The following is a 241,252-nucleotide window of genomic DNA, read 5'->3' on the forward strand; positions in this document are numbered from 1 at the left end:
TTTCAGCAGGATTTACTTTGTGGGAGGGAGAAAAAAAAGAGATTTGCCAGTCGCTTTTGTACTGACCCCTTTAAGATATAACCCGTGGTTAAAATAAGATAGAACTCATGGTTGGGTGTGGGTGATGAGTTGGTGCAACTCCAGCAGATGACAAGACATGGGGGGGGGGGGGGGGGGTGCAGGGTGGCACAGTGGTCAGCACTGCGCCAGGGACCCAGGTTCAGTTCCAGCCTCGGGTCACTGCCTGTGTAGAGTGTGCACGTTCTCCCCATGTCTGCGTGGGTTTCCTCCGGGTGCCCCGGTTTCCTCCCACACTCCAAAGCTGCGCGAGTTAGTTTGATTGGCCATGCTAAATTGACCCTTAGTGTCGGGGGGGGGGCGGGGGGCGCGTGGAGGTGGAGGTTAACAGGATGAATATGTGGGGTTACAGGAATAGGGCCTGGGTGGGATTATGGTCGGCGCAGGCTCGATGGGCCGAACGGCTGCCTTTTGCACTGCGGAGGTTCTACGGATTCCATGATCGTAACAAAAATAACAGGGCGTGGAGATGTCTTGTTAGCAAAGCGTGGTAAACAGCGGGCATTGGGACAAGGCCAGGATTTGATCACTGCCTGAATGGCACTGACAATGTTTGAACACTGGGTTGGGGTGGTGGGGGCGCAGTCTGCCCGAAGGCTGAGTCCACGTGTCTTCAACGCGCCTCAGAATCTACTTCCTCATCCGCAGCCTTCGAGACGCGATTAAACTGATGCGAGTCCTTTCGCTCGGCAGATGCCCATTCTTCCCCTCGGGCACTGCAATTAAAGGCACACTCAAACTGGATTCCTGCTGTTTGCGGTAACTTGCCTCAAGCGCACGGAGGCAGTACAGGTGGGCATTAAAAGCAGTCTACGTTATCGCAGACGTGTTCTGTGAGGGTGGACGTGGCTACTGGGTATTGAACCAGTTAGGACGCATGGTAAAAATGAGTTGTGTCTGGGCCTGTACGGAAGGTAGGGCAAAGACATCAATTAAACACACGGGAATTGACCGTACATTTAGTATAATAATTCGTATTAGCTAATAACCGATAATTGAAAACTAGAATTGTCGCACTATCACAGAACAACAAGGTGAGATACTGTTTAATAATTCTATATCTAGTTTGATTCACTTATCTTTTTTTTTCCTCCGCAGTCTTCCTGTGTAATAGTAAGACGTATTAAACATGAATAAAAGTGGTGCTCTCAGACACAGCTTATTAAGTCTCGGACAGTACGGATCCAATGCCCTTACTGAGGAAGTTACCAGTCTGTCGGTTACGTCCTTGCTTCCAGTGCCGTTGCCCAGCAACGGAAGGCATTCCTCCGAGGGATGCAGGCACTCACCTCCTCGGCAACGGACGACACCCGGCTCAAAATGTGCCGTCGTAGTCTTTGGGAGTCTCGGCGCTCCGAGGAACTCGGTGCGAGTGTTACTGCCTGTGGTTGGATGCCTCTCCCCAGAGGCCGAATAAATAGCGGGAGGAGACAAACGGGGAAGGTGGGGGGGGGAAAAAAACTCCTCATCCATCCGCAGAAAGCACCGGAACTACGCCCCCGGAGCGCCCACTTCCTGGAGTTCAAACACGAGGCGTCGATTAAAGGAGGGAAATCCGAACAGGGCAACTGGGGGATTCCGTTCTCTGAGGGGAGTGGGTGTCGATTGCGTGTTCCACTGCCGTATGCTTTGCCATGTGCTTGATGAGGTATGTCTCCTGCAAATGATAAAACAAAAATCAACAATTTCAGCACTGGGTCTTCATGCAATGGAATCATCGAACACTGTGTGAGGTTTAGTTCTTTTTTATTCATTAATGGGACATGGGCGTCACTGGCTGGCCAGCACCTATTGCCCATTCCTTGATGCCCTACAGAAGGTGGTGGTGAGCTGCCTCCTTGAATCGCTGCAGTCCACATGCTGTGGGTTGACCCACAATGCCGTTAGGGAAGAAATTCCAGGATTTTGATCCAGTGACTGCGAAAGAGCGGCCAATATACTTCCAATATTCCATATCCTAGCACTAATCAATATCCCAGCACTGATCAATATCCCATATCCCAGCATTGATCAATATCCCATATCCCAGCACTAATCAATATCCCAGCACTAATCAATATCCCAGCATTAATCAATATCCCATATCCCAGCACTGATCAATATCCCATATCCCAGCACTGATCAATATCCCATATCCCAGCACTGATCAGTATCCCATATCCTAGCACTGATCAATATCCCATATCCCAGCACTAATCAATATCCCATATCCCAGCACTAATCAATATCCCATATCCCAGCACTAATCAATATACCAGCATTAATCAATATCCCATATCCCAGCACTAATCAATATCCCAGCACTAATCAATATCCCAGCACTAATCAATATCCCAGCACTAATCAATATCCCATATCCCAGCACTAATCAATATCCCATATCCCAGGACTAATCAATGTCCCAGCATTAATCAATATCCCATATCCCAGCACTAATCAATATTCCATATCCCAGCACTAATCAATATCCCATATCCCAGCACTGATCAATATCCCATATCCCAGCACTAATCAATATCCCATATCCCAGCACTAATCAATATCCCATATCCCAGGACTAATCAATGTCCCAGCATTAATCAATATCCCATATCCCAGCACTAATCAATATTCCATATCCCAGCACTAATCAATATCCCATATCCCAGCACTGATCAGTATCCCATATCCTAGCACTGATCAATATCCCATATCCCAGCACTAATCAATATCCCATATCCCAGCACTAATCAATATACCAGCATTAATCAATATCCCATTTCCCAGCACTAATCAATATCCCAGCACTAATCAATATCCCATATCCCAGCACTAATCAATGTCCCAGCATTAATCAATATCCCATATCCCAGCACTAATCAATATTCCATATCCCAGCACTAATCAATATCCCATATCCCAGCACTGATCAATATCCCATATCCCAGCACTGATCAATATCCCATATCCCAGCACTGATCAATATCCCGTATCCCAGCACTAATGAGTGTTGTGTACATTGCACCATTTAATGATACCCATATCAATAGGAGTCTGTGTTTTGGGGGCAAAAATATGGAATTAAATCAATATGTTTTTAAAAGGAAACTCCTTGATATCGCGTGCTGGTTGAAGCAGTGTTCACTGGGAAGAGAGTCACCGATACGTACTGAGGTGTAGGCTCTTCCACACATGCTGCAGCAGTAGGCTTTAGTGTGTTTAACCGTATGTGTAGAGAGGTGGATCTGAAGTGAGGCGGAGTCTGAGTACGCTCTGTAGCAATTTGGACATTTGTACGGCTTGTCTTTATTATGCTGTCGTTGATGCGACTGCAAAAACAAAAAAATGAGCAAGATAAGACAGCGTTTACATATCACATCCTGAGGGGCTCTAAAAGCTCCCTGCCAGTGGGTTAACTTCTGAAGCAGTGTTACTCGTGTAAAGTCAGCTAGCATAAAGCAGAAGATGTGTGAGGAGCCGGGTCTCACAAAAGGCAAATGAAATGGATGGTGCCAATTGAGGATTGACGTGGAAACTGGCTGAATGCCCAGCAGTTGGAGCTTTCCACCCCCGCAGGGGCAACTGGGATTTGGTTCGATGGTGGAAGAATTTCTTCGGTCTGTGACCAGTTCACTAGACTTCTGAGGATTAATGAAGATTACAAACTCTACACGGTCTGTACTCTGACCTGCCTTGACTCTCTGGTGTTCACTGTGCCTGGGTGATCAAAGGTTTGGATTTCTTTTTATTTGTTCAGACGATGTGGGCATCGCTGACTGGGCCAGCATATATTGCCTATTGCTAATTGCCTTTGAACGGGATGGCTAACTAGGCCATTTCAGAGGGCAGTTAAGAGTCAACCACATTGCTGTGGACCTGGAGTCACATGTAGGCTAGGCCAGAATTGTAGATTTCCCTTCCTAAAGGACATTAGTGAAACAGATGGTTTTTTTCCGACAATCGACAATGGTTTCATGGACATCAGTAGATTCCTAATTCCAAATTTTTATCAAATTCAAATTTCACTATCTGTCATGGTGGGATTCAAACTCCGATCCCTAGAACATTAAGTTTAAGTTTATTTCATAGAAATCATAGAAACCCTACAGTACAGAAAGAGGCCATTCACCCATCGAGTCTGCACTGACCACAATCCCACCCAGGCCCCACCCCCATATCCCTACATATTTACCCACTAATCTCTCTAACCCACGCATCTCAGGACATTAAGAGCAATTTTTAGCATGGCCAATCAACCTAACCCGTGCATCTTTGGTGTCACAACTGTCACAAGCAGGTGTACATTAACACTGCAATGAAGTTACTGGAATACTAGTCCAGTGACAATATCACTATGCCATTGCCTCCTTTGTGGGGCAGGAAATGTAAGTTCCTGAGGGGAACTGGACAGGGTGGACGTGGAAAGGATGGTTCCTCTTGTCAGGGAATCTAGAACTCGGGATCAACGACTCAAAATAAGTGGTGACCCAAGACAGAGATGAGGAAACAAATTGGATTGTGGAATTCTCTTCCTCAAAAGTTAATTGTGGCAGAGTCTTTAAACATCTTTAAGGCAGAGGTAGATAGATTCTTGATAAGCAGGGAGGTGAAAGGTGAGTGGGGGTAAGCAGGAATGTCAAGTTGAAGTTAAATGAGATCAGTTATGATCTTATTATATGGCGGAACAAGTTTAAGGGGCTGCGTAGTCTAATGCAACTCCAAATTTGTTAATTTCTCAAGCAGCACCGTGGTGCCTTGAAATGACCTGCCAGGATTATACACCCAATGCCGGGGTGAGCCTCAGACTCAACTCACACAGAGGTGCAAGTTCTACCAACGTGGCATTTGACAACAGACCCATTAGCTCGCCAATCCCTGTCCATCCACAGGCCACCTCATCACAAACCCTGCTTCACTTTCCCTATAGAAAGCTCTCTCGAAACATGGAATCCCTGCAGTGCAGAAGGAGGCCACTCAGCCCATCGATTCTGCACCGACCACAATCCCATCCAGGCCCTATCCCCTTAACCTCATGTATTTACCGTGCTAGTCCCCTTGACACTAAGGGGCAATTTAGCATGGCCAATCAACCTAACCCGCACATCTTTGGACTCAAGGAGGAAACTGGAGGAAACCCACGCAGACGTGGGGAGAACATGCAAACTCCACACAGACAGTAACCCAAGTTGGGAATCGAACCTGGGTCCCTGGCGGTGTGAGGGAGCAGTGCTAATAACCACTGTGCCGCCCGATTGAGTCATCCATCTCCTCTCTTTTAGCTTCTTACTGAACCGCCGCCATTCATACCCAGCACTAAATATTCCTGTGCGCTCTGTGGAAGATATTTCTTCTGATCTACGGAGTTGCTTCAGGTTTTCTACTCCTTCAGGAAGAATCCGAGCCCTTTGACTAGGCCGGAGGCTTGCGCCTCTTATTTGTCCGAAAAATGAATCAATCCACTGCTCTGGCCACCTGTTTAACTTGCTCAAGTTATATTTAGACGTTACATCCTGAGGCCCTTCAAAAGCTCTTCCCTGCCAGTGAGTTAACCTTTGAAGATTTGTACAAACAGAACCAGCCAGCCTCAGGCCTTAGTGAGGCCTGTACCAGGATTATGTGGTCTAACTTCCATTAGTGCAAATCTATCCATTCCCTTCACCCATTTTTGTGAAACCTTCACCATCTTATTCACTCATGGGGCAGGGGCATCGCTAGGCCAGCATTTATTGCCTAACCTTAGGTGCCCTAGGAGGGCAGTTGAGAGTCAACCAGATTGGTGTGGCTCTGGAGTCACATGTAGGCCAGACCGGGTAAGGACGGCAGATTTCTTTTCTAAAGGACATGAGCGAATCAGATTAGTTTTTCAGACAGTCGAAAATGGTTTCAAGCTCATCAGTAGATTCTTAATTCCAGATTTTTTTAAAAGTTGAATTTAAGTTCTACCATCTGCCATAGCGGGATACGAGCCCAGATCCCCCTGAACATTAGCTGGGTACCTGGATGAATAGTCCGGCAAAAATACAATTAGACCATCGCCTCCCCTCATTGTTCACGGGTCAGAGGACAGGTGGACATCTGCTACCGGTCTATCTTGATGTCTGCCCTATAACTCTCCCCACGTTGTGGGGAAGTACCTGGACCCAGCTTTAGTTCCAAGGAATTTCTATTTAATCATAAATTATTCCTGAGTCAACCTCCTGGTAAAGCTGTGGAGAAGACCCTTGGAGAAGGACCTTTGTAAGGTCCCAAGAGTAGAACAGAAGTTGAGGTAAAGCAAGAAGGCAGGTTTGAATTTAGGCCTACTTGGGTTTAAGAAACCTGTAGGTTGGTGGAAGAGTTATATGGTTTTCAAGTTTGTCTGAGAAGTGATTGCTCTGTCTCTCTCCGCCAACACCAAACTTGAGCTTTGCACAGTATCCTTGCCCTTGTTTTCTGTTCCCTTGATATTAGAGTGATTGCTCTTCCCATCTTGTACTTCCTAAAGTTCAAACAGAAAATTCTCCCTCTTCCCCATGCTGAATCATCACCCCACCTTCTACTGTAGCTTACTCTTCTCCCGTTTCGCTATGAAGGCCATTCCTGTTGCCCCCCCTCCCGGAACTGAGTTCAGTTAGCTCAGCTCAGACCCACTCTGGTTGGATAGGTGACCCATTTGACAACTGCGGCAGAACAGGTTTCTGACATCCTGCCTTGTTCAAGTGAGTTAATCATCCAACATCTAAATGCTCCCTCGTTTACTGACCTGCAGGTTCGATAACTGGGTGAAAGCCTTCTCACAGCCTGGGTGTGCGCATTTGTACGGTCTGTCCCCAGTGTGGATCCTGCATTGGAAAACACAAAACTCAGTTGTTTGTATAGGAAAAGTTTGAAGTTTATTTGTTAGTGTCACAAGTAGGGTTACATTAACGCTGCAATGAAAAGGGGCAATCTACAGAAGCATTATAGAACCCTACAGTGCAGAAAGAGGCCCTTTGGCCCATCAAGTCTGCGCCGAACACAATCCCATCCAGGCCCTACCCCCATATTATATCCACTAATGCCTCTAACCTACGCGTCCCTAGACACTAAGGGACAATTTCTTAGCATGGCCAATCAACCTAACCCACACATCTTTGGACTGTGGGAGGAAACCGGAGCATGCAAAGGAAACCCACGCAGACACGGGGAGAATGTGCAAACTCCACACAGTCACCCGAGGCCGGAATTGAACCCGGGTCCCTGGCGCAGTAGTGCTACCACTGTGCCGCCCAAACTCAATCGATGTCTTCTACGAGGGCCTGTCACGCCCAGTGATGGTAACATATTCCTAACTTTCAAAATGTAAACGATATGCAGTGAGGAATTTTTGAATGCGACTTTGAAAAGTGGACATAGTGGTTCAAGAATCACCTTTTGTGCTTTCTGCACAGACAAAGAATGAAGTCTCTTAAAAGTTCTAAGCATGTGAAAAAATATTTGGGTTGTACAGCCTCCCTCACTCGTGAACTTACACCCCCTATTGATGGGTATTTACTGAAACTCAGAATCAATAGAATCACCCATTCCGCTCTCCCCCCCGCCGAAGACTTGGGCTGGAATTTCTTTCCAGCTTGTCCCGCCATTGGGATCTTCTAACCTCCTGCCACCAGTTCCTGGCAATGGGACGGGTGAGCCATACAAAACACCGTAGACTCTGGTGGGATGGAGGTTCCCGCTGGCAGCCAATGTCAAGGGCTTGTGCCATGGGGATGAATGCCACAATTCCAGCCTTAGTGTCTGTAGGATGGCACTTTGTGAGCTGTGCAGAAACCAGTTTATCACAAGCAGGTTTCAACAGCCACCATCCCCCAGACACCATCCTCCCCCGCCCCCCCCCACCCTTTTGTGTAACAATGGCTGTGAATCTTCTTTAAAAGTTTGAAGAAAAGTTTTTTAAAAAGTTTAAGAAGTTTATTTATTAGTGTTGAAAGTAGGCTTAAATTAATACTGCAATGAAGTTACTGTGAAAATCCCCTAGTCGCCACACTCTGGCGCCTGTTCGAGTACACCGAGGGAGAATTTAGCATTGCCAATGCACCTAACCAGCACATCTTTCGGACTGTGGGAGGAAACCAGAGTACCTGGAGGAAACCCATGCAGACATGGGGAGAATGCGCAAGTTCTACATAGATGGTGGCCTTAGTTGGGAATCGAACTCGGGTCCCTGGCACTGTGAGGCAGCTGTGCTAACCACTGCGCCACCATGTCGCCCTGGGCAATAGAAGTCTCAAGCTCGGGGTGGGAGTTTGGAACGCCGTTGCATTGGTGGGGGGGGGGGGGGGGGGGTGCTTCTCCATGTCTGTAGTGGAGGCGGTTGGTTGGGTGTTTACTTTTTGTGCAGTTTGGGTCGCCCTTTAAAGATGGCGTCCAGATCTCTACAGAGACATGCAGACTCTATCAGGCCCACTTCTCCGGAGTGATGGCAGAAAGCTCACCCACTCTTTTCTGGGTGTTAAAGAGACAAAATCCAGAGAGAAAACTGGCCTGTGGAGTTGGAGTGTTCCAGTTTTCTCAAGGGAACTGACACTCTGCCAATTTCTCATAAGATTCACTTGAAAATCTGGACTATCACCTCGCTGTGCAGTCGGAGAGCTCCAGGCCCACTTTCAGTCAGAGCCTCACACTCAAAATATTTGGGAAAATTCCATCCGTTATCTTTTCTTCTATGATTTAAACTTACCAAAAAGTCAGCTTTGTGTCAGTCTCTAAGGGTGGGACACTCCAGCCACACCCGTCCCAAGGCCAGAAAATTCCGCCTGAGATCAACGGACCTTTACAAGGTCCATGTTCCACCCGCTACAGTTCTCAGGTGGCAGGTGGGACTAGGAAGTTCCACCCTAAGAATCACAACATCTAAAATAGAACACTCCCTCTAAACAAACACCATGGGACAGCATGGTGGCACAGTGTTTGGCACTGCTGCCTCACAGTGCCAGGGACCCGGGTTCGTTTCCTGGCTTGGGTAACTGTCTATGTGGAGTCTGCACATTCTCCCCGTGCCTGCGTGGGTTTCCTCCGGGTGCTCCAGTTTCCTCCCACAGTCTGAAAGACGCGCTGGTTAGGGTGCATTGGCCATGCTAAATTCTCTCTCAGCGTACCCAAACAGACGCCAGAGTGTGGCGACTAGGGAATTTTCACAGTAACTTCATTGCAGTGAAGCCTACTTGTGACACTAATAAATTAAAGAAATATAATGCAGACAACTTAGACAGGTGAGGAGAAAAGGGGACAAGTTAAAATTCTGACAGGCACACACAGACTGGATGCAGGGATGATATTCCCTCTGTCTGGGAGGGTCTGAGGCTCACAGTCTCAGGATACAGAGAGGGCCATTTAGAACTGAGATGAGGAGAAGCCTTTTGACTCAGAAGGTGGTGAACCTGTGGAATTCTCTACCACAGAAGGCTGAATATATTTCAGAAGGAAGCAGATAGATTTCCAAAGGTGCCAAGGGATACAGGGAGAGTGTGTGAGTATAGTGATGAGACGGAGGATCAGCCATGAATGGCAGAGTAGGCTCAAAGGGAAAAATGACCTTTTCCTGCTCCTATTTTCTATCCCACCAACTCTCTCCCACCTATAACAGGGCTGCCCCAGCAATGTTCTAAGATCTAGCTGCAAGTCTAAAGCTGTGTTTTTGCACACACTGAGTTCCAGATTCAACGCAATTTACTTAGGACTGTGAGTGGAAACCGGAATACCCGGAGGAAACTCACGCAGGACACGGGGAGAACGTGCAAACTCCACACAGACAGTGTCCCAGGGCCAGAATTGAACCTGGGTCCCTGACACTGTGAGGGAGCAGTGCTAACCACTGTGCCACCGTGTCGGTTCTTTGTGGAACTGTGATTCTGGCTTGATGAACTTGTCAGCAAGGTTACACTTTTAATTCCATTTATATCGTCATCCCACCCACTGTGTTTTTCCCCCAGGTGGTCACACCTCTTCCCAATACTGCCTTTAACTATCACTGGTGAGTGTGGGATATAAAATCAACAATGTCCCAGATTAGTCCACAGGATGAATGGCCCTATGAGAAAGATGGAGGAAATGTTTGAAAAAGGAGTGGAGTTAATTGGAAATAGAGTTTCCCCAGCTCCAATTAACACTAAAACATTGATCCGTCAGTTTTTTTGTCTTGTCTTTTCCTGTTTAGAGATGTTTGGTTTCCAAATGGCAACACCAGAGTTGCATGGATTTTGCACGTTCTCCCCGTGTCTGCGTGGGTTTTCTCCAGGTGCTCCGGTTTCTTCCCACAGTCCCAAAGACGTCCTGGTTAGGTGCACTGGCCATGATAAGTTCTCCCTCAGTGTACCCGAACAGGCGCTGGAGTGCGGCAACTAGGGGATTTTCACAGTAACTTCATTGCGACGATAATGTTAAGCCTTTGACATCAACTCTTCTCTCTCTTTACAGATGCTGCCTGACCCACTGAGGTTTTCCACCATTTTCTCCTTTGGCTTCACATTCCAGTATCTGCGGTAATCTGCTTTTATTAAATGTTATGCCTACTTGTGACAATAAAAAAAACTTTAAAAAAAAATAAACTTTGAGAATGTAGTTCGCCCACCTTGTGTGCTGCTGCAAGTGAGAGAGCTGGCGGAAGGATTTCTCGCAGTAGGAGCAGTGATAGGGCTTGACTCCGAGGTGGATCCGCAGATGCTGAGCCAGGTAGGAGGCGTTGGCAAATGACTTGGAGCAGTGCGGACACTTGTGAGGTTTCGCTTCCGTGTGCGACTTTGAATGAATTTGCATCTCGGACTTGGAGAAGAAGGTCAAAGGGCAGATTTTGCACCTGGGCAGCAGAGGCAGAAACAGGATCGCGTTAGGGGGGGTGAAAAAAACCATTCTCACCAGCCAAAATTTCTCAACTCGCTTTCCGGGGCCCTCTCTCGAAGACACTAGTTTGTTGAGGAGCTCCACAAGCATCAGCCTGTGCCCCATTTAAACGGCCTCTCCTAATGTTACGTGAGGCAGTAAGGGAGCTACAGTTGGTCTCAGTGTCCAGGGCCGACTGAGAACAAAGTCAGCCAACCTTCCAGCTCCTGCTGTTACTCAGGGACCACCCCTCTGAAAAGTAGGCATTTGCACACACTACACTACAGCTGCATTCTGATAGCCTGTATGGTCACTCGAGGGTCTCGACACAGAAAGAACATCCACTAAGCTTGGACATAAAGGTGGGCCACCTGAGTACAGCAAGGTCCTACTATTCTCTTCCCACGGCAGGTCACGCAGCCATGGGTCACAGGTCAACAGCCGGCCAACTGGGAAATGTGCCAAGGAGAGAAGGAGTCCTTTTCAGGATTGTGAGATTGGAGATCTATATCAGAATAGGAAGCTCTTCCTGATCTAGAGGGACGGACCAACATTAGGGCTGCTGCCTCATGGCACCAGCGATCCGGGGTCAATTCTGGCCTGGGGTGACTGTCTGTGTGGAGTTTATACATTCTCCCCTTGTCTGCATGGGTTTCCTCTGAATGCTCCGGTTCCCTCCCACACTCCAAAGATGCCCAGGTCAGGTGGATTGGCCATGCTAAATTGCCCCTTCGTGTCAGGGGATTGTTGTCAGTGCAGGCTGGATGGGCTGAATGGCCTCCTTCTGCAGTGTAGGGATTCTATGAACATCGGAATGGAATGTTGTTCTAGAATGGCAAGGTTCACTCTTCGATGAGGAGATGGGTGGGGATCTTACGCTAAAATGTGCTCCATCCCATAGTAGGGAGTTCTCTTGAATGGTGGACCCCCATTATGAAATGTTGGGCAAAGTGTTGGACTAGGAAGCATTTCCTCTGGAATGAAGACTTTAGTGCTTCAAGGATGGGCTACTGCCTGGGGCAGGGAACGATGTGTCTGGACCCCCACTGCCCACTCTCACTGGTAAGCATTCTAACACATTCCAGCAACTCAGAGGGGTTTCAATCAAATCAACTAAAGGAAAACAGTTTCCACTGAATGGAAGGGTCAGTAACCAGAGACACAGACTCGAGACAACTGTCAAAGGAACCAGGGGGGAATCTTTTTCCTTAAACACAGTGGCTGATGGCGATCTGGAACGCTGCCTGAGAGGGTAGCGGAATCAGATTGGATCCTTCCTTTCAAAAAGGAACTGGAAGCATAGTTGATAAAGAAAACTTTGGGGAAGGAGCAGAGACCAATGGGGAAGTCTTTCATGGAGCCCTGCATAGGCACGATGGGCCAAATGGCCTCCTTCTGTGCTGTACGATTCTATGAGTCCTGTTAGTCATTGGTAGAAGTGTCAGGTTAGGAAAGACACGTTTTACTGTGTGTGAGGGACAAGTTGCTACAGCTGTTGTTTCAATGGCAAGGAGTCACATCATGAACAACTCAACGATCTGGAACCGGAGACAACTTTTGGCCCACTGTGCTGGAAAGGGGACACGACATGTTCAGAACGATTTAAAAACTTGCCAATCTTTAAAAAGGGCGGGGGGCTTGAAGCATATCGCTGGCGTTTTAGTCCCTTCAGCAGTTGTACACAGAGTTTGCTGAGCTCTAACTTTCTGCCTTCTCTACCCTTCATCCCACACACCAACACTGAGGACAATGATGGGTTGGTGCAGCCACTGAGTGCGCCCACACCCCAACCTCACTGCTCCTCACTGGGGCATCCTGCATCCCGGGGGTTTGGGAGGTCTCAGTTTGAGAAATGGACATTCTCCAACCTGTACGTTTTTCCATCCTTAGCGGATTCGTTGCCTGATGCCAGTATGGGATACGGCACCACGAGCACGGGGGGCCCGATGCAGTTCTCGCCCTTGATCTTCTTCCTGCCTCTCTCGATCTTCAGGGTGCTGGCCAGGCCGTTCTTGCTGGAGTGTGCTGGGTCCATGCCGTGATGGGTGATCAAGCCGGAGATCAGGGTGGGAGAGGAGACCTCGGCGCGACCCTGGCTGGCTAAGCTGGGGGTTGTCACACTGATGGAGTCACAGGTGGCAGTGGGGGAGGATAAGCTGAGCCCTGGGGTTGGGGTTGGGGTCAGGGAAAGAAACAGTATGGCATTTTAACAAAACATACATCGAGCTTTGTTGAACATGCACACACGTACGAACACACACGCGAACACACACACACTTAGGCGAACACACACACACGTGAACGCACACACACACATACACACACACACTTGAACACACACACACACACTTGAACACACACACACACACTTGCATGCATACAATCCAACACAAATAACATACACGCAACACACATAAACATGCACAACACACATAAACATGCACATACACATGAATGCACACAAGCTTAAACGTATCCAAACACAATCACGCAAACACACACACAATGCGCACATATACACAACACACAAGCACGCACACAACACACACATAACACAGACACACCCAGACACATGGTCACACACAGACTACACATGTAACACAGGCAGATACACAGCCACACATACATACACCCACACACACATACACCACCTCCCCCCTCCCCCCCCCCCACACACACACACACACACACACACACACACAAGTGCTGTAATTGAGTTATATGTGACCAAGCCTGTCCAGGTATTACTGGTGGTAAAATTTGGTGGACATTACATGGGGAGAACACCCCAGAAAACTGGAATTGGCTGTTCCTGATTTTCCATCTCTTTAATGAATTGGATAAAAAGAATTGAAAATATTCCTGAACAATATATACTCATATCCGTTCTCCTCTGGGAAGAGTTCATGATGAGATTCCAAAGGGACAGAGAGCACGGAGTCAGATTGCTCTCGATGCTTTGTCCCAAAACACCTGGTCCTGCCTTGCAAACCGTAAATCCGGGAGAGCTCTAACTCCCTCAGGGAAACAGGCATGAGGGGCACAGCACCAAACTCAGTCCATACTTACTGAATGAGGACTAAACATCGCAGCATCGCTGAGGCAGGGCGCGTAGTATTTATTTTTTTAGAAAGCCATTTGGCAGCAGCACTGGGGAGTGTAATTGGGGGTGACATGCTGTGGAAATGGGACATGAAACGTTGTTTATTAAAGATGTGGATCATCAACAGGGCAGCCAGCGTCCTTTTCTCAACACGGGGAAATCAGTCCCACTTTCATCCCCTCTATCTGATTATTCTCATGCTGGCACGTTGTCCTAATTCCGGGATGTCAGTATATTCAAGCCAGATCCCAGGACCAGCTCCCCATGTAATGGCAGAATCGTAAGTCCAAGTCTCCAAGACTGTCTTTGGGTAAAGCTTTGTCTCGTTCTAGCTTTCTAAACATCCCTCCACTTCCTTTCTCCCACAGTGGAAGCTGTGTCTCCAGTGGCCTAAACTCCAAGGTCAGGAATAGTCTTTCCTAAGCTTCTCCATCTCTTCACTTTCTCCTCCTTTAAGACACTCCTTAGCTCCTGCCTCTCTGTCCGAGCATCCGGCACCTCTAATGTCCCCATCTTTGGCTCTTGAGTTTAAATTTTTTTCTTCTAACAAGTGGGAAGTGATTTGGCAGCTTTTTCTATATTAGTGGGTGCTACGCAAATGCAGATTTCTGCTGCAACCATGCAGCTGGGATTCTCCAGCCGCACCCGTGGCTGGGGTTCTCCAGTCCTGCCCACGGCTGGGATTCTCCGGCCCCACCTGTGGCTGGGATTCTCCAGCCCCATCCGTGGCTGGGATTCTCCAGTCCTGCCCACAGCTGGGATTCTCCAGCCCTGCCCACAGCTGGGATTCTCCAGCCCCGCCCACGGCTGGGAGTCTCCGGCCCCACCCGTGGCTGGGATTCTCCAGTCCTGCCCATTGGCTGGGATTCTCCGGCCCCACCAGCAGCTGGGAGTCTCTGACCCCGCCTGTGGCAGGGATTTTCCGGTCCCGCCCACAGCTGGGAGTCTCCAGCCTCACTCGTGTCTGGGACTCTCCGGCCTCGCCATCGGCTGGGATTCTCCAGTCCCGCCGCAGTGAACGGAGGTTTGGCTGAGCGCCAAATTCCCTGTTCTCGCTGACAGCGGTGGCAGGACTCGAACAGCGGGAGAATTCCGATCATGGATGCTGGACTCCCCCATCCAAGATTGGAACCGGCGCCGGGGTAAGGTAGTTACACGGGAATCGTGGGAAAGGCAGCTGGATTATCCGATACTCATGCAAACCAGTCATCCAGGAGAACTGAGAGATGGGCAGAGCGCGGTAAAGGGAGCAAGATAGAAAGAAACAGAGAGAGAGGAAATGGAGGAGGAGAACATGGTGAACATAAACAGGAAGGAGAGGGCTTTGCCAGGGAGATGCAGATGCAGAAATTAAGTGATAAAGAAAGTGGGAAAAAGAGAAAATAAGGATGAGAGGGAGTGCAAAGATAGGAGCAGGAAAGGATTGGGGGATAGAGAGGGAGGCAGAGAGAGAGAGATGCCATAGAGAGATGAGTGGGTACAGGGGGATTTGGGGTGGACAGGGAGAGACTGGGAGCAGACAGGGAGCAGACGGGGGGGCAGACGGGGGGGAGGTAGAAATGGGGGAGACAGAGAGATGGGGGGGGATGGGGAAATGGGAGATGCAGATTGCAGGAGACTGTGGGGGGGGGGGCACCGTCAGATTGTGGGGACTGGGAGATGAGGGGACACAAGGAGAATAAAGTTGATAGCAAAAAGAGAAAAAAAAACAAGAAAATAAGAACAAGAAGTGAAGAATTGAAGACAGAGAAGAGCTGGGAGAGGAAGGGAAAATGGGGAAATGGAGTTAAAGGGAAAGCAACATTTGGCTGGAAGAAACTGAACCAGGAGACGGGGGAATGTAGAGGGAAATGAGAAAGGGAAGAATAACGAAACAGAGAGACAGGGAAACATGGGGGTGGGGGGAGTGTGAGACAGAACGTGAGAAAAGGCAAAGGGGAAGAGAAAGAGAGGACTATCCCCTTCAGGATGGTTATGTGGAGCAGTATTTATACACAGCAGAAGGTTAACCTTGTTTCTAAGGACAGTAATCCTTCCACTTTATCCCAGTGGCTATAAATAAACATACTTAAATTATCATGGGAAAATAACTTTAAATAAGTTTAAAGAAAATAATTTTTGACATCAATGAGTTCTAAAAATAACCTCAGTGTCTTCACATTATTGTACTCCTACAATCAACACTTACATTTAAATTTCATTTAAATATTGATGTCAACACTGTCTAATTAAGGTTAACGGGTCCCTGACAGCACCCCTTCGCTTTGGGAGAGGAGTAAAGCAGGGCTGACCCTTGTCCAGCCACGTGTATTCTGTATGCGTGGAGCCGTTCCTGTGCCTCTTGTGGAGGAGGATGTCGGGTTTAGCTCTGTGTGGCCCAGACGTAGGGGTGGTCCTGTCGGCTTACGCTGATGATGTGCTCCTCACGTTCACGGTCCCAGCTCCGCCAGGATCAACTGGGCCAAGTGCTCCGGACTTTTGGTCGGTCCATGGGAGACGAACCCCCTTCTGGAGGAGCTCAGGCCTTTCACCTGGAGCAGGGCCAACCTCCTCTGACTTGGGGGCCCATCTCTGCCCAGCCGAGGAACCCTGGCTGGCGAACTGGCGGGAGCTGGAGGCCAAAGACTCTGCCCGCTTGAGTCGCTGGGCAGGACTGCTCCGAGTGCTGTCCTACAGGGCACGAGTTCTCGACATAAACCAGCTGCTCGCCTCCATGCTATGGTACTGGCTGGTCCCTTTGACCCCCCCTCCCCCTGGCTTTGTCACTAATCATGATGTGGAGATGCCGGCGTTGGACTGGGGTAAATACAGTCAGAAGTCTCACAACACCAGGTTAAAGTCCAACAGGTTTATTTGGTAGTAAACGTCACTAGCTTTCAGAGCACTGCCCCTTCGTCAGGTGAGTCCACCTGACAAAGGGACTGTCAGCACTCCGAAAGCTGGTGGCGTTTGTTACCAAATAAACCTGTTTAACTTTAACCTGGTGTTGTGAGACTTCTTACTTTGTCACTAATCTCCAGAGGACCCTGGTGCGGTTCTTCTGGGACAACCAACTGCACTGGGTCTCTGCCGCGGTTCTGCGTCTCCCACTCACAGAGAGCGGTCAAGGTCTTAGTGCCTCTGCGAGTGGGGGGATAGCGACTCTCTGCCTCCGGACCCTGCAGGAGGTACCTTTACGTCAAATCTCCTCCACAATGGTGTGCCCTGGCGCCGTATTTCTTCCACCGACTCAAATTACTACGTGCAGCTCCTGCTTATCGATCTGGGGCGCGATTTGATCTCCTTGTAGGAGTTGCCTGTCTTTTACCAGGACCTCCTCACTGTCTGGAACACGGCTGCCTCGCGACGCAGCTCTCCCCTGTTAGGAGGAGCAGCCACGTAACTTCAGGTGGCTGACGGAGAGGAGGGCTGTGGATGACCAGGATCAGGAACGTGCTGGATGATAGAGGAGCGGGCTGGCTGAGCACACGGCCAAAGCCACCCAAGGCCTTAGGTCGCTTGTGCTCGGGCCCGAATGTGCACGTGGTCTCGAGGTGGCGCAGGTGTGCGGTGGGATCCCGCCTGAACGCTCCCCTGTTCAGACAGAATTCCACATTGGCCCAAAGCCTATGGCTCCCCTTCCACCTGGGTCAGGTGCCCCACTGCATGTGCCACCTCGCGGAAATGTCCTCCGTGCCTTTTCCCACCGCGTGGAGGCGTTTCCTGTATGGATTGCTGCTGCACACCTTCCATTGTCGCCCGGATACACCTTTGGTGGCCTTATTGCTGCCAGGCAGCAGAGGTCCCCAGTGGAGGTCCCTCTACGGAGGGTGTGTGTGTGGGTGGGTGTGTATGTGTGTGCAGGCGTGTGTGTGCATGTGTGTGTGTGTCTGTCTGTGTGTGTGTGGGTGTGTGTGTCCAGCAGCACAGTATTTCCCTGTGAGAGGGTGCTGGGAGAGGGGATGTGAATGGATTCTGGATGGAAATACAATGGGGCTTAATGGGCAAATGGATGGAGAGCGCTGGAGTGAGACGTCAACGCAACCAGCACGGGAGCAGGAGAGGGGAGAAAGCTGGGAGAACATGGAGCATCGACTGATCCTAGTTCATTACAATCCGGGTGTTTGACTGGAATCTGATGGTTTAGTTTGGTGTTTCGGCAGCAGTTTATCGAGGTAATATTGTAGCAGAGCACCACCCTGTGGTAAACATCAGACACTACACCAGCTCTGGTATTTCACTTCACCACAGAAACCCGACCGTGCTGGGAGAGGCCATTCAGTCCATCGTATCAGCACAGACTCTCCAAAAGAGAACCCACCCAGGCCCAACCTTCCACCCTATCCTTGTAACCCCTCACATTTACCACGGCTAATCCACCTAACCTGCTGTAGCAGGGCAACCCCAGGGAGGGTGGGCTGCACCAGGAGAGGAAGAATGGAAAGGGTTAAACAGACACGCTGACTGTAGGCAGACACATGACCAATTATACCCCAGAAAGCAATAAACGGTCACACCGCAGGGTGAGCTCTTTCCAAGGCTATAGCAACAGTAAGAGAGTCGATACCACTTATCGAGGCTCCACAATGTCTAAAGGAGCCTGTGTGCCTCTGGAAAACTAATCAAATATCGGGGAAATTGGGACAGTTGACACACCGTTGAAATCCGCTTGATAACTACAGTGCTTCAATATTGCAAACAGGATGTGTTCAGAAAACCATTAAAGATAAAACACGCAGGACACTGGATCAGCATAATGTGATCAAAACAGAACTTCGACAAATTTAAAGTACAATCTGATGAAAAGCAGCACTTTGTAATGCAGAAATGTATAAAAATGTGTAAGCATCTATGACGGGTCCAGTAGCTCAGGAACAAGCTGGGATTAGTTCTGTTCTCCCTCACGCACGCTGAATAAAGCCATTTTTGTTGGAGTTCTGTATGGTCTCAGAAAACTTGTTCATTCATTCCCTCCAACAGCTACACATCTTTGGACACCAAGGGGCAATTTCGCATGGCCAATCAACCTAGCCGCACATCTTTGGACTGTGGGAGGAAACCAGAGCACCCGGAGGGAACCCACGCGGACACGGGGAGAATGTGCAAACTCCACACAGACAGTGACCCGAGCCAGGAATCGAACCCGGGTCCCTGGCGCTGTGAGGCAGCAGTGCTAACCACTGTGCCACCGTGCCGACCAAAATTTGGAAATTCTGTGGGCCAAGAATTCTCAGCCCTCCGACTGTGGGAGATTTGGTGACTCAATCAATAGTCATAGAATCTCTACAGTGCAGAATGAGGTCACTCGGCTTATCGAGTGTGCACCAACCACAAACCCACCCACCCTATTCCTGTAGTCCCAGACATTTATCCTGCTAAACCCCCTGACACTATGGTCAATTTAGCAGGGCCAATCAACCTAACTCGCACATCTTGGGAGGAAATCGGAGCACCCGGAGGAAACCCCACGCAGACATGGGGAGAATGTGCAAACTCCACACAGACAATGACCCGAGGCCAGAATTGAACCTGGGTCCCTGGCACTGTGAGGCAGCAGTGCTAACAACTGTGCCACCGTTCCACCCAAGTCCACTGACTTTCCACGGGACCTGACAATCCCGGTGGTCGGTGAAACCGGAATAATCTCACGCCTGGTGTCAGACCAGATGTGGAGATGTCGGCGTTGGACTGAGGTAAACACAGTAAGAGGTCTCAGAACACCAGGTTAAAGTCCAACAGGTTTATTTTGTAGCACAAGCCACTAGCTTTCGGAGCACTGCTCCTTCATCAGGTAAGTGGGAGTTCTGTTCACATATAAAGTCACAAACTCAATTTACAAAATAGTGGTTTGAATGCAAGTCTTTACGGGTAATCATGTCTTAAAGGTACAGACAATGTGAGTGAAGAGAGGGTTAAGCACAGATTAAAGAGATGTGTATTGTCTCCAGACAGGACAGTTAGTGAGATTTTGCACGCGCAGGCAAGTCATGGGGGTTACAGATAGTGTGACATGAACCCAAGATCCCAGTTGAGACTGTCCTTGTGTGACCTTATGTCAGACCAGATGGTACTGATGTATGTGTGACAGTTGGCTCAGGAATGGGTTGCATCATCCACATGCCAGATTCCCCAAACAGGCACTCTGCCCAGTAATTCAGCAAAGTGAGGCCCAGGTAGACAGAGAAAAAGCTTCAGGGACACCCTCTCTACCTCTGTGAAGAGGTGCAACATTCGCACCGACACTGGGGAATCCCTGGTCCATGACCAGCCAGAGTGGAGGAAAAGCATCCGGGAGGGAGCTGAACATCTCAAAACGCCATGGCCTCGAGCAAGTGGAATCCAAGCCCCGACGGCATAAGGAGAGGGTGGCAACTCGGGGCTCCCCCTTACACCCACTCCTCCAACCACCATCTGCCCCACCTGTGACAGGGGCTGTCGGCCGTGCATTCAACTCCTCGGTCACCTGAGAACTCATATGTGGGTAGAAGCCAGTCACCCTCGACTCAGAGAGACTGCCCAAGGGAGGGGGAGTCAGGAACTCTGGGTCGTGATTGTGGAGGTTCCAAAGTTCTTTCCATCACATGACTGGCTGGGAGTCTTTTAACATTTATAAAGTTTATTGATTAGTGTCACAAGTAGACTTACATTAACACTGTGAGTCACTGTGAAAATCCCACACTCTGCCTCCTGTTCGGGTACACTGAGGGAGAATTTAGCACGGCCAATGCAACTAACCAGCATGACTTTCAGAGAAAACTGGAGCACCCGGAGGAAACCCACGCAGACACGGGGAGGATGCACAGACTCCACACAGACAGTGAACTCAGCCAGGAATCGAACTGCGGTGAGGCAGCAGTGCTAACCACCGTGCTGTCCACATCTCTCCTGCTCTTCCTGCCTGTGTTGGCAGGATTGGCAACTTGATACCCAGTCTGCGTGGCAGCATTATAAATGCACTGTCGTGGCTACCAGGTCCTGGAGTCGGACACAGCCTCTGACCTCATGGCAGGGACAGTACCCATTTCTCCAGGGCACCTCTGAGGCTCGATGCGACTTCTATTTTGCCGGTTTCTATCCCACATCCACTCCAGGCCCATTGAAATGGCCGAATTAACTCCTAAGATTAAATTATTCTAGTGACTAGAAGACGCTACGTTTTACTGAGGTGCTGGCTGAGGGAGTGAGGTTTCAGAGATAGTGATGGAAATGGATGATTCAGACAGTGTGTTTCAAGGTTAGGTTGTTAAAGAGCTGGGTCCAAACTCAATATCCGAAGATAATATCTCTCTTCCCGGAGATTAGTGAATTTCTGGAAAAGATTACTGATCGGCTGAGTCCCTGCAAGCGAGAGTTAGACTCATTCCCAGGGGCAACTGTCCCTCATTTGTGTCAGTAGTCTGAGTCCTGTCCCACTGGAACCCCGCACTGAAGTGACTATTATCCACGGTGTGAAGGGTATTTGACCAGGTGGGGCAAAAAAGCTGAGCCTAACATCCACTCACATGGGTAGTGTCTGGCACGTTCACTGAATGGTGACAGGGAGCACTGGACATTGGCTGGTCTGTGCTTTCTGGGATGCCTGAGCAAGCTGTAGAGTTGCTTCCTGCTGCCCCAGCAGGAACGGCCGAATTCAGCACACAGCAGGGGTCAGACTGGTTACCACATTCAGGTTGACATGACGGAGTGAGACAGCGCACAACGAACGGTCGCTGGGGAAAATTAAGAATGGGTCAAGTTGAACCGGTCTGTCACAGAACTGAGTGCGTACTGGAGTATCGTTAATGATGTCGGGGTCAGATAGGTCTAGTTGACGGGCAATTCTGATGAAAAACCCAAGTCCAAAACATCAGCGATTCAGTTCCCTTCCCGCTGATGACTGGATCTGCCAAGTGTTAACAGCATTTCTTCTTTAACGTTGACTAACAGAGACCCCTGGTGTTGGGGACAATCAACTGCAGCTACAGAACAAAACTACGTTCCCTCCGACTTCCTCCGGCCCCCTGGTCCACCAGCAGCAGCCAGGGGCTGAGTGACAGCTTTTCCACTTGAGCATCACTGGGTGACAGCTGAATCCACACATTCAGTGACTATCAGACTCCATTATCAGGGTGACGCGATGGAGTTAGAACTATCCCAGCATCCATTGCAAGAAGGAAAGCCCCCTATTAAAGCTATAAGGCCAATAAAAGAACATAGGAAATTGGAGCAGGTGGGTCCACTGAACCTGTTGGCTCATTCAATATGATTACATCCGATCTCTGGTTTCACCTCTGCTTTTCCGCCTGCTCCCACATCCCCTGATTCTCTGACAGACTGAAAATTATGCCTGAATCTGCCTTTAATATATTCAAGGCTGCAGCATCCACGACAATCTGGGATAGAGAATTCCAAAGATTCACAACTTTTTGATTGAAAGGAATTGTCCTCATTTTAGCCCCAAATGATCGGCCTCTTATCCTGAGTCTGTGACCCTGTGTTCTAGATTCCGGGGCCAGAGGTGGCACAGTGGTTAGCACTGCTAACCCAGGGACCCGGGTTCAATTCCCAGCTTGGGTCACTGTCTATGTGGAGTTTTGCACATTCTCCCCGTGTCTGCATGGATTTCCTCTGGATGCTCCGGTTTCTTTTCACAGTCTGAAAGACATGCTGGTTAGGTGCATTGGCTGTGCTAAATTTTCCCTCAGTGTACCTGAACAGGTGCCGGAGTGTGGCAACTAGGGGATTTTCACAATAACATCATTGCAGTGTTAATGTAAATCTCCTTATGACACTAGAGTCATAGAGGTTTGCAAGCATGGAAACAGGCCCTTCGGCCCTCCTTGTTCATGCCGCCCTTTTGTTTTTAACCACTAAGCTAGTCCCAATTGCCCGCGTTTGACCCATATCTCTCTACATCCATCATACCCATGTAACTGTCTAAACGCTTTTTAAAAGACAAAATTATACCTGCCTCTAGTACTATCTCTGGCAGCTTGTTCCAACACTCACCACTCTCTGTGAAAACCCTGCCCCTCTGGACCCTTTTATATCTCTCACCTCTCACTTTAAACCTATGCCCTCTAGTTTTATGCTCTCCGACCTTTGGGAAATGATATTGACTAACTAGCTGATCTATGCCCCTCATTATTTTATAAACCTCTATAAGATCATCCCAAGCCTTCTATGCTCCAGGGGGAAAATGTCCCAGTCTATCCAGCCTCTCTTTATAACTCAAACCATCAAGTCCTGGTAGCATCCTAGTAAATCTTTTCTGCACTCTTTCTGGTTCAATAATATCCTTTCTATAACAGGGCGACCAGAACTGCACACAGTATTCCAAGTGTGGCTTTACCAATGTTTTGTACAACTTCAACAAGATGTCCCAACTCCTGTATTCAATGTTCTGACCAGTAAAACCAAGCATGCTGAATGCCTTCTTCACCACTCTGTCCACCTGTGACTCTACATTCAAGGAGCTATGAACGTGTACCCCTAGATCTCTTTGTTCTACATCTCTCCCCAACACCCTACCATTAACTGAGTAAGTTCTGCCCTGGTTCGATCTACCAAAATGCATCACTACACATTTATCTAAAGTAAACTCCATCTGCCATTAATCAGCCCACTGGTCCAATTGATCAAGATCCCGCTGCAATTCTCAATAACCTTCTTTACTGTCCACTATGTCACCAATCTTGGTGTCATCTGCAAATTTACTAACAAGGCCTACTAAATTCTCATCCAAATCATTAATATAAATGACAAATAACAGTGGACCCAGCACCGATCCCTGAGGCACACCACTGGTCACAGGCCTCCAGTTTGAAATACAATTCTCTGGTGTCATCAAGCCAATTTTGCATCCATTTGGTTACCTCAACCTGGATCCTGTGGGATTTAACCTTATGCAACAACCTACCATGTGGTATCTTGTCAAATGCCTTGCTAAAGCCCATGCAGACAACATCAACTGCATTTCCCTCATCACACCTTCTTGGTCACCCCTGCAAAAAACTCAATTAAATTTGTGAGATATGATGTCCCACTCACAAAGCCATGCTGACTGTCCCTAATCAGTCCTTGCCTCTCTAAATGCCTGTACATTCTGTCTTTCAAAATACATTCAAACAACTTACCCAATACAGTCGTGAGACTCACCAGCCTGTAATTCCTGGACTTTTCCCTGCAGCCCTTTTTAAAGAAAGGCACAACATTTGCCACCCTCCAATCTTCAGGCACCTCGCCCGTGGCTATCGATAATTCAAGTATCTTTGAAGAACCACAATTTCCTACCTATCCTCCCACGATGTCCTAGGATATACTTCATCAAGTCCTATGGATTTATCTACCTTGCTGCGCTTTAAGACTTCCAGCATCTCCTTCTCTGTTATATGCACACTGCTCAATTTATTTATTTCCCCAAGTTCCCAACATCCATGCCTTTCTCTACTACTAAATAAAGTTTAAACTAAAAACACAGCCAACAACCCCGCTGCGTGTGCCCCCACAACCAAGCCCCTTCAGAATCCTGTACACCTCAGTGAGATCACCTCTCGTTTTCCTGAGCTCCAGAGAACACAGACCCAATTTACACTGCTGCTCATCAAAGGACAACCCCTCATCCCTGGGGCCAGTGTGGTGAATCTTCACTGCACCCCTTCCAACACAGGCATATCCTTCCTCAAACAGGGAGAACAAAACTGCTCACTGCATCGCAGGAGTTCAAATCAAGGTTTTCACATCTGAATGTGGAGATAGGCACTATAGCTCAGAGCGTAGCTCTCTTGCCTCTGAGCCAGGAGGTGGTGGGTTTGAATCTCACACCCAAGACTTGAGCCCATTACCTGGAGTAGCGCTGAGGGAGGGCTGCACTGTCAGAAGTGCTCTCATCTTAAATGAGATCTAAACCGGACTTTGTAAAGTACCTTTACAAATATACTTTTAAGAAGTCCAATGGCTTTATTTCAGAAGAGGGAAGTTGAGTTTGTTTTGGTCAATGCTTACCACTCACCCAAGAGTAAGACAGATTATCTGGCCATTTACTACATTTGTGGGATCTTGCTGTGTACAAATTGGTCACTGATTATGACACTGACTGCATTTCAAAAATGCTCCTTGTATGTTTCATGCCACAAAAACGCTGCAAAGATTTGTCCTTCTGTGCATCCCTAAGGGGTACTTGTGATGTTTGTGAGGGCAAGTACCCTTAATCCACTGCCAAGCACAATGCTCATGTCACAAGAAGGGGTGGCACGGTGGTTAGCACTGCTGTCTCACAAAGCCAGGGATCCGGGTCCCATTCTGGCCTTGGGTCACTGTCTGTGTGGAGTTTGCACATTCTCCCCGCGTCTGCGTGGGTTTCCTCCGGTTTCCTCCCACACTCCAGGGTTTGAGGTGAGGTTGATTGGCCATGGTAAATTGCCCCTTACTGTCAGCGGGTTTAGCTAGGGTAAATATGTGGGGTTATGGGAATAGGGCCTGGGTGGGTGCAGACTCGATGGGTTGAATGGTCTCCTTCTGTACTGTAGGATTCTAAAGGAAATCAGTACTCAAGCACACATTGACGACTCTAAGTCACTGGCTGTGCGCATCAATGGTCAACCCTGAGAAAGCACCTTGGACATCGTGCAAAGTGAGCAGCCCATCAGCTGGTGTGGTGTGGAGACGCCAGACTTTCTAACGTGCGTGAGGACTGGGAATGGTCAAAGAGGCCGGCTATTCCTGCCAGCTAACTGGACAATGGCTCAGCAGGCAGAGACCGGCAAGGTGCAGGACACACCCAAGGGTGCTCAGTAAGGCAATGAAGCCAATCACATGTGAAGAGATTAGGTGCTCACGCACAGCATAAGTCCCAGGCTTAGTCTCAGTTGAAGAATGGGAGAAACAGAGGTGGTTGTTGGACCCCTGCTGCTAATCCTGTTGTAAATAGTGACTGGAAAGGAGAAAACCTTGTCCAACAAAGTAACCAAGAAATTTATGATAAAGTTGTCCTAAACTCACAAGCGAGGTCAGTGTCTGAGCCTGTCACCCTCAGTAGAAGAGTATTTTTCTGAGAATACGACCATGGAATATAAACTAAACTGAATTGCGTGACACACTTCCATTCTAGTGATGTTATCCCTTAAAGGCATATTACAACAGGAAGTACATGGAATATAAGGACTTGATAATTGCCCGCAGGTAACGTATAGACACTGTACTGACTTAGTGGGACTTGCAGGAGTAAGCTGGTTAGAATTTGGTCATATAGAAAAGATGAATCACGTGTGTTACTTCTCGGGAAGTGAAGATAGGCACAGGAATGGAATCGAAATCTTAATAAGCAAAAGGAGCAAGAAATCAGTTCAAGGCCAATCTCAGAAAGAGTGAAGTTGATTGCAATCAGAGGAAAGCCTTTTGATCCGGTTATCATTCAAGTTCATATCCTGACACAAGGTCACAGTGAGCAGGTAATAGAGGTATTTTACGGTGACATCCTGAAGTGTTTTGGTCAAATCATATCAGCTGAGGTGGTCATAGTAACTACGGCGACGTAAACACTAAAAATGGTGAAGGAACATCAGGGATGCATCTCAGTCAACATGGCCTTAGATTGAGAAATGAAAAAGGTGAGAGACTTTTGTTAAGAAATGAAGAAGGCAATCACCTTCTTCGAGAGTCAAAGACGAAGAATGTTCACGTGGAGAAGCCCAGGCATTGTGTACAGTAATCAAATAGATCAAGTGACGTTAAATTTTAGATCAGTATACGGAACATTCATCTGTATCCCGGCACAGACAGAAACTTGTCTCCTTACGGCAAAAATTCAGATGGAACTGAAAATATCAAAAAAGACGTGCGACTGTTTAGACCTTGACATGTTGGAGGATGAGAACATCAAAGGGGCACTCAGTCTTAAAGTGAAAAAAACAAGTAGAAATGTCTGAGGACCGAGGAAGCAGAACATGCAGAGGTCTCAGAACTAGAAATGAAAGGCGAGTGGTAAAACATGAAAGAGAGAATGCGACACGCGGCAAAGGCAAATTAACACAGCGGGAAAGAGAAAGTCAAGGAGTGGGTGACAGGTAAGATTCTGGTAATAATGATAGGATGAGGAAGGAAAAGAAATATCCCTGAGTATGATGAAGGTGAAAAGGAAATGAAGAATGCATGTAGGCGGGCTAAAGAGTAACAGTATAACGAGATGTGTGATGAGGTATTGGAGCTGGAAAGAAATCACAAAATGGGAGTTATGCACCAGAAGATGAACTCTTTGACAGATCGATAGAAAGGAATAACAACGGGTAGTGGTTGCATAAAAGACAAAGATAATAAAAGGGTGCAGCAGGGGGAGCTGATGGTCTAGTGGTATTATCACTAATTAATCCAGAAACTCAGCTAATGTTTTGGGTTCTCAGGTTCGAATCCCACCACGGCAGATGGTGGAATTTGAATTCAATAAAAAAAATTTGGAATTAAGATTCTACCATTGTCCTTTGTTGTAAAAACCCATCTGGTTCACTAATATTCTTCAGGGAAGGAAATCTGCTGCCCTCACCTGGTTTGGGCCTACATGTGACTCCAGAGACACAGCAATGTGATTGACTCTGAACTAAGGATGGGCAATAAATGTTGACCAGCCAGCGACGTCCAAGTCTCACAACTGAATACATGAAAGATGGACAGAATATACGTGAATCGTACAAAAATCCAAATTGAGGGAGCCTCGAAATATCGAGGCAAATGAAAAACCAAACAGGATATCAAAGGTAAAAAAATGCTTTGAAATTGAGGAGTTCAGGAAAAGCTCCAGGCGTAGAACATCTAAAGCCCTTGGAGAAACAGAACTCGAAGTAATAGCATAAATTTGTGATCAAAGAATACATGTATTCCAAAGGATACATTCCAAGCAACCTGAGATATTCATTATTTGTTAAATTACTAAGAAATCTAAAGCAAAGGAGTGCAATTAATTGAGAACAATAAGCTCAATGCATCATCTCATTAAACCGATCTTGAAAATCAAAATAGAAAGAAATAAGAGCATTCCTGCAGCAGAAATTGGTGAAAGGTCAGCTGGATTTAGAAGTAGAAATGACGAAGGGAATATTTAACCTGACAACAATCTCCAGTGAATATCTAAAAGTAAACAAAAACAGACTAAGATAAAGTGTTTGACTGTGTTTATCCTCAAAAGCTGACGGATTGGATACTGAAATGTGACATTAACTGTAAAGATGTGAGATTTCTCCAGCGCCTATACTGGGACCAGACAGTGAGCATCAGGTTAGAAGACAGGCAATCTGACATGTGAAGAGTACATCAAGACTGTGTACTGTTGACAAAAATATTCAATCTCGACACAACAAACATTCAGAGAATTGGGGTCGAAACCATAAGAAACTTGTGGTATGCTGATGACACAGCACTACTTGCAGAATCAGAAAAAGCCCTATAAAATCTCATGGATCAGTGAAATCTCGACGTTCAAGAGTATGAACACCAAAAAGACAAAAGCAAAGGAATACATTGGAAAAAAATAGAGTGAAGATTGAAATGGATGGTGTCACACCGGAACAAGTCGATAAGTTTGTCTATTTAGGACAAACGGTGAGATAGATAGGTACCGAAATTCAAAGAATAATCAGGAGTAATTTTGTGAAGATGAAGGGTGTGTTATCAACATGAAAACTCCAGCTAGTAACAAAGAAAAATGTCGTAAGATGCTGCGTTCTGTCTACTTTTCTGTAAGTCTCACAACTCCGGACATAAATAAAAATCTGCAGGAGAAAATAGAGGCTTTTGAAATGCGGTTAAAACCAATGAAGAGGTGCTTGAAATTGCAAGAAGAAAAATAATTCTAAAAAGTGACATCCAGAGAAGAAAAAAAATCAGTATTTTAGTCATTTAGTTGGAGTTGGAAAGCTTTGGAAATCTTCTGTAGAGGGTGCTGTGGAGGGCTGCAGATGAACGTTCGTTGAATGTTCGTTGAACGATCGTTGAATGTCGGATATCACAGAGTGGCTGCAGATGAACTAGAGAGAATGTGTGAGGATGGCGCAAGACAGATGTGTATGAAGCACGATGACGGCTGATTTCCTGGGAGGAGTTGCGATAAGAAGTGGCAGCAGCAGCATCCCTAAGCTAACGAGAGGGAAAATCATTCCTGATCCCTTTGCAATGACCCTTGCGGGGGAACCCACAAGCTGGATATCACACAGGGGTTCAAACAGCTTGTTGACACTCACACTCTGCTTTCTCACGTGAGGACCGATCAGTCGCAAGTGGAAGACTTGGGTAGTGAGCAAAACTTATCCCAGAGGTATAAACAAACCATCAAACTATAACAGCACATCCATCAGTTGGCAAAAGGGGAAAGAAATAACATTTCACATATAGAACCTTTGCCTGAAACATTAACTGGTCTGTTCCTCTTACACTACAGTTCAGAAAGCCCACCAATGCTTCTACTTTCTCAGAAGACTAAGGAAATTTGGCATGTCCGCTACAGCTTTCGCCAACTCCTACAGGTGCACCATAGAAAGCATTCTTTCTGCTGGTATCACATCTTGGTATGGCTCCTGCTCTGTCCAAGGCCGCAAGAAACTACAAAGTGTTATGAATGAAGCCTAGTCCATCACGCAAACCAGCCTCCCAGCTACTGACTCTGTCTACACTTCCCGCTGCCTCGGGAAAAGCAGCCAGAATAATTATGAACACTATACATCCCGGGCATTCTCTCTTCTACCTTCTTCCATCAGGAAAAAGGATACGAAAGTCTGAGGTCTGAGCGCGCAAGAAATTATACTTTTCACTGAATGTTAATACATGCAACAATAATAAGTCAAATCAAATCAAATCCTTCTCAACAGAGGCTGACTGACCTGCTGAGTGCTTTCAGCTAGTTTTCTTTCAGTTCCTTATCTGGGTGGTACTTGGAATGAGGCCTGAGGGCCCATTGCGGCCTCCTCCCCATCATCAGTTGGCATTCTTCACTTGGATTGAGGCCTCTTTCATGGGTTGAGTTGGGGGGGGGGAGGGCGATTTTAACTTGAGTTGGATCCACCACGCTCCTTCCTTTCTCCCTCCCTAGTTTAACAAGAGTTAAATCGCACTGAGAGCGGAAATGGGCCTACTTTACTAGAAGTACTGATCCTCCAGTCCCAACCCTCCATCTAAGACATTATCTGGCCACCATTTACCAAATGCCCTACAGTGACACGATTGAAACCAGGTGTGTCGCAAGGATTCAAGGCACCACCTCCGCCCCCTGAGGAAAACAGGTCAGATACAAATTAACATTCAACAAGCGTCAATTAGCGTGTGAGGAAAAAAAATGTCCTTACAGTTCAAAATACCTGTTACAGAACTGGTAGCAGGTCTGGCATGGAGGGCCACGTCCGGCTGAGGGGCCTGTGCGTGGACCTCCGTCAGCTGCTGCGGCTTCAGGATGGACAAGGGCGACTGTCCGCTCTGCGAGGTCGACGGCAGCAGCAAAGGCTGCTGGGATTGCACAGACGAAGGGGGCATGTGCGGTGGGCGGATCTTCTCCGCCATGAGCTGCTCCTTGATCTTGTTGATCAGCATCAGGTTATCGAGCTGGGGGGTGGAGGGAAGGGGGACACCAAAGATGTAAGACAGCGTAATATCAACAACTCGACAGGTCTACTGGGATCATGAAGCTGTGCCTACCCCAGAGGAATGGCCACTACCAATGCTGTGGGACTGTGTTTTGCGTTTAGATTTAACTGTTGATGCCAAGGCCAGCATTTATCACCCATCTCCGTTTGCCCATCATGTGGGTCAGTTAACAGGTAGGCCGGACCGGGATCGGATAGTTACTCTCCTTCCCTGAAGACGTGGGTGACCCAGATGGATTTTTAAACAACAAACCACGTATGAAACTGGTATTTCTTTCCGGTTTAATTTATTAATTGAATTCAAATTTTGTCGGCTGCTGTGGTGGGATTTGAACTCGTGTATCTGTAGTGTTAGTCGGGGTTCTGGGGGTGTTGCCAGTCCAGAAACACTGCTGCTGTCCTCACCCACCAAAACTCCCCATCCCCGCAGGCTAAGCGCGTTGCCCTCAGGTCAAAGTTCAGGCTCCCCTCTCCTTCATGCGGAGGTGATGGGCTATCACTAGACTATTAATCCAGAAACTCAGCTAATGATCTGGGGACCTGGGTTCGAATCCCGCCACAGCAGATGGTGGAATTTGAATTCAGCAAAGCAAAAATCTGGAATTAAGAATTTAGTGATGACTACGAAATCATTGTCAGGGAAAAAAACCCATCTGGTTCACTAATGTCCTTTAGGGAAGGAAATCCGCTGTCCTTACCTGGTTGGCCTCCAAAGTTACAGCAATGTGGCTGACTCTCAACTGCCCTCTGAGCAAGCACAACCAGGGATGGGCAATAAATACTGGCCAGCCAGCAATGCCCACATCCCATATCCCGAGATACAGCTCCTTGGGTGGCCACCAGCCCCCTGACATGGGGAATGCTGGCAAGATGGCTACCAGCAGGGAGGTTATCAGACCTGATGCCCAGCCTAACACCAACCCTAAGGCCTAACATGGACTTTTTTGTAGTGTCCATGGATGGAAAGGCAATGTTTGAGTCTGTAGGAGACATGGGGTCCCCAGTTTATTTTGGAAATCAGGGATGGGTCGTTTCAAACTCTGTAAGAAACCATCAATAACAAACTGCAGCAACATTTACTAGTGAGATATTGGGTGTACATTCCCTCATCGTGTTTCTCCCTCCAATATAAAACTATTGAAAGCAGAAAGCGTTGCCCTGTACTTCGGTGTCTGATACCCATTACATGACTTTAACGCGGTGCCCATCACTCCTACCTGGCTTGACATTGTAGGTGGTGGAGGCCAGAAGTACGGGTTGTTGAATCGCGGCTCCGCCATGGCAACTCTGGAAGAGCAACAAAATCCATACGTTAGAATAATTCTGCAGCAAGCAATGCTTCCTCACCCTCAACTCCCGAAAGAACCAGCTCCGTCCAAAGCTGCAGTGCTGCTTCTTCATCTGGGAAGGATCTTCTAACACCATTCACAGGAGCAGAAAAAGGCCATTCAGTCCCTTGGACCTGTTCCTGCACAAGACAGTAAGAAGTCTCCAACACCAGGTTAACGTCCAACAGGCTTATTTGGTAGTAAATGCCACTAGCTTTCGGAGTGCTGCTCCTTCGTCAGGTGAGTGGGGAGTTCCGATGACAAACAGGGCATATAAAGGCACACACGGTTTACAGAATATTGATTAGAATGCGAGTCTTTACAGCTAGTCAGCTAATCAAGTCTTAAAGGTGCAGACAATGTGAGTGGAGATAGCATTAAGCATAGGTTAAAGAGATGTGTATTGTCTCCATACAGAACAGTAAGTGAAATTTTACAAGCCCAGGCAAGCCATGGGGGTTACAGATAGTGTGACATGAACCCAAGATCCCAGTTGAGGCCGTCCTCATGCGTACGGAACTTGGCTATCAGTCTCTGCTCAGTGGCTCTGCGCTGTCGTGTGTCGTGAAGGCCACCTTGGAGAACGTTTACCCGAAGATCAGAGGCCGAATGCGTGATCGCTGAAGTTGTTCGCCAACAGGAAAGGAACTGTCTTGCCTGGTGATTGTCGAGCAGTGTTCATTCTGCAGGAAAGGATGTCCTGAGGCATGGTAAAATGGGGAGACCGTGCAGACGCTACGACAACGGATGAATGAACACCGCATAGATTTTTATGGGGTAAGGGTATCGAGGGATAGGGAGCAAATGCAGAAAAGCAAGTTGAGGTGCCATTGAACTATGTTCAAACTGAGTGGCAGAGTAGGCTCAAGGGGCTGAATGGCCTCCTCCTATTCCTAATGCCTGCGTTACTGATGATTTCCACTGTGAGATAAGAACCTTCAGCAGGATAAGGGCATTACGGATTGACTGCATCGCATTCAGCTTTTAGCTACAGTAACAATGTGATGTTCATGTTGAGAAGGCGTTTGACAAGGTACCTCACAAGAGGTTATTGCAGAAGGTCAGGGGACATGGAGTTGGGGGTAGGGTGTTAGCGTGGATAGAGGATTGGTTGTCAAATAGGAGGCAGAGAGTGGGGGTCAATGGGTGCTATTCGGATTGGCGGTTGGTGACTAGTGGGGTGCCCCAGGGGTCGGTGCTGGGGCCTCAGCTATTTACCATTTATATAGATGATCTGGAGGAGGGAACCGAGTGCAGGGTGTCGAAATTTGCTGATGACACCAAGATTGGGGGAAAGGCAAATTGTGCGGAGGGTGTGGAGAGTCTGCAGAAGGATCTAGATAGGCTGGGCGAATGGGCCAGGAAATGGCAAATGGAATTTAATGTTGGCAAGTGTGAGGTGGTCCACTTTGGTAGGAAGAATGGTAGGAAGGACTATTACTTACGTGGCGAAAAACTGCAGCAGGCGACGGTGCAGAGGGACCTCGGGGTCCTTGTGCATGAGTCGCAAAAACCCAGCTTGCAGGTGCAGCAGGTGGTCAGGAAGGCGAATGGGATGCTGGCCTTCATAGCGAGGGGGATTGAATATAAAAGTAGGGAGGTCTTGCTGCAGCTGTATAGGGCATTGGTGAGGCCGCAGCTGGAGTACTATGTGCAGTTTTGGGCGCCGCACCTGCGCAAGGATATTTTGGCCCTGGAGGGAGTGCAGAGGAGGTTTACTAGGCTGATACCGGAGTTGAGGGGATTGAGCTATGAGGAGAGGCTGAATAAACTAGGCTTGTACTCGTTAGAGTTTAGAAGAATGAGGGGAGATCTCATTGAGACGTATAAGATGATGAATGGGATGGATAGGATAGAGGTGGAGAGACTCTTCCCGCTCAAAAAAGACAGTAGGACTAGGGGGCACAGCCTCAAGATAAAGGGGAGGCGGTTTAGAACGGAGTTGAGGAGGAACTTCTTCACTCAAAGGGTGGTGAATCTCTGGAATTCTCTGCCCGTTGAAGTGGTGGAGGCTGCCTCGCTAAATATTTTTAAGAAGCGGGTTGATGGGTTCTTGATAAGAGAGGGGATTAAGGGTTATGGGGAGAGGGCGGGAAAGTGGAACTGAGCCACAACAGATCAGCCATGATCTTATTGAATGGCGGGGCAGGCTCGAAGGGCTAGATGGCCTACTCCTGCTCCTATTTCTTATGTTCTTATGTAAACCATATACAAGAAACCGTCCCTTCCACCTCAACCACAGAACCTAGAACAGTACAGCACAGGAACAGGCCCTTGGGCCCACAATGTTGTGTCGAATATGACACCAAATTAAACTAATCCCTTCTGCCTGCCCTTGGTCCATTATCTCTCTATTCTTTGCATATTGATTTGCGTATCTAAAAGCCTTTCAAATCACAGAATCCTACAGTTCAGAAGGAGGGCATTTGGGCCACTGAGTCTACACCAAGCGCCAGTCTTCAACGTCTGAAGAAGGAGCCTCTCTGAGGTACAGTCACTGGACTAGGCTTGTGCAAGCCTTCTCACAAAACAGCCAGACACAGGAGATTTTTTTTTTCAAACAAATAATTTATCCTCCCATAGCGGCCAAAACCTGGCATCCCACATTTGGCACACTCCCAAGCGCATACTGGAGAACCCATGTAACACTGAAGGCCAGAAGGTCCATGTAGTTTGGGCACCTCTCCATCGCAGACAGAGATTCTGTCCCACTGGACAGTGTTCCCATGTGGAACGCAAGCATTCCACTTTTCATAGGATCTGAGAATCCTGACAGTGCAGAAGAGGCCATTCAGCCCAACGATTATGCACTGACTCTATCTTATCCTAGACCATCCCCCCTGCACTATCACAGTAACCCCGCACCTTTCACAAGGCCAATCCACCTAACCTGCACACCTTTGGACTGTGGGAGGAAACCAGAGCACCCGGAGGAAACCCACGCAGTCACAGAGAGAAAGTGCAATTTCCACCCAGGTCCCTGGAGCAATGAGGCAGCAGTGCTAACCACTGTGCCATCCTTTTGTAACAAGACATTCAGATAAATAAAAATACAGAATTACATATCCCACGGAGTTTTTCTTTACTTCCTTCCTGTCCTGCATGGGGTTGATTCACTGATCTTCCAGTAACACCCCGATCATTATTATTTAGCAGCACCATGGAGGATAGCGTTGGGGTGTGATGAGGAATGGCTGACTTTTTCCTAACTTTAGGGCAGAGGCAGTGTGTCATCAGCTTCTACAGATCAGCAAGCAATGCCTTCTGGATCTCACATGTGGGATATCCATTCCTTGCCAACAGTAACTGGGACTCTTCCAATGCCCTGAAGTATCCGTACTCCTGAATAATCATTGTGCCTGCACAAGATGCAACATACTGACCAACTGTCTCATGAATAAAACTAAGATCGACCACTCACCTTCCCCCGTTCTGATCAATGGTAAATATCTTATCCTATTGATTAAAACTACTGACTCAAGCCACTTCCTGTAGGGAAGGAAACATGATCCTGCTCATCTGGCCTTTCTGTGACCCCCATCCCATCCCAGTGCTGTCTGAAGCCATTCCAGTCTGTCTAGGAAAGAACAAAGTACAATAGATGGACCACTCAGCTCAAACCTTGGCACTGAATCAAGGTACAAACTCCCAACCGAATAACACCGATGGAAGCCACACAAGCTGCAGCAGTGGAGGAAGGAAGCACAGAATCCCTACAGGAGGCCATTCGGCCCATCGAGGCTGCACCTACAACAATCAGGCCCTATCCCCGTAACCCCATGTATTTACCCTCCTGATCCCCCTGTCACTCTGGGACAATTTGGCATGGCCAATCCACCCAACCCGCACATCTTTGGAGTGTGGGAGGAAACCGGTGCACGCGGAGGGAACCCACGCAGACACAGGGAGAATGTGCACACTCCACACAGACAACCACCCGAGGTCAGTACTGAACGCAGATCTAACCCGCCCTCTCGATGGGGTGATACCCACACACCCTGAAAATGAATAAAAAGGGAAGATTTAAACACAGCTCTAACTCCAGCCTGAGAACTGTTTCAGTCATTGGCCCGAATCTATCAGCCTGACAAACAATTTTTTGGGAGCTTCGGAGACACGCAATGTCACGGAAATGGAAAGGGTGATGATTGTAAACAAATTCCTGGGGCTGTCGCGCTGCAGAAGACCAAATTAAACCAAGTTTGGCTGCGGTACTCGAATCCTCCTGAAGGGATTCTGTAGTCACAGCTTTAATCCTCTGCACGCAGTTCAAAGACTAATTAATGTCAAAGTCCCTCCAAACACCAGTTAATCTGCCTGGACCCTGCTGGGCTCCAGCTAAATTGCTCCGATCAGTCTGACAATCCCAAGGACTGCGGAGAAGAGAACTCTCTCCTCCTTATCCCTATTCAGGGCATTCTGCTACCAATGTGCAAACACCAGGATCCAGTTCACTTGTGGTACCCTGAACAGTCTGCTGACACTAGACTCACATTGACTATAACTAATCAGATAAGGTTTGAGTTCCTCGATTCAATTCTAGCCTGTAACTCGCTACCAGATATCTCTTCTCTACTTAGAAGCCATTTAAATCCCTTCTTAAATCAGCTTTGAACAATCAGCGCAATACCAATTGTGCTGTCGAAGTTATTGTCTTTCAAATGGGACATTACAGTGGCACAGTGGTTAGCACAGCTACCTCTCAGCTGCAGAGATCCAGGTTCAATCCCCGGCTTGGGTGACTGTGTGTAGTCTGCACGTTCTCCCTGTGTCTGCCTGGGTTTCCTCCGGGTGCTCTGGTTTCCTCCCACACTCCAAAAGACATGGCCATGCTAAATTCTCCCTCAATATACCCGAACAGGTGCCGGAGTGTGACGACTAGGGGATTTTCACAGGAACTTCATTGCAGTGTTAACGTAAGCCTACTTGTGACACTAAATAGAAATAAATTTTAAATCCTATAACCATCTTTCAGATGGAATATTAAACTGAGACCCTCTCTGCCCGCTCGACTGTGGGCAATAGTTTAGACAGGCCTGTTTTGAGGGAAATAAGTCTGGCATTTATAACTGCATTGCTCACAACTTCAAAAGTGCTCCAAAATCTGTCTTCCAGCCTCTGTTTATCATCTCATCTGTTAAGCTGGTGCCTCTGACAGTGTGGCACTCCCTCAGTTACTGCACTGGAGCGTCAGCCTGGATTTGTGCTCTGGAGAAAGGCTGAACCCCATAATTGTTTTGATCCAGAGGGAAAGCGCCTTGACCACTGACTGACCAGAAGAAGTTCTCTACCTGGGGTTCTGGTCGAAGTCACTAAAGCAGATTATCTAGTCATTAACACCATTACTGGCTGTGGGATACGACTGTGCACTGATTGGCGGTTATCCTTCATGTATTGTCAGCGGGATTACCCAATTTTTTTTTTGTTGACTAATTGTTAACTCCGGCAGGAAAAGCGGGGTGTAACCAGCCCGGAACACTGCCAACTTTTCCAGCTATTTTCTTTGACTCCTGGTCAGATTAAAAAGCTGGAGGCAGGTCCCGCAATGTCACCCAATCAGTAACTTGGGCTCTCAAATGAACAGGGTACAAAAAAAATAGAAAAAGGCGGCGGCTGCCCTGGAACCGGAATGGAATAGAACAGAATCCCCACAGTACAAAAGGAGGCCATTTGGCCCATCAAGTCTGTTCCGACCACAATCCCACCCAGGCCCTATTCACATAACCCTTGTTTAACCTGCTAATCCCGCTGATGTTTGGGTCAATTTAGTATCTAACCTCCCATCCACTGACTCTGTCTACACTTCCCGCTGCCTCGGAAAAGCAGCCAGCATAATTAAGGATCCCATGCACCCCGGACATTCTCTGTTCCACTTTCTCCCGTCGGGAAAAAGATACAAAAGTCTGAGGTCACGTACCAACTGACTCAAGAACAGCTTCTTCCCTGCTGTGGTCAGACTTTTGAATGGACCTACCTTGCACGAAGTTGATCTTTCTCTACATCCTAGCTATCACTGTAACTCTACATTCTGTACTCTCCCGTTTCCTTGTCTATGAACAGTATGCTTTGTCTGTACAGCGTACAAGAAACAATACTTTTCACTGTATGTTAACACATGTAACCATAACAAATCAAATCAAATCAAAAGTATGGCAATCAACCTATCCCACACTTCTTTGAAGTGTGGGAGGAAAACTGAGCATCCGAAGGAAACCCACGCAGACACGGGGAGGAAGTGCAGACTCCGCACAGACAGTGAACCCAGGTCCCTGGCGCTGTGACGCAGCAGTGCTACCTGCGCCACCTCTGTCCCAACAGACATGTTGTGTCATTAGCAGGGATGCAACAACAGTCGAGCAGGGATGGCCTGCTGGCATACAAGCCATTTTGCGTCTCCTATTTCATTCGCTACCAAAAATGGGGGTTGAGAATGCCCTCCCCCACTCCCAATACTTAAAAAGTACTTAATTGCCTGTAAATCGTTTTGGGACGTGCTGTGGTTTTGAAAGACAGACAATGCAGAAATGCGAGCTTCTTACTTTCGGTCACTCACCTACTCCTTTGCAACTTCCCTAGCAATCCTGCAACATCAACAGCCACTAGACAGTGCTGAACACCTTTAGCTGTTAATTAACACACATGACCTTGGGAAACAAAGGCAAGAGATAAGAACCTCATTTTAGCTCACGTCATTTGTCCCTTTTGACTCCTGGAAGTAATAGAGATTTGCAACATGGAAACAGGCCCTTCAGCCCGCCTTGTCCATGCCACCCCTTTTTTTTTACACCCCTAAGCTAGTCCCAATTGCCCACATTTGGCCCATTCCCTCTATACCCATCTTACCTATGTCCAAACACTTTTTAAAAGACAAAATTGTACCTGCCTCTCCTACTACCTCTGGCAGCTTGTTCCAGACACTCACCATCCTGTGTGTGAAAAAATTGCCCCTCTGGACCCTTTTGTATCTCTCCCCTCTCACCTTAAACCTATGTCCTCTAGTTTTGGATTCCCCTACCTTCGGAAAAAAGATATTGACTCTCTAGCTGATCTATTCCCCTCATTATTTTGTAGACCTCTATCAGATCACCCCTGAGGGAGAAAACAGTCCAGTTTATCCAGCTTCTCCTTATAATTAAAACTATCAAGTCCTGGTAGCATCCTAGTAAATCTTTTCTGCACTCTTTCCAGTTTAATAATACCCTTTTTATAATAGGGTGACCAGAACTGTACACAGAATTGCAAATGTGGCAATGTCAACTTCAGCAAGACGTCCTAACACCTGTATTCAATGTTCTGACCGATGAACCCAAGCATGCCGAATGCCTTCTTCACCATTCTGTCCACCTGTGACTCCACTTTCAAGGAGCTAAGAACCTGTACCCCGAGATCACTTTGTTCTATAACTCTCTCCAATGCCCTACCATTAACTGAGTAAGTCCTGCCCCAAATTGATCTATTAAAATGCATCACCTCGCATTTATCTAAATTAAACTCCATCTGCCATTCGTCAGCCCACTGGCCCAACTGATCAAGATCCCGTTACAATCCGAGATAACCTTCTTCACTGTCCATTGTACCACCAATCTTGGTGTCATCTGCAAACTTACTAACCATGCCTACTAAGTTCTCATCCAAATCATTAATAGAAATGACAAACAGCAGTAGACCCAGCACTGATCCCTGAGGCACACCACTGGTCACAGGCGTCCAGTTTGAAATACAACTCTCTTCTGTCATTGAGCCAATTTTGCATCCATTTGGCTACCTCAACCTGGATCCTGTGAGATTTAACCTTATGCAACAACCTACCATGTAGTAACTTGTCAAAGACCTTGCTAAAGTCCATGTAGACAACATCAACTGCACTGCCCTCATCTACCTTTTTAGTTACGTCTTCGAAAAACTCAATTGAATTTGTGAGACATGATTTTCCACTCACAAAGCCAAGCTGACTGTCCGTAATCAATTCTTGTATCTCTAAATGCCTGTAGATCCTGTCTCTCAAAATACCTTATAACAACTTACCCACCACAGATGTGAGGCTCACCGGCCTGCAGATCCCAGGCTTTTCCCTGCAGCCCCTCTTAAACAAAGGCATAACATATGCCACCCTCCAATCTTAAGGCACCTCACCTGTGACTATCGATGATTCAAATATCCCAGAGAGAGAGAGAGAAGGCTGCTCTTAACCCTTAGGGGTCAATGAAGTGGGTGTACCAACCCACACTTGCACCCAAATGACCCTATGCATGCCATGTAGCATGTTTAGGAGTTGGCATGTTAATGATAGGATCCAGGCTGCTTGTGTGACAACGACCTTTGTTTGACTTCAAACTTTTTGCAGATTTTTAAGTGTAGAACAACCATAAGAAGAAGCTTGTAAAAGATTGTCCAACAGGAACGGTGGTTAGCACTGCTGCCTCACAGTGCCAGAGACCTGGGTTCAATTCCTGGCTTGCATCACTGGTTGTGAGGAATCTGCACGTCCTCCTCGTGTCTACGTGGGTTTTCTCCGGGCACTTCGGTTTCCTCCCACAGTCCAAAAGACGTGCAAATTAGGTGCACTGGCCATACTAAATCCTCCCTCAGTGTACCCGAACAGGCGCCAGAGTATGGCGACTCTGGGACTTCCATAGTAACTTTATTGTGGTGTTAATGTAAACCTACTGGTGACACTAATAAATAAACTTTAATCTTAAAATTTAAACAGCAGGGAAGACAAACAGTTTCAGAGGCAAGTTTTCCTGTTCCCAAAGGACCCAGTGTGATGGCCCTGCTATTTAGGGATTCTCTGGACAGGAATCCTTATTTGCTAAATTTTAGGCTCTATAGTTTGCACACAGGCTCTAATGGTTGATTATCCTGAAGCCCTCGTTGGAAGGCCCACAATGGAATATACAGAGCATTGAATGTGCCTCAGGCCTTTGTGCCAACAATAGACTGCGAGCAACCAATGTGACGGCTACTCCTCGACAAAGAATGCATTCTCCAAACATAAAAAATTCCACAGCATAGCAAGGAATGGAGATCTTTAGAAAAGAGAGGTCGAGACTGGGGTTTGGAAGGTCTGGTTGTATCGAACTGACACAGATGAGAAAAGCGGACATCCAAAGCACACCCCCCCCCAGCAACATTGACCCTCCCATTCCCCACCCACATGCCTCCCAGCAACACAAACCCCCCATTCCTCACTCATATGTCCCCAGCATCAGAAACTCCTTCCCCATTCCTCACCCATATGTTTCCAGCATCAGAGACCGCTCCCTCCCCCCCATTCTTCACCCATATGTCTCCAGCATCACAGACTCCCTGTACAGTGTGGCTCTGGAAAAGGATGAAATGGGTTAGATGGAGGGAAGAGCAAGAAGAAGATCCTAGGATGGTGGAGGAGGAAAGATTATTCATGAATATCATCAAGAAAGGACAACAAGTTTTGACCTGCCGCATTCTAAAGCTCAAAAACTCACTGAAGGAGGTGGCTGAAGGAAGATTAGAGAGATTTAGATCAAGAGGGAGAGAGAGGATAATACAGTGGCACAGTGGCTAGCACTGCGGCTTCACAGCACCAGGGGCCTAGGTTCGATTCCAGCCTCAGGTAACTGTCTGTGCAGAGTCTGCACGTTCTCCCGTGTTTGCGTGGGTTTCCTCGGGTGCTCCAGTTTCCTCTTACAGTCCAAAAGGTGTGCTGGTTAGGTGGACTGGCCATGCTAAATTCTCCCTCAGTGTACCCGAACAGGTGCCAGAGTGTGGCGACTAGGGGATTTTCAGAGTAACTTCATTGCAACATGTGTGTGTGTGTGTGTGCAGATTCCACGCTCATCAAGCCTGCGCCAATTCCTAAGCCTTATGTCGACCCACTACTTATTACCCATACATGGTTTCTATTCCCCTGGTCACCTCCTATTCATGTGCCTATCAAGGTACACCTTGAACACTGCTAACCTGCCTGATTCCACCACCTCCACTGGCAGTACATTCAACATGCCCACCAAACTTGCCCCTCGTGTCTCCCCTAAACTTTCCGCCTCTCACCTTGAACCTGTGCCCTCTTTAGTTGACCTCTGCATCCTGGGAAAAATCCTCTGACTATCCACCCTGTCTACATCTCTCATAATTTTGTAGACTTCTATCAGGCCCCTCAGCCACTGTCTTTCCAGTGAAAACAATCCGAGTTTATCCAGCCTCTCTTCATGACTAAAACTCTTTGCACACGTGGATTCAAAATAACAACAGCTGGTTTATTTTAGTGGCTGTTAGAATCATAGAATCCTACAACGGGGGGCGGGGGGGGAGGGCCATTTGGCCCACTGAGTCTGTACCAACCACAATCCCACCCAGGTCCTATCTCCATAACCCCACACATTTACCTTTAGCTAGCCCTCCAACATTAAGGGTCAATTTAGCGTGGCCAATCCACCTAACTCGCACATCTTTGGACTGTGAGAAGAAACCGAAGCACCCGAAGGAAACACACGCAGGCACGGGGAGAACATGCAAACTGCACACAGACAGTAATCCAAGCCGGGAATCGAACCCAGGTCCCTGGCACTGCGAGGCAGCAGTGCTAACCACTGTGCCAGTGTTGCTTGTACAGAGTAGAATATGCAACTCAAGCAGGAGCCTGTTAAAACATCCCAATGACATCACAATCAAATCACGTGACTGGCTCTTAAAGCAATCATGGAACCACTGAAATATATAACACCTTTATCCTGAGACTTTTAGATTGCCCGACCAATGGAACCAATATCTCAGTCTCTATTCTCTCAAGCCCTTTCAAAACCTCATGTGATTCGATGAGGTCCCCTCTCATTCTCTCGAATAAACAGATCCAGTTTACTCAACTTTTCTTCACAGGTCCGAACATTTAAATCGCACGAACCAGTTTAGTGAACCTTCAGTTTACCCCCCCAATGCAACTATGTGGAGACCAAAAGTATACACAGAGGACAGAACGTTGAGCCCACATTCTCAGTTCACAAGGTTGTTGGCGGAGGCTCAATGTTCAGTGAAACCAGGAAATTGCACCCCTTACTGGTGGGGTCATGATGTCTGATTTCTGCTGCCCTTGCCAACGACGTAATCACATTCAGAACCGGATTTCAGTAAATTTTAATAAATTTAAATCTTATTAAACAAGCCCCACCCCCCCACCTTGCCAGATTTTCATACTCCGCTGACATGAAACCACATTCTCATCAGGTTCAACCAGATCTGAACCTGTCGAGGAGATTCCTCTGGGGGTTCAAAGACCAATGTAGCTCCCAGGGGAGAGGCACTTTGCCGTTAATAATACTGAATGGGGGCGCTTGTTCATTAGGCCCAATGGTCTACTCCTGCTCCCATATCTTGTGTTCTTGACGGAATGTACGTCAAGTGCCTTCTCCATCCGATTCTCTTTGCTTTTCTTCACTTTTTCTCGCCTCTTCTCACCGAGATGTAGGTTATCCCAGACAATCCCACTGCTGCTGTCCGCCATCTTCTCCAAGAAACCATTCTCAATGGGTGATGGAAGCTGGGCACCGAGTGTGTGATTGTGGTGCTTATCCTACCCACAAATCCACCTCTCCCACAACTACTACTGGGCCACAGTCAGAAAGGGGAAACTTGGCCGATCTTTCTCTCTCTAACTTCCGGCACTGGGCCCAATTTTGGCATCCTTAAAACCCAGCTAACTCGGTATAAAGACTGGAAATATAGCAGCCACCTTCTATGTTTGTACATCTGACTTACTCAGTGCCTCCCCACACCTCTTCTGAGTTCCCAATCTTAGCGATGCTGCATCTGGGAGCCACTGAACAGAACCATGGAGATAAAAGCGGAGGCGGGGGATCAGGAGAGATTCACTCCGCCATCTTTTTGAGGCTTTGCTCAGAAGTGAAATTATGCAAGGCCTGAGAGAGGGTGACTGCACTACTGTTCATCTGACGGGGCCCAGAGGAAGAGAGAGGGGAATGAAGAAGATAGCAAGGAAATGTCTACATTTAGACAACCACTTCTCAACATAGGAGCCAAATGAGACTCATACAGTGTAGAAGGGGGTCATTTGTCTGCACTGACCACAACCCATCCAGGCCTTATTCCTGCAACCACACATATTTATCCTGCTAATCTCCTAACACTAAGGTCAATTTAGCATGACCAATACACCGAACCAGCACATCTTTGGACTGAGGGGGGAAACCCAAGAAAATGTGGGGAGAATGTGCAAACTCTCCATAGACAGTAACCCAAGGCTGGAATCGCATCCGGATCCCTGGTGCTGTGAGGCAGCAGTGCTAACCACTGTGCCACCGTACCAACAACATTACATTTAGCTTGCATTCATTCCCATTATACTTTTTAGTCAGAAATTTCATGGTTAAAATTAATTTTATCCCATATTCAATCCGACTGCTGCCAAAGACACTGAAAAGTTACTGGGATCTTGGCGTCCATCCAATTTTCCCACTTCCTGTTTCAATGCATGATGCCAAAAGATCATAAGATATAGGAGCAGAATTAGGCCATTTGGCCCATTGAGTCTGTTCCGCCATTCAGGCATGGCAGATAGATTTCTCAACCTCATTCTCCCGCCTTTTCCACGTAACCATTGATTCCCTTACCAATCAAGAACCTATCTATCTCTGTCTTAAATACACTGAATGACCTACCCTCCACAGCCTTCTGTGGCAATGAAATCCACAGACACACCACTCTCTGGCTGAAGAAATTTCCCCTCATCTCGGTTCTAAAGGATCGTCCCTTCACTCTGAGGCTGTGCCCTCATACCCTAGTCTCTCCCTGTAATGGAAATATCTTCCTCACGTTCACTCTATCCAGGCCTTTCATATTCTGTAAGTTTCAATCAGATCCCCCTTCATCCTTTTAAACTCCATCGAGTACGACCCAGTCTCAAACACTCCTCATATGTCAAGTCTTTCATTTCTGGGATCATCCTCGTGAACCTCCTCTGGACTCTCTCCAAAACCAGCACATCCTTCCTTAGATAGGAGGCCCAAAATTGCTCACAATACTCCAACTGTGGTCTGACCAGAACCTTATAAAGCCTCAGCGGTCCATCCCTGCTTTTGTATTCTAGTCCTGGTTACCAGCAGTCACACATCACCCACATGACAGTCAGTGGTGGACAAAGTGCTTGACTTGTGTAAGAGGAAGACTGCGTTACAATAAAGGCTGACCCAACCCCAGAACGGAGGCACAAACAATCTCCAGTGATGCGCAGTGATCAAGAACAGTAACCGCAGATGATTTTCACACTCCCCACTTTTCTCCAGAGTTATTCAGGCCACTACAGTGTTCTAACTGAGAACTCAGACCAGGAATCAGACCTCGAACTTTCTGGGTGAGTTCTTGCCTCAGCCTGAATTGCTGTGGTACCTAAAAGAACAGAACTCATGAAGCGATCTAGTAGAGTGCACGGCAATCCCACAGGTTCAGTACGGTTCACTAAAATGTGAAGTGTCAATACAATATACATTCATAAACTATTGATGAATTCTCAAATGCTAGAAAGCAAACAATTCACAGACCAGAAATGATCATCGAAATGTCAAAAGGATCTGCCTGACATTCCGTGTTATTGTAAAAATATTCACCTAGTGAACGATAGACCCCCAACTTTTACAAGCTTTTATTTACACCACACATGCACCACTGAACCCAACCACAATGTCCTCAGTCCCTCGGTTGTCACAGCAGCAGAAATTAAACCCCAATTAATGCCTGCTATTTAGAATCATAGAATCCCTACCGTGCATTCGGCCCATCGAGAGTGTACCAACAACAATCCCACTCAGGTCCTATCCCCGTAACCCCATGTATTTAGCCTGTTACTCCCTCTGACATTACAGGGCAATTTAGCATGGCCAGTCAACCTAACCTGCACATCTTTGGAGTGTGGGAGCACACAGAGGGCGATGAATGTCCAGAACGCGCTGAGTCTCTGGAATGTCCTGCCCGAGGAGATGGTGGGAGCAGGTACGACAGCGGCATTTAAGAGGCATCTTGATGAATACATGAATAGGATGGGAATGGAAGGATATGGACTCTGTAAGTGCATACGGTTTTAGTTTAGGCACACATCATGATCGGTGCGGGCTTGGAAGGCCCAAGGGCCTGTTCCTGTGCTGAAGTGTTCTTTGTTCTTTCAAACCGGTGCACCTGCAGGAAACCCAAGTAGACACAGGGAGAACATGCAAGCTCCACACAGACAGTGACCCGAGGCCAGAATTGAACCCAGGACCCTGGCCCTGTGAGGCAGCAGTGCCAACCACTGTGCCGCCCATAGAATTAAACGCAATTCATATACAATCAACAGATTTCACTTTTTCTTTTAAAAGGAAGTTACACGCACAACCAAATTTTCAAAGCAAGTTAATTCAAAAGTCCTCCAGATTATGTACAACATTGCCAGATTCTCTACGAACCCGTACAATTTCTTCATACATGCATTTCTTTCTGTAAAACAATCTAACAGTTATGATTTGCATCCATCCATCGAATGTTAGAGATTTCCTTTCTCCCAGTATTTGTTTCAGGTCAATCCGTGACATTTCCTCATCCAGATTTTTTTTTTAAGGTGCACATTCTTCCACAACGAACAATTATCTACATAATATTCATTAGGTACGTTTAAGCCAGTACACCCACTGTACAGAATCTCACTTAAGGGCTGGAATCTTGCTACCATCCATGCCAGCAGGAATATTCCACAGAGAACTGAGATCTGGCTGGCCACCAAACTCTCTGACCTTGCTGCCATGGGAGTGTGGCGTGAGTGGCAAGTAAGATTGCATCAAAGGTATTTGACAAATTGAGTCCCATATCCACTGCCTCCACCAGAAGCAGTGTTTCAGCAGCCAGGGTACTTTGTACTTTCCCATTTCCCATTCTCATCCTTCAGGAATATCTGGAAAACCAGCTGCAATTCAATACCCAAAAGAAAGACCAGAATGTGTAGCGTTGATAAAAGTGTTCTTTGAATACCGGTGGGTGACAACACAATTATGTGGTGTTCCATCGTAGTATTTAACTCCAACACATCAAATTTAGCATCTGGTCTAGTCAGAGTACAAAGCCAGTTGAACTGACAAAGTAAGCACTGTAATTAATAATAATAAATGCTTTCATTTAAGCATTGTAATTATTTGTCTCTTTTTTAGGTCAATAGCTTACTGTGATAACCCAGTAGATAGAAACACAGAAGATAGGAGCAGGGGGAGGCCATTTGGCCCTTTGAGCCTGCTCTGCCGTTCATCACAATCGTGGCTGATCATCCAACTCAATAGCCTAATCCTGCTTTCTCCTCAATCTTTGACCCCCTTCGCCCCACATGCTATATCCAGGTGCCTCTTGAATACATTCAATATTTTGTTATCAACTACTTCCTGTGGTAAAGAATTCCACAGGCTCGGCAAAGCAGCCAGCATAATTAAGGGCCCCACGCACCCCCGGCATGCTCTTTTCCACCTTCTTCCTTTGGGAAAAAGATAAAAAAGTGATTTGATTTATTACTGTCACATGTATTAGCATACAGTGAAAAGTATTGTTTCTTGCACGCTATACAAACAAAACGTACCCTTCATAGAGAAGGAAATGAATGCAGAATATAGTGTTACAGTCATAGCTAGGGTGAAGAGAAAGATCAACTTAATGCGAGGTAAGTCCATTCAAAAATCTAACGGCAGCAGGGAAGAAGTTGTTCTTGGGTCGGCTGGTACATGACCTCAGACTTTTGTATCTTTTTCCCGAAGGAAGAAGATGGAAGAGAGAATGTCCGGGATGTGTGGGGTCCTTAATTATGCTGGCTGCTTTGCCAAGGCAGCAGGAAGTGAAGACAGAGTCAATGTAAGGGAGGCTGGTTTGCGTAATGGATTGGGCTACATTCATGATCTTTTCTAGTTCCTTGCGGTCTTGGGCACAGCAGGAGCCCACACCAAGCTGTGATAGAACCAGACAGAATGCTTCCTATGGTGCATCTGTAAAAGTTGGTGAAAGTCATAGCCGACATGCCAAATTTCCTTAGTCTTCTGAGAAAGTAAAGGCGCTGGTGGGCTTTTTTAACTATAGTGTTGGCAGGGGGGTACCAAGACATGTTGTTGGTGATCTGGACACCTAAAAACCTAAAGCTCTCGACCCTTTCTACATCATCCCTATTGATGTAGACAGGGGTATGTTCTCCTTTACATTTCCTGAAGTCGATGACAATCTCCTTCGTTTTGTTGACATGGAGGGAGAGATTATTGTTGCCGCACCAGTTCACCAGATTCTCTATCTCATTCCTGTCTCATCATTGTTTGAGATCTGACCCACTATGGTGGCGTCATCAGCAAACTTGAAAATCAAATTGAACATGGCTGCACAGTCACAGGTATATAAGGAGTATAGTAGGGGACTGAGAACACAGCCTTGTGGGGCACTGGTGTAGATTTTGGAGGAGGTGTTATTGCCTATCCTTACTGATTGTGGTCTGTGTGTTAGGAAGTTCAGGATCCAGTTGCAGACCGAGGTGCCGGGGCCCAGGCCACAGAGTTTGGAGATGAGTTTCCTGGGCTGAGCTGTAGTCAATAAATAGGAGTCTGACATCAGTGTCCTTGTTATCTAGGTGTTCCAGGGTTGAGCACAGGGCCATGGGTATGACATCTGCTGTGGACTTTTTGACGCGGTAAGCAAACTGTAGTGGATCCAGGTAGTCCGGGAGACTGGAATTGATCTGTGCCATGACTAACCTTTCAAAGAACTTCATAATGATGGATGTCAGAGCTACCAGCCGATAGTCATTAAGGCACGCTGCCTGGTTTTTCTTAGGTACCGGGATGAAAGGAGAGAGAGACTTCAGATTGATGTAAAGAGAGGTCGGAGAGGTCTATCAATACCTCTCCAGTTGATCCGCGCAAGATCTGAGTGCACATCCGGGTACCCCATCTGGGCCAGTTGCTTTCCGTGGGTTGATGGAAACATCTGCAATAGTGACCCCCAGATACACGTTCATTCAGGGTTTCCAGGGTGGAGGGCATGTTCTTGCTGATCTCTTGCACAAAACAGGCGTGGAATGCATTGAGTTCATCAGGGAGGAGTGCGTTGGGGCCAGCAACTTTACATGCCTTCATCTTGTACCATGTTATGTCTTGCAGACATAGTCAGCAGGGGTCGGTGCCTCTAGCCTTGTCCAGTATTGTATTTTGGTATCTTTGATGAATCTCCTTAAATTGTATCTGGCTTTCTTGTTTTGGTCATTTAGCACGGCCAATTCACCTAATTTGCACATTTTTGGACATGGCTGTCACATCTACAGGCCAGTTGTCCAGTATGGATACTCAGGTATACATTCCAGAGGGATCCAGTAAATGGAGGATTGAGACAGTAGTGGGACATGTGAGAAAAGCTAGTGGCAAGTATATATATTGGTTGAATATTCAGGGTGATGACTGAGGGGTGAGTCCCATGGACTGGCAGAATGGGATGAACGAACTGAAAGTGCGTTGTCAGTACTGATATTGAGTGCCAAAAGTGTGTCAGGAAAAATGTTACATACAGAGAGAGAGCCACTGCAATAATGCAAGAAGGAGATCTCCCAAGACACATAAAAGTGGAAGTAGAGGCAAGAATCTCCCTAACAGCATGGCGGGTGTCCCGACACTACCTAGATTGTAGTGGTTCAAGAAAGCAGCTCACCATCACCTTTGCAAGGGCAATTAAGGATGGGCAATAAATGTTGGCCAGCCAGCAACAACCACATCCTAGGAAATAACACATTTTCAAAAATTCGGCTGCTCAGAGACTGAAGATTTCGTATTTTATCATGGTGCATGCAAGGAATGGGCCTTAACAATTTCGTGGCCATTGTTGATATTGTCTAAACTTTATACCCTACTACCTTAAAAAGACTGTCCATTCCCTATGACATTCGCTGTTATGGCATACTAAACCTCCTGGATTGAACCATGTCTCAGATGGTCTGACATGGGGATGCCAGCATTGGACTGGGGTGGGCACAACAAGAAGTCTCACAATAATAGGTTAAAGTCCAACAGGTTTATCTGGAATCACGAGCTTTCAGAACTCTGCCCCTTCAACAGGTAAGGAAGGAGCAGAGCTCCAAAAGCTCATGATTCCATACAAAGGTGGAACTGATTATGAAGGTGCTATGGAGGGAACCTTGGTGAGTACCTGCAGTGCATCTTGTAAGTGGTCCACGTGGTTGCTGTGACACATTGTCCTTGGAGGGGGTGCATATTGAAGGGAGTGGACGCAGTGCCAGTCAAGTGAGCTACTTTGTGCTGGATGGTGTCAAGTTATTGCAGCTGCACTCATGTTGCACATTAACCTGGTGTTGTGAGAACGCTTCCTGCGCTCAGATGGTCTGGTGTGATGCCTTGGTCTCTGACTGCTCTCTGGCCTTGTTGAGAGTTTGTGTCCCAGCATGTAAAGCATTCAAACGTACAGAGAAATATGGATCTGATTGCAAAAGCTGTGGGAGCAGGAAGACTATCAGACAGAACAGAAGGTAACTAGTGATTTTCCCATGCAATCAATCAATAGGAACCACATCCAGCCCATCGAGCCTGCAACAACAACAATCCTACCCAGGCCCTATCCCCACAACCCCACATATTTACCCTACTAATTCCCCTGTCACTAAGAGGCAATTTAACATGGTCAATCAACCTAAACCACACATCGTTGGACCATGGGCATCTCTGGAGGACCCGGAGGAAACCCACGCAGACATGAGGAGCACATGCAAACTCCACACAGACAGTAACCCAGGCCGGGAATCGAACCCAGGTCCCCGGCACTAAGAGGCAGCAGTGCTAACCACTGTGCTACCGTGCTGCCCGTGCATTATACCTGGAGTGAAGCACTTTATGCTCACCCTCATGCCAAAATCAAATGCAAAAGTTAGGGTCAAGGCTAACTTCATAAAATATCTTGGAGTTTCTGATCTGGTCCTTAACACGATTTACTGATGCTTTGTAATAGTGCAGATAGCCAGGCAGCGAAAGGTCGAACAAGGATTGAGTTTTGCAAGTCATTAATTTAACATCAGAAATAAAATATTTTGCAAGACGGAGGCCCACCAGTTACACAGTGATGAAAGGTTTGGACCTTCTATTCGAGTTCTCTGGTGAAATCTGTGAGAAAGATGATCTATGCAGTGCCTTTAAGACATGGTTAAAACTTGAAAGATTTTGGAAAGTAATGCCATTGCAGAGCAGAATATACCATGGAATTTAAGCAACTGTATAAAAAAATTGATACGAATTCTCTTTGGGAATCCCTGGATTGATACTGGCATTTAAATTACTGAATTGTGCTAAGGTGTCACAATATGGACGGGCGACAAGTTATAAAAAGGTTTTCGATCCCAGACAGAATTAGATAAGATGTCTACTATCTTAAATTAACTCTAGGAAAGTTGCTGTTTCCTTCCGCCATCAAGGAAAAAGTGACACATTCCTCACTGAAGCTTAAATAGAGGACTCAATGGTTGCCAGAGTTTGAGATTGTCCAGATAGCAGACATCAATACAGTACAAGGATTAAAGAAGATAAACATCACCTCCGTGCATCCCAACATGACCCTAATCTTCAATTTCAGTCTCTTTCCCCTTACAGGAGGTCAAGCGACATCCTGGAGGTTACCATTCACCAGAAATTAAACGTAACCAATGATATGATCTGGCCACAATAACAGGACAGAGACAGGGATTCTACTTAGGAATAACTCACCTCCTGACTCCCAAAGCCTGTCCTTGATCTACAAGGCACAGGTCAGAAGTTTGATGCCTGGATAAAAGCAACTCCAACAAACTCAAGAATCTCAATCTCATCTAGGACAAGGTACTCCACTTGCTTGGCACCCCATCCATCACCTTAAACATTCATTCCCTCCACTACAGGCATACAGTTGCAACAGTGTGTCCCATCTACAAGATGCACTGCAACTCACCGAGGTACCTTCAACAGCATCTTCCAAATGCATTACCCTTACCGTCTTGAAGGACAAAGGCAGCGAACATCTGAGACCACCACCACCTGGAGGTTCCCCTTCAAGCCACACACCATCCTGATTTGGGAATATATCACCGTTCCTTCACTGTCACAAGGTCAAAATCCTGGAATTCCCTCCCAAACAGCACTGTGGATGATGTTACACCTCAGGCTGGGGCAGCATGCTGGCACAGTGGTTAGCATTGCTGCCTCACAGCACTAGGGACCCAGGTTCGATTCCCGACTTGGGTCGCTGTCTGTGCGGAGTCTGTACGTTCTCCATGTGTCTACATGGGTTTCCTCCCACAGTCCAAAAGGTATGCTGGTTAGGTGCATTGGCCATGCTAAATTCTCCCTCAGTGTACGTGAACAGGTGCCGGAGTGTGGCGTTTGGGGGAATTTCACAGTAACTTCACTGCAGTGTTAACGTAAGCCTACTTGTGACATTAATGAATAAACTTTAACTTTAAACAATTAATGGAAAATTAGCACTTGACTGGAAGAAAAATATCATAATGTGAACATAGTCCTGCAGGAATGAAGATTGCAGAGCTTTTATCTATTGAGAGATAGAAGTGCAGGGCAAAGTCAAAGTGCAGCACATTATTTAGACTGAAAACAGAAGAAGCAAGTTCAGATGCAACAGCTTACTAACACCAAACTGCAGTTTGAACAACAACCTACAGCTTGTCGGAAGAAGAGAAGAACAGAGGTCAGCGGTTTTGAGGTCCTAAGTGCAATGTACTAGGACAAGTGATGACTCTTAACTTCAACACAGAATCATAAAATTTCTACAGTGCAGAAGGACACCATTCGGCTCATCAAGTCTACACCGACCACAATCCCACCCAGACCCTATTCTCATAACCTCATGCACTTACCCTGGCTAGTCCCCCTGACAATAAAGTAACAGTTTAGCACGGCCAATCCACCTAACCTGCACATCTTTGGACTGTGGGAGGAAACCGGAGCATCCAGAGGAAACCCACGCAGATACAGGGAGAACATGCAGACTCCACAGAGTGACACAGGCCGGGAATCGAACCCGGGTCCCTGGCGCTGTGAGGCAGCAGTGCTAACCGTTGAGCCACCATGCCGCCTGAAAAGATGCATGGTGCAGGAAGTGTGTGGAGATAATGTCTTGTGGTCAGATGAAGAATAAGAGATTAAATCTCAGCTGAATGTGTGTCACAAAAGTGCTGATAAAATAAAAGAAAAAGATTGTGATAGATAGTTGATGGATAAATAGTTGGAGAGGGGAGGTCAGGGAAGGTACCCATCACCTCTATTTGATACCCTCACTGACAATCCACAAGACAAATATAATGGTATTTAAATAATTTATTATCATGTTAGGTAATGCTGGTACGAAAGACATTGACCATCTCTGGAGTATAAATCCACTGTTTCTGGCACAACTTTAGCCTTTCCCTTTTTCCATGGTTTGCTATTTGGTTTCAATGCTCTTGGTCTGACCTTAGACTCACACTCACCGCTCCACATTTATTTCAGCCTCCTGTTCCTTGCCAAACACTAGTCAAACTCTTCTTAGCTTGAATCTCCCAGGAACAAGCCCCTCTCGGCATTCCCTGCTGGCCTTATCAAATGAAGTGATCAAGGGCACCCATTCATCCCTAAATCTTTCCAGCTTCCTCTTCTCCTTCCCAGGCCTCCTCCCTAAGACACCCCCAGCCTTCAGTCAGCCAGCCAAACCACACCCTCTTTGACTCGACATCTCACAAGCACTTTGTGTTTCTCTCCATAAATACTGGGGTTGCTGGTACTGTGTGTACTCAAACACCAAATCATCGGCTAAAGGACCATGAAAACTTACATTGAAACATAGAAGATAGGAGCAGGATGAGGCCATTTGGCCCTTCGAGCCTAGTCTACCCATTCACTATGATCATGGCTGATCATCCAACTCAATATCCTAAACCTGCTTTTTCCCCATAACCTTTGATCCCATTCATCTCAAATGCTATATTTAGCCATCTCTTGAATACATTCAATATTTTGGCATCAACTACTTCCTGTGGTAATGAATTCCACAAACTCACCACTCTTTGGGTGAAGAAATGTCTCCTCACCTCCATCCTAAATGGTCTACCCTGCGTCCTCAGACTTTGACCCCTGGTTCTGGACTCCCACACCATTGGAAATATCCTCCCTGCATCTACCAAGACGGAACCTATCTCCATTTGGCATCTACATACTGTAAATTACAGGCAGAAGGTTCTGGGTAGTGCTATTGTGTTTTCCTTAATCCAGATGGTCCATGTTGTCCAATTATGGCACCTTACAACCATGCCAGCCGAGATTGGCTAATCCAGTCTGGAGTCAGGATTCCACCCTGGATCCTCTTGGTCTGCCCCAGATCAGATTAACTCAAGAAGCAAACTGGCCTGAATATGAATGGTCACCAGGATTAGGAGAGTTACATTCTACCCAGAAGGGACCCTTGTTATTTCTGGACTTGAATTAACGCGGTAATTACTTTAAGCAACAGAACTGTCAATTTCTTCAGGTGATCTGCAGGGGGGGCACAGCTGCGCAGTGTTAGCATTGCTGCGTCACAGCGCCAGGGGCCCAGGTTCAATTCCCGGCTTGGGTCACTGTCTGTGTGGAGTCTGTACATTTTCCCCGTGTCTGCGTCGGCTTTCTCCAGGTGCTCTGGTTTCCTCCCACAGTCCAAAGATGTGCAGGTTAGGTGGATTGGTCATGCTAAATTGTCCCTCTGTGTCAAGGGGAACTAGCTAGAGTAAATGCATGGGGTTATGAGGATAGGGGCTGGGTGGGATTGTTGTTGGGGCAGACTCGATGGGCCGAATGGCCTCCTTCTACACTGTTGGATTCTGTGATCTCCAAGCTCCTGCACATTACTGAGTTTTTTTTTCAGATATTGTTCTAATGTCCATTTCCACAATCGGCTGACCTGACACAAATTTATCCAAAGATGTGTGGGTTAGGTTGATTGGCCATGCTAAGAAATTGCCCCTTAGTGTCCAGGGATGCGTAGGTTAGAGGGATTAGTGGGTATAATATGTAGGGATATGGGGGTAGGACCTGGGTGGGATTGTGTTCAGTGCAGACTTGATGGGCCAAAGGGCCTCTTTCTGCACTGTAGGGGTCTATGGTTCTATGGTTCTATGAAACTATCATTTCAATTCCAGCTCCTGATGCTGCCCAAATGGTTTAAGACTGGCCACGGGTATCTCAGACAGGATTCCCAATTAAAACGGCAGAACTGGAGGCTGAACTCCTCTGAAGTGCAGCTAGAGGAAGTCACTAAGGAAATGTTAAAACCAGAAAAAGCACAGGTATCCATGGTAGGTGCGGGAGGCAACCTTCAGAATAAGGTACAGGTCAGCCTGCCCTACAGTCCCTGTGGACCTATTTCATTAACAATCCTCTGCAATAAATCACTACATTTCCATTGCCACCCCAGCTATCAGATAGAGACACCATAAATACAGACTGAACTGGTAACACAGCAGTAAGTACTGACCTTCAATCACTGAGATTGGGATTTAAACCAATCACTGAGATTGGGATTTAAACCTAGCACTGATTGGCAGGTTAAGAGTCTCAAGTCCTGCCCCTGCACTCCCAATATCTCCCCTTTACAGCTGACTATATAAATCCTATCAGCCTCCCATCCATTGACACTGTCTGCACTTCCTGCTGCCTCAGAAAAACAGCCAGCGTAATCAAGAACCCCACACACCCCGGACATTCTCTCTTCCAACTTCTCCAGTTGAGAAAAAGATACAAAAGTCTGAGGTCACACAACAATCAACTCAAGAACAGCTTCTTCCCTGAATGAATCTACCTTATATTAAGTTGATCTTTCTCCACATCCAAGCTATGACTGTAACATTACATTCTGCACCCTCTTCTTTCCTTCTCTACGAATGGTATGCTTTGTCTGTATAGCGCACAAGAAACAATACTTTTCAATACTAGGGGATTTTCACAGAAACTTCATTGCAGTGTGAACGTAAGCCTACTTGTGACTAATAAATAAATAAACTTTTTAAACTTTAAACATAGAATTATACAGCGCAGAAGAAGCCTTTCGGCCCATTGAGTCTGCACCAACACATTAGAAACACCTGAACTCCCATCTAATCCCATTTACCAGCACATTTCACTGTATATCAATACACATGACAATAATAAATCATATCACATCAAACCAAATCAAATCATTAAATGAGTTTAGGAAATCTCAACCGAGTTCCTAGTGATCCCACAACACAAACGGACAAACTCAACTGAGGCTGGATGAAAGGCTGTTGTGAGGTGTGTTACACTGATGTGAAGTGTTTCTCTCGGCACTGGGGCTGAGAAACAGAACTGCAGTAAAACATCCTACACCTCTGTGACACCAGGCCTGGGAGTGTTCGGAAGGTTCACTGAGTGAGACTCTGTGCCTAGGCTGAAGCTCCACAAGACAATGTATTTAGACCATAAGACATAGGAGCAGAATTAGGCCACTCGGCCCATCGAGTCCGCTCTGCCATTCAATCATGGCTGATAATTTCCTCATCCCTATTCTCCTGTCTTTTCCCCATAATCCCTAATGCCCTTATTAATCAAGAACCTATCTATTTCTGTCTTAAAGACGCTCAGTGATCTGGCCTCCATAGCCTTCTGTGGCAAAGAGATCCACAGATTCACCACTCTGTGGTTGAAGAAATTCCTCCTCATCTCTGGTTTAAAGGATCCTCCCTTTATCCTGAGGTTATGCCCTCTGGTTCTAATTTTCCTACTACTGGAAACATCCTCTCCATGCCCAATCTATCCAGGCCTCGCTGTATCCTGTAAGTTTCAACAAGGTCCTCCCTCATCCTTCTCAACTCCAACCAGTACAGACCCAGAGTCCTCAACCGTTCCTGTGTTTTTGTTGGAGAAAGAACGACAGCAACATCTGGCCAAAACCCAATTTGCCTTTCCAACTCACTAATTTGCACACTGGCAGCAGGCTTTGGGAAATGAGTGGAAAGACAAAGAGTTACAATTCCTGACTATAAACTCCAACACCTTGAAGACCAAAACCAACCCAGCTCTTTGTTCGTTCATTCAAGTGTTTGATTTCCTCATCCAAATTTTTCCAGAAAAGAACATTATCAAGAAATTTGTACCATTCCAAAGCTTGGCCTCAAATCACTTCACGTCCAATTAACTCAATTTGAAATTAAGTAAATGTTGCTACATAGGAAAATGTAGCAACCAGTGTACAGCTAGTTCTCATGAACTGCAAATCAGGTGATTGATCACGTGATCTGTTTTTGGTTTATGCGTTGTTTGCGGGAGGAATGTTGGCCAAGATATTAGGGGAAGGGGTCTCAATTTTCCCCATTGTGGGAATACTGCTGGTGGCCTCCTTCTGCACTGTTGGGGTTCTATGGATAGAGATTCTATGGATAGGGATTCAGTAGATTGGGATTTTATGGACAGGGAATCTATGGATAGACCTCCACCTGATCAGGCAGACAAGGAATGGAGTTTAATGTTGCCTTCCCCAACAGCTTGTCCCAGTTAAGAGTAGGGTTCTGAGCAAGTGTGGGTCATTTGATCATCTGGTAAAAGGCAGGGTGGTGACTCCATTGCCTACCCACCTTCCCACTGTCTCGATTAATTTTGGGGTGAGAAGTTTTGAGGAGAGCTTTCCCACCCAGATGCCCACTGAAGCCTTTAGGTGGGCAATTAATGCCCAGGGAATGAGTCTCATCCTACTGCTGCTGGTACTCAGCCAATGGCAAATTGGGTTTGCCACATGGGAACAGTGTCAGGCAAATCTGGATTGCTACCAGCCTACCAGGAAGCAGGGGTGTGGGGGTGGGTACCCTCATTCAAAGGCATTCAACGCCAGATGAAGAAAACTGGCATCAGGAAGGAATGGGGTGCCCCTAAGAGCCATTGCCTGCCTTTGTCTCCAATCCCACTCCTCCCCTTCACCAGGAACCCCTTGTGAAGGCCCAAGTGAATCATAGAACCCTACAGTGCAGAAAGAGGCCCTTCGGCCCATTGAGTCTGCACCGAACACAATCCCACCCAGGCCCTACCCCCTGTATCCCTACATATTATACCCACTAATCCCTCTAACCTAAGCATCCCTGGACACTAAGGGGCAATTTCTTAGCATGGCCAATCAACCTAACCCGCACATCTTTGGACTGTGGGAGGAAACCAGAGTACCCGGAGGAAACCCACGCAGACACGAGGAGAATGTGCAAACTCCACACAGACAGTGACCTGAGCCAGGAATCGAACCCAGGACCCTGGAGCTGTGAAGCAGCAGTGCTAACCACTGTGCGCCATGTTAACGGCAGCAACAACCACCACTCCCAATGGCACTGCCTGCAGCTAGAGTTGCCTGCCTCTGACTGGCCAGCAGCTCTCTGGGTGTGGTTTCCACTGCGGGGCGCTGTGGGGGGGGTGGAATCCTGCAATTAAAATGTCCCGGTGGGGGGGGGGGGTAAGAGCCTGGGCAGCAAGGTTCTTGCTGCCACTTAAGGACTTAATTCCCTTGAGGAACTTTGGAGGTCAGGTTGGAAGGGGTGCCACCAGTTTTAGTGACAGACATCGCCCCCCTCCCTCACCACCCTCATTAAATTCTGCCCATGACTTTGGTTTAACATCTCATTCAAAAAATGGGCCCTCCAACAATATAGCCTTTTCCGGTACTGTACTCAGAGTCAACTGCAGAGTTAACAAGTCAAAATGGGTGGGGATTTGTTCCTCCATGCTAATCACAAAAACGTGACTGCATTTACTAACTGTACTATTGACGTTTACTGGGAGGAGACCACACAAAACAAAAAAAATTTTTATTAAATCACACATTTCCTGAGATGTTACAGGAGGTGGTCAGTTAATTCGCAGTAAGATTGGGATGCCTGGCTGCTATCCTGATCTGCTCCTGTAAAGGTCACTGCTCAAATACTCGGGGCTTGTAGACTGATCGGGTTCATTAGAAATCAACGGGTGGCTTGGAACACCCATGTCTCTGGTCAATGGCCAGCTTACTCTTTTCAAAAGAGTTAGCCTCCATAACACAACATGGTGCCGGGTGAAGACTTGATGAATTATTCAGTCTGGCTACCTTGAATCTTTGTCACAGTAACTACTTGGATTGTGGGGAGAAGGAGGTGTTCTGTAGAATGTTAGGGGAGGAGGGGAGGGGGTCCCAATTTTCCTCATTGTGGGAATACTGCTGGTGGCTTCCTTTTGCACTGTTGGGATTCTATGGATAGGGACTATACGGATAGGGATTCAATCGCAATGGATTCTACGGATAGGGATTCTATGGATAGAGACTATACAGATAGGGATTCTATGGATAGAGACTATACGGATAGGGATTCTATGGATAGAGACTATACAGATAGGGATTTAATGGCTATGGATTGGGGTTCTATGGTTGACTCTCTCATCTTACAGGTTGGCTGCAGGAAGGGCCTAATCTATTTCCTGCCCTGTTCACTATCTGTAAGGTTTTGAGAACCAAACAAAGCAGCATAAAGAATGAACAATGGAGATGGTGGGTAGGGAGTGAACGTTACACTGGACTAGCTTCTCATTTATCGTCAACCAAAAGCTGAAAATGCCTGAAAATCGCAGCAGGTCTGACAGCATCTGTGGCCAGAGAACAGAGCTAAGCATTTCAAGTCAGGATGAGGTCAATCGCAGAGCTGGTGATTTATCCTCACTATTTCATTACTGAACACCCAACCAGCGCTCGAGCCCTCAGCTGGTGAAGAATGAATCCGTGGGTGTGGTACAAAATGCTCTCCAACATCCTGTGAAACCACAAACCAGCATAGCCAAGCGGAAGGGTGAAATCTGAAAGGCTATTTAAAGATAAAACATTCACGTGGGACTGGCTGTGGTCTTTACAGGAGACAGATTTAATCTTATCTACGTTACTTTGAGACAGAAAAGTCACGTTAAGTCTTGCTCCCCCATGACCAAACAGGACAGGTGGTGGGTTAGAAATGAGGATAGGACTTTGGAAACACAGTGCCGAACAGAGAGGTTCAGGCTCCAGTGCAACAGGGCACAGAATGGTTAAACTCAAAGTCAATTCCCTGGTGGGCAAGTTCCTGATCTTGGAACAAACCATCAAGAGAAAATGTTGAGAAGCAGCCGAGCGATAACGTACTTGTTATAGTAGCTGTCTTAAAGATAAACAAACAGGAGGTCACTGTTGTATAAAGCTAGAGAACCACAAAACTCCTACAGCGCCAAAAAAGTCCATTTGGCCCACTGAATCTGCACCGATTCTCCAAAAGAGCATCTTACCCAGGACCCCACCCCAACCCTATCCTTAGCAAGTCATGTTGCAGCTGTACAGAACCTCATTTAGGCCTCACTGTGTACAATTCTGGTTGCCACACTACCAGAGGGATGTAGAGACTTTGGAGAGGGTACAGAAGAGGTTTACCAGGATGTTCCCAGGTCTGGAGAGTATTAACTATGAGGAGAGGTTGGATGAACTCAGTTTGTTCTCACTGGAATGACAGTTGGGGGATGATTTGATAGAGTTTTTCAAGATTATGAGTGGCACAGACAGATGGATAGTCAGATGTTCTTTCCTGGGGTAGAAAAGTACCAGGGGACATGGGTTTAAGGTGCGTGGGGAAAAGTTCAGAGATGTGTGAGGCAGGTTTTTTTTACACAGAGGGTGGTGAATGTCTGGAACAGGGAGGCGATAGGAACAGGTAAGAAAGCAGCATTTAAGGGGCGTCTAGACAAATACATGAATAGGATGGGGATGGAAGGATACAGGCTCCGTAACTGCATACAGTTTTAGTTTTAGTTTAGGCAGACATAATAATCGACTCAGACTTGGAAAGCCGAAGGGTCTGTTCCTGTGCTGTACTGTAGTTTGTTCTTTGTAGCCCCACACATTTACCATGGCTAATCTACCACACATCTTTGGACACTAAGAGGCAATGTTGCATGGCCGATCCATCTAACCTGCAAATCTTTGGACACTGCAAATCTTTGGAGCACCCAGAGGAAACCAACGCAGGCATGGGGAAGAAATGTGCAAACTATACAGTCACCCAAGGCCAGAATCGATCCTGGGTCTCTGGCATTGTGAGCAGGGCTAACCACTGTGCCGCCCTCATATTTCATATCTCAGAACTTTTGAGAGGTGACACAAGTTTATGTGTGTAAGAGGTTTCATTCACAATGCTTTAAGGTATCTACTCCAAGCCTCCAGCTTCCAGCTCTTTCTACTTTTTGTTTCCTTATCTGAGTCCACACCCAGGCTTGGTTAATCAAGCATCAGTGACCACCACCGGTAAACAGACTCACAAAATCAAACACAGAACAACTGAACCCGATGATCAACTAAACTGAATTAAAACTTAGTGCAAATTAAACGAGGGGGCAAAGAGAATAAGAGGTCTACTGTTTCAGACAGAGATGAGAAGAATTTTTTTTTCTCTCAGAGGGTGGTCATATGTATGTAGAACTTTCTTCCCCAGAATGTAGTGAAGGCTGGGTCATTGCATTTATTCAAGGCAGAGTTAGGTTTTTGATAGACAAGGGACAGGTGACAAAGTGGAGTTGTGACCACAATCAGATCAGTCATGATCTTATTGAATGGTGGAGCAGGCTGGAAGGGGCAGGACACCACATGCCTCAAAGTCCTATGTTCCTATAATTGGTACAATCTCAAAAAGGATGCAAGAATAGAGAGAATCTGGGATGTGTGGACATAAATCTTTGAAAGTGACATGGGCAGCATGTGGCACAGTGGTTAGTACTGCTGCCTCACAACACCAGAGACTGATTCCCGGCTTGGGTCACTGTCTGTGCAGAGTCTGCACGGTCTCCCCGTGTCAGCGTGGGTTTCCTCCAGGTGTTCCGGATTCCTCCCACAGTCCAAAACACGTGCTGGTTAGGGGAATTGGCCATGGTAAAATTCTCCCTCAGTGTACCCGATCAGTGTGGAGACTAGGGAATTTTCACAGTAACTTCACTGAAGTGTTACTATAAACCTACTTGTGACACTAATAAATAAAAATTAAAAATGTCCCTGTTACAAAAGGCAATAGTGGCTTTAAAAACATGGAATAGAAAAGGAAGAAAGCTGTGTGCTGTGTGATGCCATGGTTTTGTTTTCTGCTGTCCTCAGAGGCAAGGAATAAATTAGGGAATAAAAGTCTGAAGGAAGCTAAATGTTCATACAAATCTCATAGTTACAAGGAATAATGTTCAACCAACGAATCTCTTAGAACCTGTCCCTAAATTGGTCATCACAACATAACCTAGGGGTCTATTTACACGTTTTAAACATAAAAACATAGAAACTAGAAGCAGGAGTGGGCCATTCAGCCCTTTGAGCCTGCCCCACCATTTGTTTTGATCATGGCTGATCATTGAATTCAACACCCTGATCCCCTTCCCTCAATATCCCTCAATCACTTTAGCCCCAAGAGCGATATCTAATTTATTCTTGAAATCAGACAACGTTTTGGCCTCAACTACATTACGTGATTACTACACTCTGTAGTAGTGAATTCCACCCATTCACCACCCTCTGGGTGAAAAAATTTCTCCTCACCTCAGTTCTAAAAGGTTTACCCATTACCCTCAATCTATGACCCCTAGTTCTGGATTCCCCCAGCATTGGGAACATTCTTTCTGAATCCACCCTGTCCGACCCTGTTAGAATTTTATACATTTCCGTGAGATCCCCTCTCGCTCTCCAGTGAATATAATGCTAACCGATTTAAACTCTCCTCATATAATAGACCTCCCAGGAATCAGCCTGGTAAACCTTCACCGTATTCCCTCTATAGCAAGGACATCCTTCCTCAGATATGTAAGATGAACTGACAGATGTCAGGCCAGATTTACTTTTGGCCACTTTTCCTTTCTGTCTGGCCCTACTATTATGGCTGATACATGACTAAAAATGATCCAGCACCAGACTTGACTATGAGTCACAGAAAACTAGCATGCAGGTATAGCAGATAATAAAGAAAACAAATGGAATGTTGACATTTGTAGCTAAAGGCGTAGAATACAAAGATAAGTAGTATTGTTGCAACTATACAAGGCATTGGATATACACCTGGAGTATTGTGCACAGTTTTGATCCCTTATTTGAGGAAAGATGTAGCGTCGTTGGAGGCAGATCAGAGGAGGTTCACTAGATTGATTCCAGAGATGAGGGGTGTGTCATATGGACAGAGATTGAACAGTTTAGGCCGACACTCTCTGGAATTTAGAAGAATGAGGGGGCGATCAGATTGAGGTGTACAAGATGATAAAAGGTATGGATAAAGTCGATGTGGAGCGGATGTTTCCACTGGTGGGGCATTCTAGGACAAGAGGTCATAGTGTTAGGATAAGGGGTGGCAAATTTAAAGCAGAGTTGAGGAGAAACTACTTCTCCCAAAGGGTTGTGAATCTGTGGCATTCGCTGCCCCAAAGTGCGGTGGATGCTGCGAGTAAATTTAAGAAGGAGTTAGACAGATTTTTAATTGGTAATGGATTGAAAGGTTATGGAGAGAAGATAGGAAAATTGGGATGATATCAACCATGATCAAATGGCGGACTGGACTCGATGGGCCGAATGGTCTAATTCTACTCCTATGTCTTATGGATTACGTGTTTAGAAAATGGAAATCTCCATCGCTTTTCAAGGTTTGGTGATCATTAGGGTTCAATGCCCAGACAAAGCCATTTGCCTGGTGTTTAGTCATTGAGGCCTAGTGACTGAGTGTTCAGTTTGGGTTCTCCCTCTGCCATCCAGCTGCTTCATTTAGAGCCAGGCCTCATCATAGAATTTAACAGATGAACAGCAAAGTGGTTAGCACTGCTGCCTCACAGCCACAGGGACCTGGGTTCAATTCCCAGCTTGGGTGACTGTCTGTGTGGAGTTTTCCCCATGTCTGCATGGGTACCCGGGGGATGCTCCGGTTTCCTCCCACAGTCCAGCAACGTGCGGGTTAGGTGGATTGGCAATGCTAAACTGCCCCTTAGTGTTAGGGGGATTAGCTAGGGTAAATGCATGGAGTTATGGTGATAGGGTCTGGATGGGATTGTGGTCAGTGCAGACTCAATGGGCCGAACGGCCTCCTTCTGCACTGTAGGGTTCTATGATTCAATAACCTTGAAGATAAAGTCAATGGGCTTGGATCTATCCAAGGTAAAACTTACTCGCTCATCTCACACCTTTCCCTCTACACATGTACAAACTTTCACCAAAATTAAAGTGTGAATGATTCCACCTTTGGAATGATTCTCTTATTCAGTCATTCTGCCTGGAAGGATACGTCTAGGCCCTGGTTCCCCCATGCCAACGCTACAATTAAGAAAGCCCACCAATGCCTCTACTTTTTCAGGATGCTAAGGAAATTTGGCATGTCTGCTACGATTCTTGCCAACTTTCACAGATGCGCCAGATATATCACAGCTTGGTCTGGCTCCCGCTCTGCCCAAGACTACAAGAAACTACAAAGGGTTGTGAAGGTAGCCCAGTCCATCACACAAACCAGCCTCCCATCCACTGACTCCGTCTACACTTCCCAATTCCTCAGAAAAGCAGCCAGTATAAATAAAGACCCCACGCACCCCGCGGGAAAAAGATACAAAAGTCTGAGATCACGTACCAACCGACTCAAGGACAGCTTCTTCCCTGCTGCTGTCAGACTTTTGAATGGACCTACCTTGCATTAAGTTTATCTTTCTCTGTACCCTAGCTGTGACTGTAATACTGAACTCCGCACTCTCTCCTTTCCTTTTCTATGAATGGTATGCTTAGTCTGTATAGCGCAGGAAACAATCATTTTCACTGTATAGTATACATGTGACAATAATAAATCAAATACAAACAAAATATATGTATTCTATGAACAGTATGTTTTGACTGTATAGCACGCAGGAAGCAATACTTTTCACTGTATCCCAATACATGCCAATAATAAATCAAATCAAATCAGGTCATTGCAGATATTCAAGGCTGGAATAGACAGATTTTTAGTCAGTAAGGGAGTCAAGGATTATGAGGATAAAATGGGAAAATGGAGATGAGGATTATCACATCAGATTAGTCATGATCTCATTGAATGGCAAAGCAGTCTCGATGGGCCGAATGGCCCATTTCTGCTCTTACGTCTTATGGTTTCATTATGGCTGTGTGAGGGGAGGTTTAGTGATGACGCCCCCAGGGTAGAATATCCTGTTTACAGACAGGGAGTACGTTTCTCCTGGTGATGCAACAGTTAAAACGGCTTCTTGTAAAATTCCAACGTACGTTCTTTTAAACACATTAATGAACTGATTAACCTGTGCGGATTCTGAAGCTTCACACTCCAGGAATGACCAAGTGTGCAAACTAATGGAGTTCACTGCACGAAGGTGCAAACCAGTGGGAGATGGACCTTCCCACCAGGGGGAAGAGAGGTGGATGAAACGCAAGATCAAACTGCAGGAAACAAGACAGGAATTTTTCATTCCACACGCTGCTATGGAATATGTGAAAATCCTTCCTCTCATTTAGCCTGCAGTTAATATTGACAATTCTACTCAGAACAATTACAAATGGAAATCGAATGGCATTCCTCACTCTGAGAGGAACCAGTAACACAGACATTGCTGAAAATCCACTACAATTGCTCTGCAAAGTTTAGTATCATTGGCCCAAATCCATCACACAGTAAACGAACCCTCCAGAAAAGGGGAATCAGGGTCAATACCGTCGGGTGCTTTGATAGGTCACCTGATCAGTCCAACCACATCTAACCAGCCAGGTTAGAAAGTGACCACCTGCTCCCACGTCACCTGTCCAGGATAATCCACTCAGACGCTGAACTACTTGTCCAGCCGTCGTGTCCGGAACGACCAGCTCCCCATCCCCCCCGGGTGCGATGCTGACCATCTGCCTGCCCGTGGCAGCACGGTGGCACACTGATTGGCACTACTGCCTCACAGCTCCAGGGGCATGGGTTTGATTCTCAGCAGACTCTGCACGTTCTCCCCATGTCTGCATGGGTTTCCTCCAGGCGCTCCAGTTTCCTCCCACAGTCCAAATATAGAAAGATTTATAGAAAGCCTACAGTACAGAAAGAAGCCATTCGGCCCATCAAGTCTGCACCGACCACAACCCCACCCAGGCCCTACCCCCATATTTACCCGCTAATCCCTCTAACCTACTCAGAACAAACACTAAGGGGCAATTTTTAGCATGGCCAACCAACCTAACCTGCAAATCTTTGGACTGTAGGAGGAAACCGGAGCACCCGGAGGAAACCCACGCAGACACGAGGAGAATGTGCAAACTCCACACAGACAGTGACCCAAGCCGGGAATCGAACCCAGGTCCCTGGAGTTGTGAAGCAGCAGCACTAACAACTGTGCTACCGTGCCGCCCACACGATGCAAGGGTGAGGTGCATCGGCCATGTTAAATTGCCCCTTAGAGTCTTGGGATGCATAGATTTAAGGGTATTAGCCAAGTAAATATGTGAGGTTACAGTGATAAGGCCTAGGTGGGATTGTTGTTGGTGCAGGTGCGATGGACTGAATGGCCTCCTTCTGCACTGTCAGGATTCTATGATGGTTGCTATGAGGTCATCTGTCCCGAATTTAAACTGACCACCCATCCAGACATTACCCGACCCCAAATTGAGCACCGCCCCAGCTGAACCACATGTCCAGAATGCCCAATTAGACCAAACCAGGAATGAGACATTTCGTCATTTAAACAGGCACTTTCAAAGTTACCTATAGTCAAGAGTTACATGTACTGTGTTCCCCAATACCAGTGAGTGGGGTTCACTGGGGTGGACAACATGGTCCAACATGGCCAGAATCCTTCCAACAGTCAACCACTGTCACCACAACCAATAAGTACCATCGCTCCGCCAGCATAATTTACAGAATCAGCAATAAATATACAATCTTCATTTTTTTAAAAATTCTAACATAACGCTTTATATAAATATACAGTTTGCTCATTAATCCCAGCAACTCACTTTAAGAAAAAACACAAGTTAAAAACTAGTTCTCTGCTTAACATCAATCATCCGATTCAGAACAGGTTTAAAAGTTATACTTTTTTGTGCTTTTTCTAGCTGAGAGTCAGTTAAAAGCATTTCTCCTTCACACCCAGCGTCCAAACTTTACAGCAGGAAAAAAACATAAAACTTCAAATCTTTCAGAGGCCAACATCTTTTCAGTTTAAAACTTAAAAAGATGCTCTCCACAGCCCCTTAAAACATCTCCCCAAAAGGATTAGACCCCCTAAAACCAGGGAGAGAGAAAAAAAATTCGAAAAAGACCCCCTAAAGACAATCACTAAACAAAAACATTAACAATTTAAAAAATGTTGCTGCCTCTATGTGTGTGTGTGTCTTGTTACAGAAACTTGCAAACTGAAATGTGGGGCATTTCCAGAGTACAGCTGAAATTGTTACAGTTGTGGTTGCAAACCTCTCCCACATTCTCAGACTGTCTGGGTGCATCAAAAAAAATGTCCTTTTCTTTTATTTTTCTTCCTTTTGAGAAAGAAAGAATAAAAGCCACAAGGAAAAAGAAGGAAAAAAATACAAAATTAAAACAAAAATGGCAGCCCCAGTGTTTTAAAGAAAAGGGACATAGAGTCGCCATATTTTGCAGGGTCCAAAAGTAAATGTAACAAAAAAAAAGCGATGTTCCCAGATCAAGAAATCACATTTGCATGTCTGATGAATCATTGTTTACGTGAGATTTAAGAATTGCCAAGGGTTTGAATAGCCCGGCACAGACACACACACACACATTTTAAAAAAAATCAGACGCTTCAACACTTCCTACAACACGCATGCCTTGCATTGCATTTGAATGCAAAAGCCAGACAGATCTGAAAATACTGTAGCACTTCGCACACTGTAGCAAAGCTCCCTCTCTCTGTCTGCACACACACACACACTCTCTCTCTCTCCCACACACACACACACCATTGCACCAGCCAGCATTGATTGCAGCCGACCCAAGTTTTTTTTAAAAAAAATCACAGCATTGCATACAGACCTTGCTTGCAAAGGGTCTTTTTTTTTGCAAAAATAAAAAAATATGTAAGGGGGGGGCTAGGGGGCTGGGGGGGGGGGTTGCGATGGATCTTCAGGCTTGTTTCAGGCAGATCTCATCTTCCGGGTCGCCTGCTATTCACTTCTGGTTTTAACTTGCATGCAAAAAGGCAGTGTGTGAGTGGTGAGGGGGGTCTGGGGCGGCTAGGCAGAGCAGAACAGAACAGAACAGAGAGAGAGAGCAGCACAGGCAAGCGAAGCTGGTCCCCAGTAGCTTGCTGCTCCCCCACCCCCTCCATGTGTGTCACTGACTCACTTTTAACAATGTAACATGCCCCCCCTCCTCTCCATGCCATACTTATTATTTTAAACACTGTATATAATTGCTATTGTATATGATGCTTAATTTATGTGGGACTGGATTCATATATACCCTGGAAACTGACTCTCTTTCCCCCCCCCCCTCCACCATGTGTGTTACTGACTCACATTTAACAACGCAACATTCCCCCCCCCCATCCGTACTTAATATTTTAAACACTGTAAATGATGCTTAATTTATGTGGGACTGGATTCATATACAGCCTTGGAAAGTGACTCTCCTTCCCCCCCCAACCCCGCCTCCACCATATGTGTTACTGACTCACATTTAACAATGCAACATCCCCCCACCCTTACTATTTTAAACACTGTATATAATTGCAATTGTATATGATGCTTAATTTATGTGAGACTGGATTCATATATAGCCTTGGATAGTGACTCTCTTCCCCCCGCCACCTCCGCCATATGTGTTACTAACTCACATTTAACAATGCAACATCCCCCCCCACCATGCCACACTTACTCTTTTAAACATTGTATATAATTGCAGTTGTATGCGATGCTTAATTTATGTGAGTTTTGATTCATATATAGCCTTGGAAAGTGACTCTCTTCCTCCCCCCCCCACCCCCCCCAATGTGGGGCGGAAAAGACTCGCAGCAAAACAGGCCTTATTGCAGAGGTTTGCAGCACACAGACAGAGGCCCTTCTGTCCATCATTTCTGATGTGGAGATGCCAGCGTTGGACTGGGGTAAACACAGTAAGAAGTCTCACAACACCAGGTTAAAGTCCAACAGGTTTATTTGGTAGCAGACGCCACTACCTTTCGGGGCTCTGCCCCTTCGTCAGGTGACTCACTCACCTGAGTCTTGCGCCAGCCGTCAATCTGTTCTAATCCATAGCCTTGGCTGTGGACCACATGGTAAATGGCAAGGTGGCACAGTGCTACACAGGTACCTGGGTTCAATCCCCTGCTTGGGTCACCGTCCATGCAGAGTCTGCACATTCTCCCCATGTCTGCGTGGGTTTTCTCCGGGTGCTCCAGTTCCCTCCCACAGTCCGAAAGACGTGCTGGTTAGGGTGCATTGGCCATGGTAAATTCTCCCTCAGTGTACCTGAACAGGTGCCGAAATGCGGATTTTCACAGTAACTTCATTGCAGTGTCAATGTAAGCTTACTTGTGACTAATAAATAAACTTTGTACGCCACAGGGTTCCATAGAATCCAGCCTTCGATCCATTGACTCCATCTACACTTCCCGCAGCCTCGGGAAAGCAGCCAGCATAATCAAGGACCCCACGCACCCTGGATGTACTCTGTTCCATCTTGTCGGGGAAAAAGATACAAAAGTCTGAGATCACGTACCAACAGACTCAAGGGACGGGATTTTCCAGCCGCACTCTCCTGAAACCCGAGAATCTCCCCCCGCACCCCCTGCCCAGATCAGCAAACATTTCCATGGTCTGCCCCTCGTCTGCTACGATAACCGTGGCAGAACAGGAAAATTCTCCCCAAGAACAACTTCTTCCCTCCTGCCATCAGACTTTTGAATGGATCTACCATATAGTAAGCTGATCTTTCTCTGCACCCTAGCTATGACTGTAACACTATATTCTGCACCATCTCCTTTCCTTCTCCCCTATGTACTCTATGAATAGTATGTTTTGTCTATAAAGCACACAAAAACAATACTTTTCACTGGATCCCAATACGTGTGACAATAATCAATGAAGAATCCCTACAGTGCAGAAGGAGGCTGTTCGGCCCATCGAGTTTGCACCAACCATCCAACAGAGCATCCCACCCAAGCCCTATCTCCTTAAACCAACATATTTACCCCACTAATATCCATAAACTACACATCTTTGGACACTAAGGGTCAATTTACCATTGCCAATCTACATAACCCACGCATCTTCGGACTGTGGGAGAAAACCAGAGCACCCGGAGGAAACCCATGAAGACGCGGGGATAACGTGCATACTACAGTTGTGTAATAACTTAATCCGGGAATTGAACCTAGGTCCCTGGTTCTGTGGGGCAACAGTGCTAACCGCTGTGTCACCAAGTGCTCATCTACAACCACCTCCCCCTCCCCATCTCCTTCGCCCCCTGATATTTGGCTTGTGGGAATTAAGTATCAGGACTGATGGCCAAATCGACACCTTCTGTTTTGTGCCCAAGACAAACTTCTGAGTTGTAGTTTCATCCCCCAACGATTTTCTCCAGGAGTAATTTTGTTTCTGCGACTTTTCTTTTATTGAGTAACTTTTTGCATTTAGAACCATCATCCTTGTTTTTACCTCCCCTCGCTCCCTCACTATCTCTGTAATCTCCTTCCATCCTGAGAAATCTACAGTCCTCAGCTGGTCTGGCCCTCCTGAACATTCCCAATGTCCCACCATTGGGCGCCTCTATCTTCAGTGGCCTTAGCACCAAGCCCTGGAACTCCTCTCAAATGGGGGCCAGGTAAGGGGTAAACCTTTTAGGACAAAGATAAGGAGAAATGTCTCCCCCCAGAGAGTAGCGAGCCTGTGGCCTGTGGAATTCACTATCACAGAAAACAGTTGAGCCCAAAAGATTATGGTGGCACAGTGGTGCCCAAGTGGGCGGGGGGGGGGGTGCGGTTTGGAGAATCCCGGGAGCAGGGAGAATCTGACTTGAAATAGACTCCGCATATTTAAAATGCTAATCTGGTTTCCGCCTCACTGGGCTGGAAGCTGATTACATGTGGGTGCGAAGGCGGGGAGAATCCCAAAGGGGGTTCTTGACGGTGCTAAATGCGATAGTTCCCATCCTCCCTCTAACCGTGATCCTCCCACCACAGCAAACTGCAGCGGGCTCAACACAGCCGGAAGCTCTTCCCCCAAGAGCATTTTTATTCTCTCACTGAAACTGAACTTTGCCGGCAAGGCCAACATTTACATCACCCATCCTTAATAGCCCTAGATTGCAATATTTTGTATCCTTTATAGGTTCTTGGGTATTAAAACTCTTCACAAATGATGGAACAGGCTGAAGGAGCTGAATATTGTGGCCTCCCCCTGTTGCTATGTCAAACCATCAAGGTCTCATTAGCAAACTTGATTGCACTGCTGTCATCTGAAGCACTCTTTCCAAAACGATATGAATGAGAATTGATGATGAAGATCAGGAATCCTCAGCTAATTCTTCCCATCTCGAGGGACACTCATTATGAACATATGTACGAGGAGGAGGAGTAGGCCACTCAGCCTTTCGAGCCTCTCCCGCCCTCCCTTCAATAACGTCATGGCTGATGAGATTGTAATCTTTTTGATTTTGATTTGATTTGATTTATTATTGTCACACGTATTAGCATACAGTGAAAAAATATTGTTTCTTGGATGCTATACAGACAAAGCATGCCATTCATAGAGAAGGAAATGAGAGAGTGTGGAATGTAGTGTTACAGTCATAGCTAGGGTGTAGGGAAGATCAACTTAACATAAGGTAGGTCCATTCAAAAGTCTGAATGCAGCACAGTAGTTAACACTGCTGCCTCACAGTGGCAGGGACCTGGGTTCAATCCCAGCCTTGGGTCAATATCTGTGGAGTTTGCGCATTCTCCCTATGTCTGCATGGGTTTTCTTTGGGTGCTCCAGTTTCCTCCCACAGTACAAAGATGTGCTGGTTAAGTGGATTTGCCTTGATAAATTGCCCCTTAGGACCACGGGGATCAACAGGGTTAATCCGTGGGGTTACGGGGATAGGGCCTGGGTGGGGTTGTTGTTGATGGGTTGAATAGCCTCCTTCTGCATTGTAGGATTCTAAGAGTCTAAGAAGCTGTTCTTGAGTTGGTTGGCGCGTGACTTCAGACTTTTGTATCTTTTTCCCAACAGAAGAAGGTGGAAGGGAGTATTTCCAGGGTGCGTGGGTTACCTGATTATGCTGGTTGCTTTTCCGAGGCAGCGGGAAGTGTAGACAGAGTCAGCTGATCTCAGCCCCACAATTAGAGTGTGTCAGCTTCTCCATTCAGAACAGTCTGGCGATATTGAGGTCAGTTTGCGCAGGGCTATGAGCACATGGAGGTTTATTGCTCACCCCCTCTCCCCACATCCTATCTCCTGTCAGCAATATCAAAACAGTTTCCTTCACTATACTAGTATTTCGCCCGTCAAAACCCTCAGTGCCACATTTCTGCCCCTCTGCCCCATTTACCTGCCTTTAAATCATATCGGTTTAACTGGCATAGTGGTTAGCATTGCTGCTTCACAGTGCCAGGCATCCGAGTTCGATTCCCAGCTTGGGTCACTATCTGTGCAGAATCTGCACATTCTCCCCATGTCAGCATGGGTTTCCTCTGCATGCTCCAGTTTCCTCCCACAGTATGAAAGACGTGCTGGTTAGGAGTGCATTGGCCACGCTAAATTCTCCCTCAGTGTACCCAAACAGGTGCCAGAGTATGGCAACAAGGGGTTTTCACAGTAACTTCATTGCAGTGTTAATGTAAGCCTACTTGTGATACTAATAAATAAACCTTAATGTTGCCAGATCGAACATGAAGCTAGCAATCACAATCTGGACAGCATCAATTGATCAAGCATCCTGCTGGGAAAAGGAAGTTCCGGATTATTACTGCCCTTTCTGTGAAGGAACACTTCCTGATTTCACTCTTAAATGTTGCCATTGAGTTTTTTTCTAAGAATCTGCTGACCACCCCCCACTCCCCCGCAACCTCTATTCCAATTCTGACCTTCTAACAGCACTGTACTCTATCAGAATTCAATTCAGTGTCATTTCCAGCTAACCTAACGCGGGGCAATTGCTAGTCTGGGCCAGCTGTACTAATACTGTGGCCTCAGGCATTGTAACTGATCCCTGGTCTGTAGCCCTTTTGTGAGATGCTGGCGTTGGACTGGGGTAAACACAGTAAGAAGTCTCACAACACCAGGTTAACGTCCAACAGGTTTATTTGATAGTAAACGCCACAAGCTTTCGGAACGCTGTTCTGTAAACTGTGTGTGCCTTTATATGCCCTATTTCTGATCAGAACTCTCCACTCACTTGATGAAGGAATAGCATTCCGAAAGCTTGTGGTGTTTACTATCAAATAAACCTGTTGGACTTTAACCTGGTGTTGTGAGACTTCTTACTGCCCCTCAGTGAACCCAATGCGCTACTGAGACTGAAGCCTGCTTTGATTGGGGTGCTGTCTGAACTGACATTCCTCTCCCCTTTTCATGCTCTTCAGAAAAATGTGGCCAGTGAGTGATATTAGGAAGCAGGGTTTTCCCAGTTATCACACAGCAAGTGAAAGAGTGCCATTAAAATAGAAATGAACATTGTCCCACTGTCTTCTTCTTTGCACAAGGGTTTGGTTTTATAAGAACGTAAGAACTAGGAGCAGGAGTAGGCCATCTGGCCCCTCGAGCCTGCTCCACCATTCAATGAGATCATGGCTGATCTTTTCATGGACTCAACTCTACTTACCTGCCCACTCGCCATCCCTTTACTGTTCAAAAATTTATCTTTGCCTTAAAAACATTCAATGAGGTAGCCTCAACTGCTTCACTGGGCAGGGAATTCCACAGATTCACAACCCTTTGGGTGAAGAAGTTCCTCTTCAACTCAGTCCAAAATCTGCTCCCCCTTGTTTTGAAGCCATGCCCTCTAGTTCTAGTTTCAACTGTCAATAGAAATAACTTCCCTGCTTCTATCTTATCTATTTCTTTCATAATCTTATATGTTTCAATAAGATCTTCCCTCATTCTTCTGAATTCCAATGAATATAACCCCAGTCTCCTCGTAAGCCAATCCTCTCAACTCCGGAATCAACCTAGTGAGTCTTCTCTGCACCCCTTCCAGTGCCAGTATATCCTTTCTCAGGTAAGGACACCAAAAGTATACACAGTACCCCAGGTGTGGCCTCGCCAGCACTCTATATAGCTGCAACATAACCTCCTTTTTTTAAACTCCATCCTGCTAGCAATGAAGGACAAAATTCCATTTACCTTCCTAATTACCTGTTGCATCTGCAAACCAACTTCTTGAGATTCTTGTATTAGGACACCCAGGTCCCTCTGCACAGCATCATGTTGCAATTTTTTACCATTTAAATAATAGTCCATTTTGCTGTTACTCCTACCAAAGTGGATGACCTCACATTTCCAACATTGTACTCCATCTGCCAGACCCTCGCCCACTCACTTAGACTACTTATATCCCTTTACAGACTTTCAGCGTCCTCTGCACACTTTGCTCTGCCACTCATCTTAGTATCATCTGCGAATTTTGACATCGTACATTTGGTCCCCAACTCCAAATCATCCATGTAAATCGTAAACTATTGAGGTCCCAACACTGATTCCTGAGGCACACCACTAGTCACTGATCACCAACCAGAAAAACATCCATTTACCCCACTCTTTGCTTTCTGCTCATTAACCAATCCTCTATCCATGCCAACACATTATCCGCAACGCCGTGCATCTTTATCTTATGCAGCAGTCTTTGGTGCACAACCTTGTCAAATGTTTTCTGGAAATCCAGATATACCACATCCACAGGTTCCCCATTGCCCACTGCCCATGTAATGTTCTCAAAGAACTCCACCAAATTACTCAAACATGACCTACCCTTCATGAACTGGTGGCACGATTGAGGTCAGGAGCTCTCTGTATGTGGAAATCCCGAATGCAGAAAGATGCCATGTTTAAGTGTATTTATCAATATCATAAGTCGGCTTACATTAACATTGCAATGAAGTTACTGTGAAAATCCCCTAGTCGGCACACTTTGGCGGCTGTTCAGGTACACTGATGGAGAATTTAGCATGGCCAATCTGATCATATCGCAGCTTGGTTAGGTTCCTCCTCTGCCCAAGACTGCAAGAGACTACAGAGGGTCATGAATGTAGCCCAATCCATCACGCAAACCAGCCTCCCATCCATTGGCTCTGTCTATTGTTCCCGCTGCCTCAGCAAAGCAGCCAGCATAATCAAGGGCCCTATGCACCCAGGACACACTCTCTTCCACCTTCTTCCATTGGGAAAAGATACAAAAGCCTGAGGACACATACCAACTGACTCAAGAAAAGTTTCTTCCCTGCTGCCATTAGATTTTTGAATGGACCTAACTCATATTAAGTTGAACTTTCTCTACACCCTAGCTATGACTGTAATACTATATTCTGCACTCTCTCCTTTCCTTCTCTATGTACGGTATGTTTTGTCTGTATAGCGTGCAAGAAACAATACTTTTCACTGTATCCCAATACATGTGACAATAATAAATCAAATCAAATCCAGCGCCTGTTTGGCCAATGCACCTATCCAGCATGTCTTTTGGTCTGTGAGAAGAAACCAGAACACCCAGAGAAAACCCACACAGACGTAGGGAGAGCATGCAGACTCCACATAGACAGTGACTCAAGCTGGAATCGAACCTGGTTCCCTGGCACTGTGAGACAGTGTTTTTGAGAGTGGGACTCAAGGAAGACATTAGTAGCTTTGTGGTCTTGGGCAAACAGCACTCGGAAGAGACATGTTGTATTCCAACCAAGGCAGTAACAAACCCAAAATTGGTCCTGCTGCATTTAAGTAGGTGGAAAAAAATATAATTCTAGCGAGAAAACATAAAATTTTGATTATTAAATTTGATTTTTCTTAAACTAACTGGTCGGGCACAAAGGATACTACTGAGTCTTACAGGTCAAAAGGTTGCAGATTTGCTCCTTTTCTTATGATGCATAGTTCGCCCTGTTACAGCAGAAGGGGAAGTATTACAGTTGACCACAATCTTTCCAGGAACAGCGAGGGAGAAATACTAGGGCCGATGATAACCCCCATGAGATCTGTGGGAAATCACTTATTTATCTGCCCGTGGGCCTCATGGAGTATGAGTTCCCCTCATAACAGGCAAAGGCTTGCCCAACTGGAACTCATTACCTAAGCCTTTTATAAGGCAGACCCAGGACTGGGCCTGCTGAACTGTGGTCCCAGTCAGGGACTAGTGTGTGTTTTTACTTTGCACTCTGTAAGTAAATTATGTTCCTTTCCAGTCGGGCTTCCTGGGTTATTACAGGGTCCCCGATCCCAAATGTTATCCCTGTGAGCTATGTGGATCCAGGAGAGAGAATTATGTAATGCCTCAGGTACAGGTATAACCTGCTGACACTTATCACATGCTCGCATCTAACAATGGGTAACATTCAGGTTGCCAATCTCTCTGGATTGCCAGGAATTGAATCATAGAATCCCTACAGTGCAGAAGGAGGTCATTTGGCCCATCGAGTCTGCACCAATCAAATCCCAGTTGAGCCCTATTCCCGTAACCCCATTTATCATTTACCCTGCTAATCCCCCTGACACTAGAGTCAATTCACCATGGCCCATCAACCTAACCCGCACATCTTTGGACTGTGGGAGGAAACCGGAGCACCTGGAGGAAACCCACGCGGGCATGGGGAGAATGTGCAAACTGCACACAGACAGCAACCCAAGGCCGGAACTGAACCCGGATCTCTGGTGCTATGAGGCAACAGTGCTAATCACTGTGCCACCATGCTGCCCAGAAGATCCCAGGAGAACAGTAATTAGGGTCTTGAAAAAGTTATGTTTTTTATTTTCAAATCCTTTGCAGTTTCAGTGATCAGTTAGATGGAGTGATGGAGCGGGTAGGGGGAAGGTGAATTTCTTTATTGCCCGGGGCAACCAGAAGTGGGAGATCATGTGGTGTAATTTCAAGAACTATGTCCAAATTAGAACATAGCACAGTACAGGCCCCTTTGGCCCTTGATGTTGTGCCAAGCTTTGTCCGAACCCAAAATCAAGCTATCCCACTCCCTATCTTTCTGGTGCGCTCCGTGTGCCTATCCAATAACCACTTGAAAGTTCTCAAAGTGTCCGACTCCACTTTCACAGCAGACAGTGCATTCCACACCCCAACCACTCTCTGTGTAAAGAAGCTACCTCGGACATCCCTCCTGTATCTCCCACCATGAACCTTACAGTTGTGCCAAATTCCTGGGGGAAGTATTGGGGAGAACATTGGGAATACAATCATCAAGAGATAAGAGAATAAGACTGGGGGTAAATGAAGGATCAAAATGCAGACCAAAGTAAATTAGAAAGATGTGGCTGGCAGAACATAAAGACAAAAACTGTTGGATTGCGTATCAATTTAATATTATTTGTCATAAATGTTGCTTTCATCGTTGAGATACAGAGATAAAGGTATTTATATGAAATTCTGTTGTCAAAGAATTTCTTCAGATGCCATGTACAAAGCTCTCCTCCGTGCAGTTCATTCAACGAGCAGTGATCCAAGCATTGCTGCTAGCCCTCCTGTTATTAAAAGGCACAGTGAGTTTGTCATCTTCCCCCTCAATACTCTACCACATGTCAACGTCTGAGGCTAAGAGACTGGTGACAACAGCTTAATTGAAAGCTGCATTGTTCCTTTCACCGGTGCCGTACTCGTCAATTTCAGGTCAGCCCATTAGATTCAAAAGCAGCCAGCCCCTGAATCCTGCATAATGCATTGGCCAGGATGCTAACTCGATTGAGTCGGGACCACTGCAGCGTTTTATTCCCTGCATAATTTCATTTACCTCTTCATATTAGACGTGCTATTTTCCCAAAGTGTCACCAAAGCTGGATGGGTGAGTGCACAGCTGGGCGTGCAACACTTGTCATTGGCCCCTGTGATTCATCAGGGAAACCTTTTTCAATCTTCCCACACAGACAAAAGATAAATGCAGAAATTATTTGACCCATCGTTGTTCACCCAGGGGAAACAGGATCGCGAAGAAATGACTAATTTCTTCTTGATTTCAGCCCTAAACTGCATTTTCCCCTTTCCCCAATATATCTAGCCACCTTAGCTAGCCTTGGCTTGCCTTTGGCTCATTCACATCACTGTTATTTATCAGTTCATAGGCTGTCGGTGTCCCTGGCTTGGCCAACGTTTATTGCCCATCCTTAATTGCCCTTGAAGGTGGTGCTCAGTACTGTTCCCAGAAGGTTGTCAGGGCTGATGGTCTTTTGCAGTATCCTTTGCAGCATCCAGTGCTTTCAACTGTTTCTTGATATCAGGTGGAGAAAATCAAATTGGCTGAAGATCGCCATCTGTGATGCCGAGGAACTCAAGAGGAGGTCAAGATGGACCATCCACCCATTCTTGAATTGCTGCAATCCCTTCGGTGTAGATATATCCACAGTGCTGTTAGGGAGGGAGTGTCATGATTTTGACCCAGTGACAGTGAAGGAACAGTGATTATATTTCCAAGTCAGGATTGAGCGTGGCTTGGAGTGGAACTTCCAAGTGGGAGCATTCCACTGCTGCAATTTCACTTTGAGGTAGTAGAGGCTACGAGTTTGGATGGTGCTATTGAAGGAGCCTTGAGGAGTTACTACTGTACGACTTGTAGATGGTACACACTGCTACCACTGTGCATTAGTGGTGGAGGTAGTAAGTGTTCATGCTGGTGCCAATCAAGCAGGCTGCTTTTGCCCTGGGTGGTGGCAAGCTTCTAAAGTATTGTTGAAGCTGCACTCATTCAGGCAAGTGGAATGTATTCCATCACACTGTTGACTTAAGACTTGTAGATTGTGGACAGGCTCACTTCAGGATTCCTAGCTTCTGTCCGTCTCTTGTAGCCACTGTATTTATATGGCTGGTCCAATTCAGTTTCTGGTCAATGGTAACCCCCCAGGATGTTGATAATGGGGGATTCAGAAATAATAATGCCATTGAACATCAGGGAAGATAGAATCATGGAATCATTGAATGTGTAAAATGCAGAAAAGGCCATTCAGCCCATTGAGTCTGCACCAACTCTCCAAAAGAGCATCCCTGCAGGCCCTCCCCTCTGACCTATCATCCCCTCACATTTAGCATGGCTAATCCGTCTAACCTGCACATCTTCGCATAAGAACATAAGAAACAGGAGCAGGAGTAGGCCATCTAGCCCTTTGAGCCGGCCCTGCCATTCAATAAGATCATGGCTGATCTGAAGTGGACCAGTTCCACTTTCCCGCTTTCTCCCCATAACCCTTAATTCCCTTGTCTGTCAAAAACCTGTCTACCCGTGAGTTAAATATATTTAGCGAGGTAGCCTTCACCACTTCAATGGGCAGAGAATTCCAGAGATTCACCGCCCTTTGAGTGCCTCCTCAACTCCATTCTAAACTGCCCCTCCCTTATCTTGAGGCTGTGCCCTCTAGTCCTGCTGTCCTTTCTGAGCGGGAAGAATCTCTCTACCTCTACCCTATCCATCCCCTTCATTATCTTATACGTCTCTATAAGATCCCCCCTCATCCTTCTAAACTCCAACGAGTACAGACCCAGTCTATTTAATCTGTCTTCATAGTCTAACCCCCTCATCTCCGGTATCAGCCCAGTGAACCTCCTCTGCACTCCCTCCAAGGCCAAAATATCCTTGTGCAAGTGCGGTGACCAAAACTGCACACAGTACTCCAGCTGCAGCCTCACCAGTGCCCTGTACAGTTGCAGCAAGACCTCCCTGCTTTTATATTCTATCCCCCTCGCTATAAAGGCCAGCATCCCATTCGCCTTCTTGATCACCTGCTGCACCTGCAGGCTGGGTTTTTGCGACTCATGCACAAGGACCCCCAGGTCCCTCTGCACCGTAGCATGCTGCAGCTTTTCGCCCTTTAAATAGTAATCCCTCCTACTATTATTTCTGCCAAAGTGGATAACCTCACACTTGCTAACATTGTACTCCAATGTGAGCACTCTGGGGGGAACCGGAGCACCTGGAGGACACCCACACAGACACGGGGAGAGTGTGCAGACTCCACACAGTCAGTTACCTAAGGCCAGAAGTGACCCTGGGTTCCTGGAGCTGTGCTAACCATTGTGCCACTGTGCCATCCTGGTTAGATTGTCTCTTAATAGAGATGGTCATTGCCTAGCGAATATTCCTTGCCACTTCTCAGCCCAAGCTTGAATATTGTCCAAATCTTGTTGCTTATGGATGCAGAGTGCTTCAATATCTGAGGAGTCACAAATAATGAACGTTCTCCAATCATCAGCAAACATCTCCATTTCTGACCTTAAGACAGAGAGAGGTCAATGATAAAGCAAGTGAAGATGGTTGGGCCGAAGACACTACCCTAATGAGCTCCTGCAGCGATGTCCATGGACTGAGATGATTGACCTCCAACAACCATACCCATCTTCCTTTGTGCTAGGTATGACTCTAACCAGTGGAGACTTCCCCCCCAGTACCCATTGAATACAGTTTTGTTTGATGCCACACTCAGTTAAATGCTTGACGTGAAGGGCTGTCTCTCTCACCTCTTTTCTGGAGTTCAGCCCGTTTGTCCATATTTGAACCAAGGCTGCAATGAGGTCAGGGGCTGAGAGACTCTGACACAAACGAAACTGAGTGTCAGCGAGCAGGTTATTGCTGAGTAAGTGCTGCTTGACAGCACTGCTGATGACCCCACCCATCACTTTACTAGTGATCGAGAGTAGACGGATAGGGTGGTAATTGGTTGGATTGGATTTTGCAGAACAGACAAATCTTGGCAGTTTGCCACATTGCCAGGTAGATGCCAATCTGGTAGCTGTACTGGAAGTTCTGGAGCACAGGTCCTCAGTACTGTTCCCAGAACGTTGTCAGGACCTTTCACATGTGGGTGACATGATGGTACAGTGGTTAGCACTGCTGCCTCACAGCGCCGGGGAACCGGGTTCGATTTCCGGCTTGGGTCACTGTCTTTGTGGAGTTTGTACATTCTCCCCATGTCTGCATGGGTTTCCTCCGGGTGCTGCGGTTTCCTCCCACAGTCTGAGAGACATGCTGATTAGGTGCATTGATCCAAACAGGCGCCGGAGTGTGGGGAATTTCACAGCAAGTTCATGCATTGTTAATGTAAGCCTTGCTTGTGACTAATCAATAAACTTTTGTATCCTTTGTAGCATTCAGTTCTTTCAACTGTTTCTTGCTATCAGGTGGAGTAAATTGATTGCCATCTGTGGTGCTGAAGGACTGAACAGAAGGTCAAAATGGACCATCCACCCAGCACTTTCTGGCTGAAGATTGTTGCAAATGCTTCAGTCTTGTTTTTTGCATTGATGTGATGGGATCCCCCCATTGTTGAGGATGGGGGGATATCTGTGGAGCCTCTTCCTCCAGAGGACCAAATGAGAGGGCAGACGGCACCAGGTTATAGTCCAACAGGTTTATTTGAAATCACAAGCTTTCAGAACGCTGCTCCTTCACCTGACCTCATCTGACAAAGGAACAGTGCTCCAAAAGCTTGCGATTTCAAATAAGCCTGTTGGACTATAACCTGGTGCCGTGCGACCTCTTATCTTGTCCACCCCAGCCCAACACTGGCAACTCCACAGCATTTCCTCCAGTGCAAATTACTGCAGATGCTGGAATCTGAAACCAAAACAGGAAACACTGGAAAATCTCAGCAGGTCTGGCAGCATCTGTAAGGAGTGAAAGAAGAGCTGACGTTTCGAGTCCAGATGCCCTTTGTCAAAGCTGAAACGTCAGCTCTTTTTTCTCTCCTTTCAGATGCTGCCAGATCTGCTGAGATTTTCCAGCATTTCCCCCTCCAGTGAGTTGTTTAACCATTCGTGGCTGAATGCGGCAGGACTGCAGAGCTGAGATCTGATGATCTGTTAGTTGTCAGATCACCTCTCTCTGTGTGTCTCATGCTTCTTCTCCCACTGTTTGGCGCGCCAGGTTACAGCTTCACCAGATTAGCACATAATTTTTATGTATGCCTGGTGCTGCCCCTGGCATGTTCTTCTTCATTCTTCATTGAACCAGGGTTGATTCCTCAGCTTAATGGTAATGATAAAGTGGGGGATAGGCTGTGGGGCAGCCTGGGGATGTGAAAGGTGGTATATAAATGCATCTTCCTTTTTAAGAGTGACAAAAATTATAAAAATATTGACTGACTTACAGTGAAATCCCCTTTTGGGCATGATAAATCAGGGAGGGCTTTATGAGCCAAATGTTACTTCTGATGACATTGGTGTGTTTAGTGACTTTAACATTGTGTAATGGGTGTTCATATATATGGATCAATTTCACAGCCAGGAGTAAATTTCGTAGCTTGGAGCGTGTGCCCACTTAGGGCATTAGGAATTAAATTGACCCATCTCTGGTATAAATAAGCCTCTGCTTCATTGTCCCTCTCTCTAAATGGCAACCTTTAGCGATTTGAGATCCTTAGGGTAACTCAGCTCCTCTTGTGATGGAAGGTGATGGTTGTGTCAGACAGTGAAACATACTTCAGGAAACATTTGAAAATCTTATTGTCTACACTGTCCAACCTGATTGCATACTGTACCCATTTAAGGGGCAAGTTAACAGAGGTCACATGGTTCATCGGGCCAATCGTGGCAAGCGAATTGAGAGAGGGGTTTTCTGAGTTGGAGTCCAGGAGTGATCAATTCAGAAGCATTCTTATCTCTGTCTTGTATATAGCTGTTTTTCCACAAATAAACCCTTGTTTATTTGCCTTGTTCGTCATAGAATCATTTATTCCCTACAATGCAGACGGAGGCCATTCAGCCCATTGAGCCTGCACCAATCCCATCCGGGCCCTATCCCCATAATACGACATATTTACCCTGCTAGCCCCTGACACTCAGGGGCAATTTAGTGTGGCCAATCCACTAAACCAGCATGTCTTTCAGACTGTGGGAGGAAACTGGAGCACCCGGAGGAAACCCACGCAGACATGGGGAGAGTGTGCAGACTCTGCACGGACAGTGGCCCAAACCGGGAATCGAACCCGGGTTCCCGTCGCTGTGAGGCAGCAGTGCTAACCACTGTGTCACCATGGTCGTCTGTTCTTCACAGCTATTACCCTGATAATGGCAAACCAGGACTCAGGTTGCTAATATGGATAAATACCCAGATATTGAGAATAGTTGTGCAGTGAGACACCGTGCCTCTTGTGTGGTATGCTTTGAAATCTAACGCTGCTTTTACAGAAAGCAAACAATTTGACAGCGGTGATGATGAATCCAAATCTCACTTCAATATAGATCTGACCTAGACGCTGGAAAACAAGAAGATTTTTAAGTGAGATGTTTGATGCTGAAGTACAGATATAGCATTTGATTTACTTATTTGTTCATGGGCTGTGGGCATGGCTGGTTAGGCCAACTCATCCCTAATTGCCCTTGAGAGGTGGTTGTTGTAAGTGTTAAATATTTTGAAGTTTAAAATGTATTTATTAGTGCAACAGCTGCAATGAATTCACTGTGAAAATCTCCTAGTCACCACACTCCAGCGCCTGTTCGGGTACACTGAGGGAGAATTTAGCATGGCCAATGCATCTAACCAGCACGTCTCTCAGACCAAGGGAGGAAACCAGAGCACCCGGAGGAAACCCACGCAGGCACGGGGAGAACGTGCAGACTCAGCACAGACGGTGACTCGAGCTGGGAATCGAACCTGGGTCCCTGGCGCTGTGAGGCATCAGTGCTAACAACTGTGCCACTGTGCCACCCACACCCACATAGTATAAGGGGTCTGGTACAAATAGGGTTAATGTAGGACGGAGGACAGTACCACCCACACAGTGATGTAAGAGAACACATGATCGGCACCCTGGATCAGTGAGGTGTTGGACAGAGCCGCCTGCAGATCCAAGCATGTAGACATCTCCTAACTTGCATCCTTTACTAAACCTTTGTAAATAGTTCTTGCAGTTAAAGCCTTACAATTAACTTATTTCAAACCACAAAGACTTCAATAAAGCCAACCGAGATGTAACCAACACCCTATAGTATAGGGGCAGCTTGGGGACAAACCCCAAAACCGTGTCATGATGTACAGATAAACCAAAGGAGTTGGAAGTTAAAGGCAGAGATTTGAAATTTCTTATTGCAGCAGAATCATAGAATCCCTACAGTGCAGAAGGAGGCCATTCAGCCCATCAAATCTGCATCATCAACAATCCCACCTAGGTCCTATCTCTGTAACCCACACATTTACCCTGCTAATCCGGCTTACCTACGTATCCTGGGATACTAGGGGATAATTTAGCATAGCCAAGGCACCTAACCCACACATCTTTGGATGCAGGGTGGTGGTTACATCTCAGTTGGCTTTATTGAAGTCTTTGTGTTTTGAAATAGGTTAACTGTAAGGACTTATTACTGCAAGAGCTATTTACAAAGGGGCGGCACGGTAGCACAGTGGTTAGCACTGCTGTTCACAGCTCCAGGGATCTGGGTTCGATTCCCAGCTTCACTGTCTGTGTGGAGTTTGCACATTCTCCTCGTGTCTGCATGGTTTTCCTCCAGATGCTCTGGTTTCCTCCCACAGTCCAAAGATGTGCAGGTTAGGTTGATTGGCCATGCTAAAATTACCCTTAGTGTCCTGAGATGCGGAGGTTAGAGGGATTAGCGGGTAAATATGTAGGGATATGAATTGAATCTTCCTTGGAAGTCAGTTCAAAGATCTGTTTGTTAGTATATTCAGATCACACCATTGACTGGAAGTCTGGTTCCACTGGCCCCATAAAATGGTGCGTCCATTATGTGAAGCCAGAAGTCTTTAATAAAATACAGAAGGGTTGCTGGGGAATGTGCAGAGCACAAGCCCAATCTACTGTCTGCTGGCCAGGCATTTCCATATCGACAGATGGATGCTTTGCATAGACATGGTGCTGGATTTAGGCTCAGTGAGGCCCTAAGCTATATAAAGCTTGGAGGCCCCTTGTTGAAAAGTTACACCCAAAAGGTCTCACAAAGGTGTGTACCAAAACAGGACCTTGCCACAAAAAAAATTGAAAGCATAATTATGCCTTTTAATTATTTAATAGCAAGGTACTTAAAGTGAAAAATACAAATTATTTTCAAATGAATGCATTTACTGATTACATACTTGTCATTTGGCTGGCTTGATTTCTCTCATAGAACGGTTGTTTCTACTGTGGATGTTGGCTCTGAAACGCTCACATTTGCAGCACTTTCTGTGTTTTCCTCAGCTGACTTCCAATCAATGGTGTGACCTGGAAATACTAGCAGACAGATTTTTGAACTGACTTCCAAAGAAGATTCAATTCAGTTATCTCTTAACCCTTTACTCTTCCTTTCTAATTGCTCGTGCAGTAAATAAGGCCCTATGGTTAACCTATTTCAAACCACAAAGACTTCAATAAAGCCAACTGTGATGTAACCACCGCCCTGCGTCCAAAGACGTGGTTAGTGTGGGTTAGGTGCCTTGGCTATGCTAAATTGCCCCTTAGTGTCCCAGGGTGCATAGGTAAGTTGTCTCAGTAGCAAAGGCACTAGGCTGTGGTTGTTTGGACTTTGCTGATCACCTTGGATTTGTGGATCCTTATCTGTTTCTGGAGTAAATTAACTGTCAACTTTTGGTAATTTTTTTGAGTTGCTCTTCAAGCTGGTGCTTTCTTTTTCTTTCCTGGTATCCACACTTAAATGTTCTCTTCATTGTAAACTTTCTGAAATTTTGTGAGGTCCCTGTGGATTGTGAGGCCCCAAGCTGTAGCTTGTTTAGCTTATGCCTAAATCCAGCACAGCTCCAAGGAGAGCTCTTCAATCCCACGCTATTCCCTACCATAGCGAGGCTGGGCTTTGACCCGTTCATCTTCAACAGCAAATCATTCCTTCTCGTAGGTCATAGTTGTAGAGTAAGAGGCGGGAGGTTCAATACAGAGATAAGGAGGAGCTACTTCTCACAGAGGATTGGGAATCTATGGAACTGGCCCAGCGCGCAGTGGATGCAGAATCAACCAATCAATGGATTCAAGAAAGAGATAGTTAAATATTTGACCAAAAACTGGATAAAGGGCTACAGGGAAAAGGCAGGGAAGCGGAGTCAGGATGAGATAGATCATGATCATGCAATTGATTGGGAACCATGGCCTCAGTGTGAGTTTACACATGAAAAAACAAACTGGATTTTTATGAAACTGCAATGGTTGAAACCATCGAATGACAGAATCTCGCAGCACGGAAGGATGCCATTCAGCCCATTGTGCCCCTACTGGCTCTTCGAAAGAAAGGATCCAATAAGTCCCATTGTACCCCCCCCTCCCCCCACCCCCAGGTGATCTGCAAATTCTTTTTAACCTTTTTTTCTCTCTTTTTCAAGGATGATCATATAGCCATGATCATATAGAATGGAGCGGGCTCAAAGGGTTGAATAGCCTACTCTCACTCCTAATTCCTATGTTCCAATAATGGTGGAATACTTCTCCAGATGGATTGAGGGGAAGCAAGGGCAGCATGGTGGCACAGTGGCTAGTACTGCTGCCTCACATTGCCAGAGACCCGGGTTCAATTCTGGCCTCGGGTTACTGTCAGTGTGGAGTCTGCACGTTCTCCCAGTGTCTGTGTGGGTTTCCTCCCACAGTCTGAAAGACACGCTGGTTAGGTGAATTGGCCATGCTAAATTCTCCCTCAGTGTACCCGAACAGGCTCCGGGGTATGGCACCAAGGGGATTTTCACAGTAACTTCATTGCAGTGTTAATGTAAGCCTGCTTGTGACGAATAAATAGACTTTACTTGATGTACAATGACCATAGAGACAGTAATCGAAGCGCTGAAAGGGATATCCAGCACCCTGGATGAGATTGTGTCTGATTTTTCAGATGAGTACTTCACGCACTGAGCCACCACAACTGGCTTCCACCACTGTACCAGCTCCCCAAGATACACCAGGTCAAATGAGGAGATTGAAAGACAAGTCCTCACTGCAAAAGCCCTCCTTAAAAAAAAGAGCATTTTCCCACAGCATCACATACAGATCCAGCCTGTTACAATGTGGACTCCTGATGGGTAGGAATCTTTGCACACAACTTCCAACCCTGTTGAGAAAAAACTAATATCAGGGTTGGTAATCAAGGATTACTTGGACATCAAAGCAAGAGTGCAATCCTACAAGCAAAAGCAACAGCGCAATCCTACAGGCAAAAGCAAGAGCGCAATCCTACAGGCAAAAGCAAGAGCGCAAGCCTACAGGTAAAAGCAAGAGCGCAAGCCTACAGGTAAAAGCAAGAGCGCAATCCTACAGGTAAAAGCAAGAGCGCAATCCTACAGGTAAAAGCAAGAGCGCAATCCTACAGGCAAAAGCAAGAGCGCAATCCTACAGGCAAAAGCAAGAGCGCAATCCTACAGGCAAAAGCAAGAGCGCAATCCTACAGGCAAAAGCAAGAGCGCAATCCTACAGGCAAAAGCAAGAGCGCAATCCTACAGGCAAAAGCAAGAGCGCAATCCTACAGGCAAAAGCAAGAGCGCAATCCTACAGGCAAAAGCAAGAGCGCAATCCTACAGGCAAAAGCAAGAGCGCAATCCTACAGGCAAAAGCAAGAGCGCAATCCTACAGGCAAAAGCAAGAGCGCAATCCTACAGGCAAAAGCAAGAGCGCAATCCTACAGGCAAAAGCAAGAGCGCAATCCTACAGGCAAAAGCAAGAGCTCAATCCTACAGGCAAAAGCAAGTTCCTGCCCCCAATAGAAGCTACGATATCCAACACTTACAACAATAACAGAAAGATGCCACGGTTTGGGTTAAAGATTTTGAGAGAGACGGTGCCATCATCATAAACTACAAGGACCAACATTGCTCCTACTTTTAGGAACCAGATCAAAAACTCCAAGGTACATTATGAAATTAGCCTAGACACCAACTTTTACTTATTTTTGGTATTAGTGCAAGCGCAAGGTGTTTCTCTCCAGCTGTGATTCTATTAACCCACTGGGAATCTTTTATTGAATCTAATTTTATTTAGCAACGTAGTTAAGATATAACAAAAACTTTTAGCTCGTCAAATACTCTTCTTTTGTTTTTATTCCAATTCAATCAAATTAAGTCCAATTCAGAGTCCCAACAAGTTGGGACATTCCCGATCCAAGCTGACAAGACAGGGCTCTCACCTCCTGTCTTGGGCTTGATCTACATGATCCAAGCTGATTGGAGTAGGTGTAGCTCCTCCTCCAAGGCTTGATCTCATTTGCATCTTAGCCAAAAGGCCGAGATGCTGCTTTTAAAAATTGCTTCAAGTGAAGCTGAAATGTAACCTAATGACTTCAACCAAGCACAGCATGTTCATGCTACACTTGATCTTAGCCAAACTTAAACATGACAAGGTATAACCTTTAACAGCTAGCTATTTCTATAGTTCCAATTCAAGCAATATCCCCACAGACGTACATCATTCTTCAGAATCAATTAGTACAAAAACAGATATGCTCATGTGGGTGCTTTGTTTCCAGCCTTTTAACCCCTCTCGACAGAGATGCTGAATGATACCTTTCTTCTGGCTCCCACATAGCAGCCTCCAGAGAAAGATCAATCTTCAAACAGCGCAACTTCAGGGAAAGGGACTTATTTCCTGGCTGGTCCCAGTCTCCAATATCCAGAGAGACACAGAGATACACAGTGAGTTATTTTTCTCTAAAGATCCCAAGCAGAAACTGAGCTTGTGTTTCTCTGTATACCTAACCTTGCTCAGTCACATGACCTTTCTGTCAATCAAACTAATCAAATCCTACTCTGAAAAATCCCTGGGAAAAACACAAAAATAACAACATTGCATTAGTCCAGATTAAAACAAACATTCCAACAATTAAGAACAATTATGCTTCTGCAGCAACAACGTGTGGGCTGCTGGTTATAGACAAAGTGGCACTGATAAATAGAACTAGCTCCTGAAGAAAAATCCTGCACAAGAAACATAACACAAATATATTTCTTAAAGGCACAGCATCATCACAGTTGGCGCTGCAGAGGACATAGGAGAAACAGGAGGAGTCTCCAACTCATCCCTGGACTGCCTGTCTCCACTGGTCAGTGGAGAGGTATTGAACAACATACGCAAATGCGAGAATAACCTCCAAATTTGCAGGGAGAACCAACAGCGACAGTGCCTAATAGTCCTCTGGCAGTAGTGTGAATGAGATATGGAAGGGCTATCAGACTTCTCGATCACCTAACCTCTTGAATTCAAGGACTTGAAAGGGGCAAATGTAGTGATGATGTGGTAGTGACAATATAAATGTATGATACTAATAACAATGTAAGACATAATCATTGGATAAAGACTTGGGGGGAGGTGCACACAAAGGGTTTGGCACATATAGGTTAATGTAGGATGGAGTACACTACTGTCCATGCAGTGATGTAAAAGAACATATGGGCAGTGGTGTTGGACAAAGCCGCTTGCATACCTAAGCGTGGAGATTGCTCCTTCTAGTGCTCTTTATTCTATCTTTGTAAATATTTCTCATAGTTAAAAAAGATTTACAGTTAACCTAGTTCCAAATGAAGACTTCATCAAAACCTACCAAGAACAACTTGCATCAATAATGAGCTGCTTTCTCAGAATGGTGTAGTCCATGTGGTGTAGGTACACTCACTGTGCTCTTAGAGAGGGAGTTCCAGGATTTTGTTTGAGTCACAGTGAAGGAAAGGCGATATATTTCCAAGTTAGGATGATGAATGGCTTGGAGAGAAACTCAGATCTTAGTGTTTCCATGGTGGCATGGTAGCACAGTGGTTAGCACTGCTGCTTCACAGAGCCGGGGACCTGGGTTTAATTCCCAGCTTGGGTCACTGTGTGGAGTTTGCACATTCTCCACGTGTCTGTGTGGGTTTCCTCCGAGTGCTTGGGTTTCCTCCCACAGTTTGAAAGATGTACTGGTTGGGTGCATTGATCCAAACAGATGCTGGACTGTGGCAACCAGGGGAATTTCACAGTAACTTCATTGCAGTGTTAATGTAAGCCTTACTTGTGACTAATAAATAAACGTTTTAACATTTTGTCCTTGTAGGTGCTAAAGTTTGTGGGTTTGGAAGGTTGTGTCAAAGGATTCTTGGTGGGTTGCTTCAGTGTATCTTGTAGAAGGTACACACTGCTCCCACTGTGTGTCAAAGGTGGAGGGAATGAATGTTTTTAAGTTATTGGAAGTGGTGCCAATAAAGCAGAGCTGTTTTGTCCTGGATGGTGTCGAGCTTCTTGAGTGCTGTTGGAGCTGCACTCACCCAGGCAGATGGAGAGTATTCCATCACATCCCAACTAGTGTCTTGTAGATGGTGGACAGGCTATGGGGAGTCAGGAGATGAGTTACTCCTTGTCTCTGACCTGCTCTTGTAGCCTTAATATTTATATAATTGGTCCAGTTCACTTTCTGGTCAATAGGGGTACAATTGATCAGGATGTTGATAAGAGACGTTACTGCTGGTTCCTGTAATTCAGTCAAAGCCTAAAAAAATTAAAAACCAGCACAGTGCTGGAGGTTATGTCCCAGTCTTAACTGATATGAAACTTTGCTGGGACTCTGCTATTTCTGGGCTATTTCGCGAATGGAGGAGCGACGCCACACCAATTCAAGCAAAATCCTGCTGCATGGCGGTTTCAGGTTGTGCATTTTGTCATTCCTTTAAATATGTGTTTAAGTTTATTTATTATTAGTCACAAGTAAGACTTACATTAACGCTGCAATGAAGTTACTGTGAAAATGCCCTAGTCACCACACTCCGGCGTCTGTTTGGTTACACTGAGGGAAAATTTAGCATGGCCAATGCACCTAACCAGCACGTCTTTCGGACTGGGGAGGAAACTGGAGCACTGGGAGGAAACCCATGCAGACACGGGGAGAATGTGCAGGTTCCACACAGACAGTGACCCAAGCTGGGTGTTGAACCCAGGCCTCTGGCGCTGTGAGGCAGCAGTGCTAACCACTGTGCCAAGTGATAAATTATGCAAATTGTGCAAAGCTCCAGTAATGGTTTGGGAGTAACCTACTTGCCTGGAGGTGTTCAACAATCTTTAAGTTCAAACTGATTCCATTATTGAAGGAATGCTAGAGAATTTGTCACAAAATTAGCTAATCATTCACTTACATGAGAATATAAAACACTGCCACGTTTATAGAAACAAAAGTATTGAAACATAGTTCAGAATAGGGATTGACTATTTATTCTTTTTATACTGAAAGTCAGCATAGCATTCAGCTGTAAGTTTTATTACTCTTATTTATTTGCTAATCTATTTATGTTCAATCAAATTTGGATGGCAATAAAACCTAAAGCATAAAGTATCCTGTAGTTTTGTTTCGTTACTCCTTGCAGATGGAAGGAGGATCATACACAAGCTTAGGCTTTAACCAGAACCAGAACCAAGTCTGAATGGGTACAACTAAATGGTGGCACAGCGCCAAGGACTCGGGTTCGATTCCTGACTTGGGTCAATATCTGTGTGGCGTTTGCATGTTCCTCCTGTGTCTGCGTATGTTTCCTCCAGGTGCTCCGGTTCCCTTCCACAGTCCAAAGGTGTATGGGTTAGGTGCATTGGCCACGCTAAATTCTCCCTCAGTGTACCCAACCAGACGCCAGAGTGTGGTGACTACAGGATTTTCACAGTAACTTCATTGCAGTGTTAATGTGAGCCTACTTGTGATACTAATAAATAAACTTAACAACATGTTGCAGACTCAGGACTCAACATTGAGCTTGGCAGATTTGGTCTGCCTTCTTTGTGAAGGGCTAGGGACCTGGGTTCAATTCCGGCAATGAGTGACTGTCTGTGGAGTTTGCACATTCTCCCCGTGTCTGTGTGGGTTTCCTCTGGATGCTCTGGTTTTCTCCCACACTCCAAAGGTGTGCAGGTTAAGTGGCTGTGCTAAATTTCCCCTTGGTGTCCCAAGATGTGTAGCTCAGGAGGGTTAGCTATGATAAATGTGAGGGGGTTAGGGTGGAGGGGAGGGCCAAGGTGTGATGTCTTTTCGGAGAGTTGTTGCAGACTTGATGGACTGCGTGGCCTCTTCTGCACTGTCGGGATTCTGTTCTAAGGTTTCTCCTCCATCTTTAAAACCCCTTTTGAAAATACGTGTATTGATTGCCTCAATCCAACTCCCCCTCCCACCAAGCTTTCTCTTTTGTTCTTAAAATTGCTACTTTTTGTTGCAACCTCTCAGAGCTGCACTTTGGTACCTGACACATTCTCCCTTCCTTCGGAGAATCCCACCGGAATGAATGGTCATAGATTTCCAACTATAAACTCAGTTCGGAATACAAGAGCAGAAAGAGACACCATTGCCTAAACTATGCCTCCAGTAAGTAGAATAAAAAGCCAAATGTTTAATAGAAGTGTTTGATATTTGCACCAGGCGGTTCCTTAATCACTGAAGAAATATTCTTTGTACCACAAAATGATTGAAGGCATTGATTACAATGACAGATTTAATGCAACTAGATTATGGGCATATTGATCTACTGAACATAGCACACAAAATTGTTATTGTTGCAGGAGGCGATGGCCTAGTGGCATTATCGCTAGACTATTAATCCAGACACTCAGTTAATTTTTCTGGGGACCAGGGTTCGAATCCCACCTCTGCAGATGGTAGAATTTGAGTTCAATAAAAAGATGGTCTGGAATTAAGGATTTACTGATGACCATGAAGCCATTGTCAGCTATTTCTTGGTATTATGTGGAGGGATTTGAAGTTGAAGACTGGCATCTGTGAGGATCATTGCTCCTTGCTAAATCTTTTGTTCTCTCATCGTTAATGATGAGGATATTTGTGGAGCTTCCTTCTCTGATAAGAAAATCCCATCTGGGTTCACTAATGTCCTTTAGGGAAGGAAACCTGCCGTCCTTACCTGGTCTGGCCTACATGTGACTCCAGAGCCACAGCAACATGGTTGACTGTCAACAGCCCTCGGGCAATTAGGGATGGACAATAAATGCTGGCCAGCCAGTGACACCCATGTCCCATGAATGAATAAAAAGAGGAACAATCTTGCAAAAAATGTGAGTTTAAATCCCTGAATTATGAAGCAATTGCTAAAAGCAATACTTCTGCAACTTAAGTTGATGGTGATGACTCATGGCCAAGTCCATTGACGTTCTAAGTATACCTATGTATTCACTGGCATGTCAGAAATGGAGTGTTTGATCTAGAGGTAGCATTGCTGCCTCTGAATGGGCAAGTTCAAACATACTCCAAATGCCTTTGGCTTTAGCTCCAAATTCTAGTTTGATATCCAATGCAATATTCAAGGACGTGGCAGATTCTCCCTAGCTAAATGGGTTGTGAGAGTTGATAAAACCCCCTCGAGCTGTGTAAGACTAACTGCCACATCAGGTGGTATGAAGGTAGTTAAGGCCATGCAAGGAATATTAATGTCACAGCTTGTCTGACTGTTAATCCTTTCATAAGAACATAAGAACATAAGAAATAGGAGCAGGAGTAGGCCATCTAGCCCCTCGAGCCTGCCCCGCCATTCAATAAGATCTTGGCTGATCTGAAGTGGATCAGTTCCACTTTCCCGCTTTCTCCCCATAACCCTTAATTCCCTTGTCTATCAGAAACCTATCTACCTGTGACTTATAAGAACTACTCTGTCCTGTTCTCCAAGAGAGGACTACGAAGATGTGAAGGCAATGACCAGAGTGTACAGTTCTTTGTTTCTTTGACTTGTGTTGAAAGCACGTAATGGCTGGAATTCTCCGGCTGTTCACTCCCTGCCACCAGCGAGAATGGCGAGTTGGGCTTTCAGCCAAATCTCCTTTCATTGCAGCGGGGCTGGAAAATCCCAGCTGTGGGCGAGAATCCAACACCTCTCCTTCTTAATATCAAACGAGATTCTCCAGCCTCGCAGCTGCGTGTTTTCCTGCCGGCGGGAGGTGGCGCGTTGTTTGCCGCCGGTGAGATTCTCCGTTCCCGCTGCTGTCAATGGGAATTTCCAGTGACGTCACCCCATGCCGACTGGAAACCCGTGAATGGGGGTGTGCGCTATCGGCGGGACTGGAGAATCCAGCCGGCATGAACAGCCGGAGAATTCCAGCCACGACGTCCAGTCGGTCCTGATTTCATCTGCAGGTTGGTGAGTGATTTGTTGATCTATCCACAAGGATTGATGAAGGAATTGAAAATCTGACAAACCAAAGGGCCATTAATCGAAGTGCAAATGTGACAGCAATTAAATCATTCACCAACTGGGTCCTGCCTCAGCAGTTGGACTTTAAGATAATCAAAATTCCTTTTTGGGTCACTAATGTTATACCCTTCCTCTCCGGATTTCTCACTCCTTTCCTGGCTTACTGCTTGGGTATCTAGTCTCATGAGCAATGATGTCTGTTTAGTAGCACATTCAAGTAGCCTTTTGCCACGTGTGAGTTTAAATTGTGAGCATTATCAGCCTCTACAAATATTGGGGACATTCTAGTCGAGCTGGAGATTGATCGAACCTTGTCTTTTCGTGCTTGCATTTTCCTGAGGGACCGAGTGTTGCCCACAAGCAGCAAGAACGGCTAATTTCCCCTCCCCCTGTCACAGGGGCAAAAATCCTGCTGTCCTTGCATCAATGTGTATATTACGTGTACTGAGCTTACGGCTGGTTCCGTCTGTACACAGCCTCCTTGCACAGGATTAGTTAATTGAAATGCTGGTTCCTGAATCAGAAAACCGATGGTGAATCTGCCACGCTGCCAAATGAGAAACAGTGAAATCGGGAATATCAATCGGACTGTCGGGCTCCTGAGGTCCTACAGTTCATTCCCAAAGAATATTCTGCCCCACTCTAATCCAATTCTCCTGCTCTTGAGGGAGCTCATTCCACATGTTCAATAGCTCCGTGTACAGAAATGGTGTCCACATCATCTTGGCCTTTGCCTTCTGAAACTAACGACACCAAAGTTTATTCGTGTCACAAGTAGGCTTACATTAACGCTGCAATGAAGTTACTGTGAAAATCCCCTAGTCGCCACGCTGTTTGGGAGAATTTAGCAATGCACCGAACCAGCATGTCTTTGGGTTGTGGGAGGAAACCGGGGCACCCGGAGGAAACCCACGCAGTTACGGGGAGAATGTGCAGACTCCGCATGGACGGTGACCCAAGCCGGGAATTGAACCCAGGGTCCCTGGCGCTGTGGGGCAGCAGTGCTAACCACTGTGCCACCATGCCACCCCGACTTGAGTTTATGACCTTCGTGGTGGCACAATGGCAGAGTGGTCAGCACTGCTGCCTCACAGTGCCAGGGACCCAGGTTCAATTCCAGGCTTGAATCACTTCTGTGTGGAGTCTGCATGTTCTCTCCGTGTCTGCGTGGGTTTCCTCCGGGTGCTCCAGTTTCCTCCCACTGTCCGAAAGACGTGCTGGTTACATGCATTGAGGGTGCTAATGCATCAGTGTACCCAAACAGGGGTTTGGCGACCAGGGGACTTTCACAGTCACTTCATTGCAGCGTTAATGTAAGTCTACTTGTGACATTAATAAATAAACTTTCAAGCTTTAAAGTGTAGGGAGGTTGAAGTAAGTGGTGGAAGGTTCAGTAATGCCAGAACATTGGATTCAGAAACAAAAACGGGGAAAGCTGGAAAACCCAGCAAATCTGGCAGCATCCATTGGGAAGGAAAACAGTTAACATTTCGGGTCTGCATTAACCTTCTCCAGAACTACAGAGAGGGAAAACAGTGATTCTATGTAAGAGATCATGGAACTACTGGAACAGCGATTAGTGGGAACCGAGAGAGATTGCAACAAAAATGTAGCAAATCTTAAGAACAAGTGTCTGCGTGGGTTTCCTCCGGGTGCTCCACTTTCCTCCCACTGTCCAAAAATGTGCAGGTTATAAAATCCTTAGTGTACAGGAGGAGGCCATTCGGTCCATCGAGCCTGCACCAACAGCAATCCTACCCTGGCCCTATCCCCATCGCCCTACACATTTAACCTGCTATCCATTGGGAAGGAAAACAGTTAACATTTCGGGTCTGCATTAACCTTCTCTAGAACTAAGGGTTCTGATACTAAGGGTCAATTTAACATGGCCAATCCACCTATCCCGCACATGTTAGGTTAGGTGTATTGGCCATGGTAAAATTGTCCTTCATATCCCAAGATGTGTAGGTTTAGACGGATTAGTCATGGGAAATGTGTGCGGTTACAGGGAGAAGGTGGAGAGTGGGTTCGGGTCCAATACTCTGTCGGAGAGTTGATGCAGACTCGATGGGCCAAATGGCCTCTTCTGCACCGTAGGGATTCAGTGATTCCCTAAGTGATGGTGGCCCAGTGTATACAGTTCAGTTCAAACCCTGGGCATTGTCACTTTCTCACTGAGTGATCAGGGCAACTCCAGTTTAGTGGTTTAGTCAAATAGCTCAGCTAATCTTGTGACATTTTCTGGCTCGCCCCATGGCGCTGACAAAAGGATTGCTGAGATGAAAGATATTCTCAAGGAGGTAAAGTATTAACACCGAAGTGAGACTGTAGAACACACAGGCCCTGGAGCTATTCCATCAGCCCTCTTATCTATGCATTACATGGAGAGATAAGTTATCTTGTGCTCCTTGAGGCCAGGCCTCATCTATCAGCTCCTTACAAAAAAACTGTGGTTTGTTTCTAAGCCTTAAATCCTTAAAGTTAATCGACAGGTATTGATCTTGTAATGAGTTTAATTTGGGTTTGCCATTTTAACTTTGCTCCTAATCAACAAAGAGGTCAATGTTCATGGCAGCCGACAAGGAAATGGAAAGAGGTCACAGTCGGAGCAAACGTGATATAATTGAATGTTCAAGGAGCAGGCGATCGACTCCTGTTCCTATTTCTTATATTCCCATTCAACAAGCTCATAATTTAATCTGAACACTTCGTATGCGTTTCCCTGGTGAAACTGATAACTTCACACGAAAGAGACTTGAGTTCCCAGCGACTGATTCGAAGGATCACACAGGATTTCACGCTTTCTGACATTTACTTTAACAATCAACATCAACTAAACATTACATAGCAACTAATATACAGAAACAAAACTCCCCAGCACGGTGGTTAGCACTGCTGCCTCACAGCGCCAGGGAACCAGGTTCAATTCCTTGGGTTACTGTCTGTGTGGAGGCTGCACCTTCTCCCCTTGTCTGCGTGGGTTTCCTCTGGGTACTCCAGTTACCTCCCATAGTCCAAAGATTCATTGAATCCCCACAGTGCAGAAGGAGGCCATTTGGCCCATTGAGTCTGCACCAAAAACAATCCCACCCAGACCCTATTCCTGTAATGCCACATTTTTACCCTGCTAGTCTTCCTGATACTAAAGGGCAATTTAGCATGGCCAATCTACCTAATCTGCACATCTTTGGACAGTGGGAGGAAACCCATGCAGACATGGGGAGAACGTGCAAACTCCACAAGAACAGTGACCCAAGCCGGGAATCAAACTCACGTCCCTGGCGCCATGAGGAAGCAGTGTTAACCACTGTGTCACCATGCTGCTGTGCCATGCTAAATTGCCCCTTAATGTCAGGGGGATTAACAGGGTAAATGTTTGGGGTTACGGGGATAGGGGCTGGGTGGGATTGTAGTTGACCAGACTCAATGGGCCGAATGGCCTCCTTCTGTACTGTAGGGATTCTATGATTCAATGAACTTCCTAACATAACTGAAAACCCAATATCATGTTTATACATCACACCACACTTTTCCAGGGGACTTTTAGTTGGGATTTTCTGGCTGGCACAGCAATCCCGCCACGGCAGATGCGGTGAGCCAGCCAACAGTCCATTGAATTGGCGGGACTGGAAGATGCTGCCAGTGTTGGAAAATCCCACCTATAGTCTCTATAGTGTGGTGGTTGTCCCTTTAAGGATCCATCTTCAGGGGTAAGGGTCACATGGCCCAGGGAAACAGTCAGGGAGGAGGGTGGATGGGTGGATTCACCCAGGTGAGCTGGGGATTCTGTTCCACATCCTCCTCAGGAGCTGGCTGCAGTTGCAAGCTTCTCTATGGCCTCTATCTGTAAATAAACATGTTGTTATTTTTCCCTTAACCGGTGAACAAGAATTATTACAACAGAAACCAGTCCAGAGTTACTCCCATCTTCTAACCACTCCCTGTTCTGCGGAGTCGTAATGTCGAGTGTCCGGCCAAAATCGTTTCCCTCAATCTCCTGAGAATTTCTGTACCTACTTCCGACAGCAAGGCCCACTCCAGCCACTCTTCCCCACCATGCCAGGTGGAATCTTTCCAGCGTCCTTAAAGGCATCGCCTTTTCGATCACATAATGTGTAATTTGTTTTGGTCAAGGTTTAAGGACCATCTTAGCAAGATGGAGAGGCACAAGGAATAGGAAGGGAATTCCAGAGCTTAGGACTTCAGCAGCCGAGAGTACAGCTGTCAGTGCTGGAAGGATTAAAATCTGGGATCTCAAGAGGTTAGAATGAATGAACACAGATAACTCAGGGGATTGTCAGGATGGAAGGGTTCATAGAATCCCTGCTGTGAAGAAGGAGGCCATTTGTTCCATCAAGTCTGCACTGACTCCGAAAGAGCATCCTATCCAGTGTAACCCTGCCCATTTAACATGGCTAATCCATCTAATCTACACGTCTTTGGACATTAAGGGATAACTTAGTATGGCCAATCCCCCTAACCCGCACATTTTTGGAGTGTGGGAGGAAACCGGAGCACCCAGAGAAAACGCACGCAGACATGGGGAGAATGTGCAAACTCCACACAGTCACCCAAGGCTGGATTTAAACCCGGGTCCCTGTGGGGCAGCAGTGCTAACCACTGTGCCACCGCACCATTCACAGGGATGGGAAGGGGTGAGAGATTGTAAACATGGGTGACAAGTTTAAAATCGAAATGTTGCAGAACCAGGAGCCTTAAGCATTGTCGGCCACTTTACGACTTGAATAGCAGGTTAGGTGTAAAGATTTGCATTCTAATCAGTAATTTGTAAACTGTCTGTGCCTTATATGCTCTGTTTGAGGCCAGAACTCTCCATTCACCTGACGAAGAGTTTAACCTCGAAAGTTTGTGAGTTTACTATCAAATAAATTGGTTGGACTTAAACCTGGTGTTGTCAGACATTTTGCATAACACAGGAAGAAATGGTGAAAGATTCTACACCACAGAAACTGTGGGAAACTATCACTGAAGGATGGCCTGATTCAATTCAACATGTCCATGAACAGATGGGACCATTTTGGCCTGATCAGGACAAGCTAGGCTTCTCCTGGGGACTTAATTTTCAAGGCAGGCAAGTCATCATTCTAGAACTTCTGATATTTTTCAACAACTTCATTACTCACATAAGGGCGTAAATTAGTTGAGAAGACTCACAAGAGACACAGCCTATTGGCTGGATATGGACAATGAAGTCATTGTCAAGAATTGTGAGGCAAGTCAAGAACATGTGCCAAGTTAGCACAAAGCGCCATTGATTCTAAATGAGGCTCCTACCCAACTTTGGTCCAAAATCACATCTGACCTCTTTCATGCCTATGGCACTGACTTCATCGTCCTCATTTACTACTTTATTAAGGACCCATTATTTGACAATTGAACAATATGTCAAGAACAACTACCAAGCACATTCCAAGTGCTATTTTCAGTTTATTTGGTGTGCCTAGAGAGATCATTATGGATAAGTTTATTGGTAAGCCATTTGAAGATATGTGTGAGAATTGGAGTATCGATCACACTACTTCTTCTCCTCATTACCCTATATCTAACAACCTAGCTGAACAAATGAGTCACACAGTGAAACCCATAATTCTAAAATATAGACAGATCAAGCAAGATCAAAACATCGCAATGTTACATCTGAGAGCAACGCCTTTAAGTGAGTTATTCCCATGGAGTTCATGTTTAGCAAGCCAGTGCATACGACTCTCTCAGAAACTAAACAACAACTTTTTCAACTGTAAGAGAAGATGACCAATAAAATGCAGATGCAGAATTGCCAAGGTTAGACTTGGGTCAACAAGGTCACATTCGGAATTTATGGCAACCAGGTGAAGTTACAAGGATTTGTTCAGAACAAAATCCCTATAACGTTACTCTACACCAAGACGCAATAGCGAGCTGGAGCCAATGACAAACTGAATCCATTCCAGCTCCTCAATCACCATGCCGTTCTGTTGCATCCACGACAAGATCCCAAAAGCAACCAGGAACAACATCCAAGAATGATAATCCCACAGATCACTGTGAACAATTAATGACACTTCCAGACAAGACTGCCATTACAAGATCTGGGAATATCAGTAGACTATCTTTCCCCTTCAGAAACTCAAAGATTTATTTGTTATGTAATGGTAACTAAACATGAAAATGTATTGTAAATAGTTCTACTTCTTTGGAATGGGGAAAGAATCTTGAAAAAGAAAGGGGGATGTTAAGCATGCCATCACTGGAGGGTAAGTATGTCATGTGATCCAGTCTCAGTTTCACTTTGGCTTGTGAGCAGAACACATCCCACACAGTTCAGCTACTGTTGTCTTCAAGCTCTGTACCTTTGTATAATGTTCCCATGTGCCTAGTTTAAATAAATGAACTCACACCATGTTTACATCATCCCTTATGAGCAATTGGTACCTTTGTATCATTACAACGGTTTGTGGTGACAACCAAAGACAATGACTGCTTAAAAGTGATTTAGAGATCAGAGTGCGATTGGGAAGGAGGATTCTGAAAGCTTATTTATAAAATGACCAAACTCAACTTACATCTGAAATCTAATTGAGGAGCTTTTTTTATTCATTCATGGGCATTGCTGGGTGAAAACAGAAAGAAGTCTCACAACGCCAGCATTTAATGCCAATTTTCCCGAGGACAAGGGAGCGAGGGAGATCTATTTGTCCCTGTATCAACCAGCCACAGCCCTTACAAGTGGACTTTATTTGAATCATTCAATGGATGTATGCAGCACTGGCAAGGTCAGCTTTTATTTCCTATCCCTAATTGCCCTTGAGAAGGTAGTGCTGAGCTACTGTATGGAACTGCTGCAGTCCATCTGGTTTAGATACACCCGCAGTGCAGTCTCTAGTGCCTATAGCAAGACAAATGCTCAATAATGTGCCACATATTGATGTTAAACTGGTGTTACAGTTAGACAACATTTCAAGAATGATTAATGTGGAAAATGATACAGTAGCTTGGGGTTTTCAGGTGACTGGTCTGAGCTATTGTTTTGCCTTCAGACTATGCAGCATTTTATCTGGGAATGTTACATATGAATGTATGAAAAATAACGGACGGGGTGAAAGACAATTGTCTCGCACAAAGATGTTGTCTTGCACATCACAATATATACACAGCCCAGCCCACGGTCCACCAGTTCTTGTTTGATGAGTATAGCTAAGTTGCTTCATTTGTTAGTTATAGCTAAACTGTGTTATTAAATAAAGATTGTTTTAGTATAAAGGATCCCTAATTTGTCAGGGGGATTACTCCCAAAGTGAAGTGCCCTATCCTTGTATTTATTCAAAAAAAATTGTTGGGGTCTAGTCTGGCTTCCAGAACCTTGGGGTTCCGGTCCAGCACGTTATCACTTGATTTCCAAATGGAGAGGCTGCAGAGAGAAGAGTATTTGGGTTGGACGGTGCATTAGCAGCAGGATCTTGCAAATGTATTTCTGCACTTAGTCCACATGGATCCACAGATTGGACACAAAGTGAGAAAAGCTTCCATTTCACTGGGACAGATGTCTTTACATTACAATGAGTTTAAATTGGGCAGGAGAACAAAGGGATCAAGGGGTATGATCAAAGGGATCAATGGACTATGAAGAGAGACTAAATAGACTGGGTCTGTACTCGTTGGAGTTTAGAAGGATGAGGGGGGATCTTATAGAAACATATAAGATAATGAAAGGGTTGGATAGGGTAGAGGTAGAGAGGTTCTTCCCGCTCAGAAAGGACAACAGGACTAGAGGGCACAGCCTCAAGATAAGGGGGGTGCAGTTTAGAATGGAGTTGAGGAGGAACTTCTTCACTCAAAGGGTGGTGAATCTCTGGAATTCTCTGCCCATTGAAGTGGTGGAGGCTGCCTCGCTAAATATATTTAAGTCACGGGTAGATAGGTTTTTGACAGACAAGGGAATTAAGGGTTATGGGGAGAAAGCGGGAAAGTGGAACTGAGCCACTTCAGTTCAGCCATGATCTTATTGAATGGCGGGGCAGGCTCGAAGGGCTAGATGGCCTACTCCTGCTCCTATTTCTTATGTTCTTACGTTCTTATGGGTATAGAAACTCAATTTTGCTAAAAGTAGCAACACAGGTTGATAAAAATGAACAAAGCACTCGGATTCACTTCCGGGGGAATGGGAAAGCTGAGATCTTATGTTAAACTTGTATTGGACATTGGATAGACATATTGTTAAACCTCAGGCCAGAAATTCCAAGGTATCTTGTGAAGTTAGCCTGATTTTGGCATTGGTGAACATAAATTCAAATGACCAATTAGGAAGCTTTTGGCAAAGTTTATTTAAGAACACCCGTTAGAATATAACAAAAAGAATTGTCATAACTTTTACCAATTACAAAACTTAAGCATGACACAGTATAACTCTTAACAGCTAGCTATCTTTGTTGTTCTAATTTAAAAGCAATACTCCATAGACATACACCCTTGTTCAGAATTAGTTAGCACTAAAACAAGTATGCTCACGTGATACTAGATTTCCAGCTTTCTAACACCAATGGACAGAAATAGCCTTCAGAGAAGGCTATCTCCTCAAGACAGTAAAACAGAGCAGTAGATCTAGTCTCTAGTAGCTTCCAGTCTTCAGACTTCGGAGTCAGAAAAGGATACCTCTCTCTCTTTCCGCAACTCTAAGCAGCATCTGAAACAGCTAAATAGGAATCCTCTGTGTAAGCCTAGCTATGCCCTGTCATCTGACCTGACCTGTCAATTATCCCAATCAAGCTCTACTCTGCAATTCCAGGGGAACATTAAAACTACAGAACACTGCATTAGTTCAGATTAAAACAAACATGATATTAATTATACTGTTTCAGTAACAATAATAATTATAGTGCTTCAGTAACTGCCTCAGGCAAAATGGCTCTGACTAAATGCCAGGGACTGCTTGAAACATCCTGCAGATAAACACGATTAAAATACGTTTCTTAAAGGCACGGTATTGTCACAACACTTAACAGTATTGTGAACAGTTTGGTTCTCCATATTATAAAAAGGTGCAAAAAAGATTTATAAGGAGGGTATCAAATTGAGCATTCAAATCCACATGGATGGAAAGACCAAATAGGCTGGAGTTTTTCTCGAGGAAGAAGAAATCTGAAGGGTGGCCTAATGGAAATCTTTAATATCACAGAAGTGTTAGATATAGTTGGAATAGAGAAGATGTTTCCACTTGTGGGAGATACCAAAACTAGGAGTCATCATATAAGAGGGTCACCAATAAAGAATTCGGGAGAAATTTCCTTACCCAGAAATTGTTGGAATGTGGAACTATTTATCACAAGAGTATGCGAAGTGAATAGCATAGATGCATTTTAGAAACAAGGTAGATGTAGGAGAAAGGAAGGACTAGAAGGTTATTTTGATGGGGTTAGATGGACAAGGGCAGGAGAAGGCTTGTGTGGATGATAGCCATTGGCATGGATCAGTTGCCCTGTTCTTGTGGTGCGCGGACTATATAATTCTGTATCACTTCTGAGCATAAAAAGCAACATGCTATGAAAATGAATGTGTAAATAGTGAAAGCCTAAAATAAAACCAGAAAATAGTAGGAAAGAATATCAGATCAGTCAGTCCAGCAGAGGGAGATCCATTCATACTTCAGCTGTTCCAGTCTTTGAATATACTGAATATTATTGGGGGCCAGTCACACTGTGACCAAGATTTTAAAGACAGACAAAAAGATCTTTTTTTATTATTATTTATTAGTGTCACAAGTAGGCTTACATTAACACTGCAATGAAGTTACTGTGAAAATCCTCTAGTCACCACACTCTGGCACCTGTTCGGATACACTGAGGGTGAATTTAGCATGTCCAATGCACATCTTTTCGGACTGCGAGAGGAAAACATAACAGGCTACAAGATGAAGACATGTCGCTGACTCCAACACATCCCTCCCTGATGAGCTCAATGCATTTTCTGCTTGTTTTTGAGCAAGAGGTCAGATCGTGGAGGGTCAGATCTCAAACAGTGATGAGACAGAGTACAGGAATGAGGTCGAGAGTCTGGTGAACTGGTGGGGCAACAATAATCTCTCCCTTAATGTCAACAAAACAAAGGAGATTGTCATTTACTTCAGGAATTATAAAGGAGAACATGCCCCTGTCTACATCAACAGGGGCGAAGTAGAAAGGGTCGAGAGCTTCAAGTTTTTGGATGTCCCGATCACCAACAACGTGTTCTGGCCTCCCCCCCCCCCATGCCGACACTATAGTTAAGAAAGCTCGCCAACGCCTCTACTTTCTCAGAAGACGAAGGAAATTCGGCATATCAGCTACTATTCTCACCAACTTTTACAGATGCACCATAGAAAGCATTCTTTCTGATTGTATCACAGCTTTTTATGGCTCCTGCTCTGCCCAAGACTGCAAGAAACTACAAAAGGTCGTGAATGTACCCCAATCCATCACACAAACCAGCCTCCCTTCCATTGACTCTTGTCTACACTTCCCACTGCCTCGGCAAAGCAGCCAGCATAATTAAGGACCCCGTGCACCCTGGACACTCCCTCTTCCACCTTCTTCCTTCTGAAAAAAAATACAAAAGTCTGAGGACATGGTGCCAACCGACTCAAGAACAGATTTTTCCCTGCTGCTATCAGACTTTTGAATGGATTTACTTTGCATTAAGTTGATCTTTTTCTACATCCTAGCTATGACTGTAACACTACACTCTGCACTCTCTCATTTTCTTCTCTATAAACAGTATGCTTTGTCTGTACAGTGCGCAAGAAACAATACTTTTCCATTGTATATGCTTATTGCCTATATACACATGACAATAATAAATCAAATCAAAGATATTGGAGCACCTGGAGGAAACCCATGCAGACACGAAGAGAATGTACAGACTCTGCACAAATAGTGAGCTAAGCCAGGATTTGAACTCGGGTCCCTGGTGCTGTGAGACAGCAATGCTAACCACTGTGCCATCCTAATTGATCCAGTTCCTTTCATGGCTTCAGGATGTTTCAAAGAACTTCAAAACCAATTGAATATTTCTGAAGTGTCGTCACAGTTATAATAGGCAGAAACAAGACAACCAAAATGTGCAGAGCAGGATCCCACCAATAGCAATGACATTAATGTCCAGGGTAATCTCTTTACGTGACATTGGTTAAAGGATAGGTGTCAGGCCAGGATGCCGGGAGAACTCAATTTAATTGAAAAGCAGATTGTCTTACATCCACTTAAAAGGCAGATGGTTTAACGACCCATACAATAGATGGCACCTCTAACAGTACAGCACTCCCTCAGTACTGTACTGACACGTCAGCCTGGAGTCTCGAGAGTGGGACTTCCTTCTGATTCAGAGGTGAGAGTATTTGTATTGGGCTAACACTAGCAGCAAAACCCAAGTTTGATGATATCTCATTCTTATTGCAGAATCAGAATCCCCACAGTACAGAAGGAGGCCATTCAGCCCATTGAGTCTGCACCGGCTCTCCAATAGAGCAAATCACCCTGTCCCTATCCTTGTAACCCCACATATTTTCCTGTCTAATCCCACTAACCTACACATCTTTGGATACTAGCATGCTGTCCTTTCCTTATCTCTGAACGGTATGCTATGTCCACTTAGCATGCAAGAAACAATACTTTTCACTGTATACTAATACATGTGACATTAATAAATCAAATCAAACCAAACTAAGGCTATTTGCCGTGTCTAATCCACCAAAGCTGTACATCTTTGGACTATGAGAGGAAACAGGAGCACCTGGAGGAAACCCACAGAGAGAGATGGGCTGAATGGCCTCCTTCTGCATTGCAGGGATTCTATGAATTCCAGAATATTACCAAAAATTAAATTGCCAAAGGGACACAGGTTCAAACTGGCGAAAAGTAAATCGAGAGTTATATCAGGTAATGTTCTAGTAAAGAGTATTGGACATGCCGTCGCTATTTGGAAGTTACTTTAAATTACATGTTCCCTTTCTCTACTGTTCCCAGTTACATGTTTAAAAATCTATTTTGATGGTATTAACCTCTTTAAATAGAAGTGAAGCGCTGGTTTCAGGGACACCGTGATGCCTCCACAGTTGAAGTGCGAGCCAGCCCTCCCCCCTTGGCATCATTAGTTGGGAAGCAGAGGGTAGGGGCAACCACTGGGTGAAGATGTTTTTGCACTCTTTTCAAAAGAGTGGAAAATTGGCAAAGTTTTAAAGGCGACCCTTAAAAAGTGGATTAAGGTTATTCCCCAATAGGAAGTGGGGGACTCCCAGTCATCTGGCGGCCTGTAGCGGCACAAAAGATTTAAGAATTGATTTCCCTTTTTTTGTTAGAGGTAGCGAATCCGATTGCAACATTAATGTAACACAATAACACGGTCAAGGAGCGACCATTTCCTTAGGGGGAAGGGATAAGAGACGGAAAAAAATGTGGGGAGTTTAACCTGGAAAGGGGGTGAAATCGCCTGGAAAGGGGAGAGGGGGTTGTATGTGGCTGGGTGAAGTGGGAGTGAGGAGGGGGGGTTGGAGGGACTGAGGTTTAAAGGGTAAAGGTAGGCTTTCTCCTCCCCCCCACCCCCCCTCTCTCTGTCCCAGGTAGTAACTTGGTGCTTCCCACAGGAACACTTCCTGGAATGAAATTGATCAGCAGTGAGGAGGATCGCAGAGAGAAATTCACATCAGAGTAAAGGGAGAGAGAGAGAAGAGAGAAGCTCCTGGTCTAATATAACCCCCACCTCTTCCCAGTCTCAGCCCTTTGTGCTCCTTATGGCTTGCAGCCTCAAAGACGAGTTGCTTTGCTCCATCTGCCTCAGCATCTACCAGGACCCCGTGAGCTTTGGCTGCGAGCATTATTTCTGTAGGAAGTGTATCACCGAGCACTGGAACCGGCAGGATCACTGCTCCAGGGACTGCCCCGAGTGCCGGAGGAGCTTCAGGGACCCCTTGCTCTCCCCCAGCCTCAAGCTGTCCAATATCGTGGAGAGGTACAGCGCTTTCCCCCTGGACGCCATCCTCCAAGCCCAGAGGAACTCCTTCCCCTGTAAGGACCATGACAAAGTCAAGCTGTTCTGTCTGAATGACAAATGCCTGGTGTGCTTCTTTTGCGACGAGCCAGCCCTCCACGAACAACATCATGTCACCAACATCGAGGAATCCTTTGAAGAGATCCAGGTAATCCACCACTTTCATGGACAGAACACAGTCATGATCTTAAAGGGGCTTTGGTCTAAAGAAATATCAATAGTCATGCAATTGACACGCTTTCGCTCTCTCTCTTCCCCCACCATGTCGTTTATAAATGTCATTTATGTCAACTCATTGATACAACACAATATTTACTGCATAGGAACTAAGCTGTCTTTAAACAAACTCTGTATTTAAACAAAAATTCTCTTTCTGGGCAAAAGTCATTGCCCAGAGATTTCTGGTAATCTGATGCACTGAATTTGGGAGGGGAGATGTTGAGGGTGGCGAGGTCCAACCAAAATAACTTCACCATAACTTAAATATATCCTATAGAGGCAAATGTTTCTCAGCCTGAGCTAACTGAACATTATAGAACCCAACTTACTCTATATTTTAAAGAGGCAGTGCCTTGGTGAAAAGTATTTGCCAAATCCTTCCTGGGGGGAGGGGGGAGTGGTTCCTGTACCAGGCTGGTTGAGATGTGAGATGTAGGGTGATCAGGTGATATTTGGGGTGCTTGACTAACCTCCAGATACATTTTTTTTCATGAGTTTTGCAATCTTTTTAAATGTTGCAGTTTGTTTTGGATTTCTGTACAATTTATGACCACTTCTTAAAAAAAAACAATTACATCCCCTCCTCCTTCAGAAAGTGCTGATAATTTGCTAGGGTGCTGCTTGTGAGCGGGGGTGGGGGAACACACAGAGAAGTCACCACCTTGGGTGGTACAATGGTTAGCACTGCTGCCTCACAGGAACCAGGGTTCAATTCCTGGCTTCAGTCACTGTCTATGTAGAGTTTGCACATTCTCCCTGTGTCTGTGTGGGATTCCTCCCACAGTTGAAAAATGTGTGGGCTGTGTTGGTTGGCCATGCTAAATTGTCCCTTAGTGTCAGGGAGATTACCAGGGTAAATAGAACAAAGAAAATTACAGCACAGGAACAGGCCTTTTGGCCTTCCAAGCCTGCACTGACCATGCTGCCTGACTGAACTAAAACCCCCTATTCTTCCGGGGACCACGTCCCTCTATTCCATTCCTAGTCATGTATTTGTCAAGACGCCCCTTAAAAATCACTATTGCATCTGTTTCCACTACCTCCCTTTGCAGTGAGTTCCAGGCATCCACCACACTCTGTTTAAAAAAAACATAGAATTAAGGGGATAGGGCTTGGTTTGATGGGCTGAATGGCCTTTTCTTGCACTGTACAGATTCTATGTTTTTTATCTCAGCCTGTTGGCCATTTTTGAGGCTGAACCGTGACTGTGTGTCGGGAAGCAGCTTGAACTGAAGAGGTGAGAGCCCATTCTCATTCTGGTATCACATCTGGGTAGTTCCATTGGGGATCACCGCATACTAACCTTTGATTTTTTTTTTCTTTTCCCTGCTCAAGGCTAGATGAAGCTAATTGTGGTATTTCAATATTTATACACCTCCTTTCCTGGCTGTAGGATGTCTTAAAATTGTTTTATAAACCCAACAAGGCATCTTTGTTTTTGAAGTGTAGTCGTTGTATGGGAAATGTTGCAGTTAATATATGCATGATAGATCTGATGATTTTTTTTTAAATGATATTGTTTGAAGGTTAAATCTTGGCCAGGATACAAGATGGTGTCTGGCCCTGCTCTTTTTCCCCAAAATAACCCCACTAGATGTTTTAATTTCACCTGAGAGAGCAGATTGATGCTTAGTTAATATCCGTTCAAAAGATCACATCCTGATAGTGTAACCCTGAAAACAACATCAGGTTAGATTTCATGCTTCAGCCTCTAGGGTAGGACTTGAACTTAAAACCTTCTGACTTAGAAGAAATGTTGCTATCACTAAACCACATTTCATGGGATGTGGGCTTCGTCAGTTAGGCCAGCATTTATTGTCCATCCCTCGAGAAGGTGGTGTTGAGCCACCTTCTTGAACAGCGGCAGACCATATAGTACAGGATCACCCACAGGAAGAGAGTTCCAGGATCTCAACGCACTGACAATGGTGGAACGGCGATATGTTTCCAAGTCAGGGTTGAGTGTGTCTTGGAGGGGAATTTGAAGGTGATGCTGTTCCCATGCATCTGCTGCCCTTATCCTCCCAGGTGATAAAGGTCACAGGTTTGGAAGGTGCTGTCTCAGGAGCCTTGGTGACTTGCTGCAGTGCATCTTGTAGATGGTGCACACTGGTGGTGGAGGGAGTGAATATTTAAAGTGTTGGATGGGGTGCCAGTCAGGCAGGCTGCTTTGTCCTGGATGGTGTTGAGCTTCTTGGGTGTTGTTGGAGCTGCATTCACCCAGACAAAGGACAATATTCCATCGCACTCCTGACTTGTGCCTTGTACATAGTGGAAAGGTTCTAGGGAGTCAGGAGGTGAGTTGCTTGCTGCATACTTTCCATCCTTTACCTGTGCTGGAAGCCACAGTAATTTATAAGGCCAGAACAATTCAGTTTCTGGTCAGTGGTAACCCTAGGATGTTGATAATGGGGGATTCAGTGATGGTAATGCCAAGGGATGATGGTGAGATTCTCTCTTGCTGAAGGGAGATGGCACTTGTGTGGCATGATTGTAACTTGCCACTCAGTTGTCCAATGCTGAATATTGTCCAGTTTGTTCTGCATATGGATTAGACTGCTTCAGTATCCGAGGAGTCACAAATGCACGTTGTGCAAAGCATCAGCGAACATTGCCATTTCTGTCCTGATGATGGAGAGGCTTAGGATACTACCCCAAGAAATGCTTGCAGTGATGTCCAGGGTCTGAAATGACTAACTTGTAACAAACACAACCGTTTTCCCTTGTGCTCGGTATGACTCCAACCAGTGGAGAGCTTTTCTCCCTGATTTGCTTTGACTTCAGTTTTGCTAGAATCATACAATGCAGAAGAGGCCCTTCGGCCCATTGAGTCTGCACTGACACATTAGAAACACCTGAATTCCCACCTATTTCCATTGAATGTTATGACATGCCAAGTGCCCATCCAAGGACTTTTCTTAAAGGATGTGAGGCAACCTGCCTCTACCACCTTCCCAGGCAGCTCATTCCAGACTGTCACCATCCTCTGGGTAAAAAAGCTATTCCCCACACACACATGCACACCCACACCACCCGCCGAATCTCCTGCTCCTCATCTTGAACTTATGTCCCCTCGTGACTGACCCTCCCTTTAAGGGGAGCAGCTGTTCCTTATCCACCTTGAACATGCCCCTCATGATCTTGTGTAACTCAATTTGGTCGCCCCTCAGTCTTCTCCTCTCCAAAGAAAACAACCAGTTAGGGCTTCTTAATGCCACATTCAGTCAAATGTTGCTGCCACTAAGTTGCAACTTCTTTTAAACTCTTTCATGGGATTGTGTCTTCTCTAGTTAGACAAGCATTTATTGCGCACCCCTAATTGCCATTGAGAAGGTGACAGTGAGTCATTTTCTTGAATCGCTGCAGACTGTACGGTATTGGGGCACCCACAGTGGTGTTAGGGCAGTCAGCCTTGCCTCACCTCTGGAGTACAGCTGTTGTTCATGTTTGAATTAAGGCTGTAATGAGTGGCCCTGGCAGAACCCAGGTTAAGCATCAGTGAGAAGGTCAGTGCTGACAAATCAGCTTGTTCCCCACAGAATTCTGAGCCATGTTGCTTAGGTCAAAACCACTCTTTTTTTTTCCCCTATTCACATTATTTTTTACAAGTATCACACTCCATTTTGGCCATTCGCTGAGTGGCTAGAGACCAGGTAAGGATGGCATATTCTCTAAAGGACATGAGTGAACTAGATGGATTTTTAATCGTAATCACAGATTAGCTATCAATTCCAAATTTTTATCTTGGATGTAAATTCCAGAGGATTAGCCTGGGCCTTTGGATTCCCAGTCCGCACTGTACCCCTACATCACCATCTCCTCCATTTCCTGATCCTGTTTCCCAATGTTAAACCTTCCACCATTTTTAGTTTAATTAGTGGAATGATGGGATTGGGTCACAGCTGATGATATTATCACTGATTCTGCACTGATTCCGTCAAAGTTGCAAATTCCCTATCGATGGTATTTTGTTTCAGGGAAGTGGAATGAGCACCTGTCAGTACTTGCAGTGGATGACACCAGAATATTTCTATCATGGAATTTTATTTCCCCTTCATATCTGCTAAGAAACATGACCAAAGTCTAACAGGTATATTGGATTTACAGATCAACACACAAATGGAATCATGGGCAGCATGGTGGTTAGCACTGCTGACTCTCAGTGCCAGGGACCAGGGTTCAATTCTGGCTTTGGGTGACTGTGTGGAGTTTGCATGTTCTCCCTGTGTCTGCGTGGGTTTCCTCCCAATACCTGAATTCATGCTGGTTAGATGCATTGGCCGTGCTAAATTCTCCCTCAGTGTACCCGAACAGACGCCAGAGTGTGGCAACTAGGGGATTTTCACAGTAACTTCATTGCAATGTAAGTCTACTTGTGACACTAATAAATAAACTTTAAAAAATTAGAAGGAGGTGAGTGTAAAAACAAAATACTGCAGATACTGGAATCTGAAACAAAAATGGGAAATCTCAGCGGATCTGACAGCGTCTTAAGGGTCATCCAGACTCAACGTTTGGCTCTATTCTCTCCCCACACATGCTGTCAGACCTGTTGAGATTTTCCAACATTTTCTGTTTTCTGTGTTAGAAGGAGGTTATATGGACCAAATGACGGCAAAGAGTTCCAAAGGCTCACAGCCCTCAGAAGAAATTTCTCCTCATCTCAGTCTTCGATTGGCTCCTCTGTGTTCTGTGACTATGTCCTGTGGTCCTGGACTCTTCCATGAAGGGAAACATACTCTCAGCATTTACCCTGTCAAGCCCCTTAAGAATCCTCTTTGTCTCAATAAGATCATTCTCTCCCATATTCTTACCGAGGCCCCAATTTGTTCCAGTTCCCATGTGGTGTCCGAGGGCACTCACACCTTCTGGGCACCACAGGGGCTGGGGCATATTATTGACCCCTTTGATCGCATTTTAATTTGATGTTTTAAATTTCCTTTCTACTTTGTCTTCTGTTTTGGTCAGTTCCCTTCTTTTTGGGGGCTGTCCCTTTTTAATTGTCCCTTGGTTACTTTGATTTAGTTTAATTGTTTTGTCAAAGAGATTGACTTGTTACAGTTCCATCGGTGTGCGTTGTCTTTGTTACCTAGTTATCCGTTCTTCGTGTGCCAACCTGGATGATGGGTGTTGGAGAGTCATGCTGCAACAGGCGGGGAGTATTACAGCCAAGGCTTGATTGTGGTCATATCCAATGAATAGAGCTTTGATTATTGATCAGAAGGGGGAAAGCTCTGGCTATGTCTCTCTTCGTTGGCCAAGAGCTGACAAAATGAACGGTAGTGTTCTGATTATGGTCATGATTTCGATCAGCATTGAGGGAGAATTGATCTGTATGGCCCAGTTCCACAGTGGACAGTACCACGCCAACAGAAGCATTTGGGAAATAGTGCCCATTATCTTTTGCGGCTGATATCATTAAATTTTTTGGATTCAGATGGTTAATGTAGGTGGCCTTTTTAACTCTTTTAATTGAATGAAAAGCTTGACGTATCAAGAGTGTTTAAGGACTCTGGGTCTGTGCTCGATGGAGTTTAGAAGGATGAAGGGGCATCTCATTGAAACTTACAGAATACTGAAAGGCCTGGATAGAATGGATCTGGGGAAGGTGTTTCCATTAGTAGGAGAGACTAGGATCCGAGGGCACAGCCTCAGAGTAAAAGGATGACCCTTTAGAAATGAGCTCAGGAGGAATCTCTTCAGCCAGAGGACGGTGAATCTATGGAATTCATTGCCACATAGGGCTGTGGAGAGCAGGTCATTGGGTGTATTTAAGACAGGGATAGATAGGTTCTTGATTGGTAAGGGATCAAAGGTTATAGGGAAAAGGCAGCAGAGAAACGTATCAGCCATGATTGAATGGCAGAGCAGACTCGATGGGCCGAATGGCTTAATTCTGCTTTATATCTTATGGTCCTACGCGTGAAGTAAATTTGCGAATGAACACTTTTACCCTCCATTTGTCTCCAGTTTCAAAAGCACCAACTGAGACAACCCTGTCCTGTAAAGGATCCAGTACTCGTGCTGTTGTAACGCAAAACCCTCTCCTGAAAGTAGTTCCATTGGGTGTTTCTGAAGGAAAGTGTAACTCCTGACAGATCTGCCACTGTTCCTCTTGCAGCCAAAGGATTCAGTGCAACCATACAGACCTGTAATACACCTCTGTCATAGCTGACTGATAGAAACCTCCACCCTGATTAACAAAAAAATGTTTCTGACTACAGAAAACACTTTCACACCCAAATTCTACACATGAAAATTTGTCCTCTTGCTGCTGGTTCCACTAACAATGATTGTTCACTGTTTTCTGATTTAAGGTGTTGAATAATTAAGAATGTCAATAAATTTATCCGTCTTCTAAGTGAGAGGGGGATTTTCACAGTAACTTCATTGCAGTGTTAATGTAAGCCTACTTGTGACATTAATAAATAAACTTTAAAATGTTCTGATTTACTCACATTTTTAAAATTTATTTATTAGTGTCACAAGTAGGCTTACATTAACACTGCAGTGAAGTTACTGTGAAAATCGTCTAGTCACCACACTCTGGCGCCTGTTCAAGTACACCTGAGGGAGAATTTAGCACGGCCAATGCACCTAACCAGCACGCCTTTCGGACTGTGGGAGGAGTCTGCAGATACTCTCCAAAAGAGCATTTTTACCCAAGCCCTATCCCTGTACCCTCCTTGCATTTAGCAAGACCAATCCACCTAACCTGCACATCTTAGCACGGCCAATCCACCTAACCTAATCTTTAGACTGTGGAGGAAACTGGAGCACCCAGGAGAAACCCACGCAGGCATGGGGAGAACATGCAGTCTCCGCACAGACAGTGACCCAAGCCGGGAATCGAACCTGGGTCTCTGGCGTTTTGAGGCAGCAGTGCTAACCATTGTACCACCAAGTTCTGAAATAAGCAGATTTTTTTTGCTGCTAAACCCGTTTGTCTAGCTTGTGTTCTTTAACAAAGGTAATCCTGAGGTGTTTTATATATGAAGGCAAGTTCATATTAAAAATCAATTTTTAACTGGTGAGGTGGCATGAGTCTGCTTCTTCAGGGCACTTCTGCTGCCAACAATGTGCCTCTATTGGTGCCAAATCTTCACAAGATCCTTTGTTCAACACAGTTGCAAAATATAGACTTCTGGTACATTAAACCTTCAAAAGATCCATTGGGTGGAAGCAATATGAGCACCACTCTGCTGAACGCCTGGTAACAAGATAAAATAATAACGTAATCCTGCTACATTATTGAGTTGCTTCTATTAGCAACGGGCCAATGTTGAACAGGACATGCTCTTTGGGACCTATCCCCTCACACTGAAACCATCAGAGAAGTCCGATGACTGGAAAAAATAGTCACAATTTTTGTTTTTTATTCATTTGTGAGACATAGGCTGAGCCAGCATTTATTGCCCGTCCCTAGCACTGAATGGCTTGCTAGGCCATTTCAGAGGGCAATTGAAAGTCAATCACATTGCTGTGGCTCTGGAGTCGCATGTAGGCCAGAGCGGGTAAGGACGGCGGATTTCCTTCCATTGCGGGAGGTATGGTGCCTTTCTTCTGGGTGCTCTGGTTTCCTCCTGCAGTCCGAAAGACATGCTGCTTAGGTGCATTGCCCGTGCTAAATTCTCCCTCAGTGTACCCGAGCAGGTGTGGTGACTAGGGGATTTTCACAGTAACTTTGTTATCGTGTTAATGTAAGACAACTTGTGACACCAGTAAATAAAATTTTAAAAGGACTTAGTGAACCAGATGGGTTTTTCCAACCATGGTTTCATGGCCAACAGTAGATTCTTAATTCCAGATATTTTTTGTTGAATTCAAATTGCACCAGCTGCGGGATTCGAGCCCGGGTCTCCAGAACATTAGCTGAGTTTCCGGATTAACCGTCTGGCGATTATGTCACTAGGCCATTGCCTCCAGTGGTGATGACTCATGATTCGTCAATATTGAGGCCTCCACAACAAAAGTCCACTGTGGAGGTGTGACAGCTTATGTTGTTGTGAGCTGTAAAGGTTGGCGGGGGTCAGGGAGATTGACTATCCAAGCCCCACAAAAGCCAAAACAGAACGAAGAGGCAAAAAGCTAACTTGGGCAAACTTGCCATGTTTTTTTTGAGTTCCTCTGACCTGAGAACAGAACCAATTCTGTACTGTTTGATTGTCAATTTTTAAAGAAAGCTGGAGTTCTCATCTGCAATTAAGTTTGTTAATGTCACAAGTTGGTTTATATTAATGCCACAATGAAGTTACTGTGAAAATCCCCGAGTCACCACACTTCGGGTATACTGAGGGAGAATTTAGCACAGTCAATACACCTAACCAGCACATATTTCGGGCTGTGGGAGGAAACCGGAGCACCCAGAGGAAACCCACACAGACATGGGGAGAACATGCAAACTCCACATAGACAGTGACCCAAGCTTGGAATCGAACCTGGTGCTGTGAGGCAGCAGTGCTAACCCCTGTATTAATGAGTATTCTTTTCAAAGAGTTTAACGTTGCCCAGAGCCTCTGACTGAAAAAGGGACACCTACTTACAGTCAACACTTTTGATATCACGTTTTAGGTGCAATATCCAGAAATCACAACTGTTAATATGCAAATGGCAAAAGCAAAAGCTGATCACGAGCCTCTAATTGTCATCAGGATGTGCTGATCTAATTTCAATCTTGTGACTTTAAAGGGACAGTTTGCACAGCTGCATTTTAATAAGAAACCGGGTCATAATCCTCCAGTCAATTTACTTACAAAGAAAACTCTCCGACTTGCCGTGAGCAATGCCACAGGCCATCCGCTATATGAACTTAAGAATATATTAACACAATAAATGGGAGCAGAAGTAGGCCCCATGGTCTCTTTTGAGCCTGCTGCACCTTTCAGTGATATCAATGGCTGACCTACCACATAAACGCCACTTTCCCATCCAATCCCCATTTCCCAAAGTCCATTCATCTCATCCTTGATTATACTTAACTGCTGTGTCTCTGTGGTCCTCTTGGGCAGAGATATCCAAGGATTCATCACCCTCTGGGGGAAGAAATTCCTCCTCATCGCCTTCCAAAATGGCTGAGTCCTTTTTTTACCCTGAGCACAGCGCTGCTAGTCCTAGATTCTCCCTGCAGGGGAAGCAGGCTCTCATCATTCGCCCTTCCTGTCCCCCGGGCGAGATTTTCACCAGTGCAGTTTGATTCTCATTCCAGTGTTGTGCCATTGAGTGCTGCCAGAAAGGGTTCCTGCCCAGCCATCATTCAACCCCTCTTCCACTGACCCCTCTTCCACTGGGAAGAGATTGGGTGGGTTGGGATTATTTTCCTTGGAACAAAGAAGGCACGGTAGCACAGTGGTTAGCACTGCTGCTTCACAGCTCCAGGGACTAGGGTTCGATTCCCAGCTTGGGTCACTGTCTGTGTGGAGTTTGCACATTCTCCCTGTGTCTGCGTGGGTTTCCTCCAGGTGCTCCGGTTTCCTCCTACAGTCCAAAGATGTGCGGGTTTGGTTGATTGGCCATGCTAAAATTGCCCCTTAGTATCCTGAGATGTGTAGGTTAGAGGGATTAGTGGGTAAAATATGTAGGGATATGGGAGCAGGGCCTGGGTGGGATTGTGGTTGGTGCAGACTCGATGGGCTGAAGGGCCTCTTTCTGCACTGTAAGGTTCTATGGTTCTAAGGCCGAGTGGTGACTTGATAGAGGTGTACAAGATTAGTCACGCAGTGATTAGCACTGCTGCCTCAGCTTCAGGGACCCGGGTTCGACTCCCAGCTTGGGTCACTGTCTGTGTGGAACATGCATGTTCTCCTTGTGTCTGTGTGGGTTTCCTCCGGGTGCTCCGGTTTCCTCCCACAGTCCAAATGGTTAGGCGCATTGGCAATGCTAAATTCTCCCTGCGTGTACCCAAAAAGGCCCCAGAGTTTAGGGGATTTTCACAGTAACTTAATTGCGGTGTTAATGAAATTACTCGTGACCGATAATGAAATTATGAGGGAAGAGATTGAGTGGACAGGGTAAAATTGTCTCCCTTGGTGGAGAATTCTAGAACCAGGGAACATAGATTCGAGATTGGTGGTAGTAGGCAAGGAGGGCACATGAGGAAGAGCTTTTTTTTAAACTGAGGGTGTCTAGAATTCGCTGCCTGAGTTAGTAGTGGAGGTGGAGACTTTAAATTCTTTTAAAAAGTACCTAGATCTGCATCTTAAGTGCTGTAAACTATGGGCCAGGTGCAGGAAGATGGGATTAGAAAGGGCATCTGGGCTGGCATGGACTAGATGAGCTGAATAGCCTCATTCTGTGCTGTAACTTTTCCATGTTTCTGGTTCTGATCTGCTCCAGTGGTTTACATTGCATCAAATCAATTTCTCTTGGCTATGCGTACTGGCTGGTGTGGATGGATGGACGCTCTTTCAACCAAGGACCCATCTGCAATCAGGTAGTCAGAAAAGACCCTGTGGTACTCTTGTGAAGATACGCAGGAGATTTATAATCCGTGTCCTGGCCAATATTTATCTCGCAAATCCAAATCACTGAAATGGATCATCTGGTGATTATCTCAGAGCTGTTTGTGGGAGTTTGTTTTGTGCACATTAGCTGCTGCGCTTCCTGCTTCACAACAGTGCTGAAAAGTACTTCATTGGCTGTAAAACACTTAGGAGCATCTTGAGGTCCTGAAAGGTGCATTTTAATGCAAATGTATATTTACTTGGAACCCATGACTAGACATCAAGGACATCTCAGTGAAAGCTGTTTAGGTTGGTGCCCACCTCAATTGCCTGTGGCAAAATGGTGAAAACTCTCCTGTTGATCTGATTTTATTATTGCCACATGTATTGGGATAGAGTGAAAAGTATTGTTTCTTGCACGCTATACAGACAAAGCATACCCTTCATAGAGTTCATAGCGGAGAAGGAAAGGACAGGGTGTAAAATGTAGTGTTACAGTCACAGGTAGGCTGTAGAGAAAGATCAACTTAATATAAGTTTTGATTTGTTTTATTATTGTCACATGTATTAGTATACAGTGAAAAGTATTGCTTCTTGCGTGCTATACAGGCAAAACTTACCGTTCATAGAGAAGGAAAGGAGAGAGTGCAGAATGGAATGTTACAGTCATAGAGGGTGTAGAGAAAGATCAACTTAGTGTGAGGTAGGTCCATTGAAACATCTGATGGCAGCAGGGAAGTTGTTCTTGAGTCAATTAGTATGTGATCTCAGACTTTTGTATCTCAACAGAAGGAGGTGGAAGAGAGAATGTCCGGCATGTATGGGGTCTTTGATTATGTTGCTACTTTTCCGAGGTAGCAGTAAGTGTGGATAGAGTCAGTTGATGGGAGGCTGGTTTGCGTGATGGACTGGGCTTCATTCACAACCCTTTGTAGTTTCTTGCGGTCTTAGGCAGAGCAGGAGCCGTACCAAGCTGTGATACAACCAGAAAGAATGCTTTTGATGGTGCATCTGTAAAATAAGGTGAGAGTCATAGCTAACATGCCAAATTCCCTTAGTCTTCTAAGAAAGTAGAAGTGTTGGTGGGCTTTCTTAACTATAGTGTTGGCGTGGGGGGACCAAGACAGGTTGTTGGTGATCTGGACACATAAAAACTTGAAGCTCTCAACCATTTCTAGGTCCATTCAAAAGCCTGGTGGCAGCAGGAAAGAAGCTGTTCTTAAGTTGGTCGGTACGTAGCCTCAGACTTTTGTATCTTTTTCCTGAAGAAAGAAGGTGGAAGAGAGTATAAAGGCAAAACACTGCGGATGCTGGAATCTGAAACGTAAACAGAAAATGCTGGAGAAACTCAGCAGGTTTGACAGCATCAGTGAAGAGAGAATAGAGCCAACGTTTTGAGTCTGGATGACACTTTGTCAGAGCTCTCCAGGGATGCTGTCAGACCTGCTGAGTTTCTCCATGTTTTCTGTTCTTGTGGAGGAGAGTATGCCCTGGGTGAGTGGGGTTCTTTATTACGCTGGCTGCTTTTCCAAGGCAGCGGGAAGTGTAGATAGAGCCAATTGATGGGAGGTTGGTTTGCGTCATGGAATGGGCTCGTTCAATAGAGTCTTCAACAGAGCTCCATTCCTTTTAATTTTATTCCTTTCCCAGATGCTAAGCTGATGTGCGGAGTGGTCAGGTCAAACCTTTAACCCATCTCTTTGCTTGCTCCAAAAAAACAATTCAAACTGAATCCAATTCACAGTCCCCACAAAAGAGACATCCAAGCTGACAAGAACAGGTATTACACCTGATCTCATGCTTGGCCATAGGCTAAAGGCAGAGAGGGCTGCTGGAAGTAAGGGGTCTAACGTAGACATGGTATGATGACACTACCATCATGGTCAGACTATTTAACATTTGCTGCAACAAAATGTAACATTCTCTTTTCCTTGTTTGGGAACCTAAGTTGAGCCACATAGACCAGGAAAGACTTAAAGGATCACCAGTTTGTGCTCATTTATCTGATCTCAGCTGGAACAACATTAAGGAAACTACAATTGATTTCAGCACTTTTGTAGCTAAGGGGATTACCAACTCTCGATTGCTGCCTGTGCTGGGCAGTTTTTGCCGAAGTGCATGTTGGAACTAGGTCAGCAAGTGTTGTGCCTTGAATGATCAACATTGACTGACGTGGGGTCACGTGGACATTAGCATTTGGCAGTACTCCATGTTTCTGGTACCAGAACTCACCAAAAGCCATCCCCTCTAGTTTAAAGTTTATTTATTAGTGTCACAAGTTGGCTTATGTTCACGTTGCAATGTAGGGATTACTGTGAAAATCCCCTAGTCGCCTGCTTGGGGTTATACTGAGGGAGAATTTAGCACGGCCAATGCAGCTAACCAGAAAGTCTTTCGGACCATGGGAGGAGACTGGAGCACGCGGAGGAAACCCACGGAGACAACATGCGGACTCTATACAGACAGTAACCCATGTCGGGAATTGAATCCGGATCTCTGGCGCTGTGAGGAGAAAGGGGTGGGGGTGATAAACAAAGAGAGAATTGACCTCCAACCCTCCCGTCAGGTTTTGTCTCAGCATTTTGCACATTAAGGCTTTGACTCTGGTGGGACGAACTTTTTGTTTTTGTTTGCAAATTTGACCTCAAAACCTATAGGAGCAATTTTGGGATCATTGTATTGTGGAAGACCTTTGAGCTTTGAAAACCGAGCAGTGTTGACATTTTGAGGTACCTGTTAGCCTGCGATTGTGGATTGATTCCAGCTGTTAACTGCACTGGAGAGTGCTTCTCTGAGATTTTCCTGATGATGTACAGTACTTTCTGTTAAAACATTAAAACTTCCCTGTCGGTGCTGCGTGGCTGGTTCAAAGGCACTCTTGTTAACTAAGCGGGAAAGAGGTCAAAGGCTTTTAATTTCACTGAGAAAATCACAAAACTGGCACTTCTCCTCGTTCTTTTTAATTGCTCAACACTTGTAACAAAATGGCATTACAAAAATTACTGTGTTACTCCCATCTGTGGATTAGAATAAAAGAAAAGGGCGGCACGGTAGCACAGTGGTCAGCACTGCTGCTTCACAGCTCCAGAGACCTGGGTTCGATTCCCGGCTCGGGTCACTGTCTGTGTGGAGTTTGCACGTTCTCCTCGTGTCTGCGTGGGTTTCCTCCGGGTGCTCTGGTTTCCTCCCACAGTCCAAAGATGTGCGGATTAGGTTGATTGGCCATGCTAAAAATTGCCCCTTAGTGTCCTGAGGTGCTTAGGTTAGAGGGATTAGTGGGTAAAATATGTAGGGATATGGGGATAGGACCTGGGTGGGATTGTGGTCGGTGCAGACTCGATGGGCTGAAGGGCCTCTTTCTGCACTGCAGGGTTCTATGATTCTAAAGACTTGTAGTTTTAAGACGTATCTCCAACAGCTCAAAGGGTCACTTACACGTAAAGTACTTTGCAACATCATGGACTGTTTTGTAGGCATAACACAGTCCTGATTCCATCTCCCTCCAGGATTGGAGCACATAGTCTGGTTTCAACTCCAGTGCCACACTGAGGGAGTGTTACAATGCTCGATGACTGTGCTTCCTTCAGGTGAGATGTTAAACCCAAGGTTCTTGGTGCTTATTGAAGTGGCCATTAAAAGTCCACAAGAGCCCAGGAGAGATTGCTGATATCATTCCTCCCTCAAAAACAGGAAATGCTGGAAAACCTCAACAGGTTTGACAGCATCTGTGGAGAGGGAATAGAGCCAACGTTTCAACTGTGTTGAACTCTGACAAAGGGTCATCCAGACCCGAAACGTTGGTTCTATTGTATCGCCACAGATGCTGTCAGACCTGCTGTGATTTTCCAGCATTTTCTATTTTTGTTTCAAATTCCAGCATCCGGAGTATTTTGCATCCCTCAAGTCACCTCACCTGAAAACAGTTGATCTGATCATATATCTGATTGATTGATGTTAGTGGACTCTTCCTGTGCAAGGCTGGGCCATGGCGACTTAAAGTTTATTTCTTAGTGTCACAAATAGGATTACATTAACACTGCAATGAAGTTAGTGTGAAAATCCCCAAGTCACCACACTCTGGCGCCTGTTCAGATACACCGAGGGAGAATTTAGCATGGCCAACGTACCTAACCAGCACGTCTTTGAGACTGTGGGAGGAAACCGGAGCACCGTAGGGAACCTGAGCAGACATGGGGAGAATGCGCAGACTCTGCACAGAGAGTGATCCGGGTCCCTAATGCTGCGAGGCAGCAGAGCTAACAACTGTGCCGCCATGTCTTACGTGCAGGCTTGTGTATCAGGTTCCTTATTTAAAATGAATCAAAGTATTTTTTAAAAGAAAAAAAATTTAATGGTGATGTTTAATGACATTTGTTTGGTGCATAATGTATCTCTTCGCCATATGCTGCATCTGCTGTGCCAGAACTCCAGTGAGGCTACAGGATCTTGTGGGAGGGAGTGGGAGAACTAGCTTGCTCAGCTAGATTGTATTTATTTAGCTTCATTTTTCCCCTTGCACCGGCTGTACTTAATCCTGAACATACTCTTGTGCAAATAGCAAGTGTTTGGAATAAATCCTTGTTCGTTCTTGTGCACAGTACTGGGAGACAGACAGGAACAAGATACTCCCTGGCCTCTCATTTTCCCTTGAATGATTTCTCTCTTTTTTTTTTCCCCCTCTTCCCCTCTCCTGAAACCGCTGAGTCTTTCTTGTGGGAAAACTCCCATTGGGTACTCTCTCGGTACTCTTACTTCAACCAGGTGGGTGGCACAGTGGTTAGCACTGCTGCCCCACAACTAATCAGTAATCTCTAAACTGTCTGTGCTTTATATGCTCTGTCTGAGGCCAGAACTCTCCATTCACCTGACGAAGGGACTAACCCCGAAAGCTTGTGAGTCTATTATCAAATAAATCGGTTGGACTAAAACCTGGTGTTGCCTCACAGCGCCAGGGATGGGGTTCGATTCCTGGCTTGGGTCACTGTCTGCAGCGTCTGCATGTTCTCTCCATGTGGGTTTCCTCCGGGCGCTCCGATTCCCTCCCACAGTCTGAAAGATGTGCTGGTCAGGTGAATTGGCCATGCTAAAATTCTCCCTCTGTACCCGAATAGGCGCCGGAGTGTGGCGACTAGGGGATTTTCACAGTAACTTCGCTGCAGTGTTAATGTAAGCCTACTTGTGACTAGTAAATAAACTTTAAGAAATACACAACCGTGGCAATGACGGTTGACTCTGTAGGACACCATAGCTTGGTATGACCTTGTTGTCACTGAAGGACCACACATTTCTTCTCACTGACAATCTACTTTCTTCCAGTCTAAATGTATTACAGCTTGGGTATCCTTTATCCGAAACCTCTCAGTGCCAAGTGCATTTCAGATTTCAGATTGTTTTGGTTTTCTATACCATGTATAGACTTGTCGTAAGAGCCAAAGTCTAGGCTAGCAATAGTCCAAAGTAATGGCTAGAGAAATAAGATGTATTCGAATAATAAATACAGGGAACCTGTAATACGCTTCTCTTTGACACGTCAGCCACAAAAATCACAAAGTAAACAGTGCAGACAAACAACTAGACTTCCCGTGCTGAAGGTCGATGAGATTCAAAACAGTGTGGTTTCTGGATTCACGGATAAAAGATGCTCATAAAGTCCCTACAGGGCAGAAGGAGGCCATACAGCCTATCGGGCCTGCACTGACAATTGCACCTAAGCCCTAACCCGTAACCCCAAATTTACCGCTCTAATCCCGCTAACCTACACACCCCGGTACCCTAAGGGGCAATATAGCATGGCTGATGCACCCAACCCGCACATCTTTGGAGAGTGGGAGGAAACAGGAGCGCCCAGATGAAACCCACGCCGACATGGGGAGACTCCACTCAGACAGTAACCCCAAGCAGGGAATCGAACCCAAGTCCCTGGAGCTATGAAGAGCTAACCACTGTGCCTCGACCTGTACCTCTCTGGAGAGTGATATGATTGAGGGATATGGGGCGAAGCTGAGTACAGGAAGGAAAAACTTGCATTTATATAGCAGCCTGTCCCATTGCACTGAATCAAGGCTAAGTTGTAAGTTGCTAATTAGCCATTGACAAGACACTAAGAGATGGGACAATCTGTTTGCTCGCTTTCAGGGGTGCCATGGCAATGTACTATTAATCAGAATGTACAACAATTACCTTGTTAAAGGAGCTGCTAGTTAAACATGTGACATTGATTGTCCTGTAAGTAGAGACAGCTGGAGAACTTTGGGGAAGAGCTTCTTGTAGGTTAGTAGTGTTGAGGCAGTGTCTTGCAATAAACTAGCTTGATCCTAACAAACCAGTCTGGATTCGCAGTCACTTGAGTAACACCCCACTCAGTAGCAAGGGCAGGGCAGGGCAGGCAAGGAAGAGGGTCCCAAATCTACCTCAACGGGAATTGAATTTGTTGATGTTATTCAGAACCAGGTGCTCACCCATCTAACCGGCTCCCTGTGTAAGTAGATGTAGCTGCAAATGTGATCACTAAGGTACAAGGATTTTGATTTGATTTATTATTGTCACTTGTATTGGTATGCTGTAATAAGTGTTGTTTTTTGCATGCTGTACAGACAAAACCATCCGTTTGTAGAGATGGAAAGAAGAGAATGTAGTGTTACAGTCATAGCTAGTGTATAGAGAAAGATCAGCTTAATAAGTTTGACAATTCAAAAGTCTGATGGCAGCAGGGAAGAAGCTGTTCTGAGTTGATTGGTACATGTCCTCAAACTTTTATATCTGTTTCCCGAAGGAAGAGGTGGAAGAGAGAACTTCCAGGGTGCGTGGTGTCCTTAATTATGCTGGCTGCTTTCCAAGGTAGCTGGAAGTGTAGATAGATGGATGGGAGGCTGGTTCGCGTGATGGACTGTCACAATCCTTTGTAGCTTCTGGCAGTCTTGGTCAGAGCAGGAGCCATTCTAAGCTGTGACACATCCAGAAAGGATGCTTTCTGTGATGCATCCTTGCATTTGGGGTGGCACGGTAGCACAGTGGTTAGCATTGCTCTTTCACAGCTCCAGGGACCTGGGTTTGATTCCCAGTTGGGGTCACTGTCGGTGTGGAGTTTGCACATTCTCCTCGTGTCTGTGTGGGTTTCCTCCGGGTGCTCCAGTTTCCTCCCACAGTCCAAAAATGTGCAGGTTAGGTTGATTGGCCATGCTAAAATTGCCCCTTAATGTCCTTAGATGCATAGGTTAGAGGGATTAGTGGGTAAAATATTTAGGGATATGGAGGTGGGGCCTGGGTGGGATTGTGATTGGTGCAAACTTGATGGGCCAAATGGCCTCTTTCTGTATTGTGGGGTTTCTGCGATCTGCAAAAGTTTGTGATAGTCATAGCTGCCATGTCAAATTTCCTTAGCCTGCTGAGAAAGTAGAGGCATTGGTGGGCTTTCTTAACTATACAAGGGGCAAGAGGGAAACTAATGACCATTTCACGTGTGTTTTTTATTTTTGCAATATTGGTTGAGGATGAATACCTCACTCTTATTGGGGGGGACAAAAAAGTATTTTGCATCCACTAGAATGGGTAAATTAGATCTCCGTTTACTGCCTGGTCTGAAGGATGGGACCATGATCGATTGTAGCCCTCTGTGTCTTACCCCTGAAGTGTCCAGTGATAGCTGGAATGGATTGATGGAAACGAAATCGGTGGTCCTAATCTGGACGATTCACGCGTCTTCTGGTGGGGGGGGGGGGGCGCCACAAAAATTGTAATGTCCTTGTTGGAGAAATTAAAAATTAATTGCAAAACCCAGCTGCAATGCCGAGGGAGCAACTGCCTCAGTCTGTCTGTTATCATTCTGAAAAGAATGTGGTTTAGGGGGGAAAAAAAAAGCAGTAATTAAAACTGAGGGAGCCAGCTGACAACCATAAACCACGAGAGTACTGCTCGAGTGGAATAATAATGGCTTCTTTTGCGACCCAGCGATTAAATTAGGGCCCTGTCTGCAGCGCTCAGCCACACATTCCCTCTGTACGCTCGGTGTCAAATGCAGTGCTCCAAGTATTAAATTACTAAATGTGAGGCATTCGCCAGTATGGGAGAATGATTGATCGGACAAATTATTTTGTGAAGGAAGAGTCGGGTTTTTCCCTCCCCTGTCCCCTCCACCTTCCCTGGAAGCACAGGCTTGCAATTGTGGTGGGGTGTGTGGGAGAGGGCTGCTCAATCTAACGGATAATAACTGCCCTCTGACATTTTGCCTGCATGACTATTCCTCATGCATTTGCTTTGGAGACGGTGAGTGTCCACAGCCTGCTGGGCCATGGAGCCCAGTCCGACCATGTCCTCATCCAGTGCTTCCAGCATCTTCTACGTTGGTGGTTCCCCGGATAGAGATGGGCAGTGGGGATTCTATCCGGAACCCTTTTTTTGTCATTCGTTCCTACCCAGACGGAGGAGCATTGAATCATGCGGGAAATCTGAGTGTCGGAGGTGGGGGGAGATGGCACAGTGGTTAGCACTGCTGCCTCACAGAGGCAAGGAGCTGGGTTCGATTCCGGCCTCGGGTCACTGCCTGTGTGGAGTTTGCACATTCTCCCCGTGTCTGTATGGGTTTCCTCCAGAGGCTGGGGTTTCCTTCCACAGTACAAAGATGTGTGGGTTAGGTTGATTGGCCATGATAAATTGACCCTTAGTGTCAGGGGGATTAGCAGGGTAAATATGTGGGGTTACGGGAATAGGGTGGGATTGTGTTTGGTGTAGACTTGATGGGCTGAATGGCCTCCTTCTGCACTGGTGATTCTGTGAGAACAGTTTGGGAGTTGATGCTGCTCCTTACTACTTTTATTCAATTGTGGGACATGGGCACCGCTGGGCCAGCATTTATTGCCTGTCCATAACTGCCTTGGAGGGCAGTTGAGAGGCAACCACATTGCTGCGACTCTGGAGTCACATGTAGGCCAGACCAGGTAAGGACGGTGGATTTCCTTCCTTAAAGGACGTTAGTGAACTCAGACGGGCTTTTTCGACAATGGTTTCATAGTCGTCAGTGGATTCTTAATTCCAGATTTTTTTTATTGCTGTGGCGGGATTTGAGCCGTGATCCCCAGAACATTAGCCGAGTTTCTGGGTTAATAGTCTAGCAATAATACCACTAGACTTTGGGAAGTGGGGATTGTAGCCGGAAATCATTTTGCCATTCCTACCCAGATGGGGGAAAAGTGAATCGTGTGGGAAATCTGGGTGTTGGGGTGAGGACAGTGTCGGAGTTGGTGCTGCGCCTGATGAGGGTATACCTGCTGTCTGAATGGGCACCGCTGTACAGCATACCTGTGAGGTGCTAGTGAGATAATAGTGCCTGTGGAAGCTGCAAACAAATCACCATCACTGCTGGTAGCAGAGCAGTGGAAATTGGAAGAAACAGAGAGTGCAGGATGTAGTTAATAATTTTGCCATTGGGTTACTAACCAGAGGTTTGCATCTGTCAAACTGCCTCCATTAAGTTTCACTGGGGCTTTACAGCTGTGACACTGTTCCCCAGGGAGCAGCAGAGAGAACAGTATGGGTGCACAGTGGTTATCACTGCTGCCTCTCAGTGCCAGGGACCTGGGTTCGATTCCGGGTGTGCCAGTTTCCTCCCACAGTCTGAAATATGTGCTGGTTAGATTCATTGGCCACACAAATTCTCCCCCAGTGTACCCGAACAGGCACCGGAGTGTGGTGAATAGAGGATTTTCGCAGTAACTTCATTGCAGTGTTAATGTAAGCCGACTTGTGACACTAATAAATAAACTTTCAAACTTTGACGTCCTAAGAATTTCCATTAACCAGAAACTGAACTGGACCAGCTGTATAAATAAAGGCAACATACTGTGTGGATGCTGGAAGCTGACACTAAAGGAAAATGCTGGAGAAACTCAGCAGGTCTGACAGCATCCATTGAGAGAGAATAGAGGCAATGTTTCGAGTCTGGATGACAAACATTGGCTTTATTCCCCAGCCAATATAAACACAGTGGCTACAAGAGCAGGTCAGAAGCTGGGAATCCTGTGATGAGTAACTCACCTCCTGACTCCCAAAAGCCTGTCTGCCATCTACAAGGTACCAGTCACCATCTGGTGGCATCCTCCACTTGCCTGTATGAGTGCAGCTCCCACAAAACTTGAAACCATCCAGGACAAAGCAATCCACTTTACTGGCACCCCTTCCACAAAACATTCATTCTCCACCACTAACATGCACTAAGGAAACTCCTGGGCAGGAACTATGGGCCGAATGTCCTCTTTCTGTAGGGATTCTACAGATAAGAGGAGTGAAGACACCAAAAGGGAAGTTTTGGGAAGGTGGGAGGGGGGAAAAAGCTGAGGCAGCCACTTTGGAGGAGGTGGGAAATAGGAGATGTCGGAGATCAGCACGTGCAGGAGGATGCGGGGAATGGGTTTGAGGTGAAGAAAGGTGACGTTGAATTTGGTGGAAGAGTGCAGGATGGACAAGGAACAGAGGAGAGAGAGAGTGCCTGTATACTGCAGTGAATGTGTTCAATGTAATGCAGTGAAGAAGGCCATTCGGTCCATTGATCTGCACTGACTGTCCAAAAGAGCATCCCACCCAGGCTCTCCCCTCTGCCCTTAACCCTGTGCATTTACCATGGCTGGTCCACCTAATCTGTGCATCTTTGGAGTGTGGGAGGAAACCCATGCAGGGAGAATGTGCAAGCTCCCCACAGACAGTCACCCGAGACTGGAATTGAATCCGGGACCCTGGTGCTGTGAGGCCAGCAGAGGAGCTAAAACACAAACAAGTGGTTTGGGATTTGGTGGAAGACTAGAGAAATTTTAGAAAATGATTCATGGGACTTGTGAATGGTTAGAGTAGAACAGCGGAGGAGGAGGAGGGAGGGATGGATGCATGGTGGATCTGGCAAAGCAGAGAAGACGGGGTTGGAAGGATGGCACAGTGGTGCCTCACAGTGCCAGGGACCTGGGTTCGATTCCCAGCTTGGGTCATTGTCTGTGTGGAGTCTGCACATTCTCCCCATGTCAGCATGGGTTTTCCTCTGGGTGCTCCAGTTTCCTCCTGCAGTCCAAAAGACGTGCTGGTTAGGGTGCATTGGCCACGCTAAAATCTCCCTCAGTGTACCCGGACAGTGTGGCGACGAGGGGATTTTCAAGGTAACTTCATTGCAGTGTTAATGTAAGCCTACTTGCGATGCTAATAAATAAACTTCAAAACTTTAAGATCTCAGTGGCCAAGAAGTCATGGAAGAATCAGAAAAGCAGGTTGATTACAGCTACTGCCCGTGTAAGCCATGGATTATTTTTTGGAGAGTGCATTCTGTGCTGGAGGTGGGGATGTTTTGCAGGTCTGGTCCTGAGTGGGAATTACCTGCGGTGATGAATTGTGAGCATTATGTCAGTGTCTGAAGTGTGATGTTTTCCCAGTAATGTATTGGAAGTGAGACAAGAAATCACCCCGTTGATGGTTTGATTCATCAGTGATTGTGATGGTGGAATGGTGAGAAACATTTTTGAGGTACTGTACTAAATATGCAGCAGCATTCCATCACTGTGACCTGCTAACGCCATTCAATCAGAAACCTCAAAATAGCTCCTGTATGAATCTTCCTTTTCAGATTGAGTGGCCTGATTTGTGCAATTATTCCCCAATCAACTCTTATTTTAAAACATATTAAAACACATGTAGAAGCCTACATAAAGAAACTTTTTTTTAAAGTGTGTACTACTGTACCATCAAATATTGAATGACTCAAAATCGTAGAATCATAGAATCCTACAGAGCAGAAAGAGGCCTTTCGGCCCGTCGAGTGTACACCGACCACAATCCCACACGGGTCCTATCCCCATAACCCCATGCATTTATCCTAACCAGTCTCCCTGACACTAAGGGGCAATTTAGCATGGCCAATCCAACTAACCTGCACATGTTTGGGACTGTGGGTGCAGACTGGAGCACCTGGAGGAAACCCACACAGATACAGGGAGAATGTGCAAACTCCACACAGACAGTGATCCAAGTCGGGAATTGAACCTGGGTCCCTGGCGCTGTGAGGCAGCAGTGCCAACCACAGTGCCACCCCTCAATGTGAAATTGCTCCTTTATAAGAGATTGAGGTTTGGTTTTTTTTCCCTTCCTCTTTGTCTAGGGAGCAAGTTGAATATTTTCTTTTTAAAAGTGGTTCACTCTGGCTCTAACATATTATTTTTCTTAGATTCATAATTTTGAGTTACATTTGAATTTTCAGCACTGTATAATTTCTCCAAAGGTTGCTTCACTGTAGCTTTATCACATTGAATGCATTCACTGCAGTTTATAGGCACTCTCTCCTCTGCTCCTTGTCCATCCTGCACACTTCCACTAAATTCAACATATCACCTTTCTTCCCCCTCAAACCTAATTTGGCAAACCCCTCCACTTCCTGCAAGCGTTGATCTCCGACACCTCCTACTTCCCACCTCCTCCAAAGTGGCTCCCTCAGCTTTTTCCCCTCCCACCTTGCCAAAACTTCCCTTTTGGTGTCTTTGCCTCTTTTATCCATACAATCCCTACAGAAAGAGGCCATTTGGCCCATCAAGTCTGTGCCAACTCCCTGAAAGAACATCCCACCCAGGCCCTCTCCTTTGCTCTATCTCCATCATCCCATGCATGGCCATTTAATCTGCACATCTTTGGACACTAAGGGCCTGTCCATGATGAAATTCAAGATGGCCCCAGAGTGGAGGCCTCTTCTTGCAAGCTGTCCCCAACATACCTTCTGATTCTTCTCTTTGCATTCTATGCTATGACTAACATTATATTCTGCACCTTGTCCTCTCCCTGTCCCGTATGTACTCTATGAAGCAATGTGTTGTCTGTATAGCACTCAAGAAACTATTTTTCACTGTATCCCAATACATGTGACAATAATAAATCAAATCATTCCACCTAACCTGCACATCTTTCAGACTGTGGGAGAAAACCGGAGCACCCGGAGGAAACCCACGCAGATACGGGGAGAAAGTGCAAACTCCATACAGTGACCCAAGGCCAGAATCGAACCCTGGCACTGAGGCAGCATTGCTAAACACTGAAGTTTAAAATTGATTTATTAGTGTCACAAGTAGGCTTACCTTAACACTGCAATGAAGTTACTGTGAAAATCCCCTGGTCGCCACGCTCTGGTGCCTGTTCGGGAGAATTTAGCACAGCCAACTAGCATGTTTTTCAGACTGAGAGAAAACCAGAGCACCCAGAGGAAACCCACGCAGACACAGGGAGAACGTGCAGACTCCACACCGAGTGACCCAAGCTGGGAATTGAACCTAGGTCCCTGATACTGTGAGGCAGCGATGTTTGCCACCATGCCGCCCTCCACCCATCTTCATCCATTTTATTCTCTTTACTTCCCCATCCCCTCAACGTTGATCCTGCTGATTCCTTCAAATAGGAAAATGGTTTTGCAGATGAAATTATTCCAATAGAAGTGGGACTGTGATAAGAGAAATGTTGAGGATAGCCTGCACTGTGTTTGTATCCACAAATGTGATTTATGTCCCTGCCTCTGACCTTCTCTTGTAGCTCCAGTATTGATATAATTGGTTCAGTTCAGATTCTGATCAGTGGCACTGGGGGGCAGGACACAGTGAGACAGTGGTTAGCACTGCTGCCTCACAGCACCAGGGACCTGAGTTTGATTCACGGCTTGGGTCACTGTCTGTGCAGAGTCTGCACGTTCTCCCCATGTCTGCATAGGGTTTTTCCAACAGTCCGAAAGACATGCTGGTTCGGTGCATTGGCTGTGCTAAATTCTCCCTCGGTGTTACCCGAACAAGTGCCGGAATGTGGTGACTAGGGGATTTTCACAGTAACTTCATTACAATGTTAATGTGACACAAATAAATAAACTCAAACTCCTGAATATTGATGGTGGAAGATTCGGTGATGGCAATGCCATTGAATGTCAAGAGGTGATGAATAGGAATGGTCACTACTTGGTACAAGATGTCGGTAAATCTATACCATTTCATTCAAATGTCTGCTCCTAGGCAGCGATTGTTAGCAGGGTGTTCTGTTAGAATGGGTATTACAGTCGAGCTGAATCCTCACTTAATATTCACTGGTATTAGCTTACTAACAAAAAAAAATCCACCGTGGCTGATTTATTCAATCTCCAGTTCAGACAGCAGTGACCAATTATAATGCTCAACTACTGTCTTGGCTGAGATCAGATAACATGGTACAGACTGGGAATCAGATCTGAGATCCTTAGATCTGCAGGAGTTGTTTTTACTCCTTTTACTACTGGGGTTAGATTTTAGTCTTCACTGTGTTTCTCTTTACTTTCTTACTGGCGCAACTCCAGAGAAATCAATCGGCTCCTTTAGCTTATAGTAATGTTAATGGATTCACGTGATCGATACCTTGGCCTTTATGAATAATGGCAATTCCGGCTTTGTGACCTTTAGTGCGCTGAGATAAAAATCCTGTTGTTGCATCAGCTAGCTTTCTTGTGTTGTTTGTTAGAGCGGCACAGTGGTTAACACTGCTTCCTAACAGCGCCAGTGACCCAAGTTCGATTCCCGGCTTGGGTCATTATCTGTGGGGAGTCGGCATGTTCTGCCCGTGTCTACATGGGTTTCCTCCTACGTGCTGGTTAGATGTGCATTGGCCGTGCTAAATACTTCCTCAGTGTACCCAAACAGGCACAGGAGTGTGGCAACTGGGGGATTTTCACAGTAACCTCATTGCAATGTAATGTAAGCCCACTTGTGACACTAATAAATAAACTTTATTCACTAAGCCAATCAATTTGGCATGGGCTGCATGCTACTTTTATTGGATTGGGGGCAGGAGAGGGATTCGTACTCTTTATCGGTTCTCGCCCCTGACTGGCTCCATTTAATTACCTTCTGTGGAAAGGACACGAAAAAGATTTATCACAACTTGCATAGCATCCTAAAACTAAAGCAAAAGAGTGCGGATGCTGGAAATCTGAAATATAAACAGAGTTTCTCTCTCTGCAGGTGCTGTTGAGCTTTTCCCCAGCATTCTCTGTTTCTACTGACGTAGAGCACTATTGTAGGCAAATCAAGTGTGCCAGTGACATCTATGGTCATAAGGGAAGGACTCATTGTTTCGGGACGATTGTGCTGTTCAACAACATGTTCTTTTGCACTGTCCAGGAAGTGGTGAACCATCTAGAACACAAAGGTCCCCAATTCAGTCAACCAGTTGGTGTTAGGTGACCTAATATTTGTTTGGGCAAATGCAGAGATGCAGCAGCTGGCTTTTATATGTCTGGACAGGCAGAGAGCAAGAACAAGCGAGAGAGGAGGGAAATCGGGCTAGATTCCTGAACATTATTCTGTGATTCCTTGCTGGAACACGTGTACTCAGTTCAGATTCCAAAGGTGTGCACTCTAGGTGGATTGGCTGTGTAAATTGCCCCTTGTGTGGTGATTAGTGGGGTAAATATGTGGTATTACGGGGTAGGGCCTGGGTAAGATGCTCTGCCAGAGAGTCAGTGCAGACTCATTGAGTGGAATGGCCTCCTCCTGCACTGTAGGGATTCTGTGATTCACGTTGAGCTCCCCATGGTTGAATAGCTTTCTGACATTCACTGTCTAGACTCATGTGCGGCTTGTCCACTGGGCAAGTTATTGATGGCCCATCAGCCCGCTGACTGAAATAAAGCTTCCCGGCAAAGTGAGAACCAGGAAAAACATCTTAAATCAAGGTATTGATTAGTTACAGTGCAAGCTGATATGCCATTGTCTATTGAATTCCCCTTTACCATCTATCCTCATAATGTTTCATATACTCCAGAAGCACATTAGAAAGTGGGGTTTCTAAAAATTAATCCTTCCATGGGATGCGGGCATTGCTAGCAATCTTGAATTGCCCTTGAACAGAGTGGCTTTCTTGGCCGTTTTAGAAGACAGTTAAGAGTCAGCCACATTGCTGTGAGTCTGGAGTCACGTAGGCCAGGCCAGACCAGGCAAGGATGGCAGATTTCCTTCTCATAGAAGAGAATCCCGACCAGTGCAGAAGGTGGTCGTTCGGCCCATCCAATCTGAACCAGAAATGACCCCACCCAGGCCCTATCCCCTTAACCTCTCATATTTACCCTCCTAACCCCCCCTGATACTAAGGGGCAATTTACCATGGCCAATGTACTGAACCTGCACATCTTTGGACTGTGGAAGGAAACTGGAGAACCCCAAAGAAACCCACCAGAGGTGAGGAGAAAGTACCACACAGACAGTGACCTGAGGCCGGAATTGAACCCAGGTCCCTGGCGCTGTGAGGCAGCAGTGCTAGCCACCATGCCGCCCTGAGGGGAATTAGTGAACTAGATGAGTTTTTATAACATCAGTGTTAACACTCAGTGCGACTAACTTTCAATTCCAGATTTTTAAAAATGGAATTAAATTTCACTAGCTGCTGCAGTGGGATTTGAACCCGTATCCCAAAAGAATCAGCCCAGGCCTCCGGATTTCCAGCTCCATTCATCAGACAAGCCTCTGATCTTTCAAAATGCTTTTGAAAGCTGTAAATAAAAAAAAAAATTCTCATTTATTTTGATTTTTGCATTCTAGTCCTTGACTGTCTGCCAGTTAACCAAGTCTGGGATCTCGACTGACTGTGTTCCTCAACTGATATTCCAACCGCTACACCAGCATCTCACTTACCATCAACTGTATATCCATCATTAGACCCCTTTGTTAACTAGGCCATTAGCTTAATGAAAACTTGTTCCTATAAATAAAGGTTTGCCAGCAAACAGAATAACCCCGTCACTTGCGTTGAAATACAACTGATTATCATTTGTGGATGTGGCTGTGACATTAATGATACAAGGGCCTTAAATCCCCACTGAGAAAGTGGGGGAGAAAATCAGCCGTTTGCCTCAATGCTTTCTTTTTCACAAAGGCTCTGATTAGCTACTGTTGGGTGTGAGTGAACAAGTCTGTGGCCTTATTGCAATGAAGGTTACTGCTGGTGAGAAATAAAATAAAATTGCCGCTGTGTGTGTGTGTGTGTGTGTGTGTGTGTGTGTGTGTGTGTGTGTGTGTGTGTGTGTGTGTGTCATGTCTGTGTCTGGTGTTCTGTCTCAAGGCCAAGTGCCTGGGAGGAGGTTTCACATTCCACCCTCTGCTCTCGTTCTGGTTTCTGCTGCTCAACACTGTAATTACTTATGACTTTGCCAAGGCAGCATTCTGGTAGCATGTTAGACATTTTGTTATCCTGTTTGACCACCCCGTACCCTTCACCCCTCACCCTATCGCCCTGCCGAAGGATTGGACCACAAGTGTTCCTCTCCCCTGCCTGATTTGCTTGGGCTTGCGCACGGATAATGGAAATCTGGGTGATGTACTAACTACAGTTTTTTAAAGTTTACTTATTAGTCTCATGAGTAGGCTTACATTAACATTGCAGTTGAAGTTACTGTGAAAATCTCCTAGTCGCCACACTCTCTGCCAGCAGTTCGGGTGTACTGAGAGAGAATTTGGCACGGCCAATGCATCTAACCAGCTCATCTTTTGGACTGTGGGAGGAAACCAGAGGAAACACATGGGGACAGTGACCCAAACTGGAAATAAAACCCAGGTCCTGAGTGTTGTGAGGCAGCAGTGCTAACCACTGTGCCACCATTGCCTATTAGCACCACACAGAGGCTGCACCTTCGGTGCAAAGGGGTTGGCATATCAGTTGAGGAACACCGGTCGAGGATTTAGACCTGATTAATTGGCAGATGATCATGGGTTGCAATGCACAATCAAAATAAATGACAATTATTTATGTACAGCTTTCAGAAGCATAGAATGGAGAAAGATTAGAGGCATGTTGATTTAATGAAACCAATCCCATCGCAATTTGTGTCTGCTCCAGGCTTTGTCTCTTGTGTAGCTTGGCTAAGGGTGTGTTACTCAGATGGTTCACTTTTGTGGTTTCAAAAATATTTCTCTATTGGGAAGAAAATGCCAGTTATGTGGCACTTGGTGCTGCACTTTGATGTATCGCAAATATACCAGAACTGAAAGACATTGACTGCTACGATATGTAAATGAATAAACATTAAACCTTACAATGGATTACAGGAATGAAAGAGGTGATTGACTAAAATGAGGAAATTTGGATGTTATCTCTCGGCTCTTTCTAATTTTTGGAGACTGAAGCCTATGGCCATGGGTGGAGTTGCTTCTGAAAAGGATCACTGTTCTCCGCAGCTGTGCACAGCACCCATGGGCTGGAGCCCCCTGGAAAGGGGGCAATGGAAGGTGGTCAGTAGGGAGGCTAGCATTTACTGACAGTGGGAAAATTGTTACTGATTAAATCAGCTATGAGAAGGTAACAAAATGGGAAGCTCAGCTGTTAGAGGTGGGATTCTCACTGTGCTTAATTCTACCCTGCCCCCCACATATAATTTAAATGTAATTTGACAGGATTTAATCCTGCCTGCACCCTTTAGTGAAACTCTTGTGCGTCAAAGAACAAAGAAAAGCACAGGAACAGGCCTTTCAGCCCTCCAAGCCTGCACCGACCATGCTGCCTGACTTAACTAAAACGCCTACCCTTCAGGGGACCATATCCCTCTATTCCCCATCCTGTTCATGTACTTATCAAGACGCCCCTTAAAAGTCACTACCATAGCCACTTCCAATAGCTCCCCCAGCAACAAGTTCCAGGCACCCGCTACTGTCTGTGTTTTTAAAAAAAAAATCTGCCTCATACATCTTTAAACCTGTGCCCCCTAGTAATTGACTCTTCAACACTGGGGGAAAAAGCTTCTGAATATCCACTCTGTCCATGCCTCTCATAATCTTGTAGACTTCTGTCAGGTCCATCCGCTGAAAGCTTCTGACTTATACCTCTGACTCCCTATTGATGTGGTGGCACAGTGGTTAACACGGCTGCCTCACAGTTCCAGGGACCCAGGATCTATTCCCAGCTTGGGTAACTAACTGTGTGGAGTTTGCACATGACTGTGTGGATTTCCTTTGGGTGATCCTCCCACAGTCCAAAGATGTGCAGGTTTGGTAGATTGGCCTTAGAAGTGTGTGGGTATGGGGATAGGGCAGGAGAGAGGGGGATCAGGAAGAATAGTGTCAATGTTTTTGAGTCTAGATGATACTTTGTCAGAGCTGAGAGCAAATTCTGATTTTCTTAGCTCTTACAAAGGGTCATCAAGACTCAAAACGTTGGCTCTGTTCTCCCTTCACAGATACTGTCAGGTCTGCTGAGACTTTCAAGCACTTTCTATTTTTGTTTCAGATTCTGGCATCTGCAGTATTTTGCTTTTATCCAAATCTCTTTGTTCCTCCCCAGTTTCTAGTCTCTCGCCCTGAAACGAATATTGCCGTTGGTTCTTCCTTGGATCTGGTGTAGGTGACCTCTCACCTTTTCTCACACTGAACTCCATCTGTCAATTTTACACATACACTTTATCTGTGTCCCTTTGCATAGAAGGAACAGCAACATGCAGTTTACGTGTCTCTTAGCATAGTGCCATCTGTCAACTTAGATATACAATTCTCTCTTCCTTCATCCAAGTCATTAATGTATGTGGTGAAAAGCTGAGGCCCCAGTATATGTCCCTGGAGAATACCACTAGTTGGAACCCACCAATCAAAGTACACTCCCTTTATCCCCACTCTCTGTCTCAATCTGTGTCACTCCAATTCTGTCCTTTAGCCATTTTACTGCTTCCCCTCTCATTTCTGTGTCCTTTTTTATTGCGACCCTATAAACCTGGAATATTTAGCTCATTGTCATGCCTAGTTCGTAGCCAGTTCCTTGTACTGCTTTCGACATGGCAATATTTGAGCTGAATTTATTTATCAGCTCATTTTGTTTAATGCTGCGTGCATATGGAAATTCTTATACAGGAAACTGTTCCCATCCTTGGCATAGCGATGTTCTTCTTCCGTATGTTGCCTTTTCACACTTGCTGGTGATTTTAATTTTTCACAACGTGATGATATGCAATTTAAAATGTTCTTGAAGTAAAGCTGGGGTGATGAAAATTAACAGGGTGTTGCTTCTTATAACTCTGCCTGTATGTTAAATAGTTACCTACAGATATGGCAAGAGTAGGCCACTCAAGCCTGCTCCACCTTTCAGTAAGACCGTGGCTGATCTGATTGGAACCTCAAAGTCACCTACGCCCTGATGACCTTTCACCCCCTTGCTCATCAAGATTCTATCTAGCTCTGCCTCAAAAAGTGGGGGAGGTGATAGCCTAGTGGTATTATTGCTGGAGTATTAACCCAGAAACTCAGCTAATGTTCTGGGGACCCAGGTTCAAATCCCACATGGCAGGCGGTGGAATTTGAACTTACTAAAAATAATCTAGAATTAAGAATCTACAGATGACCATGAAACCATTGTTGGCTGTCAGAAAAACTCATCTGGGTTCACTAACGTCCTATAGGGAAGGAAATCTGCCATCCTTACCTGGTCTGGCCTACATGTGACTCCAGAGCCACAGCAATGTGGGTGACTCTCAACTGCCCTTGGGCAACTAGGGATGGGCAATAAATGCTGGCCCAGCCAGTGATGCCTGAGCCCTACAAATGAGTTTAAAAAAAAATTCAAAGACTTCCATTTCCTTTGGAGGAAGAGAGTTCCAAAGACACTCAACCGTCAGAAAAAAATTCTAGAATATGGTGTCAGAAAAGACAAGTAGTTCAAAGTAATCTTTGTTTTGTATTGTTAGAAATAAGATTTCTGTGAGTTGAATTTAGTGTTTCTGTGGAGGAAATGGGGTAAAATTCTAGTTATGCTCTCGCATGGAGCTTTTGGTTTCATTTCAAACTATGTGTCTGTGTTGTAATTAGAGTTTACAACATGAAAAGCAAAGAGAGCTTAAAGCACCAGGGGCCACCTTTAGGTCAGAATGACCTTTTTGGGTTTAGTTTTAATGGGGTCCAAGGCTAGAGAGAAGGCAGCTTTCACAACTCTGCCAGGAGCAGAATAATGGAGTGATGGGAAGAAAGCAAGTCTCAGAAACTAAAGACCACAAAGTTCTAAAAAGCAGGGAATGAAAAGAGAGGTAGCAGGAAAATTGAAGTCAAAGGGACAAAAGAAAATGGAATTTCAACACCGTACTGTTCGTTGGAATTCAAGAGAACCGCAGAGAAAATGCTCTTGAGTTAAAGAGAAAGCTACAGTAACCAGATTTAAGGTGGGAAACCAGATATCAGAGGTAAATCTAAAGTTTAATGACATCTTGCTACAGTTTGTGAAGCAGTGGTATTCTGTTGGCACGGCTAGATACCTGAGAGATTGTGTGGAAGCTTGAATTTAAGTTGCAATTCCAGGCAGACAAAATACTGAGGGAGAGTTAGAAATCCGGGAAGTGGATCCTTGTTGCACACAGCTGAGGGAAAGCATTGTTTTGAAAGAAGATTCTAAGGTGTGTCTTACAAGAATGGATTTGTACTCCCCTAGGTAAGGGGAGTGTATTATACCAGCATTATGCTAACAGCACTGTGGGTGTACCTACACCGTGGGGACTGCAGCGATTCAAGATAGCACAAAAATAGATGGAAAGGCAGGTTGTGAGAGGGATGCAAACAGTTTACAAAGAGATATTGATAGGCTAATTAATGGGCAGAAAGTTGGTAGATGGTATATGGTGTGGGAAAATGTAAAGTTATTAATTTTGGAAGGAAGAACAATGGAACAGAGTATGATTTAAATGGAGAAAAACTGCAGAAAGCGGCAATACAAAGGGACTTGTGCATGAAATACAGAAAGATAACACACAGATATAGCAGGTAATCAGGAAGGCTAATCAGTGTTGGCCCTTATTTTCAGTGGGTGGGAATATAAGAGTAGGACAGTCTTGCTGCAACTGTACAAGGTACTGGTGAGACCACATCTGGAGTACTGAGAAGTTTTGGTCCCCTTATTTAAGGATGGATATTATTTCATTGGAGGCAATTCAGAGATGGTTCACACAGATGATCCCTGCCACGGAGGGATTGTCTTATGAGGAAGGGTTAAACAGGTTGGGACTCTTACTTATTGGAATTTAGAAGAATGAGATGTGATCTCATTGAAACGTATAGGATTTTTGACAGGGTGTTTCCCTCAAGGGAGAGTCTAGGACCAGAGGGCATAGTCTCAGAATGAAGAGACACAAATTTAAGATCAAATGAGAAGGAATCTGTCCTCTGAGGGTTGTGATTCTTTGGAACTCCTTGCCACAAGAGTGCTTTGGATGTAGTCCTTGTGTATATTCAAGTGTGTGAGAGATTTTTGATCAGTAAGAGAATCAAGGGAAAAAGGCAGGAAAATGGGCATGAAGAATGTTGAAACCATGATCCTATTGAATGGCAGAGCAGGCTTGAGAGGCTGAATGATCTGCTGTTACTATTTCTTATGGTCTCATGATCTCTGCCCTAAATGGGCGATTCCTTATTTTCCACAATAACCTTTGGTACTAAATTCTCCTGTAAGAGGAAACACCCTCTCGACATTGACCCTGTCAAGATCTTGTATGTTCTGATGAAGTTACCCGTTGTTCTTCTAAACTCCAGCAGATACAGGCCTACCCTCTCCAACCGTTCCTCAGAACACAACCTGTCCACTCCAGGGATTTACATTCTCTTTGTCACCATTTGTGCTGTTTGTTTTTCCCTTACCTCTGTTTTCCATGTCTTTTCAGATTTTGATTATTTCCAAATCATCTGATAAGGGTTCATCCAGACTCGAAACGTTGGCTGTATTCTCTCGCCACAGACCTGCTGAGATTTTCCAGCAATTTCTGTTTTTGTTTAATACTGTAAAGTCTTTTCCCTGATCCTGCTTACTCTTTCTGCCGGAGTCCCAGTCTAGGTTCATGTGCAGCCTGTCGCAGTAGTACAGCTACTCCCTGCCCCAGCACTGTGCCAGGGTCTGATATAATGAAACCCCTTCCTTCTCATATATTTCAGTCATGCTTTCCTGGCTTCTTTTTCCCCTGTGCCAGTTAACAAGTGGCTTGTGGTGATATTCCAGAGATGACTATCCTTTTGGCTTCTGCTTGTGTACAGTGCTGCTGAGCTGTTGTCCCCTTTAGCAGGTGCCCCCCCTCCCTCCCTCCCTGACCTCCTGTCTCCTCCGTCTTTGGATTCTGACGTGGATTACGACATTGCAAATTCCAACCTCATTCTTTAGATACGTCTGATGCCAGCAATGGTTGGGCAATGTGCCATCCTAGATTCCACTCTGACTAAAACTATACTTCTGCTTCTGAGATAGAATCAGTGAACAAAAACAGAAAACGCTGGAAAATCTCAGCAGGTCTGACAGCATTTTGTGGAGAGAGAATAGAGCCAACGTTTTGAGTCTGAGTGACCCTTTGTCAGAGCCGGAGTCAGGGAATCCCTCCAGTACAGAAATAAGCCAGCATGGTGGCATAACAACTAGCATTGCTGCCCCTCAGCGCCGGGGACCCAGGTTCAATTCTGGCCTCGGTAACTGTGTGTGTGTGGACTCTGCACCTTCTCCGCATGTCTACGTGGCTTTCCTCCCAGGTGCTCTGGTTTCCTCCCACAGTCCAAAGGTGTGCGGGTTGGTGGGTTAGCCATGACAAGTTGCTCCTTAGTGCCCCAAGATGTGTCGGTTAGGGGTTAAGTACGCGAGGTTACGGGTAAGATAAAAGAAAAAGTGGGTCAGTGCACACTCAGTGGGCTGAATGGCCTCCTGAACTGTAGAGATTCTATCTTCACAGAGTCATAGAATCCCTATTGTGCAGGAAAAGGCCATTTGGCACATCAAGTCTGCACCGACAACAATTCCACCCAGGCCCTATCCCCGTAACCCTACACATTTACCCTGCAAATGCCCTGACACTAAGTGGCAATTTAGCATGGCCAATCAACCCAACCCACACATCTTTGGCGTGTAGGAGGAAAACGGAGCACCCGGAGGAAACCGTGATTCCATCAGGCCGTTCAGCCCATCAAGTTTGTACTGAACCTCTGAAAGAGCATCCCACCCAGGGCTTCCCCCTCCATCCTATCCCTGTAGCATTTATCATGACCAGTCACCTAACTGACACGTCTTTGGACCGTGGGACTAAACTTAAGCACATGGGGGGAACATGCAAACTCTACCCATCCTTGGACTGTCTTCTGCTCCACATATTTTGATTACAATTAAATAAGAACAAAGAACAGTACAGCACAAGAACAGGCCCTTCAAGCCTATGCCGATCATTTTGTCCTATCTAAGCCAACTGCCTATACCCCTCTATTCCCTATCTGTTCATATGTCTGGCTATTCTTCCTGTGTTTTCTTTTCCTTTCCCCACCACACGTTGCATGTACACCACATCTGACAAGATCAGCTTATGCGTTTTCTTATTGAATGGTGCAGCTGACCCGATGGGCCGAATGGCCTACTTCTGCTCGTGTCTTAAGGTCTTGTTTCCTATTGCATCATGTTCCTCATACCTGGCTAATTGACAGCCGTTCCTGTGCTGAACCTGTGTATCTCTCTCTGTGTGGTCTAATTGTGCTCTGGAGTAAAGCTACTACATCCTATCTCCTACATATTGAAGTGACTCCAGCTCATACTCCAGTTTAATGATTCAGAATTGGATATGAGTCAAGACATAAACATTTTCCATAGGTATGAACATCTGGGACAGACTGACAGCCTATAAGTTCCCACACACCACCTTCCTAACACACTGCTCATGTTGCAATTCTCTACTTCATATTTATCATACAACAATTATTTACCTATTTTTAGACCAAACTGATCCACCTTTTTAGATCCATCTGAAAATCAGAATTTAACGCTAACTTGATTTTCTTTGTTTTATTCCTTTAGCCTCTCTTGCTGTTATTTTTGTTTCATTTCTAATGCTGCTGTTTGGATGTTTACCCGAGATTACTTGTTTCCATGTTTGTTTTGTTTGTGGGCGGCACGGTAGCACAGTGGTTAGCACTGCTGTTTCACAGCTCCAGGGACCTGGGTCCGATTCCTGGCTCGGGTCACTGTCTGTGTGGAGTCTGCATGTTCTCCTTGTGACTGCGTGGGTTTCCTCCGGGTGCTCTGGTTTCCTCCCACGCTCCAAAGATGTGTGGGTTAGGTTGATTGGCCATGCTAAAATTGCCCCTTAGTGTCCTGAGATGTTTAGGTTAGAGGGTAATAATATGTAGGGATATGGGGGTAGGGCCTGGGTGGGATTGTGGTTGGTGCAGACTTGATGGGCTGAAGGGCCTCTTTCTGCACTGTAGGGTTCTCTGATCTAACTATTAGTGTAGTAGTCTCGTCATATCCGATTATAGTCAGGTTTCATACTGTGAGCAATTAGTTAAATGCTATGTTCCTTGGCTCATTTATTCCATGTTCCCTTGCTCCTTGGATCAAAGCTCCACTCTGTTTTCACTCCATTACCAGCTCATTACGCTGTGCTCTTGGCTAAGTCCATCACATTCCTGAGTGGTCTTCGTTTGAGATTTATAGTTTAAAAACTGCAGGTATCACCCAGACTTTTGCAGTCAGTGGCAACACGATGGCCATTGCTTTCTGGCCTCAAAGTACGTTGCCCACTGCGATTAGGCAATCTTTACAGATATGGGTGAGTGGCACAGTGATTAGCGCTGCTGCCTCACAGCACCAGGGACCCGGGTTCGATTCTGGCCTCAATCTGTGTGGAGTTTGCATGTTCTCCCCATATCAGCGTAGGTTTCCTCCCACAGTCCCAAGATGTGCAGGTTAGGTGGATTGGCCATGCTAAATTGCCCCTGAGTGTCAAGGAGGCTAGCCAGGGTAAATGCATAGGATTATGTGGATAGAGCCTGGGATTGTGGTCGGTGCAGACTCGATGGACCGAATGGCATCCTTCTGCACTGTAGGATTATATGGATTTTATTTTTCCCAATGTTAATTTCAATCTGCTACTAAATACTGATATCAAACAGAGGAAATGGCCAAACACTTTTTTCAGAATTCTCACAGACAGGAAGTAAGAAGTGTTGATAATCCTTTGCTTGTGTGGAGTCTGTACATTCTCCCTGTATCTGCCTGGGTTTCCTCTGGGTGCTCCGCTTCTCTCCCACAGTCTGAAAGACATGCTGGTTAGGTGGATTGGCTGTGCTAAATTCTCCCTCAGTGTACCCAAACAGGCGTTGGAGTGTGGCGACATGGAGATTTTCACAGTAACTTCATTACGGTGTTAATGTAATGAAGTGATACTAATAAATAAATTTAAAACATTTTATGGAGAGCAAGATTGGGATTAAGATGAAAGCTGAGGCATCATTAAACTTATGTCTATCACTAAGAATCTATGGAATAGTTTTTATCATCGTGGGGAAAGTACATGTTCCACAAATATAAAATGAGATTTTCAGGGGCTGTTCTACTGTAAATATGACCTGGTATATTTAAAATCCCAACCACACCTCAATTTGACAGGGCTGCACTTTTAAAAGGTTTTTTACAGTTAGACTAAGCGCATAAAAAGTTTGTGTCAATTCCAGATATCGTCTGCAAGAACTTTGGCAAGTGTACCCTGGGGAAGAGTGGGGAAACACTGACTGCAGCTTCTGGAGATTCTCACGTTCCACTCACTGTGCATGCCAGAAGTAGCTGTCGGTTTTAGAGTAACGTCAAAGGTTTTGTGGTAACAATGCAGCCAGAACTATACGGATAGTTAACATTTCATTGGTTGGACATAGATTCCCTGCACTTTTGTGAGATTAATCTGTGAGCCAGCATGACTCACGTTCTGTGTCAGAGCTGTCATCTCAAAAGCGTCCCGTGCTGATAAACAAACAAACATGTCAAGACAGCAGGTCCTCAATCTCCAAATCTTTCTGGTAAATGGATTGGTTTGAACCAAAGCAATGCAGCAGCAATGACTTTTAACCTCAATTTTCATAGATTCCAAAAATGGTTTCGCAATTCAACAGAATTTTCACCTGATTCCCTCATTCCTGTTGACAGAGATACAATGCACGCGATTAATTTAGTCCTTAAGTGAAAGATTTTCAGTTCCCTGAAGCAGCCTGAGCCTTGCTATAACAGATGTTAATTAATCTGAGTTACAGCTACCTGTACAATCGCATAACCCAGGGATATAATAATAGCATCTCCTAGTGATCCGGATCAGATGTTGTGTCTTTTATACATATATTGCAAATGCTTTGACAGTGGATGGATTGAACACTTGGTGAGATAAGGCAACTTACGGATTGTTGAACCGCCTTATTTGCCAAACTGTTGCGATTGAATATACTTATTTCCATCACTACAACTTGCAATATAAAATGTGCCATGCCAATCCACTGCAGTGGGTCATCATTGCTTGATCTAAAACCTGAGGGTGGAATTCTCCCATTCCCCCTACTAGTGGGATCAATGGCGGGTGGAGGAGAGATAGGAGAATTGGGCAAGAGACCTAAAAAATCAATTTCACACCAGGGTGAATCTAAGAGCAGGATCTTTCTCTGCTGCCCGCAGATCGGGAATCCCACTGGAGGCCAGCGTGAAACTGGTTTGTATCCCTTTAATGAGATGCAGATAAAAGCCTGACCGGAATCTACCCCTCTTCCACCACGTCTGATTCACCACAACAGGAAACCATGCCGGACCGGAACATGTCTGGAACGATGTGGCATGATGTCTAGACTTGCCTGAAGAGCGCTTGGGGCTTTCTTTGGAGTTTGGGATGAAGGCCGGCACTGACCGCTCACCTTGGAACACCACAGGAGGGTGGGGTGCAGTATCTATCAGGAGGATCTCTCAGCTTCAGTGTCTTTGAGGACTCCCAGCCTCAGTCTGTTCCTGAAGATCCATCTTCTTTCTTTAGGAGGTCCTGCTTACGCACGTACAAACGTATTAATTCGGCCACTCAGCCCCTCGAGCCTGCTATACCACTCAATAAGATTGTGGCTGATCCGATTGTAACCTTGACTCCCAATAACCTTCCACACCCTTGTTGATCAAGAATCTACCTAGCTCTGCCTTAAAAATATTCAATGACACTGCTTCCATTGCCTTTTGAAAAAAAGAGTTCTAGAGACTCGGGACGCAAAAAGCCTCCTCACCTCTGTTTGAAATAAGTGACCCCCCGAATTCTCGACTCTCCAACAAGAGGAAACATCTTCTCCACTTCCATCCTATCAATATCCTTCAGCTTCTTTAAAGGTTTGGATAAAGTCACTTCTTACTTTTCTAAACTCTACCCTCTCCAACTTTTCCTCATAAGACAACCTGGCCAATCCTGGTATTAGTCTCAAACCTCCTGAGCTGTTTCTAACACATTAGTGTCTTTCCTTGAAATAAGAAGACCAATACTGTATACAATACTCCAGATGTGGTCTCACCAATGCCCTGTACAACTGAAGCTTAATCTCCCTTCCTTTGTAATCAATTCACCTCACGATAAACAAGAATGTTCTATTAGCTTTCCTCATAGCTTGCTGTACCTGCTTTACCTTTTGCGATTTTGTGTACTAGGACACCCAGATCCCTCTGCACATCACAGCTGTTGCCATTTAGATAGAAGCTGTTTTTACTCTTCCTCCAAATGGACAATTTCATATCCACCAGATTATTTCTTCAGGGGTTCCATTTTCATTTGTGGGTTAGTGATGTTGAGTGTTTTTTTTTTCAATAAGGCACCTGGGTATGATGGCGGGATGCCCACCATCAAGCATTGGCGGTGATAGCCTAGTGGTATTATTGCTGGATTGTTAATCTAGAAATTTAGCTGATGTTTTGGGGATCTGGGTTCGAATCCTGCCTTGGCAGATGGTGGAACTTGAATTCAGTAAAACGTATCTGGAATTAAAAGACTTGTGGCTGTGAAACCATTGTTAATTGGTGAACCAGATGGGTTTTTCCAACAAAGTCCTTTTTAGGAAAGGAAATCTATTTATTGTGAAAATCCCCTAGTCGCCACACTCCGGCACCTGTTCAGGTACACAGAGAGAATTTAGCCAATGCACCTAACCAGCATGTCTTTGGGACTGCGGGAGAAAACAGGAGCACCCAGAGGAAACCCATGCAGACACAAGGAAAAGGTGCAGACTCCACATAGACAGTGACCCAAGGCTGGAATCAAACTGACCCCTGGCGCTGTGAGACAGCAGTGCTGACCACTGTGCCACCATGCCACCCCTTACCTGCTCTGGCCTACATGTGACTCCTGATCCACAGCAATGTGGTTGACTCTCAATATACCTCTGGCAAGTAGGAATGGGCAATAAATGCTGGTCAGCCAGTGACGCCCATGTCCCACAAATGAATTTTTTAAAAAAATCACAGGGATGGATCAAATCCCCTGAGGGCATAATGAATTATACTGGGCGGGGTGGGGGGGGTATAGATATGGCTTCTTGTCAGCCCTCCGCAATGGGGAACACTCTACCTCCTGCCCCACATGGGGGGATCTAGCCCCCGATGGGAGAATTCAATCTGATATTTTGATCTCGCTTCCTCTGTACTGCTTCCCTGGCAAACTCCTTTTGCCACCTGTCTCTCTCTTTTTTATAACTCTCTGCAGCTGGTCTTTCTGATTTTTTTTTTACAGAGGCAGTCTATCCAATTTCACCCCCCCGCCCCCCCTCCAGCCCCCAACCCCCTCCCAGAATGGCAGCCACTTTCCCAAATTGGCAATGACCTCTGGTCCCTATCCCGTCCGCCCACCCCACCTCGGAGCTCAGATGTACAGAGTCGCTGCAGCAGTGATCAGTGTGAAAGGTCAGAAGAATATCAAGTGGTTTTGCATTGTCTGCAACGTGCTGCTTTAGATACCACCCCCCCCCAATCTGAAACACAATCTGCTCCTGTCTGCCCTGTGATTTTAACCCCTTGAAAGCTGGGTTTGGTCCCCGTGCTGATATTTTTATCAAGAGATTACATCTAGATCCTCTTGTGTGGCCACTGTCGGAAATCTGCAGCTCAAAGGAGTCCTTATTTCAGGCTGACTAACCACGCAAACGGGACACAGTGCGTTCTCTGTGGATCACCTGGGATGAAGGGGCAAACCCCGAAAGCTTGTGAGTTTACTATCAAATAAATTGGTTGGACTTAAACCTGGTGTTGTCAGACTTCTTGCTGAGTTTACCCCAGTCCAGCACCAGCATCTCCGCGTCATGATCACCTGGGATCACAGGATGCCCCCAGGCTGAGCTCTGCTCATCAACTAAACTGCCTTGTGAAGAAAAATGCCCTACTCTCATTCATTCCTTGTCAATGTAATATTTTCCCGCACTTACCCCATGACTCACTGTGAGTCAGTCCCTCGGTCTGCTTGCTACAGCCCGCATGACTCTCAGGCTTGTGGAGGATTGTACGTCTGCTGGTGCCCCATCTGAGCACCCGAGATTCCTTCCACCCCCCGCATTCTGAACCGGAGTCTCCTTGGCTGCTTCCCAGACACACTGCGGCAATCCTGTTCTCTCCTGTGAGCAAGGAGAAGTCCGTCGGTCACCCACCACTGTCAGAGTAACAGCTGAGAATAATGAAATGCAAAGGAAACCCCGTCAGGGGCCTAACTTCCTCCTCCAGCCTGCCAGGGGGTCTCGTGGCTGGAAAATTCGGAGTGAGGCCCAAAATCCGAAACCGGGGGGTTGGGGGGGGGGGAGAAATGGTTTGGAATTTTCCCCCTCGCCGCTTTGGCGGGTCGCATTTCCCACTGATCCAGGGCTGGGAAGGCTATGTGCATGCATCATAGAAGCTAGAAACAGGAGCAGGCCATTCGGCCCTTCAAGCCCGCTCCGCCATTCATTTTGATCATGGCTGATCATTGAATTCAATATCCTGATCCCTCCTCTTCCCATGTCTCTCGATCCCTTTAGCCCCAAGAGCTATATCTAATTTCTTCTTGAAATCACACAATGTTTTGGCCTCAACTATTTTTGAGGCAGTGACTTCCATACATTCACCACCCTCTGGGTGAAGAAATTTCTCCTCCCCTCAGTTCTAAAAGGTTTTCCTCTTATCCTTAAACTATGACCTCCTAGTTCTGGATTCCCCCACCATTGGGAATATCCTTTCTGAATCTACTCTGTCTAACCCTGTTAGAATTTTATTAGCTTCTATCAGGTCCCCTCTCGCTCTTCTAAACTCCAGTGAGTACAATCCTCACCGACTTAACCTCTCCTCGTTTCGTCTCATGAATATGCATTAAAAAGCTACTCGCTGGAATCACACAGCCCCTCCTGATCTAGTGTCACATCAGTGGGACGCATTTGGAGTACGTGGTGTGCAGCTGCTGGCCCCTACTTCACTCCTGACTTTTTGAGGTCTACACAAAACCTATCCGCGCCGGAGTTCTGACCAGTGCTAGTGAGAGGCTGCACAGGCTGGAGTGTAGGCTTGCCTCCTCACTGGCTTCCTGTTATCTGGGAGGGTGTTACCTGGGGGCATAGTTGTGGCAGCAATTTGGAGAGAGACCAGTACTGGGAAGGAAACTTGGGGAACCGTGGGCGAAGGTGGGTTTGGGGGAGTGGGGGGAAGACAATGACAGGTGAAAGGAAGGCCGAGGGTGGGGAAGCTGGAGCCCAGCATGAAAGACTGGATACCTGTAGGGAACGGAACCACACGGTTTGGAGGAGCAGCATGCAGACTCTGGAATATGAGGGGAGCGGGGAGGGCGTGGTGTTAGATTGGCACAAGAACTGAAGGCTTGTGCAGAGATCCATGGGAGAAGGAGAATGGCTTGTACATGAGGGATGGGTTTCACAGAGACTCTTGGAAGTGGGGTGGGGGTTCGGACATTGCTGTCAGCAGGAATGGGAGATCTAAGAGAAAGACAGTCAAAGTCACTGGTCTGGGGCCAAGCGTGATGTGGAGATGTCGGCGTTGGACGGGGGTAAACACAGTAAGAAGTCTTACAAAACCAGATTAAAGTCCAACAGGTTTATTTGGTAGCAAACGCCACTAGCTTTTGGACAAGGGGCAAAACCCTGAAAGCTAGAGGTGTTTGCTACCAAATAAACCTTGGGGTCAAGCAGTCAGGGTGCGAGAGTGGCCCATACTGCAGGGCTATGCATGGTATGCACATCATAATCCCACTCCAGAGGAGGCAAGGGCCATGTGCTGTTAGAATAAGGCACAACTTGGTGTGCAGCGTGTGGCCATGGTCATGGCCAGTGTCATTAAGACTACGTCTGGTCGGGTACTGGGCTGTGGATGGGATGGGAAACGATACGGGGGGTGGGGTATTTGACACTTCCCTGGGTGCAGGGAGCTGTCCTCTAAGTGATGGTGCCCACAGTGGGGTACGGGGACATCTACAATGATGGGTTCAGGTGAGCGGGTTGGACTATAGACCACAATGATTATGGGCTTTGCGATTACTGGAGGAGGCTGTAGGTACACCCACAGTGCTGTTAGGGAGAGTTTCATGATTTTTGACCCAGCCACGATGAAGGAACAACGGCATATTTCCAAGTCAGGATGGTGAGTGGCTTGGAGGGGAACCTCCAGGTGGTGATGTACCCATGTTTCTGCCGCCCCTCTCCTTCTAGATGGTGGTGGTTGTGGGTTTGGAAGATGCTGCCTAAGGAGCCTTGGTAAATTCCGTGGAGATGGTACATACTGTTGGTGGAGGGAGTGAAAGTTTGTGGAGGCGTTACTGATCAACTGGGCTGCTTTGTCCTGGATGGTGTCTTCATGGCTCATTTCCAGAGGTGCATCATCTGATTTAGACTCAGAAACTTGGGCTGTCACTGCCTCTGCCTGCTGTGTCTGTGAGGTGTTCCCCAGGAAGTGACCCCAAGCCCCCTCTACAACTTAGAGGGATCCCCCGGGGTGTGTGTCTCGGAGCTGGTAGAGGGCGAAGGTGAATGCAGCAACAGGATCTTCCTCGAATGGATCCACAGCTGCCTCATCCCAGGTTGCCTGGGGGCCGGAGCTTCTGTTGGCTCTGCTACTATGTCTCAACCTGCTGGAGCCTGTAAGAGAGAGCTGAGAGATTTAGATAATAAGCAGGCTGAATACAACATTGCAAGTCACTCACTGTGAATGTCAGGATGTGCTGAGTGCACCGAGGATTCATCCATACTGGCTTGCTGGGAGGGAGACCGACCCTGCCTTCCCCACAGACGCTGTCCCCGTTAACACAGCGACATCCTCCTCCAATTTAGTGAGGTCCGTTATGTCTGTCTTCCCTCCTCCAGTCTCTGATCTTGCCCTCTTATGGTGAGCTGGGCCTGGGTGAAGGTGAGTGCACGGAGGTGGAGAAGAGGTTGGGAACATAGAACAGAACCCTACAGTGCAGAAAGAGGCCCTTCGGCCCATCGAATCTGCACTGAACACAATCCCACGCAGGCCCTACCCCCATATCCCTACATATTATACCCACTAATCCCCTCTAACCTACACATCCCTGGACACTACGGGGCAATTTCTTAGCATAGCCAATCAACCTAACCCACACATCTTTGGACTGTGGGAGGAAACCGGAGCACCCGTAGGAAGCCCATGCGGACACGAGGAGAATGTGCAAACTCCACACAGACAGTGACCTGAGCCGGGAATTGAACCCAGGTCCCTGGAGCTGTGAAGCAGCAGTGCTAACCACTGTGCTACCATGCCACCCAAAGTATGGGAAGTATGCAAGCTGACTGTGTGAACCGAACCCTCCCCCTGTGTGGGTGGAGGCAGTGTTTATGCAGCGTGATAGTTGAGATGCTGGCGATGCCACAGTGAGACACTCAGTGGTGATGTATCCCTCACTAATATTGTATGAGATCCCTGAGCAACGTAACCCTTTGAGTGCACAATGAGAGTGTGAGGCTGTGGTGAGGAGAAGGTTGACCTACCCGTATGGAGTGGGCGAAAATCATTCATCTTCCTCCCGCTCTGGTTTGGGAGCAGTTGCCCAATGCACTATCTGCCCTCACAGGGACCTCCCAGGCCGGCAGGGTGGGCTATGTGGAGCCATCCCCAGGGTAAAGAGTGTTCAAGGGTTACTACACGCCATCGTGAGAGCCTGCAGGCAGTCAATGCAACACCCAGGAGTGGCTTTACAGCAGCCAATTCCACAGGTCTCCTGAAAGCTGGGCTGGAGAGAGTCGGTGAGGTTGGTGTTTAAATATGGCGCCTGGACCATTGGGAACACCAGGTGATGGTGTGTTGGATAAATCAATTCCTGACCCACCAGATGATTCAGAGTGCCTATGTGCACTTGTTTGCTTATTAATTACACAATTGGGCGTGATTTCTTGCCATGCCGCTGGTGGCACAGTGGTTAGCACTGCCGTTTCACAGCGCTGGGGACCCGAGTTCGATTCCCGGCCTTGGGTCACTGTCTGTGCGGAGTCTGCACATTCTCCCCGTGTCTGCTTAGATTTCCTTCGGGTGCTCCAGTTTCCCCCCACAGCCCGAAACTATTAGTCGTGCTAAAATTCTCCCTCAGTGTACCCGAATAGGCACAGGAGTGTGGCGACTAGGGAATTTTCACAGTAACTGCATTGCAATGCTGATGTAAGCCTACGTGTGAGTCCTAAATAAAGCTTTAAACAGTGCGAAACTCACCAGCCATCGCACTCAGTTTCAAAAATGGAAAATTCCATCCAAGGTCTTCACTTTGTGCAATAGTGTAAAACTGGTGCTAGTTAACCAGTGTCTCTCCCGATCCATTCACTTCAAAGGGGAATAAGGACTGAGGTAAATGTGAGGCAGGTTGCTAGCATCTATTTTGCACACAGAATCAAGGTCTGTCCCAAAGTGTCAACACCATCCTGCAAATCAATATCTATTTTGGAGCTGGGGAAACATCAGGGCCATATTTCTTCCCCTGTATTTCAATATCTCACACCCACAACATCACCTTCTTGTGTTTTTAGAGTCAGTTCTACCAAGCCTGTGTCCATTTGCCCACATTTAAGAAGCCAAGAGCATCTGACTCCCAATTTCTGGCACTACCACGTGCAATGTTGACATGGTTCTGTGCTCAATGTGGGCATTGTGACTGGGCCCATCCCTTCAACAGGATGGCGCAGTGGTTAGCACTGCTGCCTCACAGTGCCAGGGACGCGGGTTCAATTCCCAGCTTGGGTCACTGTCTGTGTGGAGTCTGCATGTTCTCCCCATGTCTGCGTGGATTTCCTGAGTGCTCTGGTTTCCTCCCACAGTCCGAAAGACGAGCTGGCTAGGCTCATTGGCCGTGCCAAATTCTCCCTCAGTGTACACGAACAGGCACTGGAGTGTGGCGACGGTGAGGGGGGGGGGGGAATTGTCACAGTAACTTCATTGCAGTGTTAATAAAAGCCTACTTCTGAACTAATAAACTTAAAAAAAAATTTAAATTCAACTGAGTGTCTTGCCGGGCCATTTCAGAGGGTAGTTACGAGTCAACCCCCATTGCTGTGGGTCTAAAATCACATGTAGGCCAAGTAAGGGATTCCTTTTCCTAAAGGGACATTAGTCGGGTTTTTTTTTTAAAACAACAATCGACAATGGTTTCATGGTCCATTAGACTTTTAATTACAGATTTTTAAAAATTGAATTCAAACTTCAGCATCTCTGGTCTGATTTGAACCAGGTTCCCAGAATGTTGCTCTCTGCCTCTGAATTACTGAAGCCCAGTGACAATACCCATCTGGTTAATTAATATATTTTTAGGGAAGGAAATCTGCCATCCTTACCTGGTCTGGCCTACGTGTGATTCCAGAGCCATGGAGCAATGTGGGTGACTCTAAGTGCCCTCCAAGGGCAATTGGTGACGGGCAATAAATGTTGACCAGCCATCGATGCCCATAAATGGATTTGAAAAGAAGGCCACCATCCCCCCCTTGAAATATTGAATTAGATTTTCCAGCATTTTGGGATCTCCTGTCTTAAATAATGTGCCCAAAAAAAAACTCCTTGGAGGGTCAGAGCATGCTCCCAGAGGTTAAAAAGCCCTTAAAGGAAAGAAAATTCCAGCAGTACTGTGAGTGTGACAGTGTGTACTTCCACTCCCTGTAATACAAGTAATGGAATATTGGGCATTCCTACTGATTATATTACAAGGCTGCGTCCCAATGTGCTCTCATTGTGACAATTTGTTTTCACATGTCAATAAGATCCCAACCAGGCCTATTTGGCTGTCAGTTTTTTTTAAAAGGGAAGTAAGGTAGTGTCAGTTATGGCTCATCAGGTTTTGCTGCTTTCCTCAGCTGTGCAGCACAGTTTATTCACATCACATTGCAATTTCACCGTAAATAGAGCAGGGAATATGTTACGCCCTTACCTTCCAGGACACTCTACCAAACCATCTCAGCTTCTCGCCTCCCAGCAGGAATATTCTGCCAAAAAGTGTGTATGTGTGGCAGTGGAAATTTGATGGTGTGTCTGTAACAAGGGCAATTACTGCAGGGGTGTGTTTGTGTGGAATTTGATGTCTTGTATCTGTAACAACACCAATTGCTGTAGGATTGTATGTGTAACAGTGGGAATTTGATGGTTTGTGTCTGTAACAACACCAATTGCTGTAGGATTGTGTGTGTGTGAGACAGTGGGAATTTGGTGTGCCTGTAACAAGGGCATTTGCTGTAGGGTTGTGTGTGTGAGACAGTGGGAATTTGATGGTTTGTGCGTTTTAACAGGGGCAATTGCTCTGTGTGCGTCTGTAACAAAGGCAATTGCTGTAGGGGGTGTGTGTGTGTGAAACAATGGCAATTTGATGGTTTGTGTGTGTAACAAGGGCATTTGCTGTAGGTGTACGTATGGCAGAGGGAGAGCATAGTCAGTCAAATCATGTTCCTCAACTGTGTTTACCTTGTGACTGAATGATGTAAGTGTTGGTGGTTGCTTTCCTTGCCATCTCTTACTGCCCCTCCTCTATATTTGAGCCTTGGTTTGCTCCCCGTTCTCTCCTCTAGCCAGCCCAAGCCAGCCTGCAACTATTTCAGAATCATTTGCTGCCCAGTACCCCGGCTTTGTTGAGTTTAATTGTCTGTTGTTTCTGAGTCATCCCATTTCGGCTCCCAGAGCAATGTTATTTCTGAATTCCAGCCTTCTTTACCCACATCCATTGTTGGAAACCATTGATTTGGTTCGATTGGCTGGAACAGGGAAGGAGCTCATACTTCTAAAAATTCCTGCCCTGCAGTTAGTTAGAGGAGCACCATTTCAGAATTAATTATGATCCAAGCCTCTTCCTCACAGTGCTGACTCAATCAGAACTGTGTAGCCCTTCAGCCAACCATAGAGCCTTATAGAAGGACGTAGGGGTCTACTGAAGAAAAGCCTTAGTGTGACGATAAAAAGAAATCATTGCTTCATGTGCCCTCACCTTCCAACAGGTGCTGGAGAGCGCAGTTCATTTCAATTCTGTTTTTCTCTCCATCTCACTTTCTTTGTGTGCATGTTTCTTAACTGTCTTTCTTCATCTGCCTCCTTTCAATTTACCTCTCACTATTGCTATTGTGTCCTCTGTGTGTGCGTGCATGTGTGTGCTCGTGCACTGTTCTCTTTTGTCCTCTGTCTCTCTTTTCTATACCTGTGTGTATGTGTTTGTTTCTTATCTCTGTACATCTGCCTCTGAAGGATTCTGTGTCTGTTTTCCCAGCTCTCTGCGTGCTGTTTTTGCATTTTTGTACTTGTCCCTTAGAGAATAATGTGACGTGGTGGAAGGATTTACAGGCTGCTACGTGAACAGGACTTGAACTATCTTTGGAGCTGCTGATTTAGGTTGGCTAGTCCTGTACAGTTGGCAAGTTTTATAGGATCACCCCCCATACAATGAAGGGGGTGGGACACCCACAACCAAGTGTAGACAGAGCTGGATTTCTGATGGTGGCATCATGGTAATGTCATTGGGCTAGTAATCCAAAGGCCCCGGCTAATTTTTTTTATTCATTTGAGGAACAGGGTGTCACTGGCTGGCCGGCATTTATTGCCCATCCCTAGTTGCCCTTGAAACCGGGTGGCTTGCTTGGTCATTTCAGAGGGCAGTTGAGAATCAACCACATTGTTGTGGCTCTGGAATCAGATGTAGGCCAGACCAGGTAAGGACAGCAGATTTCCTTCCCTAAAGGACACAAGTGAACCAGATGGGGATTTCTGGTAATGGTTTCATGGTCATCAGTAGATTCTTAATTCCAGATTTTTTTTTTGTTGAATTCAAATTCCACTATCTGCCATGGTGGGATTTGAACCCAGGTTCCCCAGAGCGTCAGCTGGGTTTCTGGATTAATAGTCTCAGCGATAATACCACTGGGCCATGGCTCTGGGGACAAGGATTTAAGCCCTACCGTTTGGCAGGTGGTGGAATTTAAATTCTGTTCATAAAAATCTGGGATGTGAAGCAGTCTTAGTGTTGGTGACGATTGATTGTCGCAAAACCCAACTGGTTCACTAATGCCCTTTGGGGAAGGAAATCTGCCAACCTCGTCTGATCCACATACAACAGCAGTGTTGTTGTCTTTAAATGGCCCTCTGAAATGGGCAGGCAAGTCACTTAGCTCATCGGTAACAAATGCTGGCCTTGCCAGCGACGCTCATTGTCCCAAGAAGGAATAAAGAGAAACTGTCTGGAACCAAACCCTTTGACTCTGAGACAGGAATGCCAGCCTTAAGCCAAAGACTCTAGAGGAAGTGCTGCGAGCTGATGGGATGTTAGTCCACTGGTGTTGTCGAGTATCATTCTGATGCCCTAGTGTGTCTGTAGCCACAGGAACAATTCAAATGAGACCAGTGTTGATTTTTACTTCAATAGATAGTTAGCCCTAGAGTGGATACACTTACAAATATCATAGTAAAGATGTTGCTTGGCTCTTTTAACTGTTCATATTGGAACAATGATTTAATGACGTTTCCAACATTTTAAAAATAAAAGATGCCACCTGCTTTATGTTAAACTCTTTTTGTATAATCCTTTTGAATCTAATGAAACAACCCTGGCAGTTTTACAGGTGGCAAGCTCTGAAGGTTGAGCAGAAGGTGGGAGAGAGGTTCAGGGAGCTGACAGGAAGTCTGCGTGTTCTGGGAGTTCTTTTGGAGTGGGTATCGTTGGCTAGGCCAGCATTTATTGCCCATCCCTAATTGCCCTTGAGGAGAAACAGAGCATGGTGAGCAGACAAAGAGAGTTAGGATGAGTATGCAAAAAAACTGATTTGAAGGTGCTGACTCCAATGGAGCAGAGTTGGGAAGTGGGTTGGTGTATGTATAGAGAGCCAAACACACCCACACCCACACACAGAACCAGACCTCTTTCCCCCCAACACAGACACATGAACACAGCCAAACACACCCACACACAGAACCAGGCCTCTCCCCCCACACACACACACATGAACACAGAGCCAGGCAAAACCACCCACCCATGGCCAGACCACCACCCCCCCCCAACCACAACCACCACCAATACACACACACACACACACAGACCCCTACCTCCACGCACCCCCCCCCCCACACACACACAGCACCCACACACCCCTACACAAATACAGAACTATAAAGCGCACACAGACATACACCCCCCACCCACACACTTTGCAAACAGAAAATAATGAACTTCATCAACATTTGGAACAAACCTTCAACCTGATCCTTGTTCAATTCGATCACAGCTAATCTGTGTCTGTTTACTTCACCTTTGTCTATTCCTTACCTAATGAAAACCCATCAATCTCCAGCTTTAAAAGGTCTGGTTTTTTTTGTTGTTGTGCACATACAGCCTTCTGGAGTATTCCAGATTTCCACTGCCCTTGACACGGACGATGACAAAAGCTTTTCTGTGAAAAGTCAATCCTGCCGTTTAAAAGAAACTTGATAATGCTACTAATTCAACTGTGGGTGAGAGAACAGAGTGTCGCACATTCCCATAATGCCTTTCACAGCCATAAGAAGTCTTCAAGCATTTTACAGCCAATGAAATGCTTTTGAAGTGGAATGTGGTGATGATGAACAATGATGTCATTCATGCCCCAAGTCGTCCTGTGTCTGGCAGGCTGCCCCCATTGAGTCAATCCATTGACCAATCAAAATAGTGTGGACAGACAAAAATTGCGTATTTATTCTTATGGTAAATAGTGTGGGGACCTGAAAGACGAGCTCTCTGGCTCATGATCAAACATCTCCTTAACTGGGGAGCCTGAGTTTGTTTGCCTTTCTGATTGGTGCAGGAAGATGGCGGGGATGGAATTATGGTTATATGGAGGCATCAATGGTTGCTGGAGACCATAAGCAACAGGAACAGGAGTAGGCCTTCTAACCCCCCGAGCCTGCCCCACCATTCAATAGGTTCATGGCTGATCCCACAATATTCATACCTACTCTGCTGCCCTTTCTCCCATAACCCTTGATTTCCTTACTGGTCAAAAATCTATCTATTTCATCCATAAATATACACAGGCACGCGCGCACACATGGACACAAAGCTGGGCACAGCTCCACGGATGTGGAGCCGGACACGGAGCCATGCACACGTGCAGATACACGCACAGAGCCAGACACCAGACAGACACACGCGTGCGCACACGCGCACACACACACACACTCGGACACACACACACACACACACTCTGACACACACATACACACACGCACAGAGCCAGACACCAGGCACAGCTGTGGGGACAGAGTTCCAAAGACTCACAACCCTCAAACGAAATTCCTCCTCATCTGAGCCTCAAGTTGGCACTCTGAGACTACCCCTCTAGTCTCTGACTGTCCCATGAAGGGAAACATCCTCTCAGTGTTTACCTTGTCAAGCCCCCCCCCCCCCCACCCCCCTTAAGAATGCCATAGGGGCAGGAGGTTGCGTGATTAAAACCTTCAGGGTGAAACCCAAACAATTGTCAAAACCGGACTTCAGCCTTCCTGTCGTAAGCTGTGATTAGCACCACAAAGCCCAGACCACAATGTTGGTTTGATAGCTTGCTCTGTGTCATCAAAAGGGAAGCCTGAGGTGTTTTGAGTTGAAGATCATTTGATGGAGCCCAGTGCTCTTTGACTTGACGGATGATGATAGGAGTTGCCCCTCACTTGCGTGAATGCACCATGGGATATTTGGGTTTGATAGAGTGCAGATAACCTGAAATACAGATTACAGCAGGTGATCCGAGGTGAACAAGGCAAATGTCGCCTGAGGAATTGTGCTCCAACTCGAAGCTATTTGCAAATCAGATAAGCACATTCCTGTTTGAAGGCCCATCATTTTCTCTGCCAAGTCTCCTCTGATAGGTTCCTGATGAGTGTCAGTGCAGCAAATACACTTTTTATGTTCTTTTATGGCTAGTTGGAGGGAAATTAAGTGGCCACGCATATGTGAAACAACAGGAGCTGGTTAGACTGGGATTACACAGCTCAGGCTTCTGTGATTTCCCCCTCTCTTCATCCAAGACAGAGCTGCTTATGTGTGTAGAATTTTGTAAGAAGTCTCACAACACCAGGTTAAAGTCCAACCAGTTTATTTGCTAGTAAACCCACAAGCTTTCGGAAATGGTGTCCCTTCGTCAGGTGTGTGGAAGGTTCTGATCAGAGAAGGGCATCTCTAAATGTGGAATTTTGCTCAGTGGCATCAGATTATGGGTAATACCTGAAAATTATAAGGGAGGAGATTGGACAGTGGGCAGTCTGATATTGAAGCTCAGTCAATGGCTGTGCAGGTTTGGTGAGCAGTTGAGCCTGGCAGACCTGGAAGGCCCCTGGGATTGACCCCCCCCCCAGTCTGTGCTGACTTAGCTCAACATGTTGGGGAGGTGTCACATCAGCATGGAGCAACATCAGTGCCTCTGGATTAGGAAGAGTCAGGGTTCCCATTCCTTATTTTTTTCCCTCTGGATATCTAGCTGACCTCGGGTTGACCTTCGTTTCTAACAAAGAGTTAAAAAGCCAAATTTTGCATACTGATTGGTCTCGCTCAGCAATTTCTCAACAGCAATTTTATATTTTGTGACTTTGCAGGGGTGTACCCTCAGTTTATGAAGAGAAGTCAATCATGGTATAGCATGTGGTGTAACTTTCATGTTCTAATAGAAACTAGAAGCAGGAGTAGGCCATTCGGCCCTTTGGACCTGCCCCACCATTCGTTTTGATTGTAGCTGGTCATTTGAATTCAGTATCCTGATCCCTCCCCCTCCCACCCCCATATCCCTTGATCCCTTTAGCCCCAAGAGCTATATCTAATTTCTTCTTGAAATCACATGTTATTCTGGCCTCAACTACTTTCTATGGCAGTGAATTCCACACATTCACCAGTCTCTGGGTGAAGAAATTTCTCCTCATCTCAGTTCGAAAAGGTTTACCCTGTATCCTCAAACTATGACCCCTAATTCTGGACTCCCCCACCATCAGGAGAATTAACAAAGAACAAAGAACAACCCAGCACGGGAAACAGGCCCTTCGGCCCAACAAGCCCACGCCGCCGCATCACCCTACACCTATTCTACCCTGCGTGTCTACGAATGGAACCCCTAACTTAGCCAGATTCAGGGGAGAATAGTGTCAATTTGGTAAAACCAATCAGCCTAAGAGCACATCTTTGGGGTGTGAGAGGAAACTGGAGCGCCCAGAGGAAACCCACGCAACCACAGGGAGAATGCGCAAACTCCCACAGACACAGGCCCAAATCCATGTATCTGCACAGCTAGCAGTGCTAGTCACCGAGCTGTTGCGGCGCCCGTCTACCAGTCCAGGATCAAGCACACACACCGACACGAAGTACTAGGCCACTCCCGGAACCTCCAAGAGCAGCCCACGCATGCCCCTCGTTTGACACGAGGTGGACCTCTACCCTGTCTAATCCTGTTACAATTTTATAAGTTTCTGTGAGATCCCCTCACATTCTTCTCAACTCCAGTGAATACAATCCAAATGGACTTAGTCTCTCCTCATATGACAAACCTGCCATCCCAGGAATGGTAAACCTTCACTGTTCTCCCTCATAGCAAGGACATCCTTCCTTTTATAAAATGCCTTTCATTTGGCTTGTCATGGACAGCCCCACAAAAGATCTATCAGTACACAAGATGTAAGAGAGTTTTGTCCCCTGCAAAAGCCAGATGTCTTGCACCAAAATTAAATGTTATACAGACCTGAAGCATTTCCTTTTGAGGAGAGATGGAGTCATTAGCTTGGAATGTTATTCCCCCTTCCTCCAAACCCCTTCTGCTGAGGTCAGGTTTGAGATATTGGTTTGATCTGTTCGAGTATCATCAGATAAATGAATGGGGGGGGATGGCTGTTCTTCACGCTTGTACCTACCACACTGCTTGGGCGACGTGGTTGGACAATGGTTAGCACAACTTCAGGGACCTGGGTTCAATTTCCGGCTTGGATCACTGTCTGTGTGGAGTTTGCACATTCTCCCCATGTCTGCGTGGGTTTCCTCTGGGTGCTCTGGTTTCCTCCCACGGTCCGAACACATGGGGGTTAGGTTGATTGGCCATGCGAAATTGACCCTAGAGTCAGGGGATTAGCAGGGATAAATATGAGAGGTTATGGGAATAGGTGGGATTGCAGTCGGTGCAGACTCGATGGGCCGAATGGCCTCCTTCTGCACTGTAGGGAGTCTTTGAAAAATTGGGAATGGGAGCCTGGTTAATTTGACTTTTTACCTCCTTGGTTCGAGGGGTGTTAAAGGTAGACTGAGATCTGGCAAATTAGCGGAAACAGGGATAGTCCTATTGGCCCAATTTCTAGATTTGCATGAACTGGAATGACCACTTTACGAAAAATATATCATCTGATTTGGATCAATGAATCACTTCTGTGAATTAACCTCCTTTTGTTTGTGTTGGAATTGGAAGCCAGAACATTCCAGTCCTGTTAAATAAAAAAGAACCCATCTGGGGCGGGGTGTTGCAGTTTCCTCATAGTTGGTGACTTTGGGTAGAAAGATCAGTGGGAGCTTCTGCCGTATGAGTTTATCCTTGTTGGGGCGGGGGGCATTTTTTGGATGTCAGAAAGGTGTCAATTGCCACTGGCTGTGAGCCAAACAGGATGGAGTTGAGCCCAGCATTGTTGTCAGCTTGCCCGAGCAAGGATTAACGCAGTACATTGAAACTGGAATGTGGAGAAGGAAGTCGCGCTCGTTAGAAAAGAAATGATTTGCATTTATATGCAGCCCTTCACATTGCCGGATGTACCAAACTAGTTCACAGCTTGCCAATGGATTAGTGTGAGGGCCAAGCTATACGGCCAAAGGTGGGCCACACAGCGAGATCACCAGACTCTGAATCAAAGCAGATGACGGCTTTATCTTTTGGTCATGTTGGGACGGGGAACGATATTGGTCAGGATGCGAAGTGGATTCTCAGCTATTTGTCTCATTAACTCTATCATGATTGCCTGCGCAGGTACTGGGGCCTCGATTTTACATCCTATCCAAAAGGAAGCTGTGCAGTGTCGGCCTAGTTTGTGTGCGTCAGCCCTGGCATGGGCCTTTAAAAATAAAATTCCGTGACAAAAGTCTAAACTGAGAGTGGATATGATGGGAGGTGATGGCCAAGTGGTATTATCACTAGACTTTTAATCCAAAAACCAAAAGAGAAAACGTTGGAAAATCTCAGCAGGTCTGACAGCACCTGTAAGGAGAGAAAAGAGCTGATGTTGAGAGTCCAGATGACTTTTTGTCAAAGCTTTAGAAATACGATAGGCTTTAATGAAAAGCTTTGACAAAGGGTCATCTGGACTCGAAATGTCAGCTCTTCTCTCTCCTTACAGATGCTGCCAGACCTGCTGAGATTTTCCAGGATTTTCTCGTATGGTTTCGGATGCCAGCATCTGCAGTAATTTGCTTTTATTAATCCAGAAACTCAACTAATGTTGTAGGGACCTGGATTCAAATCCCACCACGGCAGATGGTGGAATTTGAATTCAACAAAAAATATCTGGAATTAAGTATCTACTGATGAGCATGAAATTATTGTCCATTGTCAGAAAAACCCAACTGGTTCACTGACGTCGTTTAGGGAAGAAAATCTGCCGTCCTTACCCGGTCTGGCTTACACGTGACTCCAGAGCCACAGCAATGTGGTTGACTCCCAACTGCCCTCCGAGGGCAACTAGGGATTGGCAATAAATGCTGGCCAGCCAGCAATGATCATGTCCCACAAATGAATAAATAAAAGCCTCATCATCTACTTCTGTGCTGTAATTCCCTTGATTTTCCTCATACATCTAGCCTTGTTAGTATTCTTTTATAGTTGTCCTTTTTCAAATCCAAGCCTAACTGAGATTAGGTTCTCTTCTCTGAGTGACGATTAGAGAACATCAAAGAAATAGGAGCAGGGATGGATCATTCGGCCCATCGAGTCTTCCAAAAAATGTTTTCCAAGTCTAACAGCTTCCCACAGTTTGGGTATAAGGTGCCATTGGCTGGTGAGCTTAGCTCCTGGCTCTATAATCATGGCTGACCTTCCACCTCAATTAGGAGTGGCAAGGTGGCACAGTGGTTGGCACTGCTGCCTCACAGCACTAGGGACCTTGGTTTGATTCCCGGCTTGGGTGATTGTCTGTCTGTGTGGAGTTTGCACATTCTCCCCGTGTCTGTGTGGGTTTCCTCCGAGTGCTCCGATTTTCTCCCACACTCCAAAGATGTGCGGGTTAGGTGGATTGGTCAGGCTAAATTGCCCCTTAGTGTCAGGGGGATTAACAGGGTAAATGTATTGGGTTATGGGGATAGGGCCTGAGTGGGGTTGTGGTCAGTGCAGACTTGATAGGCTGAATGGCCTCCTTCTGCACTGTAGGATTCTATGATTCAATAATTCCATTTTCCCATAAGATCCCTCAATTGCTTTTAATATCAAAAAATCTTGATTTCTGTCTTGAATATAGTCTGTTACTGAGAATCCACAGCTGGGATGGAGATGTCCAAAGATCCACATTCCTTTTAAGTGACAAAATCTCTCGTTATCTCAGTGTTAAATGGCAGGTCCCTGTATGCTGCAACTCTCTTAGTTTAAGCCTCCGAAAACAGCAAAAATAGTCTTCCTCCATCTATCCTATCAAACTCTTCTCAATAATGTTCTATATTTACTCCACCTTTTCCTCATGGGACAAGCCCCTCATTAGGAATCAGTCTGGCAAATCATTATGCGTCCTCTCTCTCTCTCCGCAAGGTTAGTATATTCTCATTTTGGTAAGGACACTAAAACTATACACGGACAACAGAAAATTCTGGAAACACTCAACAGGTCAGGCAGAACCTGTGACGAGAGAAGCAGAGTTAGACTTTCAGGTCGATGACAGTTCATTAGAACTGGGAACAGTTAGAAATACGATAGGCTTTTTATGAAAAGTGGACGGGGACAAGGAAAGGCCTGGGAAAGAATAAGAAGTCTCACAACACCAGGTTAAAGTCCAACAGGTTTACTTGGAATCACGAACTTTCAGAGTTCTGCTCCTTCATTGGGTGAGTTACCTGATGAATGAGCAATGCTCCAAAAGTTCGTGATTCCGAATAACCTGTTGGACTTTAACCTGGTGTTGTGAGACTACTTGCTGTGCACCCCAGTCCAACACCGGCATCTCCACATCTGGGAAAGAGTGAAAAGACAGGAGAGATTGGCTGAAAGAAAACTCTACCTGTGTATGGCACGGTGGTTAGCACTGCTGCCTCACAGCGCCAGGGACCTGGATTCAATTCCGGCCTTGTGTCACTGTCTGTCTGTATGGAGTTCTCCCTGTGTTTCCTCCAATTTTCTTCCACAGTCCATAGATGTGCCAGTTAAGTGGATTGGCCATGGTAAATGTGTGGGGTTGCACGGAGAAGGTGGGTGCGAGGGCCTGGATGGGATGCCCTGTCAGAGTTAGTGCAGTCTCAGTGGGGCAAATGGCTTCTTCTGCATTGTAGAGATTCTATGATTGTATTCCAGGCGTGCCCCTTACCAAGCATTGTTAAGCTTGTGACCAACCTCATTCCAATCACGGCAAAGAAAAGATTTCAAATTGCCCCTTTTTGCTTTCCTCATGATAAACCTCAGTCAGTGGCACTTTGTGATTGCCTAGCCCAGTTGTCGTGTTCCAGAGATAGAATATCATCCAGGGTTCCCACTATTGATTACAGACCAGTTACCTGCAAACTTTTCTCTTCTGCCAGCCACCCATATCCTTTTATTGGCTTGCGAGTGGAAGGGGGGGGGGGCAGTGATCATAGGGTCATGGTTTACAGCCCTTCAGCCTAACTTGTCCATGCCACCCCTTTTTTTTTAACCACTAAGTTGGTCCCAATTGCCTGCGTTTGGCCCATATCCCTCTATACCCATCTTACCCGTGTAACTTCTAAACGCTTTTTAAAAGACAAATCCATACCTGCCTCTGTTACTATCTGACAGCTTGTTCCAGACATTCATTAATCACCCTCTGTGTGAAAAATTGTCATTTGAACTCCATTGTGGAGAGGTAGAAAGATGCTATCCCATTACCACCAGTAACCCAGCACTTTGTTCCCTCAGAAGTGCAAGCAAAGCGCCCCAGATGCTAGAAATCTGAAATAAAAACAGAAAGCGCTGGAAAATCTCAGCAAGTTTGGTAGCATCTGTGGAGAGAGAAACTCGAATTAACAGGCAGGGCATTCTGGCCATTCCCACCAATGGGGTCGGCCAGTCCTGCCAATGGTGAGCGCCCGGCAGCCGAGGGTACGAACAAAGGGAAACCCTCCTGTTGACAGCAGTGGGGTGGGGAGACCCCCGCCGCTGGCCAAAGGTGGGCCACTTTCGCTGTTGCCACAAATCATGTTGTAGCGGAGGGAGAAAAATCCTGCCTAACTCTTCAAATCCATCAGGCTCCTCTTTGAAGCTCCAGTGTTTTCTCTTCCCCACATCCTCTGTTTTTATTTCTCTTTGCTGTTGTGGATATCCTCCTTGTGGGGAAGAGGGGAGTAGTGTTAAGGTAGATGAAGGGTCCATAAGTTTGCAGCTTCTTCAAGATCTCAGGGTTGGCAGAGATGGTGCTTACTCAGCATCAAAAATTAAGAGGCTTTTTCTTAGGATCTGGGACAAGAATTAATCAGAATATTTTGGTTAAACTCCACCGGGGCAATTAGGAAAATACCAGACTTGGGAGTTAGTCCACAAGTCCTCAACTAAGTGATTTTTTTTTAAATTCATTTGTGGGACATGGGCATCACTGGCTGAGCCAGCATTTATTGCCCATCCCTAGTTGTCCATGGGCAGTTGAGAGTCAACCACATTGCTGTGGCTCTGGAGTCACATGTAGGCCAGACCAAGTAAGGATGGCAGATTTCCTTCCCTAAAGGACATTAGTGAACAGATGGATTTTTCTAACAATCGACAATAGTTTCGTGGTCATCAGTAGATTCTTAATTCCAGATTTTTTAAAATTGATTTCAAATTCTATCATCTGCCTTGGTGGGATTTGAACCTGGGTCCCCAAAACATTCGATGAGTTTCTGGATTAATAGGTAATCCCAGTAGGCCATCGCCTCCCCTATAAGTATAGTAAATTGGTCCCTCCAATATCCGCACTGCAATTGATGGATGTCCTGTTTACCCAGTGGAATTTTCACATGAAGCCATAGTGATATTTGTCACCTCATTGAATGGCCTTTCTTTTCTGATAGTCCTCTCTTGGGGATCAAAGCTCCATCTGCTTTCTTTAGTTACTTACACTTGTCGTTCCTGGGCACGGTGTGTGGCTGGTCACTGTTTTACTGGGAAAGGAAGCCTCCACTCTTCCCCTGCCTCCCTCCATTGCTTCCCCCATACTTCACTCACTCCTCCTTCCCCACCCCACCACTTTCAGTTGTAGGAAACAATACCTGCAATAAAAGCAGAAAATGCTGGAATAAACTCAGCACGTCGGGTGCGGGACGTGGTGGCACAGTGGTTAGCACTGCTGCCTTGTATTGCCAGGGACCTGGGTTCGATTCCCAACTGGGATCACTGTCCATGCGGAGTCTGCATGTTCTCACTGTGTCTGCGTGGGTTTCCTCTGGATGCTTCAGTTTCCTCCCAAAGACGCGCTGGTTAGGTGCATTGGCCGTGCGAAATTCTCCCTCAGTGTGTAAGGCGCCAGAGTGTGGCGGCTCGGGGATTTTCACAGCAACTTCATTGCAGTTGTAAACTTGTACTTGTGACACTAATAAATGAACTTGAACTGGTAGTATCTGTGCAGAGAGAAACAGAATTAATGGGGGGAGTTTTCCTGTCCTGCCCGCCATGGGAATCGTTACGGACAGCCCATTGCAAAAGTCTACTGACCTCGGGTGGGATTTTCTGGTTTTGGGGGCCAGCACAGCTGGAAAATCCCACCCAATGTTTCGAGTCCGTGTGATCCCTCTTCAGAGCCCTCTGACTGAGGTGCCTATCTTTCAAAACTAGATACCTGAGCAGGAACAATTGCAGGGCTGTGGGGAGAGAGCGGGTTAGGCGTGATTAATTGGATAGCTCTTTGAAACAGGCAGGATGGACTGAATGGCCTCCTTTTTGTCAGTCTACCAAATGGCTCGCACTGGGGAAGAGAGAGCCACTTTGCTATCCCCCACAGCCCCACGTCGGGCACTGTTTTGCTGCTTTGAGTGCATGCATGGCGTGAGGAACAGGAGAATCTCACACAAGGGACTTGTCCAGTGTTTGGCAGCACTGACACATATTAAGGAACGGCTGTGTTATTACTGTGAAGGGATTGACCTCAATCTGCATTCACTGTGGCAGGTATCAGCAGCAAATGTGCCGCATGCAGTTAGCCTTCTGTTCTGGAAATCAGGGCGAGTTAATCATCTAAGAGCCTTTGAGACTCGCTGCAGCATAGAATATCTGTCGAGCCTTGAATTATTGACGGTCATAAGTCTTAGCTTGAAACCCAAACAAAGCAGCCGCAAAAATCTGGAAATCCGAGCACTCGACGAGGTGCAGCTCCCAGTTTGAAAAGATGTGGGGCAAATAAGATTACTTGTAAGATTTAAGAAGCCAAATAGATTTTTTTTTTTTGTTTCCCCTGTCTTCCTAGCCCCACTCAAAGAAAATCAAAGTATACTGCGGGGGTGGCACGTTGGCACAGTGGTTAGCACTGCTGCCTTGCAGCATCCAGGTTCGATTCCTGGCTTGGATCACTGGCTGTGCGAAGTCTGCACGTTCTCCCCGTGTCTGCGTGGGTTTCTTCTGGGTGCACCAGTTTCCTCCCGCAGTCTAAAAGATGTGCTGGTTAGATGCATTAGCCGTGCTAAGTTCTCCCTCAGTGTACCCGAACAGGCACCAGAGTGGGACAATTAGGGGATTTTTACAGTAGCTTCATTGCAGTGTTAATGTAAGCCTACTTGTGACACAAATAAATAAATAAACTTTAAACTTAGGATGTTGGAAATTGGGAATAAAAACTGAAAATGCTGGAAAAATACAAAGTGGGATTTTACGCCCTAACTCATCCCAAAACTGTACAATCCAGCCCAAGGTCACTGGACCTTTCCATGGTCCGCCCCTTGCCCCTGCTCTGATTCCCATGGTGAGTGGGATGGTAGAATTCTGGCCAAAAGGCCTGGCTTCACCGGCAGAGAGAGAAACAGAGTTAGTGTTTCAGTTTGTATGACTCTTTCACAGGATTATTGTGCTTTACTATCGTAAAGACAAAATACTGTGGATGTTGGAAGCTGAACCAAAAACAGAAAATGCTGGAAAACCTCAGCAGGTCTGACAGCAATCTGCTGAAATTTTCCAGCACCTTCTGTTTTTTTTTAACCATTCCTCACTCCCTGTTTTGGATCTGTATTTGTTGGAGATCACGTGGTTAACGATCTGAGGGCATCATTGGCCAAAACAAACATTGCTGATTCAATGCAATTGATTCGCTCTCCTCCCCCTTTTAAGGAAATAAGTCACTATCCACCTCATTAACTAATTGCTCGGATGTTGATCAATATTTTAAGTGCAGCTGGTTCTTTTTCAACCAGCCGGAATGTGTGGCTTCAGCACTTATTGCCCACCCCTAATTGCCCTTGACCTGAGTGGCTTTCTGGGTCATTAGAACATCGAACAGTACAGCACAGTACAGGCCCTTCGGCCCTCGATGTTGTGCTGAGCTATGTCCAATCCCAAGATCAAGCTATCCCACTCCCTATCATTCTGGTGTGCTCCACGTGCCTATCCAATAACCGCTTGAAAGTTCCTAAAGTGTCCGATTCCACTATCACAGCAGGCAGTCTATTCCACACCCCAACCACTCTGAGTGAAGAATCTTCCTCGGACATCCCTCCTATTTCTCCCACCATGAACCTTATAGTTATGCCCCCTAGTAACAGCTACATCCACCTGAGGAAAGAGTCTCTGCACATCCGCTCTATCTATCCCCCTCGTCATCTTATAAACCTCTATTAAGTTGCCTCTCATCCTCCTCTGCTCTAAAGAGAAAAGCCCCAACTCCCTCAACCTTTCCTCATAAGACCTACCCTCCAAACCAGGCAGCATCCTGGTAAATCTCCTCTGTACTCTCTCTAATGCTTCCACATCCTCCTTATAGTGAGGTGACTAGAACTGCACACAATATTCACCAACATCTGGTATAGTTGCAGCATTGCCGAGGGCATTTAAGAGTCAACCACATTGCTGTGGATTTGCTATCACACGGAGGCCGGGCGAGGATAGACTTTTAATCGCAGTCTTTTTTTCAATATTGAATTCTAATTTCACCATCTGCCTGTGCTGAGATTTGAACCCGGGTCCCCAGAGCATTACCTCTGGATTACTAGCCCAGTGACAATACTGTTAAACGGATGCATATCCAACTTGGCCTGAGCTCAGGTGGAATTCAGCCATCTGCAGCTTCTGCTCAGCAAGAAAGAGAGGTTTAAAATTGAAGAAATGGGGTAGGAATTTCCACTGCTCAGCAACCTCCCTTGGTTGATGGATATGTGCGAGTGATTGCTGAAGACAGGAACAAGTCACTTCTGCTTACTTAAGCTGGAGTGTCTGTTGACTGAAGAGTAGCCATAGAACCATAGCATCCCTACAGTGCAGAAAGAGGCCATCTGGCCCATCTACACAGACCCTGTGCAAGATCAACCCACCCAGGCCCTCCCCTTTGTCCAAACGCCACAACTCCATACACTTACCATGGCCAATTTAGCGTAGCCAATCCAACAAAGCGACAAATTTTTGGACCCTAAGGGGCAAGTTAGCATAGCCAATCCACCTAACCTGCACACCTTTGGACATTAAAGAAGCAATTTAGCATGACCAATCCACCTAAGCTACAGATTTTTGGACCAGAAGAGGCAATTTACCATGTCCAATCCACCTAACCTGCACATCTTTGGACACTAAGGCACAATTTAGCATGGTCAAGCCACCTAAACCTTGAACAAGGTATCCGAGAAGTAGAGAAAGAGAAAGCTGTGCATTATTGTAGCGCTTTTCACGGCCAATGGATGTCTCAAAAGAGCTTTACAGCCAATGGAATACTTTAGAAGTGCAGTCACTATTGTAATGTGGGAAACAGTGGCCAATTTGTGCATAGCAAGCTCCCACAAACAGCAGTGTGTTAACGATGAGGTGATGTGTTTTTGTGATGATGTTGATTGAAGGGCACCAGGGATAACTCCCTTGCTCTTCAAAAATAGCGTCATGGGATCTTTCACATCTACCCAAATAGGCAGATGGAATCTCAGTTTAATGTTTCTAACATTAGCATTCCCTCAGTGCCGCACCAGAGAATCATCCTGGATTTTATTTTTAGGTGTTGTGTGCCCTGGGGGATTTGAACCCAGAATCTTGCAACTCAAAAGGTGTGTGTGTTACCAACTGAGCAGTGGCTGACACTGGGAGTGTACTAATAGAATTGTACCCTGACGGTAATCAGTGTCTGACCCAGAGATAGGCGGAAGGTCACAGGGGATGATCAGTAAGACGAGCATACGGTGTGTTGTACCAGAGATTTGCCTTTCGAGAAGTTAAGGACCTTTGTCACGCTGGCTGAAGGAAAATTGTGGTTACATTTGTTTTGACCTCTTTTTTTTCTTCAGCAATGACATTGATTCTTGATGGGGTAGTGTGGTAGCACAGTGGTTGGCACTGCTGCCTCACAGCGCCAGGGACCTGGGTTCGATTCCTGGCTTGGGTCACTGTCTGTGTGGAGCTTGCACATTCTCCCTGTGTCTGTGTGTGTTTCCTCCAGGTGCTCTGGTTTCTTCCCACGTTCCAAAGATGTGCGGGTTAGGTTGATTAGCCATGGTAAATTACCCCTTGGTGTCAGGGGGACTAGCAGGTTAAATAAGTGGGGTTATGAGGGTAGGACCTGGGTGGGGTTGTGGTCATTGCAGACTTGATGGGCCAAATGGCCTCTCTCTGCACAGTAGGGATTCTATTTTCCATGGCTGAAGATACTCTCTTGGCATCTTCCATTGATGGTAGTCTCCTAATAATATTCCTGACCTTGGCAGGATCATGATTTAACCCAATTCCATCCACAGTATATACACATCCAGTGGGACATAGGTATGGTAAAACGATATAAAATAAGGCCCTGGCTGCTTGGTTGTTTCCTCCCCAGGGGTACAAAAGACCACAGTAATAGTTCTGTTCCTAGCCTAGACAAAATCAGCTTTCTTTATATTCTCCCACAGGATGTTTGCATCACTGGCTAGACCAGTGTTTGATGCCACTCCCTACTTGCCCTTGTGAAGGTGGTGGTGTGCTGCTCTGAACCCCTACGTGGTTCCATATGATTCCATACATGTACACCTGTAGCGCTGTTAGATAGCGAGTTCCAAGATTCTGATCCAGCTAATTCACCACTGATTTCCCAGTTGTTCCTGGGGCCTTCCTCAGGTCTGTTTTATGCCCAGTAACTAAATCTTCCACCTTCCAAACTCATAACCGCTACTATCTAGAAGGACAAGGGCAGCAGATACCTAAGAACACCACCATCTGGCAGATCCCCTCCAAGTCATTCCCTGACTTGGGAATGTTGTGCCGCTCCTGCGCTGTTGTTGGGTCGAAATCCTGGAATTCCCTCCCAAACAGCACTCTGGGTGTCCCTACACCTTAGGGACTGCGGCAGTTCGAGAGGGCAGCTTACCACTACCTTCCCAAGGGGCAATTAGGGATGGGCATTGAATGCTGACCTGGCCAGCAATGTCCACATCCCATAAATTAACTTAAGAAAAGGCCAAATGACTCAGACCAATCGAGCGTGCAATTCACCTAGCTGGAATCTGACCACGGATTCAGAAATGTAATTATTTAACACATCTATATTTTATTACAATCCCTCAAATCCTCCCTCTCCTGAAATCCACACATTTCGATGAGCATCTGTAGTGCCATAGCACACAAGGCTACAGACCAAGTGCTGGAAAATGGGATTAGAATAGGTGGGTGCTTGAAGGCCAGTGCAGACATGATGGGCTGAAGGGCCTCTCTGTGCGCTGCAAAGCTCTGTGACTCCTTTTGTTTGGTGCGTTCTGCTGAACAGGATGTGAGCAAACTTACCTCGGTCACCCCGAGAGGATGAGCGTGCTAGAAAACTTTGTCCTAGAATAGTTGTCTCCTCTCCTTTTTGTCCTCATTAACCTTTCTCCTCTTTCTCTCTCTCTCCTATTTCCCCCATTGGAGAGTGGATTTATATTTTCTAAACCCTGTGGATCCCAGTCCACAGTTTGAAGCCAGTGTGGGGAGCAAAAGCTTAAAAGGGCCTGTAATTAATTCCAAACTCTTTTTAACAGTTCTGGAGCACAGCAAGTGCTGGAGGGCATTTCTGCCTCCGAAGAGCTTTAATACAATTTTGATCAAGAGCTCGTTTCAAGTTGGATCTTGGCTATAGGTGGAGGCAACTGGTGTGTGCAAGGCAGACTGAAAGAAAGTGACGTTTAACAAAGAACAAGCCAAAGTACAGCACAGGAACAGGCCCTCCAAGCCCCTGGTGATCACGACGCCCTAAATAAACTAAAAAAAACCCTTCTGCCCTTACTCAGTCTGTATCCCTCTATTCCCTTCCCTATTTCATGTACCCATCCAGATGCCCTTAAATGTTGCTAATATGCCTGCTTCCACCACCTCCCCTGGCAGCGCCTTCCAGGCACCCACTCTCTGTGTGAAAATCATCCCCCGCACATCTCCCTTAAACTTTTCCTCTCTCTCTCTCTCACCTTGAACCTGTGCCCCCTTGTAATTGACACTTCCACCCTGGGAAAAAGCCTCTGACTATCCACCCTGGCTGTGTCCCTCATCATTTGGTAGACCAGGTCTCCCCTCAGCCTCCGTCTTTCCAGAGAAAACAACCCAGTTTCTCCAACCTCTCCTCACAGCCAACACCCTGGAGACCAGCCCTAGAGTCGCTTGCTGCAGATCCTTTGGCTTCTGGCCTGGTTTGTGTCGTGCCTGCTGCTACAGGAATACAGAGGATTCAAATGGCACCTGGTTGCGGCGTGTGTGGTATAAGTTTAGTTTATCTGCGTCTTGGCTATTGAGAAAAGTGACAGGCCTGTGGTAGGAGGGGGGAGGTTGGCAGCTAGGTGGCGAGGCTGATGAATACTGGGCACAGCACCGGGACGATAGCTTTAAGCCGTCCCAACTGTAAAGCTTGCAATCAGAAAGGCTCAAAGATGGCGTTATGCAAATCCAAATGGCCTGGAGCTGTAGTGGAATTTATTATCCTCGCTCCATGGTGTGTTTGGCGGTAGGAGGGGATTCAGGAGTTGGGCATTCTGTTGTCGTCTTGCCTATGCCCCCCCTGTCCATGGCAGGAAGCCCCAGGGACGGCCTTGCCATCCAATTAATGCCCACTTCAGGGCTGCACTCTCTCACCCAATGCTGCGTGGGGGACTTACCAAGCGGGAGGTCCAAAAAGCAAATCTCATTGGCGTTTCCAAGAGGAAACAATCTCTCAGGCAGTCAGTAAACTCCCTCCTGCCTTGCCCTTGCAGCTGTTGCATTCCCCCACCCCCCTCCCTCCCCCCAATCTCTCACCTCTGGTCTGGTTTCTCCAGTGATCCTGGGCCTTGGGTGGGCACATTACCGCCAGCAGCCACCACGCACGCCGCAATCAGGTGCCATTTTAATCCTCTGTATTCCTGTAGCAACAGGCACGACACAAACCAGGCCAGAAGCCAAAGAACCTGCAGCAAGCGACTCTCGGGTTGGTCTCGAGGGTGTTGGCTTTGAGGAGAGGTTTTCACTGGAAAGACGGAGGCTGAGGGGAGACCTGATAGAAGTCTATAAAATGATGAGGGACACAGCCAGGGTGGATAGTCAGAGGCTATTTCCCAGGGTGGAAGTGTCAATTACAAGGGGACACAGGTTCAAGGTGAGAGAAAGAGAGGAAAAGTTTAAGGGAGATGTGCGGGGAAAGATTTTCACACAGAGAGTGGGTGCCTGGAAGGTGCTGCCAGGGGAGGTGGTGGAAGCAGGCACATTAGCAACATTTAAGGGGCATCTGGATGGGTATATGAATAGGGGAGGGAATAGAGGGATACGGACTGAGTAAGGGCAGAAGGGGTTTTTTAAAGTTTAGTTTGGGCATCATGATCGCCAGCGGCTTGGAGGGCCGAAGGGCCTGTTTCTGTGCTGTACTTTGGTTTGTTCTTTGTTAAATGTCACTTTCTTTCAGTCTGCCTTGCACGCACCTAAAACCGAGATCCAACTTGAAACGAGCTCTTGATCAAAATGGTATGAAAGCTCCTTGGAGACAGAAATACTGTCAGAAAGGCAGTGGTGATGCCGCACTGTGAAGATTCACCATTGGCTTTTGGCAAGTGGGATTTCCAAGCCCGGAGTCCCTGGATCCCCATGCCGTCACAGATTATGTGGTGGACCTTCCCAAAAAGAGATAAACAACATTGTGTTTCTGTGACTAGGATCTCTGACTCCCTCAGCTGGTGGGTGAGACCCCTCCTATAATCTACACTAAGTTCCATCCAGTGCCTGCAGGGCAAGTGACAAGAGACCTAGACAAAGAAAATCTTTCCCATTTAGCTGATGGTATGAGGACTAGCCGGCAAGAAATGCAGGAGGATTGCAAGGAAGAACTTTATATATCCCTCCCTCCGCACCCCCCCCCCAAAACAAACTAATTAACAAATTCACAGCCTCTTAAAGGAACACTGCAACAAAAGACAAAAGGAGCCACGTCTAACTCAATTAGTGTTCCAGGCACTGATAGAATCCCAACAGCACAGAAGGAGTCCATTCAGCCCATTGAGCCTGCACCAACAACAATCCCACCCAGGCTCTATCCCCATCACCCCATATATTTACTGTACTAATACCCCTAAAACAAAGCACAATTTAACATGGCCAATCAACCTAGCACGTACATCTTTGGATTATGGGAGGGAACTGGAGCTCCCGGAGGAAACCCATGCTGACACAGGGAGAACTCCACAGAGATTGTCACTCAAGCCGGGAATCGAACCCGGGTCCCTGTGCTGCGAGACAGCAATGCTAACCACTGATGATGCACTCCAGCTCCTTGTGGTGGCCAGGGACGGCTGCCAAGAGTACTGATGGCCAACGAGTGCTCCCTCTCCTGGGTGTGAATGTGCAGAAGAGGGGCAGATAGCTGGGCAGACAAATGGCCTGTTAATGGCCACCCTAGTCCAGGAGCAGGAACAAGAGTCAATCTTCTGGCCTGCCCACCCCCTGACCCTCTGCACCAGGTAGTCTAAGATCAGGAGCATGGGGCTGAAGTGCAGCCAGAATTTGAAGAGCGGCCCCCTCAAGTAGTCAAAAAAGGGGGCTGCAACCTCAGGCAGCTTGTATACATGTGAAAGACGGACTCCTCCAAACCGTAGAAAATATAGGAGGCCTGGGACTCCACAAACCACTCGCTGTTGTGTGCCATACTCTCCATGTCAATACACAACCCCCCCCCCCCACTTCACCATGGTAAAGTGGAGAACTTCCACACAGAGAGCTCCCCACTGGGAGCTTCTGCCCTTCCACATTAGGGCAGAACGCTACGGTATTGGGAAAGACTTTATTACCCAGTGAGTGCTAATGACCTGGGACTCGCTGCCGAAGAGGGTGGCGCTGAAACAAAGACGATGAACGCTTCCTGAAGGAACTTGAACGTACACATGAAGGAACTAAGCTTGCAGGGCCACAGAGAGGTGGTGGAGGGAGGGGAAAATGGGACTGACTGGATTTACTATATGGAACGCTGGCATGGACTCAATGGGCTGAACGGCCACCTTCTGTGCTGTAAAAGATTCTGGGTGGGATTTTCCAGCCCTTCCTGCCAGCAGGGCTTACCAGCTGTGGGTCTACCAGCAGTGAGACAGTTGACGCACGCAAAATGCCGTGGACATTGCCAGGACTGGAAAATCCTGCTCGGAGCCAATGGTGAGCCGCCTCTGCTGTTGGAAAACATAGCAGAGGACGCTGGAAGATCTCACCCTCTGACTCTCTGCCTGCCTCATACCTTTCCGGACACTCAGAAGGGTTTGCAGCGATGACAGGTAATGCTAACAGAGGGGTGTGAGCTGAGGATAGGCTGGATTTTCTGATTTATACAACATGTAAAACTGGTTCGAAACTTAAGTACGCAAATGGGGATAGTTCCTGGCAATGTTGAGTTTTAAATTCCACACACGGTGAGTTTTCAAGGTCATTGTGAGGGCACCTCCTTTGCATTGGAATGTTTCTTTGGCAAACTTGAGGGAACATTCCAGAATTGGTTGTGGGGCCGGAGAGCTAAGAGTTTCCCATGACTCTTTCCATCTTCGCCACTCCCTCCGTCCCATCAAACCCCAACCACAGGTCTAATTGTGTGAAGGTCGATCCAAGAAGTAACTCTTTTGGAAGAAAAGTCTTCAGGAGTCCACACCCTCTGTCAGATAGGGAAGCCTGATGATTGATTGAAGCTACAGTTGTTCTGGTAAAGGCTGGTGAAACCTTCCACCTCTCACCATATCAATCTCCTCTGAAACATTGGGTTAAATCCTTTGGGGGTGGGGGTGTGGGCAGTGGGAGTCTCTGTCCCCAGCTAGAGAGGCAATGGGACCCACCATATGCCACCCCCTCCCCCCACCCCTCTATTGTCCCTTTTCAAGGCAGTCCGCCAAATCTTGTGTCACTCAGATACTTGACGTACCATTGGCAACCCTCCTTCCCGGAATCGAGGATCCTGAGAGCAGAAGTCCTGCCTGTTGATTGGCTGCCAGTTCTTGCTCACTCAGTAGTGCCACTGGGAGGCGGTGGCCATTGCTGGCGCTTCACTCATTGAGGCCTTGGAGCTGAGTTGATGCTGGGAAGCGTGGTCATGTGGTGGGGTTCACAGAACAGGTGCCGGAGTGTGAAGCCTGGGGGATTTTCACAGTAACTTCCTTGCAATGTTAAGTGTAAGCCCACTTGTGCCTAATAAATAAACTTTAACTTTAGAGGGAGGTTGGCAGCAAGGGCATGGGGTGGTGGCTTTCAGTGGGTCCCCTCCTTCCCAATGCCAGGTCCAACAATTAGGCACTCAATGCCTTTGAGTGAGCGACTCCCCCATCACTGGGTGCCCACAAGCAAACACACCAAGTACTCCCTGGGTGGCAAGTTCCCTGTCTGCCACCTGATTAATACCAGCTTTGGCCTTCATGGGCATAAATTTAAGAGCCTGTGGGAAGAAGGGGAGGCTGAGACATTAAGAAATTTGACAGATTGACAGTGCTGGAAAAGAATTGGGCACCATCTCAAGTGAGAATTCTAGAGAGGGAAAGGTCAGTGGAATACCTTTGGATCTTGGAAGGAACAAAAGGAGCTGGATCATCTAGACCAGAAAGGAAGGCCCTAAATTCCATTGCTAATGTATCCCCCCCCCTCAAGCCACCTCTGGTACTTCTAGGCTAGAGAGAGACAAAATGTCCACATCCGCTCCTCACCTTTACCTAGTGTCCCCTGAACTGTGCTCATTTATAAAAGTCAATTGAAGATCAGATCTGGGCTAACTCTTGGTTGCGGACTCCCACTGTTTGAGTTCATGTATCAAGAAAGGCCTGTTGCGGGTGCCTGAGAGATCTGTACGCGAGTGAAGACCAGGCCAAGTGGAGGGAAGCAGGCTGGTGGGCGTGGGGGAAGGTTGCATGAGGAGAGTCTTTTTTTTAAGAAGGAATGAATTCCAGTCAGATCTTAACTCAGAACCAATTGAGTGAGTGACTATCCTCCTCTGAAAACTGCACACGCACCAGGAGCAGGTGTCGTGCTGGAATAAATCTCACAATGTGTATTTTTGGCATAGTACTGAGTGAGCATTCGGGCGTGACCACTGTTTTTGAAAGGAGTGTACAGGAAAAGTGTTCTAAGAAATTCCAAAAACTCGTTGGAGACCTTTACAGTTTTCTCTCTCTTTCACTCTGCCCCACCTCTCTCTCTCTCTTTCTCTCCTGCCTCTTGTTATCTCCTGCCCCTGTCTCTCTTTCTCTCCTGTCTCTCTCTCTCTCTCTCTCTCTCTCAGCCTCTCTTTCCCCACCCCCGTCATTCCCCCACCTCACCCTCCCCCTCTCTGCAAAGTTTAAGTTTATTTATTAGTGTCAAAAATAGGCTTACATTAACAATGCAATGAAATTCCCTAGTCGCTGCACTCCAGTGCCTGTTCGGGTGCACTGGGGGAAAATTTAGCACGGCCAATGCACCTAACCAGCACGTCTTTACAAACAGTGGAAGGAAATTTGAGTACCCGAAGGAAAACCACGCAGACACAGGGAGAACGTGTAGACTCCACACAGACAGTGACCCAAGCCGGGAATTGAACCCGGGTCCCTGGTGCTGTGAAGCAGCGGTGCTGTGAAGCAGCAGTGCTAACCGCAGTGACATGTCACTCTCCTCTTCTCCCTCTTCCATTTCCCCCTCCTGCACATTTTTTGAATAATTGAAGTTGTTGTGCAAATGTTAAGTTTGAGAGATTACTTCTGCATTCGTCAGCAGAGAGGCACACAGTGACATGATTGTCTCAGGAGATGTCACCGTGTGGCATATGGAGTCACTCTTCCTGAAGGGGTGTTGCTCCACATTACTAGAGGCAGTTGGGGGATTGAAGCTGTACTATAGGTGGTCTGCCTGGTTTAATTCCACATTGGACTGTACAACTCCCAACTGAACACTCTGGATGCCAAAGTGGGGGACCAATGGCTCTAGGTTGTCTGTACGTTGTGATCTTTAATACAATTGCTTCTGACACTTCATGTTCATTCCAGCTAGCTCAGCAAGTGCTGGCCGCCTCTGGTTACTCAAGTGCAGAACTCCTCATCATGTATGAGCCGAGGCAGTAGGTGGCATTCAGCTCATTCACTGAGGGCATCCTCGCCATCAGAGAGAGATGGATCTGTTTGTGCCCTCTCCCTATTCCAGAGGGAAAATTTTGATTTGATTTATTATTATTGTTACCTGTTTTGGTATACAGTGAAAAGTACTGTTTCTTGCGTGCTGTACAGACAAAGCATACCGTTCATAGAGAAGGAAAGGAGAGTGTGCAGATTGTAGTGTTACATTAAGCCCGCACAGACAACAATCACATCCCTTCCCCACACCCCCCCCATCCTCATAACCCTATGCATTTACCCTACTAATCCCCCTGACACCAGGGGTAATTTAGCATGGCCAATTCACCTAACCCTACAACTTTGGACTGTGGGAGGAAACCAGAGCATCTGAAGGAAACCCACGCAGACACAGGGAGAATGTGCAAACTCCACACGGACAGTGACCCGATCGAACCCAGGTCCCTGGCACTGTCAGACAGCAGTGCTAACCACTGTGCTGCCCATGAAGGAGTTTAGGGAAGAAATGCATCAAGTATTTGAATAAACATATTCATTAAATTCCTACACTGCAGAAGTAAGCCATTTGGCCCATTGAGTCTGTTTGCCCCAGTACTCTCTATACCAGACATTCTCTCTCCCACCTTCCGTTGGGAAAAAGATACAAAAGTTTGAGCTCACATATCAACTGACTCAATAACAGCTTTAGCTAGGGTGTAGAGAAGGGTCAACTTTATGTGAGATAGGTCCATTTAAAAGTCTGATGGCAGCAGGCAAAAAGCTGTTTTTGAGTCGGTTGATATGTGAGCTCAGACTTTTGTATCAAGAGAATTTCTGGTATAGAGAGTATTGGGGCAACCGTAGACTCAATGGGCCAAATGGCTTAATTCTGCAGTGTAGGAATTTAACGAAAATGTTTATGCAAATAGCTGGTGCATTTCTTCCCTAAACTCCTTCATGGGCAGCACAGTGGTTAGCACTGCTGCCTGACACTGCCAGGGACCTGGGTTCGATCGGGTCAGTGTCTGTGGAGTTTGCACATTCTGCCTGTGTCTGCGTGGGTTTCCTCCAGGTGCTCTGGTTTCCTCCCACAGTCCAAAGATGTTTGGGTTACGTGAATTGGCCACACTAAATTGACCCTCGTGTCAGGGGGTTTAGTAGGGTAAATACATAGGGTTATGAGGATGTGGGGTGGGGAAGGGGTTTGATTGTTGTCAGTGCAGTCTTAATGGGCTGAATGGCCTCATGCACTACAGGGATTCTATGATTCCATGATCTTGCTAATTCTCGCCCGTGACCATCCCATTTTGAAATCTTACTTTTTTAACTGTGTCTTTACCCAACTCTCTGAAATCTTTGACCGCTTTGCTCATCTCTGTCCTAAATCCTTCTCCACTTAATCCCTCTCCTCTATGTGAAGCACTGTGAAATGTTTGATTATATTAAATATTCCATACAAATGGATGGGGTAATTAATGGCTCATTCAGTGGTCTGCACTCTCTTGCACGCTTACTAACTTACGGCATTACAGGATAAACGTGGAGTGTAACTATTCAGGGGAGGCAGTTTTGGGCAACGCAGGGCAGCAGTGAGCACTTACTGTGTTGTGGTGTGACCTGAGTTGCCCCCTGTGTTGGAACTGGGGCTTATTTCCTCAAGATGCCTTGAGTTATGGAGGTAAAATAGGCAGCGACCGTGGGAGGGAGGGTTGGGCGGTGGCAAGCAGCAATGCCTATTCCTCGTAGAAGAGGAACTTCCTTCATCTCCCAGCTCCACATTCAGGTCATTGTATTTTAAATGACTTGCCTTGACATTGTGGGTGGTACATTGGTTAGTACTGCTGCCTCTGAGCACTGGGGGCCCAGGTTCAATTCCTGGCTTGGGTCACTGTCTGTAGGGAGTTTGCACATTCTCCCCGTGTCTGTGTGGGTTTCCTCTGGGTGCTCTGGTTTCCTCCCACAGTCCAAAGATGTGCAGATTAGGTTGATTGGACATGATAAATTAATCCTAGTGTCAGGGGGATTAGCAGGGTAAACATGAGGGGTGTGGGAATAGAACCTGGGTGGGTAGCTGGTGCAGACTCAATGGGCTGAATGGTCTCTTTCGGCACTGTAGGGATTCCACGGTTCTCTGACTTGCAGCCTGGAGTGCGCCCTTGTGAGGACCTCTTGGGTTGGATGGGTTTTCCTGCAGTGGGCCCCATTGTAATCACTCAGGGAGGAAGTGGGTGCGGTGGATAGAGAGCTGACAGTCTGTGATGAACAGGCTCCCTGCTGCTGTATTGGAGGATTAGGAAAGCATTTAGTAACTGAAAAATGGCCTCATTTCTTGGCCTTCATCATTTCATTCTGTGCTTGAGGGTTGAAGTATTTGTTTAAAAAAAAATCTCTGGTTAATGCGTTTTTTAAAAAAAATACTATTTGAAAATGTATATACAATTCAACCCACTCTCTCCAGAACAAACTGCTGGACCAGATAATTCCTTCTAATCTCACTTTTTCAGGAATGCCGATCCTACTATCTCCCAGTGACAGCACCACAGTATCCAGCTGTAAGTGGGAGTTTGTATTACTGGCAGCGCACTTACATTGTCTCATGATCCTATTGCAGGAATGGGTACCCACCCCTGTATGTACGCACGATGGTTAAAACCCACACTTCTTTTTTCTACTTGGTATGTTTCACGCACGCACATCATGTGCAGGTAGTTTTGCGTTTTTAATGTTTTAAAGTTTATACAGGGGCGACATGGTGGCACACTGCTGCCTCACAGCGCCAAGGACCTGGGTTAGATTCCCAGCTTTGGGTCAATGCTTGTTCTCCCTGTGTCTGTGTCCTCCGGGTGCTCCGGTTTCCTCCCACAGTCCAAAGATGTGCCGGTTAGGTGAATTGGCTGTACTAAATTGCCCGACAGTGTGCCCGAACAGGCACTGGAGTGTAGCGACTAGGGGATTTTCACAGTACTTTCATTGCAGTGTTAATGTAAGACTACTTGTGACACTAAATGAATAAACTTTAAATAAGTGGGCTTACATTAACACTGCAAAGAAGTTACTGTGAAAATCCTCTAGTCGCCACGTTTCGTTTGGGTATACAGAGGGAGAATTTAACACGGCCAATGCACCTAACCAGCCCGTCTTTTAGACTGTGGGAGGAAACCCATGCATATACAAGGAGAATATGCAGACTCTGCACAGACTGTCACAGGCCAGAATTAAACCCAAATTCCTGGTGCTACGAGGCTGCAGTGTTAATTGCTGTGCCATCATATCGTCCCACGGTTGTGGATTCATTGCAGGTTCCGTGTTTTGAAAATCCGCCTTTCCTTGGCTCCTGCGATAACGGTTTGTGCTCCAGAGAATGGAACCGTGTCGAGTGTTCCTGCTGGGGGCTTTTTATTTTTTGGTGATGATTTCTGCTGCAGAATTCCCGTCCGCATGAAACATTTTGCAGGTGGAAGGCAGGGAGTGGTACAGGAGAATGCCATGGAAGGGGAAGGTGGAGGAGAGCGCTCCAGGAGCTGAAAGAAGAGAAGGATGCCAACATTGTTGGAGCGAAGTGAAGAGTGCCGATGAGAACCGAGAGAGACGAGTGATAGCATAACCAGGACTGGGTCGGGGGTGGATGGGAGGAGGGAACTTTGGAATGGTGTGAGAGCAAAATTCCATTGTGGGAGCAAAAAAATAAGTAATGCCTCCAGGAACTGTGACAATATTTGAATCTTTTTTAAAAATTAACATTTTGAGTTGACATCAGCATTCACAAACATCCACAAGACAATTGATTCCCCACTGTGCCCTAATCTTGTACTTGTGATACAAAAACAGGGAAAGCTGGAAAATCTCAGCTGGTTAGGCAGCTTCCATAGGGAGAGAAACCAGAGTTAATGGTCAGAATTCTCCGATCTTGCACGTCCACTACTGCTGCGAGCGAGGACAGATAATTGGGGCGGCACGGTGGCACAGTGGTTAACACTGCTGCATCACAGCGCTAGGGACCCGGGTTTGATTCCCGGCTTGGGTCACTGTCTGTGTAGAGTTTGCTCGCTCTCCCCATGTCTGCGTGGGTTCCCTCCAGGTGCTCTGGTTTCCTCCCACAGCCCAAAAGATGTGCTGGTTAGGTGCAGTGATCCAAACAGGTGCCAGAATGTGGCAACTAGGAGATTTTCACAGTAACTTCATTGCCGTGTTAATATAAGATTACTTGTGACTAATAAATAAACTTCTAACTTGTGACTAATAAATAAACTTCTCATTGCAGTGGGATTGGAGATTCGCAGCTGTGGGCGAGGTTGGAGAATTCTCGCCAACTTTTCGAATCCTCGTGATTCTTCCTCAGAACCAAAGAGGGGGAGAGTTGTGATTCTATATAATAGGGGGTGGAATAGCTGGAACAGATTAGGTGGAACTAGGAGAGACTGCAGCAAAAATGTGGCAAAACTTAAGAACAAGTGACAGATGGCCCAGTGGAGGAGGAGGTTTGCACTGGGACAAAAAAATGTTTGGGATAATAAAAACAACAGTAAAGATGGAGGAGAAAGTTCAGAGTCTAAAATTGTTGAACTCAGTGTTGAGTCCTGAGGGCTGTAACATATCATTGGATTTGAAAGCCTGGGAAGGTGGCACAGTGGTTAGCACTGCTGCCTCACAGCGCCAGGGACCCAGGTTCGATTCCCAGCTTGGGTCACTGTCTGTGTGGAGTTTGGACATTCTCCCCGTGTCTTCGTGGGTTTCCTCCGGGTGCTTCGGTTTCCTCCCACATTCTGAAAGAAGTGCTGGTTCGGTTCATCGACCTGAACAGGAACCAGTTGCCCGTGTGGAAGTCGGGTCAGGAGGGCGTGAGGTTATGCGACTGGGTCTGAGCTCTGACGATACGCTTTGGGCTGCGTAATCCCTTGATCTTTTGATGATATCTTGGCTTCTTTGAAAGAATCTAATAACTGTGGACCACGTCCTGTTTCACGTTTGTCATGGCAGGACAGGACGGTATTTGAATGGCAATCTGCAGAATAGGACGGGGATTGAAACTGTGTAGAACCAGTGTCCAGTGCCACATAGCTTCAGGAGCATGCTGCTTGATGCAAAAGGAGGACACATATTCCAGAAGCTTCGACACACAATCTAGGCTGACATTTCAATGCAATCCTTAGGGAGTGCTGCATGGTTGGAGGCTTTGACCTTTTGATGAGATGTTAAACTGAGAGCCTCTTCTGCCTGTCCTGGTGGATATAAAAGATCCACTGTGTCTCCCGCCAACGCAAGATGGCCACCGATACCAGTCTGCACATGCTCACTTTGCCCGTGCGTGGGCAGCAAACCAATGACGGTATTGGTTGGAGTGCCAGTGAAATCAGAACTCCCCTAACCAACACTTATAACTCAATCGCCAAGACGAAAACTGATTTTCTGGTTGTTATCACATTGCTGTTTATGGGAACTTGTTTTGCGCAAACTGTTTACAGTGATTACTGCACTTAAAGGTACCCCACTGGCTGTAACATCCTTCAGGGTCTCCCAAGGGTATGATAGATGCTATATAAATGTAACTCTTGATAGTTTTCATACGGCACAGTATGAAATGAGGACACTATTCATTGAGTGAATCCCTTTTAAGAATCAGTGCTGGGCCAACCTGTACTTTGTAAGTCCACATCATGCACGTCTGCAGTAAAATAAAGCATATCTAGACTTTGATCTGTCATGGCAAGACTACATCTAGGTTAACTGGTCTCCCTGCTTAATGCCATTCAACATGAAACCAAGAAATCATTAGACCATGGCATTTATTTTTAGCATTTGCATAGAGGCCTGTGTTTGTCATGTAACAAAGTAATTAGTTTACATAGCCTACACCTTTGATTTTCTTTTCCTGATTCTTTTTAGCTCTCGCTGGACATGGCATTCATATTTTCAACCATCTTCTCTGTTGCCTTTTCTCAGAGTTCTGGGTGGGAGACAGGGGCACTTTGGTGTCCCCCTGCTCCCGTGCCACTTTCTGTGATGGCACAGTGGTTGGCACTGCTGCCTCACAGTGCCAGAGACTCGGGCTTAATTCCAGTCTTGGGGGTGTCTGTCTGTGTGGAGACTGCATGTTCTCCCTGTGTCTGCATGGGTTTCCTCTGGGTGCTCTGGTTTTCTCCCACCCTCCAAAGATGTGTGGGTTAGTTGGATTGGCCATGCTAAGTTGCCCCTTAGTGTCCAGAAATGTGCAGGTTTATGGTTTGGCCATACTTAATTGTCCCTTAGTGTCCAAAGATGGCAGGTTAGTTGGATTAACCATATTAAATGCACGGGGTTTATGGGGACAGGGGAAGGGGAAGGACCTGGGTTGGATGCACTTTCAGACTCAATGGGCTGAATGGCCTCTTCCTGCACTGTTGGGATTCTGTGGTTTGCAAAGGCACCAGGCTGGTAAACCCTGGCATATTGCTTACCTGCTGCCCACCACTCTCAGCAGTTTGTAGCTGGTTAGCAGCTCCCTTGTCCTATCCTACGCAATGTGTTCGTTGCTGTTTATGTCGCAGTGAAATGCAATTAGAAACTGTTGGTCTGCACTATTGACTTTGCCGCCTCGCCTAATGATCCATTGTGCACGTGCCTCAGCGTAGCGATTAAACTCTGGAATATTCCCTGTTAAACAGCCTTCTTTACAACCTTCACAAAGCCATAAGTTGGTCAAATGCTGGTTAGGAGACTGGGAAGCAGCCTCTTAAATGAAAAGGGCCGGAGTTACACTTGATGGTGGATTGAGCTGCATTTGATTTGAGTTAACATCGCGCTGTCTGGATCAGAGATGCCCGATCCAAGTTCCCCTGTCTGCCCATCACGCCAATTTCCATTGTTTTTATTTGCAGAGGGAGTTGAAGGATCAGTATGACGTTCTGCAGGACAGTGAGCACGGTCACGTGAAGGCCCTACAGCTACTGAAACGCCAGCTCTCCGAGACCAAGGTAAACCTTAAGGGACACACTTTTCACTTTTAATCTCCTTCCGTCCTCCTCGCTGTGCATATGTGACAACTCCAGCCACATCTGTCCTCTCGGTAAGAGGCAACTTATTTGTAAAGATTAGCATGGACTGCCTTTCAAATTCATTCTTTTGGTTAGTTAGTTTATTTATTAATCACAAGTAGACTTGCATTAAAACTGCAATGAAGTTACTGTGAAAATCCCCCAGTCGCCACACTCCGGTGCCTGTCCGGGTACACTGAGGGAGAATTTAGCACGGCCAATGCATCTAACCAGCACATCTTTCAGACTGTGGGAGGAAACCAGAGCACCCGGAGGAAACCCACACGGACCCGGGGAGAATGTGCAAACTTCACACAGACGGTGACCCAAGCCGGGAATCGAACCCGGGTCCCTGGTGCTGTGAGGCAGCAGTGCCAACCACTGTGCTGCCCCATGTAAAGGGAAAACTTGTATTTACACGGCACCTTGTTATAAGGTCAAGCCATGGCCTAGCAACTTGTACCAGGTGGATTATTTGTTATGACAGGTGACTTGTTGGTAGGCTGGCTTGGACATTGAATGGTGCTCACAAAATCTGGCAAATAGCCAATGAAATAGGAACAGGAGAAGGCCATTCAGCCCCTCAATCCTGTTCAGCTACTCATTTTGATCGTGGCTGATCACTGCTCCAAATTCATTGGCCTATCTTTGACACACACACCCTTTCATACGCTTCACTGTGTCAGCTGTGGCTCTGCTTCCAAATTGGGATATAAATCCCACTCCGGAACACACAACCTCGGCTAACTTGGTGCCATCGTACTGAGTCTCAGATGGGACTCACTTTCAGTCGAGGCCCTCACTGTCCTTTCAGATGGATGTGAAGGATTCCTTGGCACTATTTTACCATTGGGTTTGAATCATAGAATCCCTACAGTGCAGAAGGCGACCATTCAACCCTTCGAGCCTGCACCAGAACAAGTCCTCGGAGGCAGAAGTCCCTTCACCAGGATTCCTTTATTTATTAGATCTAACAGCACTATACAGAGTGCTCTCAGTGTACAGCTGATATCCAGAGTGCCAGAGGAACTGACACGCCTGTTTGAGTACAGAGCGTGAGGACCCTGATTGGACCATCAATTTGGCCTATAATCAGGAGCATCTTTTGGTGTCCAACCAAAGAAACAAATCAAATTAACTTAGGGGCAACTCAAAAGGGGCAGCTTCCTAAAAGGAGGGGAAACCGCCCAAAACAAAAGACAAAGTGGAAAGGAAACGTAAAATATTGAATTAAAATGTGATTAAAGGGGTCAATAATGCACCCCAGTCCCCGTGATGCCCAGCAAGCATGGAAGGCATCAACGGTGCCTTGGGACACTGCATGCTCCCTCTCCAGGGACACCTAGCCGTGATAGAGGGGCAGACAGTCAGGTTGGACTTGGTTGCCTGCTACCTGGACTTGTAGATGGCACATCTTGCCAGGGCCCATAATCAGGGAGTTCATATTCAAGGAAGCTAACCTCAATTGCCTGATCAAAATCGTTACACCCGCCAGGCCCTATCCCCGTAACCCCATGTATTTTAGTCCCTCTGACACAAAGAATCACGGCCAATCCACTGAACCCGCATATCTTTGGACTGTGGGAGGAAACCCACACAGACACGGGGAGAATTTGCAAACTCCGCGCAGACAGTCACCCGAGGCCAGAATTGAACCTGGGTCCCTGGCGCAGTGAGGTAGCAGTGCTAATCAGTGTGTCACTGTGCAGGCCTGAGTTTTCCCCAGTTTCTTTGCCAACATTTAACCATCAGCACTTAGAAAAGATTTCCTGGTCATTAATTCGTGGCTGTATGTGGAATTTTGCTGTGTGCTTCCATAACCACAACATTACAAAAGTATGGCATCAGCCGGATAGCACTTTGCTACATGCTGAGGTCATGACAGGAGCTAAATGATACTTGTCTCCTGGCAAATAATTTGCCGGACAAACCAGTTGATCTGAGCTGAATGAGCAGTTGGAGGGTTTTATCACGGTGCTGCTGAGGGGATGAAGGTTGGCTTGCACATGGACAGGAGTGGAGAGAACTCCCCACACTTCAAAGGGTGGGATTTTCCCATCCCTAAAGCAGCAGACATTGTCACAAGCGGGACTGGAAAATCATTTTCCTGTCCTACCCGCACCAACGCCCATTGCTGATGGGGCCAGGAAATCCCACCCTTAATATTTAAACATCCACTTCAAAATGTGGACTCAGTTTGACTTCCATTCGAAAGGCAGCGTAATGTCCCTCTGGTCTTGCAGTGTTGAGTTGATCTAGATGATGTGCCCAGGTCCTGTGGTGGGGTTTGCAGATGAGGTGCTACCTCATTAACCTGGGTTGGAGTGAAACCTTGGAGACCTGAGGTGGAAACACTTGTCTTAACCCGCGGCAAAGAACGGTCCCTTCCACTCATGTGGTGGCTGGGGTATGTGATGGGCACAAGAGACTCATCGAATATAGAAACAGGTTGAAGAGAGATGTTCATAGAACTCCTACAGTGCAGAAGGAGGCCATTTGGCCCATCAGGTCTGCACCAACCACAACCCCACCCAGGCCCTATTCCCATAACCAACCTATTTACCCTGCTAACCCCCTGACACCAAGGCCAATTTATCATGGCTAGTTAATCTAACCTGCACATCTTTGCACTGTGGGAGGCAACCCACGTAGGCACGGGGAGAATGTGCAAACTCCACACAGACAGTGACCCAAGGCCAGAATTGAACCCGGATCCCTGATGCTATGATGTAGCAATGCTAACCACTGTGCCACCGTGTCTCCCCAGAAGCCAAGTGGTATTCCCATTCACCATAATTAGTCACTTTTGTTACCCTCATTTTGAAAATGGTCATGGCAGAATGACAATACACAGCACCAGAGACCCAGGTTCTATTCTGGCCTTGGGTCACTATCTGCGTGGGTTTCCTCTGGGTGTTCCAGTTTCATCCCACAGTCCAAAGATGTGCGGGTTAGGTGGATTGGCTATGCTAAATTGCCCCTTAGTGTCTGGGGGACTAGCTGGGGCAATTACATGGGTCTATAGGGATAGGACCTGGGTGGGATTGTGGTTGGTGCAGACTGTATGGGCTGAATGGCCTCCGTCTGCATTGTAGGGATTCTATAACTCTGCTTCTCTCTCCACAGATGTTGGCAGATGTGCTGAGTATTTTCAGCTTTCTGTTTTCGGTACTGGCTATTGAAAGTGTTTAATACCACTAATTCTCTTGTTACATTTTAAAGAAAGCTCTATTTTTGTCAAAGGATTTGCAAATCCTCAGTGGCTCGTTTGAGCATGGGATTAACCATAGAATCCCTACTGTATAGAGGGAGAGCATTCGGCCCATCGAATCTGCAGAGACTCTCCGAAAGAGCATGTTACCCAAGCCCATCCCCCTGTCCTATCCGGTAACCTCATGCATTTACCAGGACCCATCCAAATAACCTGCACATTTTAGCCTGTGGGAGGAAACCAGTGCACCCAAGTCAGGCAGCGTGGTCAGTGCAGGCTTAGAGGGTCGAAGGGCCTGTTCCTGTGCTGTAATTTTCTTTGTTTTTTGAAACTCAGGCAGACAGGGGGAGAACGTGCAAATACCACACAGACAGAACGTGCAAACTCCACACAGACAGTGACCCAAGCCAGGAATTGAACCTAGGTCCCTGGTGCTGTAGGGTAGCAGTGCTAACCACTGTGCCACCATTCTGAGTGGTAACCCCTTCCCCATTGCCAGGTTTTCTTTTCATGTAAATAGCCAGTTAGAACAGGGAAATGTGAGCGTAGAACATTTGATTAGATCATGGCTGATTCCTACAGTGCAGAGGGCGGCCATTCAGCCCATCAGGTCTGCACTGCCTTACCCCAGGCTTACCCAGTAACCCCAAGACCGGAATCGAACCCGGGTCCCTGGTGCTGTGAGGCAGCAGTGCTAACCACTGCGCCACAGCGAAGTTCCTGGGTTCAACCTTCAATCCAACTGAGGTTACCTAATTTCTGTTGGGATGGTAGCTACGACTGACCTTACTAAAGAGGTAGAATGTAACCAGGGGACGTGCGTTTGATAATGATTGCGTGACCTTTGCTGGATTTTGAGTGAGGAGAGAATCTGGTTCCTCTGTGATTCCTCGTGTAGTTGAGTAGCCTGCCAACACTCCCCTTCTCTTTCGGCCCTCACATTCCTTGATGGGGAGGTATCAGATGACTCTCAGCATCCTCAAACCAAAAACCAGCAAAAAGCAGAAATGTCTGGAGAAGAAGGAATGCAACTATTGAGAAAACTCTTTTAACAGCGGCAAAGTACTTCATCCAGGGAAAGAGTGATCATTACGTCAGAGTTTTAATTATCCTTATCTCCTGTATAATACTCTCTGCTTGCGCAGTGGACCAGATTGATTTCCTCAACTGTATTCACCATTTACAAATTAAAATGCTGCAGTGCTGGAGCTATGAATCACACTGTGTGTTCTCTGTACAATATGTTGCTTCAATATGCAAATTATCTTTCCTTCACTTCTGAAGGAGGTGACTCTGTTTTGGGTCATGTTCCAAGACACAGGTTCCCATCTGGTGCCTCACCCAAGTGCTTTTGCCCAAGACCATAACATAGCGGAGCAGAATTAGGCCATTTGGCCCATTGACCCTGCTCCACCGTTCAGTCATGCCTGATAAGTTTCTCAGCCATTCTCCCACCTTTACCCCGTAACCATTGATCCCCTTACCAATCAAGAGCCTATCTATCTCTGTCTTAAATACACTCAATGATCTGGCCTCCACAGCCTTCAGCGGCAATGAATTCCACAGATTCAATACCCTCTGGCTGAAGAAATTCCTCCCCTAGAGGGTCATTTCTTTATTCTGAGACTGTGATCCTAGTCTCTCCTATGAATGGAAACACCTTCTCCATGTCCACTGTGTCCAGGCCTTTCATTATCCTGCAATGAGATTCCACCCCCGCCGCCCATCCTTCTAAACTCCCATCGAGTACAGACCCAGAGTCCTCAAACGCTCCTGATACGGCAAGCTTTACATTCCGGGATCATTCTCGGGAATCTCCTCTGGACCCTCGAAGGCCAGCAACTGAATATGCAAATATTTCAGGGTAGGATCACAACCATACATGTTCTTCTCCTTGGGACTTTGCCCTGTGGCCCCACCTCATGCTAGTGAACGTGGGGCTGGAATGCATTGCCTGAGAGGGTGGTGGAGGGAGATCCGATTGTGGCTTTCAAAAGGGAATTGGATCAGTACCTGAAGAAGAAAACCTTGTGGAGTTAGGAGGTGGGACCAGCTGAGATATTCTTCCAGAGGGCTGGCACAGCACCATGGGCTGAATGGCCTCCTGCTTTTTGCGTTGAAACCTGTCCATGATTCAATGTCTCCATATTGTCAGAAAGTCTTGTCCTCAATAACTGGCCAACCTTGCACATGCAGAATGAAGTTGTGTAAGATTGCTAGCACCCATGGTTTGATTTGATAGATTTATTTTCTTTTGTTAAGGCATGGCGGACAAAGGTGGGTAACTGGAGTTAAGATACAGTGACTGCTGTCTTACAGAGCCAGGGTCCTGGGTTCAATTCTGGGAGCTCCGATTTCCTCACACAGTCCAAACATGTGCTGGTTAGGTGCATTGGCCATGCCAAATTCTCCCTCAGTGAACCTGAAACAGGTGCTGGAGTGTGGCGACGAGAGGATTTTCGCAATAACTTCATTGCAGTGTTAATGAATCATAGAATCCCTACAGTACAGAAGGAGACCATTCGGCCACAATCCCACCAAGGCCCTTTTATCGCAACCCCACGCATTTACCCTTTTACTCCCCCTGACACTAAGGCTAATTTAGCATGGCCAATCCACCTAACCCGTGGACTGTGGGAGGGAACTGGAGCACCTGGAGGAAACCCCACGCAGACATGAGGAGAATGTGCAGACTCCACACAGACAGTTACCCAAAGCTGGAATTGAACCCAGGTCCCTGGCGCAGTGAGGCAGCAGTGCTAACCACTGTGCCACAGTGTCACCTGCTGTAAGAGTGATACTAATATAAACTTAAACACACAGACTGAATCTGTGGACGTGCCCATCTTTTCAATGTAAAATATTTATCGGATAAGAGATTGAATTGGACTTCAGGTAATTGGTATAGTGTGAATCAGCATAAAACAGTTGCTGCAGAGGGACAAGAGAGATTACTGGGAACAGGTTAATTATTCTAGAATCTGATTTTTTTTGTCTGTGTGTGTTTTCCTGACCCTCCCATTTATTATCTTCCTGAAGGTGCTGGCACACAGTTTAATGAATACTCAACGATTAGTCTTTATTCATGAGTGTTGGCAGGATAATCCTAATTGAGCCCAAACATATCTTCAACTATAATGTGCAACTCGCACTGTCCACTGGGGATCACTGCATAGGGACCCCTGAGTGATTTTCCTCCTCATTCCTAGGAGTACTGAGGCCAGTTTTGTCCCTCTGATGGCAACTGATTGACTCAGTACCGATGTGGAGATGCCGGCATTGGACTGGGCTAAGCATCTCTGCCCTGTTTGTGAACACAAGTCCTCACCCTCCTGATGGAGGAACTTGAAACTCTGAAAGTTAGTGCTGCCAAATAAGCCTGTTGGACTTTAACCTGGTGTTGAGAGACTTCTTACTGACTCAGTACAGACCAGGGATTAACGTCAGGACTTCCAGGTGTCTATGACTCATTTACAGACTTACTGAGCCAGCGAGGGAGTTATCAGGTTTGTACATGAGCCAAATGCAGTTAGAAGTTTTTTTTTGTGTAACTGCTGTGTCCCTCCTGTTGGAGCACGTATTTGTGAGTGGCAGCAGAAGACTGGATTCCTACATATTGTGCTGTCAGCTTAATACTTTCGCGTGCACGCGTGTCTGTGTGTGCTCATGCAATGTCCCCATGTGTCTGTGTGTACTCGTGCAGTGTCCCCGCGAGTCTGCGTGCGTGCAGTGTCCCCGCGAGTCTGCGTGCGTGCAGTGTCCCCGCGAGTCTGCGTGCGTGCAGTGTCCCCGCGAGTCTGCGTGCGTGCAGTGTCCCCGCGAGTCTGCGTGCGTGCAGTGTCCCCGCGAGTCTGCGTGCGTGCAGTGTCCCCGCGAGTCTGCGTGCGTGCAGTGTCCCCGCGAGTCTGCGTGCGTGCAGTGTCCCCGCGAGTCTGCGTGCGTGCAGTGTCCCCGCGAGTCTGCGTGCGTGCAGTGTCCCCGCGAGTCTGCGTGCGTGCAGTGTCCCCGCGAGTCTGCGTGCGTGCAGTGTCCCCGCGAGTCTGCGTGCGTGCAGTGTCCCCGCGAGTCTGCGTGCGTGCAGTGTCCCCGCGAGTCTGCGTGCGTGCAGTGTCCCCGCGAGTCTGCGTGCGTGCAGTGTCCCCGCGAGTCTGCGTGCGTGCAGTGTCCCCGCGAGTCTGCGTGCGTGCAGTGTCCCCGCGAGTCTGCGTGCGTGCAGTGTCCCCGCGTGTCTGCGTGTGCAAGTTTGTTTCTTTGCTTGACCCTCCTGCCATCTCACTATGAGAGGCCTGACACCAGGCTGTTGTATATGCTTCCTGCCGCTGGTTGCTAAGAAGTTCATGTCTGATATTTACTTTCCTTCTCTTCCCCCAGCTCCCCTCCGCGTCCCCCCCGCCCTCCTCTTGTCAGTTGGAACAGGTGATAGGTTTCACTCTGTGGTCCCCTCACACTTGAGATGGTGCAGAGTGAGATTCAGGTTCCCTCAGTCAGGGCCTGCTTACGTCATGCAGAAATTGACACGTTTTTCTCACAACGCGAATAGGAAGGTCTGAGGATCTGATTCTCCTTGGAGCAAAGAGGATCGAGGAGAAATTTGATAAGGTTAACATGCTTAGATTATAAGGTAGGTAAGAGAAAGCGGTGTTGCCATTCGCTGATGGCACAAGGGCAGGGGGGGACACAGAAATAGGGTTTTCAGCATGAGATACTGGTGTGGGAGGGACGGAGGGGATGGGGGGTGGTGTGAGGTGGGGGAGCGGGGTGCTGGGGAAGTGCAAGTTGGTGTGAGGAAGGCTTTTTTTCATACAGTAAACGATAATGGCCTGAAACTTGCTGTCCACAAGGATGGTGGAAGCACAGATGATCAACAATTTCAACAGGGTATTTGATTGGGCTATTTAGGGAAATAACAGGGCTACACAGGTAGTGTGGAGCGATGTGACTCACTGTGCTGCACAAGTTGTCTGCAGGGACTCAGTGGGCTGAATGACTGCTTTCTGTGCCGTTATGATCCATACCTGTCTCTAACTCAAGCTGGTGACATGGGCCCTTTGAATTTATTTTTAATAGTAGGTATAGATTCTTTTAGAATACCTCTTCATCTTTAATTCCTCCAGATAGCCACTGTGAATGCAGCTTTTAGAGAGAGAACAGTTTAAATAACCAATCAACAATACAGTGCAGAAGGAGGCCATTCAGCCCATCAAGAACGCATCAACAACAGTGCTGCCCAGGTCCTATCCCCATAACCTCACATATTTATCCTGTTAATCCCCCCGACACAAAGGGGCAATTCAACATGGCCAATCCACCTAACCTGCCCATCTTTGGCCTCCCAGAGGCTCACTCCAGTTACGGTAATATGAGATTGCCCCCATATTGGCGAATGCCAACAGTTTGGTCACAGCTCTGCTGATGTTTCTTTGGTTTTTGATTGTTCCTGTGTTCTTATCTTTTACTCAGTCTTCGGCGAAGAGTCTTCGAGCGACCATCGCGGAGGCCTTTGACCGCCTGCACCGTTTCCTGAAGGAGAAGCAGAAGTCGATGCTGGAAGAGTTGGAGACTGACACCGCCCGCACCCTGAATGACATTGAACAGAAAATCCAGCGCTACAGCCACCAACTGCGCGAGGTGCAGGAGGGGATGCAGATCCTGCAGGAGAAGCTGGTGGAGGCGGACAAGCTGCTTTTCCTCGAAGGCATCAACATTACTTTGGAGAGGTAGAGTATCCATTCACCATTCATTCTTTGGGGTGTCTGTGCTAAGTAGGTCCAGTGGAGAGCTTGTGTGTCCTGCCTGTGACCTTGTTTCCAGGTCAGACAAACATTGTGTTGAGGATACATTCCCAATCAGTGTATGAATGAAGCAGTGGCATGATGGGAAAAATGGTCAAGTATTTAGTATGAAATAAGGACAGCAGACCAAGCCATTTCAAAATGCCAGACCCCTGTAAAACTGACTCTGAACAAAGAAATGACGACAACCAGAGAAGGCCAAATGCTTGGCCTCAGTCTGTTTTGATAAGGTTGACTTCACACAGCCTGAGTGAGACATGATTAACACCAGGGAAGCCTGCCTTAACACGATTGACTCCATATACCGTGAGATAACATATGAGACATTACGTAAGGTCGGGGATGAGGAAGTCATAGAAATTGTTTTGTTCGATGTACCACTGCTTGTATTACTAAAATCATGTAAGCTGATAAGAAAAAGGTATAATTATTGAATTGATCCTTGTAGCGGGCGCAGTCTTGGGATAGAATCAGCAGTTAGTGCGGACTGCTCTCCGTTTCCAAGATTCGGCCATGTACTGCATGGAGTCTTGTGATAATAAAAACTAGTTTATTTCTTTAAAAAGCAAGCTTTGTTAAGTTTTACTATCACAGCTCGGGGAAACAAGAGATTCTCCAGTACAACAAGCGTCCTAGTTGAGGGAAGTTCTCAGGGATGCTGCATTACACACAAAACATAGAAGCAGGAATCGGCTACCCTGCCTGCCCTGCCATTCAATGACTGATCTACGCTGGCCTCAACTCCTTTTTATGTGCCATTTTCCCAAAGCCCTCTACAGGAAATAGTAGCAGGAGCGTCCAGCATGCGAGTGGTAGACCCAGATCTATGTCTGATTCCCTATGTAGTGCCTTTCTATTTTTGCTCTGAATACTTACCAAATGAAGGGCAGAGATCATTTAACCTGTAAAGCAACTATTATTGGTATCATCACCAAACTATTAATCCAGAGCAAAAACAGAAAGGTGCTGGAAAATCTCAGCAGATCTGACAGCATCCCTGGAGAGAGAACAGAGCCGATGTTTCGAGTCTAGCTGACCCTTCGTCTCTTCACAGATGATGTCAGACTTGCTGAGATTTTCCAGCATCTTTCTGTTTTTGTTTCAGATTCCAGCATCCGCAGTATTTTGCGTTTATCTTAATCCAGAAACTCAGCTAATGTTCTGGGAACCTGGGTTCGAATCCCACCATGGCAGATGGTGGAAGTTATAAAAAAAAAATCTAGAATTAAGAATTTGCTGATGACCACGAAACAATTGTCGATTGTTGGAAAAACCCATCTGGCTCACTATTGTCCTTTTGGGAAGGAAATCTGCCGTCCTTACCTGGTCTGGCCTGCATGTGACTCCAGAGCCACAGCAACGTGGTTGACTCAACTGCCCTCCAAGGGCAAATAGGGATGGACAATAAATGCTGGCCAGTCAGTGATGCCCACATCCCATGAATGAATAAAACAAAACTTGTTTCATTTTATCAGAATCTCTATGGGGGCTGGGAAAAACTCCATGAATGCTAACCCAGAAAACTAGCAACAACCCGACCAATAGATTCCAAAAACGACCCTTAAACTGATAAGCAAAGAATGGCTACAATAATAACTTTCACATGAAGTAATTTGTGGTTTAAGATGCTAGTGCAGAAACAATATTTCTTCACTTGTACCAGAGAGGAATAGAAATAAGTAAATGCTTAAATGTATAAAAGTCAGGAACGGATAAATCCGAATGTTCCAGTCACACAATTGTTGGTACGGGGATCCCAAAAACCAGTTTACCAGGTAAACGTTAAAATACTCTGTCCCATTTTATGTGGATTGGTCAGGCTGGAAGTGGAGGAGTAGTTTGATCTTCGACAGACCAAGGTCTCTCTTCCCACTTTCATTCCGGAACCCTTAGTCCAGAGGCAATCCTACCCTTGCAGAGGCAGCTCACTGAGACAGAGACACTCTTTCTTGCTTCCCTCAGCTGCTGCGATTCACGTCGACCACACTGCTGGCTGCTTTCTTTGGAGCCCGTCAGCACTTGTTGATTCTTCCGATGTCGTCTTCTCCTTGTAAAAATTTCAAATGACTTTGAATTCCCAAGTGCGTGAGCCAGAGTGGGCGGCATGATGATTAGTACTGTTGCCTCACCATGCCAAGGAACCCGAGTTCGATTTTTGGCTTGGGTCACTGTCTGTGCAGAGGCTGTGCACATTCTCCCCGTGTCTGCGTGGGTTTCCTTTCGCTGCTCCGGTTTCCTCCCACAGTCCAAAGGTGCGCAGGTTAGGTCGATTGGCTGTGGTAAGTGCCAACCCAGAAAACTAGCAAGAGCCTGACCAATAGATTCCAAAAAGGACCCTTCATGTCAGGGGTACTAGCTAGGGTAAATAAGTGGGGTTATGGGGACAGAACCTGGGTGGGATTGTGGTCAGTGCAGACTCGATGGGCCGAATGCCCTCCTTCTACACTGGAGTACGCTATGAATATGATTCTATGAATCTATGAGTAACTATAGGATCTGTTGAAGGATTGTTTAGATCTGAAACATTTACTCTGTATCTCTTCCCCACAGATGCTGCCAGAGCCCTTGAGTTTATCCAGCATTTTCTGTTCATTTTGTACGCGTTAGTTTTCTGTGCGCTAAACTGAGCTTTCTTCTCCCAGGTTAAAGGGGAAGATCCACGAAACCAATTTAACATACGAAGACTTTCCAACTTCCAAGTACATGGGCCCCCTGCAGTACACCATCTGGAAATCCTTGTTCCAGGATATTCAGCCAGGTGAGTTACCAATGAGTGATGTTGGTCAGGTCTCGGGGAAAGCAGGCTTGCCGCTGTTGTAATGCTGCTCCTGGGGACTGAGAGACCAGTGAGTGGAATTCTGGATGAAGCATGTTGGTTGCTCTCTCTCCCAAAGGTGCCAACCACCTTGGCGGCACAGAATTGGTATTGAATGTCCAGTACATGTGGCATTCTTGTATGAACCACAACGTGGAACATTGTAGAACCATAGGATCCCTATGAAAGAGGCCCTTTGGCCCATCGAGTCGACACCGAAAGATTATGGCGGGGATTCTCCCCGAAAAAATTTAAGTCCCCAGTTTGTGGGAAAATGGGGGTAACTCCTACTGGTATTTTCAGTGTGATTTTCCAGAGCGAATCTTCTGCACTGTGTGCATCATAGAGTGCCCTAGTAGGATTCACTATGAAAATCAGTGGGCTGGGCCTATTCCCGCTTGAGTGGCTGGCAGCACAGTGCTGATCGGGCCACTGTGCATGCGCTGACCTGTCAATGCCGAGATCATCACATGAGCACTGGCCCCGCACTGCCAATCTCCCGATCGCTGGCCAGCCCTGCGACGCCCCCATAGCTGGCCTCCCGGACCTCCACAGGCAAGCCTTTGAGTCCCGTAACCCTGCTCTCCACACACAGGCAGTCCCAATCCCCCTTCTAAACAGTGCTGACAACCTCCCCCACCCCCCCCGGAGGATGGCTAGCCCCAGTTGTATTCCTCCCTCTGCCTGCCATCCCTGTCAGAATGGCAACACCTGATGGGCAGTGTCAAGCTGCCCCTTGAGCAGTGCCTGTTTGCCTCTTGGGCAGTGTCAGGGTGCCAGGCTGGCAGTGACCATGAGGCACTCCTGACCTCCGGGGTTGGGGGGGGGGGCCTCCATGGCCTCTGTTCCATCCGGTGGAGTCAGCCACCTGTTCCCCATTAGTGGGGAGCATTTGTAAGCCCTGCTGGAGTGAACCACTCCCAACGGGGATGGGGCAGACGCTAGTGACCTGGAAAATGCCGTTCCAGGCCTGCTAATAAAATTTAAACCCCGATTTCCATGTGGAAATCGGTGTGGAGCTGATTACTCTGGAAATCTTAGTTGCAGAGGCCGTGACCCCCTGTAGGAAGCCTGTGACATGGCCTCTGCTGAATCGCCTCTTCCCCCCCACCCACCCCCCCCCCATCTTACCCAGACCTTCTGTCCCCGTAACCCCACTCGTTTACCATGGTCAATCCACCTAACCCGCACATCTTTGGACTCTAGGAGAAAACTGAAACACCTGAAGGAAGCCCACGCAGACACGGGGAGAATGTGCAGACTCCACACAGTCACTCGAGGCTGGTATTGAACCCGGGTCCCTGATGCTGTGAGGCAGCAGTGCTAACCACTGCGCCACTGTGGGCTGTTTTACTGAGGATGGAATAGTGCTTTATCCAGTCGTGGGGTGGGATTTTACCACCTCACTCGAGGTGTGGCGATTCTCAGGTTAAATCACCACCAGTCACCTCTTCCCCTCAAATGGGGAGAGCAGCCTACAGTCACCTTCCATCGTTGGTCAAACATCACAGATTACAAAACCAAATTGCACAGAGCTGACCTGTGCCAGTGTGTATCCATCCCACAGAAAGGTCATTTGGATGTTAGTACTTTCCCCCTCCGCAGATGCTGCCTTACCTGCTGCATTTATCCAGCATGTACTATTTCTGTATTTATCTTAAATCATTGTTTTAAAAGTCCGACTGGATCTAGAAATAGAACATAGAGTAGTTCAGGAACAGGCCCTTCGGCCCACAATGTTGTGCTAAACATGACGCCAAATTAAACTAATCCCTACTGCCTGCCCTTGGTCCATATCCCTCTCTATTCCTTGCATATTCATGTGCTTATTTAAAAGCTCTTTAAAAGCCCCAATCGTATCTGCCCACATCACCACCCCGGCAGCAAAAACCTACCACTCTCTGTGTAAAAAAAAACCTGGCTGCTCCCATCTCCTTTGAACTTTCCCCTCTCCATGCTCCCTAACATTAGGCATTTCAACTCTGGGAAAAGGATTCTGACTGGCTTTCTTCTATTTTTGTCGCGGAGTGGGCTTGGTGGGTTTAGGGTTACTCTGAGTTGCTCATTCTGTGATTACGCCAGTCAACTTAGGACAGAATTGAATCAGCAATTCCCACACCCAGCTTTTCTCCACGCAGTGAGGTGCTAACCAGTTAAAGACCTGTCTAACCAGCTCCACAGCATCATGATTCAGTCAATTCGCAGCACAGTCAGTTTAAGTTTCTGGAAAATCCGTACATTCAAACACGTCACCATTGTGACGCACATCTGCCCATGCAGCTGAGTTTTAAAAATTTGCAATTTGTTTCAATAATTTGAACGCAAGGCGTTTCCCTCCTTTTCACCATTCTTAATAAAGTATTACTGCAAAATCCGCAACAACTCTAGATCCTTAGCCAGGGCTATAAGGGGGAATATGTTGAACTGCGGAGGGGGAGTGTCAGGGGGAATAATGACGGACACAGTAACATCCAATCAGGGAATGACCCACAATTAAAAATCCGCAGTCCCATAACAAACGTGGCTTGTTTTTAAACTGGAGGAGGTTCGGGCGGCACGGTGGCACAGTAGTTAGCACTGCTGCCTCACAGCGCCAGGACCCCGGATTCAGTTCCTGGTTTGGGTCACTGTCTGGGTGGAGTTTGCACATTCTCCCCGTGTCTGAGTGAGCTTCCTCTGGGTGCTCTGGTTTCCTCCAAAGATGTGCAGGTTAGGTGGATTGGCCATGCAAAATTGACCCTTAGTGTCACAATATGTGTAGGTTCAATGGATTAGCTGTTGTGTGGTTATAGAAATAGGGCCTGCTTAAGATACTCTGTCAGCGAGTCGGTGCAGACTCAATGGGCCCAATGGCCTCTTCTGCTGTCCTTGCCTGGTCTGGCCTACATGTTGTGGGCCTGGCATTACAACAGTGGCTGGCTCTTAAATGGCCTAGCAAACCACTCTTAGTTCAGGGCAATTAGGGACGGGGAATAAATGTTGGCCCAGCCAGTGATACCCACATCCCATAAATTAATAAAAGAAAAACATGCAGTGGTATTAAATAGGATTGGATGGGAAAACTGCCAAGCTTGCTGCTCCAGGTGAAGAGAATTTTACTGGGAATGTCCAATCTTTTGTTTTTGTGCATAGCTTTATACCAAAAGAGGTCTGGGGTGGGGGTGGGGACAGGGGGTGAGGTGTCCCCTGTTAAGTTCATGTTAAGTTTGCCGATGGCAACAGGTCCTGGGTGTTCTGTTTTTAACATTTATCAATTACTCAATGCAGTCATTTGCAAACTACCCAGCAGCACAAAGTACAAACCTTGGTCCAAATAAGGCTGAGTAATCTCAGCTTCCAGGACATAGTGGGGGTGAAGCAAAGAAGTTGTGCGTGGCTCTGTTGGATAAATAATAAATGTAAGGAAGATCATAATGAAGTGCCACCTTGTGGTGGCTTTTCCTATTCAGAAAGCGAGATTACCACAAGAATAAATACTTGCAGCTCCCTCTCGTGATAGCTGTGTTTTTGGTTAACAAATAGCAATGTTTAAGAGGCTTCTTGACAGATACATGAATAAGCAGGGAATAGAGGGACATGGACCACGCAGAGCCAAAAGGTCTTAGATTAGAAAGGTGCCATGTGTGAACGCAAACTTGGTGGGCCGCAGAGCCGCCTTCCTGTGCTGTATAGTTCTTTGTTCTATGGCTGAAAGGCTTGACACAGTAAGAAGTCTCACAACACCAGGTTAAAGTCCAACAGGTTTATTTGGTAGCAAAAGCCACTAGCTTACGGAACACTGCTCCTTCGTCAGGTAAGCGGGAGTTCTGTTTACAAAAAGGGCATATAAAGACAGAAACTCAATTTACACAATAATGGTTGGAATGCAAGTGCTCTGAAAGCTAGTGGCTCTTGCTACCAAACAAACCTGTTGGATTTTAACCTGGTGTTGTGAGACCTCTTACTGTGTTTACCCCAATCCAACGCCGGCATCTCCACATCAGAAAGGCTTGAGACAGTGACCTTTCCCTTGGTGTGGTCTGATAACCTTCCAGTGACATCTGCTGGAAAGGGCACATACACTGAATGTCAGACGGGACAGTAACAGATTTGGCTGGGTGGCCTCACGTGCTAGCGACAGTCAATTAGCTTGTGTCAAAATTGAGGAGGGAGGCTAGCAGCTGCTGCGTCATTGGTGTAGTGAGGCAGTGGCATAGTGGTATTGTTAATGGACTAATAAGCCAGCAACTCGGGGCAATACGCTGGGGACCCGGGTTCGAATCCCACCACAGCAGATGGTGAAATTTGGATTTCGTTACAAACCTTGAATTAAAAGTCTAATGATGGCTATGAATAGATTGTTGTAAAAACCCATTAGGTTCACTAATGTCCTTTTAGGGAAGGAAATCTCCCATCCTTACCTGTCAGGACTACATGTGACTTTGAGAGTGTGGCGACTGGGGGATTTTCATATTGACTTCATTGCAGTGTTAATGTAAGCCTACTTGTGACACTAATAAATATGTTAAAATGTTATGTATCTAGTGAGAGGGGAGAGATACAAAAGTGTCCAGAGGGGCAATTTTTTCACACAGAGGGTGGTGAGTGTCTGGAACAAGCAGAGGTAGTAGTAGAGGCAGATATAATTTTATCAATTAAAAAGCATTTAAACAGTTACATGGGTACGATGGGTATAGAGGGATATGGGCCAAATGTGGGCAATTGGGATTTGTTTAGGGGTTTTAAAAAAAAGGGTGGCATGGACAAGTTGGGCTGAAGGGCCTCTTTCCATGCTGTAAACCTCTGACTCTACCCTCAGGGATGGGCACTAAATGCTGACCCAGCCAATGACAACCACGTCCCATGAATGAATGAAAAAAAAAACCTAGCAAAATAGTGACTGGTCAGTCCTGGCTTAGGCCTTTGAATAAGGAAGTTATGGCATTTACATTCCACTGGCTACATAATCGAGGCTGATGCAGTAATGAGGGAATGCCGCAGGGACTGAGGGATAGAGCGAATGAGATGTTAAACTGAGGACCTCAGGTGAAATTTTCCCATTCCGCTCCCCCCCCCCCCCCCCTCCCCCAAGGGAACCATAGTGCACAGATTGGGGGGATGGAATGGACCATGCAAAGGTCCATTGATAACATGGTTGACTCTTAACTGCCCTCTGAAATTACCTAGCAAGCCACTCAGTTCAAGGGCAACTAGGGATGGGCAATAAATGCTGGCCCAGCCAGTGATGCCCATGTCCATGAATGAATAAAAAAAAAACTTTGGGCGGGAATCTCCTGCCTTGGAGCAGGAGCAGCTGGAAATCCCTCCCCTAGTCTGCTGGATCAAGTGAAGAAAAAGCAACTCTGGGGGTGCTCTGTCATCAGTCAATGGGATATAGAATCATAGAATCCTACAGTGCAAACGGAGGCCATTCGGCCCATCAAGTCTGCACTGATTACAATCCCACCCAGGTCCTATCCCCATAACCCCATGCATTTATCCTATCTACTCCCCCTGACACTGAGGGGCAATTTAGCATGGCCAATCCAGCTAACTCGCGCACCTTTGGACATCTATAAAAGATCTCAGGGGGTTATTCTTGAAGAAGAGCTGTGGGGACCTCCCCAGTGTCCTGGCTAATATCCATCCCTCAACCAATGTCCTTTAAGACGATGATCATTTTCATATTACTGTTTGAATCATAGAAACTTAGAAATCTACAGTGCAGAAGGAGGCCATTTGGCCCATCGAGTTTGCTACACTGAAATTTGCAGTCCAGCAATGACTAACCTTCAACAGTACTTAATCAGCTGAAAAACAATTGGGGGGGTGTCAGGAAAGGCAGTGTCTAATTTCAAATTCCTTTCTTTGAAGAGAGGGCAGAAGAAAATGGTGACACATTGGACAGCACAGTGGCACAGTGATTACAACTACTCGCAGCTCCAGGGAACCGGGTTCGATTCCCAACTTGGGTCACTGAACTGAGTTTGCACGTTCTCCCCATGGCTGCCTGGGTTTCCGCTGGGTGCTCTAGTTTCCTCCCACACTCCAAAGATATGCGGATTAAGTTGACTGGCCAAGGTAAATTGCCCCCGAGTGTCCCAGGATGCTTAGGACAGAGGGATTAATGGGCTAAATATGTGGGGTTACAGGCAAAGAGCCTGGGTGGGATCCTTGTCAGTACAGACTCGATGATCTGCTTCTGCATTGTAGGGATTCTATGATTTTATGATATTTACAAGATGGATGTACAACGTGGGTCATATAATGCAATGGCTTTGTGGTTGGCGTTGGGCATTTTGAAAGGATGGTGATGATTTTCATTCCGTTTTCCTCACAGTCCCAGCCGCACTGACGCTGGATCCGATAACAGCCCACCAGCGCCTCATTCTCTCGGACGACTGCACCATCGTGGCTTACGGTAACCTCCACCCTCAGCCGTTGCAGGACTCCCCCAAGCGCTTTGACGTGGAGGTGTCTGTCCTGGGGTCGGACGGCTTCGACGGCGGCGTCCACTACTGGGAGGTGATGGTGTCCGAAAAGACGCAGTGGATGATCGGCGTGGCGCTGGAGTCCGTGAACCGGAAGGGCAGCATCCAGATCCAGCCGTCGCGGGGCTTCTATTGCATCGTAATGCACGATGGCAACCAGTACAGCGCCTGCACTGAGCCCTGGACCAGGCTGAATGTCAAGTCCAAGCTGGAGAAGGTTGGCGTCTATTTTGACTACGATAAAAGCCTCCTGACCTTCTACAACGCTGACGACATGTCCTGGCTTTACACCTTCCGGGAGAAGTTCACCGGGAAGTTCTTCCCATACTTTAGCCCAGGGCAGAGCCATGCTAACGGGAAAAATGTTCAGCCGTTGCGGATCAATACAGTCCGAATCTGAAAATCAGGGAAAACGGAAGCTCAAAATCAGAGTTCCCACTTTGATTCTGTTACTCGCTCCCGCTCCTCTTAATTTAATTTACGGTGGTTCCCCTGCCCTCTGGCCTCCTTGGGCAGTATCTGATGAGAGGGCACTGGTGGGTAAACTGTTGTCGGTGCCTTTGGCTGCGCCAGTCACAAGTGGCCCTCCATTGTGCATCGAAATGGGCCTGTGGGACCTCTTCCCTGTTCTTCCCACTTTATTTGGGAATGCTGTGCATCCATTCTCTACTTCCCCACAATGACGAGATGGTGATCAGGAACTTAATGGGATGGGCATAAGTGCCCTTTTTTTTGCTGCATTTTGCCACCTCATTGGAATTATATTTTAGTAGCTATATTTTTTTTTCTCTCTCTCTCTCTTAATGGCCCCATTCCTGTCTGGCACAGAGCCTGAAGCTTGACGCATCTCGGTGTGACAGCCCTGTCACCAGCATGAGGTTAAATGCTCTCATTTTAATGCGGAAAGCAGATGGCTTGCACCAAGAGTTCTGTTTTGCATGCCCTATGTGTGTGTGCGCGCCTCTGTGCTTCTATCCAGGGCAGCCATCTACAACCCTCTCCGCCCACGAGGGTGGGGTAAGTGAGAGACTGAAACTGCAACGGACACAAGTTGACCCGAACGGGATGCCGTACGCGTGATGGACTCCAAACCCATTTGGGGATTTTAAGCTGAACTGCAAAACCCAAGATGTGTCTTAAAGTCTCCTTCACAATAATCGATGAGCTTTAGTATCTTTCTGGCTGCATGCACGTTAATCGATGACCAGGGGCTCTCTTCCTTTCATGTTACTTTGTGATTTTATTTTATATATGTATAAACGTGAATTTTGGTTGAGGTGGTGAAGGACCCTTTGACACGAGGCACAGATGTGAAATGGCCTTCAGACAGTGCGTTCCTTCAGTCAGCGTGAAACCGCAAGTTATTTATGGATGTTTTATTTTGGTTAGGGATTGGGTGGTGAATCCCAATGCCTCTTTTCTGTCTGGAATCATTTAAGACTGTGGTTTTAATGCTGTTGCGATGCAGCTTTCCTATGGTGGGAGGACTCGCTCGGATTCAGAGTCAAATTGGGGCCCTGACTCTGGATTTCTTTACCCTCTAACCTTTGACCTGCAGCAGGAGCTTGACACACACACACACACACACACACACACACACACACACACACACACACACACACACACACACACAGTTATAGCATATGCACACCCCCAGGACTGGGGGTTCAAATTGAACCTGGACTTCGATGGGATGTGAGTCATTTCTCTCGGCTAAGCGCCTCGGGCCTTCGGAAACATGAAAGGTTCCAAAATGGCGCCTCATTGGCTTTGGTGTAAAGGGCTTATGGGAACGGGCAATGAAAAGTCAAGCAAGTATAGCTAGGATGCACCTTCTCAAGTTAGGCCAGAGCCTGTGTAATTGTGAGTGTGTTTGATCCTATCATACATTTGAAAGCGTTTTGTCCTCTCTCTCTCCCCCCCACAGTGGCACAGTGGTTAGCACTGCTGCTTCGCAGCACCAAGGACCCGGGTTTGATTCCCGGCTTGGGTCTCTGTCTGTGTGGAGTTTGCACGTTCTCCCTGTCTCTGCGTAGGTTTTTTCCCAGGTGCTCCGGTTTCCTCCCACAGTTCAAAGGTGTGCGCGTTAGGTGGATTGGCCATGCTAAATTGCTCCTTTAGTGTCAAGGGGGACTAGCTAGGGTAAATGCATGGGGTTATGGGGATAGGGCCTGGGTGGGATTGTGGTTGGTACAGACTCGATGGGCCGAATGGCCTCTGTCTACACTGTAGGATTCTATGATCAGCACTGATCATGAGCATTTATATAGAAAAAAGTGCTGGGATATGCTGTGGTTATTAATTTGGGTGGGTTGGGGTGGGGGAGTGCACACACTAGTTCAAAGGGTTAGGACAGGCCAAGACCCAGTAGCTAGCTCTCTATGTTAAATATCTGCAAGCCACTGGACTCCTTTCAGTCCTGTACAAGTGCTTCTTTATTTGGACAAGCCATATTTCTGCATGGAATCCTCCAATGGAAAAGTCAAAAATGGCATTTTCCTCTTTGGGAGAAGTTCTCCACTCTCTTGTGGACCCAAAAGATGGAACATTTAACTCCACTTCCCACCATCTCCCCACCCGCTTCTTATCCGTTCTTTCTGAACCGTAGGGGCTGGCTCCTCATCTGGAACAGAATCACAGGCTCAAACTAGTCCTGTGAGTTCTGGCTGTGAGAAATTAGACTGTTTGACTGTGGAGGGCTTCGCAAGTCATTATGTGCGCAGAGGTCGTTGCTACCGTGTAAGCCTTGAGCACCGAAATGCACCAAGAGTAAAAGATCCCCATTCAACATGAGAACTAGGCTGGAAACCTTTCTGGTCAGTGGGGCCCAGCTGTCTATCGGACAAACCGATCCTCTGGGGAGAGCTCACTACCAAGATTTTCCAATTTAGCAGTTTGACTCGTTCTGATAACCTGGGGTTACGGAGAGTTATTAGACCCATCATTTACCCTCTTCCCATATTCACTTGAGTATTTATTTTTAGACAGTCCAATTACTCATTTTATGGTTTTGACTTCCATGTGCTGGCTCAAGGGGAGCCAGAACGTCAAACAGTAACTGCTATGTGACGTTGAATTGATTTTTCTGGCGTTATGATGAATTGAAATACTCTATTGTGAAGCGGCGGGTCTGATGATTTCTCTCTCTCTCTCCACCACCACCTTTCTGAAGAAATTATTTCTGGCACCTTGCACTTCCAGCAGGAGGCAAGTCCTCCGTTTGGTGCAAGGCAGTGCCTCATGTTCTCTGCATCGACGCAGAGAGATGCTCTTCAGTCAGCCGTGCCACATAAAGAACAGCCGAACCCAACCCAGTGCAAGAGGAGCAGCTGGAGATGAAGCTAATGATGTGTCGACTCCTCCTGAGCGTTGCACTCTGAGAACAATTCAGGACCATTAATTCCAAGTCTTTTTCATTTGCTCCCCGCGTGGGCATTTTGCTGAGGCAATGTGGAATGCTCCGCTGATGGATGCTCTCTGATTCTGGAGCTGGCAAACTCTGAAACGTTGCTGATTTTTGCTGTTTACGCTGCAATTCATGTAAAATAAAAACCTTAGAATTCTGGGCACCTGTCCCCACAGGTGGATTTCGCCTCTTTTTCTGCTTCCCCCATTAAATCCCATTAATCGGTTTTGAAAGTTGGCCACCTTGGTATGTACACAATACCTATAAATGCTCCTCTGGTTGGATTTCACAGACCCTCATGGTGATTGACTCCTGCCTGGTCTGTGATATCCAGGACAATCCAATACCCTGCCACCGCGGTCACTGGGCTATGAATCCAGGTTTGGTGGGGGATTCTGGTTATGCATCAGGCATTGTTGGGGCAGGACGGGAACATTTGGAGTGGGGCCCAAAGTCCAATCCTCACATTGTCCCGTTTTGCCCGTGATGCTATTTGCCATCTATTGAGTATTGTGAGGTTGTTTGCCTGCAGGGGGCATCACAACTGAACTTGGTCCAAGACGACACGGTGGTACAGTGGTTAGCACTGCTACCTCACAGCGCCAGCGACACGGGTTCCATTCCGGCCTCAGGTCACTGTCTGTGTCGAGTTTGTATGTTCTCCGGCTATCTGCGTGGGTTTCCTCCGGATGCTCCGGTTTCCTCCCACAGTTTGAAAGACGTACAGATTAGGTGCATTGACCATGCTAAATTCTCCCTCAGTGTACCCAAACATGCGCTGGAGTGTGGCGACGCGGGGATTCTCACAGTAACTTCATTTCAGTATTACTACAAGCCTACTTGTGACAATAATAATAAATATTAATGAGCTTCTATCATCTTGCTGCCCCCTCCCTCTTTATCTCCTGCCTCAGCTAATGTTTGCTGTAGTCTCCAATAAACAGATTATAGGCCTGGACCAGGAACTGAACCTTGAATCTTATTGTCGGTATGGTTTTTTTGCTACACTGGGTAGAGCCTTTGCTTATTGGATCACTGCGGGTCAGTCCATGTTCTGGGTCCCCATCTGAGCAAAACATCTCCCCAGATAAATTAGAGGAACAATTTCCTGTTGACTGAGGTGTGATAGATTGCTGAAGCCCAAGATCTCTGCAGTCAGAAATTGAGGACACAACAAATTTATTCTCGTTGACCTCCACAAGTAGAAACCACCTTGAATAATAGAACAAAATGGCATCTGGAAGGCAGTGTGGGGGTGGGGGTGGGGCATTGATTGAGGTTTGATTGAGGCATTCAAGAGGAAATCGGATTATTATTTATTATTCAAAATGGAAAAATGTGGGGTGGGGGGGTGAATGCAGAGGTGGGGAGTGTCTCTAGGCGAATGAATTGTTCCTTCAGAGGGGCAGCACAGACATGATGGGGGCAATTTTACCGTTCCGCCCGCCATGGGAATCGGAATGGGCAAAAGGCGGACAATGGGAAGGTCCATTGACCTTGGGTGGGATTTTCGGGGCAAGCAAGGCTGGAAAATCCTGCCCGATGGGTCGAATGGCCTTCCTCGATGCTGTAACCCTTCTCTGATTCTATTCTGTGTCCACTGGAGCCTCTTATTTGTGAAGGGTTGCTCTTGAGTTAATGGACATTGTGGTAGTGGATGGGGTAGTGCCAGCTGGTCACTTGTAGTGGGTAAACATAGTGGCAAGTAGCCCAGGGACAAGACTATAGCAGAGTGTGGCATTCTGAAGCCAGTGGAATGTTGATGCTCGTAACAATGGGAATGTGGGAATGAAAATGAATGGGACATGTCAGGGGGGACCCTAGTCTCACCCGAAAGACTTCAAGAAGCTTGGGATAATTTTATAACCTTCTGTAGCCAGAGTGAAATCTGAAGAACCGGGGCCTAAAGCTGTAAGGTATATACATTGTTGTGAAGTTGGAAGCTACCTCACGGCAATACAACTTATACAATCAGCCTATCTATGAGCGATCTCTCAAGGGTCTTTATTTCTCAAACCTTTCTCATTCAGATGTCCCGTTGGACTTTTGAAGGTTTTGGATTTGGTTCTGGTGGGATTATTGGGCGGTTGGGAGATGCATGATAGGATTCCTACCGGATTGATTTCCCACCTCCAGAATGTAAAGTGCACAGTTTGTATCCTCCTTCATTATGTCTTTAATAAAATTGTGGACTGCTGCTTACATATTTGGCATTGGTTCTTTTATTAAGGGATGGGCCAGTGACTGTTCATTTTGTGTTGAGCCTCTTGGGTTTAAAATGGCACTTATAGGATGAGAAAATATCAGTAAGTCTATCAAACTTATTGTTTTCCCTCTTCTCTCCCTCCCCCTGTGTAATTCATTTGTGGGATATGGATGATGCTGGCTGGCCAGCTTTTGTTACCCATACCTCGTTGTCCTTGTCCAGAGGGCAGTTGAGAGTCAACCACATTGCTGTAGGCCATAATAGGTAAGGACAGCAGATTTCCTTCCCTAAAGGACATTAGTGAACCAGATGGATTTTTCCAACAATCTACAATGGTTTCATGGTATTCAGTAGATTTTTAATTCCAGATATTTTTTGTTGAATTCAAATTGCACCACCTGCCGAGGCAGGATTTGAACCCGGGTCCCCAGAACATCAGCTGAGTTTCTAAATTAATAGCCTCACGATAATACCACAAGGCCATCGCCTTCCCTAAAAGGTGCTGACTGTTCCTGATGTACAATTTAATGGGTGTTAGCTGCCCTTTTGTACCTCAGGAGTCATCGGTGTCTGTATATTCAACTGTGTGAGGCATCACAGATGACCTTGGTTTACAAGGCAGATGCACACCATTGACTCAGTGATTCAGCTGCCCAGGGGAACCAAGTTGAAATTCTACTCTCAGGATCAGCTGAAGCAAGGTCCACAAACTCCACTTAAACTGGGGTCAGAGCTTGGATCATCCTGGTGTCCGTGGCTCGGTTTTAGTCCAATATTTCCAGTGCGTGCAGCTGCAAACTGTCCTCGTCGCCAATTAATATCCAGAGGGATTCTCACCCCTCTGATTTCCAGTGGTATTCCAGAAAGGCATCCAATACCAGCTCTTTGCTTCCAGAGGAGAAGTTGGAGTGGAGACTCATTACAAAAAGCTTGAAGGTAAAAGGGATTTTTACCAAACTGGGAGTGTAAAGCAGGAAGTAGACCCCAGTGACCCCTGGGAAGGTTTTATTTCCCTTTAAAAGGAGCTTACCTTAGAGGATTCGACCTCATTGTTTCCAGAGGAGAAGTTGGAGTGGAGACTCATTACAAAAAGCTTGAAGGTAAAAAGATTTTTACCTTACTTTTTTTGGAGGTTTTCTTTTAAACTGGGAGTGTAACGCAGGAAGTAGGCCCAAGTGACCCCTGGGAAGGTTTTTTTTCTCAAGTGCTGACAAGAAGGGCCAAAAGGCCTGTTTCTGAGCTGTAATTTTCTATGGTTCTATGGTTCAGTGTCTAATTCACCGTTTAACTGGGAGAAGTTCTAAAGGTAATGATGGCTGCGGTCTTGAGATCAGAAGGGTTCTTTGTGGTACTACACTTCGCCTCAGTGCCCTGAATCTGAAACTTTAGACAAATCAACCATGTTAATCAGCACAGCGGTTAGCACTGCTGCCTCACAGTGGCAGGGACATGGGTTCAATTTTGGCCTTGGGTCACTGGCTGAGTGGAGTTGCACGTTTGCCCCATGTCTGTGTGGGTTTCCTTTGGGTGCTCCAGTTTTCTCCCACACTCCAAAGATCTGTAGGTTAGGTGGATTGGCCATGATAAATTGCCCTTTAGTGTGTAGGTTAGGGGGAATTCGCTATGATGGATGTGCTGGGTTGCGATGATGGGGGAGGAGGGAATGGGGTCTGGGTGGGATATTCTCCAGAGGGTTGGTGCAGACTCAAATTTCAAATTCAGCTAAAAGAATGCAGTAAGTTGGTCATATTAAGAAAACCAATCAAGATGGGCCAAATGGCCTCCAGGCACTGTAGGGATTCAATGATTCTAGCTGCTGATCTCTGCCAAGCAGGCTCTCACCTGTACTTTTACATTTGGCAATGACAGGAATGGCTGCCATTTCCCCCCAACAGCGATGCATCTCACAGTCAAATACCTAGTGGCATGATGAAGAACATGTTCCCATTGGTGCAATTCCAGAGAGCTTGCTGACACTTGTTAAACAGCACCCAAAATGATTTAGTACAACTGGTACAGGGACAGAAAAGAATTGCTCATACATGTAGCCTAAAGCATTAAATACGATTAATTGTGGAAAGTTCAGACATTTCCCGTCTTTGAAACAAAGGCTGAGGTGTATTGTGAGTGGGTATATTTACTTGCCACAAATTATTATTTCAATGACACCAGTCAGTAACAGTTGAATACATGGTGAACTGATACCAGCACCTCAATGTTACGAACACAGAACAGTAAAGGTACAGGAACAGGCCCTTCAGCCCTCCAAGCCTGTGCTAATCATGATGCCTTAACTCAACTAAAACAAACCTTACTTGGACTGTATCCCCCTATTCCCTCCCTATTCATGTACTCATTCAGTTCCTCTTAAGTGTTGCTAATGTGCCTGCTTCCACCACCTCCACTCCAGCCACCACTTTGCATGAAAAACTTCCCACGCACCTCTCCCTTAAACTCATCCCCCACCCCCTACTCACCTTGAACCTCTTGTAAATTGACACATCCACCCTGGAAAAAAGCCTCTGTGACTAATCACCCTGTCTCTGCCTCTTATAATTTTGTAGACCTTTATCAGGTCTCCCCCTCAGCCTCTGTCTTTCCAGTGATAACAATCCTAGTTTATGCGACTTCTCCTCGTAGCCGACACCCTCGCGACCAGGCAACATCCTGGTGAACCTTCTTTGCACTCTCCAAAGCTTCCACATCCTTCTACCAGTGTGGTGACCAGAACTGCACACGATACTCCAGATGTGACCTAACCAAGGTCTTAAATATCTGAAGTAGTTTGAAAGCGGTGTGACAATTTGAAATATTCAACTTCTCTGGCGAATTACCTTGTGTTTTATATGGTGCCCATAAAATCAAGAAACGTCCCAATGCATTTCAGAGGAAAACTGATGGTGAGCTGCGAAGGGACATTGAGAAGAGTTTTTGGATATGGAGAAGGAAGTTGGGAATTCCAGACGGGAGGATTTAGGCAGCTCAAGACGCTCATCAATTGTGGGGCCTGGGAGAGGCCGGGATCAGAGGAGTGGGGCGTGTTTGGAGAGGGAGCTATTCAGGAGTGTGGGTATAAAATTATAAAATCCCTACCATGCAGAAGGAGGTCGTTTGGCCCATCAAAACCATACCAACAATCCCACTAGACCCTATCCCCGTAACCCCTCACATTTGCCCTACTAATCCCCCGGACACTAACAGGGAATTTAGCATAACCAATCCATCTAACCCACACATCTTTGGACTGTACATTGCCTCCACTATTTCCACTCCATGTCCCAGGCACCCATCACTTTCTGCATAACAAACTTCCCTTGCGCATCTCCCTTAAACTTTCCCCCCTCTCACCTTGAACCTGTGCCCTCTTGTAATTGACACTTCCACCCTGGAAAAATGCCTCTGACTATCCACCCTTCTATGCCTCTCATAATTTTGTAGCTATCACACAGAGGAAACCCACACAGACATGGGGAGAACTCCGCACAGTCATCCAAGGGCAGAATTGAACCTGGGTCCCTGACACTGTGAAACAGCAGTGCTAATCACTGTCACTGTGGAGAGTGGGCATGTTTGATGGGTTTTTTTTATTCTTCATTCATGAGATGTGGGCCAATATTTATTGCCCATTCCTAATTGTCCTTCCTATTTCAGTGGCCAATTAAAAGCCAACCACATCATTGTGGCTCTGGAGTCCTATGTAGACCAGATCAGGTAAGGAAGGCAGAGTTCCTTCCCCAAAGGACATGAGTCCAAATGGGATTTTACGACTACAATCGACAAAGATTTCATGGTCATTAGACTTTTATTTCAAGATTTTTATTGAATTCAAATTTCATAATGTGTGTTGGGATTTGAACCTAGGTTCAAAGAGCAGTACGTTGGGTCTCTGGATTACTAGCCCAGCAACAGTACCATCACCTCCCCATGGGGCGAGCTGGGGGGGTGCGGGTGGGCGGGCGGGGGGGGGGGGGGGGTGTCTTTCAGGTCCTCTGTCCTTAGTAGGGTTGTCAGCTGGTATTAAATATACTCCTGGAGATTGCAATGCATAATTTGCCCCAATGCTCCAGCCATTTATCAGTCAATGCACCCATCCACATGATGCACTGCCTTCCCACTCCAATTGGAAAGCAAAAAGACCCATTACCCAATTGGCAGATGCTCAACAGGCAATCAACCAATCTTTTTTCCATATTTTTATATTTGATAAAGAAGTGTTAAAAGAAAATGGGGAAAAAAAGTCCTTTTTAACATCCCCGTGAATTTTCTTCAGGGTTGCACACAACATTGTCGTGGAGATGGATTCCTGGTGATTCCAGGACAATCCTGGAAGGGTGGCAACCTTACTTGGAAGTGGTGCGAGTAAGTAAAGAAAATGAAGTTGGTTTGATGCTTCTGGTTGCTATCTGTTGACATCTACTGCAAAATTTGTGCATAACTCTTGAAACCAGAATCAGGCTTTGCAACACCACCACACCCCCCCCCCCCCCCCCCCCCCAACATCGCATGAGCTATTGATACCAGCTGCTGAGGCACACAAGTAGAAGAACACTTGTGTTAGGGTGGCACAGTGGTTAGCACTTATGGTTTACAGGACCAGGCACCCAAGTTCAATTCTGGCCTTGGGTCACTGTTTGCAAATTCTCCCCATGTCGGTGTGGGTTTCCTCCCACAGTCCAAAGATGTGCAGGCTAGGTTGACTGGCTATGCTAAATTGACCCAAGTGTCAAGGGATTAGCAGGGTAAATATGTGGGGTTACAGGAATAGGGTCTGGGTGGGATTGTGGTCAATGCAGGCTCGATGGACTGAATGGCCTCCTTCTGTTCAGTAGGGATTCTTTGTGGGCAGGTTTGGCTTCTAGACTGCCATCTTATAACTAGCACAAGAAATCACAGAAACTGAAGCTACAACAAACATAATTAGAATCATAACCCTACAGCGCAGAACAGGCCCTTCGGCCCATTGAGTCTGCACCGACAATAACTGCCACTGAAGTTGCGCCAATCCCATTTTCCAGCACTTGTCCCATTTCTTCAATGTTATTTCATGAGCTTACCTGAATAACATTTGTAAGGTTTCTAGTCTCCACGACCTTCCCAGGCAATGCAGTCTAGATTCCCACCATCCTCTGATTTTTTCTTTCTCTCAAATCCCCTCTGAATCTCCTGCCCTGTACCCTAAAATTATGCTTCCTGTTGACCCCTCAACTGAGAGGAATAGCTGCGTCCTATTCACCCTGTTCAAATCCCTCAGTCTTATACACTCCAATCACGTCCCCCCTCGGCCTTCTCAGCTCCAAGGGAAGCAATCCAAACCTACCCAGTCTCTCATCTCTATCCAGACGCATTAAATTTTCAGACTCCTTGCAAGGGTTATACTGATTTCACACAAATGGGGGTCAAAGAAAGCAGAGTCAAGCAGAAACTCTTGCCCAAGATGTTTTGACACCATTTTATTTATTACACTGACATAGGGTAGTAACTAAATATCGTACCCAAGACTTTCATTTCCAGCTAAAATTCCATCTTTACAGTCATTTACAGTGGCAGCTATTTTGTCTCCCTCAGTACTTTCCCCGTGGGAACGGAAACAACACAAAGTACAAGTTACAACACACAATGACAATAAATATTCAAACATAAATACAAGTATATATATGTGCGCATTTTCTCTAAAGAGATGCAACAGGAAAGTCCTGTCATCTGAGGAATGAAGATCCTATAAAGAAGGTAATCTTGCTTTCCTCATTTCTCTGTTCCATTTTGCACTCCCAATTCCGAACAGTACTCTTGAAGGAGGACTCCGATCTTCACAGTTTAGGTATCTCCGGATCCATCCAACAAAATGGTGCCTATCCCAAGCCCTCAATGTTGCAGGTTGGCCTGCCTGACTACGTTGCTCCAATGCCCTGGTCGGAGCAACAACTGAGGGGTGGAAGGAGAGCAGTCTGTGGCCTTTTCAATGGGAGAGTAAACTAGATTGGTACATCATCATCCCTGGAAATCTTCAAGATAGACTTTTCAAGCTCAAAACAGATAAATTGAAAAGGGGAAAAAAAATGGAGATGTTTAGGGAAGCAGGATGATTGTTCCAAGGATTCTTCAAAACTACTGATCCGGGTTGCCAATGACCCAAAAGGTGCAACCCTATTGGCACTGCAAAGCTGGAGAATGGAGTCTCACTCTGCTTGGCTTGGAACATTCTAGCATTGGGTGCAAAGTGGAAGTTCTTCATTCTTCTGGCTGAATGCAAAGTAACACAAACCTATAAGTGGCTTGAAAGGTGGGTTAGCTTGCTGCAAACAATTATAAGAGGTCACAACTACAAAGTTCACAAGACCCAGACAAGGTTAGAGAAAGCATCCTCCCCAGCAAAATAGTGTTCAGACTCCTGGAGATTGGAGTAGATTCAAGAGCCAAATAAAAGAGAGAGCACTGGAAAGATATGTCAAGGAGATTAGCATTACTTGATATTTTTCAGGGGAGGGAAGAAGAGGGATTCAGTGTTACTGATCGGAGGAGGAATCAGCTGGAAACTGGTGGTGGATTAGGATGGAGTACATGATACACTGGGTGCAACAGTCCTGATGTTTCAAATGACCCTTTCTTGCCCCAAACATGAAAGAAATTTAAATGCAGGATTATTCTCCTCAGCTCACTTGATAAACATGGGAAATGACTGGCATAATTCACAGATCCAGAGCAGCTGGGTCACAAAGCCCCGTTTAAAATCTAGATTCGGGAGAGGACAACAGTCCCTTGATTCCTCACTCACCGACCATTCTTCATTTCTCCAGACTGGAAGGTTATTTCTCATGCAGGAATTATTGCAGCCCTGAAGCTCACCTGGTATTCACCCAGGATGGGCACGTGCACACGGGAGCAGCAGGAAACACCAGACGACAATCAGGTCCAGCAAACTCGCTGATTGCTTCACTGAAACGTTTAAACTTGAGGGGAACAAAATAATCATGGCCCAGATCTTCCGCCAAGCCGCAATCACCACCAGATTGCTGTTCCACTCAAACTTTCCTACGCCCTGGTGGTGCTTCACATTTCTGGCTGCGGTATCTGAGCCCGGTTATTTCAGAAATACGGAGTGTACAGTCCCAAGCAGCACTGAAGACAAACCACACCCTCATCCACCCTTTTGTTTTAAAAGCTGCGCTAGCACTGAAAGATAAATGTTAATATCCAGTGTGAATGAGCGAGTGGCCGAATGAGTAGGCTGGGTGAGGTAAGTGGGCAGGGCGGCATGTAGGTGAGGGTGGCAGACTGGGACTGGGGTGGAGCTCCAGTGTGAGTGTGATTGAGGGGTCAGTTCTGCGATTTATCAGAGAGTTAGACTGGGAAGCTATTCGAGCAAGTACAGCAGGACTGACCAAAGGTTTCGACTCTAGCTTTGAGTCGGAGACGTTCACATGGGGGTCCCTGGGAAATCGCCCATTGAATTTTAGAACTTCCCAGGCAATCCCCACAGTGGTCGGCACATCAGGGCTTCCCCAAGGTCCCAATGTACACCTTGGGTCATATGTCTGGTCTCTGTCAATCTGGAGACTGAAAGATCTGGCCTTAGTTAGATGGTGATCTGAGACAAGTTACTTATTTATTTTTTGCCTAACTTTCGAGGATGAACAAAGAACAGGATCTTCTTTTTCCGAAAAAAAGTGTTGCTCTTCATAAGCACTTGGAGCTTTCTTTTCCCAGAAAAAAGCTGCCTGTTCTGGGCAGTGGTGTGTTAGATAGTTAGTGCTGTCCACATTCATTCTGCGATTGCATTTGTTTGCAGAAAGCCTCAAACTGCTGTTGTTCCAGCTCTGTCATCACTTTGTTTAAAGCATAGATCTATGGGGGGAGGAGGAGGAAACAGCACAAAGTTTAACACTATTAACACAATGAAAACTATGTAACAATAGGCAGATAAGAGTAAATTCAAAAACCCTGCATTCCAACCTCAACGGTGGAAATGGTTGCCAATTATTTTAATAGGCTCAATGGATGAATCTGTAGTTTTAAACTCTGGAGAGAAAGGATAGAATTGTACTGTGCAGACAGAGACCAATCAACTCCTCCTGAATCTGTCAGCTCTTTGAAAGATATTTTTTCCCCCAAGTAGTTCTTTGAGATAATGATATCATGGTTAGATATGATATATAACCTCCACACCTGTCAGGTAAGGCTGAACACTGGGAGCAAAGGATTGCTGAAGAATCGAATACTTTGTTGATTTATTTAAGCAGAGGGCGATCTTAGACACTAGGGATTTCTTTTGATATCAACCAAATAAACAAACTCAAATTAACTTAGGGACAAAGTGAAAGGGGCAGCCCCCCAAAAGGAGGGGGAACAGCCCGAACAAAAAAGAAAGTACAAAGGAAACTTAAAACATAAAATCAAAAGGTGACTATCAGGATGGATAATACACCCCAGCCCCTGCGGTGCCCAGAAGGTGTCAACTGCGCCCATGGACACTGCATGCTCCCTCTCCAGGGACATCTGGTCACAAATGTAGCTGCAAGAGGGGCTGACAGTCAGGATGGAAGACCCCATCAATCGCCCGCTGCCTGGTCCTATTGATGGCACGTCTCGCCAGGCCCAGGAGCAGGTTCACGAGAATGTCACCATCCCGCTCCGCCTCTCTCTGAATCAGGTGCCCGTAGATCAGGACCGCGGCCAAGTGAAGACTTTCTGAAGTCATTTCACATTAAGACTCTTACAACCGGCCCATAGACGAGGCGTTCATCTTATCGGAGTGATATATTTAAGATCTCACAATTAATTTAAACCGCAGAGCTTTAATAGCGGCATTGGCAATAGCTAAAAGCAGACATCTCAAAGATAATACCATTTTCCAAAAAATATTATAGATCTATTATATATTTTCCCAGTATTTAGTTTTGCATTGATACCAACACTTTTATGTTGTGAAGCAGTTTGCAAAGCAAAATTGATGATACAATGCTAATGTGACTTGGGGGTACCGTGGGTGTGAGACATTCCTGCTTGGAGAAGGTGCCTCACTCCATCTGGCTTTACAGTGCACACTGTGGTGTCAATCCAAGTTTGAAAAGTATTTTAAAAACCACCTGGAAATTTTACAACTTGACAGCCCATCTTTTTTAATATCCTGAGAAAGCAGATACTTCTGTCCAGTGGTAGGCCCAACAACATTTACCACTTGGGAGAAGAGCTCTCTTATGACTGAGAGAATGATTCCCAGTCATTGAATCCCTACAGTGCAGGAGAAGGCCATTCGGCCTATCGAACATGCACCGACACAATCCTACCCAGGCCTCATTCCCATAACTCCATGTATTTACTCTGCTAATCCCCTGACACTAAGGGACAATTTAGCCCGGCCAATCAACATTACCTGTATACCTTTGAACTGTGGCAGGAAACAGAGCACCCAGAGGAAACCCATACAGATGAAGGGAGAAGGTGTAAGCTCCTTACAGACACACACCCAAGGTCAGAATTGAACCTGGATCCAAACAGGGCTGTGAGGCAGCAGTGTTAACCACTATGCTGCCTTTCACAATATTGTTACAGTGCAGAAGAAGCCCATCATGTCTGCACCAGCTCTCCAAATGAGCATCATGACTTAAAGTCATAATCATAGAGGCTTGTAGCATGAATACAGGCCCTTCGGCCCAACTTGTCCATGCCACCCTTTTTTTTAAAACCCCTAAGCTAATCCCAATTGCCGACATTTGGTCCATATCTGTCTATACCCATCCTACCCATGAAACTGCCTAAGCGCTTTTTAAGACAAAATTGTACCTACCTCTACTAATACCTCTGGCAGTTTGTTCCAAACACCACCCTCTGTGTGAAAAAATTGGCCCTCTGGGCCCTTTTGTATCTCTCCCCTTTCACCTTAAACCTATGCCCTCTAGTTTAACCTTACAATGGTAGTTACAGAATACTTGGTTTATATTAAGCAAAAAACTGTGGCCCTTGAAATCTAAAATAATAACAGAAAATTCTAGAACTACTCAGCAGGTAAGGCAGCAACAGTAGAAAGATAATCAATGAATGTTTTGGGTTGATGACCTTCCATTAGAACTGTCCTCAATAAAGGTAATCAACTTGAAACATGAATTCCATCTCTGTCTCCCTAAATGTTGCTAGACCTGCTGAGTATTTTGAGCACTTCCAGTTTTTATTCCCTGATTATTCTCTTTGCCTTTTGGTGGCTTGGACCACTGTCTGTCTGGAGTTTGCACATTTTCCCTGTGTTTATGTGGGTTTCCTCTGGGCGCTCCAGTTTCCCCTCTCAGTCCGAAAGACTTGCTGGTTAAGTGCACTGGCCATACTAAATTCTTTCTCAGTGTACCCAAACAGGCGCCGGAGTGTGGTAACTAGGGGATTTTCACAGTAACTTCACTGCAGTGTTAATGTAAGTCAACTTGTGACCAATAAATTTAAAAAAAAGTGACAGGATAACATTGCCAAAAAATGTAATTCAACCTGATATTCAAATGACCAAAACTAAACTGAATGACCACTACTCTTCTTGATCTCACCAATTCCTCTTCAATTCCTTTTAGGGTGGAAGAGTCAATTAGTCGGGGGCATAGGTTTAAAAGGTGCGAGGGGTACGGTTTAAATGAGATGTAGGTTCAAGTTTTTTTACACAGAGAGTGGTGGATGCCTGGAACTCGCTGTTGAGGGAGGCTGTGGAAGCAGATACAATAGTGAGTTTTAAGGGCATTTGAGCAAATACATGAATAGGGTGGGAATAGAGGGATATGGTCCCTGGAAGGGTAGGGATTTTTAGTTCAGTCAGGTAGCATGGTCAGTGCAGGTTTGAAGGGCCGAGTTACATTTTTAGTGATGTTATCCTATCACCAACTTTTAAAAATTTACTGGTCACAAGTTGACTTACATTCGCACTGAAATGAAAGGCCTGTTCCTGTGCTGTAATTTTCTTTATTCTTTTGTTCGGGTTGTGCTCTAGCTTTGTAATTCATTGAATGCTTAATGAGCATACAGTCTAATACCACATACCTCAGCTCGCTGCCTCTGTTTGAGTTCTTGTAGCGCAGATTTCTGTTTGGTTTTGTCCCCCCGGTAGGGTGGCTCCTTCGGCTTTGGCTTCTCCTTACGGCAGGATGGTTCCATCTCCTGCACAAACAACAAAACAAACAGAAAGACAAGATAGAACTGAATGCAAATGGTCTAAAGCAGAGTAATTTCTGGAATTACATTGTTTACTCCTATTCAGAACCCAACATAATGATGAAACCAGGGCGTGAGATCCAAAGTCAATTCACAAAATGCCAAACTGTTCTGCTCTCTTGACAGTGGTGGCTTCTTACCATGATATAATTCCATGGATGACCGTGTGAACACAAGTGAAGGAGCCACTTGATGCCAAGCAATAAATTATTGAATTTGCCTGTCAGCCAAGCCTGCTTCAGAGACCACACATTGGCAATTCCAATGGGGAGCCATCAGGGGTGGGGACCCTGGCTGGTCTTTCATAGAATCCCTACAGTGCAGAAAGAGGCCATTGAATCTTCACCAACAACAATCCCACCCAGGCTTTATCCACAAAACCCCACATCTTTACCCTGCTAATCCCCCTGCCGCTAAGGGACAATTTAGCATGGCCAATCCATCTACCTACACATCTTGGGGCACAATCAGACAATTTGCATGCCAATGCACATAACCTGCATATCTTTGGACAATTTGGCAATGACCAATCCATCTAACTCACACATCTTTGGACACTATGCGACAATTTGCCATGGCTAATCCTCATAACCTGCATATCTTTGGACACTAAAGGACAATTTAGCATGACCAATCCATCTGACCTGCATATCTTTGGACAATCTGCCATGGTCAGTACACATAACCTGCACATCTCAGGTCAATTCCGTGACCCAGGATTCGCTGGCTGGGAAGCAGTTTGAGCTGGCCAGGGATGAAGGAAGCTGCCACCACCCAGCCAGACTGAGAGGTCAACCCCCCACTCTCCACCCTCCTCACTCAGACATTCAGCGAGTGTGTGCTTGAGGAGGAATGTTTAACATTGACAGGAGAGCTCGCCGATTACAGCGGCGATGGGTGCGGGAAACGATACGCGTCCGCCTCACTCACTGCAAAGCGGCCGCTCGGACTCCCCCAGAAAGTGGAGGTCAAACTGCGGGCGGAACCCTCGCCACTCAGCAGCAGCCGGAACCTATTCTCGCGCGGACCCAGCCGTCCGGTCCGTCCCTGAAAGCGCGCCGGGCGGAGGGAGCCGGTTTCCATGGAGACGCCGGCAGCAGCCAGGACAATGGGTGAGTGATGGCAGCTGCAGCAAGGGAAGGCGCAATCCCATCAAACAGAGTTTGATAAGCAGCTTCACTGCAAAGAAAATGTTAAATACTATGCAAAACCTGAAAAAATATACATTTAGACTGTGTAGGAATATGTAGTCATGATGTGGAGATGATGTAGATTGTGAAACCTGGTATTGGTTTCACAATACCAGGAGCCACTCACCTGACGAAGAGCCAAATCCCAAAAGCTAGTGGCATTTGCTACCAAATAAACCTGTTGGACTTTAACCTGGTGTTGAGACTTCTTATTAGGAATATAAACAGCAAGGGAGGTTAAAAATTATATTAAATTGCACAGGGCAAGGGACCATTTTAAAAATGTATATCAAACTGTAAAGGACCAGGGCCCACAGGTTAAATATTACATCAAATTGCACAGGATAAGGAGGTAGCCATAACTTCAGGAAGCATTGTGGAGAATATTTCCCTGTCCACATCGTAAGAAATCTCCACAACACCAAGTCCAACAGGTTTATTTGGCAGCACAAACTTCCAGAGCGTTTCTCCTTCTTCAGGTGACTGAGGGGTGTCTACATTAACAGGATGAAGTGGAAATAGTTGAGAGCTTCAAGTTTCTAGGTGTCCAGATCATTAACAACTTTTCCTGGTCCCTCCATGCTGAAGCTATAGTTAAGAAAGCCCCCCAACACCTCTACTTTCTCAGAAGAGTCAGGAAATTTGGCATGTCTGTTATGGCTCTCACCAACTTTTACAGATGCAGCATAGAAAGCATTATTTCTGGTTATACCACAGCTTGATATGGCTCCTGTTCTGGCCAACATTGCAAGAAACTACAAAGGGCTGTGGACGAATCCCAGTCTGTCGGTCAAACCATCTCCCATCCAGTGACTCTATCTACACTTCCTGCTGTCTTGGGAAAGCAGCCAGCAGAATCAAGGATCCACACACCCTGGACATACTCTCTTCCATCTTTTTCTGTTGGGGGGAGAAGAGATATAAAAGTCTGAGGAGACGTACCAGCTGACTCAAGAACAGCTTCTTCCCTGCTGCCATCAGAGTTTTGAATAGACCTACTTCGCATTAAGTTGATCCTTCTGTACACTGTAGCAATGACTATAACACTACATTCCGCATCCCTCCTTTTCTTCTCTATGTGTAGTATGCTTTGTCTGTATAGTATGCAAGAAACAATACTTTTTACTGTATATTAATACATGTAAGAACATAAGAACATAAGAAATAGGAGCAGGAGTAGGCCATCTAGCCCTTCGAGCCTGCCCCGCCATTCAATAAGATCATGGCTGATCTGAAGTGGATCAGTTCCACTCTCCCGCTTTCTCCCCATAACCCTTAATTCCCTTGTCTATCAGAAATCAATAATAAATCAAATCAAGTCAAAGGACAAGTTTTAAAATTATATCAAATATGTTAAGGTGCTGGACAGAACTCTAAGGTTTATTCTGAAGCCAGACTACACCCCCAAAGCTTTCTATTTTGGCATAAATGTGAGGAAAGGATGCTTTGCTCCAGGAGTCATTCCACTGACAAATATTACAGTAAAACAAACTTTGTTTAATAACGCAGTTTAAATATAACTCTCTCAAATGAAGCAACTTAACCATTAACATTTATTAATATTTAAAAATAAAACAACTTTGATTTCTAGCTTTCACTGTTTCAGTTCCAAATAAGCAACCTTCCTCTTACAGATTTACAATGCCACTTTAAATACAGATAGCACCCATAAAGAAACTTGCTATAATGAGGGTAGATCATCTCAAAGCTTTCAGACAGCAAGAATGAGTTTCAGTGTAGCTTGTAGAACTCTGTCTTCAAACAATTCCCAGCCAGAACTGAAAAGCTGTTTCTCTGCTGCAGGCCCAGCTTCTCCCATTAACTGTATCATCACATGAACCTGCCTACCTAAACTTAGATTCCATTCCTTTAATCAAAAACCCCAGGGGACTTTTTTTTTGTAATAAAACATCCCATTAGCTCTGTCTTCATAAACTGTACATGGCCAACGTGAGGAGCTATCCTGTTCTCCCAGCATCTGAGATAAATGTTTTCCGGTCAAACCAATTGCCTGCAGAATACAGCTGACTCTAAACAGTTCCCTTAAACATAAATTTATACTGCAAAAGCACATTATCATGACAAATTGCACAAGACAAGGCATCATCAGCTTAAGATTATATTATGCTGCATAGAACAAGGGACCATGGATTAAAAATTATATTAAACAGCACAGGACAAGGGACCATGGGTTTTAAAATGTAATAAACTGTACAGGACAAAGCATCACAGGTTGAAATGTCGAAGAAAGACTTGCAGTTCTGTAGCGCCTTTCATAATCACCAGATGTTTCAAAGATCTTTGCAGCCAATGTTGAACTTGTTTCTTTGAGGTGTTGTCACATATATGGTGGCAACCAATTTATGTACAACAAGATCTCACCAACAGCAATGTGGCAATGACCAGATAATCTGTTTCTGAGGTGTTTACTGAGGAATCAATATTAGTTTCAGGCCACCAGGGATATCCCATACTCTTCTTTGAGTTAATGCCCACATTTTGCTTTGACCAGAGACAAGGCCTTGGGTTGACATCACATTCAAGAAATGTAACCTCTGACATTGCAAGTTCTCCCTCGGTACTGCACTGTAGAGTCAGCCTTGATTTTTGTGCTTAATGTCTGGAGTGCAATTTGAACCCAGAAACTTTATAATTCAGAGGTGAGAGTACTATTAGGAAAACCAAAGTAGTTGTAAGTATTCAATGTTTGTATTGTTGGATATTAGAAATAAGATATAGATTTAGGTGGGTTTAATTTAGTGTCTTTGTGAAGAAAGGGTAATAGTCTAGTTAGATTCATGTTAAACAAAGATGTTTGCTCGTATGAGTGTTTTTTGATTTCAGTTCAAAGTGTGCCTGTATTGTGCTTAGAGAGTTTAGGACATGAAAAGTAAACATGACAAAAGAATGAGCCATTGTTTAGCAACCAGGGACCACTTTAGATAAGCAAGGTTTTTTTGAGTTTAGTTTTAAACAGAATCTATAGCAGACTGAGTAGGAAACTAGGCAGGAAACAGTTCCCTTAGCTCTGCTAGAAGAAAAGTCAAACCATGGAGTAATGGGCAAGAACACAAGTCCAGAATCGAAAGGACAGTTGATTCTAGAACCAAAGAATGAGTAGAAGTTTCCAGGAAGATTGAAGTAAAAAGGAACAAAGAGGAATTGTCAGTGGAACAGGGTACTGTTAGCTGAAATTAAAGTCAGAGCTGAAAAGTGCAGACCTGGTGGAGTTAGGTAGTGAAAAGCCATTGATATCTGAAGTACTCCTAAGGTTGGTGATACCTTATTAAAGCCTGTGAAGTAAAAGGTTGAGCAATTGATAGCTGGATTCCTGAGAGACTTGTGAAAGTTTGAAACCTCCTAGTTATTTAAGACAAAGGAATACTGAAAAATGTTGAAAACCTGGAGGTGGATCCTTGCTTTCCCTCACTTGTTGTCAGCATTATTTGAAAGAAGGTTCTAAGGTGTGTCTGTTTGAGAGTGGAGTTTGAAAACACTCAGGTGGAAGCTAGAGTGCAGTGAGATCAGTTGATTCAGTGTAATAGTCATCTGGAGGAAGGGGTGGATTTGAGGATAAGTCAATAAAAAAAATCGATTGAGTGCCATCTGCCACTTAGTTTAGAGTAGGGTGTTGTCTGACCACGGTTAGCCTGTTGGATTACGTGGGTGAAGGGTGTGATCTTACTGGCTGTTCACACCCCACCACCACTGCAAGCAAGGATGGAGAATTTGGCATTCAGCCCAGTCACCATTCTCTGCAGTGGGACCAGAAAATCCTTTGGGTATGAATGGCCATAAGATGCTGCCCTCTGTGTTCATTGAAAGCCTTAGAGCAATAGATATATTTTGTAACCTGTGTCAGCCTTAAAATCTCTATAGGTTTGTCAAGATAAACGGGATGATGGAGTATCATATTGTAGCCAATCTCTTTATGTTTAATAAATGTTATTTTTTGTAGCTGAAAGCTAATTGATAGTCCTGTGATTCTGTTTATCCACATTTCCTAAAAAAAGTGGAAATTAGGATCTTTTGAGTCACTTTTCCATTGTAGGCCATTCCCATCCAGTAGTCTCACCAACTGGGATCACAATAGTCCTTCCAACTGAACCGCAGCTGACGACATAAGCTGTCTTAGAACAGAGTTGAGGAGGAACTTCTTCTCTCAGAGGGTAGTGAATCTCTGGAATTCTCTGCCCATTGAAGTGGCTACCTCATTGAATATGTTTAAGTCACGGGTAGATAGATTTCTGATTGATAAGGGAATTAAGGGTTATTGGGAGCAAGCAGGTAAGTGGAATTGACCCATTTCAGATCAACCATGATCTTACTGAATGGCAGGGCAGGTCGAGGGGCTAGATGTCCTACTCCTGCTCCTATTTCTTATGTTCTTATGTTGATGAGATAATATTTTTTGTGATGTTGTCACTGGGCTAATAATCTAATGGTGTGCGCCAATTCTCAGGGGGTGGGCATGGGTTCAAATAGCACTGCTGGAATTTTACCAGCATGCCCTCTCTGAAATCAGGGCGGGCAAGGCTCGCAAAACGGCATTCTCCATTGGCTTCGGGCAGGATCTTACGAGCCCTGGGCAGGCGAGGCAGTAAAGTTCTGGCACACGAATGTCCTCCAGGGTAAGTGGTCTGTTATCCTTACCCAATCTGAGCTGCATGTGACCCCAGCCCCCCTAGTAATGTTATTTGCTTTGAAATGGCCTTGAAAGTCTCTCAGGTCAGTGTCAACAAATGCCATGCTTTACAGCTCATGAAGGAATAGTTAAAAAATCCCTCCCCTTGAATGTGCTAATTTATGTTGGGACACAGTTCCATCCATACAGCCTTAGCTTAGAACTATTGACACACGTTTAGCTTCTTTCTGACCACTCAGACTGAGATCAGGTAAATCATCATCTGCTTTGCACACGTGACTCTAACCAGCTCAGTTTTACACGTGATATTGGATTTACCAACTAGATCATTACAGAAACTCGGATATTCTTTTTTAACCATGTTTAGGAACCGTGGCAACTTTTAATAAAGCGTCCTTGTTATTACGTTGAGCTTTGTTTGGTTGGGTTTTGAAACTAAGGGCTGAATTTTCCAGCCCTTCCCACCAGCGGGCTCCCCGACAGAGGGATGGAATGTAATAGAAATCATAGAATCTCTACAGTGCAGAAGGTCATTTGGACCATCAAGCCTGCACGGACCACAATCCCACCCAGGAGATATGAGTGTGCTGAGCCGGTGTTGAAATACGGCGCTGCGACCTTTCAACCCTCCAGCTGAGGGCAGGCAGGTAAACTGCCAGACCACCAAGCGATTCAGAGGGGAACTCGCTTGTGCGTAAATAATGAGGTTTCAAATGCTGAATCTGGCGCGAGATCACACTATTCTGGTCAACCCGAGGCACCCGGCATTGTACTGAGTCCCATAATGGGAGGATTCCACTAATTAACTCTGTTTCCTTCTCCATGGACACTGATTGAGTTGCTGAATGTTTGCAGCATTTTCTGTTTCTGTTTCCAATTTCCAGCATCTGCAGTATTTTTTTGTTATTTCTGTATAAACAAGTTGGGAAAGATTGAGGCAAAGCCTGACCCACAACGACGGGAGTAGAATCTCCCCGAATGGTACAGTCTTATATTCTTGAAGGCCTTTTTGCTAAATGTAAGCAAAGTTAACATTTCAGCTCATCCTTTCCTCAGATCTTACACTGTGCATTGCAGGTAGTGACTGTGCTGGATGCATGTAGAATCATAGAATCCCTGCAGGGCTGAAGGAGGCCATTCAGCCCATCGAGTCTACACCAACTACAATCTCATCCAGGCTCTATTCCCATAACCATACACATTTACCCTGCTAATCCCCTGACAGTAGGGTCAATTTAGCATGGCCCATCAACCTAACCTGCACATCTTTGGACTATGGGAGGAAACCGGAGCACCCAGCAGAAATCCATGCATACACGGGGAGAACATGCAAACTCCACACAGACAGTGATCTGAGGCCGGAATTGAACCCGGGTCTGCGGTGCTGTGAGGCAGCAGTGCTAATCACTTTGCCACCGTGCCACCTTATAGCTTTGTAAGGACCGCAGTATTGCAGTTTTCAAAAGCCTGGTAAGTACAACTTTCAACTTGTTCATTTGTTGCAGTAACATACTTAGGGCGCGACCTTACTGCCCTTTCACGCAGTGCCTCTGCTGCAGTAAGGTCCGAGAATTTAGCGTCCAGCCAAATCTCCATTCACTGGGAAAATCTCACTGGTGTGAATGGCCGTAAGATTCTGGCCCTAGTTTCAAAACTTGACCAAACAAATCTTAATGTAATAATATGGATTTTTAATAAAAGTTGATACAGTTCCTAACTGTGGTTTAGAATAATTCCCTACCTTCTGGCACTGCTGCCTCTCAGATCCAGGGACCTGGGTTTGATTCCCAGCTTGGGTCTCTCTTTGTGCAAAGTCTGCGTGTTCTCCCCGTGTCTGCGTGAGTTTCCTCCGGATGCTCCAGTTTCCCCCCACAGTCCGAAAGACGTGATGGTTGGATGTACTGGCCATGTAAATTTTCCCTCAGTGTACCCGGACAGATGCTGGAGTGTGGTGACTAAGGGATTTTCACAGTAACTTCACTGCAATGTTAATGTAAATCTACTTGTGACCTTAAGAAATAAACTAAAAGAAACTAAAGCACAAACATGTGAAAACTATTTTTTTCAGCTGATGCATTTTGTTACAACAAAACTGCTTTGCTACCAGCATGTGGCAGTGTTGTACCATGAACCAAAAGGTGAAGCAGTTTGATACAGTTTTGGGCCTCACTTCTTGCACAGATTGTAAAAGAAATGAAAGTTTGCTTTGTTAGTTTTGGCTTAAATGCATACAGTGTACAAAATGAATTGTGGGTGCAAATCCTTGCGACATGATCCTAGTTTTACATTAGGTAGCCATCTCTCATCATTGGAAGCACTGTTGAGGTCTGTGGGGACAATGACAGATCCCAGCCAATTTGCATAGTGCAGGTGGGCACAAGTAACACCATTGGTGGTCTTGGGCATCTGCCCGCTCCACGTTGAATAAAATAGTGACTCTCAAGCAGCTCTGGCTATATCCCAGAAGGAAAAAGACAGTAAAACTTGGGAAATGACTGGTATTGGTTCAAACTGGCTTTTTATATCTTAAAATGGAACTCCAGTTCAAACTAGCATCAGCATCAGTGGACCCCTCAGGTAGGGGCCAGGCTAGGGACCTTGAAGATAGTGCTGGTATAGATAATGGCCCCCTGTCATAGGAGGATCCCAGAAATAAATGAATAGCTCAGGTCCAAACTGACCTTGTTCAATAATTAAACTGGATTCCAGTTTGAATCAGTTTCAGTCATTTTCACGTGTTGCTGGCTTTTTTTTTCTGGGATCCTCCTCTGTAAAACCCCAGGTCTATCTTTGGGGTCCCCTGCCTGGACCCCACCTTCTATTGCCACCCATTTGTTTTCAACACCCTTAAAATCGCATGGCATATTGTTTTCCATATTATGACTGTGCGAGGCTAATGGTAATTCCAGGTGTAGGGAGTCTATGCCCCCTCTCACACTTGCCCTGTATGGGCTGGAAGGAAGTTCTGCAGCCCATTGCAGACTGTGGGAATCAATGCGCCCTCATTGTAATCAAGGCCCAGCCCTCTTCCGGGGCTTGTGTTGGTCTCCAGTTCGAGTGCTGGTGGGAGTTTTCAGGGGAAAACCTGCAGATCTTTTTGGACCAACTTGCTGTAAACCTTCGAAATAAAAAAATATATTTTTTGGAGTGGGTATTTAGCATTTTGGTTTTGGATCTGAAAGCCAGTTCATTAAAAAGTAAAGCATCAAAATAAAAATACGGATGACCATGCAATTGAGTGGATCCTCTCTGGTTTTTGACTGAGCAAAATGTAGAATAGTTAGTAAAACATCTCATTACATCAGGACATAGCCAAATCATAATAGTTCTAAAAAAAAGTCTTCTGGAGTGATGTCCTCTTTGATTTCACTCTTATTCAGAGAAGAGAACCGTAGAAGCCCTATAGTGCAGAAAGAGGCCACTTGGCTCACCAAGTCTGCATGGACCACAATTTCACCCAGGCCCTATCCCCATAACCTCACTTATCCTTGCTTGTCCCCCGACACTAAGAGGCCATTTTACCGTGGCCAATCAAGCAAACCCACACGTCTTTGGACTGTGGGAAGAAACTGGAGCACCCAGAGGAAACACACGCAGACACAGGGAGAATATACAAATTCCACACAGAGAGTGAACCAAGGCCAGATTTGAACCTGGGATCTCTGGCGCTGTGAGGCAGCTGTGCTAACCACTGTGCCATCGTGCTGTCGATCTGAAGCATTTTGGAATGTTTCTCTATGTTAAAGATGCTAGACAAGTGCACATTGTTGTTGTAGAGCTCACAAGAACTCTGGCTTTATCATCTCCCTAGCCTAAAGCCAAGCTTTCTGCATGACAGTGAGTAATTCCTTCTGCTTGAAGCTGACACGGGATGGGGGGGAAGGGTTAGAAGGGAATGGGGGGGATATGGTGGGGGGGATCTGCTTCTATGCATGAGAAGATGCATCCGCCCCCTACTGGTGCACAACACTCTCCACCAGAGTTCACAGCTGTGTGGTATACATCCGTCTGAATGAGTGAAATATGAATCTGGAGAAGCTCCAAACTATGTTAGCTTCTCCCTCAAGTCCACATCCGAAGGAGCCAGAATGAAGAGAAAGAAGTCTTGTGGCGCAGTGGGTAGCATCTAAGCTAGAAGCTCCGGATTCAAGTCCCACCCAGGATTTCATAGCCAAAGATATGCATTCATAATGCTGCCAAACAGGTCAAGTATCAGCCTGAAAACCTTCCAAGGCAAGACTGGCTGGTGGTAAGAGTGGGAGTGGTTCCTGGTCAGCCACGTTTGATGTAGAGTGGTAAGGTAGCCTCCTGTTCTTGGAAGAAACCTTGCCATTGGGACAGAGGGAAGTCTGTCGTGTGCACCACTAGGTGTGGGAAGAGAAACAACAAGGGAGATGGTGATACAGTGGTATTGTCATTGGACTAATAATTCAGAAGACCAGGCTAATGCTCTGGGGACCTGGGTTCGAATCACATCACAGCACATGGTGAAATTTGAATTCAGTAAAAAAAAACTGGACTTTTAAAAGAAGTTTAATGATAACCATGAAACCATTGTCGTAAAAACCCTTTCAGACAGCTGACTGTAGCCTATATGCAGCTGTATCCAAATGTGCACAATTGACTTAAAAACCTCAAGTGAAAATGTGCGGTCACTCGCGAGCATTGAAAAAGGCAGACAATTTGAAAATAGACGCCTTATCAGAACTGAAAGATGAGACTGAACTTATGATGAGACTGAAGTATTTAAGCTTATTCCAGATTTACAACATTTGCAGTTCTCCCTAGACCAGGCCCTTTGTAATCGGTACAATACTGCACACCTAACAAAAGTTGGTTTTCAGAAAAATAACGTTTTTTTTATCTTTTTTTAAAAACAGCATCAGCTGAATCTGCTCCTTGTGAATTTACGAGTTTTCTAAGTAGAGGGAAGTCATGCAGCAAATCTCACAAATAGCTACGTTTACCACATGCTGTCTAAACATTGCAATGAAAGTGCCAGTTTCACTCATAATCATAAGCCTTGGAAGTACCCTCAATAGCTAGTAGTAAAATACAATTGAATCAAGAAGCTCTCTCACCATTTACAATGCCATCAAAACCCTTTAGTTTGGTTACTGGCCAAGATCTTTTTGCCAGTATTCATATTTTTTAGACTTTAATCCCATGTCTCAAACCTCCTGTTAATTCATTCTCTCCCTTGTTTTATGACTATGTTGGAAATATTGCTATTGAGATAATAAATCACAAAGTAATGGCTTGTAATTTGAGTCATAGAATCCCCACAGTGCAGAAGGAGGCCATTCAGCCCATTGAGTCTGCACTGTGCACAATCCTACCTAGGCCCTCTTCCCGTAACCCCTCATATTTACCCTGCTAATCCCCCTGGGTTAATTTCGCATGGCCGATCAACCTAACCTGCACATCTTTGAACATGCAGACAATGGAAGAATGTGTAAACTCCACACAGACAGTGATCCGAGGCCAGAATTGAACCTGGGTTCTTGGCACTGTGAGGCAACAGTACTAACCACTGTGCTTCCGCACCGCCTCATAAATGGAATTTTAACCTGCCTCTCCCACTCCCCAGTCCTTCCTGGTCTCCGTGGGCTCTATGTATGCAATTTGGGTCTCCAGTGGGATTTGAGCCTGGGTTTCTGGGTGACAGGAGTGGGATTTGAACCTGACTCTCCAGGTGCCCAGTTCTGTGCTCTGCCTGCTCTCCGCAGGCTGGTGCCGGTAAAACTTTAAAAAAATCATTCATGGGACATGGGCATCCTGTCTGGGTCAGCATTTATTGCCCATCCCTGATTGTCTTTTGAACTGAGTGGCTTGCTAGGCCATTTCAGAAGGCATTTAAGAGTCAACCACATTGCTGTGGATCTTTCATCACGTGTAGGCCAGGCCAGACCAGGTAAAGACGGCAGATTTCCTTCCGTAAAGGACATTAGTGAACCAGATGGGTTTTTACAACACTTACAACTTTTAATTCCAGATTATTTGATTGAATTCAAATTCCACCATCTGCCAGTGGTGAAATTCGAACCCAGGTACCCCAGATCACCAGAGCATTGGGCTTCTGGATTGCCAGTGCAGTAACAATATCACGACTCCACCACCTCCCTTCTAACACCTCGATTAGCCCCTCTGCGAGATTGAAATAAGGTAACTGAGCATGTACTGGGAATTGTACTCGAGGCAATCCTTGTATGGCTTAATTCTACATTTAGCAGTGCTTTAGCTGGTAAGTTTGATTTACAGTTTGTTTATAAGGTACAATGCGGTTCTGGCATCACCTTGTCAGTTTTGTGTCTAGTTGACTGGAGATTGTAGCAGAATACCTAACCCCCATGCAGATCCTGACACGCTGTATTATTCGTGAGTATCACTTGTCAACAAGTACTTGTAGTAAATAGCTGCTGAAAGCTGTTAATTCTACAAATTGTAAAATTGCTGAAATTCTTCCACCCACCTGGAAACCCAGAGTGTTCAGTATACACTGTCACAACAATGTCAAATAATACTAACATTTTCATACTTAATAACCCTGAAGAATGCAAGCAACAGCAAGTACAGGGAATAAGAAAAAGTCCACCTTCTTTCCTGAGATCAACATTCTTACCAGCTGGTTTTGGAGGTTTGTAGGCTCAGTTCAGTCTGACAAGTCAGGCAAATTGCTTGCAGTAACTCCCATCTCAAACTTTAGGCTTCTTTTGTCTCCGAGGGCTACAGGCTGTGTGGGTGATGGCTCAGGGCTGTAGGCTGTGTGGGTGATAGCTCAGGGGCGATGGGCTGGGTGGGTGACAACACTCAGGGCGATGGGCTGGGTGGGTGATAACTCTCAGGGCGATGGGCTGGGTGGGTGATTACTCTCAGGGCGATGGGCTAGGTGGGTGATTACTCTCAGGGCGATGGGCTAGGTGGGTGATTACTCTCAGGGCGATGGGCTAGGTGGGTGATAACTCTCAGGGCGATGGGCTAGGTGGGTGATTACTCTCAGGGCGATGGGCTAGGTGGGTGATTACTCTCAGGGCGATGGGCTAGGTGGGTGATTACTCTCAGGGCGATGGGCTGGGTGGGTGATAACTTTGAGATGATAAAATAAATTGACTTGCATCCTCATGAACCCAAGTCACAGAGCTTACTCTCAATCCAACCTGTTGCCCTCTGGATTAGGGTGATTTTTGGCAGTGGTTATAATGGAATTTCAGGAACAGGTGAGTTGTGCCATCTAGCCTGCTTTCCCTCTCTCTCCTGAAATTGCTTTGGGTATACCATTCCTTGGACGTTGGCAGCCATTTCGCACTTTGATTAAGTATTCTTCTCTCAAATACAATGTGAATGTTGGCAGGCTACTCAAACCGTAGAAGGCAGCACACAGCCTGATCCTATGCACATTGGCCCCCTGCATGTACACTTTCTAACAGGGATGTCTGGATGGTGGTTTGAAAGTGAGAGTTCTGGTTGGCTCTTCCTTCTCTGATTCAAGATGCTGAGCCCAGTTGTAGCAACCCCTTCCCTCGATGAGATGAACTAACTGAATACAAAGCAGGATCTGAGAGTAAGGTCCACAGTAGTTAGTGCCACACCATGCAGGAAGGGGAAAGACCATTGATAGACTTTCTGGCTTTCCTGGCAGCACGGTGGCACAGTGATTAGTACTGCTGCTTCACACAGCTAGGGACCTAGGTTTAATTCTCGGCTTGGGTGACTGTGTGGAGTTTGTACATTCTCCCCATGTCTGGGTGCTCTGGTTTCCTCCCACAGTCCAAAGATGTGTGGGTTAGGTGGATTGGCCATGCTAAATTGCCCCTTGTTAGGGGACTAGCTAAGGTAAATGCATGGGATTATGGGGATAGCTTGGGATTGTGGTCGGTGCAGAATCAATGGGTAAATGCATGGGATTATGGAGATAGAGTGGGACTGTGGTCAGTGCAGACTCGATGGGCTGAATGGCCTTCTTCTACCCTGTAGGATTCTATGATTACTGCTGGAAATACCACAAAGCTCTGTTCTCTTGGATGGAAGGGAATGTCACTGAGTAACAACTCACTGGGTAGAACATCACAGAATCACAGAGTGATGAACATATTGACAATATTAAAGTTAAAGTTTATTTATTAGTGTCACAAGTAGGCTTACATTAACACTGCAATGAAGTTACTGTGAAAATCCCCATGCTGCCACACTCTGGCACCTGTTCAGGTACACCGAGGGAGAATTTAGCATGGCCAATACTCCTAACCAGCACGTCTTTCAGACTGCGGGAGGAAACCAGAGCACCCAGAGGAAACCCATGCAGACATGGGCAAAGTGTGCAAACTCTACACAGACAGTGAGCCAAGCTGGGAATCGAACCTGGGTCCCTGGCACTGTGAGGTAGCAGTGCTAACTACTGTGCCACCGTGCTGCCCCTGTATAGATTTCTGAACATACTACTTTTCTGTGGCTCTTTCAGCAAGGTACATTTAGTACTGTCATCAGTCTAAACACCACCAGCACCTGCACTGATATTTGCAAATCTATTCTTGATGTCCAGTATTTATTGTGACAGCAACTTTATAACTCAGCCTCCCGTAAGGTTAGGCAGGATTAAAAATCAACGGATCCTTTTTCCTAAACCAGGCCACCACTGGATTAAACCCAGCAGGTCTGGCAGCATCTGTGAGAGAGAAACAGAGTTAATGCTTCAACTCCATATGACTCTTCTTCAAAGTTAAGGAGAGGCAGAAATGTGATGGGTATTTCATTGGAGAGAGACAGGAGCAGTACTTCTTCAAGTGGGCATTCCTGGAAGAGGAATGGGCTCAGGGTAGCACAGTGGTTAGCATTGCTGCCTCACAGCTCCAGGGACCTGGCTTCAATTCCTGGCTTAGGTCACTGCCTGTGTGGAGTTTGCATGTTCTCCCCCTATCTGCGTGGATTTCTTCCGGGCACTCCGGTTTCGTCCCTCAGTCCAAAGATGGGCAGGTTAGATGGATTGGCCTTGCTAAGTTGCCCCTTATTATCAGGGGGACTAGCTAAGGTAAATGCATGGGGTTATGGAGATAGCGCCTGGGTTAGTACAGATTCAATGGGTCAAATGGCCTTCTTCTGCACTGTAAGATTCTATGAATGGCGGTTAGTTAAACACAAAAGTGAAAGCAAAATACTTTACTTTGTTATGACAGCTGGGCGAATGATCATTTCATTAGTGACTAATATTCTCCTGTCAATGGCATAATAGTGTGTACCATCTACAAGATCACTGCAGCAACTCATCAAGCCTTCCTCAACTACACTTTCCAAACCTCTACCTTCTTGAAGGACAAGGTCAGCAGGTATATGCGAACCCCATGGTAAGTTGCCCTTTCAGTCACACACCACCCTGACTTGGAACTATATTATTATTCCTACTGTGAATGGATCAACAATCTGGAACACCCTTTCTAACAGCACTGTTGGTGCAGCTGCATTAGTCTGTAGCACTTCAAGAAGGCAGCTCACCACCACTTTCTCAAGGGCAATTAGGGGTGGGCAATAAAAGCTAGCTTCGCTAGTGATGCTCACATTCCAAGAATGAAAAAAAATCATTTCCTCAATTCCCTTGTGGGTAAAGCCTTCCAAGCCAGAAGCTCTAATGTTTGCTGCTGATTAAGAAGTCTCACAACAGCAGGTTAAAGTCCAACAAGTTTATTTGGTAGCACGAGCTTTTGGAGCACTGCTCCTTCATCAGGACCTTAACCTGGTGTTGTGAGACTTCTTACTGTGCCTACCCCAATCCAATGTTGGCATCTCCACTTGATGCTGATTTAACTGAATTCACTCTGGGCAACAGTTGGAGGTATAATTGGAGCTGGATTTTCATCATAGAGATGAGAATTGGGAGTTGGGAATTTTTTTGCCATTGCAGTCCTACCTCTGTCTATGAAGAGATATTCAAGAATGCGATGACACAGCAGACTGGCACATCAGTGAGAAAGGACTCCAGAGGTCACAGTTTGATGCTCAGTACTTGGAGCAGCAAGCAACTGGTGTGTAGTCATCTGTCCAAATTCCCTGAGGTTTTGTGAGTTCATGTTGTGCGAATGGAAATGTTCATGAAGCAGGTGAACTCTTCCATTTGGTTTTGAGCCCTTCTCATGCAAGTATGGCCAATCTCTTGGAGAGTCAGAGCAGCATTTGGAATGCATGAAGGAACAGTGTGATGCCCTGATGGTTCAGTAGCCCGGATCAATCAGTTCGGACACTGAATGCTGAGGTGCTTGGAATGCATGAAGAGTAGAGGGCCCTGAACAGGATACTTGTGCAAGTGATTCAATGTTGGGATGTCAGCTGTGCCCCAGCTGCAGACTCCTCAAGCCAGTATGAAACCCAACCAAGGGCTGAGGATATTCAAATAGAGGCTGAGGGTTCCATCCAGCGTGGGGGGAGGCTCATCGTCCAGATGAAAAGCCCCTGGCCCCTCTGACAGAAGAAACATCTGTGGTACAGGTCCCATTGATGATGGCTGCCCCTACAGAGATTGCAGATGCAGTACGGGCCCCTACAGGTCTCTGCACAATAAGACTGAGAAAGTGGAAAGCATGGTGATACCGTGGTTAACACTGCTGCCTCACAATGCCAAAGACCCAGGTTCCATTCTGGCTTTGGGTCACTGTGTGGAGTTTGCACATTCTCCCTGTGTCTGCGTGGGTTTCCTGCGAGTGCTCCAGTTTCCTCCCACACTCCAAAGATGTGCGGGTTAGGTTGATTGGCCATGCTAAGTGTTACGGAGATAGGACGCTCCTGACCATTCTGACCTATATGTGACTCCATACCCAGAGCAATATGGTTAACTTCTTCCTAGCTGCCCTCAGAAATGAGCTAGCAATCCATTCAATTGTATAAGAATGGGCAACTCCCAGCAACTCCCTGACCCCATGGGTGAAAAAAAATCAGAATTTATTAAATTGCCATGCCAACAAGTTAGCATTTACAGCAAAGACAGTGCAAAATGGTAGGCACGCTATTGAATTAATGTTCTCATTTAACAAATGTGTTCCGGAACTATTATGCAATGAACCTGATCATAACTACATTTTTCTTTACACAAGTACTATCTGCACAGATTAATGAATCATCTCACAAATACTGCTTCTTATCCTCTGAACGGGCCACTGAGAACTATCTGAGTATCCATCTGCTCCTCTGAAAGTGACTACGTTCCTATTTTGAGTCCTGTCATAACAAGGTCCTGATGGATAGTCCTGGTGACAGTCTCTCAGGTTTGGTGACAAGGTAACAAGAGATTCTGACTGTCAAAACAGCCCCTATGTTGTCAGCAGGACATGTGTTCTACAGCGTGGCTGGCAGCACTCCACATCTGTGCTTCCAGGCTCAGTACTTGAGCCATCTTGTCTTCTTTGGCAAAGGGACTTCAATTTTTGGCTTACCGCATTATTGAATACATTTGAAATAATAGTCAAAGCAGCAGAAGTCTCTGAGGGGAGGGCTGAAATCACTGATCTGTACCTTATTATAAAGCTCTCCATTATATATCTCTTTTATGAGGCTATTAGATTTTGGCTTGCAACAATTATAGCTTTTATATCTTATATATAGAGTGCTAAATGGCAGCCAATCATACACACTCAATGAAATTTGAAAATGTTTAGCAGAAGAGGCCCAGTTATAGGAACCTGATTGCTCTCATTTCCTTGTTATTACTTTTATTCTTGTATCCGAAGAGCGAAAATAGTTATTTTGGAACATGTACCTGTGTGCAAGACTTGCATTTCTATAGTGTCTTATTACCTTTCTCAGGAAAAATTGTGGGGCACTTATCATGCAGGCAGTTCTGTCAACTCTGGTTTTACTGTGTTTCCGAAGGTTTCATCACTTCTTATTTGTGACATTGACCCTTAGGGTGAATTAATACTTCCAAACACTCCCTCCCAATGGTTGTCGGTCAAGTCAATTCTCATGGCAACTCATCTTTCCATGCAAATTGGAAGGCAAACACTCCTCATTCTTTGATTGGATCATTCCTGGGTGTCAGCAATACAACCATTTTTCCCATCTCCAATATTTTTCTAACTAACAAATTAAAGTGTTCAAAGAAAATGAAAAAAAACATTTCTTTAAATTTGCCTCTGATATTTCACTTGGGTTGTTTGTAGCATTGCCCTCAAGATTAACCTTCTATAGAGTCATCGGGTCATTGGGATATACAGCATGGAAACAGGCCCCTTGGCCTGACTCATCCATGCCGACCAGATTTCCTAAACTGAACTAGTCCCGTTTGTCCGCGTTTGACCCATATCCCATTTGCCTGCATTTGTTCCATATGCCTCAAAGCCGTTCCCATCCATGTACCTGGCCCAGAGTATTTTAAATGTTGTAATTGTACCCATTTCTACCACCTCCTCTGGCAGCTCATTCCATATACACCCCCTCCCCTGTGTGAAAAGGTTGCCCCTCAGGTCCATTTTAAATCTCTCCCCTCTCACCTTAAACCTATGCCCTCTAGTTTGGGACTCCCCTACCCTGGGGAAAAGATGGAAAATCCTATATACAGTGTGTAGTTTGGAAGGCAATCGGTGTCTAGGTGAACATGGTTACCTTTTGGGTGGCATGGTGGCGCTGCTACTTCACAGTGCCATGGACCTGGGTTCGATTGCCTGCTTGGATCACTGTCTGTGCGGACTCTGCATGTTCTCCTTGTCTCTGCATGAGTTTCCTCCGGATGCTCCAGATCCTCCCACAGACCAAACGATGGACTGGTTAGGTGAATTGGCCATGCTAAATTCTCCCGCAGTGTACCCAAACAGGCGCTGGAGTGTGGCAACTGGGGGATTTTTACAATAACCTCATTGCAGTGTTAACGTAAGCCTACTTGTGACACTAATAAATAAACTTTGAACTTTTTGGCCACAGTAACATCTCATTAACAGCAATGATAGGAATGACCTTTTTCTGGTGTCATTGGTTGAGAGAGGAATGTAGGCTGTTTGACTGTGGAAGGAACACAGTTGAACCAGACTTTGTTCTCAGCTGAGGTCTGTACCTTAGCTCTTTCCATTAGAGTTAACAGGGCACTTATCTGAAATAATCCCTAGCCTGTTGGTGCTGAGGCCAAGTGTAGAATCACTATTTCCTCTTATAGATACCTGCACTAACTATATGTCTAGTCTGGGACTTTCCTTCCCGTGTGGCTCAGCTACTCACTGCATGAGCTTGTGGGACATTATGGTAGTCTTTATGCAGGTTTCAAAGCTGAAATGATAAGGCTTTGGATAAAAGTATGATTGTTACTTGTGACATTGATCCTTAGGGTGCATTAATACTACAACCTTTTCCATTTGGAGGTGGGAAAGGAGTGCTAAAACCCTTTGAACTGTAGACAGTATCGATACACTCACTGTGGATAAGGAACTACAGTATCGCATTGTAACCCTAGTTCATATGGTGGAAATCAGGGTTTACAAGATGCTCAAGTGGTCCTATGGACTTTCTGGACGCTTAGTAAACACATTCGGAGTGAATAGTGAGAGAATTGAAAACTTGGATGCTTCTGGCTGCATTCTCAATGCATTTAGTAGCTGGAAATGGGATTATGTGCAATGTATAAGCCACAAGTCCTTAGATATGACAGTCCAAGTCACCAACAGGCAGAAAAAACAAAGTTCAGATAGCTGCCAATGGAAACTATGGTTACTGATGCAGAATATGATGGTGCCCCTAACATTCGCAATGTCACTTGACAGACATTCTGATATTTTCTGATATTTAGACAGCAATTTATAAATTACATTGTATTTTGTTCTATCAGAATTTTTAGAATCATAGAATCCTTACAGTGCCAAAGGAAGCTATTTGGCTCATCAAGCCTGCACTGACTCTCTCACAACAATCCCACCCAGGTCCTATCCTCATAACTCCACCTGTTTATCCTGCTAATCCCCCTGACACTAATGGGCAATTTACCATGGCCAATCAACCTAATCTGCACATCTTCAGAGTGTCGGAGGAAACTGGAGCACCCAGAGGAAACTCACGCAGACACGGGATCTTTCAGTGTAATTCAGTGACTCACCTGCTCACACCCTCTTGAACACTCCTGCTTATCTCCCTCTCTATCAGGCTATTATGCATCCTGGTTAAAATTAGCCCATGCATGTCTGCTATTAGCTCCAATCTGCTGCCATCTTCCTCAGCCATGATGTAGAGATGCCGGCGTTGGACTAGGGTGGGCACAGTAAGAAGTCTTACAACACCAGGTTAAAGTCCAACAGGTTTATTTGGCAGCACGAGCTTTTGGAACGCTGCTCCATCATCAGATGATGACCCCTTCCTTAGGCCCTCCCTTTTCCAATTCCCAGTTATTCCTAGACCTTCAGTCCAGAATAGTTAACATTGTATTCCTATTTTTACCCTGGGGTTATCTGTTTGGATTTGGTAGGCCAAGCAGCTGATGAAACATGTCAACTTATTGTTTCCTCAGGATTAAA

The 241,252-nt window shown here is 46.1% G+C and overlaps 3 protein-coding genes across 4 annotated transcripts; 1 reads left to right on the top strand and 2 right to left on the bottom strand.

Moving 5' to 3' along the window:
• Positions 1-504: 504 nt before the first annotated feature.
• Positions 505-67,987, bottom strand: LOC145360098 (zinc finger protein 362-like). 2 transcript variants are annotated; one of them, XM_080215053.1, is made up of 8 exons: positions 67,939-67,987; positions 31,791-31,860; positions 30,292-30,532; positions 12,762-13,056; positions 10,646-10,870; positions 6,800-6,878; positions 3,228-3,386; positions 505-1,735 (listed from the first exon to the last, which is right to left on the bottom strand). In XM_080215053.1, the coding sequence occupies exons 2-8, from the start codon at positions 31,851-31,853 to the stop codon at positions 1,619-1,621; spliced, it is 1,179 nt and encodes a 392-aa protein (XP_080071179.1). In that variant the 5' UTR covers positions 31,854-31,860; positions 67,939-67,987; the 3' UTR covers positions 505-1,618. The 2 variants fall into 2 exon arrangements, with proteins under 2 accessions (XP_080071179.1, XP_080071178.1); XM_080215052.1 differs by having other exon boundaries at positions 30,280-30,532.
• Positions 67,988-106,770: 38,783 nt separating this feature from the next.
• Positions 106,771-208,814, top strand: trim62.1 (tripartite motif containing 62, tandem duplicate 1). The gene is made up of 5 exons (XM_080215137.1): positions 106,771-107,300; positions 185,710-185,805; positions 194,537-194,793; positions 197,511-197,626; positions 204,003-208,814. Exons 1-5 carry the CDS (start codon positions 106,896-106,898, stop codon positions 204,551-204,553), a joined length of 1,425 nt encoding a protein of 474 aa, XP_080071263.1. The 5' UTR covers positions 106,771-106,895; the 3' UTR covers positions 204,554-208,814.
• Positions 208,815-216,866: 8,052 nt separating this feature from the next.
• svbp (small vasohibin binding protein) lies at positions 216,867-221,980 on the bottom strand. The gene is made up of 3 exons (XM_080215325.1): positions 221,877-221,980; positions 220,776-220,892; positions 216,867-217,607 (listed from the first exon to the last, which is right to left on the bottom strand). Exons 2-3 carry the CDS (start codon positions 220,887-220,889, stop codon positions 217,509-217,511), a joined length of 213 nt encoding a protein of 70 aa, XP_080071451.1. The 5' UTR covers positions 220,890-220,892; positions 221,877-221,980; the 3' UTR covers positions 216,867-217,508.
• Positions 221,981-241,252: the final 19,272 nt, after the last annotated feature.

This window comes from Carcharhinus amblyrhynchos, chromosome 30, assembly GCF_965287045.1.
Source record: "Carcharhinus amblyrhynchos chromosome 30, sCarAmb.v2.hapA, whole genome shotgun sequence".
NCBI classification, from domain to species: Eukaryota; Metazoa; Chordata; class Chondrichthyes; order Carcharhiniformes; family Carcharhinidae; genus Carcharhinus; species Carcharhinus amblyrhynchos.

Coding starts and splice junctions, on each gene's coding strand:
- trim62.1 (XM_080215137.1), top strand. CDS start 106,896: ATGGCTTGCAGCCTCAAAGACGAGTTGCTTTGCTCCATCTGCCTCAGC. Junction 185,806..194,536: donor GCCAGCTCTCCGAGACCAAG/GTAAACCTTAAG, acceptor TCTTTTACTCAG/TCTTCGGCGAAGAGTCTTCG. Junction 194,794..197,510: donor ATCAACATTACTTTGGAGAG/GTAGAGTATCCA, acceptor TTCTTCTCCCAG/GTTAAAGGGGAAGATCCACG.
- LOC145360098 (XM_080215052.1), bottom strand. CDS start 31,853: ATGGCGGAGCCGCGATTCAACAACCCGTACTTCTGGCCTCCACCACCT. Junction 30,533..31,790: donor CACCTACAATGTCAAGCCAG/GTAGGAGTGATG, acceptor TCCACCCCCCAG/CTCGATAACCTGATGCTGAT. Junction 3,387..6,799: donor CCCAGTTATCGAACCTGCAG/GTCAGTAAACGA, acceptor TTGTTTTTGCAG/TCGCATCAACGACAGCATAA.
- svbp (XM_080215325.1), bottom strand. CDS start 220,889: ATGGAACCATCCTGCCGTAAGGAGAAGCCAAAGCCGAAGGAGCCACCC. Junction 217,608..220,775: donor AACAGAGGCAGCGAGCTGAG/GTATGTGGTATT, acceptor CTCCCCCCATAG/ATCTATGCTTTAAACAAAGT.